At 40.1% G+C, this 288,358-nt stretch overlaps 1 long non-coding RNA gene across 1 annotated transcript; it reads left to right on the top strand.

Annotated features, from left to right (window-relative positions):
• Positions 1–49,453: 49,453 nt before the first annotated feature.
• On the top strand, positions 49,454–263,392 carry LOC117095744. The gene is made up of 3 exons (XR_004442159.1): positions 49,454–49,718; positions 167,368–167,432; positions 262,643–263,392. It is a non-coding gene; the product is annotated as an uncharacterized LOC117095744 (long non-coding RNA).
• The last annotated feature ends 24,966 nt before the right edge of the window (positions 263,393–288,358 follow it).

Genomic DNA, 288,358 nt, shown 5'->3' with positions numbered 1-288,358 from the left:
GCTACAAACCAGGCAAGAGAAGTGAAAGAAGCGATTCAAAGGCTCCCCTACATCCTAAAGGCAATAGGATGTTTGACCAGGGCAGCCTTCCTGGTCCATGGGAATGGGGTTCCTTCAGTGGCCAAGATATCCTTCAATTCAGTTTCTCAGTTGCACAAGCCATATTCCAAGTTAAGTCACAGGTGGCTAGGGGCTCTACATTGGACAGCAGAGATATAAATCATTCCCACCATGATGGAAAGCTTTGCTGCACAGCACTCTTATAGAAGATACAATCGGGGTAGCTACTGCCCAGCAGAAGGGAGAGGGTGCAGGACTGGACATACCGGGGAACAAAAATGGGTTCCTTTTCTTAAAATACCCCAAGCAAACCTCATTCTCAGGTGTATTCCATGTCTGGTTTCTAGGACAGAATGCTCCATTTGGTTCTCAGCACCAACTGGCTCCCTGATTGAGGATCCGGGACGTAGGATATATCCTTGGCACCTCCATTTTGAATTTCTCCTTTGGTTTTTGGTTCCCAAATTGGCAAGATCCCTAGATTCTGCATTCTTTGCCCCTTCCCTCAACTTTAAACTCCATTTTTGCCAAATCCAACAGTGGAGAGTCGTTTGATGAATTTCTTAAAATGATTTGCAAATGTTACCTTCAATGAACAAACAGTTTAAAAGCTAATTGCTAATAAGATTATACTCATATATGGTATTAATATTGGGGAGTCTTTTTAAAAATCATGAAATCAACTTAGCTTTTATCTCAAGATACATATCTGTCAAAAAGCGTGATTAGATTTTTTACAAAACTGTGTCATTTCTTATTTGAAACTTAAAGTTTATGGGGGAAATTATGAGCAAGTAGAAACACCTCATGATGGCTGTGGCATAATCAATGTAGATTTAAAATGCTGTAGCAGATAACAGTTTTCTTAGAAGGAAAGAGGTCTGGATTTTCTCTTGAGAGAAATCTCAACTCTATAATTCTTGCATTATTACATACCAGCAACAAAAAAGTAAATACAAAACCCAGTTATTATTTACAAAAAAGAAATAAAAAATTATTTCTTTAACATCGAAGGAAAAACTTTAATTTTGGTCATTTAAAAATTTTAGTTTTAGATAAAGTTTTATGTGACATACTGTAAGAGTTTGACAATGACAAAAAGATAAGGCCTTTGAATTAAAAAATAAGAATTTAAAAAGCGTATGTAATATTTATATAATCATTTGTGGTTTCACTATCTAGAGACAGACATAATACAGTATTTTCTTATATGTCCTTCTGATATTTACTCTATTTTACAAAAAATCTAAGTAGAAATGTTATTAATACAATATTTTTTGCTTTTTAATTGAACATTGATATGTTTTTCATTTTATATTTTAACACTGACATATATTTTTCATATTTGCATATTCTTTCTAAATATAATTTTTTAAAGTTAAATAATAACTAATGGAGTGAACATATGTGATTTGTGTAACTATTACTTTTTTGTCTGGTATTTAGATTACTTCTGAATTTTTTTTTTTTTTTGCTATTAAAAATAATGCCCCTCAATATTCAGGATTATTTTCTTAGACTCCATTCTCAAAAGTGTAAGTACTGCATTGGAGAGTATAAACATCATAAGGCTCTTTGCCAAATTGCTTTCCGAAAGGATTATACCAAAATGTTAGCAATATTGTAGAGTACCCTTTCACAGTGCCCTCGGCAGTGGTGGATATCATTATCTTTCTAAAAAAAATCTGGTTAATTTGATAGAGGTCAAATGTAACTCCATTTTTATTTTAATGTGCCATTCTTTGATTGCTAGTGAAGGAAAGTGTTTTCCACACATTTGTTGATTGTTTAGAGTTTCCTTTTTGGAAATTGCCTATTCACATCCTTTGCCAATTTATCTATTGAGGCTTCAGTATTTTAAAACTCAATTTGATTGAGCTTTTTAAGAATATTAGTACTTTGTCTATGTAATATCTCCTCTATTTCCCCCCAAATAAGATGCCTCTTAATTTGCTTCTATTTATTTATTTTTGAAAGAATAGAAGCTTACATTTATAACACAGTTAAATATGTTAATGTTTTTATTCTAAGTTTAATAAATTTACCTCCTCCAGTGATGGTAAATATTTATTTCTGTTTTTTCTTGATTTCTTATATGTTGATATTTCACATTTAATTTTTAAATTCCCTTATTTTGGTGAATGATTCTAATCTGAATATATATATGTGTGTATGTATACGTGTGCATATATATACACACACATATATATGTATATATATATACACACTAATCAGTTGCCCACTCCAAGGCTGTTTATGAAATGGTTTACCCCTTTTCATTCATTTAAAATATTTCTTAAAATAAAAACCATACATTATATTTATTTTTTATTTATGAGATACCTTATTTCTTGATTATTTTGTTCTGTTGATTCCAAAATTAGAACATCCTACTTACTATCAATTTGCACCATTGGTTACCGGCTGACAAGTCCACAGTTCTCTCAATATCATTCTTTTTTAAAAAGCTGTTTTATTTTATTTTGGGTATGTGTGCATCATGGGAGGAGTATTGATTATTGATTTTTTTACTTAATGTTTTGAGTTGTAATCTTTCTGAATTCTTCTGGTCTCTCAAGACAAGATGACGTCCTGTAGCCCTCAGAGCCCTCCCTGACCCTTCTTGGTGGGAAGGACTCATCCCCTCTCTCACTTCCACATGGTTCCATCTGTACTTCTCTTAGAACATCATTACTTGCAGCATTTAATTACATTTAATTATCATTATGGTTATTTGTGGCTACACCTAATTTTTATCTGATTATGGGTCTGTAGTAGGCTGAATAATGGCTGTCAAAGATGTCTACACCTAAATCTCGAGAACCCATGTATATTACCTTGCATGGCAATAGGGACTTGGGATTTTGCAGATGTGATTAAGCTAAGGATCTTGAGAAGGAGAAATTATCCTGGATTATTGGGGTGGGCCCTGAATGCAATCCTAAAAGTCCTTGCAAGGGGGAGGCAGAGGAGACTTGACTACAAGAGAGGGGAAGGCCGTGTGACCAGAGAGGCAGAGATTGGAGCCATGTGGCCAGGAGCTCAGGGCTGCCTGCTGCCCTCAGATGCTGGCAGAAGCAAGAAACAGATTCTCCCCTGGATCTTCCAGAAAGACCCAGCTCTGCTGACATCTCCATGTGAGCTACTTGAGACTTACATTGGGCTTCTGATCTCTAGGACTCTAAGGGAATAAATCTCTGGGATGTTTATGTTCTGTTTTTTTTTTTGCTTTTTGGTTTTTGTTTTTTTGCCACTAAGTTTGTGGTCATTTGTTACAGCTGCAATTGGAAGGGAATACTGCTATTTTCCATATCCCAATGGCAGTAGCATGGTTGGCCAGAGCACCCTTCAAGCACAGTATACATAATTCTCTCTCTTGGGGCAGTCTAGGTTTTGCCTTTTCAAGCCTTGGCTGCTGAGTTAGTATCAATAGTGGCTTCTGATTTTGTTTTGCTCTTCAGAGTTTGATCCAGCTCAATCCGGGAGCAGGACTGACTTCTCACATAATCTTTTATGTGACCCTCTGGGTCCACATCTTACCGTTCCAGTCTCATGCATAAGTGAAATGAGATTTAGCTCATCATGTATCTGTCTCCCTGAGAGGAATTCAAAATCGCTACAGCCTAGAATTCTGCTTTATAGAAGTTACTTCCAGGATAAGGACTGAAAGCCACAAATTGAAAAGGAATGATTTCCTGAGACAGGCTTGAATGAGTAAATTGATATAAGTTTTTACTAAACATCCTATCTGCAGCTTTCCTATTTGGTCAAGGGAAAGTGAACATACCTTCTTAGACGTTAACAATACTATTGCTCTATATGGCATACATTTGTTTGAACAAATGCTTTCCTTAAACTCAATTTACTTTTCCAATATCTTTGTGGGTAGGAGGAGAATATATTCATTTTTCTGAATAGAAAACAGAAGACTAGTAATGTGGAGCCGTTTATTCAACATCTTACCCATTTATTTGTTTACCAGTATATTGACGATCTGCAAAAGGCTGGGCTAAGTTTGTAGTGATTTAAAGATAAATGAGACTCAGTTTCAGCCTTGAAAGGTGTTGTAGAAAGCAGAATATGCAAACTAAGGAACACAAGTAAAATACACTCAGAGAGGGGCTCACTTAGGGAGAGACATGTAAGGATTCTGGAAGGGCTGGAGTCAGCAGCATGGAATGCTATGGTTTTCAACTTTATTGCACTTTAGAATAATCCCTAGGAGCTTTCAAAATATACTCTAATATAGGTGCCACCGTAGACTGTGGGAATCACTATGGCTCTGTGCAGAGCCGGAATCTGTTGGGATCAGATAAGATCAGATAAGCAAGAGGAAGAAGCTTGCAACACGTAAGTGGAACTAAATACCTACATTCATGCAGCTTCAGGGAGCAGCCAGTGTGGGTACTGGCCTAATGTAGGATGCCTAGACTTCATAGTCCACCCTCTTATTTGCGGTAGAGCTTATTGGATGGAATCCTGGAGTAAACAGAGGCATGGCGGAAGCTACCGTTTCTGTTTTTTCCAAGCCACTTCCTATGTAGGCCTTTCCTAGCTGGTGGAGACACATGATTGGGTGATACCAGCATGAATTCTTTAGCTTTCCAAGACACATGCAGACTTGTTTCTTTTAACTGTTTTAATATAGAATAGGGGACATTGAAAATGTGATTGGTTTGAAAGATGTTCTATTTAATTACATTTTTGTCTGCCATTTTCTTTGCCCAGTTTCAATAGTTAGTCTGATACGGATAAAAGTTCTTGTACAGGGAAAAATTTATTTATAATATAAGCAAATTCTGTATTTCTATGAATAAATATTTTATCTTCGGAAAACATGAGCAAATCTCATGCTCTCTTTGGTTCCAGCCAACTCTGTCATTCCCAGTTTCTCAGTCATTTTTTAATCCATGCATGTACACAAATCTCTATATACATACTTCTGTTCCTCTCAATGGACATCAGTTTGTTGTTAAGATAATAACCTCTCAGCAAGACGGTCTCCCCTGGTGGCCTGGTCAATACATTTATAGAATGTAATTAAACCGTATCACATCGGTGACAGAAAATTGATGACCTTTTAATTATTTCAAGATAACTGAATATGTAATCATTTTCTTCTTTAACTGGAAAGAACAGTATATTTTGAATAAATTGAAAGCAGAGTCTACATCTTTCTTTATTTTCTTTGTAAGCTGTACTTCTGTGTTCTCTTTCTGCAAGACATCCTTTTTGGAATGCTTATCACATGATTTAGGAAAACAATTTAGAAAAATTGGTATTAATATTAATACAAGACATAATATTTAGCATAAGATGTTTAAGAGGCACTTGCTGATTATCGGGATTAGGAAATATCTGTCAGCACTACCACACAATTTTATATTGTAGGCAAGGTCACAATAATCTTTAAGACTGCCTGGTGGGAAATATATGGTTAAGTAGCTTTTTAAAAGAGTTAAAGTAGAGTGAGGCTGCTTATAAAATCTGAGTTAAAGAACAGAACTAAATCCCAAAAGGAAGGCTGTGTTGTAACACCCATTTATTGTATCTCAGTTTGGGTGACATAATGTGGTCATTACAGGGTCCTTATTATCCAAAGCAAATACCAAACTCAATGTGTGATAGGTCTGAGTATTCTTGTGGGGATAATGGAACAGAATATTTCAAATCATAACTATTTCACACAATTAAGATGGCATGACTTACATATCTCTAGTATAGCAGATTTTCCCATATATAAATACATGGTAAGTAAAATACATATACAGTATGTATTTATTTATACGTATTCCCATAACTAAAATAAATATAAAATATGTATTTTGTAATTCCCTTGAATAAGAACATTCTCAACTTCTACACAATGAATATGGTAAATAAAGAAAACCTAAATAGGAGCATTATTTTTGCAACCTGGTAAAACCAGACTGTTTCACCTCTACATATAGGCCAGAAATGTGGAAAATACTGTTCTCTCACCATCTTCCATTAAGAGAAAAGAGAGCTTGTGCTACTACTTGAAAAATTAACTGCTTAATCTTTCACTGAAATTCCAGTCAGCAAAATTAATGGGGAGTGGGACAATTTCTGTAGAGAAACCCTGTGGTGAGTGGTTTTGATTTATAGCTGGACATATTAAATGTATAAGTTATGCTAGAAGCCACTCTTTACTAGACATCTTTTCTAAGTAAATTAGTATAGTGACTTGCACATGTTACATTTTAAATTTTTCTTTTGATGTGACACAATTCCTTGATTCTTTATTATTAGGACTGTGTGTGTTGATTTGGAACATAAGCAACTTTTGCCAGAGGAAATGCAGGCAGGTTGCTGTTATGCTCCTGACAAAGTGAGGTGGGTGAAGGCAGAGTCAGAAATGGAAAGCAGCCCCCTCCCCTTTAGATCCCAGAACCAGAGCATAAAGTATTTAAGGGCAGGAATAGATTGGATTAAAAAAATTATTGCTAATGAGACAATGATCACCACTTGTTATATAGGAGATCCTCACTTAAATACTTGTTTACTTTGCTTTTTCAGTAAATCTTTCTTGAATGCTTGACGCTATTGGGAGCTGGGGATTCAAAGTTGATTAAAAAAGGATTTCTGTTTTTAAGAAGCTGACAGTTGAGTGTGGGAGACTGATTTATTATCTAATGAAGTGTGTGTAAGAATAGAGATTTATACATTGATAAACAGAGGGAGGAATGATAATCCTTCTTAAGAGGAGTGTCAAGTGTTCTCTTAGAAGGTAGTATTTGAGTTGGGTCTTGATTGCTTTCGTAGACATAAGGGTTCATCCACACTTTTTTGGCTTGATTCCTCAGAGGTAGTTTGCTTCGTAAACTGAGTGACTTTGACATTAATGAATATTTCCTGCATTTTTGTAGTCACCCATGAAGTCTTTATTTTATTTTTTATAGACAGAGTCTTGCTCTGTCACCCAGGCTGGAATGCAGTGGTGTGATCATAGGTCACTGCAGCCTCGAACTCCTGGCCTCAAGCAATTCTCCTGATTCAGCGTCCCAAGTAGCTGGGACTACAGGCGTGTGCCCCCATGCCGAGATAATTTTTATTTTTATTTTTTGTAGAGATGGGTTCTTGCTATGTTGTCCAGGCTGGTATCAAAGTCTTGGTTACCCATGTCTTAATGGATGGCAGTCACCAATTTTTTTTTTTTCATGCAAATAGCTGTGCTCAATAGCTTAAATTTACTGTCATTAAAATGCTAGTAAGAGAAACAAGCATAGCAATCTTTTTCAAATTTTCCATTGTTTGTAGCTTTTAAGTGTTCAGTGCAGGATGACACATCACCAGCTAAATGATAAGGAACACTGGCTAAAATGGATTAAAACATCATTTTATTCTGGGCTGTAAATTTCTCGATTGAAAACATTATTTTCAGTGACCTAATTTCCTATGTATATATATCAAGTGACATCTGAATCAAGTTAAAGCCTTAACCTTTTCCCATTTCCTGTTGTAAAACTCCCTGAATCTGACATCTCTGTAAGTGGAGTTGAAATTGTTTTCACTTGTGATGTCAGAATTCGGATAATGCCCAAATTGATGCTTAGTAATATTTATCTTAAAGACCTCATTTCCTAAGATGTCTTCTTTTCTTTTAAGGAAGACTTGAATTCCATTTTTGGATTTCCCTAGAGTTTAGAATAGTCACTTATTACAATATTCCCCACTGCTTATTTGACTCTCATAGTACTGGTGACTAAATTTCAAACATGAGGCAACTATACTGCAAGCCTTCAGCCTGACAAGGAATCTTAACTCAAAGGCTGGAGAAGTCAAAGGTAATGACAGTGTCCATATTCCTTCCTGCCTGACTTTTTCATTGAGTACTTAGGCACCCACCTGTTTCTCACCATCCCTTAACACAGGCTCTGCAGCACATGGTCTCGAACTATTTTCTCAAACACTTGTCACAGCCCATCGTGAGTATATTCTCATGTCCATTTATTAATTCTTCGTTCAAACCATTATAGTGAGCATCTGTTGTGTGCCAGGTATCATCCTAAGCTAAAGCAGTGAAAAATTAGTCAAGACTTTTGGCTCTCATGGAAACAGGTTGTAGGAAAGTACAACAAAAAGAAATAAGATAATTTGGGGTTGCAATAAGTACAATAGAAAAAAAATAAAATAAAACAGTGGTGTAATGAAAAAAGGAGATTCAAGTCAGGTGTAGTGGCACATGCCTGTCATCCCAGCTACTTTGGAGGCTGAGGGATGAGGATTGCTTGAGTCCAGGAATTCAAGACCAGTGTTGGCAACATACTCATCTCTAAAACAATGAAGGACTGCAGGAAAGGCGTTCATTTTAGACTGAATGACCAGGGAAGACCTGTCTGAGATGCGGATAAAGGAAAAATGTTTGGGCAAGAATCTTCCGGGCCAAGAGAAATTTGGGCATAAAAGGCCCTAAATGATTTTTATTAAAATGAAAAGGCCAATATGGCTGAAATATAAAAACAAAGAGAAAAATCATGTAAGGTGAGGGAGACAAGGGCCAGTTCTAATGGGCATTGGTAAAGGGGTTTGATGAGCTACACTTGGAGGTTTTAAACAGGGCAGGGATAGGGTCCGGATAATTCTACCCACCGTGCGGAGAATGAGTGGTGGGCGATAAAGGGAGAGGCAGGGACTCTAGCTGGGAGGCAAGGCAGGTGTGCTGGTGAGAGATGACAGATGTTTAGACCAGGATGACCACAGTGGAAGGGAAGGAGGGTAAGCTGGCCAGGGAGGTGCTGTAGGGTTGGAGGTGACAGGACTTGTGACTGGTAAGTTGTAGGGATGAAGGAGAAAGGAAAAATTAATTATGGCTCCACATTTTTGACAAATGGGTGACGGGAAAGAAGCAGCCTGAGGGAAAGGACCTTCTGAATAGAAATCAGGCATGTTGCTTGCCATGAAGTCTGTGAATACTTATTAGGCATTCGGATGCAAATATTAAGTAGGATGTTTGATTTACATATCTAGAGCTCAGGAGCTGAGAGTATAAAATTAGGGATCATTGGTCTTTAGTTGGTGTTTAAGGTCAGGGTGTTGGATGAGATTTCTTCAGATGAGAGTGTAAAGGAATAATTATGGAAATTAAAAAAAAAAGTTTGCAAAATCAAAGGGTTAGAACGTGAAGCAAAGAAAAATGATGGAAAATTAAAGTATTTAGAAAACAAAAATACTCCATCATAAAACTTGAGGAAGGCAGCTAAAGCAGCATATCACTGGAATGATATTACTTCCTATTGTCTCAGGAAGAAATACAGGGGAAACTGTATATGAGGCTGGAAGAGAGACAGGCAAATTGTTAAGGGCCATCCCATTTGGGATTTCAACTTGATCTTTATAACAAAGACTATAGAGTGTATTTAATTGTGGTAGAATCAGTCACACTGCTCACTGAATAATGGTTGGCAGGCAGTGAGATAAGGAGGAAGAAAGACTGGTTAAGTGGATGTAAAGGTTATCCATGCAGGAAATGATGACAACATCTTCCAGGCAGTGGAGATGGATTCTAGAGGTGTAGAGACAGACCCAGAGGATTTACAGATATTGTCAGGGTGACTGGATAACAGGGGTGAGGCTATGGCAGTTGTAAGGATGACTCAAGTCTTTCCCTCGAATTCTTGGTGGTAGCATTTACTGGATTGAGAAGAAGAAAGTGTTTGGAGGAAGTGGTTTGCTTTTGAACACATTGAATTTCAGAAGCTTGTAAGACAGGCAAGCAGAGATGGGCTTCAGAAAACCCCAATAAACTGGTGTTATTAGATTATTTAGAATGCTTCAGTGTGCTGGTTGTATGGTGACCTCTCTCTCTCTCTTAAATTATATTCTTCCAACTACCAATGAGGTTCACAACTTTTCATTTGTTTATCAGCCATTCTGATTTGCTCTTTTGTCATTTGCCTGTGAACCGCCTTTGCCAGATGCTATAGATTGTTTATTCAGCCAACATTTTTCTCGTTTCATTTTTGTGAAAAGTGACCCAATTTAGTTAAAGTGTAAAGAGACAATGTGCTAAGAAAGGAAGACAGTTCTTCCTCGTTGTGGATGAGCGATGATTGATGGTCATCAGACTCATTATTTTATTTTTTAATTGACAAATAATAATTGTACATATCCATGAAGCACATAGTGATGTTTCAATGAATATAATATATAATCATCAGATCGGCATAATTAGCATATCCATCATCTCAAACAGTTATCATTTCTTTGTGTTGGGAACATTCAATATCCTTCTCCTAGTTATTTGAAACTATATATAATTGTCAACTATAGTCATCCTACAGTAGTATAGAACACTAGAACTTATTTATCCTATCTAGCTGTAATTTTCTGTCTCTCCCTATTCCTTGCTTCCCCAGACCTATTTCTGACCAAGAAGACCTAAAAGAAAGTCTCTTTTGTAGCTATTTGTGTCGCTCATGTCTTCTCCAGTATTTGGCTTCTAGATTTCACTCTGTTTACGGTGCCACACAGAGATTTCAAATTTTAATGTAGCAAAAAAAGTATCACTCTTTTCTTTATTATGTGTCATTTTTGTGCCTTGGTTTAGAAATGATTCTCTGCCTTGGAGTTCTAAAACAAATCTCGATTTTTCTTCCATAAATGTTAAATTTAGAAAACCTTTTCAAATTCATCTGGAATTTATTTTTTGTCACTGGAATGAGAGAAAGTTGTTTTTTTCCAAATGGATAGTCAGTTGACCCAGAACCATTTTTTGCATAGTTCATTCTTTCCCCACTGGTTTATATTACCCTTCTGTCATATGTGAAATGCACATGCGTAAGTTGGTCTGTTGTTAATCTCTCTAATCAGTTCTTCTGAGCTATTTCTTTACTGCTATTTCTAATGAGTTGTAGGTTCTCTTGAATTTTCTAAGTAAGTAATTGTATAGCCTACAAATAATGACAATTTTATTTCTTCGTTTCTAAGGATTATATCAGTTATTTCTTTGCCATGCCTTGTCATGCTGGCTAGGATCTCTGGAACAATGTCATTTAGTTTTATTTTTTTTTTAATAGAGACGAGGTTTCCCTATATCACCCAGTCTGGTCTTGAACTCATAAGCTCCAGTGATCTTTTCATCTTGGCCTTCTGGTACAATGTTAAATAGAAGCAGCTAGAGTAGGCATTCTTGTTTTGTTCCTGACTTGCTTTGTTCCCTTTAGGAGAATGCTTCTAATTCTTGACTATTTTGTATAATTTGGATAGATTCCATCTATCATATTACGTGAATTCCTTCCACTCTTAACTTATTTAGGATACTTGTTTTGTTACCATGCAAGATGTTGAATTTTGCCTGTGTGCTTTTTTTGCATCTATTATGGTGATCATATAGCTTTGCTCCTGTAATGGGCTGCAAATTATATTTGGAGATTTTTCTAATGTTAACCTAATCCTGTATTGCTGGGATAAATCATACGTGGCCATCATGTATTTATTTAAGTCTTACGGATTTAGGTCACCAGTATGTTATTTAGGGTTTTTGCATTTGTAGTCATAAGATAGATTATTAGCCTATAGTAAATTTTTCTTGTAATGTCCTTGTTTTGGTTCCTAGGTTATATGAGCATCAGAAATTGAGGTAGGGAGCTTCCCCTGGAATAATTTGTGTAAAAGAGAACAGTTCGAGGAACATACCTCAACATTATTTGGTTCTTCACACTCTGTCTTCAGCGCTAAGGACAGGACGGGCCAAAAAGCCTCCTGTGTTGTCAGTGGAGGCTTGCTCCTCAACCCACAGCTGATCTGTCTTTGGGATCTAGGCTGGGCTATGAGGATCCCGGTTTTCACCTTTTTGGAGATGCTCTTGGCCTTGGGCTCCATTGTCCCATCAAGGCCCAATCAAACACAGACTCAAGACCATTTCATCGTTCTGGTTGAAGGAATTTCAAGAAACCAAGCAACTAAAGTGAGAGGTAACCTAAGAAACGTACATGAACGTAAGCGATTTTGATGTGTATTTTCTACCCACCCCAGTAAGGAAATTGGAAGCTCCTACCATAGTTATAATACGTAATTAACCTGCTGAATAAAACCTTGTCTTCATTTCTCCCTGGGTTTCTATTTTTCAGAAAATTTGGGGAAAAAATCCAATTTTCAGAGCCTATATAAAAAAACTAAGTCACGTATTCATTTTTTTATCTTGGGAAAAAAATGTCTCTATCAGAATTCAAGCTCCTCAAAGGCATAGGCCCTGCTTATTCCTCTTTGAATTCTTAACATCGAGCACAAATGTCTGGTGTGGCACAGGTACTTAGTAAGTGACTGTGTGTTTGAGGGCATTTGTTGTCCAAATTACTTACAACATCAGTGTCAAAATCAGGCCAGGCAATGAATATCTTATTTCCAAGGGAGAAAACTAATTTTATTTCCATTTGAAACTGAAAGTTCTTAAACAAACAAGCAAAATGAAGACAAATTAAGGTGTTTGAGAACATTGTTAATACCTACTATTTTATCATTTATGCAATATGTAAACTTCTAATATTAAATGCTATTTGCTTGTATTCATTGCCTGCATTTCTTATCTTGGCCTTTTGGTGTCATTCTGAGATTAATCTGAAAAGCATATTAAGCAAGGGTGAAATTATTTCCCTGGCTTTGGGTCTTTCTTCCGTCTTTGATTTGAAGTGAAGCTTATTATGCCGACAGTGAAGCTTACATAACTAACTTTTTCAATGTTGTCCTAACTTTGTGCTTTCTGTGATTGGGAAATTTTAAGTATAGAGAGCACCAGTGATAGTAAAATAAGCCATTTTTTAATGGGTAGTCTAGAAAGAGCTTTTTCTGAAATACTTTTTATTAACATATATGAGAACTTTTAGTGAAAGCAAAACCAAGGTTCTTAAGCCATACTGGGATTGATTTGTTTTCAATGATCTGTGAAATAGAGGTAACCGCTTTCCATGGGGCTGCAGAGAGATGATGAACTTCCTAATGCTTCTTGTTTCTGTTCTGCACATGGTCTGGTTACCTATGGACAAGTACGAAAATGCTTTGGACTTCAAGCCCATCGCCAATCCCAGTGCCAGACGTGTGTTTGCTCTTCCCGTTTAACTTGCAAAACAACTTTTCTCTTTTCCATCATTAATTATATTTTTCCTTCATTCATCATTTTAAGGCATATGCTTAATAAACTTTTTTGTGCTGTAATAAATAAATGAATAAACAAATAAAATATAAATATTGACCTATAGGGTCACAAGTGAGAAGCAAAAGTTATGAATTCATTGTATTTGGTTGTTACTATGTACACAGTGTACATACCCATTACTGTATACCCCGGAAGCTCGCAGTTCCTCATTCCTGTAGGCTGCATTCATTCTCGGGAAGAGGAGCTGGACTTGTCTCCTGAATCTTTAAACACCAACACTCTCTGAGATAATCATTGCATTAACTCAATAGCAATAGCTCATGGTATGTCTGCCACTTGCTGGGGACTTGAGTGGTTCATCTTCAAATTTTGTGATTAGAAAAACACAGGAGATCCATTTATCAAAGTATTCCATTTTAATTCTGATTCTATCTGAACAATAAAGTTTTAAAATAAACGATTTTAGAAAATTATTCTTTTAATGTAAACCAAACTAAAATTTCATCCTGCAGTTGGCTGCTTTCCATGATGTGAGGTCAATGAGTTTAGTGAAGAACTGTGATGGATCTGGGATCTTTCCCCATACTTAGAAGCTAATGAGTTGGCCTGCCACATGGCATGGATGCTGGCAGACGATATGAGACCATTATATCAGAGACAAAGACCTCTATTCCTTTCAGCACAACAGGCAGCATGAGCATCACTGTGTTGGTTCTCCTTGCCCCCCTAGTCCCGTGGGCATGGTACAGTGGGGCCTAGATTTTGCCTGCACAATCAGTGGGTTGAAACCTTGTACTTAGGGAACTCAAATCTCATATAATGGGCAGTAAGCATGCCTGCTCTTCACTCCAGAGGGAGGTGTTATCTCTATGTTCCAAGGCTGTTTTTCTATACAGACATCCTTGACAGGGTAGTCCAGAACAAAGGCTGGTCAGTGACTCATTCGCAAGGTGTGTCATTGAACAGTAGGGTAGAATATGCTTTCAGAGCTGTCCTGCCCTAAGGGGAGAAAAGCTGAATATTTGTCCTCCAACTCCCACTCATTCTGGGCTGAGAGCTGCTCCAGGGACATTAACTTCTAGCACCTCCAGCCTCCCAGTGGTACGCTATAAAGGTGAAGTCAATAAGGAAGAAGGTTGGGAGTTGTCTGTGTTTATATAGCAGGTAAAGAGTATCATGTCTGACTGTGATATGGACCGTGAGTGCCTGGGGACACTGTTGCAATACTGATGCTATTTGCCACACTCCCCAGTTTTAGTCTCCTCCCCTCTGTTACAATAAGAGAAGGATATGAGATTTGGGAGGGGCCAGGGATGGAATGATATGGTGTGCATTTGTGTCCCTGCCCAAATCCTATGTCAAACTGCAATCCCCAGTGCTGGAGGTGGGGCCTGGTAGGAAGCGATCAGATCATGGGAGCAGTTTCTCGTGGTTTAGCACAGTCTTCTTGATGCTTTTCTCATGACAGCGAGTGCGGGAATTATGAGATCCTGTGGTTTAAAAGGGTGTAGCACCTGCCCCTTCTCTCTCTTCTTCCTACTTTGGCCACGCAAAGTGCATTGTTTCCCCTGTGCCTTTCACCATTGTTGTAAGTTTCCTCAGGCCTCCCCAGAAGCAGAAGCTTCTGTGCTTCCTGTACAGCCTGCAGAACCATGAGCCAGTTAAACCTCTTTTCTTTACAAACTACACAGTCTTAGATATTTCTTTATGGCAGTGTGAGAACAAACTCACATACCCGCCCAATATCACACATATCTTTTTCCCCTTCAAATCCACTGTTGAGTTGTTTGGTCTATTAGAAATGCCCATAGGCCTTACATAGCCTGTGTCATATTTTCAAATTTTCCTCATGTCGTTGCTCTTAAGTAGCTCACTGTCTTAACTGCATATCTCTAAAAGAGTGGGCAGGGGGAAGGAGCAAAATACCAAATTCAAAGAAGTCAACTACTTATTAGTATCTTTGAAAATATTAAGAGGAAAAAGTGGGAACTAATTGCTCACATTTGTGTTTTAAATAACAGTGTCTTTTGTTCCCAATCTCTGTGACCGAAGCCTTGGAAAATCAAGAGTTGGTCCTCAATCAGAGTGTGTCAACAATTATTTTAAGAACAAATTGAGGAAATGTAGGCACAAGTCTTTCATCACCTTTTCACCATGGTTAGATGTATTTGCTCCCTCTCTGACAGCCCCTCACTTTCAAGCTCTCCAACTGCTTTAGAATCCAGGGTGAAAAATGAAACTTAGTTCCTGCTTTTAAGCAAATGAGAGAAAGCACATGACATATTGACAGGTGCATTTCCTGGGAGCATAAAAGTATTGAGGATTTTGAGGAAAAAAAATCATGTAATCTTGCCCAGTGAGAAGTCCACTAATTCAGAATTGGGGATAAATTTAAAATGCTGGTAAAGTGCATTGATATATTAGGGCTTGAAGTGGGGGGAAGGGTTTGCCAAGCAAATTAAAAGTGTAAAAAGGAAACTATTTAGTCTTCATAAGGTTGGAGGCCAACAAAGGTTTCTAAATACATGTAAAACCGTTTTATATTTAAATCCTTCTGTGAATCAGTGAGTGTTCTAATTCCTAATGACTTTAAAAAATCTATTATTGAAACCCTTAAAAAATTTTCTGAGACATTCTACTCTCTCCCTTCCTGAGGCCCTGTCATCCTTGTTACCATATGAACTTGAAATTAAGCTGAATTTGTTTCTCTACTTCAGACTTTTCCAAAACTTTCTGCCCAATTAGGGAAAATTAATGAGGTTTACTGCACTTGGTGTTGATAATCCGTCACCAGCAGACAGTCAGGCTTTGTTTCTCCCAAGTTACTGTTTGAAAGCAGAGAGTTGTTTTTTTAAATTTTCCCAAAGTTTAGGAAAACACAATTCTAGGAAGACTTTTTTTTTTTTTTTTTTTATTCCAAGTGTCCACCACCTTCTCTCTTTTAGTTTGCTTTCTTCATGCTTTCCTGATGGGCTCTGAGTCTTCCACCTATAAACCAAAAATAAAATTTGAAGTCCCCTCAACTGATGGAATGGACATTCTCTTGGCTAAGAGGGCTCCAGAGTAACCTTGAAAACTGAGTTCTCATCCATGAGGGGATGGGAGGTTGAACATGCCTCATTATACCTCTGTGTTGGTTAATATTGAGTGTCAACTTGATGGGATTAAAGGATGTAAAGTATTGATCCTGGGTGTGTCTGTGAGGGTGTTGCCAAAGGAGATTAATATTTGAGTCAGTGGACTGGGAAAAGCAGACCCACCCTCAATCTGAGTGGGCACCATCTAATCGGCTGCCAGCACAGCCAGAATAAAAGCAGGCAGGAGGACATGGAAGGACAAGACTGGCTGAGTCTTCCTGCCTTCATCTTTCTCCCATGCTGGATGTTTCCTGCCCTTGAACATCTGACTCTGAGTTCTTCAGTGTTGGGACCATTGGACCTTCGACCACAGACTGAAGGCTGTACTGTCGGCTTTCCTACTTTTGAGGTTTTGGGACAGGCAGGCTTCCTTGCTCCTCAGCTTGCAGACAACCTATTGTAGGACCTCACCTTGTGACTGTGTGAGTCAATACTCCTTAATAAACTCCCCTTTATATATACATCTGTCCTATTAGTTCTGTCCCTCTAGAGAACTCTAATACAGCCCCCTCCCTTACTCACCACAATTAGGCTTTCTTCCCTAAGGGCTAAACAGAAACAAGCCCTTTCAAAAGACTCCACCACTGACAGCAAGCAACTGCAACGCTTCTTCTTTTTTGCCTGATAAGAGATCACCAACCATGAAATGATTCTGGATAGTCTATAAAGAATGTGCAGTAAGGGTTTGCATGTCCTCTGCTTCACGTTTAGACTTCAAAAGAGTGGAAATTCCACCCTCAGATCATGCTAGTACCACCATTTTTTGTACGTGGGTCACACGGAGAGGCAGGAAGCTCAATTGCACATGCACATGTATCTCTTCTCATAAATATTCATCTCTCCTCCTGTGGCTTATTGAATATGTATATTTGGCCACCCTGCTCAGAATAAATTCCTGTTCTTTTTGCTCCTCCCTAGAAGTTCCTGTTTCTGGCTTCTGACCACAGGTTCTAAAAAATACGACATTTGAAGAGAGTATTAAGAGGGGAGCCAATTTACACCATATATTGAATGTTTCTTGTATTATTACAATATTATATGTTTTGATATTATTACAATATCAAAACATTTGGACCTGGAGTAACAGCAGACATAGGGATTGAACAGAATGTTCCAGAAATAGCTCAAAATTTATAGGAAGCCCATTCATTCACGAATAAATTAAAGATAATTCAGTAAATTATGTTGATCCAACTTACTACCCATGTGAATTAAAAACCCCACTCTCAATACCAAAACAATTTCAGGTGGACCAAAGAGTTAACCATAAAAAAATTATATTACTAGAAAATAAGTAATTATATATACAGTTGGCCCTCCATATCTATGAGTTTTGCACATGTGGATTCAACCAACCTTGGATCAACAATGTCTGGGAAAAAAAAAACTGTGTGTGTCTGAACAGGTACAGACATTTTTCTTGTCTTTATTCCCTAAACAATACAGTGTAACAGCAATTTACATAGCATTTGCTTTGTATGAGGTATTATAAATAATGTAGGGATAATTTAAAGTGTACAGGAGGATTGCATAGGTGATATGCAGATACTATGCAATTTTTTCTATCAAGAGACTTGGGTATCCACTATTTTGGTATCCGTGAGAGGTCCTGGACCAAAGCCCTCAAAGATACTGAGGGAAAGACTATATATTTTTGGAAAGGGTGAGAAGTTTGTAAACGTGACATCATAATCAGAGGTAAAAAAAGGGGAAAGATTGGTGATTTTAGTTACATAAAAGTTGAAAATTTCTGCATGACAAAAAAAATAAGCAAACCCAAAAGGCAAATGGTGAGCCCTCACATTTTCAAATACATTGGACAAAGAGTGAATTTCATTGACATATAAAATATTTACAGATCAATTTAAAATAAAAAAGCAAGCAATCCATTGGGGGGAAAAAGGTAAATGGCTAGTAAACAAAAACTCTCCAACCCTTCTCAATATTAAGAAACTCAAATTAAGACAAGATGCCATTTTTTCTAATCCATCAAATGAACAATGACAAAAACGAATTTAAAATTGGCTCGTGATGGTGCTTGTGTGTCTGTCAGCTCAAGGGGAGTGTGACAGAACATCTCCTTTGCAGGACAACGACAAACCATGTGCATTCTCTCAGGAAGCACCCTGCACCCGTGTTCAGTCTCTTAGGTGAAGTGGTATCTTGAAAGACACCAACTATACCGTCGCTTGTAATGAATGGTTGAAACATCCTAAGTGTCCGTAGGTGAAAGGAGGAGGAAGGTTGTTTAAAGAACTTACAGCAAACCCCAGATAATGAGAGAGAACTACGTGCCCTGGTGTTGGAGAGACTGCTCAGTTAATGTGGATAAGTGTGGTCCAGTATAGGGAGGCATCTGCAATATAGTCTCTTAGGTGAAAGGATCCAAAAATCTGTCTTTGATGGTTATTACTGGGATAGGGCTGGGGTCTGGGGTAGGGCGGGATGCTTGACTTTATTTCTGTATCAGCTGGATTTCAATTGCAGGTGGCAGAGTTACTCTAGCTGTTTTAACCAGAAATTGATTTAACACAGTTATTTCTTCTATAACATAATATATATATTCCTGAAAAACCCTGTGCTTTTCAAAATTATTAACACAGTTATACGGGTTCAGTGCAGACCGCCAAAACCTACATCACTTTGCACCCACAGTATTGGTAAACGTGATGCTTGTAACTTTGGGGACAGTTGGGCAATTGAGGCATGAACTGTGATGATTGGACTTAGCCTCAAGGATGTTAAAAATGAAAAATTTAAAAAAAAGCAAAATGCTAGTGTGTGGATTGAGAAAATACAGATGGAAGCTCCTAGCACAAGAGAAAGAGCAACCAGCTCCTTGCAAGAACCTTCAAGGTTAGGGACACCTCTGCTATAGGTGATCAGGTTTAATTTTCCTGGGACAGAACTAGGAAATATTTTGTAGCCAAGCTGAAGATTTTTCTTTTCCTGCTTCTCTTGCTAAGAAACTTGTATGAACCAACACACTTGTCATGTTAAAGGGACATCACCTCCTAACTCCTAATACTATATGAACTGTCTTGGAGCCTTTGAAAGATGCATTGCAGTAAAACAGACCGTAGCAGGGATGATGAATGAGGAACCTACATAATCATTGGAAGGCCTAACTGGCTCCCAGGAAGACTCCAAGAACAAGTGTGGGTGCTGGTCCTCTAGAGAAGCCACTGCCTTGGGCAGGATGGAAGTGGCAGGCCATCAGTGGAATTGCTGAGTTAAAATACAAACCATCAATGATGGCCTTATCAGAAAATAAGGCCAAGTAATGGATGAATATATGGTGGATACACGACAAAGCAAATCTAACACAATGTTAACAATTGTAGAATCTGGGTGATAGATATATGTGTATTCACTATATAATACTGTCAACTATGATGCATGCCCCAAAAGGTTCCTGGTTATAAAAACAAAATAAAACAAACCAGACTTGTAGCTTCTTTGTGTAGCTGCTGCTACTCTTACATCAGCAGGCATGAGGCTGGGAACTGGACACTGGGATGGTGATTTGGTCTTGCCAGGGGTCCAGCTGCCCTGGCCATTGGTATGGGAGAGGAACTGCAGGAGATCCCTGCTGCCTTCCAGTTCATGGGATGATGGCCTCCACCTCTGCCCCTGTTTGCTTCTCCTTTGCAAGTCTTGCATGAATGTATCTAGTTTGAAGAAGCCAGTTTGACTCCAATGTCTGTGCAATGGAATACTGCTCATTAAAAAGGAATTAAACTATTGATACACACAACATGGGTGAAGATCCAGTTGGCTCCTTCCCTTTGATTCAAGGGAATCTGAGAAGTGTGGTTCTCAACTTTCCAGCGTTTGCAGTTTGGAAGGCGTGCAAGAGCATGGCCGGAAGGAATGCCAACTGCGGATTCTCTGTATCTACCACAATCTTATACTGTTTTTGGACTGTTTTCTTTTTTCTTTTTTATGATTCTTATAGATAGAGTATAATTTACACACATTAAGGCTCAAAGTTTTATAAGTTTTGATAAATGTATATACCTGCACGATCACCATAACAGTCAGGGCATAGAGCATTTCCATGACCTCAGAAACCCCCTTGTGCCACCCTTAGCAGCAACCATTGTTCTGTTTTCTCTCCTTACAACTTAGCTTTGCTTGCTCTCCAGTCCAGATAAATGAAAACAAAAAAGGTCCACTAAAAAAAAAAAAAAAAATGTAAAAGGATGTTAATGCAGCATTATTCATAATAGTTTCAAAGTGGAAATAATCTAAATGTTTATCAATAGGAGAATCAATAATTACACTGTGGTATGTCTGTGTAGTGGAATACTGCTCATTTAAAAGGAATTAAGCTATTCATACACACAACATGGGTGAAGATCAAATGCAATGTAAATTAATTTTATAATTAGTAAAAGAAGTTTTAATACATTTTAATTCTGGGATGGCCTTCACTTTTGCTTTATGCATTTCTTTAATGGTTAAGTGATAATAATTACATACTAATTTAAAAAGTTTAAATGCAAAATGCAGTAAGCATTGTGATTAAATGTTAGTAGGCTATTTAGTAATATGACAATATCATAAAATTAATGTTTTAATCATACCTGTATTTAAAACTTAAATATAAATTATTTAAATAGAAAAGATTTATTGTATTTTAAACAGGAAGGTAAAATCATAGATATATTATTTACTTTGAAGTAAAAGCGATCAGAATATGTCACCCCAAAATATGCTGCTTTGGCATATTGATTATTTTGAGCTGAAGGCAATTAAGAAAAGCAGATGTAGGAAGGGCTATCTGCCCCCCTACTTTTCTGCCTAAAAGGAGGGCATAAATTTCCTATGAGAAAGGTATTCTCCTGGTACCAGGAAGAAGAGGACATTTGTATCATCAGAGATGGCAAGATGATACCAAGATGAGTCTGCACAAATAAACCTTCCTAAAATAACCCTTCTGTTCCATTGGTTACCCCGCTGTATTTTCTAGTAATTTTCCCACAATTGATTGTCCTAAACCTCTTTGTCTTGTCACTTTTCCACAAATGTATCACTGTTTGTTAAAATGGTATATAAGTTCTCAATTCTACCTGTTCCTTTCAGGTTTTCACTTCTTCTCTACGAAGTCCTATGTGTCATGTGAAAAAATTAACGTCAAATAAAATCTGTATGCGTTTCTCCTGCTAATCTGGCTTTTGTTAGTTGAACTTACCTCTGCTGCAGAACCTAAGAGGATTGAGGAAAAGTTTTGCCTCTCCTACAGAAGCAAAGAAAGAACTAGAGTTGGTTCAAATCTCCAAATCTCACTAACAGTCCTTTTAGGTGACTTTGAGAAATAGAGCCATATTCAGAGTCAGCAACTCAGCCACCAAAAACACTCAAATTTCATTTTCAGAATAAATATACATTATGATTTGATTCTACTTTATAGCTATATCAGTTGGGACGCATTTGGAATAATAGAAAATTTATTGACAGTGGCTTAAGCCATAAGAACACTTATTTGATGTTACAAAAATTCTGGAAGTAAGTGGCCTCAGGGTAGGCTTGAGGGGTTACTAGGAAACCAAGCTTCTAAAGGTTTTCTTCTTCATTCCGATATCCTTAGAGTATGAGCAATGCCCACTGCCTTCCACTCATGCTCACAAGACAGCTGCCCCTGCTCCAACTATTATGTCCTCACATGATAGTGTTCCAGACAGCAGGAGGAGCTGCCACAAAAGGGCTTTCTCTTCCACAGGTCTTCTCAATCAGGGAGAAAAGTCTTTCCCAGAAGTAAAGAACAGGCTTTTTTTCATCTCTTGGGTCGGAAGACAGTCACATAGCAACCACTAAACCAGTCACTGGCTAAGACAATTGGGGTTTTCATGATTTTCTTAGAACAAATAATTCATCCAGGATGACATGTTACTTACTGCCTGAACAAAATTAGGGTTCTGTAGGCCAGGAAGTGGCTACCCTGGGATATTTTCAAAGTCTATATAGATCAGAACCTGGAGTTATTTCAATAATATCCTGCCTCATCAGTGCTTAAAGTGTGAGCCTTTAATCCTGAGGAAATAGAGCAGAGAGAAAGATGAATTCTGGCTGTAAATCCTGCATGCTCTGTGTCCTTGAGCAAGTAACTTTACTTTTTTGAAAGTCAGTTTTCTTATCTATAAAATGGGAATAGTCATAATCTCTGACATGTAGGATCTGGGGAGGAATACTAGAAATAATACATACGGAGCACCTGGCACAGTGTCTGGTGCGGAGTAAGAGCTTACTAAATGCTACGTGTGATTACTCTCAGAAAGCGCAGACGGGCTTAAACCACGGCTTATGTCAATGAGTCACTTTGCACATGTCTTTGTCATTCCCTTTAAGAATTTAGAGAAGTAGGATTTTGACATGCCTACTTTCTAAGAGGGGTGGATGGGATTCAGGTAAGGCATTTAGAGTGTTCAACACACTTCTAGCCAATAGTTGGTGCTCAGTGAATTGTCTTTAGAGCCCACTTGGGAATGATGTGAGTTCTTTTCCTGACATTCACCTGAGCTTGAAAACAATGCTGAGAAATTCTCCTCTCCCTACTGCTGCACCCAGCTCACTCTGCCCTTAACTCCTATTTGCTGCTCTGTGTCTTTAGAGAATTGTCCAGGTCTGACCTCGAAAAACGGGGTCTCTGGGGGGAAGAGTAAACCAGGGGGACAGCAGGCAGTGAATGAACCCTGATATCCCCTCAAGCCCCAGGATGTTTGCATCACAAGATTTTGAGTCTTACTTTTGGCTTTTCCCTTTTTTAGAAGAATTTGGTCTCTGATGTTTCCAAGCAGGCAAATCCTCAGACCATAATGTACAAGGACTTTGGCTTTTACAGTCTCATGCTGTGTGTTTCATCCATTAGGAAAGAATGGGTGCACCCAACTTCTCCATGTCCTGAATGCCCACATCCTGCTGTCACTTTTGAACCCACACAAGAAAGGTGGGTTTCATTTATCCCCTTTCTATAAATGAGCACAATAAAGGTCACAGGCACTAGATAACTTCCAATGTTACCTATGTAATACTGTATTAGAATTTGGAATTAGAAATCTGATCTGAGGGTCCCTAGTTTACGCAGGAAACAGAAGTTTGACTAACATGCACCAGGAACATCTTTCATTTTTTTTTTTTTAAGTTTCTGTAAATTGAGAACTTTTCTTTATTATATACATAACTAAAGAATTGAAATAAACTCCATGGCATCACAGCATTATCCAGGTTCCCAACTGGTGGGCAAAAAATTATCCTCATGTCTTTCTTTTTAACAGTAGAAACAATCATTTATATGGCATAGAGACCTACCCAATTTTCGGAACTTCTGAAACCTGGAAAGTTCAAAGCCAAAGATTAATCCACACCACCTCTGTGAATTAAGTGAATATTTATTTTCATAATTTGTAAATGGCAGAGAGATTGAGTGATGGTGGTTTTGTTTTCACTTCCTCTGTAATCCTCTGAGGTACTGAAGGTAGCTTCCCCAAGCCCTGAGCTATGTGATGAGTTATTTTTGGTTTCCTTGGAGGTTTAAAAGTGGAGGAGTAAGACCTTGGAATGGGGGTGGGATGGACTGAGGAAACAGATGGGATAAGGGACTCTGGAGTTTGGGGTTTAACTCAGGACCCCCTTCTTCGAGGGGTGCCATAGTTAGCCTTTAGCACAGATAGGCGGGGTAGAGGCCATGGGCCTGGAGGACGACATTGTGAGAGGCCCAGGGCCTGAGCTGATGCAGATGACTCCCCAGGGCAGCCTGCTCCCTGACTGATAAACGCTCTAAGCAATTGGTCGGGGTATTGGGCATTGTCTGCCACCTCTAACTCTACCGAAAAACAGTGATCTCTTTCTTAGAGCACAGGCCTTGGATGATGGAGCAAGTGCATTTGTAAGTGGAACTGAGAAGCCTCTTGAGAAGGAGGAGTACGGTGTTTACCTGGGGTTCTCAAGAGCAGACTTGAAGGCAGATCCTGTGATCTGCTCATACAGTGGAGTATGCAGGGTGACTTGATGGTAAAAGGGAGGGAAACAATCACAAAGGAAGGCCAGGAAATGGGAAAGGAGCCTGGGACTAGAGCACCTTACCTTCTCCAGGGTGCGCCTACATCACCTGGCCCCAGTTCCCTTTATGCAGAAAGCTCAGCCTGGCCCAGTGGAGCCAGCAGTGGGGCGTCAGTGACAATCCAGCCCAGCCACTACCAGTCCTGAGCCCCTGGGTATGGATGGGACCAGGTGTTCTGGGCGCAGGAAGGGCTGGTGCGTGGCACTGGCATTATTGCTTCCATCCTTGTTATTGCCTGGAGCCCTCTAACCTACTGGGCTCCTTCGCCTCTTCCTGGCAATATGGTGACAAATCCTGCTGACGTTTCCTCTGCAACATCTCCTGTTACTACCCAAGTTCAGGGGCCCTTGCTTACTCTTACCCAAAGGACACCACATTCCTTCACTTGGCATTCCAGTGCCTCAAGTCTCTGGCCTGGACCAGCCTCCCCTTTGTGTCCTGTCTTGGCAGAGCTGCTATCTGACCGCCTTCCAGTTATACTAAAGTCCCTGAATTTCCCAGAGGCTCCAGGCTGTTGCCAGGTTCTTTGTTTGCTTGTGTGGCAAAGGGTCCACCTAGAACTGCACCCCACCCCTGCCCCTTAGCTTCAATCTCAGTCCATAGCTCACTTCCTTCAGAAAACCCTTTTCTGAGTCTCTGGCATATAGAACTAGCTACCCTCCCTCTCTCTATGGCCTGTGTGGACTCTTGTATGCTGATAGCACCCTCCCTCAAACCATTTACTTCAAGTATTTGTGCATCTGTCTGATGCAGCTGACCATGCACCCTGGAGCTGTGTTCTATTCACTTTTGAATCCCTGGTGCGCTGGCTCAGGGCCTCGCAGACAGCAGGTTCCCAAGGCTCATTCAACAGGTGCAGAAACCACCTTGAACATGACCTTCACCTCCTGCTGCATCCCTGTTATGTCACCCGCCAGGGATGTCATGCTGCCACCTCCAGGTGGGGTATTTGGGATTGCCCTCCTCCTCTCTTCCTCTCTAGACTTTAACTGATGGAACACGAACCCCAGCAGCAGCTGCATTCAGCCCTATGTGGTACTAGCCGGTTTCCAGTGTCCCCCACTTTATTGAAGACACGTGGCCCACAGGCTGGCCCACACCTGGTTGTGCTGGCAATTAAGTAGGCAGTCTCAGCACCCCCGACTAGGGGGGCCCATGCAGGTGGCTTTTCTAGGTGGTGTCAAGGTCTGCTAGAGTCTGGCCCTTCTCCCAACCTCTGAGACAGCCCCGGGAAAGGGCAGGAAAATGCCACAGACAGAGCCCGGACACAGTGACTATACCTAAGAGGGTGCTCCGGGACTGTGGGCAAAGCACAGTCAGTCATCCTGTGTGATTATCCAGAAATAGGGACCTGATCAGTTTCTCCTCTTGCTTAAAGCCTGGAAGGCTCCCCTCTTGGAGGACATGGGGCTTGCAGAGAGGAAGTCACCTTTGTCTGAAGAGAAGACGTCCCTTAATTGTGGTGCATATGGCCCCAGGTGCGACATGGTTAGGGGAGGGCACACAGCCTGGATTCCTGCCTCTTCCATAGGGCAGCCTAACTAGCACAGCCCTGCCATCTGCATGATACAGAGACAGCAACAGGATTCTGGAGCCCCTCCTAATCTAGCCCTCTCCTCCCTCCTTGCAGCCTGGCTTCTGTGCCTGCTCCATAGGGTAGCCTAACCTGTACAGCAATGCCATCTGCATGATGCAGAGACAGGCAACAGGATTCTGGAGCCCCTCCTAACCTCCTCCTCTCCTCCCTCCTGCAGCCTGGATTCTCTGCTTCCAGAGTATCCTCTATTTTCCCTCATCACACTGCACTTACAATGTCTATGTGCCTATTTCCAAACTAGACTCTTAGTTTTTTATTAAAAAATATTAGGGCATTTGTTCCTTGTAAGATATGCTCTGGGCTTTATTCTGATAGCTCACTTTATCTTCACAACAACCCAAAGAGGTAGGGACCACTACTGTCCCCACTGTATATTTGAAGGGAAGGGTTACTTTATTCCCTAAATGAATGAGCGAATGCAAGGATGAACCGTGTGCCCTGGGGAAGGGGATACTCCATGGACACCCAGCACAAGGAACCAGAGTCTTCTCTCTGGCCTTTGCTGCTTTCTTTCTTCTTGTCATCAGTTCTCTGCCTTGTGCCTTTATTTCTCCCAGTCCTTCCTCTACCACCTCAAAGACACAGATTTAAGCCAGCTGATGTACAGTATCCATTAAAATACAAAGTCTCTTAATTTGCTAAAATTACATTTTCTGTTGGTTTTCTGAGGTTTGGGGAAAGAATCAGATGAGTGTTATCGTATGTTTGGAAAGTGCCCTTTGAGAACAGAGACAGTTAATGACTGTTTCCACATGAGTCCAATAGACAGTGCCAAGTACCCTCCGGGCACTGGGACAATATTAATTGATGTTGATTTTCTTATTCATGATTTAAATATGCTAAATGGCCCCTGAGCAGACTCCAAAGAGTTAATATGTTACCCAAAATATGACTTATCCATGGAGTACTTTACTCATCGAGGGTTCAGTGGCTTTGTGCTGCCTGTTCATTTTGTAAATTTGATGAATTTACACAGGGAGACATAGACTAAGATTTGGTTATAAAGTGATAGAAAATACTTCTTATTTCAAGAAAAAGTCAACTTGGATATTAAGATGCTTTTGTGTAACAGGTATGCATGAGTCCACATGGATTTGAACATTTAATGACCTCTTTTTCCAAATATTAAAAATTATTTAAAAGTTGAAATATTCAAAGCTTAATTATTCTTCCTATTTTTCCACTTCCAGAGCACCCCTGCATAAATGTAAAATACTAGATTATTCTGTATTTTTAGTGCTTAAATTGCTGCAAAATAATTTTCTTTCAAAACCAAATCACAAACCCTTATTGTTATTCATTTTAAAATAGAGAACATTTTAGAGATATTAGTGTCTTACATTCTTGAGAGCTTCCAGAATATTTTAGGTAGATGAGTATTTAAAATAGCATCTATTAGATTTCACTTCTTACCACCTCTATAGCCCACGATCCCACGTCTGTCTTTGTGGGTTTCCAACAAGCCATCCATAAGTGCCAAGGATGGTTTTCCTTGACTCATTTTGCTGGGAAGTTTTCAGGTGATTAACACCAAGAGCTGCTCAAATTTGGGTTATGTGTGGCTTGTGATCAAGGGAGGAAGCACAGCAAAGGGATTTGGATGCTGTTCCTTAGAGGATGACAACATTCCACAGCGAAAAAGGACAGAATACAGGCCCAACATCTATCTCTTGAACCGAGGTTTGAAATTTGGAGGTTTTCCGATTTTGGAAGGTCATATGATACCCGCATCACACACGCTGTAACATCCCTGGCAGGGTTTGCAGCCTTGCTCCACAATCAAAACTGTTACTATTTCTATCGTCAAAAGTATCAGTAGTCCCATTAGTGGGATAAGGACTATTAATAGTTAAATGTGACTGTAGAGCAGGTTTTGCCCCATGATGAATTAGCACAAACATTTCAGTTTCCAGAAATTTTTGGATCTTGACATTGTCATAAGGGATTGTGGTTATAAACAATGAAAGTCCAAAATGTTTGTGTTACCTACAGAAACTACAAAAGTGTTACCAACCGAACCTATCTCATTAAATAACCACAGCATGTCTGATAAAATGCCACATGATGGATTTTATACTTTTAGGCACTACTGGTCAAAGTATTTGGAATCTTTTCCAGAATTAGCAGTCAACCTCCATTTGTTGTCTTGGAATACATACTTAATTATATTAAATTTTAATTTTTGTTTGAGCAATTATCATACTGATAGAAATTTTTAAAATTGATACTCAGCACATCTTTTCATGTTTTTGTTCAGACCTTATATGCATGCATAATTTATTCACAGTAGACATCTTTTGTTAATTTAAAATTATAACGTGTTTTTCTACGCATTTTACTTTCTTCATAACTATTTTAAACAAGCTCTTCTGAAGCAAGATTTAACACAGTACTCTACTGCTATCTTGGAAGGAGGAGGCAAAAATACAAAAACAACAGAAATTAGTTATCCTGCCACATGGGTTAAATGCAGCTGTTAATAAAATAGGCAAAGTAGTTGTCAAGGTGTCAATCAGGTACACTTCTGCCAGGATGACTAGTTTTATAAAATAAGATAATGGCATCAAAATGAATACCAGTTAAGTAATGTATTACTTTAAAATGACTGTGGGACCTTAAGTCATTTTATAAAGACACTAGACGAATCAGACTTAACTTTTACTCAGAGAAGTTTTGAGTTTTTTCAGTTACCATGGACTCCCAGGTTGAAAGTCATAACCTCCGCTTGCCCAATGAACCAGGTGTTTAACTGCAGGGGGAACCTAAGCGCTCGCTCTGACCAAGGATCAGGGACTGATTTAAGAACAGATACCCTATGACGGGATCCAGGATCCAATCAGATTGAATTTGCCCATCACACTATGCTTATAAAACCCGACCCAAACCCCAGGTCAGTGAGGTGAATTCAAAATAAAGCTTTCCTTTTCTCAAAGGCTGGCGCCATAATATTGGCCAGGCCCGCACTGGGCAGCGAGCCGACTGATTACTTGATAACGATTCAACCCTACAAGGCCTTAATTTTCTCATTTTTGAAATGAGAAATTTTATGACATTTCTGAACCACTGATGATTTGTTAAGCAGTTTAAAAAATTTCCTTGTTGGCCGGGCGCGGTGGCTCAAGCCTGTAATCCCAGCACTTTGGGAGGCCGAGACGGGCGGATCACGAGGTCAGGAGATCGAGACCCTCCTGGCTAATACAGTGAAACCCCGTCTCTACTAAAAATACAAAAACTAGCCGGGCGAGGTGGCGGGCGCCTGTAGTCCCAGCTACTCGGGAGGCTGAGGCAGGAGAATGGCGTAAACCCGGGAGGCGGAGCTTGCAGTGAGCTGAGATCCGGCCACTGCACTCCAGCCTGGGCGACAGAGCGAGACTCCGCCTCAAAAAAAAAAAAAAAAAAAAAAAAAAATTTCCTTGTTAAATGAGTAGTGTTGCTGGTGATGTTGAACATTGTTTGCCTGCAGAAATATAGCATCATAAGGATTTGTTGATTATGTCATTATCTATAATTAGAAAAGTAATTTCCAGTGATATACTTTCTATTAGAGTTGGGCAAATGAGTTTGTCTTTTCGAGACTTGGAGTCCATGTTAATTTGTCCACATAGTTTCCAGGTTGTTTTGTTATTGTCAGCTACTGAATTGGTGGTCACAGAAAAGAAGCAACAGAATGGCAATTTAGAGAAAGTGGAGTGAACTGAGACAGGGACGCTGCTCAAGAAGTGATATGATGTCATACTGTCAGAATGTTAAAATCTTATCTTTAGCAACAAATCTGACATCTTTGAACTTACGTTGAAATTTTAAAAATTCAACCAAGGACTTCTACAGAGTGACATATATAAGGATATATAAGTGACATCTTTTATAAGTAGCCAAGGAAAATTCTATGAACTAGAATTTATGGTTTGTGAACTAAATTCAAGTGAAAAAAAGAATTATGTATCTGTTAAATAAAAAATCATGTATTTATTAATGAAATTACTAGAATCGTGTATTTAAGATAACTTGGGAATGCCTTGCCTACTTTTTTTTTTCCCCTTTGATTTTATTTCTTGTTCAGGGCTATAGTTTAGTTACCCTTTCCTCCTTGTCTCTGGGGTAAGACCGACTGCTCAATTCTAGAAGGTTTTCCTCTTGTGTGAAGTGCTGTGCACCTCAATCCACACTGGCTTTAAAGTGAAATGGAGTATCTTGTCCCATTCTTGTCCTCACAGCATTTTCCATGTGGATGGTGGCCATCTTCCTAGTGAGGGAAGACTCCCTCCTTCTTTCTCACATTTTTGGCTGCACAGGGAAAACTGGGAGAGATTCCACTATTGAAATAGAAGCACTGACTTAGAATGCCAATGCCAGGCAGAGCTAGAGCAACCTTGGGGTTTTTTCAGGAATGTTCTGTCCTTGTGGATGCCGTTACTGCCCAACAGATACTTATGGAGCATTCAGGCTTCCAGTATGGTGCTTGTCTATGGTGTTAAATGAGTACAAATTTTTCCTTTCATTGAGCTTAGAGTCTACTCTAAAAGATAGCCCTAAATAGCATTAAACAGACAAATAGATAAAATAAGCTGAAAGACAAAAATGTAGCTAAAACAGATAAATAGATACAATAGTTAGATACGTAGACAAAAAGTATAATTATGATGCATGCTATGAAGAAAGTGTGCAAGTAGAGTGTGCCTACCTGAAGAAAAAAACATTGAAGGTGAGATGAGAGCCAAGGTCTGGTTGCTCATGCGCTTTCTGTAGGATAAGAGATGAGACTTCCTTCTCCTTGAATTCTGACTCAGGAAGCACTCCACTTTAAAGATAAGATGAATTTTTGGGGGACCTTCACTGGTCCAGCTCTGGGAAATTTTCAGAGCAAAACTTATTGGCCAAGGTTTCCCCGATATTATTCCTGCCAAAGTCTTTCTTTTTTTGATCTAAATGCTGAATTGAGTTATTTGTTCTGCTTTGGAGGGCTGGCGAATGGAATAAGCTGTTGTCTGATTTCAGAAGGAAAAAAAGACTGGTTTTTAGGTCTGTGGTCCTATCTTGCTCTGCTGATTTTTCTCCATTGGAAGATGCTTTGGCCTAAAGCATAAATTGTCTTAGACAAAGAGATAGTGGGAGTTGATTTGGGAGAAAATCTTAACTATTGGATGGTTGAATCCTGAATGCCAAACTACCAGTTTTGGATAGAGTCCATGGACCAGAGTGAGAACTTCCATTCCATTTGGTGCACTCAGTCCCTGACTGGTCCCGGGCCAAGGTCCTAAACCAAACCTTCACTTCAGCCCTTGATTGATCCTAATGGTTGCTATTTGAAGCTTGGTTCTAATGGTTTACACATAGCTGGCTTCTGTGTATAACATAATAAAATGTCTTAGAAAAACAAAAATCAAAAGACCTGCAGGTTAAGATCTATAACAAATCAGACCATTGTAGTTCCTCAATTATCACAAGAAACAAAGGAAAAAACTCTGGATTGGTGGTGGTGTGGCTTTTTCACTCCCATAGTTCAGCAAGGAGGAGGGAGTATTACAGCTCTTTCACGCCCACAGTTCAGCGAGTTCCAACTTCTTGTCTCACGACCAAGAGGAATGAGGTATTGTGGACACTGGAGAGTGAGTAAGGCAGAGTAGAGTTTTACTGAGTGACGAAAAGAAAGCTCTTAGCAATGAGAGGGGACCCGGAAGGAGGTTGTCAGCTGTGATGCTGAGTTTGGGGTTTTTATGCGCTTGGAATGGGGAACCATGTGCTGGTTGGTTTATGGGTAGGCTTGGGAAAAAAGCCTTTCAGAAAGAGATATGTTAGGGTAAAGAACCAATCAGGGACTGAAATGAAAGCTTGGCCTGGGACAAATCGGGGTTGAAGTGAAGGCTTGGCCCAAGACCTTGGCCTGGGACCAGTCGGGGTGATTGCACACAATGGGAATGGAAGTTCTCACTCCAGTCTGTGGACTCTATCCAGAGCTGGTGGTTTGAGGGCTTCAGACTGTCCTTGGCTTGAAGGTTGAGTTTCACCAGGGACCTATTCCTGTCTGCCTAAGAATTTGTTGGCCTCCTATTGCTATCAGTGTGGGGAAACCTGAGCTATTGTTCCCATTCTGCCATTGACTAGTCTTGAAATCTTAAGTCATGCAACTGCCTTGGATAAGAGAATTTCAAGTTCTTATACAAAATGAAGCTGGTAGACTACATAACCCCCAAGGCACTTTCTAGAACCCCCACATTCTAAGATTCTGATGAATATCTTGAATTTTTTTTTTTGAAACAGGGTCTTGCCCTGTTGCCTGGGCTCAAGTGCAGTGGCACGATCATGGTTCACTGCAGCCTCCACCTCCTGGGCTCAAGCAATCCTCCCACCTCAGCCTCCCAAGTAGCTGAGACTACAGCTACTTGACCCCATGCCAGGTTTTTTTTTTTTTTTTTTTTTTAATTTATAGAGAGAAGATCTCACTATATTGCCCAGGCTGGACTTGAACTCCTGGACTCAGTGATCCTCCTGCCTTGGCCTCCTAGTGTTGAAATTACAGGTGTGAGCCCCTGCACTTGGCCTGAACATTTTTCAAAAGAGTATGAAGTGATTGCAGTTTACTTATGTTTATCGATGTCTGGACAGCCCCCTCTTTCTGTTCATGGTTTTATCTTACTCTGCAGACTGCATTGCCCTGCAGGCATTATCCATCACACACCCACCTCGTTCCAGATATTTCTCTGTACTGATGTCACTGCCAATGGTATTAGACACCTTATTTTTGTATGGGAGGTTTAGAACTACTTTTAAATGTAAAACTTAATTTCAACTGGATAGCCAATAGAACATGCAGCAGAAATTGTCTTAGTGCAATAAAAAAAGGATTCAGGAAACTACCAAGTTTTCATTTTGTAAAGAACAACAGACTCAGTGACATATAGAATATGAGTGAAGAATGATAATGGAAATAATTAGGCAAATTTTTATTTCTCTTCAAAAATCAGGATTTCTTGTGGACATTCAAGAGCAGCAGCAGCATCCTTGAAGCTGAACAATATTCTCCAAAAGCCTTTGTTTGTCCTAATATTCCATAATGTTATGCTTTTACAGTCAATAAGCCATTAGTAATCAAGAGATGTATAATTTATTAATTACACTTCACATTAATATTTAATCTTTTTGGTTGCTGAGTATATTTCTAAATCTACTTTTTAATTACATTTTAGTGATATAAATCTTCCAGGCAACCATTAGAAAAGTATTTTTTTTCTGCACATTATGATGCCAATTACTTTTAAGCAGCTGGTTGTGAACTCTTGTGATGGTACTTGGTACGGTGGCAATCTTGGTGCGTAGTTGCTCCTCACTCATCTGAAAGCTAATTGAATGATGGTAGTGAGAAAGGAATGTTATAAAGAATTTAAAGACATGCAGTAGAGAGGGAGAAAAAGCAAGAAACAACTTATATCAGAAAGAGTGTCATCCATAGCAGGCCTTTTACCATCTCCAATTGGCCAGGCAAAACCAATTGGCCAATGTTGAACTTTTTATGAGTGTTGGCTCTGATATTTGCAGTTCACAGAACTGAAATAAGCTGTGCTTTTCTGTTATGACTCTTGTCCAAGTAATGGCATTTTTAAAAAGGCCATAAACAGAACTCCATCCCCTATTTTTCCCCCAGTAGTGGTGTCAAATGCCAATGATGTTGATTTTGTCTTTCTGACTTCTTGCAACTTGATTGGCTAACCTGCTAACACTGCTTGGCTGATTTTATTTTATTTTTATTTTAAATCATATTCCCAAGCTTTTGAAAACTTTAGTGCCAGATATTTTTTTCATTTATGTTTCTTTTGCATCTTTGGCATTTTACATTTTTAAATTCCCTTTATCCTGGGACATATTTGAAAGTGACCCCTAAATTTTCCCATATATTCAGTCTTTAGTGGTGGTGGTAGTGGTTTCAGCAGGCGGTAGACTGGGGCATTGAATCATATTTGGGGAAAGTATCTGCTTGTTTATAAAAGGACATCATAGCTCAAAATTCTGCCTTTCCAAAACCATCTCCCTTATGGGTTTTATATTGGGTCTGAGGTTTTTTAATCATAAATATCACTTCTTGAGATTTGACAATATAAGGAGCTGTTGTTTTGAAAAGACTATTGCTAAATGCTTGCTGGTCACCTAGACGAAGCAGGTGCGTACTTGCCCCCTTCTACTCTTAACTTATTTGCATGGGCTTTTTGTCTAGGTTAGCCCCTGCCAGCCCTCTGATCTTCTGTTCTCCTAAATTCTCACTATTGCAGTTCTTAAAAAAAATCTCTTGATTTGGAAGCTTGATTATTTTCTGCACATTCTTCAAAAGATGAAATACATCACATATATAAGAATGTAGAAAACTTAAATATACAAAAAACTATTTTTTTATTTTGAAGTGTTCTCTATCCCTACTAGCTTGTAAACCTCATGAATCAAGGGCGATCTCATGTTCATTGCTGGATCCTCTCGGCTGTGGCACGATGCCTGGTACATAGTAGGCCTTCTAAAATTGTGTATTGTGGAAACCACTGAACAGATTAGGATGTTGCTTTATTCACAGAATAAAGCATCTTTGGAAATTTCCTTTTAAAAGGAATTTTGGAGGGAGATAAGACAGGTTACCTCTCAAAGAATATATAAAGTACACTGAGATTGAGGAAGATCTTTCTTTATCTTCGTATAAGGTAGAGGGCCTGATTGGTTTTTGTTTTTGTTTTAGGTCTTGTTTTCTTCTCGTGAAAATGACCTGAGTTATGGCATACACATCTTACCTTTTTCTCTTTCTGAAATCACTAGTTAGGGAAAAAATTTTTGGTTGAAACTGGAACTCATAACTCCTTTCAGAGTCTAGAATGCACGATATTCCAAATATCCTGGGAGCTCTTCTCTTCTACAAAAGTCAATTTCTTTTTTTTAAATTTTATTTTCTTTTAGGTTCTGAGATACATGTGCAAAACGTGCAGGTTTGTTACATAGGTAATCGTGTGCCATGGTAGTTTGCTGCTCTTATCAACCCATCACCTAGGTACTAAGCCCAGCCTGCGTTAGCTATTTATCCTGATGCTTTCCTTCCTCCCACCCAGCAACAGGCCCCAGTGTGTGTTGTTTCCCTCCCTGTGTTCTCATTGTTCAGCTCCCACTTACGAGTGAGAATATGTGGGTTTGGTATTCTGTTCTTGTGTTAGTTTGCTGAGGATGATGGCTTTCAGTTCCGTGGGACACGATCTTGTTCCTTTTTGTGGCTGCATAGTATTCCATGGTGTATATGTACCACATTTTCTACCAACAGTAGACAAGCAGAGAGCCAAATCATGAATGGACTTCCATTCACAATTGCTACAAAGAGAATTAGTCTAAACATAGCTTTGATGAGCCCAAATAGCTTGTTTACATTTGCCAAATTCTGATTTTTAATGTGTATGGATAATCCATGAATGAACTGGTTTACTTAACAATCTACCTGTCAACAGCACTAGAACCAGAATATGTGAAACATAGTATTTGAGAGTGATTGTGTTTAGTATACGTGAGCGGTTGTATTTAAAAAAGAGCTTGCCTTCTGATTAGTGTGGTAGTCCCTACAAAATAGTCCTTTTGGCTTTTAAGAATGTTTAACATAGAGCATACATTGATAGTTGTTGATACAGATCTCATTCCTATGGCATTTACTCATTTCAGCCAGGCAATTGGGTCATTGAAAAGAGAGATGCAGGGTGCTAGACCGAAGTCCTGTCGTAGGGGTTGGGTTCTGAGCTGGACTCAGGGGAAGATTAAAATTGGGACAGAAAGATGAGAGAAAGGAGGCAGAAAAGTTTTTAAAAAGTGGTCATGAGTTGGGCATGGTGACTGACTCCTGTAATCCCAGTATTTTGGGAAGCCTAGGTGGGCGGATCACCTGAGGTCAGGAGTTTGAGACCGGCCTGGCCAACATGGCAAAGCCCCATCTCTACCAAAAATATGGAAATTAGTCATGCGTGGTGGCACATGCCTGTAATCCCAGCTACTAGAGAGGCTGAGGTAGGAGAATCACCTGAACCCAGGAGGTGGAGGTAGCAGTGAGCTGAGATCATGTCACTGCACTCCAGCCTAGGTGACAGAGTGACACCCTCCCTCAAAAAAAGAAAAAAAAAAAGAGAGAAAGAAGTGGTCATGGTCCCTGTGGCATAGAAGGGTAAAAAGAAAGGTATGATAAATATAAAGAAAAAAAATAAGCAGCATTTTGATAATTGCCCTAAGCAGAGACAATTCTCACCTCATGAGTATATCTTAGGAGACAGAGGCAACTTTAAAAATCACATATTTGAGAATGATGCCTTTAGGCAGAGAAAGGGCTGCATTTTCTTTTCTTTTTTTTTTTTTTTTTGGAGACGGAGTCTTGCTTTGACCTCGTGATCCGCCCGTCTCGGCCTCCCAAAGTGCTGGGATTACAGGCTTGAGCCACCGCACCCGGCCAGGGCTGCATTTTCATCCACCTCCGGTGAGGTTGGGAGGAGCAATTAGACCTCCTCCTCTTGACCAGTGACAACTAAGCTACAAACCTAAGCAGCCATTAGAATGTATTGTGCTATTTCATTTTAAAAAGTAAAAATAGAAAAACAAAAAACCATAGCATTGGAATTGGCCTGTTCTGTTGTGGGGGAGTTCCGTGTCTGTGGACAGATTTCTTTGTTATTCATGCTGTTTCCTATAACTGAATGCACCAAACAATAAATGACGCTGGCTCAGTTTCCATTCTATTTCTACCACAGTTATTCCCCACAGAGTGTCTACCATCGATTTGCTTTCTCTCTGGAAGACAGTTTTTCTCCCTCTCTCTTCTTTCTTCCTTTCTCTCTCCTGTCTGTTTCCCTTTGTCATCTTTTCCCAAATCACAGGGATTCTGGTGTTCTTTCCTACCGGCTTTTTGTTCTATTTCTTCAGTGAAGCCCTTACCCAAGTAAGAACAGACTCATCATTAACAGACAAGGAATCCTGGAGGTTAGGTATTTACAACCAAGCCACACAGGTGACAGTGAGGAGTTTTCACTGAAAGGACTTTTCCTTAGCAGTGATATTTATGTGGAACCGTCACACCCTCCCCTGCATTTTCAGTGTCTCTTGTCACCGAAAATTTTGTCACTGGATTTCGTCATTGGCTGTTGGAGGCTAAGAATGCATGTGGATTTAACTGAATACATTCTAAGAAAAGTTTGAGTGGTCCTAGAAAGGGGAAGGGGAGTTAGCTAAAGATCTTAAGGGTTAATGTTACCAAGGGCTGCGTTCCCTGAATTCATGTAGTGACTCATTCCAAGGATAGGCTTGCAGAAAGAAAAACAATGATAGAACAAAAACAGTGATAACAACTATTATATATCATAGCAAAAGTCCACTTGATGCCAAACACTTTACAAACATTATCTCTAATCATTACAACTGTACTACTGGTGAGTGTTATGATCTCAGTTTGGAAATAAAAATCTTGGCTCAGAGAGGTTCAGTAACAGTCCCAGGATTACTCAGGTAGGAAGTGATTTAGCTTGGATTTATATGCAAGCTCTCCTTGACCAAAGTGCCCTTTGCTTTGCATTTTACTATTCTGGGAGGATTTTGGAGGAGGATTTGCTTCACAGAGCCTTCCCAGAGAATGGAAGGAGCCATTTGGATGGCCATAGATATTGAAGGACACATCTGTTTTTAACACTGGACCTTTGTAAAGTTAGGTTTGTATCCTGCAATCCCAAATCAAAAGATCTTTATCATTTTCTGTTTTTTTTTTTACAAAGAGCTTTGAAACCAAATGTTTCTGGGCAAAGGACAATAGAAATGGTAGTATAGTGGTCAGAGCATGGACTCTGAAGGCAAACCAGCTCAGTTCTTCGTTCCAGTTCTGCAGCTACTGGTGGTGGTATCAGGGCAACTTACCAATTCTGTGCCTCAGTTTCCTCTTTGTATAATAAGCATTAGAACAGTACTTATTTCCAGGTTATTGAGAGAATAGATGAGTTAATATATGCAAAGCTCTTAGACAGTGTACATCATGCACATAGAAAGCGCAGTATTAGCTATTATTTTATGTTATTTTTATTTATAGCAATTGACATTTAAAAATACGTAACAGTAGAATAAAATTATGTTTGGAGACTTCAGTACAATAGAATCCAAACATAACTTTCGTGATGATTCAAAAAGATATTCCATTTTTATGCATCAGATATAGTTGATCAAATTAAAATGAAGTAAGGAACTCAGTGTAAATTGATTACTGTGCAGTAAAGTTGTTGTGGAATCTGTTACTTAAACAAGGCCCCAGATTGGAACTTCGCGACGTGGGGTGAGGAATGACCTAAGAGGCAGCACAGTAAACAACTACAGAAACCATAGATCCAAGAGTTTGAAGAAACTGGATAAAATGTAAATTTTGAGGGAGAGGCAACTCACCTATTGTTAACTTCTCTTTAGATTGCTTTGAGCTAATGCTTAGTGTTAATGCCTGGCAAATTCCAAGCAGGGAAAAACAGAGGGACTTATCTTTCATATTATATATGATTAAAATTAAACTTGATTTGTCCATTAAGCAGTGCAGTAACAGGTTTTCTGACTGTTCATAAGGCATTAGAGAAATGATGCATATCAAGAAGACGTTCTTTTTCCAAAGGACACGAATCAATGCTGAGAACATTTGCTATAAATTATTCACATTTGTTATAAACTACTCCATCTTTTTAAAAATTAACGGTACATAACCTATAATCTAGGAGCAAAAGTAGAGCTGCCTCACCTTGGAAAGTTTGATTATGAGGGACTGATTACAATAAGAGAACAAATAGGATCCTGAGATTGGAGCTCAGTGTCTTACGAGGAAGAAATCACTGAGCACCCGTACATCTGATAAAACGTGATCTCTACGCCTTGTTGTGTGTTCTTTCACCACACATTAATATTTCATGCGACCATTTCAAAATAAAGTCATAATGTGAGTCATAAATCACAAAACCGTGGTAATAAACCACTTTGGTTTATATTAGCTGTATACGGATGATACTTAATCATTTCCACCATTAGCACGGACTATTTGAGCTTTCTGTATACCACATTTGCTCTATTTCTTCCATTTTAAGTGGTAGGGATATGGGAAACAATGCTAAATCCATTCATTAGTGATAGAACTATGCTATTTGTTCTCATAATTGATTTCATTTCAACTTGGACCTGTGAAAATGATAGCACAGTTGAAAATGACAATATTATTGACCTTGTTTTAGCAAAGAACATGCCTTTTCCAGTGAGTCCTGCTGAGGAGTAAAGGAAGATCAGGGGAAAATAAAATATTGAAAGAAAAAATAGAACAATGCATTGAAGATTAGAATTACTTAATGTGTAAATATGGTTTATGCTCATTAGTGAATGGCTTATTCCTTACATAAGCTCCTGAAATGATGCCATTATAATGTATATAATCTTGGTCGTCGTCGTCTTAGTTTTTTTCTAGTGGGATCTGTTCCACTTACTGCTCAGTATTATTGAAATGGTAACTATAATTATTATAATTCATACTAGGTAAACAGGCCGGATAAGGTTACAGCTGAAAAATGTCTATATTTCTATATGTATATATACTTTAAGTTCTGGGATACATGTGCAGAACATACAGGTTCATTACATAGGTATACATACATTTGCCATGGTGGTTTGCTGCACCTATAACCCGTCATCTACATTAGGTATTTCTTTTAATGCTATCCCTCTCCTAGTCCCCAACCCCCCAACACGCCCCTGTGTGTGATGTTCCCCTCCATGTTTCCATGTGTTCTCATTGTTCACCTCCCACTTATGAATGAGAGCATGTGGTGTTTGGTTTTCTGTTCCTGTGTTAGTTTGCTGAGAATGATGGTTTCCAGCTTCATCCATGTCCCTGCAAAGGACATCAACTCATCCTTTTTTATGGCTGCATAGTATTCCACAGTGTATATGTGCTTAAGAGAGTTGGAATCTCACTTTGTCAAACAGTGGCATGATCATCGCTTACTGCAGTCTCACGCTCCTGGGTTCAGGCTATTCTCCTGCCCCAGCCCTCAAGTAGCTGGGACTATTATCTAATTCTTGATGTGAATCAAAAGTTCATGCATTGAAGGCATCCTGAATTTATAAAAACCAAGCTCCCACCAATTAGACAAACTGACCAAAACATAAGCATATACATATATTAGAGACTTGTAAATATTTAAAGATGCTTCTGCTAGTAGTTTCTTGTGCTTAAACCACACGGCATAATCTTCAGGACAAGGGCACTGTTTGTGAACAGTTGGGTGGGTTCATGATTCTTCAGCCCTTGACTTGCAAAGCTTGAATGAGGTTAGCATTCAATGCCCTGGATGGATGCTCATGGTTTCTGTCAGATGCCAGGTCTGCAAAGGAGCTAACTGTGTTTCCTCATCTATCAAAAACAGCAAATAGGTACAGTCATTGGATTGGGAGATGGTTGGAATAATTAAGAAAATGTATGCAAAAGCACATGGAAAAATTAGAACATTAGAACCCTTTATGAGTAAAAATGTATTTTTTTGTTCATCAAGTAATGTATTAATTTATTAAAAAGGGCCGGGCGCGGTGGCTCAACCCTGTAATCCCAGTACTTTGGGAGGCCGAGACGGGCGGATCACAAGGTCAGGAGATCGAGACCATCCTGGCTAACACGGTGAAACCCCATCGCTACTAAAAAATACAAAAAACTAGCCGGGCGAGGTGGCGGGCGCCTGTAGTCCCAGCTACTCGGGAGGCTGAGGCAGGAGAATGGCGTAAACCCAGGAGGCGGAGCTTGCAGTGAGCTGAGATCTGGCCACTGCACTCCAGCCTGGGCGGCAGAGCGAGACTCCATCTCAAAAAAAAAAAAAAAAAAATTTATTAAAAAGTTGATTGAAAGGTGCCCCTAGGGGTTGCATGGGTTCTGTATTCAAGATAAGTGAGCTAGGATTCTGAAAACCTAGAAAGCACACGTTGAGTCTGTGGAGGGCAATGACTGCTCACTCATTCTCTGGGAATGTGGTCGCTACTGTCAGGCCATCAGATTTTTAAGTATGGCAATCAAATCCACTGAAAAAATAAACAAGGCTGCATATGCTAAATAAAACACATTTGCCAGTCTGATTTGTTCTGCCAAGACTTTTGTGTTGATATCAAGACAGAAACTTGAATGTCAGCATTGATGTTGCCTTTCATAAAAAGAATGCATACAATGTTTCAGGTTTTCTAATGAAACTTTACTGTACTTTTGAAGGTACTCAGATGTTTTTCTGCCCTCTAAAATCTCCAGGGGACCCTACGTTTTCGTTGAACAAAGATTTTCTTAAGAGAAGAATTAGATAGAAGATGATATAAAGAAGCAACATGTCCGAATTTTCAGGGAATGCAAATGCATATACAGTCAGCTCTCCATTTCTATGGGTTAAGTATCCATGGATTCAATCAACTGAGAATCAATATTCAGAAAATAAATGACATAGTGAAAATAATAAAAAATTTTAATATATAGTATAACAAGTATTTACATAGCATTTACATTGTATTAGTTATTACAAGTAATCTAGAGATGATTTAAAGTAGAGTCATGTACCCCATAATGACTTTTTGATCAACACCTGACTGCATGTATAAAGGTGATCCCGTAAGATTATGATACCTTATTTTTTCTGTACTTTGTGTATGTTTAAATATGCTTAGATGCCCAAATACTTAGCATTTTGCTACAGTTGCCTACAGCATTCCGCACAGTAGCGTGCTGTACAGGTTTATAGCGTAGGAGCAATAGGTACTACCATCCAGCCTAGTTGTGTGGTAGGCTCTGCCATCTAGGTTTGTGTAAGTACAGTGTGATGTTCATCTGATGACAAAACCACCTAACGATAAATCCCTCAGAAGCATCCCTGTTGTTAAGTAACACTTGACTGCATAGAAGATGTGTATAGGTTATATGCAAATAATGTGCCATTTTATATAAGGGACTTGGGCATTTGTAGATAATCCTCAGGGTCCTGGAACCAATTCCGTATGGCTACTGAAGAGTGACTGTATTTGGTGTCTTATAAAAGCTAAGGTACGACCAGACCAAAAGAAGGTAAACTGAGCTGAGCATTTCTGCAGTTCTAGAGCAGCGAAGGGTTACTACCATGCAGCACAATTTAGTGCATGCCATTTGCTTTTATGGAGGGCAGAAGATTGCTGAATGTTAGGTCACTGTGGCCAAGAATAAAGCTGAGCTTTGACCTCAGAAAGGAATTTGGCCTTGATTTCAAGAAGGCATTTAAAACAATAACCCAACACTTTGGAGTACCTAAATGGATGGTGGAAACTACTAGAAAACCACAGGTAGTGTTTGCTCAAAAAGAAAGTGGTGGGAGGTGTGTGAAGGTAAGGGCAGAGAGAGGAGCCCCGAAGCCGCTGGAAGGGCACACAAGTGCTCCAGAATTGCAATACTTATAACGATGAGGGACCTGTGAGAGGAGGAGGATGACAACGGGAAAAAGTTGCGGCGAGAGAAGAACATGTTAAAAGATTCATGCGTGCAAAGCCTTGGGAGGATGTCCATATCGTGTCAAGGTAACACCGCCATTCTTTGAGAGAAAGGATTCAGAGATGCAGCCAACTTCCCAACACGGACATCCCTTTCTTGTACCTATTTAATGGCTGCTATCCATTTCCATCGCATTGCTGGACCCCCCCTGGCCCCATTAGCTCTGCAGGGAAAGAAGAGAAAATGCCCTGGCCAAGTCAGATGCCCTCCTGGCTGCACGGCAGTCCAGGTTTTAGATGCATCATTGAAGTCTGGGGTGGGTGCCATCTGTACCTTCGGAACGCCATGCTTCCCCTTGCCAGCACCCGATCCCCGTGGCGGAGAGGGCATCTCTCTGAGAGCACAGACTGGTGGATGAAGGCAGGGAGTGGTTACCTGTCTCTGTCTCTCACTTATCACCATGTGTTGTCCGTGTCACTCAGTCTGGCTGTGCAGGATGTGGCTAATTACTCACTGGTCCCCTGCAGGAGTCCACCCATTTTGAGTCTCGTGCTGCTATTCATTTTAAAATTATTTCTCCCCTGAAATAAACTGAGACATAATTCCATGTCATAATGGAGACAAGAAGGAGTCCTCACTTCTTTTGAAATAGAACAATATCTAGTCAGTTTCTGGGATTTTTATTTTTAGCTGGACAGTGATATTGAAATGTGGGTTACCTCAGTTGCTTCCCATTGGAAACTTGGCTTATTGTGGTTTACTTTCTAGTTATCAATAGAACTAGCTCCAGGAATAATGAATACTCATAAAGGTGCCTTTATGCTCATCTCCTCAGTAAAGAGTTGTTCTGTTCTTGAATTTAAATACAATTAGGCAAAGGATTTATCTTTTGGTGAGCATTTTTTAAAGTCCCATGTATTGGACAACATGATGCAACTTATTTAGTGTGATTTAGTGGGAGTACTGTCAGTAATTTTTCACTCACTGAAATGGAAACCTCATGTCTGTTGTATTTAGCTGCTGAAAAACAATTTAAAAACTTCATGTAATCCCTGGAGTATCTGAAGTCAGGTGTTGCTGTTTCTTTTCTTATTTAAAATAGTGTCCCTAATTTTCTGCCTTTAGTATTGGTGTCCTCATAATAGTGTTACTGGGATTTTTAAAATCTGAAGCCTGATTTCAAGACTTTTTCCTAAGTTAATATAGGAAAAGTTCAAAGTCAAAGTCAAATCCAAGACGTTTGTCTCCATTTCAAAGACAGAAAGACCAAGGTGACTTTTGACATAATTTACATCTCACAAAATTATACAATACATTGCAATTGCTTATTTATTAGATTAGGCCCTGGAACCAATAACAAAGTTACTTAAAAATGTAAACAGTGAGGTATTGATTAAATCAGCCACGAGTGCATGTTGACTCCACAAAAATGGCAAAGCTTCTTATAACTCGGATCAGCACAATCTGACTCCGTTTATCCTCACCTCCTTTTAAAATTATTTAAGCAGTGTTACCACTTAATTGCTAACCCATCTGTAGCAGGAAACAATTATTCTGAATAAGCCCACGTACCACACTGGTTTTCCAGCAGATTATTTAAAAACAATATTTCCTTAAGATAACAATTTTGATAATGATGCAGGAAGGAAATATATTTGCAATTAAACGAACATGCTTTAGCACAACAAGCAATAAAAAGCTTAACACTGAGCCTTTGTGAATTAAATGCCTTAAATGCCGGAACAACATTGGACAAAAGTCATGGTTCTGCTGACACATTTATTTCTCAGTAAATGAAGACTGTTTAGGTTTAATGCACTTGTGGTTAGCAATAGTTTAAAAGATCAATGTAAATTCGTTCTGAACTAGTAAATAAGGCTTTAATGAAACTTCTAACAGCATGCTCTCACACCTTAGGTCTCTTCATCATTTCGAGGTGACACAGCAGGATTTGCCTTGAGTTTGATGACACGCACACAATGTTATGAAGTGTTTGACAGATTTTATTTGATGTTTATTTGATTTATGGGGTTGATATTGGATTTCAGCATCTCCTTATCAGGCTTTTGTTCACACTTAGCAGAGTGCTTATAAAGATAGTTTCTTCTAAATGTGCTTATTAATATAACATACATACTATTAATGAAAGGCAGTTTGGAACTGGGATCATTAAACATTTCCACTCTGCTAAATGAGGTAATGTATGAGAAAGCACTTTGCAAACTGTAAAGCCATATACAGATGTTAGTTATCATAATTATTGTTGTTACAGGAAACCCAGGTTTTATATATTATTATTCTGTTTTCCTTTAACACTTAATTCAAAGAGTAAATACAGGCAACCAATTTCCTTAAAAACCTGCTGCAGCTTTTTAAACGGTTCTGAGCGTTTCATTAGGGTTTATTGTAAGTCATGCGTGATGCTATTAATTTCATTTAGGCTTAAAAAAATGGACTGACATAATCAACATGACTCGTAACATTAAACTTTCCCAACATGAAACTTGCTTAAGAAGGTGCTTGGGAACTTTCACTTGGGCCTGGGAACCACGAAAGGAAGCGCATCCAAAAGTTCTTCTATGAGACGTCAAGATGCCGCCTGCTCCCTTTTCAGTTGTACTGTTAATTTGCCTTTTCTGTCCTTCACAGTTGATGAACTTCATGAGTTACTTTGTGGGGATGCAATGAAAGGGAATTTTTTTTCTTTCTCTCTCTCTGTTTCTTTTTTAATCTGATTGAGGAGAGACATAGGGACTGGAAAACATTCATATGGCTATAAATAAAAGTCAAGATACAATTGTTGAGGTAAAAACAAATGATTTCTTGCGTTAGAATTTGACTCTTAACTTAATGATGTGAGGAAAGCTTGGCAAATTTTATGAAGAGTCAGAAAACTTACCCGTGGAGATGGATGATCATGCTTTCTGCACAACACTCCTCTGTGGTAAATCAAGAGTTCAGTTTACTCTTTATCATATAAACCTCACAATATGATCATACTTGTTTTTCTTTTTCTTCTTGGTTTGAATGTGTAATGAACACTGAAGAAATTACTAATGATTTATTTGATATTTAAACAAATGAAGCAAATAGTTTAAATGAATAAAAGAACTCATTACCCAGTTCTGGGGCTTGGGATATACCAAATGCTCTTCCTTGTTGTATAGCTAAGAAGAAAATGTAAATGCTAAAAGGCAAATGAGTGGAAAGTACTTCTTCCCCTTGGTAATTCATACCCTAAAAGTGTTTAAGATGTAAAGCTTGTTAGTAAAGAAATACTGTAGCATGGCACATCCATTAGGAGGAGTAAAATAAACATAGTTGTTTGTGATTGGAAAGTAACAAAGCACAAATAACTCAGAACAAAATACTACAGCAAAATAGGGGAGGCATTAACTAAACTATACGATCCGGGAGCTCCAACACCATGCTTTTCACAACTAAGGATTCAAAGGTAACTTGACTGTGGGGCCTATCAGCTCATTTAGAAAGTTCCAGAATGTATATCAATCCCAGATTGCTGCCCAGAATTCTGATGGGACAAGAAGGGCTTGATGTCGTAAATATCAGTATACCGGCTCCATGTCAATATTACTCTGGCCATATTGAAACAGTCCCTATTGTCTTCAATCATGTTAATGTTGGAGGCTCCTATTTCCATTCTAAGATTTCTTTTACATAATGAATGCCTTTCTAGTAAGTTCTACAATTAAATTCATATAATTTTATAGCTTTTTAGTAACTCGCTTTTATCTTTCATAGTGGCTACTATTTCTTGAGAGTTTACACTATGCTAGGCACAGGGCAATGTGCTTTATGTTGATCTCATGTCACCTTCTGAATAATCCTATATAACCATTATAGTGTCCCCATTTTCAGGTGAGGTAATTGAGGTTAAGCAAGGTCAAAGTCAGGTTCACTCAGCTAAGTAGTGACACAGCTGGGATTAATTTCAGTATCTGTCCTGCACTACTGCCTATTTATTTAAATAAACTACATGACTATATATCAGATGCTTAATGAAAGGTTTAGAATGGCCAAATGAATGAATTAGGAAAAAAGTCGCACTGCTAAGTCAGTTCTGTGACTATATGAAAAAAATCAAAGTAAAAATTATAAAGACAAGAAGAGAATAAAAATCAAAACCACATGAGTGCAGTTGCTGGGCACATCGTCACCAGGAATATTCTCTTTTGAAGTGAAGGAATATCAACTCTTAGGCCCTTCAGTGGCTTGATAATAACTTAAATGACAATGAAATGTATTTATATTAAAAATGATGTTTAATACCCTTGTTTCAGTTAGGACAGGTGACATTACAGCCAGAACATCTCAGAGTAGAATATAAAATTTAACTTTTTTTCTTAAAAATTGTATTCAATAGATTTGCTTTTCTGGATTCCCAATAACAGCATAACAGACACTGAACAAAGGAATATTGTTAATGAGTTAGTTGTCAGTTAATTCAGCATTTTATTTTTCTTGTTTGCCACGTGATAAATTATATGTACTAGAGCTCGATTTTCTTATTCTTAAAATAATTTTTGAGCCAAAGTATCCCTTTGTCTCAAAAATTATTTAATTACCAGAAACAGAATCATAAAAATAAGGTTTTTTTCCTATGAAAAACTTCAGAACACAGACAATTTTTAGAAAGAAAGATGAGAAATCCTAATTTGGATACAAATAATTTGACCGCTAACTCAGTGGTAATCAGATCTGACTTTGTGACACACTGAAGTTCACTGAGGTTTTTAAAAGGAGGATGTGAACTTTCAACTCTTAAAATGTGTTTCAATTTGCTTCAAATTAAAAATAAGTATGTTCACAGTAGGGTATTGAAACTGTAAAATGTTGGCAATGCTGGAAGTGCACATAACGTCCAATGAAAGAAGGAAAGCAGGAGTTGAAAAGGAAAAAGGAAGTAATTTTATCGAAACTAACACAATTATTTTATTTTTACTTAAAAATAAAAGTAACCTTTTAACATGTGAAATATATGGAGAAGTGAATCTACTTACCAAATTAAAGCATTGGTTGTACCAAACCAATTAAAGTTAAAACTACTAAGTTTGTCATTTTGATCATAATGGGTCATTAGGGGAGCCTAGAAATAACAATCCTATTTTATAAAAACAGTTTTGCTTCATAAGATAAAGAAAAAGTAAGGTAAATGAAGATATGGGTAAGCATCTAGTATGGAATCTCTATCTGCATCTATTTTTAATCAATAGAAAACACTTCTATACTATATGGCTTTAAATAATATTCTTGAACGATCCTGGTAACTGATTTACAGTTGCCAATTATAAGAATGATTTAAGGAGTTTACATGTATTTAATTTATAATTGAAACTAAATTGTTATATTTCTCCAAGGAGTATACATTTTTAGATGTTGGCTTTTGAACTGTATAGAATATTGCAAAGAACTTCCAAAATAATCATTTTTGTTATTCCAAAATACTGACTGTAAGTTGTTACATTTCACCCTATTAATGTCAATCAATCCAAGTAAAAAAACAAGCAATAAACTCTATTGGTAGTTGTGGAGATGCAGAGTTGCTGGTAACAATAGCAAGTTAATAATGCCAGAAAACAATTGAGAGGTGTTTCTTGTGGTGTTTTGCAAACACTGGCCACATTTTCCCACAGAAGTAACAAAAACAAATAGGATGAAGAAAGAGAAATAATTGTCCAGGCTGTTTCTAGCAAGTTTTGGTTAAAGGCAAATAAAATCAATCTCAAGTATGAGTTATCATAGCTGATTGAGGAGTTAAAGGAAGCAGTTGTGTCCAGTTTGGAGTTGAAGTTAGCAGATCTTTGAAAAAAACTTTCTCTGATAACTAAGGTTAATTAATAATGACTTACATTTTCTAAATTTAGATTACTTTCCCATCTGCCTCAAAAGTGACATTTGTTTCCAATCAAAACTTAAAACATCTTCCCAAGGTAACAAAAAATGTCATTTAAAAAAGTCTGAATTAGTCTCTGACATGTACATTTTGTCCAATTTTAGATGTCTGGTCTTTTCCTGTTTCCAGGTAAAGCCCAAATAATTGCTTTGCTCACTGCTTCCTTTGTTACTGAGCAGTGGCAAGGAAAGACAGAACGTGTTGAAGGAACTTGCTCTTCACTGTATTCCATGCACCCATTTATTCCCCATTGAAATGTGTGCCGAGCGCCAGGAAACCCACAATATTTCTAAGCATGTTCTTGAAGCATATGAGCTTTAATGAGTGTTAAGAGTACCTTATTAACTTGCTGTTGCCTGCTGAGAAAACATTGTTTATATGGAATTGGCTTATTGCTAATGAGAGAATGTATTAAGGCATAGCATAGGCAAGGCATAATATGAACACTCTTTTTCTAAATATTTTCTTTCAGGTCTTTCTCGCTCCAGTTGATGATATTAAAGAAGGGTCAGACACGCCATCACTCACTCCTTTACTTACTGGAAAAAGCAAAAGGATTTTATTAAGATTAGAAAATTTTCCCCACCCCATTTGTCTCTTCTGCACCAGCATCTCAGCAACTGCCCCATTTGAACTGTGAGATGCTAAATAGTTCAGATGTTTTCCTCTTCCTGTAATCATCATGCATATGCCGAGCTTGGACGTCTCCCCTGCCTCATGAATTTGCAGAGTGGCCCCAGCTAGGCTCCTTCTTGTCATGGCCCCAGCTAGGCTCTTTCAATTGCCAAGGCTGATAGAAAGCGAAGGAAATTGTGGAAAAGAGGGTTCGCTTTATTTAACAGGGTTCCAGTCATTTTAGTGTCTGTAGTTTTTGGGCATGTGCCCTGAGCCCTCCAGCCTCGGTTCCTCTCTCTCACTTTACGCTGTGTGCCCTGACTATTGGCTGGTCCTGAAACATGGCTGTGTGGCACTGGTATGCACCTTGTCGTCTACACAGCTGCAGAGCCCAGCTATTCCAAAATGGTGGTGGATGCTAGCAGGTGATGGGGAGGACTCATCTCCCTTCTCCCTTCTTTATTCGCTAGGATCCAAGCAAATTCTAGTGGGCAAGAGGAAGAGAAGAGAAACTACAACATCATTATCTTACTGCTGGAGGCAGCAGATTACGGAGCCCTGCCTGTGATGTGTCAAATGCACTCTGTGACAACCAAGACCCTACACATCCAGGGGGCACTTCAGGATTCCTCCAGGCGGCAGTTGCTGGCCTAGACTCACTTCTTCAGGAGGGAGGCTCGCCCTGGAAAGCTGATCTGCATTTCTGCTGGGATCGATGCCGTGGAGACTGAATACATTGGTAAGTAGTTTAGCAGCTAGTTTCGTCTCAGCTGACAATGATTATGGATTGGGGTGCTCAGAGCAAGAATGCACAAATGGTCTGGAGAAAAACCAGCAGTGAAACTCTACATTTTTTGTAATGCCTAAATCAGCAAAGAAAAACGCTGCAGAATAGTTTCAGGTGTCTAGGAGAATGCAAAGAGGGCTCCAGGCAGGTTAATGGACAGATACTCTCCTGATGTCCTTCATTCTGCACCTGACCTTCTTGGAGGCCATGTTACCTGCTCTCTGACGCTCCTTTCTCCCTTGCCCTGTCCTCACTGGTTCTTGGTCCTACTGGTGTTTTTGGTCCCATTCCCACTTTCGCCCTGGCCCTCTGTGGTCCTAACTTTTCATCCCAGAAGCCCCTTGTCATGGCCAGAATCTAGTTGTCTTCAGAAAATTAATCACATGTCAATTTGGTTGTCCCTAAAAATCCAGAACCAACAGTCCCCTATGAATTTCTCTTGTGGGTCTCAGTAAAAATACAAAGTTAAAAGACACTGGGAGTCACAGTAGCTTAACCACTATCTTTTAAATCTCACGTAACTGTCCTCCCTCAAATAGGCTGTTCCCAGTTCTGAATGAAACAAAATTCCCTTCTGTGATTCTGTTTCATTGCCCTCCAAGATTTTCTTCATAGCTCTGTTCACTATTAAAGATGGAAACAAAATAAAAGCATGAAGAAATAAATCCCACCTCATGAGCCTTGCACCATGCCAGGCACATGGTAAGTGTTGATTCAGTGACTAAGTAGATTTTTTTTTTCCTGCTTCCATAGTGGGCTGTATCTAGCAACAAATGGTACGTTCTTTATAAGAGAAAAAGTATTGGGGATACTTTCCTGCTTTCTGAGTTCTGTTTTGTTTCATGATCACTCTTAGATTTGTTAACTGTGAGCATAAGAGCATCTGATATGAATATGGTTCAAGTTGAATCAGCACAAATGAATCATCATCATAATCATAAGAAACAGAAAACTGAGAAAAAGTATTGGAGATATTTTTCTGGTACTGATAATATTTCTGGTACTGATAATATTTCACCTTAATATTTTGCTGTGTTTGGGTCTATTTCAACAGATTTTTGATAGAACACCCTGAAATCCTCATAGGAGTCATTAAGGGTTTGATTGAATTCAGAATCAAGTGTGGGTGGGAAAATGGTCTTGATAATCCATGGTTGAGCTTTTTGATTGTTTGGTGCATTTTTTTTTTGTGTGTGTGGTCTTATCCAGCCAAACCACTCTTCAGACGACACTCCTATTACCCCACGCAGAGTAAGTCTGATCACACAAAAGCCCTCTGTGTTGTGGCCCTTTCAACACCCATCATCTCTACTTTGAACAACGGGTATGTTGTTGAGCTCTGCGGCATGAGTTCTCTCAGAGGTGGCGCCATCCTTGCTGTCAAATATCACAGTGACGGAGCGTTTCACAGTGCTTAGGGTGAGATGAGTTCAGAAGCGTCGTCCAGTTCTGTGGGCACATAGCATAGAGGTCAAAATTGTAGGTTTGATGACTTTGGGGCCAGTGAGGCCCGTTTTGTTTCATGACTACTCTTAGATTTGTCAATTGTGGGCATAAGAGCATCTGATGTAAACATGGTTCAAGCTGAATCAGCACAAGTGAATCACTTTTACTCGAGAAACTGAAACAAAAAACCAAGCACAAACCAACATGTTCAATCTTTGGTGAACTTGCAGGCAAAGTATCTCTTTTTCTCCCTTCCTCTCTCTTCTCTCTCTTTCTCTCTTTATATATGATCATTAATTAGCAAACTGAATGACAATCAGATATACTGTTTTTATCCTGGACTGTGACTTTAAGAAGACATTATTTATGAAACACCAACTGTGTCACCACTCATGGGCATTGCAGAGCAAGATCAGCGTCTCTCTCTTCCTTCCCTTCTTTGCGGTTGACCCTCTGCAGGTGCCTCAAGGAGCATGGCACTGACTCTTTGTTTATGTTACTGAACTTCATGGTTAACAAAATCCCGTTTTCCATCTAATGAATTTGCCCTGCAGGCACAGGAAAAGAGTTGGTTCCACCATTTTCAGAGGCCAAGCAACAATAAATTTTGCAGGATTTTGTTGACGTTAATTGGGTTTGTATTGGTGTGAGACATTCTTGCTCCTGCCTCATTTGTCTTCTGAATCATTTGAATCGCCCACGTTCTGGGCCAGCCAGTCATTCAACCATGTGATTCCAAGCTTAACAATATATCCGAGTCACTGGTGGCTCAATCACACTTTAGTTTATTGCTCAATAAAATAATAATAACAATAAGTTCAGACATTTAACCAGGCTGCTTTTCTCCAGGGGCAAAATAAAGCTTTCCAGTTTAAAAGAGGGCATGCTTTCATTTCTGTTTCTTTTTTTTTTTTTTTTTTCCCAAAGAAATAAGTCACAATGCTTTTGGTATTAACAAAAAACCCTTTCCAGAGGTGTAGCTACTAACACCTGGAGAAAATCCTAAGAACCAGAATTGAAGACAAAATGGAGAAGACATGGGGGCGATTATTGTTTTTATGATGGAGGCACATACTCATGCACACACACAAATACAAGTTGTTTTCTCTTATAAAAATAATTACTGCCCAATTCTTATGTTATCATAAAACTATAAATTGCAAATGTGTCTGTGGAAACAGTCTTGCCCTACCGTCAGGTGGCAATAATATGTGAAATAAGTTCTTGCTTTGTTTTTATTGTGGGCAGTAGCTCGTGCAATGTGCTTGTGTATGTAAGAAATTTTGATGTCAGTTGTGTGTGAGTGGAGGCATAGGAAGCTGCAGGCAAATTTGTAAATGGGTCTTTGTATCTGCAAGTTGGTTACTAGACCATTGCTATCTTGGTGAAGGGCCATTTAAAAAAAATTCAAATCCGTTGAGTATTGATGCTTTGGTAAAATATGATGAAAACTAATGATTAGAAAGTCGGTCATGCATTTGGATGTCATGGTTATGTTATATTGCTATAAAACTTTCTAGGTACTTAACTTCCAGCGTCTGTGCTTATCTTGATGCAGACTGGTTACACATAGTTCCTGGATCTCACTGGTCACAGACCTTTCTTTCAGTAGCTCCATCCTGGACTGCTCAAATGCAGAGAAAGCTCTATTCCAGGCTTAAAATAAATGAGATATCACTTAAAAAAACATACACTGGGGATAAAAAAACAAAAACAAAAACAAAACCAGTTGTAAACGAATGAGCTTACTAAATTGTCAACATAATAGGGTTTTTTTTTTTTTTTTTTTTGAGGCGGAGTCTCGCTCTGTCGCCCAGGCTGGAGTGCAGTGGCCAGATCTCAGCTCACTGCAAGCTCCGCCTCCTGGGTTTCCGCCATTCTCCTGCCTCAGCCTCCCAAGTAGCTGGGACTACAGGCGCCCGCCACCTCGCCCGGCTAGTTTTTGTATTTTTAGTAGAGACGGGGTTTCACCGTATTAGCCAGGATGGTCTCGATCTCCTGACCTCGTGATCCGCCCGTCTCGGCCTCCCAAAGTGCTGGGATTACAGGCTGGATTTTTTTTTAAAAAGACTTTCAACAGTTCACTGTTTTCAAATACCAAAAAAAAAAAAAAAAAAAATGCTTTTAAATTGACTTCAATGTTTGTCCAGTCTGAATCTAACACATTTTTGAATCTTGTCAGTGGTTAGTGTGCCAATTGTGGAAACATTTGCAAAGGTGCTGTTTTCTCTAAATTTGCTTCACTGTTTTATGTAAACATTATTGTAAAATTCCTTCTCAATCCCTAAAAAACATATGCTCCTTTATGCCACTTTATTACAGCACATTGTTTTCTAGGATACGTATAATCATATATTGTTTTTATGGCTGAGGTGTGTCTTTGTGAAATGGCTGGCAGAGCTCAGAGGAGACATTGGCCTGTCCCCACATAGAGAGAAAGACAGTCAACTTTTCACTCTGGTTTTGCTAAGATACCAATCAGGATTTTTTTTTTTTTTTTCGAGATGGAGTCTTGCTCTGTCACCCAGGCTGGAGTGCAGTGATGCGATCTCGGCTCACTGCAAGCTCTGTCTCCCAAGTTCACGCCATTCTCCTCCTTCAGCCTCCCGAGTAGATGGGACTACAGGCGACCGCTACCATGCCTGGCTAATTTTTTTTTTTTTCTGTGTTTTTAGTAGAGACGGGGTTTCGCCATGTTAGCCAGGATGGTCTCGATCTTCTGACCTTGTGATCCGCCTGCCTTGGCCTCCCAAAGTGCTGGGATTACAGGCGTGAGCCACTACGCCCGGCAACAATCAGGATTTCAAAAGTGTGCTGCCCAAATGTTGAGACATAGAGTCAGTTTGGACTTTGATATACTTTTAGTGCTGGTGTGTATGCTCAGACATCCATGTGTGTACAGATGCCCCCGGAACAGTTTGATCCAGAGTTCACATATTGCTAAGAAGATGGGTTTGTCTTTGTCACTAATGTAACAGTCTCCCAAACCAGATAGAAGTGCAAAAGTTCAAGCTGGCATGGCAGGTTTGCTCAGTGAAGTCAGTGGAGCCCAAGATCCTTCTGTCTTGTTTGTCCATTATCCTAGCATGTTGGTCACGCTTCCGTGGTCCATGGTGGCTCATGGCCAAGCTGCTTTCTAGTCAACAAGAAGGGGAGTGTGAAGGAGAAAGGGAGAACATGGAGCAAGGGAGAACATGGGCTCCCCTTTTGGGGCATGACCTGCAAGTTTTATACATTTCTTCCTTTCACATTCTATGGGACCATCTGCTCCAAGATAAGCACAGGAATTGACAGTCAAGCACTTAGAATGTTTTATAACAATATGGCATTGCCTTAAAATCTAAACACGTGTTTATTTCATTATTTGGAGATATAAAGGCCCATTTGCAAATCAACCACCCAGCTGCAAAGAAGAAAATGTGCTTGTTTTCTGAACTGCCACGTGCCTGTCAAATATGGAATTATTGTAGGGGGCCAGCAGTATCTGTACAGACGCCTTTCCAACTCCCATGTCTTGGTTCATTTTGCTTCCCAAAAAGTGTCAATTATTTGCCTTATTGTCATTTTCTGAGAAGTGAGGCCATGATGTACATACACTGTGGATTTACCAGGAACTCCTTCACACCACCTTGGCTTCCTCTCAATGCCACCTTACTGCATGTCGACAGCTTCCACCTATTTGATCTCAGTGTTGAAGGGAGATTTTCCTAGGATCTAAACCATGAAGAAATATACAAGAAAGCTGAAGTTCCTTAAACCAAATGCTGCAAGGTGGGAAGTGAATAAAACCTAGTTTTAGATGGCCTCTGCAGAACATGCAGGAATTGAACACATACAGAATACAGGGAGGCTGTGGGTCAAATGCAAATGTGGACAGCTTAGTATGATGGTGGTGATAACATGGGGGTAAAATCTTGGCAGAGTTCCCTTTCTGGAAAGAATTCTAGGTGTCTCCTGAACAGTGAACTCATAATTACATCTTGCAACTGAGCCATTTACTCACCACCAGTGGAAATCCCTAGGGGCCGGGTGAGGTGACTCACGCCTGTAATCCCAGCACTTTGGGAGGCCGAGGCGGGCGGATCACGAGGTCAGGAGATCGAGACCATCCTGGCTAACACGGTGAAACCCCGTCTCTACTAAAAAATACAAAAACCTAGCTGGCGTGGTGGCGGGCATCTGTAGTCCCAGCTACTCGGGAGGCTGAGGCAGGAGAATGGCGTAAACCTGGGAGGCAGAGCTTGCAGTGAGCTGAGATCCAGCCACTGCACTCCAGCCTGGGCGACAGAGGGAGACTCCGTCTCAAAAAAAAAAAAAAAATCCCTAGGGAGGGGTCTGAAGGACAGACCTTCCTGTGCTTTCTTTAGCTTCTGTGGCTGTTGAAGAGGTTTGAGGCTCTCCTCTTACCTCCACCCTACGTCTGACCTAGCCTGTCCAAAGCCGATTGTGCAGCATCCTGAACCCCTTTACTATTTCTCCTCTGTTTCTTTTCCTCCTTCCCTCCTTTGTTTAAAAATATTTGGGTTCAAGGCTGTTGAGATGGCCATGGCTTTAACCAAACAGAAACACTGAAATTGCCGACTCTATGGAACTGGTTACTCATGCATCTTCCCTTCTTGCTGGGATAGAGGCTGGCATGATGTCACTGCGGAGTCTGAACCAGGCTCTCTGTTGGGGTCTTATGGAAACTTTATCTGAAGGACATAACTAGGTGGAAGGGATGGGACTGAGCAGTGGCAAGCAGTGAGAAGCAGCTATATTGCCGCATTCTGGTCAAGAGCACTACATAAAGACTCTCACAAAGGGAAGGAGGGGTGAAGTGACCACCTGCATCAAGGATGAGCAAGGGCAGCAGCGATCAGGGACTCCCCGCAGGGCATAGGGCTGCGTACGCAGAAGCCAGAAGCGATTTGGTTGAAGTCATGGAGAGGCTCCCATAGAGGAGAGGCCAGTGCGAGGAAGTCCTTATTCTTATTTTTGTTTTTGTCTCGTTTATTTTTTTAATTTTAATGTCTGACATCTGAATGTCTCTCAGGAAGAGCCCTGTCTTTATTTAGAAAGTTACCCAGTCAAGCTGTTTGGAGTTGAGATGGGATTGAAAGGGCGTGGGTTTGGCTGCAGACAAGAAAGCCAAAGGGATGCAAAAGAAAGAAAGTGAATTTGAATAGTAGTCATATAGTTATGTATATATAGTCAATATATAGTCTGTTATCCCTCTCACCCATTCCCCCTCTCACTCTTTCCCCCAAGTCCGTTGTGTCATTCTTATGCCTTTGCACTCTCAAAGGCATATATATATGTGTGTGTGTGTGTGTGTGTCTTTGTTAACTGCTTCTCAAATAGTGTCAATTGTTTGCCTTATTGTCATTTTTTATATATATATATGTATATGTGTATATATGTGTGTATGTGTATGTGTGTGTGTATATATATATATGCTTTTGAGGGTGCAAAGGCATAAGAATGATACAATGGACTTGGTGGAAAGGGTGAGAGGGGAGTGAGGGATAACAGACTACACATTGACTAGAGGACATACTACTTGGTGATGGGTGCACTAAAATCTCACAAACCATCACTAAAGAACTTACTCAGGTGACCAAACACCACCTGCTCCCCAAAAACCTATGGAAATTAAAAGCAAAAAGAAATTGAATTTGAGGGTTACAGAGATACAGAGAAGGAGAGGAAGAAAACTGGAACCCAATCGGTCAGAAATTACAGAGGAAGTTAAGAACAGGTGTGTTTCAACATTGTAAATATACTGACAACCTCTCAGTTCTCTACTTTAGACAGGTGAATTTTATGATATGTAAATTGTATTTCAATAAAGCATTGGACGAAGAAAGCACAAGTGTGTCTGACATGCAATTTCAGGTTGCTTGCATTGCTGCAGTATAACCTCCAAATGCCTCCACAGAATTGAGCAAGCCTCATGAAAGGATTTATTTATTTAGTTGCTTGGTTTTGGTGGAAATCTAGAAATGAAGGAGGATTGCATACTTGGCTTAACATAGGTTGGAAGGAGACAGTGTGCGCTGGAAAAAGAGATGTTCCATAGATGCCTAGCTCACTGGAACCTGGGGCTTTAGGCCAGAAGTGTCCAGGAGAGTGAAAGTCCCCAATAATTTGCAGAAATTCTGGGAACATTAGACTCACAATGTAGGCAGGAGGGTTGTCTGGATATTGTGGACTGGTGACTCTGAGTTTCTGTTAAGTACAGTAGAATATTTCTAACATATGACTTATATTTACATGGGAATGCCCGTGGTTCTGGTTACGGTTATATTCTGCAAATTCAGCTTTTTCAAAAATGCATTCCTGGGAAATAATGACTCCAGAAGATTGGCAGTGAGAAAAAGGACTAGATGGTCAAGTAAGTGTTAGCGAACACTGCAAACTCTATTCCCTCTCTGAGAGTCACAATGTACAATAACATATTAAAGGCTCTAAGAAGGTCTGCAATAGGGTCCATGTTTGTTTAGCCTGGTATTTCCCATACCTAGTTGACCCTGACCTCTTCTCAAACAGCACACATTAACAGGGAGCGTCCTGGGAAACATGGCTATTTTATCTTTGAGCAAGGACCGTATGCCTGGAGCTGGAATGGAACTCTGCATCAGACCATGCCTGATATTCTTTCATTTATTCCTTCATTCTTTCAGGGTTGGGAAGCCTGTGTTGCTTTGTGTTTGTCAAAAGCAGCAAACTGTTGAACAATAATCATTCAGCAACCACAAAATGTATCCAGGGAATTGGTGCTGTCAGATTTGGATATTAGTCTTTGGTGGCCTAACTGTAGTAATTAATACACAATGATAATGCAAATGCAAATGAAATTAGCAATGCAATTTGGTTTATCTGCGATTAATATGGTGTAGGCATATTATTACTGGCCTACCGCCGGCTAACATCAGCCTCTTTTCATGATGCTGTGTAACACAGTGAGTCAACATTTCTAGTTGGATTCTCTCCCTTGCAATCAAATGTCACTGCTACATGCTGCATGTAATTTTGTTTTATACCATCTGAATAATTGTCACAAATACAGCAGATGTTCCTGACTGCTTAGGTGAATGCCAACTATCGGACGGGAGGGAATAAAATAAAAATAGTAGTTTAGAACTCAGATGCAGTAAATATGGTGGAGTAGAAACTAGCGGAAAGGCCATGCAATGTTAATACTCTAACCATTATATTAGACCATTCACTTGTACAACTACGTGGTGATGCAGTTCTCCACATTCTTTCCCTGATGCTATTCTCATAAGTATCTATTCATTTCTACCTTTAGCTCGGGTCTGATAGAATTCTCATAACACATTAGAAGGATATTGTTTGACATTGCAAACTTCTCTGTGATTCAAAGCGGGATGGGGGCTGGTTTGTGCTGCCCATGATGGCTTCTTCTGCTGTGTCTTTTAATGACTGCTGGCACGAGAGGGCCTTCTCCAGCCACTCTCCATCCTTTCCTCAGTTTTTACCCATTTTTAAATTTTCCTAATTTCTCCTCTGGAATGTTGTGTTTTTTCTTCCTGCTTTTTAAAAAGTGCTTTCCATTTTTTCCTTGTCTTGTGAACCAGTCTATGCACCACTTCATGTGCGGGTACACAAGGATTTTGGTAGAATTCTGGGTGTCTGTCTCTGATATTTAAGTGTTAGTGAAGTGATTTGTGAAAATCTTAGATAGATCTAAGATAACATGACAAATTCCATCTTGAAGAATGCTGTCCTCGATGTGAAAGTGAGGAGAAGTAGCAGGTGGGCTCATGAGGTTAGCAACAAGGAGGAGCTAGCATATAATGGCTTATGTAATGGAACCATTTAATAAAAATAGGTACAACATACTAGTGTAATTAGATGAAAAGGTCATAGAAATCGTCAATTTAGATGGAGGTGGTATGAGAAATAGGACTTAAAACTTCCAGGAAACTGTCTCCTGGAGATTATTTGAACCACAAAACATGTTTTGCATTTCCAGCTTAATAGCCAAAAGCACAAGGCCACCCGTGGCACAGTGCAAGATCTCTGCAGAGCTTCCCTAACTGGAAGTGTTCAGGGGTAGGTCTCATGCATTACTAATGCTAGAACAATAGAGCTGCCGAAACTCCCGCTCCGTGAAAGCGACCAGCCTGATCCTTGACTAGTGTTACTGAGTTTCTTCACAGGATAATTGCGGTTGATTTCTCTAAAGAAAAATGTCCAACTTTTCTATTACTGAAGAAAACAAGAAATAATTCAATTGTGCTTTAACAATAAATAGCACCAATTATGCTTTACCAACTTTTATCTCTAAGATGTATGAATTTTGCCCCATGACAGTTTCCTAGTATGTCTTCTAATGGGACATTCATTGCTCCTTTGTTTTCCTGTTTTTCTGTCAAACCCATCTACATGTAAGGTGAAATTAAGGGCTGTTCCCTTTTGAGATGACCCCTGTCTGATCTCTGCAGATGCCACCTTTGGCTGATGTTGTTACTCTCTGTGATAGACTGTCAACGGTTGTGTGGTAGGCTCCTTTTTATTTTGAGATGAAGTTTCGCTCTGTCACCCAAGCTGGAGTGCAGTGGTGCAATCTCGGCTCACTGCAACCTCCACCTCCCAGGTTCAAGCAATTCTCATGCCTCAGCCTCCTGAGTAGCTGGGACTGCAGGCACGTACCACCATGCCCAGCTAATTGTTGTATTTGTTTTTTAGTAGAGACAGGGTTTCCCCGTGTTGGCTAGGCTGGTCTCAAACACCTGATCTCAAGTTATCTGCCTGCCTTGGCCTCCCAAAGTGCTGGGATTACAGGCGTAAGCCACCGCACCAGGCCGTTAGGCTCCTTCTCACTCATATCTGTGGTGTCCTGACTTCTTCCTTCTCACTAGAAGTGCCTTACGAAGTGCTTGGCTCATAGGGTGTGCACAATAGATGTGTATGAATGAAATATAAAAGAAAAGAGAATGGTGTTGGTTCACTGAGAGCTGGCAACAGGAGTATGCATAATGACTGCTCCCTGTGGTGGCAGAAAGTGAGCCTGCCTTAAAGAACAGATGAGCACTTCTGACTTCAGGGACCCAGGACTGGGCACAGGCAAAGGCACCTGAGATGTTAAAACATCCACTGTAGCGAGTAACATCATTCAGGGAGATGCTTCTCCACCTCCGTCTTCTGCTTCTCAAGCAAAAGATAACAGGCCAAATGCCATGAAAGAATGTGGGTCTATTATTGACAAATAAAAACAAGGGATACCCAATTAAATTGGAATTTCAGATCAATAATGAATAATATTTTTAGTATAAGGATGTCCCAAGTATACTATAGTTGATCTGTCAATAGTTGTTCTTGGAGATGGACACAACTTAGGAGAAATAAGAGAAAGAATAAATTAATGAACTTGTGCTGTCTTTCAGATACGGTGGCAATATATTCTTGCAGTATGAACGATCATTTTTCGAATCCTTCCAAACATCCATCTTCTTGCTTCTGTTTGTGTTCCAGTTTGTGGTTTGGAAGGGCACTTGTGAACCAGTGAATTAGCTTGGTGTTCTTAATAGGTGATCTCATGTTATCTGAGAAATATTTTGCAACATTATACAATTGCTGTTATTCTTGAATTTATGTATAGGTCAGTTTGATAGAACATGTATAAAGCATGAAACTGATTTTTCACATATCCCTAGATATTTATATGTTACTTAGATGTTGCTTTAAGAAATGGTGTAAACAGAAATATAAGTAATAGCAATCTATAGGATGAAGTTAAAATATTTTGTAATATTTTCGATTTGAAGATGATATGTAAAATTAATGTGTTGTTTTCAAATTTAAGTACTACTTTAAATCTGTTATTGATGATTCTGCTCACTACTGCCTGAACAAAGTTTTTCTTTGAAATTGAAATTAATAAAAAAATACATTGTCTCAGGTGGCATTAGAGTCAATGCAATGCATTTTATGTGACAGCTTTGATTATAGACATTCGAAATGAAATAAATAGGCTGGGTGAGGTGGCTCACACCTGTAATCCCCGCACTTTGAGAGGCTGAGGCAGGTCAGATCACCTGAAGTCAGGAGTTCAAGACCAGCCTGGCCAACATGGTGAAACCCCGTCTCTACTAAAAACACAAAAATTAGCTGGGCATGGTGGCAGGCACCTGTAATTCCAGCTACTCAGGAGGCTGAGGCAGAAGAATCACTTGAACCCGGGAAGCGGAGGTTGTAATGAGCCCAGATCACACCACTGCACTCTAGCTTGGGTGATAGAGTGAGACTCTGTCTGGAAAAAAAAAAAAAAGAGAAATTAAAGAAATAAATGTTAGGGAATAAACATAATAGTATGTACATTTTAATTTTATCACTCTGCCGAAGATGCTTACCCACCAGCTGAACACTTAAACATATCTAATAATAGGAATTACTACATTTTGCTGGTATTTGGTTGTCTAAAAACCATAGTTTCAGATATTTTCCTATGTTGCTATTATAAAGGTGTAATTGTCAGGTTGAGGGACAAGACACATGTATTGTTTAATAGTTTGTTTATCGGAGTCACAGCATATAGATACATAGGTGAGGGAGTGCTTTAGATCTTGCCCTGGGCCCTACAAGGGTTGGGGTCTAGGCTGTATGGAGAAGCCAGCATTGTACCTTCTTCTTCCCCAGAATCTGATTGACTCCTCTGGAGCCTTGAACATAAATCGTTGTTACTTTCCTGTCACTTTCCCTCAGTGAGATATGAAGACACCTGTATTAGTCCCCTCAGGCTTCCGTAGCAAAGTGCCGCACCCTGAGGGGCTTAAACAACAGAAACCCAGGGTCTCTCAGTTCTCAAGGCCGGTAACCTGAGGTCAAGGTGTCAGCTGGCTTGGTTCCTCTCAGGCTGGGAGGGAGAATATGTTCCAGGTCTCTCCTCCAGCTTCTTGGTGTTGCTGTCAATCTTTGGTGTTCCTTGTGGATGCATCTCTCCAACCCTCTGCCTATCCTTTCATTTGGGATCCTTTCCACCCGTGTGCATGGCTCTGTGTCCAAACCCCCCCTTTTTATAAGAGCACCAGTCATATTGGATTAGGGACTCATCCTAATGATCTCATCTTAACTAATTCCATTTGCAATTACCCTATTTCCAAATAATGTCACATTCTGAGTACTGAAGGTTAGGACTTCAACATATACATTTTTGGGGTGGGGAACACAATTTAACCTATGATATGGTTTGATTTTGTGTCCCCACCCAAATCTCATCTTGGATTGTAATCTCATAATCCCCATGTGTTGTGGGAGGAACCCAGTAGGAGGTAATTGAATCATGGAGGCCATTTCCCCCCATGCTGTTCTCGTGATAGTGAGTGAGTTTTCACGAGATCTGATGGCTTTATAATGGGCTTTTCCCCTTTTGCTGAGCACTTCTCCTTCCTGCTGTCATGTGAAGAAGGATGTGTTTGCTTCCCCTTCCACCATGATTGTAAGTTTCCTGAGGCCTCCCCAGTCATGCTGAACTGTGCGCCATTTAAACTCTTTTCCTTATATAAATTATCCAGTCTTGGGTATGTCCTTATAGCAGCATGAGAGCTGACTAATACAACCCATAGTAACACTCAGTGTTGTCCGTTGACTGAAGGGGGAATTTAAGTGAGGTTCTTTGGAATTGAGGGGTGGCCTGGGGTTGAGAGTGGGAATTGAAGTTAGGATGAAGACCAGACACAGAACACCGTTCACACATTTTCAGTAACTGAAAAAAGCCTAAAGTGTTTATTTTCTTTTTCTTTTTTGGTGGAGGGTAGTAATGGAAATGGAGTCTATCAGTGTGTCCCTGCATCCAGATATTCCTGATATCCAAGGGCAACACCACCCTGCTAAATATGAAGTTGGGCACATACTACACTTGCTGCTTTTGGGGCAGAAGCATAATTTTCTCTTCAGAGGAAGAGTTAGAGAAGATAAAGATATTAGTTATTTTTATAAGGATATGTTAATTTAAAATTTAATTGTATTTAGCTTAGGTCAAATTAACACAAAGCATAAAACTGGCACATTCATTACACAAGCCACTGTTTCCCAGGTTAAACATGGAATGATGAGATGAAAATGTCCAAGTTTGGGAAGATATCATAGTCAATGCTATTCATTATGGTTTATTAAACATCAAAAATATGTACCAGATTTTGAAAAAAAGGAAACCCACAGTTAAAACATTCAGAGACTCTGCTTTTGGAAGATCTGGCTGTGAATGGAAAATGCCCACAAAGCAAGGCAGGCAGAATCAGCTTGGCCCTAGGAGGACTTAAATAATTATTTCTGGAATGGAGAAACACGAGCTAAACATCACAATTGCCTATGTTTGCAATACTTCAATTTGCAAATTTCAAGGTATTGTTCTACCCTGTCAGATAAATACATACTACAGTAACACAGTGATCATTTTGATGCCTTGACCAGGTTAGAGACCTTCATGGAGGAAAAGAGTTGCCTGTGAGGTTTAGCTCATTAAATCTGTTCGAGATTTGTCTCATGACTTCCATCATTATCTGTGCATGGGTATTATTTCTGAGTACATAGTCAGGATCCTCCTGAGTGAGTTTTGTTTTGTTTTTGGTAGGTTGTATCAGGGAAATGAGTGGCAAATATTGCCCTCTCTTTTGCAAAACTCCTACCTACGTACCTGGAAAATATACATCTCTTGGATAGTTGATTGTCCCCCCACAAGAAGATGGACAAATTTCTTGAGGATGCAGGTTATATCTTGGAATCAGATTTGAATCCAATTTCTTTGGCCACTTTTAGTTATGTATTTATGTGTTGTTGAGCCTGAAGTTGAGGCATGCATCAGTTTCATACACTGCAGGATAGGAAGTGGGATGTCAAGTGGAGTGGCTGTGATGATGAAGTGAGATCATGAATTTAGGACAGTTCCTGACAGGTGGTAAATGCTTTTAGCGAGACAATTCCCCAAGGTCCCTCATGGTTCTGCATGTCTTAAGAAGAGTAACTACATTTTTTTCTGGACTATCTTTTCAAGAATGTTTGTGTCGTGCAAATCCTTGGATGACTAAGATAGTGTTTCCTGCTGGGGCAAAGGGCTAGGCAGGTTTGCTTGTAGCCCTTTATGAAGATTTGGATTTTCTAAGCTTGTAGTTCCTCAGTTGTGACACAAACTCACTGTGTATGCAGCATCCACATGGGCTTCTCCTCCTCAGCTCTGCAAGGGTTGCGGGGGTTAAGGGAAACCAAAGTAAATGCGAAGTTCATGCTGCCTGCTGTGCTGTGAGTAATGAAGTTCTTTCTCTCTGACCCAGGAGTCTTCTGTCTTCTACCAGCATCCATGAAATTGTGGAGGACTAACTTGTTGGCTTGCAAGTAGGTTATAATTTCAGACCCTTCATAGTTTTTGACAGTGCTCAATATATAATCTTTTTTTTTTTTTTATCATTAAATAACAAGCATTTTGAAGGCAGGGACCATGCTGCTCATTGTAGCATCTGCAACCCTAATATAGAATGGACTCACAGTGCATGCTTATTGAATGAATTAAATTGGACTGGCTAGTTTTAAACTCAGTTTTTTCTTTCTCAGTTACCTCAAACTCAACAACACCTGCATTAGGGCCAAACAGTGAAGAGAGAACAGAGGAAAGAAGGCTGATGAGGAGGAAGAGGAAAAGTCCAAACACCTTGATTTATTTTGTCATGTTGCACTCATGATCCCCTTTACAGATATTTATTTTCAGGAATAACATATCTCTAACCCTATATCCTCTTCATAAATGCATGACAAAATGACAAGGAATGAATGCATACAACACAGAGTGATTATGTACCATTGTGTGTGGGGACAGGGGCATAACTAGCAAAGAAGCCCCAGTACAAGGTCTCATGAGATTCTTCTTCATGCATGGCAAGGAGAATTCTGATTTCATCCTTCCTCCCATGAGCAGGGGATGTGGGGATGCTGGAGGCAGGCAGAAGGACAGAGAGCTTCTTCAGTGGAGAAGAAAACATGGTCAAAGAACTGGCAGCAGATTCCCCAACTCTAGGGAGAGGGCTTCTGCCATTCCAGTTGCTGCTCAAGGGTGTGCAACAATTGGCCAAAGGAGCAAGGAAATCGAGGCCAAGTAGGTGTCTCTAGATAGTACTGCAAACTTTGTAGGACAAACAGCGGCTATGGTCATCCTTCCTAACCCAGCTGTAGCTCCGCATACTTTATGCTGTCCTGTTAGCTGTCAGCCACTCAGCCCCAACAGTACTCCTCCCCACCTCATCCTGGGAATGAGCTCATTTGCACCCCTCAGAGACTAAGGCTCTGTGCGACAACTTGGCTGAGTCTGTGGAGCTGTGCCTTTGGGCAGGAGGCAGAGTGTCTTGTGCTTCCTTGATTAGCATGCCTATCATTTATCAAATATTGCTTGAGTGTCTAGATATTTGTATTAACTTCTTTCTTATTTTCTGTATTCTTGAAGCCCTAGCACCTACGGCCTCACAGGTCAGGAGGGACTGCCCCTTGGAGGGGAGAGGGTTAGCTCATTCCCAAAGATAACAATCAACTAACTTAGAAGAGCACCTTTCATTGCAAACCAATCAGTCCAAAGCCCATACCCTCCAACCACCTCTGGGCCACTATTCACCTTACCTAGGCACACCAAGAGTAGATGTTGGACAACCCAGGACAGCTGCTAAACCCTGGAGCCTGCAGAAGTTATTCAAGCTAGCTAACCCTAAACCTGCTTAGCTTGCTTATCCTGCTATACTCATTCCTTCCTTGGGATCCCTCATAAAGCCTCTCCTCATGCCTTCCCCTCACTCCCTCAGCCTCCTGGCCAACCCTGGTGCTTCCGCATATGACCCTGCATGACATGGCTGCCTCCTCCTCGGGGGAACCATGAGTCATGAGCTATCTTTGCAATTGTAGTCCTTTCCTGAGCTGTTGGCCTCATAGTCCTTGGATAATCATAAAACCCACATTTTAAAACAGCATTGCCCTCTGCACTGAAAATAAGATGAGCTTGTGTTAGGGCTCAAGAGAGAAATGTTCTTGGTTTTTGTTAAAGAAAATAAATTTAAGATTTGTGCAAGAATTCTTTGTTTTGATTTCCAGTTGGAAATTATAGAAATAGAGCAAGAAAGAATTGCAAGAAGTTTTGCCTTGTCCATAAAGAAATGGATGGAAAAATTATGAAATTTCCATAGCCTGGAATACACAACTATTAGAGAGACTGAGTCACAGCTATAGGGGTTGACATGGAGGTGTTTTCCTTTCTCTTTTTAGGAGAGAAAAGCAAGGTGCAGAGAAGTGTTTGTCATGGGATTCTACTTTTTAAGAAAACGATGACATAAAGGATGTATCTGTGTGCATATATGTATGCGTGTCTGCATAAAACTAGATGAATATGAGGAATATGGAAGGGTGCAAGCTAAGTTGATTGTATGAGTTAGTGTGGGTGGATGTTGGGGAGCAGGGAGAATAGAGAGGCCAAGGAAAACTGAGAGAGAAAAGAGAGCACTTAAAATCCCATATTCACACTTAAATGTTTATATTAAATTATTAGTGTTAATATGTATAGATATATTTTAAAGCTCTGTAATTCAGTGGTTCTCTCTTTAGCAGAATTTTACTCTATGACTCAAGATATGTTAATAGCATTCTTGTGTGATTTGCTTTTAAAGGGAGATGAAGATAGATTTGCCTGCCATCCATCCCGCCTGTTGAACGCAGGCAAACAGAGTCCTTGGGTTTTGATGTCTTACTGCCAGGCAGACGTGGGCTAGACTTGAATCACCACCTCCCCAGTCAGGTCTCTGATGTGTAAGACAAGCAGCATGGGAAGAACCAGCTGCTCTGCAGAAGAGACGCCTGTCTCTCCAGATAGAATGGAGCGTTTCTGTCCCTCGGGTTCCAGACCACCACAGACTCACCAGCTCCAGCCCCTGCGGTCACTTGGCCAGACAAAAGCAAGTTCTTTTCTCACAGCACAGGGCCTCCTCTTCTGCAAGCTTAGCCCCTTCTGTTGGGTGTTACTAAGCCATGAGTCTAAATATGGCACATGGCCGTTGGATGGAAATCATTTCCAGTAAAAGAGGATGTTTCCTCAGCAGTTTTCAAGCTGGCGCTGACTCAAGCATCCTCGAGGGAGACCATTTAACTGGTCATTAGGGAGACAGCAAAAAGGCATTGAGGAATTCTGTAACAAGATGCGTATCCTGTGTGGAAGGCCCCCTGGGACTCTGACCATTGGCTCTCTGTGCTTGCTGGAGAGGTTTTATTGATGCTGCAGAAAAGTATTTTGCAGCAACAAATCTGTTATTTGTGCATTGGTTTAAATATGCTGTATTGTACCAGATCCAGCTTGTGAGGAACGGCACTGAAGGTGAGACATGACACTCAGACACTAATTAAATGTTTAAAGATGATTAATACCCAAGTCAATACATCATCAGAGGTAGAGAAGAGAATTGATGCCTTTAAAGGAGAGATGAAAATTTATGCTGAGATTTTTGGGCAAGCTATTTACACTGCCCTGAAGGCAACACATACACTTACTTACAAATTGAAATGTTTGAAAATCAGAATGTAAATACAGTGAGGATTCCCTGACATAGACTCTATAGTGCAAAAAAGGGCTTACTTGAGGGGTATGTAGGGTCTGTCTGCTATGGAAAAAAAAATGATCCTTATGAGAAATAAAGTGTCATAAAACTTCAAGGCTAGTACTTGTAGACTGACAAAGATATAGCTACTGAGGGTGAGAAGAAGACCAATGATCTGAATTCAAATAGGTCCTTCAGGTTCTAGGATCATTCAACACCTATCAGAGCTCCAGCAGCAGGTCCACAGGAGTAAGGGTTCACTTTGCACAATGAAGCATGGATTCATAGGATCTTTGGTGCAGGAACCCATTCCACTAGGGTTCATTCCTATTCCCAAATATTTACTTTCTTCAACACTGTTGATGTTGATCTTTAGGGAAGCATTTCAAAGTACATGAATGGCAAGAATGAGAAAATATATTTTTAAAATGGGAGATAAGCTAAAAATGTATTTTTTTAAAAAGGATCTGAATGAAACTTAATCAAGAAACAATATGACTGACCACAGCTATATAGTTCTTAGAGAGTATTTATGAATGTGTGTCATCAATGAATGTGTCCTGGGCATGGACCATGAGGTCAGAACCTTTTATTTATGTATTCACTCATTTATTTATCTTCTAAGTCTAGAACCTTCTTTCTTACAAATAGGAATCTGTAAAGTGTAGTAATTCAGGCTTATTTGTTTTAAAGAAGGAAGTCATTTGAACTATTTCTCCTTAGAAATATTTTTAGGTGCAACCTGTTGCCCTTGGCAATAGAAGCGTTGCTGTGCTAATCTTTGCTCTGATCTCTCTTTTCATGCTGTGATCTTTTAGACTCTGTATTGGTCCTAAAATGATGGGTCTTTGTCCTTGGAATAACACTCAGTGCCTTTCCTATAGGAGGTCAAGGTCAAGGCACCTTGTAGTGACACTGAGTTGGGGCTTTCTGCATGTAGTACTGAAGCCCATAGAGATGTGGAGGCCCAAGAGAAGATTCTCATGGTGGAAGGAAAGGGATGGTGAACCCATACTATTAGAAGATCATCCAGCCCTAGAGACCGTGCTCCAAGCTAAGGTCACAGCCTTAGTGAGAACATTCCTTGAATTTTCCATGAAACTACAGCTCAATAGTCTCAGAAGGGCATTAGCTGTGTCCTGTGAGTTAAGGGGGTAGGCTGCTTCCATGACAAGTGATGGTCCTGAGTATGCTACTTGATGGTCCTGGATGTGACACTCTATGGATCTATATAAAATGATTTCTGTGGATAAGGTGGGAAGACTGGCAGGAGACAAGCATGACAAAAGAAGACCTGCCTATGCTTCCATTGGTTGGAGCTTGGTAGGAAGTAAGCAGTAGAATATGGAGTAGTGGGATTCTTGCTTTTTTGTTCTAGCTAAAAGCTTACTTTAGTAATGGCATTTCTATGAATATGGAACAAAACATGGGAAGTCTTGTTAACCAGTATGATTACGTTTTCTCATATTTCTTAAGGTGGTAACCATATAGTGTTTAAAATATCAGGTAGAAAATGATAAGTTTAATTTATTGTTTGAGTACATAATTTCTTAACTCTTGACTCAAATGCTTTGGGGTAATGAAAGCACAAGACATGGTCTGTTCCCCCTCCTCACCTTCTTTTTCCTCCTCCTCTTCTTCCTCTCTCTCCTCCTCTTCTTCCTCTTCCTCTTCTTCCTTATCCTACTCTTCCCCTTCCTCTTCTCCTTGTCTTCCTCTCCCTCCCTCCCTCCATTGTTCTCTTTCTCTTTTTCTCCATGAAGGCAGACCAGGAAATGAGCCTGCTGGAATGAGCCTGTAGCCTTAAGCTCCCATACAGTAGTGGACACACTCTATCAGCAGAGACTTCTTGAGTGTCGCCATGTGTCACGCACTGGGACAGGCATGAGGGTTTAGCAGTGGACAAAATGAGCAAGTCCTTGCTTTCATGTGCCTGGAACTCCAGTGAGGGCCAGAATTATAGCTGGGGTTAGGCCCATGGAAGGTGCTTAAGAAACTGGTGGTATAAGGTACCATCAGGGAAATATTAGAGACAACCTTTTAATTTTTTTAAAATTAAAGATGGTCTGCTACTGGCTTTCCAGAGATGTCAAAAGTTATTATTTAAGAATTTTACTTTTTGCTTTAGATGCAATCAGAATGCTAATCTGTCTTGTTGCCCAATCCCCACCTGGTCGTTTTTTCTGGTGTTGGAAGGATATGGTACATATTACTAATTTCTTCAGAATGACGTAACTACAGTGAAGAGGTCCAGAGCACAGATATACACAGTTCTGCAAAATCTATCTGCTCCAAAGATAGGCATTTCTTATGATATTTGTCTAAAACACTAGAATTAGTCATAGAGGGAAAACTGGATCTTACCGTGAAAATCAACTAACCACATATGTCTCATAAATATACCCAGAGGCCTTGTGATGGGTGCAGCAGGCACATTGATAACTTATTTAAATACAAAGGACAATGAAACATTCTAAAGCACAATGTTATATTTATTATTAAAAAATAAATCTGGCCATGTGTGGTGGTTGCGGAAGCCTCTGTAATGTATACAGAACACATTCTCTGTGCGGAAATTGTAGACCCAGTTGTATAAACACAGAAGATATTCTTTTTAAAAAGATTATTAACTTTTAATTTTTAAGCAAGGTGTTCTTATATACAGGGGATTCAGTGGAAAAATTATAGCTCTGTGAAGATATTAACTGTCTACCAATGAAAAAGTTATTTATAAACTTGTAATAATGTAGATTATTGACTTCTTCCCATAAATTTCACTGTAAGATGTTTTAAAATGAGTATTTCTGAACGTATGTGCCGAGATGGCTCCAATGTGATCTTCTGTGTTGAGCTGGTATGTTACTCCATCCGGGAGAGCCAGTTAATGGTCCATCTGTTATCACTTTAATGCATTCAGTCCTGTCTAGCAAAGGGCCTGGGGAGGTATTGAGTGAGTATCACACTTTCAGGCAGAAGGACACAGACTGTTGTGGACATCACTTCTCAGATACTGGGGAGAGATATATTGAAGCCAAAAGTGGTTGGATACATCAAGATTGTGTTCCAGGACAGAGACCCTGCTCCCAGTAGCTCTACTTTTCTAGAGAGTTCTTTGAAAAGGCCACTAAAATAGCAGAAGAAAAGCAGATCAAGCTTAAGTGCCAGTTGCTCCGGGGAGTTACAAACCTGGTTTGGAGACGTTGGCTGTTCGGCAGAGGCAAGGTGAGTGGTCGAGACTACGCCTAGTCTTTCTTACTGGGCAAGAAGAGCCTCCAGTCCAACTAGCTCATTGGCAAATAACTCCAAGAGAGACACTGCTGTCATCCAGGAGGCCATCCTGCCAATCTCTCCATAGTACCCAGCTGTGGAAGGTATCGTATAGAGGACTGTACAAAAATTATGTGAAAGAGATTCCCATCTTCTGTAGAAGAAAATGAACCAGTGGCAAATTGCATGTGCAGATTTAAGATTCTCAACTGCGAGTGCAGCTAGGTTCAAATGGGTTACCAGTTCAGAAGCACTCCAGGAGAAGTGACTCACCCTCCTCTTGCTATTTTTATGTTTTGCAAGTTCTGTGTTTTTCTAAATACAAGGCTTTATTCTTTCTGCTTAGCCCTTGAAAATCACAAGAGACGTGCATTAGCTGGAAGTTACTAACTCAGTAATTTGAGGGTTAATTGATCACGGGATGTGGCATAAATGAGAAAAAGCTTAAAATCCGATGTTTTCCCTCCATATCTATACATGTGATGGGAAATACATTTAGTTTTCTGTAACAAAGGATGATAGGTCCTCCAAACATTTTCTAATTTTTGACTTCCTTTTTGGCCCGTGAGTCATGAAGCAGTATGTTATTAATTTCCAAATATTTGGAGATTTTCTAGATGTCTTAGTGCTATTGGTTTCTAATTTAATTTTATTGCCATCAGAGCATATACTCTATTCCCAGAAGGTCACTGAGATGGGATTTATGGCTCACGATGTGGTTCCCTTGGTGGCTGTTTCACATGCCTTTGAGGGAACATGTATTCTGAAGTTTTGTACTTACTACAGCTGGACAAGTCAAATTGTTGACAATATTATTTGAAACTGCCCAGTGTCCATCTTTTCAAAGTCTAGTTGTTCTATCAGTTACTGAGAGAGATATCAAAATCTCCACCTATGCTTGTGGATTTATCTATTTCTTGTTTTAATTTTGTCAGCCTTTGCTGATGAGTCACAACTCAAAGCCTGGGAAACACTGTTCTGGGAGACCACAGAGGGAAGAATGGCCCTGGCTTTTAGTGTGTCAAGGATGGTATAGAACTTGATCCCAGACAGCAGGGTGAGTAAGATTAGGGGAAGTGGAAGGGCAAGGAAGGCCCTGATGAAGTCAAAGAACGTAATATACAAAGCAGATGAGTTAGAAATGCAGATGGAATGTCCTGGGAGCAAATTATGGAATAGTTAATATCTCTTGGATGGACTAGTTAATATCTCTTGAATGGAATAGTTGATATTGGTATCTCATCAATAGTCAATTGACTAGCAATGTTCCCTGACCACACATTGGCTTCCCTACTCCAACTAGATTCAAAAGGCCCTGAATCTCCAAGGTGTCAGTTATTTGTTATGATTTATTCTCCCATTCATGACTAATTTTGTATTTTCTATTTTGTATTATTTTTCTCATATAGTTCCACAACTTGTGTAAGTTTCAGGCCTCACAAAACCTAGATTCACTCCATCCCTTCTCCTCCACCTACCAGCTATGCAACCTTTGGCAAGTTACTAAGCTCTCCGGCCTAAGTTTCCTCACCTGTACAACAAAGCTAATAATGGTACTGCCTCCATGGGTGGTCCAGAGGGATAATTGAGTTAAGATGTATAAAGCTCCTTACAATAGTGCCTGGTGCACAGTTACACTGACTTAAGTGTTTGTTAACTAAAGATAAACAAAAGGAAAAGGGGAATAGGCTTTGTGGTACGCTTTGATGAATGACAAATATTCTCTCCTTTTTTTTTTTTTTTTTTTTGAGATGGAGTCTTGCTCTGTCACCCAGGCTAGAGTGCAGTGGTGTGACCTTGGCTCACTGTAACCTCTGCCCCCCAGGTTCAAGCGATTCTCCTGCCTCAGCTGCTCAAGTAACTGGGATTACAGCCTCCCACTACTGTACCTGGATAATTTTTGTATTTTTAGTAGAAACAGGGCTTCACCATCTTGGGCAGGCTGGTCTCTAACTTCTGACCTCGTGATCTACCCGCCTTGGCCTCCCCAAGTGCTGGGATTACAGGTGTGAACCACTGCACCCAGCCAAGATTCTCTCCTTCTAAAGTCTCTCCCTGACTAGGTCTTGATGTTTGAATTCTTATGCATGATCCAGTGTTGGCAAGAATCCTGCTAAGTCAGTTGACCCAGAACCCCTTCCCCTCAATATTCAATCACCGTCTATGTCTGATCAGATTCCTAATCCTTCACTATCCCCCATAATGGCTGACCACCCTGGCCTGTCTTCAGCAAGAATCCCACTAAGAATCTTTGTAAAGGGTCACTTGTTCTACACACATTGTGACTTCATTCACCTGAAGCAACAGGTAAAAAAGAAGTAGTGAAATAATGTGTTTGATTTCCTGTCTTAAATAAGTATATTCCTCTTACCTCTGATGTTTCCTGTTAGTAATTTTCCATCCACTGGTCCCTACTCTGTTCCTTGGCTGTAAATTTCCACTTGGTCTTGCTGTATTTGGAATTAGCCCCAATCTTTCTCTCCCACTCAAAAATTATATTGCAGTAGCCCCTATCCCTATTACAGTAGTCTCCCATTGAATAAAGTCTTCCTTCCTGTCTTTAACACGTCATGAACAATTTTTTCTTTATTACCACTGTGGTTTCAGACTCAGTTTTCTTACCTGGAAAATGGGAATGCTGTGATTTCTAAGCTTTTAAAATTCCATGCACCTGGTATATTTTGTTGTTTGACTCACTCCCATACTACTTCTCGTAGCTGTGGAGTTATCTATTCTCCACCTGTCCTGAGGGGAAATTTTTAATGCGAGTAAACATGCTGAAAATCATCACATTCTGCATTTCAGAGCAAAATCTGAATGTGTGCCTTAACCTTACTGACACAAATAATGGAGAATTTGCTGTACTTTGTTCTTCCTTTCTTAATGAGTATTAACTTGATTTGGAGCACATTTAAAAAAATTTTGGCTTCATTGTAAATATTTATATATGCCTATATGTGGGTATAAACCATGTACAAATACATGAAAAATCCACTTATAATTGGTAAGCCAAGTACAGGTACACATAATATTGATCTTTCTCTGTGCATGCAAATGTGTATATTTTATGGAGTTTTGTCTAATCCAAACTCAAGTGATCTCAAAGTGTTGAGAACTGGCTTGGGTGTCATATTTTATTATCCATGAGAATGGCATTCGGTTTTAAAGTAATTTACAAAGTTGAATGATGATTCTAGTTAATAAGATCTTGTCTCCACGTTCCAATGCCACCAATATCCCATTTTCTGAGAATATCCCCTGTGCCTGGGGTGCCTGAGGTACAGGAGTGAGATTTCAGTTGAAATAATGGACAGGTCATGGTGTGAAACCCTTGGATTTCAGCTATGTCCCAGACATCATGCATGACACTACTCGGGCCTTTCAGCCCCTAAACTGCTAATGGTTTGTTAATATATCAGAGGTAAAGATGTCAATACATAGAACTGAAGGTTTTTCAAATTTTATTTTAAAGGCAAAGAGCATTAAGGATTCGACAGCCAAGTTTTAAGTTTCATTACTGATGACAAGTTTATTTTGTCACAAAGAAGGTGCAGAGCTCAAAGACTATTAGTCTGTGAATCAGCACACATGAATTTGATGCATGTGGCATTTACATTGGCCTTGGTGCTGTCATCTGAAAAACCACCTCCTTAAACAGTGTCGTGATACCAGTGAGGAGTTTTACAGTTTACTCCAGCTGGAGGAAAGTTACTGGCAAAAGGTGAGAATCGTCACAGCACTGAAGGTATAGACATTGATAATTCCTAGAAATGATTTCGAGTCTGCCTCTTCAAGGTAATCAGAGATGATCCCAATATCTCACATGTTTGCTTTATCTGATTCTTGAACAATAACGCTGGGAGGAAGTCTTTATTATCCCCATCTTACAGGTCTCGTATTTGAGGTTCGGAAACATACCAGTATCTAAACTAAAATTCAGGTCCACATCCAGGTCTTTAGACTCTAAGTCTGGTGTTCTTGGCACTAAGCTGTCTGAAGTGTCATGGAATGCCCAAGAAGAGATTTCGATCTGTGCCATTTACTTTAGATCTCTCATCATCTCGCGCTGGGGAATTGTTGATATTTGCTGTCTTTCAAGGCTTTGAGAACCTGAATAGCAAATGCAGTGCAATTGCCAAGTGATGTGTATCTTCCCTACCTACAACACAGTATGTTTTAATCTTGATGCAATGAATGCTCGTGGACTGTCCCCTATATGTGTAATAGAGAACAGATAATGGTTCTAAACAGACGTTTAAAATCCTGGACCTGTCCCAGGAGCACTGTAGGTGGTGTGCTTCTCCAGATGCTCTGATGGAAGGGAATTGTCTTGGCATCCCCTAGGACTTTGCCAGCCATGGCGCCAACCAGAGGGAGTCACAGAGAGAAGGATGCAGTGAGACCTCCAAATGGTGCCTGGGGGGCAAAGGAAAATCGATGAACAGAATATTCAAAGCTACCGAAAAGGTCCCAAAACTTTTCAACAGCATTTAAAGCATTTGTGTGTGAGACACCTGAAAGTGTGTATAAGTCATTTTTGTTTTATATTCATTTGTGTGTATTAGTTTTAATTACTGAGCATGAGTTAAGATCTATAAATATGGACTAGAAAATTCAGTCTTGTTTATGCATCTGCTCTCGACCTTGCTAGTATATAAACAGAAATACAGAAGGGAAGCTAGCATTTATTGAGCACCTACTATATGAACAGCACTTTATATACACTTTATCTCATTAAATCCTCATGGCCTTCAACCTAATGATATAGTTATTTCATAGACATTTTACAGATGATGAAATTGAGTTCATAGCAGTTAAGAAACATCCCAATGGCTACGCAGCTATTGCATGCTGAAGAGATTACATGGCAATGCTGACTTAAAGGAAAGCCTGTGCATTATAGTGATTGCGTGTTATTTTCCCTACAGTGGATTTGCATGCTCCATGTTTTTCAGACGGGAGGTGGCATTTCTTAACAGATATTCATCCTTAGTCAACAGTTTGAGAAAAATGACAAGCTGACAAAATTAAAGGAAGAAATAGATAAATCCACAACCATGGGTGGAGATTTTGATATCCCTCTCTCAGTAACTAATAGAACAGCTAGACTTTGGAAAGATTGGCATTGGGAAGTTTCATATAACCTTGTCAAATCATTCTTTCTTCAGAGAGGGCTTCTGTACCTCTAAATGGTTCCACAGATGCCCCCAAACACAAAATAAGTAGTTTAGTTTACCTCAGAGTAAGTTCATTTTCACCCCTCCCTATTTTTTAAAAAATAATATTTTATGAGAAAGTTGTTCAGTGTAAAATTCTCATTAATCAGTTCATTTTACATTGGGTGACATTTTAGAATTTCCAGATAAAGAATCAATGATTTTTACACTAGGATTCTCATTTTAAGCAGTCATCATCCATTTTTCTTACTTTAAAAGTTTGTTAATGGAAAGTGTTGAACAAATCGTTGAAAGGTTGATAAGATATAGGGAAAGAAGAGGGATTTGTAGGAAAATGGAGGATGTGTATTATTGGTGTTTTTCGCTCTGAGAAAAGTTCTGACATAAAAAAAAGACTTGGTCGATAAGTGCATTTTTGTGGTATCATTTAAGGTTGGATGAAAAAGGAGGTTAGGGTATAAGAGCTTCAGAAGGGTGCATGCAAAGTAGATGTAGCCTGCACACTGTGGTCTGCACCCCTAATAGTCTTAAAAGTGTTCTTGTACTTCTTCTCCACAGTGATTAAAGTAAAAGAGTCTTTCCAACTTAAGATATTATAACTATAAAGTCAATAATTCATTTTATCTTTGCCTAATATTTAAATTAAACCACTCTTTAAAATTAGCAACCAGTGATTCTTCTGTCATAGTTTTATTCAAATGTATTTAAGAAATTAAGGTTTAAACAAGAGCCAAACATATGGAACTTGCCTTTAAGCAATTTCTTAGTCTGTTTTAATGAAAAATAAAACATAAAAAAAATTTACTTTCCATGAGTTCCTAGTGCCAAACAGCCACAGGACACTTCTGAGTGCTTGACCCGTTCTGGAAATGGTGTGGATTGAGCAGCACAGACAGTCTCAAGCTTCCCGTTCTTACTTCATTTGGGTTCGTCTTTTATCAAACATTTATTGTGGCTGTTAACTAGGCTAAAAATAATCTACCCTAGAGCTATTTCCTTGCCACATTGAAATGTCTAGAGGGAACAAGAATCTTTGTAAAGGGTCACTCACTTGTTCTATACACATTGTGACTTCATTCACCTGAAGCAACAGGTAAAAAAGAATTAGTGAAATAATGTGTATGATTTGCTGTATTATGTGGATGGCTGCTGTATGAAAATAGACCATTTCTTCCTGGCTGTTATTGTGTTCAAAGTGTTTTTCAAAGATGTGGATTCTGTTTGGGTGTTCGAGGGCATTTACCATGCATGCTCAGGGGATTGTGCTCTCCATTTCCAAGAACGTACACTTAATTTGTTGCAAGGAAACTGATATTTCTTTCTAAATATTTAAAATATACATAATCATCAGGCACTGGGAAATTCATCGCCCTTGAAGTAGGAAATTAGGACAGTGTGTTTAGTTCCAAGTTATTCACACAAAGCGTGGAAAAGACAAGATCGCACAGCACATCTTCTGGTGAACTTTTCTGTGTTCTCTGGAGGTAAGGAAACATCCTCCAGTAGTCTTTGCAGCAGGTGACACACATTCATTTATTCTTTCCACATACTGTTATCACATACCTATTCTTCATCAGAGACTCTTTTAGACTTTTTTTCTTTTTTAATTATACTTTAAGTTCCGGGGTACATGTGTAGAACATGCAGATTTGTTACATAGGTATACACATGCCATGGTGGTTTGCCCATCAACTCATCTACATTAGATATTTCTCCTAATGTTATCCCTCCCCCAACCCCTCACCCACTGACAGGCTCTGGGATGTGGTGCTCCCCTCCCTGTGTCCATTTGTTCTCATTGATCAACTCCCACTTATGAGTGAGAACATGTAGTGTTTGGTTTTCTGTTTTTGTGTTCGTTTGTTGAGAATGATGGTTTCCAGCTTCATCCATGTCCCTGCAAAGGACATGAACTCGTCCTTTTTTATGGCTGCATAGTATTCCATGGTGTATATGTGCCACATTATCTTTATCCAGTCTATAGAGTGGTAGACCAGATGGACAAGCATGTCTGTCTTCTGCTTCAGTGGTTGACATTCTTATAGCAGGAGTCAGATGTGCTCAAGTACCACGCAGAGATTTACAGTGAGGGGACAATGGCAATGTGGGGAGGGAGTGTGCTCTTGAGTCTATGGAAAGGCCTCTGAGGAGATGATATTGAAGCTAAACTCTAAGTAGGGATGTCAAATATATTAAGTTAGTGCAAAAATAATTGCAGTATTTGCCATTGAAAGTAACGGCAAAAACTGCAATTACTTTTGCACCAACCTAATAGCAAATACAAATGCAGGACAACCAGTTAAATTTGAATTTCAGAGAAACAACAAATAGAATTTTAGTATAAGTATGTTCTATGCAATATACAATATGTGTATATGTTTATACGTGTGTGCGCACATGTATGTGTGTATAGTTTGTGCCTGCATATAAATATATATTTAGAGATGGTCTCACTCTGCCACCCAGGCTGGAGTGCAATGGCATGATCATAGCTCACTGCAGCCTCAGCCTCCAGTGATCCTCTCATCTCAGCCTCCTCAGTAGTTGGGACTACAAGCATGTGCCACTATGCCCAGCTAATTTTGTTTTCAGAGATGGGGTCTCACTGTGTTGCCCTGGTCTTGGCCTGGTCTTGAACTCCCGGCTTCAAGCAATCCTCCTGCCTCAGCCTCCTAAAGTGTTAGGATTACAAGCATGAGCCACCATGCCCAACCTGTTCTATGCAATATTTGATCCCGCATTTTATCTGGCAACCCTAACCCTGAGGGAGTCCAGAGGAGTCATTCCTTGAGGATTAGAGGCAGGATTTTGACTCTGCAGGCAGAGGGGAAGAGCCTGTGCAGAGGTCCCTGGAGGCAAGACCAGGAGAGGAACTCTGATGGAGAGGCAGTTTCCTGGAGGGCAGGAGCAGTGGCACTGAGGACAGACTGCCCCAACTTAAATTCTGTCCCCATGGCTTACTCCCCTTCTGGCCCTTCAGTTGAGTCGCAGAACTCTATAGAGTTTCTGCATTAGAAAAATAGGAATAATAATAGTACCTGTCTCATAGGATCAACTTGTTGATTAAAATGGTTAATACCTATAAACAGCATAAAGCATCTACGTGTTTGCTATTATTACAATTGTTTTCAGTTACATGGATAGCTCACCATGAAGTATTTCCATCACACACCAGTTTAAATTGATTCACACACAGCAAACATACTTTTTGCTTCCAGAGAGAGAGAGAGAGAGAGAGAGAGAGACAGAGAGAGAGAGAAATATCTGATGATGTTAAACTTATCTGTTCCTTTCATAAAATAAAATGTGTACCTCCCAAACATCAGTTACTACCTGAAGCCAGACCCAGGGTGCCATGCTTAGTGTCTATTTTAACAGGACCGTCTTTGAAGTCACTCTTAACTTACTGCTGGCTCTCCTGGCATGTCTTAGTGCCAAACAGCCACAGGACACTTCTGTGTTAAAGTGTGTGAGCTTCGGACCAGACTCCTTAACAAGGGAACCTGATAAAACACCTTTATCTACAACTGGTCCTAATATTTTTTAGCCATTTTCAACACAGAGGTTTCATGGAATTTTTTTTTTTTTTTTTTTTTTTTTTTTTTTTTTTTTTTTTTTTTACCGCTGTATGAAGCAATTCTTCCTTTATGCACAAAATAAAAATGTTTCATGATGTTGGTACTTATAACAAGGGTTTTTCAAATGATGACCCAAATGTCCTTGATTCTTACTTGTGAGCTTAACTCAGTGCTTCCCTCTGGACTTCAGCATGCCAAGGCCAGACCTTACCTCCCTGCTGTGGCATGATCACCATGCACAGGCAGCTGTGAAGGTGGGAAATGTGTGTTGGGGAGTCCCAGCTCCACAGAAGTCATAGTGGGTAGTGGCTTTCACTTATCTATCTGCATCAAGCAAACCAACTCCTGATGACAGCAGCCACCAAGGTGCAGGAGTGACAGAGCCTGGGCTCTTGATTTTTCACCAACTTGGTGGAACCCCCCCTCCCGCCCACTGTATCGCTCTGTGCCTCAGGTGTCTCAGCCTGCACATGGGGGTAAGAAGGGTAACTTGCTTGTAGAGTTGCTGTGAGGCTCAGATGAGTGGAAGCATGTAAAACAGCCCTGAGAAATGTGCCTGGCACATAGTAAATCTTATATAGCAAATACAAATGTAAATAATATCACCATATGAAATATAAAGATTACTATATTTATATTAATTAATTAATGATGTTGCATTGAGGTAGTCCCACAAAGTTCCCAGATGCTGCCCAGAGGTGATATGGGAGCGGGGGGAAACAACTGTTATAGCATGCTTATAGCCAATGGCTAAATGCTCCTTAACAGAGTGAGATCCTGTCTCAAAAACAAAACCAAACCAAACCAAAATGCATCTAAGTACTAGTTATATTATTACTATTATTATTATTTTTTGATTATTTTTGCATGGAAGAGCTAATGATCAAGACTAGTATTTAAGAAATTTGACTTTAGTTTCCAAATGATTGCAGGTCCTTTTAGAACAGTTCCCATCACTCCATAAAACTTTGAAAAATGTTTACTTGCCCGTGGACACAGGAGCCCGTCTTTTGAATTCATGCCTTTTTTGGCACCAAGGCTAGCAGATGAGTTGAACAAGCCAGTGGGGCATTATTATCAGGAGCCAAAAGGAAAGAGTAATTAGAAAATAACCTGAACTGATTTTAGAACACATTGCAAAATTGTATCTAAAAGAGAAATTAAAGAACATTTTGATCAGTGGCTACAAATTTGGAATTTACATTCCTAGGACTGCCTTGAAGGGAGAAAAATTATGACAATGTTTGAATTCTACATTTGGTGTTTTTTACGGCTTTGCTACTCGAAGTGGGTGCCATGGACCAACTACATCCCAACTACATGGGCATTCCCTGGAAGCTTCTTAGAAATCCAGAATCTCAGACCTCTTGCATCAGAGTTTGCAGTTTAGCAAGATCCCTGCATGATCTGCATGCACTTTAAGGTTTGAAGGGCACTGTTTTACAGTCTCTTTACATTAGTGGCACATCATAATAAGCCCCTAGTCTTATGGGTAAATGTTTGAGGTCATTACACTCATCACAATCTGATGTAATTCTCAACTGAACATGCTAATGACAGTGTGTTCTTTGGCACAGTTACCATCAGCCCAGGTAGATGGAATTTAAACCAGCTCTTCCAGTATTTATCTTATATAACTTGTAACACCAAGTAAAGCTGACCACAGAGGTTACCACTTGACCACTATGGGAAGCCACTATTGGAATGTCCTAGTTAAGGCAAATACTTAGTATTGATAACAGCCTTTGGGGTTTGTTGATGGCTGCTTGGGAGTCGTAAACACTCTGCTGGCTTGTGTCAAACCTCAAATAAATGAGATCATCACTACTTCAGTATTGCCACTTCAGCGGACAGTGTTTAGTTTAATGTATCATGCGAAATAATTTGACCAGAGAAAGGAAGAAAGGTCTACCCAAAAATAATGCCAATGAAAGTATTTCTCATTCCACAGGAGGATGGAGCATGTGTCAGTGTTGGTATTAACCAATCGAGGCATGAACCATGCTTTACTCAGTGGCACTGCCACGAAGTATTTGGAGATCTGCCTCCACCCACAAACTACTTAATGGGAAAAAAGTCATTTGCTGCCAACCCACCGTCTGATTCTGAGTTTTTATGTCTGTACTTTTCTGCCCAGTAATCTGGATCTAAATGTGGCCCCCAGTTCCTTCTTCTGCTTTTTTGCTTCTCCCGACCAAAGCACATGTGAGGTTGGACTTTGCTGCTCTTGAAACTAGCGTGCACATTTTGATTAAACAATTTCCTTTAGCCCAGCTACCCTCTGCAGATGATTCTGTTTGGTTCTCAGTAGATGTCTGAGCTCGTTCTCTAAGGATTGGAATGGCTTTTTGTCACCTTGGGAGTGAATTTTTGCCTTTCTTGCTGACATTTTAAGTAGACCGCTGGGTGTGGGCTGCTATTTCATTTCCCAACATGCTCAGTGAAATTACACTAAAATATTACAAACTCTGTTTGTGGAAAGGGTGAGGGTTTTGGCTTTAGAGCCTAAACCTCTCCAGAGGACAGTGTGAGACAGAGCAGAGAACAAAAGCACTGACCCGATGGCGGGATTGTGGGTGAGTCCTTGGAGGTTCTGGTTAGCCTGGTCAGTTCCTGTCAGTGCCTGGAGAGCTCCATGCGTTTCCAGGACTCAGTGCCCCTGCTGACGAAGTCCATGCCACGTGGACAGAGTTTCCCAGAAAGAAATGGCAGGAGATATCAGGAGAGGTTGACTTTTATTTCGTAGTAATGCTTTGTCAATCGGGTTCACGTCAACTCTTTCTCATTCTGCCACCATGATGTTAAGTGGTAGCTGAATTTTACAATGGTTTATTCTTGTCTTTTTTTCCCAAGTCTGATGCATGGCTGCAAAAAGAATGTGATCGCAGATGTCCCTGTGAGCATAGCTAACATAGATGAGGAGCCCAGCTTATCTTCTTTAGAGTTTACCACCCCAGGGCCTCGGAACTCAAAGTCCAGGTGGCAGAGTAAGATAATGTGTTCTCTTCTGACAGCTTGTTCCTATAATATTTGAATCCATTACAGTGGTATTTTCTGAGCAAGGAAGGGAAAATGAAAGTTGTAATGTAAAAGTAACGACATCTATAATTATTGAAAAATATATTTCTGGAAAGAGTTGCAAAGTTGTATTTTTTGCCTTTCACATCACTTCTATCCCAGGATACTGTCACTCCAGAACCGCATTTGAGGCAAACTTGATTCCACTGTGGAAGGGAGAGTCAGGTGGTGAAATTCTACCCGGGCTGTGGCCCTGACTGAAGGGTTAGGGGATTCTGGGGGAGAACAGAAATTACTGTGCCAGCAAAGGGAGATAGGGGCTTCTGTGTAATTAGAAAACATCTGTAGGTGTGAATGCAGATGTAAAGGGAAAAATGATTTGGTTCCCCATTAAAAGGGCAACTGGCTAACATGCAAATTCGAACTATACTGAGATACTATTTCTCAACTATGGGGTTGGTAAACATGAAAAAGTTTGACAACACATTCTGTGTTAAGGCTGGGGTAAGTGTCACTTTGTGCATTGCTAGTGGGAGCACAACATGACACAGCACCTATAGAGGGAAATTTGGCACTATTTAGAAAGAATACTCAAGGATTTACCCTTTGAACCAGCAATACTATTTCAGGAAGACAATCCCAAAGATACTGGCAAAATATAAAATGATATTTGCACTAGATTATTTATTGAAGCATGGTTTATAAACACAAAAGTCTAGAAACAACTCATGTGTCCATTAGCTGTTGGTTGATTGGTTAAATTAATTGTGGTGCATCCATACAAAAGCAGCTGTGTAAAAAAAGGAGAAAGATTTGTTTTCATGAAGTAATCTTCTAGGTATATTTTAAGGTGAAGGAGCATGTGTATATTAGTGCATTCTCATGCTGCTGTAAGGACATACCCGAGACTGGGTGATTTATAGAGGAAAGAGGTTTAACTGATACACCATTCCACATGACTGGGGAAGCCTCAGGAAACTTACAATCATGGCAGAAGGCACCACTTCACAGGGCAGCAGGAGAGAGAATAAGTGCTGAGTGAAGCTGGGAACTTCTTATAAAACCATCACATCTCATGAGAATTTACTATCATGAGAACAGTATTGGGGGAGCCACCCCCATGATTCCGTTACCTCCCACTGAGTCCTTCTCACAACACATGGTGATTTTGGGATTACAATTCACGATGAGATTTGGGTGGGGACACAGCCAAACCATATCAATGTGTTTAGCATTCTGTGTAAGAAAGGAGTAATACCCATAGATAGTCACACATGTCTAGATTTTTTAAAACAACCGGTAGAATGATAAATAAACTCTTTTTAAATGTTGGGACAAGGTTGGACACTAGACCTTTCTGAATAGGTCTTCCTGTATAGATCTGACTTTGGAACCAGGTGAATGTTTTATAGACTAAACATTACACATCAAAACGAAAATGAAATTTTAAAAATACAGAGACAGCACAGAAATTTCTATATGACAGCACAGAAATTAGTTATATATTCCATGCGGGACATAGCTAAGGAGAGAACATAAAGAAAAATCTTAAACCACATTCTATAATAATTCTATAATAATATCAGTATTGTTATTTCAAACAATTATACAGGTGTACATATCAGTATATCATAGGACAAGGAAATAAGTAATTTTGTTAATGCTATTAGAAAATCAGATTTGCATCCTGGAGATACAAAATAAAATCAACTAATCAAGTAGAAATCCTACATTTTTTCATGTAAATTTGAAATACGATATGAATCCATGATTTATTTTTTTCTTTCTACAAAAACATGTATTTTCTAGTTTCCTCAAACTGGAAACATCCCAGTATCTATCAACAGGTAAATGGAGAAGCAATGCGATGTAGCCACACATTGAAATCCTGCTCAGTAACGGAAGGAATGAACTGGCAGGCCACACAGTGATGCAGATGGGTCTCAAAAACATACTGGCAGAAAGAAGTCGGGGACAAACGACCACGTCGTATATGACTCCTTCACAGGAGTTCTAGAAGAGGCAAAACTATGATAGAAAGTGGACGAGGGTTGCCGGGGTTGGGAGATGGGAAGGGTTGAATGTAAGGAGGCCCAGGGAGAGTTTCTGGGGTGATGGAAATGTTCTGTATCTTAATAAGAGTATGAGTTTCATGGGCGTACATATTTCTTAAAACTCATCAAACTTTACGCTTATAAGAGTAGATGAAAGGAATACATTCTAATGTTTGATTGCAGGATAGGGTGACAATAGTTAATAATAATGTATTGCGTATTTCCACAGAGCTAGAAGAGAGGACTAGACATGTTTCCAGAACAGATAAATGATAAATGGTTGAGGTGATGCATATCCTAAGTACCCTGACTTGATCGCTACACATTCTTTGCATGTAACAAAATGTCACCCCCATTCCATAGATTTGTGCAAATATTAGGTATTGATAAAAATATTTTTAAAAACTATATATTAAAATATGAGGTATGTAAATGATACCTTAAAACATTTTACTTAAACAAAGAGAAGAAAAGACAACCTGATGGCCATTAGCTTGGGTCAGGAGCTTTATACAGCAATCTTGAGCTCCACATCCAAGAAGAGAATTTGTCCAGCACACAGTGGGCAAGTGAGCAAAGAGTCGGGCCAAGAGCAACACGCACACCCTGTCTGCCATCAAAGGTCAGGTCTGGTGAGGACTTCCATTGCTTAAGAATGAGCAATCAGGAAAAAAGCCACCCAAGGCAACAAAGGTGCCATTAAAAAAATGTGCAGAAATAAGGGAAATGGATTGTCATGTTAGAAACACCTCTGGAAAGGGTTTCCTACTGGAATTTTTTTAAATTTGTGAAAACTTTCTGCTTACTGAAACAAATGGTGGAGAGACAAGGGCCCCTTCAAACAGGATCAGGGCACCTTACAGGAAGAACCCACGGTTGTTCCATTTTGCAGGATGAGGCGCGTATCTGGGCCCATCCAAGCAGGATTGCAAAGAGTTTTGATGATAAATGAAGGACTGTAGATTTTTATCTTGCAATAACTGACTTTTTCTTTTTCTTTAAAAAAAAAAAAAAAAACTCAGGAGAATAAAGTGATCCAACTTTTTGGCTTCCTCTGTTTTTCATTCAGGAAGATTACCCTGGGTATAGTAGGAAGAATGATGTCGTTAAGGGACACATGGAGGCTGAGCTGTTGGTAGTCGTCTGGAGAAAGATAATTTGGGTCTGAGCTGAGACAGGGGTTGTGAAGCTAGGACAAGCTGGACTTGAGGGACATTTCTGAGGTGGCAATGAAAGAAACATTCTGCCAATGCTTCTACGTGTGGAAATAGATGTAATGGGACATCAGAGAGCTGGGGAGGACCAGCAAGAGGCAGGTGAAGAAATGATAGAAATTAAGGTTTCTGGCATTGGCACTCTTGGTAAGTGGTGACTCCATTAACAGAGTCTAGACATATGATATGTCTAGACACAAAATTGAAAGGAAAAATAACGTGTCCTGGTTTAGAAACTTGAGTTTGATTTGTTTGTGGGATACCCAGGGATTATAAGCTAGTTGTATTATATTAGGCTTTTAGTAATTCTGTTTAGGGAGATATGATTAGACTCAAGTAGATCCAAGTCTATTATGATAAGCTGTTTCATAATAGACTTGTAGTGTTTGCCAAAAATTCATCCTACTATTTGGCATTTTATGGATCATCTTGGTGTTACACCACTCCAGAAAAAGACTTAGCTTTTACATTTCTTAAATCTTTGGGTTTAAAATCTCATATTCAGCTTCATAATTTACTCACTCATAAAAAGTGTTGAGTGTTTACTATATGCAAGACGCTATGTTCAGTGCCGTAAGAAACATAAATGTAAGAACCATGTCTAGGTGTAGAAATTATAGCAATGCACACCCAAAGAAGACGCTGCTTGGAAAAGGCGACATGCGGTATGTGTCAAGTGTGGAGAACAACAAGCAAGCTAGGGGCTGGGTTTATACTTTGCGCTGATTTTGAAGATGCCCTATGGAAACATGCCTAGGTTAAATGCTCATCTACATACAAGAGCGGATTCTGCAGCGAGAGTGGAGCACGGTGAGAGTAACTCTGTAGAGTGCCAGGGTTGTTTGTTGAAGAGTTAATTATCTAGACCCATAACTGAATGCGCCTCCTCTCTCTGCCCGTCTGCTGGCTTCATTCCATTGCTTTGCAAGCAACTTGTGCTTGAGATTGGCATGGTAGAAACTTGCAGATATGGTAATTAAGTGACTACTTAGGCAATTTAGGCTTTCTGATATAGGACGCCTCTCTTAATTGGGAGGTCCTTATTCGGGAAATCCACTTTTTCAGGATGTGATCAGATAACTGATTTAGCCCTAATGATATTTAATGGCAGTGGCTGGAATTTAATAGGGTTGATAATTTCATGTAATTGAGGGGTCTTCAAATGAGGGAGTGCTCCTGAGTGGCACTGCATTAGGGCCTCTGTCTGAGTCAAACAGGTGCTTCCTGTCTGTGTTTCCCTTCTGCAGCTCTGTTAACAAGGAGATTCGAGAGTTTCTAGGAATATTGCAGAGCTTTTGGGTGTGTTTCCGCTTCATTGTATGGCTCTCTTTCTGAGAGGATGCACCAAGCCAGGTGTTGTTTCTTAGAGGGGGTGCCAACCTGGTTTAGTATCAGACAATGTTTTAGTTTAAATTTAGTTTTTCTTTTAAAATTAATAACCCTAAACCAATATAGGTGACTAACTATTTAAATGGATCTAGCATAGAACTTGGCAGGTGATAAGCATAGAATGAACTAATTTTAACTGTAACTGCCATGTCTACATTAGAACATTGTGATCCAAGGTGCCGCTTTTGTAATTATCATGATGATATTAAGCCGTAAAAATCAAACTGTCTGAACTGCTTTGTTTTCCCCCAAACCAATTAGTTCTCCAACTCCCTGGATACAAACTGAGTATCCTACCATTCAATTCAGTTCTGACATAACTACCTGGAGCTGAGGAAGATCCCACAGGCAAAGGGGTGAGTCCTACAAGACTTCCCGCACTTCAGACACTGGTTGCAAGTCTCAGATTTCCAGCTGTGCTTTTGATCAACCAGCTGCAAGTTGAGGATTCACACAACTGCCGTCTCAAGTTTGATAACTTACTAGAATGGCTCATAAAACTCAGGGGAACACTGCGTTTATGGTTACAGGTTTAATATAAAGGATACAGCTCGGGATCAGTCAATGGAAGAGATACATTGGACAAAATACAGAGGAGAAGGGTGCAGAGCTCCCATGCCCTTGCTGTGTGCACCATCCTCCCAGCACCTTCATGTGAATACAAGCTGGAAGTTCTCTGAAACCTGTAGATTACAGGAGTTTCATGGAAATTTTATTACTTGAGAATGATTGATTGAATCATTGCCCATTGATGATTAACTTAATCTCTGATCTCTCTGGAGATAGGGGATTGGGGCAGCATACAAAGTTTCAACCTTTTAATCATGCCTTGGTCTTTCTGTCCCTCCATTCTGAAGTTATCTAGGAGCCACCAGTCACCAACCACAAGTCCTTTTGTTAGCATTCAAAAGGACACTCTTATCACTCTGGGGGTTCCAAGGATCTTAGAAGCTCTTATGTCAGGAACTGGGGACTAAGATGAAACATTATAACAAAAGATGTTTCTATCACCCTATTCAGGAAATTATAAGGGCTTAAGAGTTACTATGTATTGAATGTTTGTGTTCCCTCCGCAAAATCTTTTGTTGAAACCTTAACTCCTGATGTGATTGTGTTAGGAGGCTGGGCCTTTGGAAGGTAATTAGGTCAAGAGGATAGAATCCTCAGGAATGAGATTAGTGTCCTTATATGAAGAGGGCTTGCTGAATCTCTCTCTGCCAGGTGAAGATACAGCAAGAAGATAGTCATCTGCAAATCAGCAAGAGGGTCCTCACCAGACACCAGATCAGCTGGCACCTTGGTCTTGGACTTCCTAGCCTTTACAATGGTGAAAAGTAAATGTTTGTTGTTTAAGCTACCCAGATTATGGTAATTTGTTATAGCAGCCTGCACAAAGACAGGAGCTCTGTGCTGGGAACGAGGGATGAAGACCAGATAGATATTTTTTATTATATCACAATATCACAAATAAGTATATAATTAATTATACATGGGTATGAATAGTTGCTTTGGGAAATGCTATCACATATGAAAAAGATTTTTCCATGTGGATAGAAGAAACAAGAAGTGATGACAATATCAGATATTGACTGGGCCCTAATGATGTACCAGGCACCCTGCAAAGCACTTGGCATGCACAGTTTGCTGGGCAGGACACGCCTTAGATAGGGTTTGGTGAAATTTCTGAAATAATAATGCTAATGTTTAATGGGTTACTTATTTCCTTTTCCCTATGAAGAACTGTAAAACCCTAGCTAAAAAACAAACCACTACATTGTATCAGGTCTCTGTGATTCTGTCTCAGGTCCTTTGAGCTTCCCTCTTCACCCAGAATTATCACACTCTTTGTGAAACCAGCTCCTTGTAGGGGCTGTTAAACACAGCCAAACTGTTGATTCAGAATGCCGCTGGGAGAATCCTACTGACCCTCTGAGTCAACAAAGCTCAGTAATTATGTCTGTCAACATGTCAATATTTTACATGAATGAAACATCTATGGCTGGACTGTGGACTCAAGTTAGTTGGTGTTAATGCATTTTTACAGATTAAAGACCCAGATGGAAGGCTGAGTGATGCTAATGTCACTACAAATAATGCTTTGCATTGCTACTTGTCATCATGTGGTTTTTGGAGTTGCCTACTTCATGATGTCATAAAACCAGAGATGAGCAAGACGGACCTGATAAGTTAGATTTTTTTTTTTTTTCTGGGTGTTAGTGGTAGCAATAGTATCTTTTCCTTTGCTTTTACTGCATTTTAGAGTGTTTCTGCATTCTAGGTATTGATTAACGTGGGTGCCTGCTATTACTGACTCTCTGATGATGATGATGATGTTGATAATTATGGTCATGATGACTTATTGCATCATCTTAAGGGGGATAACAACATTTGGATTAACCACGGTATCTGCCCTTGAACTTAAAATTTATTAAGGGAGGCAAGACAAATGCACCAATCAGCAGAGAGACTGGGAGACTGGTGACCTGCAGGTGGGGAAGACTTTTACCTGAAAAGTGGCGTGATTTGTGAGGTGCTTGTAACTACCCCCTTGGTCCCACACATCTGACCCTGTTTAGTTCACATGGCTCTGCAATAATTAGTAATCTGATATCTGACACTAACACTTCAGGTTAAAAACGTTCTTTTCAAATTAACAAGATAATCTTACTATTGGTTCCCCAGGATGGATCACAGACCAGGCACATTTTAATGGTAAGGCAAGATTCAACAAAAAGTTTTTATAGTGAGGGTCAGTGTAAACAGGTAGTGTGTATGGAAATTCTCTGGAACCTGGAAATGGGAGGGAGGGAAAACATTAGAAGGGATGCAGGATTTAGTCCATGGATGATATCTGACACCCTGGGTGATTTTTGATTGACAGGAATTGAAGAACATTAAGGATTTCATGTGGATTCTGCCACTTGGTCCCCACTTGGGTACTATTCTTAGTCACTTTTTATATATGAAGAGATTGAGGCATAGAAAGGCCAGATAAGGTCACACTGCTAGTACACGTTTGAAATCAGGGCTCATATCTATAACTGCTGTACTGCCCCGATGCTTCAGTATAAAAATGTGGAATATTTAAGAGATGGGAACCTAGGATAAGGGGTTACAGACACAGGAGGGTGAAAATGGGAAAAGGCGACCTTCATTCAGATGAAGCTCATAATGAAGGATGTCAAGAAAGGAATTAGAGGAAACGTCATCTAAAGAGAAGGTGTATGGCTGGAAATGCCACGCAGCCGGGATGAGATCCTCAGAGCAAGGGATGGGTTTGTGCTTGAACATACCTGAGAGGAGAAGGGAGTGGTCATGGGGAAGGGCCCAGAGGGAAAGAGATGGTATGAAAAGCCCTCATTCAGATGGAAAGAAAGAGCCATGATTCTGTCCAGAAGTGAGGGGAGCCTCTGTTAGAACACACATGGTGAGAGACTGGGCATGAGAAGACCTGCTGCTCATGAAGCTCTGGGTCCTGGGTACAATTCTGGGATACATCATGGGCCCGTGCATGACCTTACAAGTCATCACACCACTGAGCACTCACCTGGACGAGACTGAACCACTGAGCTCCAAGATCCCTTCCTGTAATAACTTTTATGCCTGCTATAAAACTGTATTATTTAACACTTTTTTATCACTTACATTTTATAGTTTCCCCTTAATTTCTGTTGACTTTATGGAAACAAACCTACGTACATGTAATGATAAGGGTTTTGTAGAGTTTTTAAGCTTCTGATGTTTCAAAATTTAATACAGTGCATTAGATCATAAGCATTTGTAACACATGACGTTAAGTGACACTGAAAGAAAAACTGTATTCGTGTCAAATCCACAGGGTGCAGTTTAGCGCTGTCTGTGGAGTCTGATAGTTTTAAGGTCTCCAGTGCGGTTGTGTTGCGGAAAGTTAGAGACCCCGAATGGAGGGACTGGCTGGACCCATGGCAGAGGAAACGTAAAGTGTGAAGATTTCATGGACATGCATCACTTCCTTAATAATACTCTTATAATTTCTTACGTCTGTCTTACTTTAATCTCTTAATCCTGTTACCTTCATAAGCTGAGGATGTATGTCACCTCAGGACCCTGTGATGATTGTGTTAACTGTACAAATTGTACACACATGATTGTAAAACGTGTGTGTTTGAACAGTATGAAATCAGTGCACCTTGAAAATATACAGAATAACAGCGATTTTAGGGAAGAAGGGAAGACAACCATAAGGTCAGACTGCCTGCAGGGTCAGGCAAAAGAAGCCATATTTTTCTTCTTGCAGAGAGCCTATAAACAGACGTGCAAGTAGGAGAGATATCACTAAATTTTTTTTCCTAGTAAGGAATATAATATTAAGACCATAGGAAAAGAATTGCATTCCTAGGGGGAGGTTTATAAACAACTACTGCGGGAGTGTCTGTCCTATGTTGTTGAGATAAGAACTGAGATACGCTCTGGTCTCCTGCAGTACCCTCAGGCTTACTAGGATTAGGAGACCCCAGTCCTGGTAAATTTGAGGTCAGACTGGTTCTCTGCTCTCGAACCCTGTTTTCTGTTAAGATGTTTATCAAGACAATGTATGCACTGCTGAACATAGACCCTTGTCAGGAGTTTCTGATTTTGCCCTGATCCTGTTTCCTCTGAAGCATGTGATCTTTATTCTCCTTTTTGCCCCTTGAAGCATGTGATGTTTGTGACTTACTCCCTATTCATATACCCCCTCCCTTTTTGAAATCCCTAATAAAAACTTGCTGGTTTTGTGGCTCAGGTGGACATCATAGTCTTACCGATATGTGTTGTCACCCCTGGTGGCCCAGCTGTGAAATTCCTCTCTTTATGTTCTTTCTCTTTATTTCTCCGACTGGCGGACACTTAGGGAAAACAGAAAGAACCTGCATTGAAATATTGGGAGTGGGTTCCTGCAATAGGGTTGCAGATGGTGCTGTAAGTTGGAACCACCACTGAAGTCTTAAATTACCTTATTCCTCAGCCTTTGACTGCAGGGTAGGATTTGAGCTTCTCTACCTCTGGTGTCCAGAATGGGAAATAAGTGCATTTGGCTTGGTTAAGAGAGTCATATGTGGACTATTGAAGCACAAACGTCCAAAGCCAAGACACTTCTGCAGGAATTAGTGCCTGGTTGGGAATTCCGTGTTGATCTGAAGAACAGCCCAAGGCCGTGCATTCCTCATTGGCCATTAACATTCAGGAAGAGTGAACATTTTTGCTATTATAAATGGCAAATAAATAGATGAAAGTATGCAGTAAGGAGAGTATAACTTAAGATCTATGTTATATTTTTAGTAAGAGATACAGCTGAGGTTATTTTATTTTTTTCCATTTTTAATTTGGTAGTGACTACATAGTAAGCACTTAATACATGTACTTAGGAAAGCAGAAAGGTTCAATGTTCCATTTTGCTAAGTAAATATGTCAAAATAGAAATGTGTCAAAAATTAATATCATTGGGCCAGTGTAAGTTAACAACTATTCAAAGAGAAATAGATTCCACTGTCTAATTATTTTCTACTTTCAAAAGGTTAGATGAAACAGTTCTTCTGAGCATGGCATGGGGATCACAATAGTTTCACTGCTGACATAGGTTAATGGCACAATTATTAGGCAATAGTGCTTAGCAAATCGTGTGGAGCAGGAAGAGCCTAATCTGCTGATGGGTCATAAAACAGCCCATCAAGGGATTTCTGAAGACATGGCAGGGGCTTTCAATAAAGTCCAGAAATTAAGGGCTCTTTTCCTTCTCCCAAAAAGTGAAGTTATTTTGAAACCTCTTTTAGTATTGTTTGTGCGTAATTCCCTCCAGAGGAAGCTCCTTTGATGAGCTCTTCTGCAACAGCAACAGTAAGTTGTGCGGGTTCCAGACACTGTCATTTCAAAGCCATCTGGGTTGTGCTTCCCTGAAGAAGTCTCAGCCAGCGAGCACCAATCATTCAGTCCTCTGCTTCTGGGTACCTACTAGGGTAGCTGATGGAAGGTGGATTCTGGGCTGTTTTCTCTGGAAAAACACTCATCAGTGAATGTGAATGCTCATTCATGGGGTGATTGGGAATTGGGACTGCCTCAAGGGCAGTATCAGAGGTTTTCAGGCTGACCATGGGCCTCTTGACCCTCATCAGAGGGATCAGAAAGGGTCTAAACTTTTGGGTTAATTCCACATGGATTGGGTCTCTGGAAGATCATTCAAATCAGCAGCAATCCACTAATCTTAGCGCTCTTGTTACTGCCTCAAACTAAAACCAATATCTAGTTGTCTATTCCAGGCAATGAACAAAGGTAAGACTACCTTACTCTGTTATGTGTACTCATGTCTCAGATGTCCATCTGGACTCAAAACGGTGCTTGGTAGGAAGGGAGCAAAATTCTTTTTATGCCTAAACCATAGATATGCATATAGTACACAGTGAATATGTAGCATTACAATTTCAAAAAGGAGGGATATTTGTTTTTTTAAAAAATGTCTCAAAAGGATCCTTAGAGATACAATAATGAAAAATATATATTGCTCAGTGCTGGTCTAAGTAAAAGCTGTTAAGGAAGGGAAGCTTGCCTTCTCTTTCATATTTAAGAAAACTGATATAATTTGAGAAAATAAAATTTGGGGGAAGAAAAGGAAAGGGAACATTCTTTACCCCGCCACTCCAGAATTGCTTTTTACTTCTACTTAATATGTGTACATCGTTTATGTGGTGATGTGAACGCACAGTCCACATGCATTTTTACATTCTGATCTGTTTGTGTATCTTCTATCACCTAGGCATTTTCATATTGCAACACAGTCTTCCTAATCCCTGTAGAATAACCCTCCATCTGGTCAAGAAACAATTCTCAGTTTTGTTCTGAATCTACCTGAGGTCAAGCAAGTAGAGCAATATACAGCACAGGAGGCTTTGGAAGACAGCATCATTCGCAAATACTTGTGTGTGTAGGTCCTTTGTGGAGGTAAACAGATATAAAGGGCTAAGCTCTTCTTGGATGGCATCTGGCTACTGACTGTCACCAGACCCCTGGGGAGGGCATTAAAGAGCAAGGTCAGGCCTCATCTAGGACTTCTGTGTTAGGAAGCAACAATGACCCGAGAGTTTCCTCTTCTCCTTTGGTCTAGCATGAAGGCTTTGTGCCTTCTCTCCTATAATTTCTTTTTGTTGAGACATGGTGTCACTCTGTCACCCAGGCTACAGTGCAGTGGCATGATCACAGCTCACTGCAGCCTTGACCTCCTGGGCTCAAGCGATCCTCCCACCTCAGCCTCCCCAGTAACTGGGGACTGCAAGCATGTGCCACCATACTGGCTAATTTTTTTTTTTTTTTTTTTTTTAAGAGACAGGGTCTCAAGTTGCCCAGCCTGGTCTGGAACTCCTTGGCTTAAGTGATCCACCACTCTCGGACTTCCAAAGTGCTGGGATTACAGGCATGAACCATTGCACCTCACCCTGTCCTGTAATTTCTGATACTAAATATGAGGGACTAGCCTATAGTAATAGATGGGTCAATTTCAAAGCCTCTGACCCTCACTTTGTACATTTCCTTTTTATTTAATTGACTTTTGTGCCTGACCTCCTTTAGATTTCATCCACAAGAACCTTGCCCCACCATCCCAGCACTTTACTAAAGAGGGTGTCCCTGGTTATAACTATGTAATGGTTGGTCCATGTTTGACCAATACCGCTCAGAACATTCAAAAACACCTCAATAGTTTCACAAGTAGTAGACACCAATTTAGCCCATAAATGGTGCAAGTCACAAGGAATACTTGGAGAATGAGTGCCTCCTAAATCCATCTTTTCCCACCGCAAAGAGGTGGGCTGTGCATTGTTTAATCATCCCCTGCTTATTAAATATAGTGGATTGTTTAATCTTCCTTACTGTTAAATATTTTCTGTTGTTTTGGGGTGAAGAGTTCTGTACATATCTATCACGTTCATTTGATCAAGAGCTGAGTTCAGGTTATGAATATCTGTGTTAATTTTTTGTCCTGATCTATCTGTCAAATATTGTCAGTAGGGGGTTAAAGTCTTCTACTATTATTGTGCTGGTGTCTAATTCTCTATAAAGACCTCTAAGAGCTTGCTTTATGAATCTGGATGCTCCTGTGTAGCGTACATATCTATTTATGATACTTGGCTTTTCTTGCTGAATTGAACCTTTACCATTATGTAATGCCCTTCTATGTTTTTTCTGCAACATAAAAATGCCAAGGTGATGATAGAAGATACACAAATAAATCAGAATGTAAATATGCATGTGGACTCTCTGTTCGATGATCATCATCATATAAAATATGTGCACATATCAACTAGAAGTAAAAAGCAATCCTGGAGTGGTGGGGCAAGGAGTATTCCCTTTCCTTTCTTCCCCCCAAATTTTATTTTCTAAAATTATATCAGTCTTCTTAACTATGAAAGAGAAGGCAAGCTTCCTTTCCTAAGCAGCTTTTATAGTAGTTAGACCAGCATTGTACAATATATATTTTCTCATTATTGTATCTCTAAGGAGCCTTTTTAGACATTTCTTAAAAACAAATCTCCCTCCTCCTTAAAATTGTAATGCTGCATGTTTGTTTATGTACTACAGGCTTAGACATAAAGAGTTTTTGCTCCTTCCCCACCAAGAACTATTTTTGTCCTCTTAAGAGTCTAGAATTTGGTATCTAGAGAGACATCTGAAACATGAGAACACATAATAGAGTAATGGATGCACACTACAAAACCTCACGTGATTGGAGAAACAGGGCTGCTGGAGATCCGTGGAGGAAGGAAGGGAACAAATGCATTGGGTCCAGTTTGAAGTTTCAGTCTTCAGTTCAAAGTTCAAATCTAGAACCTACTGAGAAATAGCAATGGATCCAATACATATTTTGTGTAAGTCAGAAATATCTTCACTAAAACCAACTAAGTTCATTTTCAATTTTACATTAAGGTACAATTGGCCAAGGTGCTTACTGTGCCATCTTCACCACACCCTGATCCTATAAATGTTATGACCATACATTGAGCCACAGACAGAATCATCATGCTTTGACATCTAACAGGAGACACTCCATCCAACAATAATTATTGACCTTTAATGTCTCAGTGCAGTATATCCAGACTAATTATGCTATGCATTTGTGGACTCTCTCATCCTTTCATTTTTAGCCAGTTTGAAAATGAGGCCCCAAGGGTATGAGACTATCCACAAAAGAGGAGAAAATACTAATCTTTCTGACTTTTCAAACATTAGCTTCTTTCTCTTATGAGGAAGATTTTTGACTTTCCATTTTTGTTGATGTTCTCTTTTCTACATGAGGACTGATGAGGTGTAATGGGAGTACTGAACAAGATTTTGCAAGTCTTGTCATATAAGTGTTGACATAATTTAACGAATTTATTAGATGGAACCAACTCCTGTCAGGAGGAACATCTAATTGGATAGCATTAAAATAGAACAGACACAAATCTGAATAATGAATGCTCTGTATTTTTTTTTAAGCAATAAGAGCCCCAAGATATTTCTGCAACACAGTTTTTGGTTTCATTTCCGTTATACTTTCTAGCATTTTCAGAGATATTTAAGAGGCTATTGTCTGCTCATAAAACATTTACCAAATGTATTAGTTTGTTCTCATGCTGCTAATAAAGATATACCCAAGACTTGGTAATTTATTAAGGAAAGAGATTTAATTGACTCACAGTTCAACAATGCTGGAGAGGCCTCGGGAAACGTACAATCATGGTGAAAGGGGAAGCAAACATGTTCTTCTTCACATGGCAGCAGGAGAGAGAAGAGTGAGAACTAAGCAACTGGGGAGGCCCCTTATAAAACCATCAGATCTTGTGAAAAATTACTGTCACAATAATAACATGGGGGAAACAGCTGCCATGATTCAATTACATCCCACCAGCTCCCTCCCATGACATATGAAAACCACAATTCAAGATGAGATTTGGATGGGGACACAGCCAAATCGTATCACCAAACATAATTTCCATTTTGCCGGTCTAATGGCACCAAATCTTATTCCCTCAACTTTACCTGGGGGAGACCATATATTGAAAATTGGAACATAATTTTTAATACTTTAAATAAGTTGATCACAGAGTTTCCTGTTTGTATTCTATTTCTAGTGTCAATTTCTTTTCAAAGCTGGGTTTGCCTATTTTATCCAAATTGTGGGATATGGAGGAAAGGAAGTTAGTCATGTCCAAGCCAATGGGGAATATCTAAAAGAGAGAAAGAAGAAGCCAGCATAAATAAAATTATCTCTCCATGAATTCTGGCCAGGGTTTACTATGCAATTCCCTTTGTAATGGATAGTTGGTCTTTTTTCTTTCTTTCTTTTTGATGATGGAGCGGGGCTCTCAAACTTAGGCTATAACAACCTCCATGTACATAATTCATAGCACAGCTCTGGATATTTCTGTCCACCCTAGAGGGTTAAAGACTCTATTAATTAAATCCATGCATGGGCAAAGGCAACATTTCAGCCAGATATTGCATTACTACTTATGTCAGAGTTTGTGTCTGTAATCTGTTTTAAAAAGTTGGTTTTTTGTTTTGTATTTTCATGAATCAAGGTGACAGTTCAGTAAAATTAATGTTGGCCTAGAGGTATATGAACTGGGGTGTGTATAAGTTGGTAGCTGGCACCAATTTTGGAGAAATCTACTAAGAGATATCTAGATAGGATCTTGGTGACTGCCAGGTGTGAGGACCAGCCAGGTTATGCCCTAGGTTACTGTAGGTAAGAACCCTTGAAACTTCCAGATGTGGTTGCAGGGAGAAGTGCACTCAGAACGATAGACGTTTTAAATGTATGTACGTGATATTTTTGAATAGTTGACTGAGAAAAATGCCCAGATACTCTTCTGGTGAGATTTAAAAATTTCACCAAATCACATTTAAAAGTTTTTGAAAACCTCATAGCAGTTGAAAAATTATTTGTTCAATAGCAAGAATGAAGCTGAACTCATCATATGCTGTCTTACGTCTGGTAGTTCCATATAATCAGGCCTAACCCTGGGGAAAAAGTACTAATTTAGAGACCTTATAATTTCACACCAGATGGAAGCACATAAAGTGTTGTGGTAAGGTCATGCTCACATTTTATATTTCCATCAGATATGAGCTCTTTCAATTCGGGAATCACACTTATTCACCTCTGGAACTTCAAAAATGGACATGCTATTTTGTCCCATGCATGCTGTAAGATTGCTCAAATTTACTTTGTCATTCCAAACTTTTACAATCTTGATTCTTCTACCCAGTTGTCCCTTCTAACTTTTTGTTACCTGAAAATGTGATTAGCCTGTCTTCCATATCTTCATCTAAATTGATAGTTATTGATATTTAAGTAAATAGTGGTAAATTTGTAAAATTCTGATAAATGTAACAGAGTTGTTTTTGATAGTCTACAAATACAAATGATGAAACAGAAAGTACTAGAAAACAATCATTCAGACATTTGTTCACCAAACAGATATTTGTTGAGGATCAGGTATCATGAGCAAAAACAGATGTGACCCTACCTTCATGGAGTCTAAGAAGGGAGATAGCATAAATTGAAGGACAGACCAGATAAGTAAATGTAGTATTACAGCTACAATGGATGCTGCCAAGAGGAGATGCCTGGTGTAATAGGGGCATGGACCAAGTCAGGAACTTATGGAAGATTCCCAAGGAAGTGATAATTAAACCAGCTTCTCAAGGGAAAGAAGGCTTCATAGGGCAGGGTTTGTTGAAGGTGTAGTCAAAGGCGGCCATAGCACAGGAGGAAAGCATTCCAAAGAGAGAAATGGAAAGAATGAGACTCTCCAGGCCCTTTTAGATTTGGACCTTTATTCTAAGAACAATGCAAGTGTTACAAGGGCATAAAGAGCTCAGATTTATGTATGCAAAGGCCATGCTGTCCACTTGAAGAACAAATTGGAGGAGGCCATGGTGGATTTTGGGTATCACTGGGAAGCAGCTTGAGTGAGGACAGAGAAAAGTCAAGAGACAGAGAGGTGTGTTTATGAATTCTTTATTGGGGTAGAAATTCAGTTTGAGGTGTTTGAAACAAGTTCTCCTCTCACATTTTGACTTACGTTGGCACATTCTAAAATTCATCAGTCTAGCTCTAAAAATGTAGACAGTTTAATGTTATAGAAGGAGCCAACTAGAAGTTGAAAAGATCTTTGGCACAGTTCAGCTGCTTTCTGCCTATATGACCTTCAATGAGTTATTTCATCTCCCTGGGCGTCAGATTCCTCACCCACTAAAAAAGAGAACCATTCCTCTCTAAGCCTCCTTTCAAACATAATACCCTCTTGTATTACTTTGTTCTCACACTGCTATGAAGAAGTATCCAAGAGTGGGTAATTGATAAAGGAAAGAGGTTTAATTGACTCACAGTTGCACATGGCTGGGGAGTCACTCACAGATCCACATGGCTGGGGAGTCCTTAGGAAGCTTACAATCATGGTGGAAGAGGAAGCAAACATGTCCTTCTTCACATGGTGGCAAGACAGAGCAGTGCCAAGTGAAGGGGGAAAAGCCCCTTATAAAGCCATCAGATCTCATGAGAACTCACTCAATATCATAAGAACGGCAAGAGGGTAACCGCCCCCATGATTCAATAACATCCCACCAGGTCTCTCCCATGGCACGTGGGGATTATGGGAACTACAGTTCAAGATGAGGTTTGGGTGGGGACAGAGCCAAACCATATCACCTCGGATGGATTACATAGTTTCTTTTTGCACTTTTTCAAATTACTCAGACTTTCTGACTTCTTTCCAGATGTTCTTTATCTCATGCTAGGGGCTCAGTATTCAGGCAGTTTTTCATGTTTTCACCTTTTGGCTTTGAAAATATAACAACCTTGCCTGTAAGAACATTAAAAACAGGTCATCAGTGGCAATTTGGTCATAACCTGAAGTGCTATGTGAATTTCAACCTCACCAGACACTGGACAGAGTTTTATTGGACAGAAATTTAAAACAAAGACACATTGTAAACTCACATGCACCAAAGGACATGTACAAGAATGTTCATAGGAGAAGTATGTGTAAGTGTCAAAACTTACATCGATAGCAGAATTTATAAATGAATTGGGGCATAATCCATGCAATGGAATACTATCCAAAAGTGAGAATGAATGAATTACTGCTGCAAGTCTCATTGTTGATGAAGCTCACAAATAATGTTGAGTAAAAGAAGCCCGACACAAAAGGGTGCATGCTGGATGATTCTATTTGCATGAAGTTCAAAGACCAGGGGAGCTGATGTGTGGTGACCCATCAGGATAGTGGTTACATCAAGGGGAAAACAGCAGTGTCATGTGGGACCAGGTGAAGGTCCTGGTGTACTGGGATGTCCATCTTCTGATCTGGCATAGGGGTTACATGGATATATTCATTTTGAGAAAATTTGCTGAGATATAAACTTATGATTTTTGCACTGTTCTGTGTGTGCATGTACTTCAACAAGAACATTTTCTTTTCTTTCTTTTCTTCTCTTTTCTTTCCTCTTCTTTTGTTTCCTTTTCTTTTTGAGACCGGGTCTCATTCTGTCACCCAGGCTAGAGCAGTGATACATTCACAGCTCACTGTAGCCTCAAATTCCTGGGCACAAGCGATCCCCCTGCCTCACCCTCTATAGTAGCTGGGACTACAGGTGTGTGCCAGCATGCCCAGCTAATTTTTTGTAGAGACAGTGTCTTGTTGTGTTACTCAGGCTGATCTTGAACTCAAGAGATCTCCTGGACTCAAGAGATCTGCCCACCCCGGCCCCCCAAAGTATTAGGATTAGGACATTTTCTTAATAACGCGGAAGTAGTAGATTCGGTTCTCCCCAGTGCCTAACCAAAACAAGAGTTCTCTCAATCTTGATAGAGTTCTTTCCATACTTAACATACAGCATACACAGTTATTAAACATACCATAGACACATGTCAGAAACTTCACTAAGAGATATATCATATTTCTTTGGCTTTTGTGCTATTTTTAGCATTTTTTACCTTTTCTACATCCATAATATATACAAATATCTTTACTTACTTCAGGTAAATATTCACTCTTATACCAATGCCTTGGCCTAAATAAAAAGGAAAACACAGAATATATTACATAGAACTGGATAGCTAATTACCCAAATCACCACAACTGTAGATTGCATTGCAATCAAAGCAGGCTGAAAAGTGCTGCCAGGCCTGCAGCCATCTGTTAGCTGAGAGGCCTCAGAGCACTTTGTGCATGTTGGGGTTATCACATTCTTTCCCCTAGGTCCTCATTTCATCCCCCATGGTTGTGTGATCATGGCAAGCATAGCCCTGCCAAAAGGTGTCACTCAAGAATGATTGCCATCCTACTCACGGTTTTGCAGTTTCCAAACTGCGAATCCCTGACAAGCTATTGTAAAGAGGTATACGATGTCTCAGAAGTATTTGGGGCATTTCTGCAAAAGGGAATACTATTCAACTCCCTGAAAGAGCAGTGGTTCTCAGTCTTAGCTGCACATTAGAATTGCCTGTGGAGTTTCAGGCACAGAAACCCCTGGGTCCTACCCATGGAAAGTCCAACTTCATTGGTTGGAGTGTGGCCTGGGCATTGGGATTTTTTTTTTAAGCTCAACAGTTGATGCTGATATGCAGCCAGGGTTGAGAACCACTGTTCTAGCCAGTCTTCCTTCTGTTTCTCCTCTTGTGCTGAAGATGCCTGCTTACCCATCTTTTACCCAGCCCTGGAGAATGTTTTCCCAGCTCTGGTTCAGTGACATCACCTTGGTAACTTGAACTCAGCATGGTGGGAGTACTCCCAGATCCTACAAATCAGAGCTTCCCCTCTGCCCTTCCCACTGAGAACTGGTTGTTAAACATTTACATTGACTGCTCCTTATTTTAACCTGATGGATATTTTAAGGGGTGTGGAGATGAAATTCACTTCTTGTTTCCAAATGTGAGGATGTCCATGTAAAGCTACCAAGTGAAACTGAGGTTGCATCTTGGAGTTCCTCATTACTGACCTCTGTAAACCATTTAGCACGCAAGGGCGATTCCTAAGTTGGTTTTTAAATATACAATAGAAACGGGAAAAGGTTTCCTCAGTTATACAGGTATTGATCAACTTTCTTTTTCCTCTTCTTTCGTTCTCTTTAGTTTTTCAGCATTTTTTTTTTCTAAAAAAGTTGAAAGTTGAAAGGTATGAAAAAGGTGAAAGAGAAACTATTTATAGAACATGTCTTCTGTTTTCCTTATGTAGGGGACAAAGGAATCATGATCCAGGAGGTCAAAGTGCATTCATATGCTGTATTTCCGGAAGGTTGTACTGTATGTGTAATTTACATTCTGCAAAGTTCCCCTATCCTGCTCTTCAAAGGGTGACCCCAGGGGCCAGCATGGTGCTAAATTCAGGAGGCTTTGTGGACCTAAGAGGCAAAGAGATGGCCCCAGGGCTGCTCCAGGACCGAAGATAGGGAGTCTGTCCTTCCCCAGTCATCATTAGCTTTAGCCAAAGCAGGACAGGTGGCGGTGGTGACAGAACACAGGGTTCTGAGTGTTGTCCCCTTCTCTGTGAAGTTTGCAGCTCTACCTAAGGGCAGCCTTGCTGTTTTCATCTTGCTAGTCCTTTAAAGGGAAGGCCCTGTTTTTGAGAAAGCCTATGAATGCTACCAGGGGAGGAAAATGCCCTGAAGAAGACATCCGTGGCCCAGAGGTTCCTGTAGCTTCAGAAGTACCTGCAGAGACCACTTTCAACTACTCAAAATCTAGAGGTGGTGGCAACAGGCAGGAGAAGTCAACTCGCAGGAGTTTGCCCTTTGTGCAGACTGTCCTGTGTTCCACCAGTGGGGAGCTTCTCCATCTAGTTCACACCATAGACTGATGGTTGCCTTCTCGTGTCTTAACACAAGTTTTAACAGTATGTACTCATGCCAAAAACTGAACTTGTCATAGTTAGGTGACCAGCCAGGCTGGCTTGCCTAGGACTCAGCAAGTTCTCAGGACACAAAAATTTCAGTTCCCAAACCAGGAAAGTTCAGTGCACCCCCGGATAGGCTGGCCACCCTATAGTCAAATTTGAGGTTAGAGAGTTATTTAGAATAGGACTTGCAATCCTTTGATTACATCGCTTAATCACCACCACTCTGTCTTGACTATTGCTAACTGATTTTTTTTGTTTGTTTTTTGTTTTTTGTTTTTTGAGACAGAGTCTCACTCTGTCGCCCATGCTGTTGTGCAGTGGTGCAATCTTGGCTCACCGCAAGCTCCGCTTCCTGGGTTCATGCCATTCTCCTGCCTCAGCCTCCCGAGTAGCTGGGACTACAGGCGCCCGCCACCACAGCTTGCTAATATTTTCTATTTTTAGTAGAGACAGGCTTTCACCGTGTTAGCCAGGATGGTCCCCATCTCCTGACCTTGGGATCCGCCCACCTTGGCCTCCCAAAGTGTTGGGATTACAGGCGTGAGCCACCGTGCCTGGCTTAAATTCTTTATCTGAGTCGTCTTGTAGCAAAGACCTTTTTTGTAGCAAAGATCTTTTTGAAAGCTGAAAATTCCACATTGTGCTGTTTTCTTAACCAGTGGGGCATTCAAACTCAAAATGACATCCATGTGCTAGAATACTTACATCATGGCTTTGAAAAAAATGTCTGAGAATGAGGGAAAGTAAAACTAAGCAAACAGATAAGAACAGCAACCAAACCTGATCTTAGTCCAAAGGCCTAGAAGGGATGACAACAATTCTAAGTTTTTACGTTGCCTACCTTGAAACTATGATTGATAGTAATGGATTAACGTGATGTATGCTGTGTACATTAAAGTGAAGGAGACCGGATAAGTCATACTAGATAAATACTTTATTTATGAATGATTAAAATATTTTACAGCCATCTATCATCGTGAGCTTGAATGTAGTTAAAAATCAATTCAAAGTGAAAGTGAAAGGAGAGAGGCAGGAGAGGAAGACGTCTCCTCCCCCGGCCTCTGCCTTTGGCCTCAGGTTTATAATGGTCCTGCCTGCACATGTGCATTGCTTGGTTCTTCGCTCAAGCAGCCTGGTTTAGTTGGGGTTCAAGGCCAAGCTGTGCAATAACAAACCCTGACAGGCTTTAATAAAGAGATATACAGCGTCTCGGATGTATTTGAGGGAACGCTGATGCTTGCGGTTTTGTATATGGTTATGGTAAATAACTAGCCCGCTGATTCTTGTGGTCAGCCTTTGCTGGGAGCGCTGGACCACTGGAGACCCATTTAACCCGAATCCCCCACACCTACAGAGAGCCTTGCATTGCAATCACAACAAACAGGGCGGAGGCAGGGGCTGCTGGCCTGCGGCTCATCTCCGCGCTGAGCTCTGCTCACTTATCCTCCCGCAGGAGCAGGACGGGCTGTGAGGCTGACAAGCCTGACCGAGGCAGCAGAGAACTTTCTACATGTTGGGTTGTCACTCTGCGTTTCCCCTTTCCCCATGACTGATTCCTGGAGATGCTCTCTGTAAATGAGCCCAAGTGGGAGGAGAGGCTGACTGCTGAGTCCTGAGCAGTGCTGGAGACCCCCCGCGGGGTGGGGGGACAGCAGCTTCACATCCTGACAGGAGGCACTCAACCCGAACCAGAGCTGCAGGCGCCCAGGGTCCCTGTCTGAAATTAGGGCTGGTGCGCCAGGCTTCGGACCTAAACCTACATCTTTCTTTTTCAACCCTTTTCAACTGCTTAGCATTTTATCTTTCTAAGTGTGCATAGAAGAACTTAAGAGGGAAGTGGCATTTTGGACAGCAGCAGCCATAGAAAGGAAAGTTGCAAAGCTGCAAGATACCATTTTGGAGCAAATGCCTACAGCTCATGGTCTTGGCTCATTTTTAGCAGAATGAAAGGGTTTGATACTGTTTGACTTCATCTCACCCAGCGACTTGAGGGGGATCCTTTATCAAATTAAATGTGGAGACGATGATATGATTATACTCCCAGTCCCCTCTGAATGTGCAATTCTTAGATTTAAAAAGGCAAGAGAGGCATTGTTTCCCAGACCCTTCTTCCCTCCCCACAGTATCCACTGAGAGAGATGCCTTTCCCAACATCACAGGAGACTCATGGCAACTTCCGTGCTGACCTCATGAGCTTCTCAGGGGGTTTTGTTGCCCACTGTCCTGCCATTGGATCCTGAACTGGAGACAGGAGTACAAGGAAGGTTCTACAGAATCAACAGGCCTCCCTTTCCCCTGGTGTGTCTAACTTTTGACAGACACCCATTCCTCCACACATCCACAGGGAACTAGGAGAGAAGTTGTGAGTTAATGATGTGGACTGTTTGTGGCCCCCTCCCTGAATTTCTGTGTTGAAGTCCTAATCCCTAAAGTGATGGTATTTGGAGATGGGGTTTTGGGGGGTGATAGGTCATGAGGGTGGAGCCCTCATGAATGGGATTAGTGCTGTTAGGAGAAGACACAGGAGAGAGATGATTGCTCTCTTCCTTATATAAGGATTCAGAGAGTAGCCAGTCATCTGCAAACCAGGAAGAGGACTCTCACCAGGAACAGAATTGGCTGCCACCTTGATCTTAGACTTACCACCTCCAAAACTGAGAAAGTCATGCCTGGTGTGTACGCTGCCCCATCTTCGGTATCCTGTATGGCAGCTTGATTTGACTGCGATAGTGATGTGCTCACCATGCACCTGCTGCTGGAAGTGCTTGTTAGTTTTCTGCTGCTTCTGTCCAAGGATAAGAAAGAAGGTGATGTCTGTGAAGACCAGGGCCCCTCCACCCTGTATATTTTACCATTATTGTTTCCCCTGTTCCAGCAATACTACTTCTCTCAGTCCTGTTTGGTTTGCCTCAATGAAAATACCATAAACTGGGCGGCTTACACACAAAAGAAATTTATTTCTCTCAGCTCTGGAGGATGGGAAGTCCAAGATCAAGGCACTGGCAGGTTTAGTGTCTGGTGAGGGCCTAGTTCCTAAGAGATGGCTGTCTTCTCCCTGTGCCCCCACATGGTAGAAGGGGCAAACCATCTCTCTGGGATCCCTTTTATAAAAGCAGCAATACCATTCTTGAAGGCTCCTCCCTCATGACCTAATCACTTCCCAGAGGTTCCACCTCTTAGTACCATTGCCTTAGGGGTTCGTAGGACTGGTTTCCCAGAGGCCCCTCTCCTTGGCAATGTATGAATTTTGGGAAGACATAAAAATATAGTCCATTGCACCACTTTATATACATAACATATATATATATACACACACATATATGTATGTTGTGTGTGTATATATCCATCCCCTCTGGACTGTAGTCCAGTAGTAGCAAAACTTTGAAACATATATATTATATATGTTTCTATACACACACACACACACACACACACACATAACTTTGGACTGTAGTCCAGTTGTTTCCCTTGGTCAACAAGCCTCAGAGGAATCACACAGACTCAACTCAGAGAATCTTATCTCCACCCCGACTCAGATTTAAGGCACTAAAATGTCATCGTACCTCCCAGCTTCCCAAGCATAGCCTTTTCTAATTTGTTTCCAAGGCTGATCACCATGGTTGGTCATTTTGGTCTTCAGAGAGGAAAAGCCTTTTGCTTAATGTTTGGTGATATCCGTACAAATCTGCAGCTTTCTGGCTCAGCCACTCCATGGGTGTTCCTGGGCATTACTCTCAAAAGTCTCATTTTCTCCTAATGTCTCCCACTCCCTGAGCCCCAGTTTTGGATTCAAAACCCATGTGCTGGGATGTAAGCTCATTGGGAAACTGTGTCCTCAGATCTAGACACTATTCTTTACCTGGGCACTCTTGGCGTGCTTCCTGCCCATGCTCATCTATTTAGAATGTGACACCTTCCCTGAACAGAGGCACCAGAGCAATTGCCCCAAAGGAAGATCCTGTCCTCTGCCTTCACCCATGTTGGTAGGTGGTTCTTCCAAGATCAAGGTGCCAGCAGAGCTGGAGGGGACTATAGGTGGAATAAGGTCCTTGTATGTCTGTGGGTTGTCTGTGATTGGCTGGCTCTCAGAACAATTATTCATTGTTCTTCCCCACCTGGGGCTCTCTGCCAAGTGAGGTTAATCTTATCTTAATCTTATCAGGGCTCCACAGGTTTATTGAAAATCAAGTGTGAAGATGGACCAGAGAAGACACACTGACAAAGTCAGGTGTGTTCTAGGGTCTAAAAGTAGGAAGGCTCTTAGAGGAATGTTGAGAAGGAAGGGAGCCACTCCTTCTATAGAGTTATCCTTTTTGTTAAGGTGCAATACGGAGGTTATAATCATTGGCTACAGCTTGCAATATACAGGCTAAAATGTGGACGTGTAAGACAATCAGTAAAACTTTATGATTCAGAGACAAATCAGAAAAACTTCATGATTCAGAAACAAATCAGTGTCCTTTTTAATGTCAGTAGGTCATGCATTAATCAGTACATCAACAATCTGAGGAACTCACAGTAAGGTTCTTTGCTCGGGGACAGGATGTGGCCATGAATCACAAGACCTCCCTGATGGAAGCCTGTCAAATGTGACCTGTAGGTTATCAATGGTAAGAACTGTGTCTTACAGATCTTTGAGTCTCCAACACTGGTCACAGAGTCAGGTACCCAGCGAGGTTCATACACACACACACACACACACACATAACTTTGGACTGTAGTCCAGTTGTTTCCCTTGGTCAACAAGCCTCACAGGAATCACACAGACTCAACTCAGAGAATCTCATCTGGATGCTCAGTAGATCTACAGGTGACAGACAATCCAGGTGCCAAAGCTAAGCCAGAATCCCCATTATTTTAATTCCCTTTTGTATTCGTCATCTCAGGCTGCGACAACATAATACCATAGACTGGCTCACTTAAATGACTGAAACTTATTTTCTCCCACGTCTGAAGGCTAGAAGTCCAAGATCAAGGTGCTAGCCAATTTGGTTCCTGGTCAGGGCTCTCTTCCTGGCTTGTGGACTGCTGCCTTCCTGCTATGCTATGTCCTCACATGGTGGAGAGAGTACTTGAGCACTCTCCTGTCTCTTCTTATAAGGACACTGATCCTATTGGATCAAGCCCTGCCCTTAGGGCTCCACTTAACCTTAATTACCTCTGTAAAGGCCCTTTCTCCTTGTACAGTCACTTTGAGGGTTAATGCTTCAACATGTGAATTTTGGGGGGGACACAAACATTTGGTACATAACACCTTCTTCAACAAAGACATTTTTTATCGATTAAGAAAGAAAACCACAGAGATGAACACAAAGATCAAAATTGACTACTCTCATGGGCTCTTACCTGTCTACGGGTCTCCTTACCAGGAAGATGGCATGAAGGATAACAATAATCAGGATACAATAATCAATAACAATAATATTCTCTGCCTCAGCTGCCAAGCACCAGCTGCTTCTCAACTTTTGTAGTAATTCTGGTATCTCTGGGTGAGGGGCTGGGAGCCTTCTGTGGCTGCCCCAGGCTGAGTACAGAGCAGGGAGATGCAGACACTGCAAAGGTTTCCACCATTTCTGAAGTCAGTGAACAAGCTCATTCAAGAAGTATTTTCCTTTCCATTTGCCTCATATGCAGGAAAACAAACACGTGTTAGAAAGTAGTCATTGGCCGGGTGCGGTGGCTCAAGCCCATAATCCCAGCACTTTGGGAGGCCAAGACGGGCGGATCACGAGGTCAGGAGATCAAGACCATCCTGGCTAACACGGTGAAACCCCGTCTCTACTAAAAAATACACACACACAAAAAACTAGCCGGGCGAGGTGGCGGGCGCCTGTAGTCCCAGCTACTTTGGAGGCTGAGGCAGGAGAATGGTGTAAACCCAGGAGGCGGAGCTTGCAGTGAGCTGAGATCTGGCCACTGCACTCTAGCCTGGGCAACAGAGCGAGACTCCGTCTCAAAAAAAAAAAAAAAAAAGTCATTTATCAGAGGATCGTATTTCAAACGCATGATAGACTATCATATTTTTATGATATTTGTCGTAGCCTCGAACACTCTCTCAACCATACAAGGACACTTATTTGACTGCTACTGCCATAATTACTGGTAATATCCAGGCAGGTTTTAATTTGCAGATAAATACGTTTTACTTTGGCACACAATTAACACAATGACAGCAAAACAATTTAATCATGTCATATGTGACCATTACCTAAAGTGTCTGTCTTTATATAATCAGTAGAAAAATTACAGCCATCTATTTGTAATATTGCTAATATTGACATTTGAATGGAATTCGATGAATATCTAGAAATAAAATGGATACTGAGCAATAATTAAGCACTTGTATGTTTGCAGTTGTATACTTCCAAACTATTTTCAAAACAAGTGGGGCTGGGGTATAGTGTTCTGGGAGTTTCTCTTGGACTTGACGTTTCCTGGGTCAAATCTCAAGAACTGTTTACTTGGGGAGCGGGTGACAGGGCATGGAGGTGAGAATGTGAAGGAAGGGGCAGCCTCCCAGGGAGAATTCCAATCAGTGATCTAGTCATAGGTTTGGAGGGGATACTGCACCTGGACATGTGCCATCAACATGGAAACTGGGACATCTTAGGGGAAAGAAGACTCTAAGAAGTCCTGATAGTAATTCACTGAACTGACTTGAGCAGACCAGGAACAATGTTTTATATGGTCCCTTGGGAAATTAAAGCAGGCATACTCTGTGGGACTTCTGATATACCTAGGACAGCAGGGTTAAATAAATATAAGACAATAGAGATCTCATTGGAGGGCAAGGGTCCTCTGGAAGGTTTCTGTGTTTGGTGGAAGGGGTGGTAAGTACAAGTCCTTAGAGTAGCATTTAGGAAAACATTGCTTTACGCTAAATAACAAAGTCTAAGTTGCACACAGACACAGACATGCAAAGATCTGTTACTGTTTTGCTTTATTTAATCTATAGAGAGATTTTTCAATTATAATGGATCATTTAAGTGCTGGTACATTTTAATTAAAAGGCAAAAGAAGTCCTAACATTTTTGTAATATGAATGCATCCAAAAATCATGAAGATGAGCTGCATTGTTCTCTGCAGCATTTTCTAATAGACACATCAGAATTAGCCTAAATAGCCAACAAAACTAGTTCTTTAAATTTGATAACCTACATACTTAGCATGGCATATTACACATCTATGAAAAGGATGTCCAAAATGTATGTAATTACATGAAAAATTGTTCCAAGTATACATAAAAAGTAAGTTTAAACAATGAATGTTGTATAAATCAGTTTTATAAATAAGTCCATTCATGGAAAAGGCTGTCTGTAGACATTAATTGATTAATCTATCTAGCAGATAATTTTAATCTTCTTCCCTTTGTTCCCACAAAGAGCCATTTAAAAATAGACTTAAAAAATAACCGAAAAAAAATTCAGGCTCTTGAATGCTTCATTATTTTTTTGCTTGTTTGTTTTTGAGACTGAGTTTCTCTCTCATTGCCTAGGCTGGAGTGCAATGGCGTGATCTTGGCTCACTGAAACCTCCACCTCCCAGGTTCAAGCAATTCTCCTGCCTCAGCCTCCGGAGTAGCTGGGATTACAGGCATGTGCCGCATCACCCTGCTACTTTTGTATTTTTAGTAAAGATGGGGTTTCACCATGTTGGCCAGGCTGGTCACGAACTCTTGACCTCAGGTGATCCACCCACCTTGGCCTCCCAAAGTGTTGGGATTACAGGTATGAGCCACCATGTCCGGCTTCTTGAATGCTTTTTGATAGTGGCTACTGTCAGTGTCAAATCAAATGGGCAGATGCAGTGTAGCACAGGCATGCTCAAAGAGACTGGTATTGCCCCCAAGGTGAGATCCTAGCTACTATGAAGGTGTGTGGCCTTCCTAAGGACCATTAGATATAACCAGATACACAGTGCATCATATCAAAATTTCAAGGGGGTGGGGAAGCAATCAGAAAAATGTCCGAAAGGTTTTTTTGTTTCTGTTTTTGTTTTTGTTTTTTGTGGGAGTGATCATGGAAAAAAGGACAAAAATGTTTGCTGATATGGCCTAACATTTTTAGGAATATGGTTGTTAAATTGAAGTACAGCTATGCTTTTAAAAAATTAATTGAAGTAATTGGAAGACCAAGTGTTTTTATAGACTCCTTCGTACCAGTTGTCTCAAGTTGAGCATGTAGTGGCATGTCATCCCCTGGTTCCCGGAGTATACAGGTGTGAACAGTCTGTTGTCTTCCCTGCAACTGACGGAGGCAGTACCAGGGCTGCAAGCCCCTGTCAGTCTCCTTTTCAAAAAGGCTCTTATAAATTTGAAGCAGACAGTTCAGCTGGCTCCTCATCCACCCTCTCAGGACACACAGACATGTGTTACAAAGAATGTCCTGTGCTTTGTTGGAAACATAGAGTGGAAGCATCTCGCTGATCTGTATCTCTGAGCAGTGTGCGGTCCTGGGCCGTGGCCACGGCGCCTGCCTGTCTCAGTTCCAGGCAGCAATTGAGTGATAATTGCAGGATCTTATTTTGAACAACACCACAGCAAAGCCTGATAAAGTTTGTAACTATTTAGATCGAAATCTGAGAACTCTAAACAATTTATTTACAAAGAAAGACACAGATAGGTTTTAATGTATCTCATAAATCCTCTCTCCTTGACCGCAAAGAGAGCAGATACACAGTTCTTGGGGGCATCAATTAGCCCTGGACAGGGATTGCTCTCTCCAGTTGCTTCCCCGGGTGTAAGGCTTTCACAGGCCAAGAGGTTCCAGGCACTAAGGCTGAACAAGGCAAAGCCCTGGGGCTTCACTTTAAGAGTCGGGTTGAGGTTCCTTGGGAATAGTCCAATGGGTCTGGAAACATCCTGAGCAGATAAACTGAATACAAACCAGAATAGATCCTTAGACCAGAGCTGCTTCTTAGACCACAGTTTCTCAACCTTTCTCAGCCTCTCCATCTCGACGTCTGCCAACTGAGGCTGGCTTATTCTTTGCTACGGGAGGCTGCCTTAGGCATTAACATCCCCTCTACTTTGTACCCACTAGAGGCCAGTAGCACCCCTACCTCCCACCCCCATTTGTACTGTTGCCAAGTGTCCCCTGGGAAGGCGTAAGGATCATCGCTCTCCTCCCCCGCCATTAAGAGAACCACCTTAGACAATGACATTTCTCCCTTTTCAGAGGTTAATTTTTTTTCTAAGCACAGATTGCTATTTGGATATCATTGCCTTCTCTCCTCTCCGCCCTTTCTGAGTGCCCCGCTATACAATTACATATTGGCTAATTCTTCCATCTTTAACCTGAAGCTTTGAAAGGAAACAGCTTTTATCTTCTCTGTTACATTGAGGGTTGGGGGGTGGGTAGGAAGGGTTTGAATATCTATTGCTTTGCATGCAAATTTTAATCCTTTAATCACCTCCCCACAGTTTCAGGGGGAGTTTGCCTGAGGATCCACCAGCCCACCCTGGCCTTTACCATAGGCCTGCAAACAGACTGGAGGAAACCTGAAAAGGTCGTTTCCTTCCCTTAGCCGTAATACCCAGGTTTTGGATGCAGATAACTTCAGGCCTTTTAGCTCAGAGAAGAGGGAGACTGCTCCCATCTGTACCTCTGTCTGTCCTGCTGGGCGCAGGGTACGAATGATCTTCTTCACTTATTAACAATTTGCATGTTGTTCTCCATCTGACTGAATTACTTCTTTGTCCTGAAAAAGATAAGTTTGTGAGAAACTTCCTTTGGTGCCAATTTTCCTTATTTTTTTAGCCTTGGTGAAGTAAAAAGGTAGTATTTTAGCAAATTCAACAATAGAACAAAACAGAAGTATTATTTTATTTTGAGTAGCAGTCATTAAAAAGAACTGGGATATTTGCTTTTCCTCTGAAAGCTCTTTATTAGCTAATGATACAAGAGAACATGGTCCTCATCCAAGTGCTGCTGCTACGGGTATGATTTGTGCAGGGCCAGTTTCCAAAGCAAGTTCTTATCTGGCAGAGTCGGCTTTGCGTGTTGACTATGCTCCTGTTAACATGGTGCCATAATTATATGGCTCCAGTTTTTTCTTGTAGTCTTACCATTTCTCTGGGAAAGCAGTGTCCCACTGGGTCTCGCCCTTCACAGGATGTGTAAAAACACAACTCCAGCAAGATGGGAGGACGGGAAGCTTTTGCATTCATCGCAGATGAAACATGCTCCATCACTCCAAAGACGCCTTCCAATGTTAAATCTCTAAACAAAAGATTTCTACACACGTTAGAATGTGAACTCAAAATAGGTAGATATAGCAAATGCAAAACTGCAGTCATTGAAAATAACATCGCTGGAAAAAAAATGACGACAACATTTCTTTGCCTTTAAATGTGAAGGATAACCAGGACCATAAGGAATTACTTATCCACCTGCGTTGCTTTTCAGATCGAGAGCCGACACTGAAAGAAGAGAAGGGAATTTTTCCATGTGAAGCAGCTGATGAATGGCAGGGTTGGGACAAGAACTTACCCAACTGTGACTCCCAAGTTCTTTGATTGCAATTTGCTGCCTTTCCCCAGCAGGAAGACCAACCACTGCGTGTTCCCACCCAGGCTCTCTGCACAGGCTGCTCCCTATGTCTGCAATGATCTCCCCCCAGATACTGGCTTCACTCTTTCCCTCACTTTATTCAGGTCTATGCTCTGATGTCCTCTCCTCGCTGACCACCGTGTTAACAACAGCAGCCACAGCTTCTCCCCTTTCTGCTATTTTGCCTTCTATCACAGCACTTACCACCACCTGGCATTATATTTATTTGCCACGTGGGCCACCAAAAGCATCCGCCAAAAGTAAATCGCAGATATTCATGTCAGAAAAGAAAGGCCTTACTCCATGCTTCAAGGCTGTAGTTATAAAGAACTTAGAAATGGGTAATCATTAAGAAAAAGTCAGGAATCTCACATCTGATTAAATAAATACAAATAAAATGATAAGATGCCACAACTTAGGTTAAGCTCACCAGTGGACTATGTTTGCCAAGTCAGTTCTCCCTCCCCCCAAAGCTCTTTGACCTCTGCCTTTCTGGGACACCTCACACTCCTGGTGTATTTGTCGGTGTTCTCCAGAGAAGCAGAATCAACAGGATGTGTGTGTGTGTGTGTGTGTGTGTGTGTGTTTGTAGAGAGAGAGAGAGACGGAGACAGAGGGAGATTTTAATGAATTCCGTCATGTGATTGTAAAGGCAGGTAGTTCCAAGATCTTCAGGGTGGGCTGGCAGGCTGGAGACCCAGAGAAGAACTTATGCTACAGTTCAAAGTCCAGAGGTCTCAGCTGCAGAATTCCTTCCTGCCCAGGGGAAGTCAGTCTTCGTTCTATTAAGACTTTCAACTGATTGAATGAGGCCCACCCACCTTAGGGAAAGCAATCAGTTTTATTCAAAGTCTATTGATTCATATGTTAATTTCATCCCTAAACACCCTCACAGACACATCCAGAATAACGTTTGACCAAATATCTGGGCATTGTGGCCCAGCCAAGTTGACAAATAAAACTAACCATTCATTGCACCTGTTTTTCTTCCAGTTATACAAATACTCCATTTGATTCTTCTTAACCAAATCCTCCTTCACCAGGATTATTGGAATGCCCCATGCAGGGTTTCCAGATACAGCAAATAAAAACACAGGGCCTCCGGTCAAATTTTAATTTCAGATAAACAGTAATTTTTTAACATAAGTATGTCCCAAATATTGCATGAGAAATACTTATTCTAAGAAATTATTCATGGTTGATTCTTTCACATTTAATGGATTTTTCTGTATTTTCTCTGCCATGCTATGTGAGGGGCTCTGGGCAAGGCCATTTTCTCCGCCCTCCCTGAGATTCTGCTTCCCCTGCTAAGATTCCAGATTATAGAGATGACCCTCACATCTACATTTTCAGCATGGGTCCCCATTTGTTCCATTGCTGCAACAGAAATATTAATGTTCCTGGCCTCATTCAGCCTTTTCCATCAGTGGCAGAGGTTAGTAACCTCAGCCTCTGTTTCCTATAAGCCAGTTTCCATCAATTACTTCCAAAATGTTTCCTGCATCTGACAACTTCTCAGCACCTTAATGAGTCAATCCTACACCTTCATCACTTTTCTGGACTGTGCTGCCACCTCCCAGCAGGCTCCCAGGCTCCATTCGTGCCCTTACTGTCTGTTTTCTCCTTCACAAGTAGGCTTATTTTTATAAATGGAGTCTCCTTTAGTCCTTGCCTTATCCCTCTGTTAAACAAAATTCTCCCAACGTGGCTCCTTGTAATTAAAATCTAAGCTCTCCACAAGTGCCTGTGCGATCTGCTCCCTGCACTGGGGCCTCTCGGGCATTCTTTATCTCAGGCTCACCACCTAGTACTGGCCTTAGGCTTTGGCATTGCTACGTCCTCTGCTGAAGAAGTTCTCCCTTCAGATAAGGCTCCCCTGTCCAGCCTGGGCTCAGATGTTATCTTCCTAGAGAGGTCTTGCCCAGCCACCTCGGAACATCAGCCTTTGTCTTCTTACTCTGGCTTCTTCAAGGCATCTGCAGTACCAACGTTTCCTCCAAATGGGATATAAACTTCTGGAAGGCACAGACTCTGCACAGTTGGATCTTTATTATACCCACTCCCACATATTTGTCTCTTTAAATGTTATTTTTCAAATATAATATTATCAGAAAAAAATTATGTTATGAAAAATCAAGTGAAATGGGCACTTTGACAAACTGTTGGTAAGAACTTTACTGGGGAAGGCTATCTCAAAAACACTTTGCCAGTATATTTTAAGAATCGTGTCCAGGTGCGGTGGCTTGCACCTGTAATCTCAGCACTTTGGGAGGTTGAGGTGGGAGGATCACCTGTGGTCAGGAGTTTGAGACCAGCCTGACCAACATGATGAAATCCCATCTCTACTAAAAATACCAAACTGGTTGGGTGTGCTGGTGTGTGCCTGTAATCCTAGCTACTCAGGAGGCTGAGGCAAGAGAATCACTTGAACCCAGGAAGAGGAGGTTGTAGTGAGCTGAGATCGCATCATTGCACTGCAGCCTGGGCAAAAAGAGTAAAACTGTCTGGAAACAAAACAAAACAAACAGTGATCATGTCTTTGTCTCACTAATTGCAAAGTTAGAAATCTGTTCTCAGGACATACTGTGCAGTGTGGGCAGGAATTTGTCTCTAAGGATGTTCTTTGTGGAGAAAATATATAAAGAAAGTGAAGTGTAGCAATAGGGGAATGAATAAAAATCACAGGGTATGTCTGTATGGTGGAATGTGATGCAGCTTTTACAAACGGCATTTTTCTTTGAGTTGATGGCAGGCCTTCTGTACTTTCCTCCTGGGACATTAAAGTACTTATTAAAATCCAAAAAGCTATGCAAAGAGGATGTCAACAAGACTAAAAAGTAGAACTATGTATGAATGGTTGCCAGACCTAAGGAGGAATATTCACATGCCCATAAAGAAAATCACCTCATGGAGGTGAGAGACTGCACCTGCTGTCATGGCTATACCTCCTGCAGGGTCTCAGGGCCTTCATGGGACAAAGGAGGCACCAACGCATCCTAACTGACTATTGCATTTTGAGATATTTTGAACAGTTAGTCTTGTTACACCCGGAGAGACACAGCCTTCCAAACATCTCCAAATTTTAATGAGACTGTAGGCCCTGGGAATGCATCCGGGCTGGTGCAGAGATGAGAAGTGGTGTGAGTTGTATAGGGAGGGGTGGAGTTGGGAAAAGAAATGGTCTGGGAAGGAAAACATCTTGGGGACTACCTTTGCTGAAGGTTGTAATGTTCATGTATTGCATTAGAAAGGGAATAACAACACCTTGAACCAAAATACTTAAGAAAATCGGCATTTTCAGGTCATCAGGCCCCAGGGTAGAGGTGAAGAATGTTCTCAGTGAAGCGTAACCAGAATAGATCAAGTGACTGCTGGATGCTGGACATGAGTGTGGAGCAGGAGACACAGACATCAACTCATCCTTGTCTTTAGATCAGAGAGGGAACGTTCCTAATATAACCTAGTAGACAGTAAAACAACAACAGCAACAATAACAAAATCCAGCCTGGTTTACTGACACAGTCACTGCTACCTGGGACAGAACCATGACGGTCAATAATGCACACGAACCAAGTAAAACACCAGACACATAAATAAAGTTCAAAACATAAAAGATGACACGGAGTATATTACTAGGACTGCGTTAGCAAAGTACCACAAACTGAGTGGCTTAAATAACAGACATCTGTATTGCGTTGTAGTTGGATGTAGTCCAGAAACATCCAGGACTTCAGGAGGTGCTAGAAGTCTGAGACTGAGGTGTCAGCAGGGCCATGTGCCCTTGGAAGGATCTAGGGAAAGGCCATTTCTGGAAGTTCCTTGGCTTGTGGCAGCCGTCTTCATGTGATGTTCTCTGTGTTTACATGTCTGTGTTCCAATTTCCCCTTTTTATAAAGACACCAGTCATACTGCATTAGGGATCCCTCTGATTCCAGTGTGATCTCATATTAACTAACTGTATCTGCAGCTCTGTCTCCAAAAAAGGTCACATTGTGAGGTCCATTAGGACATTAGGATTTCAACATATGAATTTTGTGGGGGGGTCGTAATTCAGCACATAGCACAGAGATAAAGCATCTTATCACCAGCAGGAAAACTTTACAAAGCATCTGTTTTATGTTCTCAATATAAAATATGACAATATGAATTTCTTTTTTTTTTTTTTTTTTTTTTTGAGACGGAGTCTCGCTCTGCCGCCCAGGCTGGAGTGCAGTGGCCGGATCTCGGCTCACTGCAAGCTCCGCCTCCCGGGTTCACGCCATTCTCCTGCCTCAGCCTCCCGAGTAGCTGGGACTACAGGCGCCCGCCACGTCGCCCGGCTAGTTTTTTGTATTTTTAGTAGAGACGGGGTTTCACCATGTTAGCCAGGATGGTCTCGATCTCCTGACCTCGTGATCCGCCCGTCTCGGCCTCCCAAAGTGCTGGGATTACAGGCTTGAGCCACCGCGCCCGGCCATGACAATATGAATTTCATAACATAAAATTTAAAAGTGAAGTGAGAGCATAAGAGACTAAAATGGAAAGGAATATCTGGAAAGGAAAATGAGAGGTGGAGAAAATGCAATGGATTTGCAAGGAAACTAGAAGTTGCAAACGTTGGATTAAAATCCATTTTAGATAAACTGTGGAACCAACACTGTAGAAATCTGAATGATAATAAAAAGTTCTAGATGCCTTTTTAGACTATTGTGGAAATATAAAGAGATGAAATAATGAAATAGATATAGATGAATGGAAAGGTAAATATAGAATATTGGCTCATAGACATTATTAAAGAGTTAGATATCAATGGAAGATGGTAAGTAGATAGGTAAGAGATAGATGGATGGATCAATAGGTCAATAGGGAAGGTAGATAGATACAAAATAGAGAACATATAAAGCAACGTTAAAGAGAAGTGAATAGAGATAGAGGAAAGTGGGGGAGAAGTGGAAGAGGCAGAGATGGATAGATACCGAAAATACAAATGTTCCATGTTTTCATTTCAAGAAGGGAAAATGATTATTCTTTGAACAGAGGATAATGTAGTCACCAGAACCAGTTTTAAGCCCTCCCTCACCAACCTTGGAGGGCACTATCTGAGCGCATGTGCTGTAAAGGTGAGCCAATGAATGACAGTCCCATACTTCTGAAATCAGGCAGCAACATTCACACTCCCCCAACACTGCTTTTGTGGCTAATGAAAATTCTGGTTTCTGAAATTCTTAAACTCAAAAGTGTTTCTCAAAATACTCCATGAAACCATTTTCAAAAATGGCATAAGAAAATACAAGTGAATATCTTGCAAACAGATTAGGAAAGATTTTTCTAAGCATAAGTTAATGGAAAAAAATCACCCACAAACTATTAGATAATAAAAATCAAAGACATTTGAGTGTCACAAATACTATAAACAACATTACTAGGCAAATGAACTAGAAAAATTATTTGCTTCAAATATAACAGACAGATTGTGGTTAGCAGTCATCCTTATTTAAAGAACTCATACCAATTCGCAAGAAAGGCATGGAAACTCCAGGAGCAAAATCGGCACAAGCTATGAAGACAAGTCACAGGAGAAACTCAAATAGCAGTAAGCAAACAGGAAAACGTGTTTCTTAAGCAAATCTCAAGTCAATCAAAATCAAAATCAAAGAAATCACATTAAAGAATGCAAATTTAAACCATAATGGCATTTTGTACATCAAACTAGCAAAGATCCATCTTGATGAAGCCATTGTTAGCAAGGGTGTGCCCATGTAGACTTGTTCAGTCATGGCTAAGGGAGGTGGAAATTGAAATATTTTTCTGAAACTTAAATGGTGTTGCATAGTAAGAATCTTACAAAAAAGTCGATACTCTTCACCCAGAGGTCCCCTACTAGGTATCTATTCCTTGGAAGTATAATAACAAGAAGCCAAAACCAAGCTCTCAGCATAGATATTTATTACTGAGATAATTATGCAACAACCATACACACAGTGATATAAATTCTGGTACATCCTCTTGCTGGAATATTTTGCAGTCATTTTAATGGAGTGAGTAAGAAATTTTTAGTCACATGTAAAAACAAAAGCAGGAGTGAAGTTGGATAAGCTTTACGATTCAACTTTTATTACAATGTGTATAGAAAAATACAATTGAAAATACATCCTTTTTTCAGGAATTACCCTGAAATAATTTGGTCATGACTATTATTTTCTTTTTTTTTTTTTTTTTTTTTTTTGAGACGGAGTCTCGCTCTGTCGCCCAGGCTGGAGTGCAGTGGCCGGATCTCAGCTCACTGCAAGCTCCGCCTCCCGGGTTCACGCCATTCTCCTGCCTCAGCCTCCCGAGCAGCTGGGACTACAGGCGCCCACCACCACGCCCGGCTAGTTTTTTTTTGTATTTTTTAGTAGAGACAGGGTTTCACTGTGTTAGCCAGGATGGTCTCGATCTCCTGACCTCGTGATCCGCCCGTCTCGGCCTCCCAAAGTGCTGGGATTTCAGGCTTGAGCCACCGCACCCGGCCATGACTATTATTTTCTAGATGCTGAACATTTTCTCCCATTGTCTGTTTCTAAAGTTCCTATTTATTCAGAAGACTTCTAGCCCCTTGCAGATCATGTTCTTTGCTTTCCTTTCCTTTTTTTCCTTAAAACTATACTTTTTCCTGTATAACAGAACCATACCTACCATAGTTACACCAGGAATACTGCATTTTAGGTATACTTCAGGCAGTTCAGTTTCCTAGTGGGCCACATGGCTTTTCCAGAGCGCTCTCTCTCTCTCTCTCTCTTTTTTTTTTTTTAAGCAAGGGCTCAATGACTCACAGGTCTATCTATATTCATGCCCTGTCCTAGAGCTGGTGTGGGGACTCAGGTTGTGGATCTTTGCTCATTGCATTTATGTAGCCCTTAATATGCTCGCCATGTGGTTTCACCAAGAAAGGTTTTCCCAAGTCCTATTTTATAATTGTTCCTATCCTGGGAGCTGGCCCTTCCTCTTGGCCATGATGAGTTTGGGCAATTTATAGGTGCTCCATTTCTTGTCATGAAACAAGAAGGCCTCCAGGCAAAGTATATCATTTTTATAATCACACACACTTACACACAAAAACCACAGATACCGTTACAAACAAAAGTTCTAGTAACAAGAGAAAACTGTCGTAATAAAATGATAGGCAAAGGAAAGAACCTAAAAGTTATATCAATAATTGGAACTTCACTGTAAAAACTTTTTTTTCGACTGGAAGTATACCTAAGAAAATTTTACTGGTGTTTCCTTTGGATTGTAGGAGTATAGGCTTTTGTTTTCTTCTTCATAGTTTCCTGTATGCCTCAAGTTTTCTATCATGAGTCAGAAAAAGAAAGTCTATTATTTGCAGAATTGGGCGGACTGGGTGGGGCAGGGTGACAACAGCAAAGAGAATTATAGAGTAAAGTTGATCCTAGAGAAAAAAATCCCCTAAATGAAGACTGATTTATGCATGACATACTCTGGAGGCCAAGCCCACCCACACCCTCTATCTATCAACAACTGTGCCCTGAAGTAAGTATTATCAGTCCCGCTTTACAAATGTGAAAAACTAAGACTTAGGTAGATCATGCAAATTTCCTGCAGCCACACATCTGGTACGAGGCAGGGTAAAACACTGCTATTATCTACTCTTTGTAGATCTCCTGGGGGTGGTAAAGAGACCACCACTGGGCGTACTAAGTTGATCAAGAAACAGAACGTGCTGGAGCACTTTCAGAAAATTTCCCGGGGATTTAATTCAGAAGCAGTATTTCTGAGGATCGTAGAGACTTAACATTTTTCCTGCCCTGGTAACTGAATGGAACCTACCTACCATGCATGACAAAACATTCTCAACATTTTTGTTCTTTTTTGGCCACATGCAATCATAAATTTATTTGGGGTATAGATTTTTTCCTTGTCCTCAAAATTGTCCTGCATTCTCATTCCTTCTGCCACTCTCTCTTCTATTCTGTACAGGCTGGGGTGCTGAGAGAGGAGTAGAATGGTCCGGGAGGAGTGAAGTCGCGTGACTCGGTTGATATTTACACCATCTACATCATTCCCCAAAACCATGCTCACTAGGGTCCTGTTTTTCTGGAAGGATGTCTCGAGAGCTTGCCTGACAGCCCCATTGTGGGTCCTGTCCCAGTGCCCCTGGATGGGACTGCTGGACAGCACATTCCTCAAAGCCCTGCATCTTTTATTCTCCTGGAGAATTTACCTCATTGGTTCTCAAAGGAATATGATAGGAAATCTTGTGTCATGGGAAGCTTAGGAATGCTGTTTCATTTGGCTCTGGAGTTCATTGTTGTACTGTGAATGAGCTGCTTCTCTGGGGTGATGGCTTTCCTCTCCTTTTGCATTTCCTACTTCACATAGGTGGCAAGGGATGCCGTAAGCCTGTCCACACCTGCAAGGTTCTACTTTATGTGATTCATGCTAAGGTATTCCCTTTGCCTGAAATTTGAGGTTTCCATTCAGTTTGTGCTTGAATTACCTAGGAATTTGCTTCATTTCTTCAGTGTGCGTCTCAGAAGAACCACACCATTTAATGTTTGGGGAAAAGTGCAGATATTGTAATTAATAATATAACTAAGTTGCCTGCTTTGTTCAAAGGGGCAACCCAAACATGGAAAAGCCTTGCCTGAGTGAAGCTGGTTCGCGAACAAGCCCTGGGAATGCCATTGGACTGCTGGCACGGCAAACCGAATGTCGTTTAGAAACCGAATTAGGACAGATACGGTTAATATCTCTATGAATAAAGTATGCATTTATGCAACTATAAAAATGCAGGCTTTATGCAAAATGCTATGTAACTACCTTCTAATTTAATATTGACCTTTCCCCGGGAAATCCAAAGTATTGGAGATGTATCACAAGCTAAAAATTACCAAAGAGTGAGCCACGCCTCTTCATGTACAACTCTTTCTGCTCGTTTGCTTTGCCATCAGGAGGAAGGAATTGTGGGTTTGAAATATAACCACCTGCATCTGTCTTCCTAAGGTACCAGGCACAGAGTTTTTTATGTGTTATTCATTCTCACAACAACCCTATGCAGCAGAAGGTATTCTCTCTCTTCTATCGATGAGGAAACCCATGCGCAGAAAGTTTAATTGGACTTGCAGATGTTTCACAGCTACAAGGTGGCAGAGGTTGGATGGGAACTCAGGACTGAAGATCCAAAAAACCATGACCTTTCTAATTGCTACCCGCCTTTTGAGTTTTAGGGATGAGGTTAAGGGACTTCTAGTTTCAGTATATCATGAAACACCATCCCGGGCTAGTTTTTCACTTCTGAAGAAAGTGAGAGAACAGATGGGAGCTGTCATGCCACCAGCCCTTACAAATGCCCCTTCTTGACTGCCTGACCCTATGTGACTTACAGCATGTCAATGGCGTGCAGTGCTGGGGACAGCCTTAATGTGGATGCTGGAAGTACTTTTTGATTTTGCAAAGCAGGCTTACGGGAATACAGCCATGGTGTGCGCATGCACACGCACCTGTGTACACGCACACATGCACACACACATACCACACACAGGCATGCACTCATGCAGCTCACACGTAATTTCTACTTCCGGTTAGGTCTTTACCAGGACTGTTGAACTACTCCTAGAGGGTAGACATGGCTTAGTTATCAGTAAGTTCTGCGATGTTGAGGGGAAGGGGAAGTTGGATATGACACAACTGCGCGGTGGGGGCGGGGGGCGCGGAATGGGTAAATCGTGTCTGTAACAATGGTTTACTTTTTGTAGCAACTGAGAAAGTCACTAATGTTGCTGCCTGCTGTAGTTGAGTTAGAGTCCTCTCGAACTAGATCTTTTGATTTCTGTTGCCTTTCAATGTCCCCATACCTCGATTGGTGCTCAGTAGCCTGAAAACTTGTGTTTGAACAATGCATTCCTGAGTTTAGGGTTGGGAAAAACCTTAACAGCCATGGAGGCCAGTCCCTACCCACAGCTTAATTTCAAGCCCCCTCTGAAAGTCCATACCAGATGGTAGAGCAGCCTAGGCTTGCAAATGTCCTATAACGCGTCCTCACTACCTCCTGAGTCAACCAATATCATCTTTGACAGCTTCCTCTTTCAAAAATGTTTTCTTCATATTGAGTTGAAATGTGCCTCATTGCTTAACTTTCATCCAGGCATATATATTCTTTGGGCCGCAGTTTCTTGCCTTATAAAATGAGTCAGCTGGCCTCAGGACTGACCTATCCAGATGCACAGGTTGTGCACTGCACAGCTCCAGGGGGCACCATTCCCCTAGACTTTGAGGAGTCTGGCCTCTGGCTAGAATTGTGCAATGCCATGGCCCTGGTTTGCCACAGTGACCTTTGTGTTTCCCTGTGACTCTCAAATTTGATGTCAGCCTCCAGATGGGGACATACGCTGCAAAGTAGTTCAATTAGCACTAACGAGCTTTCAAGGTCCTTGTCTGAGAAGAGCTGCCTATTGTCACTAGAGCAGGCCACCCCTTGTTATTCACACCTTGTGGAGCTTAATTTCATTCAAGCTCCTACATGTAAGCTGGATTTTTATCCTGAAGGCAAGGCATCATCTGTAATTTGGCCAACAACAGATACTAAATGAAGAAGAAAGGAGAATGTGTATTTTTCTTTGAGAATCTATTATATTTCAGACTGTAATTTTTTAAAGAAAGTTTTTAAGTATCAATTTTTAAGTATTAATAAAAATATCATCTTAGTTATTTTTTCAGAAATGAAGGACATTGAAGGAGAATGATATTGGCAAATGTTTCCTTTCTGACCAATTATTAATTTTATAATAAAAATACTATTATTTCCTAAGCCACTAGTAGATAGTTTGCACCATTTGCTCAGAGGCTAACGCTTAGACAAACAAAATCAGGCACATATCCAGAAGATGTTCAACTTAATTTTTCATACGTCTTAAAAGAACCTATCTATATTATGTGACCATTATAAGTTCTTATCTTTTTTGTGAAAGGAAATTTGTTAGAAACTGAATTGGGACACATATGGTTAAGACCTCTTTGAATAAAGTATGCATTTATGTAACTATAAAAATGTAGCCTGTATGCAAAATGCTATATAATTACCTTCTAATTTAATATTGACTTTCCCCCGGGAAATCCATAGTATTGAAGGTTTATCATAAGCTGAAAATTATAGATTTCTGAGGAAGGTGATTGTTGCTAGAAATAGAATAATTTGGCCTTTCAGTGGTTGGCATGAACAGTGCATTCTCTGCCCAGTTGCGTTTTTGGCGAAGTGGCAGTTTAAATTAAGCACTTGGGTACTGTGATGATGGACAGGCCCAGATGAAAAGATAGCTCTGGTGTTATGCTCAAGGCTTCATGTTTCCCACAAGATGAGGTCTTTATTAACTAAGAGTCGCACCCACTTCACTTTTGTTATTAAATGTTTGCAGAGCCTTCCTGAAAAGAGTAATGTGGGCAGAATTTATACTGGGAAGGTTTCAACATCCCATAAAACTGACACTCTAGCACTTTGTAGAAAAGATGGGCCTGGGGAATGCAAGGAGGGAAAGGAAACTCTCTAAGATATAGATCTTGCTTAAAAGGGAGTTTTACCTCTGATAATTTAGGAGGTCAGAGGGCAAGTCTAAGTTCTCAGCCTCTGGATATAAGAAGTGACCAGGAACAATAATGGGCAAGTGTATGTGTGTGTGTGTGTGTGTCTGTGTGTGTGTGAGCGAGATACATTTAAAACACATTTACTCTCCCTTGTTTTCAAACACTTCAAAACATATTTTACTTTGCTGGCAAGAACAGATAGGGGAATTAAAGGCTCTATAGTTTCTATGAATAGCAATGCTGAAATGTTAAAACAAAAGAATTCAAGGTGTTTCCCGTAACCCCCCTCTCCCCAGGGACATCTTGGGTTAATAAATTAATCAAAACCAAGTGTGGGCTGCAGTGAAACTATATACGGGTGGCATCTCCTTGGATCCAGCTGTACATACCGGTGTCAAAACAGCAAAAGCATCCAAAAGTGATCTCAAGCTAGGATGAAGCTTTGATCCATCATTTTTCACCAAAACTAGTGAAACCAGTGGATAATGATTTGGGGACACTCTGGAACAAGAGTTATTAAGTACCGATGCAGGCACATGTTGCTCTAAGGGATACAAATGAATGAAGCGGTTGTTCATCTTCAGGATTCCTCCTCCCTCCACCCTATTTGCAGGGACTATTATCCTTCTCCCCAACACACCACATACTCCTTTTGTTTTTCCCCTTGGAGACCCAATGACAAACCACAGGATATCTATTAGCATACATTAAAATAAGAACCATCACTTGGAATCTCTACTTTAGTTGGGACCTGTCCAACATCCTAGCAAAAATCTGCCAAGTTTCTCTCTCCTGGAATTCAGACATTTAATCAATGACACTTGCTTTGCCAAGGTTGTAAAAATAAAACAACTCTCAAAGTGCTAAACCTCCATTTCGTTCTGCAAATGCTTCAGTTAATGATGGAAACGTACAGAACCAGAGGCTAATAGAGTAGAAAAGAATTGCACGTGTGTGTGTGGTGGGGGGGGCACACAGCAAATGTTAGCATGACAAAACATAAAAAATAGGCACAATGAGAACGATATTAACACAAAGTCCCAGCTAAATTTACATTCCTGATTATTTCAAAAGTGTTATCTTATATAAAACTTCTGATTCCATCACAGAAGGTAGCTGTTTCTTTTTGTTTATTTATTATTTATTTATTTATTTTTGAGACTGGGTCTCACTCTGGGGCCCAAGCTGGAGTGCAGTGCTGTGATCTTGGCTCACTGCAACCTTGACCTCCTGGGCTTAAATGATCCTTTCTCTTCAGCTTCCGGAGTGGTTGGGACTACAAGCGTGTACCACCACATCTGGCTAATTCTTTTTATGGAGATGGGGTTTCGTCATGTTGCCCAGACTGGTTTCGAACTCCTGAGCTCAAGTGATCCACCTGCCTTGGCCTCCTGAAGTGCTAGGATTACAGGAGTGAGTCACCACATCCAGCCAAGAGTAGCTGTTTTTTCTATACTTTGAACCTACACTAATTAAACTATGTTGCTACATGACATATGTATGTACCTTATGAAGTTTTTGTCATGTGGCCATCGTACTGTTTTGTATCCCAACATAAACATATTATTTAACATAAAGGCATAGCACATAGTGACATACAAGATGTGCTCCCAGAAATTAAAAACACTACAGTATCTAACATTTGAAAGCCAGCTGTCATCATAATTCGCTCTTGATGGATAGAAATAATAATTTGCCTATATTTCATGCTCAATGTGCACGAGTGCAGGGAGACTTAGCTTATGGGACATCGCATCATAATAGACTGGGCAGACTTCTTGTCATGATCTTTCAAAATGTGGGATAGGCTGTTTGTTCCTTTTATTAGGAATACAACGTGGCTTTATGAAAACAAAGGAAGATGTAACCCCGGGATACACAAGCCGTGCCAGTTTCAAAGTGGGTTCTGCAGCTCCCTAGGTATAGGGAACCATCCATGGCAAGCCAGACTTCTGGAAGAGTTGAGCCCTCGGTGCTGCAGTCTCCCAGGGCTTTAGCAGGATTGCCGGTTAACTGGCTCTGCGGTGCGCAGCACCGGTGGGGCGTGTGGCTCCCTCAGCCCCAAGTTCCAGCCTCCAGAGCCAGGAATGCAGCTGGACACAGTAATGGACTTCTAGCTCTCACTGATTGAGATTAAATAAAAGAAGGAGGTGGGGATGCATTATTCATGATTTTCTTTGTAATGGAATCCAGAGCACTTTTGAAGATTCTATACTTCGATACTTGCTCTTGGCAAAAAAATAAAAAAAATAATAAAATAAGTCAGGGAGAAGAGGAGGAATAGAGATTGTTAGATATGTACTGCTTGCCTGGCTTACTGCAAGAATTCTTTCTGTCTGAGACCAGCTGACAGCGGCTTGCCCCCAAAGAAGCCCTTTTGTGGCTTATAAAAGGTATGGAGACCTGTTTTAAAAATCAGGAGAATTTTTCCAGGCACAGAGAGGTGCTAATTTTAACTCTAATATAAAGGATAGGCTTCTTTTTGACATCTCTTGATAAAAATAAATAAATACACTTTTCAGTTTATTATACGCTTCAGAGGAACACTTTGGGCAATTCCTTCACAAGAGAAGAGAGAACTGAAATGCACAGCCCCTGAGCTTTTTCTCCACATTTACACACACTTTGCTTTAGCAGAAGCCAGCTGCAGATCCCACCCAGGTTCCTAGGCTTCTAGCACTGACATCCTCTGTACAGAGGCGTCACTTGCAAATTAGTCTTAGATTGACACCTTAAATGTGCAATGTCATCCCATTTCTCTCTGGAAGGAGCCTTTCCAAGATACTAAACCACTCTGTTGTACCAAAGCTCCCACGAAATCATGCAAAAGGCTGGAAGCTCTATCCCATTTGCACAGAGGTTTTGCAATATCTCCATGCAGGAACTTTATGGATTCGTGGGAGTAAAATAAAAGGAATGGAGGATGTGTGGGAAGTTTGTGTTGGAAGACATTTGTCTAGCCCAGTAGTGATTAAACTATTATAAATTATGTTGTGTCTGGGTGGCTCCTATGGTTTCCGATGTTATTCCTGTTTAATGTTGGCTGCTGAGGGTGGAAGTGGGAGGCAGGGAAGTTTCTAAGATTATGGCCCCATATCTGAGAGTATAGCCCACTCCTCCTCTCTCACCAATGGACACATGCTTTGGGTTTAGCCCCAGACTGTTTAGGAAAGGAACTTTCAGGAGCTGCTTTTTAGAACTTCAGGCTTTTGGCATTGACAATCATAGCATGTTCTATGTGTTACGGGGATGAACAGATGTGGGTTCAGATTTGCCTGTTAAATGCATGTCAACCACGATGCGGAGAAGACTCTTGCTGCTGGTTTATGTGTTGTGCCCTGACTGCTGAACAGCTCCCACAGTCCCTCCAAACAGGCCCTGGAGGAGTTGAATTTACCCAAAGGTGTCTCTGCAACTGAGAAGCTGCCTGCTGGACTTAGGACTTCCCAGCAGCGCTGGCAGCTGCTTTAATTTGTCTGTGATGATGAGACCAGCAACGTTTGGTCTGTAACACGGAGGAGAAAAACAGGAAACCCTCCCCCTTGACAAGCTGGCTGACAATCCTGAGAAGCTTATGTTCTCACATGTACTTTCTTCCTTTCTCTTTCCCCTGCCTTTCCTTCTACCCTGAAGCCTTTATTTTTGTGGGTATAGCACGACCAGTGTGGGCTGGATTAACTCTCAAACATCATTATTCCAAAAAAGGAAACAAAATGATAATGGCAATCAAAACCATGTTTTGCAGTTTGGCAGTTTCTTACAGAACTAAACATTTTTTTTTATCAGGAGACTCACCAAGGATGCTTCTCAGTATTTACCCAAATGAGCTCAAAACCTGTGTCCACACAAAACCCTGCACACAAAAGTCTATAGCATCCTTATGTGTAGCAACCAAGATATCTTTCAGTAGGTGATGAAATAAATTGGAATAATCCATAGGATTGAATGTTATTCATCAATAAAAAGATAAGAGCTGTCAAGCCACAAAAGACATGGAGGAACCTTAAATGCTTCTTGCCAAGTGAAAACAGCCAATCTGAAAAGGCTACACACTGTATGATTCCAACTATATGACACTCTGGAAAAGGCAAAACTATAGAGACAGTGAAAAGATCAGTGGTTGTCAGGGATTTGGAGGGAGAGACGGAGGTGTGAGTAAATGCAGCACAGGGGACTTTTAGGGCAGTGATAGTATTCCGTCATGGGGATACATGACATCATGCATACGTCAAAACCCATAGGATACAGGACACAAAGAGGAATCCCAGTGTAAACTCTGGACTTTAGTCAATATTGGTATCAAATGTACCACACTGATAAAATATGTTAATAAAAAGAAACTTGGGGCAAGGAGGGAGTCTTTTGGAACTGTCTGCAGTTTCTGCTCAACTTTTCTGTAAACCCAAAACTGTTTTTAAAAAATTAAAGTCTATTAATTTAAAAGGCAAACTTTTTGGAGGTAGGAGGTAGTCTGTATTACTGGCCTTTCGCTGGGTGGAGTTGGGACAAAGTGTCTGAAGGTGTAAGATGCGAGTACTGAGCACTGCACAGACCTGGCATAATCTGGATTCTCTGCAGTCACATTTGACAGGCTTTGATTTTAGTTAAAGTGCCATTTGAATGTCTGGAAGAAATTCCACTCAAATCAAGAAGTAAGTGGCCACCATTTCATTCTGGGGTCCCATTCTTTCTCCCCTTCTTTTTTTTGTTTTTGCTCACATCTATTTGTAATAACAAAATGGGTAAGAAAATAGACAAAATTTATTGCAATCCATATCTTCAAATACTTTTTGTTTATAGCCTATTGAGTATCTACTATGCATATTGGATGACATGAGGTGCTGGGAGAGACACCGAAAAATTTAACCTGAGATCCTCTTTCCTGGTTTTTAAAGTTCTAATGGAAAGGTCAGAAACTCATTCATGGAAAAAGCCATTATTATGCTACAATGTAATACAGGCCATCTGTCAAATATGCAGTTTAGGTTAACTGCCCTATGCTATAAAGATCAAGTTTATTCATTCATTTAATGATTATTTCTTGCATTCAAGAAATACCAATGCCCCCTTTGGTAAAATAATCACACTTGGTTCTTGCCCTTGTAGAGCTTAAACTTTACTAGAAAAAGTAAACATTAAATTACAGGTAATCCCGCACCAGTGGACACAATGTTAAGTTTTGTTGCTCACTGATTCCATCTCACTCACTGGGGTGCCTGAAACGTTGGACACTTGGGAGAAACAGAGACAGACAAGGCTGAGTGTCTTGGGAAGGGAAGGGAATTTGGGAGGTATCTAAGGATTTCAAAGACTCTGTACAGTACCAGAAACAGAATGTTAAATATCTGACTAATAGTTGTTGTATAGACTACATGTTAAAATGATAATATATTCGCTATATTGGGCCAATACTATGTCACTAAACTTAATTCCAGTTGTTTCCTTTTCCTTTTTAAAATTTGGCTTATTAGTTTGCTAGGGGTGTCATAAACGTAATAAAATACCAAAGACTGGGTGGTTTAAACAATAGAAATTTATTTGCTTACCGTTCTGGAGGCTGGAACCTCTGGGGAAGCATCCTTTCTTGTGTCTTCCCTTGCTTACAGCTGCGTTACTCCAATCTCTCCCTCTGCCATCGCACAACCTTCTTCCCTGGGTCTCCTTCATATCTCTGCATCCGAATCACCTCCCTTTCTCTTATAAAGATGCCAGTCATTGGACGTAGGTCCCACCTCAGGTACGACCTCATTTTAACTTTATCTCTTCTACAAAGACCCTATTTCCAAATAAGGTCACATGGTACCTGGTGGGGTAGGACTTGAACATACCGTCTCTGGGGACCCAAATAAATCCACTACAATATGTAAGGCAAGGATGGCAGAGTAAGTAAAAAGGAATTTAGAGAGATTCTGGTGCCAGGTTAATGAATGTGGATGTTGCTTTATATACGGTAGGTATGGGGAGCAGGGGATCTATGGAAAAGCTTGAGATTATACCATTCTTAGAATCCTAATGCTTGCAGCAGAATAGAGGATGGGGAGATTGAGGAGGACTCCAGGCTGGCTAGCCATTGGGAGGTTACTGCACTAGCCTAGCAGACAGGGGCATGACCTGCCAGTGGGAATAAAAATGGTAGATCCATGAGGGAGATAGAGATATCAGGTATTTGGAACTAACCACTTACCCATTGATAGAATGTTGGGTGGGAGATGGGGGTAAAGAAGACCAGAGAGGGGTGGTATAGAAAGGGAGGGAGGTGGGAGGGGAGAGAGAGAGAGAGAGAGAGAGAGAGAGACAAGAGAGAGCGAGTGAGAGAGTGCTGGTTATACAATTGAAACAGAGGTAGGAGTGCAAGAGGTTAGTTTTTCAGCACTTGACCGATCAGGCGCTGGCAGCTGACCCACAAATGCAAATTAATCAGAAAGCTGGAAAGTGCATGGAGAGTTAGAGCAGGAAACCTGGATTGTAAGAGAGTTTTCAATAATAAAAAAGAACAGAGTTTTTTCTATATTGGCTGTTTCCTGTTTTGTTTTGTTTTGTTTTTCATTTTAGATGGGGAGATGGAAGGCATGTGGAGTCAGGAAGGGTTAAATACTTCATATTACTTCTTCTTCTTCTTCTTTTTTTTTTTAAATCTAGGGGAAAAAAAATGCATGAGATAAATTGGGACTAGAAAGGTCCAAGCTATGAAAATCTCAGTAGCAATGAAGAGTTTTGAAATATTTCGTTTGAAATCACTACAGTCACACAAAATGGTGGTCCTGGTTCCATCTTAAATTTATTCATTTCTGCTTCCATTTGACATTAAGAAGGAATGATCCTGTTTGAGGCTCAGTTACCCATCTGTTTAGCTCAATGTATACAAGTCAAAAAACAGAATGTGGTGGAGAAGAGAGAGAGAAGAGAGTTCTTTGATATGTTTTTTAAAATAGGAAATTCCAATGGAGCACTATTCATTGGTATTAATATACATTCTGATGAATTCGGTGTATTTGTGGGGAGGTAGCTCTGCAGTAGTTTGGAGACCATTTCTAGGCACATTGGAAGTCTGGGAGTAGAAATAAAAGGGAACAAATAAGGAGACTGGATTGACTGAAAAACTGAGATGTGAGTAGTTCTTCCCTCCATTTTTATCTTGGGCATCTTTCTTGTCAATGCCATGCAGAGGTCAATTGCATGCAAATTTACTGTGAAATTAATTATAAAGGAGTATATTGAGCATTTTTATAATGGGAACAATAAAAGTAGGCAGCAGTGGTGGTTAAGATTGAGAAGAAAAAAAAAAAAGGAACAACAAAGATGACTCTAAATATGTTGAATTTGTATTCAGTGAGTAGGCCCATTATTTCTTCTTCATTATTCCAAAGGGTGAACTCCATTTTGAATTTCTTAGCTTTTATAAAAATATTAATGGAGACTCCATGTTCATGCTTCAAACACTCTTGCACTTATGTGGAATACAAGGTGACCTCCTTCTTGAAAGTAGTATTTGTTCTGAATATTTGAAAAAAAAAAATTGTCATTTGATGTTTCTTTTGGTGCACTACTTTTGAGCTATGAATGGTAGTCAATTTTCAGGGTGATTAAAATTAATATTTACAAATAAAAATTTACAACAATAAATCAGACATCCTCTGCTTTCAGGAACTCAAAATCTAAAAAAAAAGAGAGAGACAGAGAATTCAACATTTATACAAATAATTATAATCAGAAGGGCTGGCTATCTATTTGTGGAGCCCCTTGCTCAAAAACTTAGAATTTCAAGGTGATGACCACATAACATATCATTGAATCAACTTGGGAACCATTGTGAATGAGGGTCCCTGTGTAACTCTGCATGTCTAGAATGCCGGCCCCACTTATAGTATTAGCCATACTGCAATAGAAGATGGCATTGGGGAAATGTGTGTATAAACTGGGCCATAGCTACTTCTCTGATCTCATTTCCAGCCATTCCTTCTCTTCACCACTGACTTTCTTGCTGTACATTTAAGACTCAAAACATGGCACCTCAGGAGGTTCGCCCTTGTTTCCTCTGCCTAGAACATATTTCCCAGGTGTTCATCTGCTTTACATCTTTGTACCAGTCTCTGTTCAAATATCACTTCTTAAAGGCCTTTCCTGGCCACCCTAAATACCATTTTCTATCATTATTTTCTTACCCTGTGTTACTTGTCTTAGTACTTTCTCCATAGCTGACCAAGTGTCTGTGTGGTGAGTGTTTCTTAATGGTCTCCTTCAGACAGAATAGAAAGTGTATGTGGGCAGGGGCTTTGTTTTGTTCACAATTGTATCCTCAGAACCTAGAAGAAGACTTGACACGAATAAGGGACTCAAGAAATAATTAAATAGATGAATAAATGAATGAATAAAAAATGAATGAAGACGTGTTGCTGTAGGAGCTACTATTTCTGCGAGGGAAGCAGAGCAGCTCTTTGTTGGTTCCAGCCTTTGATGAGTGAATTGGCCTTTGATGACGGGCGATGTGTAAAGGGCATCCCACAATTATGGAAGGACAGGCATGAAAGAGCACGGCTCGTATAGAAACGCTCCTGCATACATACTGTGCTCTCCTAGGACCAGTATTTAGCAAATCCTAATTGTATCTCTTCTACGTGTTTCATGAGCTCTGCCCAGTTCACACACATTATTCAAGGTCTTAACAAATTCTTAATGATTCACACCTGATGGCATACTTTAGTGCATCTGCTAGACTCCTGGACCTGTTTTCTAAGGACTTGTTCTCATCACCCCTGCCGAGGAGGTTGACCCAGGTGGCCATCCTTGGCGCCTTAACCTCACCAGGTTTGCCATAAGTGACTGCAGCAGAAGTGGACACGTGACCCAATACCAACCAATCAGCTTGTTGGCCAGTGACCAATCAGTATCTCTCTTACAAATTTAAACAGAGACAGAGACTGTCTCCAATTGGTGATGGGTATTGCACCTGATAAACTCAGAGCTGGTGTCTACATTGACTTCATTGAAGAGACAGAAGAGACAGAAGAGGCAGAGAGGAAAAATCCCAAGAGACAGTGAGAAATAGAGGAAGAAGGAAGACCACAGGGCTGTTGAGTAATGAGGAGGCTTTTTTTTCCCTGAGAGTTTCCTGGTTGTGTGGACCAGCTGTGCTTTTGGTTCCTCTCCCTAGCTATGAGATCATTTTCTATCCTTATAATAACCCACTTTGGGCAGCCAACACCCTCACTTTCTAAAACAGAGAGAAATTAATTAGAATTAACCAGAAAAATGCAACTACTGGGCCATACATCTTTCTGGTTACCTGAATACACATTTCAACAGTATTTAATGTGGTGTAATGTGTAACTGTGCAATGGCATAGGTATTGTGGGAGATAAAGAGTAAGAAGATTCATTTTCTTCAGAAGGTATATACATTTTGTTGGGAAAACAGATAATACACATCACACAGTGTGGTTAAGTTCCCAGGGAGTGGAGAGGTATATAGGGACAGTGTTGGGAAGATTTGAGCTAGTTCTGGAGGGATATGTAAGATGTAGGAGTTTCTTTCACATGAGAGGAATTGAATGAAGATGTGAGGAAAGTGTCTAGAGGGACATGAGACTGTGCTTCTTAGAGCAGAGTTTGTGTGTGAGTGAGAGAACTAAGGCTATTTGGATGAAAATTTATCTGGAATGTTGAAGCCTTTGATAACTGGGCTGAAGAATTTGTTCTTTATTCAGGAGACAGCAAAGAACCACTGAAGGGTTTTGAGGAGAGTAGTCACATTGAACAATAATTGCATCGAGAGATGAATCTGTTGGGTCAACAAATCAGAGGTGGAACAAATGCTTTGGTGTCTTGCAGCACAAGTGCTTGTCCCCTCTGATTTCAGCTGTGATGGGAATGGACAGCTCCCAGGCAAGCTGATAGAATCCCACCCCAAGGGCAACCCTCAATATCCCTGGACTTCTTTCTTTCAGGGCTTTCTATGAAGGCAGGAGTGCCACGATCCATCACAGAGTAGCCCATAAATGCGGGGGAGATACACCTTCCAAGGTACTTTTTAATTACTGGAGGATGGGAGCCAGAGGTAGATGCCTGTTTCCCATTCTTCAGAGGACACGCAAGGCACTTTCTAAAAGGTTTCTCACTGGCTTTCCATTGCTGTCCAGCTCAGTAACATCTATTCACTGGCTTTTCCTTCTTCCCTGTTTCATTCTCCCATTTCTATACCTTCCAAATAAACTACTTGCACTCAACAAAGTCATAAAATATCTCCCATAAGACTTCCTAGATTTCAAAGGATTGGAATTCACTTCAATTGAACACTATTCAATTGTAGTGTCCACAGATAATTTGTTTCTTAATATGGCATATCACTTGTCTACTTTGTGTGTGTGTGTGTGTGTAATGTAGGAACAATTTGTTACATGCATTTTCTTCTTGCTGGTGTAACAGAAAAGTAGGAATCTATTATGCTTGGATTTGATTTTGCCTTTCTCAAAGCTTGCACTCCATATACAGTGCATGCCAATGAAGTGCCTCTATCTTGTGTTAGTCAAGGTGAAGTGTGGGTGGTGGGTGGGGTCAAGGTTACCCACTATTGTGGTGAGACCATGCTGGATTCCTGTGATGTGTGTGAACTTGATCTAGATATGAGTCTTAGGTCAAGCTGCCATAACAAAAATATCTTAGACTGGATGGCTTAAACAGTAGAAATTTATTTCTCACAGTTCTGGAGGCTGGAAGTTCAAGGTCAAAGTGCTGGCATGGTCAGTTTCTGTTAAGAGTTCTCTTTCTAGCTTGTAGACGGCCACTGTGTTCTTACATGATATGAGTAGAGGATTGAGAAATCTATCTTCTTCTTATTATAATGCCACTAACCCTATCATGTGGGTCCCATCTCCATGACTTATGTAACTCTAACTTTCTCCAAAATACTCTATCTCCAAATCCCATTGCATTGGGGTTAGGGCTTCAACATGTGAATCCTGGGGCCATAACAGGTGCCACATACAAAATGAAAATGTGGGACTCCTTACCCAAAAATTATTGAGCATTTCAAGACAGTGACTGCAGAGAATCGAACCAAGCACAGGCTCTTCTAAGGGCAGGGTCTTGTCAGGTCCCGTGTTTGTGGGGACCCTGTCCTCTGGCCCCCACTTCCAAGATAAAGGGACTTGGACTCCCCTGGAATGGAATCCTTGGTCCATGTCTTACTAGCTGTGTGCTCCTGGTCATGTTTCTTTACCTTTCTGAGCTTTAGTTGTTCATCTACAAAATGAGTAGACCCTACATCATTAGGGTATTCTCGGGACTAAGTGAAATGATGTGCAAAGCACTCGCCCAGGCTGCACTTGGAGTAAGCACATGCTCACCCACGGCTCTCGAGATCCCTTTTCCTGGGGTTTTCCACCTGCTAAGTAAGACACAGGGAAAAGCTCCATGTGCGTGCAATGAGTAGTTTTACATACATCTCTGGCAACATGCCTGTGGTATGTGGTAGTGTCTCAACTTAGAGTGTGTTGGGAGAATAATCCATTAAAGAGGGGGAAAAATCAATAGCACAATTAGAAACCATTTCTTCCTATAATGACGCCAGCTGCCGGAAAGGCCACTGCTACCGAGTGCTGCCTCTAATGGTGTGTGCTGCCTGCTGCTCCAGCCAGCCTCTCTTTTTTCCCAGGGTGCGATGTCCTCTTAGGACATCAAGGATATCAAAAATGCAGCAAATACAAAGCATACATATCCTGCCTTAATCAACAATACAAGATAACAATTTATTAAAGGACTAAACACACCCTACCCCCACAGCTAAACTCCATCAACAATGCAGTTTTGCTTCTGTGCATATATCCTATTTGGTTTTCTTCTTTTCCTATTCTCCTTTCCTATAGAAAGGATTTAAAACATCAGGACTGAGCTGATTTTAATCTACAAGGAAAGCTGAAAGAACCACATGAAAATTCCTTGGAAAATTGTGCATTAGGAATGATTTGCATAAACTGTCCATCACTTTCATGTCTAGACAATGGTTTGGGTTTCCATCTTTTTCTTTAATAATCATCATCCTTCAAGATCATTTTTTCATTGACTCATTCAAAAAACATGCATTCAGTTGCTACACTGTGTGTCCACTTGTGTGGGGAGTTGTGAAGTTCATTAAAAATAAAGGTTCTTGATACAAATAAGGTCATTTTCCCAAATTAAAGGTCAATCTCCAGATCAACCATGAGCACATTTTTTAAGGTCACTTGAAATTTAAGAAGTTATTTTAGTTCTGTTTGGAGGTAAAATAATTAGACTAGAAAATAATGGAAACTTAGCAGTAGAAGTGTTAAGTATTAATTTTAGTGTGATTAAAATGTTAGCCAGGTGTGGTGGTGGGTGCCTGTAATCCCAGCTACTTGAGAAGCTGAGGCAGGAGAATCACATGAACCTGGGAGGCGGAGGTTGCAGTGAGCCAAGATCGTGCCACTGCCCTCCAGTCTGGGCGATAAAGCAAGACTCTGTCTCAACAAACAAACTAGGAATGAAAAAAGTGTGTATTTTGTAGTTGAATAAGAAAAAAAAATTGAACAGGATAAAGTGGATACAGAAAAGCAATTTGAGAATCTGACTTTGATTCTTTAATTAAGCATCCCCAAAGCCTCCCTCTGACAGATGAGAAAGCCCCACATGGAGGTCTCACTTGGGGTTGAGTGTTCCATTTGCCCTTGAGCCTTTCTTCTTGTTTCCCTAACATCATCAGATACCCAGAGACAAGCAATCATTTTTCAAATGGCTCCTGCCTCCATCACAAGCTCACTTTTCTCTTCCTCTCCATCGCACGTTCTCCAGGGGAAAAAGCACTTAAAAGTCAATCTTTCAGGGGTTCGACCCACATGCCCCTTTCTCATTTTCGAATGCTCAGGAGGAACAAGAAAACACTTGCATAGAATATGATGTCGGTGCTCCCTACCTGCTGCCTCAGTTCCTTACTCCTGCCAGGCTTCTTTTTGCCCTTGAGGCCTTGGGCAGTGGAGTCTCCATCCCCCCCAGCTCTCTGATAACATATGTAGGAACCATAGAAGCCCACCTGTCCACTGTGTGTTCCAACGACTTTCTTTTCCTGACCTCCACAGAGGCAGCCAAACAGTGGGGTGCATTTGAAAGGGAGAGCTACCCTGCCCTCGGTACACCAGGTCATCAGCTGTAGGTGATGTTGTCAAACTAGAGACATACATCTCCAAATTGGGTTTTCAGTTGCATTTCCCAATGGCTAGTCATTCTGCTTTTACTATGTGTTGAGAAGGGACCATCATGTCCAGGAAGCCTGAATAAGTACTTAAATAAGGGTAATTAAATCTAATGCTTGACAAATGACAAATGCTCATCACTAAGGTCAAGGAAGGCTATGAGTTCTCACATCAGAATTACATTATTGTAAGTGATATGGTTTGGGTGTTTTCCCCTCATAGTCTGCATGCATTAACTATCATTGGAGACAGGATGCGGGATGCGCTGACTATCCATTAACGTGGAGGTCCCTGAATTGCATTTAGTCTAAGAGTTTTGCTTGCATTTTCATAGAAGCTTTATTCAACGTGTTGCTTTGAATTAGGCTTTCTTTTCAGAAGAGATCTTGAAAGAAGAGAAGCATTTATGTCTATTGTTCGTTGGCAGGAAGAGAGCACAAAATGTTATCATCTTCCAGACCATTTGCTAGTTAACTTATTTTCACAGTAGAGATGGTTTAACTCTGTTTCAGTATAAATGACTTATCATTTTAGGACTTATAATAGCTCACACTTTAAAAGTAGTGTAATTTGTACATATAATTTGTGTAATTCTTTTAACTAATTTCAGATTGTTTAATTCTTTGACTCAAGTTCCAATAATCAATTTGATTTGATAACCAATGTCAATAAGTGTTTTATAAAAGGGGCAACTTTCTGCCCTCCCTACCCATTCTGTCTTACCCTGACTTCCTGAAATTGGCAAACGCTCCAGGAATTTTCCATTTCTGGACATACCTGTGGTGCTGAATGCTTCTGGTGTGGCTAAAGCCCAGTGCTCCTGCCACTGTGATGGTGGGGAGTGGGCTGTGCTTTTGACAGAATCACCCAGAACAATCCGTCACCAATGGGAACCACTTTCAACCACCTCCACAACCCTGGCCCGGACACAAAACATCCTATCTTTCTACAAGTTGAGGTTTACAGAGGGCTCTGATGGGTTTCTTTACATGATGTTTGCCTTGACAGTCCTTGTCATGAATGCATGAATGAACCTTGGTTTATTCATTCTGAGTTTGTTTTACCCTCAATCCAGACAAGGAACACTTAACAGCTGAGGAGGAAGGAGGTGCTCTGTTTTGCAGGACTCAGGGAGATAAGTTGTTAAAAAGAATGTTTTATTACTTATTTTTAGGCATGCTTGAAGAGAAAAGGGAAAAAAATAAACACACAAATAGTAACATTTGTTTCTGGCTACCAAAAATATACATGTTTAAAGTATAAAACAGAAAATTTTAAAAGGAAAAAAAGCGCAGGGAAGAAATAAAAATCACTTCATGCCATATAGTGCCTCTGTCAAACATTTTTGTTTGTGTCCTATATTCCCATATGTTCACACATATACAAGTTCTGCTGACACATGCACCTTCTTTTACCACAAGAAAATTTTATTGTAGAAAATATTTTACTCCCTGTACTTTGTACTTTACAATATATTGTAAGCATTTTTTTCCCAGAGCAAGTATAGTAACTGCCTCATGTCTCTTCTTACAGATGTGTCAAAGTTTACCAGTGTCCTCCTGTTACAAATTTGTGCTGCTTTTCTTGCTTAGGCATTATACACATTTCTATCTCATGATAGTCTTTGCATTGAACTGCCTCTATTTCCTTAAAATGCATTCCCAGAAATGGAATTGCAGGATCAAATGTTATACACACTTTTTAAAGCTATTATACCCATTGTCCAATTGCCCAGAGAAAAATTACAACGTTTTATACTCACTTAAACAACAAACCCCCACATTTCTGTACTGTCACCATAAGCATTAATAGTACAGCATAAAATGTGCCAGGCACTATATTAGGGGTTTTCTATGCATTTTTTTCACTTAATTCAATAATCATTCCCCAAAGCAATATTGCTGTCATTTGCATTTAGCAGATGTGTGAAATGAAGCTTAGAGAGCTTGAGTTCATTTGATCATAATCCCGTGACTCTGGTTTCAACTCTGAAACCTGGCTCTTAGCTGCCATGGCATATCATACATCAACATTTATTGAGCATCTAGTAAGTGCAAGGTACTGTGCTATGGCACTGTAAGGAGGTGCACAGAGGAGAAGTAAGCATGATCTCTGTTTCCAGGACCTTCTAATCAAGTAGGGAGAAGAAAATAGATGCATTCATGGTATTGTAGTATGCATCTACTTTCTTCCCCCTACCGAATGCGGTTGGACCAAGTTATGTAATTTTGACAGCAGGAAAATAATTTGGGCTGCAAAGGATGGGGAGATTACAGTCAACTGAAAGGATTAGGAAATGCTTTGCAGAAAAAGAAATTATTCGACCTTACCTTTAAAGGCACCACAGATCCATACATCTGGAGATGGAGAGCGAGCATTTCTAGCAGAAGGACTATAGATAAGTCGTGGCTACAGGGGAACACAGGCTGGCCACAGATAAGAGTCTGATGGTAGTGAAGGGAGTTATAGGAAATAGGATTGCAAGATTTAGTTGGAAGTCAAGTCCCAAAGGTCTTTGCTACATTGAGGAGATAAGGTTTACTCTTATAAACAGTTAGGTGTCATTGAACATTTTAGTGAAGAGACATGATTCATGTATCCAAATATTAGTTTTAGAATAATTTTAAATGTGATTAGAACAGAAGAGACTACAGATGGTGACACAGGTAATGTGGCAAGAAGAGAATACACATTGCTTAGGTAGAATCAAGATCTGATATCTGATTGAATATAGGAAGCAAAAGGGGAGGGGTTAAAAAATTCTCCACGGTTTGAGGTCAGGCTAATTGGCCAGACAGGTTGCCATTAACAAAAGTAGGATGGACATTAGGAGGAGGAGCTGATTAAGGGGAGGGCAGAATCAACTTTGAAAGGAAAGAAGCCTGAAGTGCTAGTGAACACTGGAGATGACAGCTGAAAATGTGTCCCTGCCCTTCATTGAAGAGATCAAGGCTTCCGAAATAAGCCTCAGCCTTATCCTTAGGGCAGCAACAGCTGAAACCAAAAACTTATATATCACTTGTTGGGGAGGGAGAATAGAGAAAAGAAGAGGGTGGGCAGGGTCTTTGAACACTTTGAAAATGGAAATAAGAGAAACAAGCAAAAGAAAATCAGGAGCAGTGCTCAAAGAGAAAGGACAGGCTGGATGGTTCTGAGCTTAGGAAAGATGCTTTCAAGAGCAGGAGCTGATGAGTAATGGGAAGACGATGGCTTTGCAATGCTGGGAGAAAATGTCTCAGAGAGTTCCAAGGCAAATGATGATTGAAAATAGGCCTGGAGATTTGGTAGGATTCATGCTACAGGTGGCCTTTTAGAGAGTTTCCTCAATAGGATGCTAAGGATGGCAGGAAGGAATTTTCGCTTGTTTGGAAAATATGGAAGCAACAACAAGAAGAAAAAAAGATCATTTTAGGGTTTGAATATAGATAAACACATGCAGAAACAGACACATACAATACATCTAAAATACATATGTAATATGGACAAGACCATTGGTGCTTATAATTCGAAGACAAGGAACCAGTAGAGGCATCAGGCATAGAATAGGGATACAGGGTAAAAGGCAATAATTGCTGGGAAAAGGTCCAAAAGAGATGGGAGGGTTAAAATCAAGGGCCCAGATGAAGGAATTATCTACTAAAAATCTGTCTTATGGAGGCGGAGTAGGGAAGGAAGGGTGATTAAGATCAGTTTAGAGGTGGAGGGAAAAGTGAACAAGGGAATTGTCTTTGATACCCCCTAGTTTTAGGTAAAGAGGCAGATGAGGTCATCTGAGGAGCATCGGGCGGTGGAGAGAGTGGGAGGGGGCGTGAGGAGGGTGGCGTGGGGCAGATATAGCAATGAACGCATCTTAGTCTGCCTTTTATTTATTCCTGGCCAAATCAGCGATAGGGAACACCCTTCACTTAAGAATCCTTGCTCCACTTTTTTCCGTAAAGAACATGCTGTTGTGGGAATTAAGGATGGTACAGAGGAAGAGGCAGAGTAAAAAATGAGACACGGGTGTTTTTCCACATGTAGACTTTGTCAAAGTGTTTGAAATGAATTAAGGATTCCCCCCACCCTGGTTCCCTTGCAGAGAGAAAGTGATGGGACATCGTTATGTTTCCTAAAATGGCATGACAGGATGTGTCAAAGCTTTTATGTGTTATACATTCTAAACTTACTATGACTAGATTTGCACATGAACTTAAGAAGAAAAGGTGCACGGTGAAAAATAATTATATGGGAATGATTATTATTTAGATAAATTATTTTCTATAGTTACACACCATAAAATGCTACTGGCTCTATGGTTTTTAAACGTCAAAAATGCTTTGAAAACTTCTTTTACTTATAACATTTTCTGTCTCTTCCTGAACACTTGAGGTCTAGTTTTGACATGTACATTGAGATATTTGTGAGTCTCATGGCAGCACAGTGACCCTTTTCTATTAGTGCTGAGCTAATTCTATAGAAGGTTTTGACTCAACTACTCATGACCTGTTCCAGGAAATGCATTACGAAGGAGCTAGCAGATAACAAATCTCCAACTTAGGAAGAATTGCTTCTGGAAACTGCAGGTCACAAGATAAGGCTTATTCCATGGGAGCTGACTTTATCCAACCCCCCACTTGGGTGATATAGTGGGCTCTGAGTAAGCTTTGTACACAGAACTGATAAACTCTGCACTAAATTAATTAAGAATTCTATTGCTTTAATAGCTTGTCCTCAAAGACCAATGACTAACACCACGATTTATTATGTGTACAACAAAAAAATGGGGCTATGTAAATTTTATAATGGGAACTCTAGGGTTGTATTAAATCATCTCCAGATTTGTTGCTATTTCTGATATCCAAGCTACACTATGTGGAATTACCGGATCACAGAAATCCAAGGTTTCTCTCACAAGCAGAATAGTCAATCTTGCCATTGAGAGTACAGCTTATAAGGTGTTTTAACAAACACTTGAGTCTCATAATGTCCCTGGAAGGAGATATGACTAGTCCCAATTCACAGATGTAGATGCTGGTTCATTAAGATTGCATGTCCTGTTCCAGGAAACTCAACTCCTAAATGGCATTGATGGGGTTTGAACTCAAGACTTTCACTGACACTTACAGAGGCCATGCAACTGCACTGCTTGTTACTGATGAAACCTGAATTGGACTGACCGCCCTGGCCGGAGCTGCCCCACCGTGTCTCTTAGGGCAGAGGAACAGGATTAAAGTTGGAGCTTCTAAGTGCTACTCCATGATGATTCACACTTGAGATTTATTCATCTTTCTGTAACAATGTAAGAAAACACAGAAAAGCTAAGGTGGGATGAGTAAGACCCACAGGACAGAAATGACTGTCCTATACCATCAATCCTGTCCTGAACTGCTCATCAGCTCTGCCTTCTACACTGGGTCTTGGGGGTTCCATTACTATTGACCCCGTGTTCCTCCTTCTGACTATAAGAGATGTTTCTACTCCAACGCTGGATGGCAGACAATGTTTCATTCTGTTCCCACGCCATTCTTCCATGGATGAGTCTGAGCCCTCAGTCTCAGGAATGAAATGATATCTTCGGTGTTGGAGGCTCCTTTGCCAAGAAACCGAGCTAATGCCCATTACTGCACTTTTTCTAATCACTCTGAGTACTTCCAGGTTGTTTCCAGAATTTGCAATTAGAAAATGAGGCCACGGTGAAGATCCTTGCCTGTGTCTGCCTGTGCATGTCCTAGCACTTCTCTACGCCACATTTCTACAATTGGAGTGGTTCAGTTGAAGGGTATTGACATCTTCACCTTAACAAGAGAATTGAAAAATTGCTCTCTAAATCTTGGTTATACCAGTTTATACTCCAGTCCCACCAAAACTGCCCAAGACTTCTAGGCTTTCCTCATTGTTGTCATCGTTATTGTCATCATAAGAACTTACTCATTGCTCCCTCTGCCAGGCACAGTCTAAGCACTTAACACATATTAACTCATTTAACTCTCACAACAATCCTAGGCAAAAACCCATTTTGCAGATGAGGAGATTGAGGCATACAAAGTTTATATTATTTTCTCAAGGCTACAAAGTTTGTGAGTGGAACTAGAATTACATGTCTGGCAACCTGGCCCCTGATCCTGCCCTCTTAACCATAACTGTAGATTGTATCTCTCAATATCTGCTATTAAAAGAGTTTTAAGTTTTTGACAAAAGATAAGTGTACAATGGTCTTAGGCTGTTGCTTTTATTTGTATATACCTGATTTCTGGTATATATAAATGAGGTTGAGTCTTTTTGTGTATCTTTATCATCTAACCATGTTTCCTCTTTTGTGAATTACTTGTTCGTATTTTTTTCACCAAGTTACTTATTGAGTTATTTTTTCTTTTTGGTTTTGAATAGTGGTCAGTTATGCATTGCTATACAATAAATTATCCCAAACGAGGTAGCTTCAAACCACACCAGTAACTCTATTATTATCTCTCATGGTCCTGTGGGTTGACTGGACCCAACCAGGAGGCTCACATGGGGTTTTTCATGCAGCTGAGTCAGATGGTGGCTGGGGCTTGGGTTAATGAAATGCTCATTCACTCACTCACGCATCTGGTAGCTATTGCTGGAGGTTGACTCGACCTCAGATGAGGCTATCAGTTGGAAGATTTACACATGGCCTCTCCACTGTGCCCTGGGCTCCCTTGCAGTGTGGTGGTGGGTTCCGAGAGCAAGCCTCACAGGAGACAAAGCAGAAGTGCATGATGTTTTTTTTATGGCTCAGCCTCAGAACTGACTTAGCCTTGCTCTCCATGTACTCTGTTGATCAAGGCAGACTGGAAGTTTCAGCTAGGGTCAAAGGTACGGGACGTGAAATTTGCCACTCTGTGGGAAGAGTGTCAACATCACACTGTGAGAAAGACACACAGGATGCAATGGAATATGTCACAGCAGCCATCTTTGAAACATTTTCTCCACCACAGAAAGTAGTAATAATTCCTCCAAGTCTTTACTTGTTTCAAGCTTTTAATGGTCCCTCTTAATACACAGACATTTTAATTACAATAGAGTCAGTTGTATCGATCATTTTCCTTTTGGTTTGTGCTGCTTTTATTGGTTTTCTAAGACATCATTATCATATTCTGCAATTTTAGCTATATATATATAATTTACATACATAAAGATGTATGTGTTTATAAAAATATACGTGTGTATATATATACTGTATATTTTTTATTTTTATGATTTTAATTTATATGGGACATATTTCTCCACATAGTGCAAGATGAGGGTTAATTTTCTCTCTTTTCATATGTTCACTTGGTTGTTAAAATTGAGGCATTTGTTATACTTTTCTTTTTTAAAAATTTAATATTTATACTCATATTCGATTGACTTTTCATTATGTCCTGACCCCCACCCTACCTTTTCCTTGCTTTGGGAAGCATGCATTTGATTTCCATTTTCAGTATCTACTCTTATGTTAACAAGTAAACTTTAAAAAAAAAAAAAAACCACTAAATTTTATCTCTACCCTTTTCTATTCTTCTTTTCCACAATATAGACACCTTAGAAGGTATTTATAACTGTAAAAACCCCAAATAGTCTATCATATTGTGGTCTAATATTTTATTTTTTCTTGCTTTTTTAATATTTATTTATTTTTTTATTATACTTTAAGTTCTAGGGTACATGTACACAACGTGCAGGTTTGTTACATATGTATACATGTGCCATGTTGGGGTGCTACACTCATTAACTCGTCATTTACATTAGGTATATCTCCTAATGGTATCCCTCCCCCCTTCCCCCTCCCCACAATAGGACCTGGTGTGATGTTCCCCTTCCTGTGTCCAAGTGATCTCATTGTTCAATTCCCTCCCACCTATGAGTGAGAACATGCGGTGTTTGGTTTTCTGTTCTTGGTGAGAGTTTGCTGAGAATGATGGTTTCCAGCTGCATCCATGTCCCTACAAAGGACATGAACTCATCCTTTTTTATGGCTGCATAGTATTCTGTGGTGTATGTGTGCCACATTTTCTTAATCCAGTCTGTCACTGATGGACATTTGGATTGATTCCAAGTCTTTGCTATTGTGAATAGTGCTGCAATAAACATACGTGTGCATGTGTCTTTATAGCAGCATGATTTATAATCCTTTGGGTATATCCCCAGTAATGGGATGGCTGGGTCAAATGGTATTTCTAGTTCTAGATCCTTGAGGAATCACCACACTGTCTTCCACAATGGTTGAACTAGTTTACAGTCCCACCAACAGTGCAAAAGTGTTCCTATTTCTCCATATCCTCTCCAGAACCTGTTGTTTCCTGACTTTTTAATGATTGCCATTCTAACTGGTGTGAGATGGTATCTCATTGTGGTTTTGATTTGCAGTTCTCTGATGGCCAGTGATGATGAGCATTTTTTCCTGTGTCTGTTGGCTGTATAAATGTGTTCTTTTGAGAAGTGTCTGTTCATATCCTTTGCCCACTTTTTGATGGGGTTGTTTTTTTCTCGTAAATTTGTTTGAGTTCTTTGTAGGTTCTGGGTATTAGCCCTTTGTCAGATGAGTAGATTGCAAAAATGTTCTCCCATTCTGTAGGTTGCCTGTTCACTCTGATGGTAGTTTCTTTTTGTTGTGCAGAAGCTCTTTAGTTTAATTAGATTCCGTTTGTCAATTTTGGCTTTTGTTGCCATAGCTTTTGGCATTTTAGACATGAAGTCCTTGTCCATGCCTATGTCCTGAATGGTATTACCTAGGTTTTCTTCTAGGGTTTTTATGGTTTTAGGTCTAACATTTAAGTCTCTAATCCATCTTGAATTAATTTTCATATAAGGAGTAAGGAAAGGATCCAGTTTCAGCTTTCTACTTATGGCTAGCCATTTTTCCCAGCATCATTTATTAAATAGGGAATCCTTTCCCCATTTCTTGTTTTTGTCAGGTTTGTAAAAGATCAGATGGCTGTAGATGTGTGGTATTATTTCTGAGGGCACTGTTCTGTTCCATTGGTCTCTTGCTTTTATATAAATACCATCATTATTGTTATATTTATAACTCATGTTTATGAGATAGAACTATGTTTATAAATGCCTTTACTCACTACTCACTATTGTTTTTGCTTTTTCTAATCTCACCACGTCTTTCTGAGTTCAATTTCCTTTTTTACAGAGATCATGTTTTAATCATTATTTCAGTGCAGGTCTAAGAGTACAAACACTCTTCATTTTTTTTTAAATTTAGTAATATCCCTTAACCATTTAAAGGTATTACTTCATTCTCTTCTTTGCTCTACTGTTGCTGATCAGTTCTTCACAATCTAACTGCTGTTAATTTGTAGATTTTTAAAATTAGCTTTTACGAATATTTTCTCTTTGTCCTAGATGTTATGCAGTTCCACTTATTTAGTCTTAAGTGTGAATTTATTTTTCATTCAGCTTAGAATTTACTAATTCAATTAATCTAAGGACTTACAACTTTCATTAGTTTTTAAAAAATTCTTCACCATTGTCTCTTCAAGTATTACTTCTCTCACATTCCATTTGCTCCTTCTGGAATTCCTATTAGATTCATGCTAGCTATTCTCATTCTATCCACCATATCATAACTTAGCCAGTTTTAAAATCTCTTTCTTTCTGATTCATTCTGTATAATTTTCCTCAGCATTGACTTTCAGTTCACTATTTCTGTTTTCAGCTTTGTCTAATTTGTTGATTAACTCATGCGCTGAGTTTTAAGTTTGGTATCTTATTTTATAATTTCTAGATTTATTTTATTCTTATAAAATTTATGCTTTTTTGTACGTGTAGTCTTATTTTTACCTACTGAGCTTTATTCTTTGTTTCATATCTTTATTTTAACATCTTGAATTGATAGTTTTTTTCAGATTTTTCCCCTGATATCTTTAGATTTCAAGTATTTCTGTTTTTTGAGTTTATTGTTAATAAATTTGTTGGTGTATTTTAATAATTTTTTACTATGCACTTGTTTTTACAAGAAATACATTTTGTGGCCTGAGTTAAGGAGAGTCTCTCTGAAGTGATTTTGCATTTGCTAATGTGAGCCCTCCAGCATCTCACCAGGCTGGGCAAACTTTATGTTAAATTCTTATTCTGGGGATTTGAATACCAGAGAGGTAGTATAATGGCAGTCTCTCAACCTGTGCCTCATGCTGGCATAGGGTTTTTATTTTTCATGGAGATCTTTCTTTCTCCATGAAGATCTCCGGGCATAGAAAATCTTTGCAATGTTGACTAGCTGGATAGAGAAGAATTGGGGTGGGGTCATTTGAAAATTCTGAGTTTATGAAAATGTCTCAGTGTCAACATCCCACCTTGAGTGAGCCAAAAACCTGGTCTCCAAGCTCTGGGATTCTCACTTCCCAAGCCATTAGAATCTCCTTCCTCCCAAACCTTTTCTTTTCTTCCCTCCCTAGGCTCACCAGTTTCAGTTCCAGTGCTTACAGACACTGCCTTCAGTTCCCTCTTTATTTCTGGAATCTGTGATTTTACTTTCTTTCTTGTGTACACAGTTACATTTTTAACTTATTTTTATTTTATTCAACATTGTTATTGCTTTATAGTATTAAGATTTCCATAATAACTTAGTCTATTCTGTAGCCAGAACCAGCAGTATCTGGAAAGATTCTAAAGCTAACTTGATATGAAGCTTGGGACCAAGGTTCATCCATGTTCTTGGGAACTAACTGGGGCAGCCAAAAAGTTATTCTCTGGGTTCACGTCACAGGATTACTCATAGGTGATAATACCTCTCAACTGTCAACTTTCAATGGTATCTAAGAGGTTCCTGACTTTTGCTCATTCTGTACTCTAAGGCAGTGTTTTCCAGATCATGTTTGTGGACCATTTATACTTAAAAAATCATTTTTTATTTACTTAAGTTTGGAAAATGATGGATTAAACTAATTTTAACAAGTTTCTGTACTACAGGATTTCTCAGAAAAGAAGAGGAAGGCACCTGCTTTAGCATCACTTCTGTGTATAAAAGGAAGTAAGAAAGGCTCATGTCTAAGCATGAGCAGTGGGTGGGGACATGGGTCAAGAACGAGAAAGTCAGAGTATCTCTGAACCCAACACCAGAAAGAAGCAACAGAGATTGATTTTCAGGGCTGCCTCATCTGTTTGGTTCCAAGCATGTGCTTATCCTTCTAGCACAGACTCTCTTTAGTTTACATATAATTTAAAGCAAACACTCCTACAATCTACATGATAGTGACTTATTAACTTACTGCTGTAATTAATCCACCTTTTAAAGTTTGAATTCACCTCAGGCCAGATATCCTGTGAAAGAAGAGATGCAAAATAAGTTTCCTATTGCAGTTGTCTGGACAATTTCATTTATGGTAATAGCTAAGCTATGATTACCATCCAGAAGCCATCATCAGCAACTATACAGGGTCTTTACAATCTCACAACAACTCTGTGCATTTGGTTCTATAGTTAGACCCTCTGTGCATTTGGTTCTATAGTTAGACCCATTTTACAGGTGAGAAAACTGAGACACAGAGCTACTAAGTATGACTTCCCTCTCTACTGCTTCCTTTCAATAAGCTTTTTACTATGGAAAAATAAAATTTTAACAGATGAATGCTTACTTGCTAGGCTCTGAATCTAATTTGTGATATCTGTCTTGAATAGAGGGCAAATGGTAGCTGTCATCTAACCACAGTTGGTAGTAAGACTCCCACTCCTTTGAGGTTTAGATATCCTAGGCTCTAGACTTGTCTAACACATGATGGTGGGCAACCTTCACTTCACCTTCTTTTTTTTTTTTTTTTTTTTTTTGAGACGGAGTCTCGCTCTGTCGCCCGGGGTGGAGTGCAGTGGCCGGATCTCAGCTCATTGCAAGCTTCGCCTCCCGGGTTCACGCCATTCTCCTGCCTCAGCCTCCCGAGTAGCTGGGACTACAGGCGCCAGCCACCTCGCCCGGCTAGCTTTTTGTATTTTTTTTAGTAGAGACGGGGTTTCACTGTGTTAGCCAGGATGGTCTCGAACTCCTGACCTCGTGATCCACCCGTCTCGGCCTCCCAAAGTGCTGGGATTACAGGCTTGAGCCACCGCGCCCGGCCCACTTCACCTTCTTAGATCCATTTTTCTCATCTGTTAAACGGGGATTCATAGTACTAGCATGTCTGCCTCACAGGATTGTCCTGGTCTTTAAGTGAAATAATAGAAGCTCATTGTAAATGGCAAGGCACTATGCAAAATGTAAGATACTACTACTGTTTATAGAACACAGCTTTGTTTTTCTTCTACTTCTGATGCATATCTGAAGTTAAGATCATGGTCCTGATGAGGACAGTGAACTTGGTGTCTGGGTTAAAGATGAGAGTGGCAGCTGGTTCCCAGGTGGTCCAGGATGTCAGTGAGGTGATAGAACATTCCACGCCCCTTTCAGTCCCAGGATCAGTGTTGGGAGCTATCTTCAGGGAAGCTGCTCTCTCCTGGATTTGCTGATTATATTTTTAAACTAAATACTAATATCTTTCACCCCAAAATGTTTTCATGAGGATTCATGAGTAATCAGAAAGGTATGTTTCAAGGAATGTTGCTATTTTTATTATTTTTTTCTCTTCCAGACAATCTCAAGAGTCTTTACAATTTGAAAATATATTTTTGAAAAGGCATATTGTACTTAACTCTGTTTATAAAAGGAGATCTAAACAAGTCTGCTTGTTCTAAGTCTGCCTAACGACTTGGGTAATAAATATTTCTGTATTTGTTTTTGGAGCCCATCTGAGTCGTCAAACGTGTTTGATTTAGGCTTAGTTCCCTTGGAACAAATGATGGCTGCATTTCCTTTTCCTTTGACCACTATCGTGTTTTTCCAAGAACACCAGCATTCTCTGTGAAGGCCCCCCAGACCTTAGTACTAGCTTGTTCACTTCTCTGGAAGTGTTGTGTCTCATGTTAACAAAACAGATGGGAAAGTCTGGGGTTATGAGAAAAGACAAATTCTGCCCTGAGTTGTGTTGGTCCATTCATTCCCTCACTCAGTGATCCAGACATGCAGCAAATGCATATTCAGTACTTGCCATGGGTCAGCTGAGAATGAGAGACAGGGTCTCTGCTGTTATGGACCCTGTATTCCAGTGAGGAGGAAGACATTAAGCAGATGATCACTCATATGGTTTATTTTTTAATTAGGAAACTTTCATATGCCATTTGCAGTTTCTGTTGCATGCAGCTCCCTGGGAAGAAGTGGAAAACATAATTGAGTATTTATCAGAGGTACTTGATCATAGGAGTAGGTGTGTGAGGGTAAGGATCATTTACTTTTTTGAGAGTTATTCCATTGGTAGAGGTCAAAAAGTTGTAAGCCATTTCATGGGGAGAAGAGTAAGTAAATTACGTTATGTTTCAGTTTAGAGAAGGGAATTGGAAGTAGAAAGTACCTGAATTTTTCTCTTGAGAGTCAGGTTAAAAAAAGAATTGAATTTAAATTTCAGAAAGGATTGACTTAGACCTCTGGTTAGAGTATCTAGAAGCTGAGATTAGACTTCCATCAAGGGAGGTGTTAAGAATAAGACAGATCATGGGGTTTGATGGCGAGAATCACTGAGGGTAAGGAGTCAGGGGCTGGGCTCTGGGTTTCTCAGACCGTCTTAGGCCATTATTCTTAGTTGTTCTTCTCACTGTTCCGCCATTAGAACATGTTTAAATATATGTCTTGAGCTTCATCTAGTTGCGACACTCATTTCCTTTAACACTCACCACAGCTGAGTCTTGCATTTTGTCTTTCTTAGAAGTATTTGATTTTTTCACAACATTTTCCATTTTTATCTATTATGATCTATCTCTTCCTGTCATAGCCGGAAACATGATACCAGGATTAGGCAACTCTCCAATCGCTTTCTCTTGGGTAAAGTCTGAAACAGAATAACCCCAACCCATCTGTTATCTTTTCAACATTTTCTCATTTTCCCTATTATCACTTTCTAATTTTATGGGGGAAAAGGAATTCATTTCTTTTTCAACTTGATGTACTTATTTGAAGTCTTATTTGCATTGCACCAATTCATCTAGATCTTTACAGGGTGATAAACTGTACGCACAATTACATGGCACTTTTGGCTTTTAATTTTTGTCTAACTTTTGTCTTTTTAATTTTTGTTTGACTTTCTATTTTATTTTATTTTTATTATACTTTAAGTTCTAGGGTACATGTGCATAATGTGCAGGTTTGTTACATATGTATACTTGTGCCATGTTGGTGTGCTGCACCCATCAACTTGTCAGCACCCATCAATTCATCATTTATATCAGGTATAACTCCCAGTGCAATCCCTGCCCCCTCCCCACTCACCATGATAGGCCCCAGTGTGATGTTCCCCTTCCCAAGTCCAGATACCATCTCACACCAGTTAGAATGGCAATCATTAAAAAGTCTGGAAACAACAGGTGTTGGAGAGGATGTGGAGAAATAGGAACACTTTTACACTGTTGGTGGGATTGTAAACTAGTTCAACCATTATGGAAAACAGTATGGCAATTCCTCAAGGATCTAGAACTAGATGTACCGTATGACCCAGCCATCCCACTACTGGGTATATACCCAAAGGATTATAAGTCATGCTGCTATAAAGACACATGCACACGTATGTTTATTGCAGCACTATTCACAATAGCAAAGACTTGGAATCAACCCAAATGTCCATCTGTGACAGACTGGATTAAGAAAATGTGGCACATATACACCACGGAATACTATGCAGCCATAAAAAAGGATGAGTTCATGTCCTTTGTAGGGACATGGATGCAGCTGGGAACCATCATTCTTAGCAAACTATCACAAGAACAGAAAACCAAACACCGCATGTTCTCACTCATAGGTGGGAACTGAACAATGACTTTCTATTTTAATTGTGTGTTTTGTTTCGTTTTATAGGGGGTTATGTGGGATACAGTTACTGGCTTGATTTCTAAAGGTCTGTTTATTCCAGTAACATTAGTTTTCTGTTTAAAGTCATAAATTAAAAAAAAAAAAAAGTAATGAATTTAGATTTTACTCTTAGGAGCCTGAAGAGTATAATTAATTGTCTGAAGAGTGGGAAATCAAACCAAAGGGAGATGTTTACTGAAGCTGCATATAATGGAGGGTGTTCCTAAAGAAGAAAGGCGTGCATTGGCCACTTCCTTTCCAGAAAACAACAAACAAGACCAGTCTTTGGAAAGTATGCATTTAGGACAGTACAGCTATTATCACATCCCTGATGCTGATGTGGTGACTAAGATGGAGAACTTGGGTGTTTATCACATGTCTCTTAAATCATCAAGCAGCCCAACTTCCTTAAACAGCTTGGGAAATGCTCTTCATTTCAGAAATAAAAACAATGGAAAATGAGTCCTGCCTGGATAGGAAAAGTCCATACATTGCATTTTCATTGACCTCCTGGGCTCACTTGTTGTAGGGCTTTGTAATATGTAGAGAAGGTTTTTGAGCTACTAATACCTAAGACAGCTTTTGTTAACCAGCCACTCAATCTGAGAGTAACTAAGGGAAGCAGAGATCTCATTCCACTTTACCATTTTCAGTGAAATGCATCCCAGCAATACGAGTTAAGAAACAAGAAGGTACTTTTGCACAGTCATTCAACTTCTAGAAGTTTCTAGAAGGAAATTGTCTTAGGGAAATAATATACAAATACATCTCTCTTTACGTCATATTTATTTCTTTCGGTTACATTCTTCATTTTATTTTATTTTAATTAATTAATTTATTTGAAATGGCATCTTGCTCTGTCACCCAAGCTGGAGTGCAATGGCGTGATCTCGACTCACTGCAACCTCTGCTTCCCGGGTTCAAGTGATTCTCGTACCTCAGCCTCCTGAGTAGCTGGAACTACAGGCACCTGCCACCATGCCCAGCTAATTTTTGTATTTTTCATAGAGACTTTGGGATTTAATAATCCCAAAGTGCTGGAATTACAGTTGTGAGCTACTGTGCCTGGCCTCTTCATTTTGACACTGGTTGTTACTATATATTGCATCAAGTTTCCACTGTGTCCCATTCTTTACAGGTGTTAACAAACACCTAAAGAGAAAAAAATTCTAATTTGCCTTTGTTAAGCAACTTGGGTTTATAGATATGAATATGGTTGTGATTTACTAGGTAGACCATCACATTTGGGTTGTTCCCTTTTTGAAACCCTGGTCAGAAAAACAAGAAAGTATTTTATATATGCTGGAGTTTTTGTTTGTTTGTTTTTGAGACAGAGTCTTGCTCTGTTGTCCAGGCTGGAGTGCAGTGGCACAATCACAGCTCACACTGAAGCCTTGAAATCCTGGGCTCAAGCAATCCTCCTGTAGCTTCCACAAGCATGTGCCACCACAGCTGGCTATTTTTTAATTTTTTGTAGAAACAAGGTCTTAATATGTTGCCCAGGCTGGTCTCAAACTCCTGGCCTCAAGTGATCCTCCCACCTCAGCCTCCCTTAGTATTGGGATTATAGGCATGAGCCACCATGCCTAGCCTGGAACTTTTATAACAAAGTCACAGAATATGATTTCAGAAAGTACAAGCTACTGTAGTTAATTTCTTCTGCATGAATTCAAAATTTCAGGGTTTTTTCCTCTGTAATTCTAGGAATTAACCTTGTAAAACAGTATATTTTAGGGAAATTTTGGTTAAAAAAAAAAAGAAAGAAAGTGTACCATGCATTTTGAGATGTTTTAAGTTTCCAGAAAATTTGGCTATTGTGTAGTTCTCATGAGAAAATGGTACCGTGGACTTCTGGGTGATAATTATTCTGACACAAAGCAGCAGTAGGCCTGAGCCCTCTTGCAAATGCAATGCCAGGTAGTTTTTTTTTTTTTTTAAGAAATAAAAAGTCAGTTTTAGCCACCTGCACATCTTCGGAAGTTGTGAAATGCTAGGACCTGTAAAAACTGACTTCCCATTCTGGTTTCTAGGAAATGTTTTAGTTCTCATCAGAGTAAGACTTTATGATCTCTGACCCTCTGTCTTCCACTTGCTCTTCCCCAGTTGCATTCTCCCTTTGAAAAAAGTCCACTGGATTCTGAAGCTGCACAACTCCTCACGGCGTATTTAGATGACTTCTTCTGCAGCGTTCCTCACTATTCCATTGTTTGCGCCTTTGAGGCTGCATTTAGAAGTGTAATGCTTGCAGGTATAGCCCCAATGAAAGAATTTGGGGCTTTCCAACTTTTCTTCCCTGTTGGCAGTTTAAGGGCAAAGAATGAAAGGAGTTAGGATGAAGGGTGGTTATTAGCTCATCTTACCAAATGATAGCTCTGAAGTATTTAATAACAATTGAGTTGCAGAGAAAGCATGGCTTCTCTATGGGCAAATCTACATGTTCACTTATTTTCCAGGACACCCAGCCTTACAGGCAAATGGTACATAGCTAAGGGAGAGAAAGTGTAGGGAAGGAATGAAAGGATTTTAAAGATTGACTGTTGCAAGCTTATTTCTAGTCATTTGATTTTCTAGGGTAGTATAGTTTCTCAATTCTCTTCACATGGGTAGTTGGGGGGAACCATAGAAAATAAAATGAAATGTTTATGTTAGGAAATTAGACAGTTACTTATTTTCTTCTTAATACTATGCTTCTATTTTAGGAGAGTATGTGTGAGAGAGAGGAAAACAGAGAGAGAGGGAGAGGGAGATGGAGGGAGGGAGGAAGAGGGAGAGACTGTGACAGAGACAAAGGATGGAAGAAAGAATGAGAAAGAGGAAAGATAGGAGAATCAGAGAAGGGCAGACAGAATGAATCCTTGTTTTATTTTGGGGACAAACATTGCTCTCAAAGTTGCAGTTATACACACATACACGTACACACATACACACACACATCTATAATTGACGGAGGTTTGAAAAGCATAGGCATAACAGAGTCTCAGAGACTGCATATATGTTCATGCTCTACGGAAGGAAGGGGAGATGAATGTACTTAGCGTGGCCAGTGGAATGATGCAACTAACCAGTGGCAATAATAGTTTCTTATTGAGTAGGTCACAGAAAGACAGGAACTATGATCATTGTTCATAGGAGCCGATGGAGGCATCAATGCTCTGAACATTCTCTTCTTGTGATGATGAGAGCTCATATTTACTGAGCATACTGGATTCTATGCACTTGATATCAGCCAACATCTAAATTTCAAAGCATTCCTCACCAGATCGGTGCTGGAGTTTTATTCATTTATTTATTTTTTTGAGACGGAGTCTCTCTCTGTCACCCAGGCTACAGTGCAGTGGAGCCATCTCGGCTCACTGCAACCTCTGCCCCTCCAGGTTTAAGCAGTTCTCTGCCTCAGCCTCTGGAGTAGCTGGGATTACAGGCGCTTGCCACCACGCCTGGCTAATTTTCTTTTGTATTTTTAGTAGAGATGGGGTTTCACCATCTTGGCCAGGCTGGTCTTGAACTCCTGACCTCGTGATCTACCCCCCTCAGCCTCCCAAAGTGCTGGGATTACAGGTGTGAGCCACTGCGCCTGGCCATGCTGGAGTTTTCTTTGATTTAAAGATGAGCTTTTTCCTCTTCTGGGGACGACGTCTAGAGGCACTCAGAATGGTCCAGTGTTTGACAAACCATCACAGGCTTTCCCACAATCCAGCTTCTCACTACACTCGGCTACCCAGAACCCGTGGTAGTGAAATTGTTTACCTTTACACCAAGAAGCTTGCGATAGCACCAAAATCTGTACTCAGCGTGTTCAAGGGTTTCATGCTGTGAGACCTAAAATCTTATGAGCTTGTCCAAAACACAGAAACATGTCAGCAGGGCCTGTGGTGGTTCCATGTGTGCTAACTGTGCTTGTGAAGGAATCAAGCATGCTTTCCTTATTGAGGAGCAGAAAATCATTGTCAAAAGTGTTGAAGGAACAAGCACAGAGGCAGAAAGCTAAATTCAAACTAAAGCTTTTATGAGTAATAAAAATTAAGAGATATAAAAAAATAAATATGAGGACACCGAGGCACAGAGAGGTTCATTAACTTACCCAGGGGTAGTCGGATGGTGGAGGTGGAGCTGTGAAACCTAACTGGTCAGGCCCTGGAGCTGAGCCCCACTTAGCTATGTTGCTGTGAACTTTGCTTCCTTATCTCAATTTTGCTATTTGCAGGAAGCCAAGACTTTTATTGTCCTTGACAACAGTTTTTTTATTTGCATCAAAACGTGGCCTGTGTCCCAGAAGAAGTAATTTTCAGAGGACACCAAGTAACCATATCAAGATATTGTTGCCATTGAATGATAAAAGCAGATCATGCCTGTACTGCCTAACAAAGGGAAAACTTGTACTTACCAGTTTAGGTCAGAAGAGAGCAGTGGTAGAAAAATAGTGGCCATGGAGGGTATCTGAGAAAGAAAGACTATGTTCAGATGCAGAGGGGAATTTTGTGGCATGACATGTCATGCCCGATCCAGGCTGGGTTGCTAGGTGCTGCAGGACCAGGGGTGCAGGGGCCACAGGAACGGCATGGCCCCCCCGGTCCTGCCCCACATGTGTACCCTCCTTGGCCCCAGAGAGGTAGCTTTTAAAAAGTTCTGCATTTAACTTTTTTTTTTTTTTTTTTGAGATGGAGTCTCACTCTGTCTCCCAGGCTGGAGTGCAGTGGCGTGATCTCGGCTCACTGCAAGCTCCGCCTCCCAGGTTCACGCCATTCTCCTGCCTCAGCCTCCCCAGTAGCTGGGACTACAGGCGCCGTCACCACGCCCGGCTAAGTTTTTGCATTTTTAGTACAGACGGGGTTTTACCTTGGTCTCCATCTCCTGACCTTGTGATCCGACCGCCTCGGCCTCCCAAAATGCTGGGATTACAGGCGTGAGCCACCGTGCCCAGCCTGCATTTAACTTTAAAGCCTGACCTTTCCCAGGTCAATATCAAGCTCAGGAATTGGGGAAGAATAAGGAACCCTGGAAGGCTCATTTGATTGAGGTATCCTTCTGAAGTTTAACTTTTCATTTTGCTTTTCTCTTTAATCCTGGATTGAAGTTCTTTTAAGATCTTAAACCTATAAACCTTCTCTGTCACTTTGCTGGCATCTTCCTATGTCTGGGGGCAATTTATAGAGGGGACAGCATTATTCTTCAAACTGCGTTGAAAGAATCAGGGGCACTTGGGTCAGATTGGGGTAGTGGTTAAAACTCAGGATCCTGGCCCCACTCCCCACCACCCCACCCCATCCCCATCCCCCGCCCTACCCACCAGCCATCCCGCCCCACTGAATCAGCACTGCAGGAAAGAGGCCCTAGAAGGGACTGCTGTCAATCACCAGAGGGTTATTTGCATGAGAAATGTCTACAAACCACCTTTTGACAAGTTCCATGGTTTACAAGGATACATTTCTTGCATAACAATAATTAAATGTGTTTCTGCCCAAGGAATGACGTGAAAGATCACTATTAGGGCCATGAGCATGGATAAGGAACTGCCCCTGCCATGAGGAGGACCCATGCTCATCAAATGACCTCCACCTATGGGTGGAATAGAGACGTGAAACCAGACACAAAACTGGGGCCGTCTCTCACTGTCCTTCGCGAGTCGTACCTCAGTAAAGTTGGAGATAGGATCTTTGAAATACTATTTTCCTATTCAGATAAGTTGTCATTTTCCCCCTTCACAAATATTTTGACTCATAGATACTTACCTAAAACGTTTCAAAGTAGTTTTTTAAAATACAAATTTGGGATAATCAAACTTTTAAAGAACTCACATCACAATCTTAAATAGTTGTATTAGGTTGGTGCAAAAGTCATTGCTGTTTTTGCCATTGCCATTGAAAGTAATGGCAAAAACCACAATGACTTTTGCACCAACCCGATAATTCCTTGTAGGCCATAAGGGTAACTTTTGATAGTGCGAAGCAAGACAGCACTGAATTTGTGGGAAATTTCAACCAGGATTAATAGTGATCTCGTATGGGGATGGAGTGATTAAAAATAGAAATCAAAGTGTTATTGATTTATTTAGAAGAAAGAGCTGGGTGCAGTGTAATTCCAACATTTTGGGAGGCTGAGGTAGGTGGATTGCTTGAGTTCAGGAGTTTGAGGCCAGCCTGGGCAACATAACGAGACCGTGTCTGTACAAAAAATTTTTTGAAGTAGCTGAGCGTTGTGGCACGTGCTTGTAGTCCAGCTACGAGGGAAGGGGCAATTGGGAGGATTGCTTGAGCCCAGAAAGTCAAGGCTGCGGAGAGGTATGATTGTACCACGGCACTCCAGCCTGAGCCACAGACAGAGACTCTGTCTTAATGTAAGTGTCTGGTATTTTAATGTGAAGAATATGAATTTTGAAAATTAAAAGGAAACAAACAACGTACAGTGGAGAGACACTTCACGTGTGCAGAATGAGGGGTTTTAGTTGCCACTGCAGAGAGAATTAAGAGTAGCAATAGCAATGCTGTTTGGGGACAGTGGTTAAGATATAGAATACTTGTGAGTTCCTGGGTCTTTCCTTGATTCAGAATTGTAAGAGCCATCCTTTATCAACCATTCCTGTGACATCTGGGAACCAATGTTTTCAAACACAGTCGCATCTCCGATGGTTAAACTAGAGAAGGGATACCTAGAAATCAACATTGCTCAGAGCTGAGGTTACCAAATATCCCATGGGAAATGCTTACAATAAAAATTCACTCGTTGCTTACCTAAAGTTCAAATGTAACTAGCTATAGTGCGTTTTTATTTGCTAAATTTGGTGACTCTACTCACTAGAAAAATAAAATATGGTAGTGCATTTCAAAAGAACCAGGATTTTGAGAACAATTATTTTCCCCGATTAATAACAGCCTCCCCTTCAGTGGAAGATGGTGCCTGCTCTCCGTGGTCTCCTGAAGTGCTCTGGATCTCTGTCCCCTATCATATGCTGGTGTCCTTCCAGCTGTTCCTGGCAGTCTGGTGATCTTAGGCATTCTAGCTTGTCGGTGGCTGGGGAAGACATGGTAATAGGCACTTGTAGTTAAGCCCACATCTCCAGGGTCAGAACAGCTCAGGACTCCTATCTTGCTATACCTTAAGGTTTTGCACACAGGCCCAAAACCAGGGCCTCCAGATACTTAGCCCCACCGATGTACACACTGGCGCCCCTCTGGCGTTCCCTAGATAATGTATTTACACATCACTTATCCTCTAGACTCTGGGGCAAATATACATTTCATATATTTTCTTATTTAATCTTGTATCAGTTTTATGAGGAAAATGTTATTCTCTCTTTACTTTTTGAAAGAGAGATTTGTAAAGCTTGTAAGAGAATTGTGAAGCTTGGAATGGTTACATCACGTGTCCATAGTTCATAAAGATTCCAACACAAAGTCTACTCCAACGCCCAAGCTCTTACCTCTTCTCTACTGCCTGCCTGTCTCCCATTCTCCCTACACTCTCTCCCCATTCTGCGTTTCATGTAAGTCACAAAGGGATTATAATGACTTACAAGGATGTAAAGAGATGGACTGGACTTTGGGACAGGCTGTGTCTGTGAGCTCTACTATCAGGGGGCAAGTGAATTCATCTGTCTGAGACCCAGTTGCCTTAATCTTTAAAACTGGGATACAAATATTGGCTGCATAAATGTATTGGGAGGATTAAATAAATTAACTTGGTAACATCCAAGACACTTGGCACATGCTTGGTTCTGAAATCTAGGATGCTCACTGTGTATATAAGCAAATACCTAACAGTAAGAAGTGCCATGGATGTTGTAAAAGAACTAGGTGCAAGGAATAATCGAAACACAAATGAAGAGCCAAATGAGAGAATAGGAAGAAGAGGAGGAGGAAGAGGAGAAAGAAGGAGAAGAAGATGATGGGAGCCTTGGGGGAAGGAGATGACTTGTCTCAGGGACTCAAGATAAGGGGTATTAGAATTTGAGCCTGCTTTTTCAGTGAGGTTTTTTGGAAGCTGAGGCAAAGCAACTTAGCATGAGCGGCAGTGATACCTTTGAGCCAACAGGGTTCTCAGATTTGCATCTGTAGAAGCTCTGTGTGCAGCAGACTTTGTGGCTCTGAGTTCACCATGGGAAGAGGAGGGTCAGAACTCAGAATTCCTTGAGAATTCCTGAGAATTACTTGAAAATGTCTGGCTCATGACTGAGACATACTTATGTTCTTCATAGAATATACAGTCACTTTTCTGGGCTTCCCTTGGGGAAAAAACAGTCTGCATCAGTTATTTATAGTTTTTTCTGAAAGACAAAACAAAACAAAGTAAATTAAATCTGAGCCAGTGCTTGAGGGTAAAGGATTCTGGGCTCAAATGAAATGTTCACTTGTTAGTATTTACTGAGTGACCTTGGCTGGGTTGCATCATCTCTCTGGGCCTTTCTTCCTCATATGTACAGAAAACAGATTAAGAAATTGCATGAACCTCTGTCCAGTGTCCACCTCATGCCTTGCCCTGTGGTAGATGCCTGGTCCAGAGGACACCGCAGCCTTTCCCACGGTGGTGATCACAACACAGTGAGCATGGGCAGGGGATGAACACAGGGTTAAGATTCACATAACCCAGCAAACATCGATAGTATTACATCAGAAGGGGACACATGCTGTGAAGAAAATGATGCTGGCTTATAGAATAGAGTGAGGCTGGGACTGAACAGCCAGGAGGCGGGGCCAGGCCCTGTTCATACAGCAGTCAGACATGGCTTCTCTGAGGAGGTGACTGTATTAGTCCATTCTCACACTGCTGTAAGGAACTAACTGAGACTGGGTAATTTGTAAGAAAAGAGGTGTATTAGTCTGTTTTCATGCCACTGATAAAGACATACCCAAGACTGGGCAATTTACAAAAGAAAGAGGTTTAATGGACTCACAGTTCCATGTTGCTGGGGAGGCCTCACAATCATGATGATAGGTGAAGGGCACATCTCATATGGTGGCAGGCAAGAGAAGAGTGAGGGCCAAGTGAAAGGGGTTTCCCTTATCAAACAATCCGATCTCATGAGACTTATTCACTACGATGAGAACAATATAGGGGAACTATCACCATGATTCAATTATCTCCCACTGGGTCCCTCCCATAACATGCGGGAATTATGGGAGCTACAATTCAAGATGAGATTTGGGTGGGGACACAGCCAAACCATATCAAGAGGTTTAATTGACTCATGGTTCCGCAGATTATACAGGAAGCATAGTGGCTTCTGCTTCTGGGGGGCCCTCAGGAATCTTACAATCATGGCAGAAGGTAATGGGGAAGCAGGAGTCTTACATGGCTGGAGCAGGAGGAAGAGAGACAGCAGGGAGGTGCCACACACTTGTACAACAACCAGGTCTTGTGATAACTCATTCACTCACTGTCACAAGAACAGCACCAAGGGGATGGTGATAAACCATTCGTGGGAACTCTGCCTTCATAATCCACTCACCTTCCACCAGGCCCTTCCTCCAGCACTGGGGATTACAATTCCACATGAGATTTAGTGGGGACACAGATTCAAACTGTATCATTCTGCCCCTGGCCCCTTCAAATCTCATGTCCCTCTCACATTACAAAATACAGTCATGCCTTCCCAACAGTCCCCCAGAGTCTTAACTCATTCCAGCATTAACTCAAACATCTAAGTCCAAAGTCTCATCTGAGACAAGGCAGATCCCTTCTGTCTGTTTTGTTCTAGCCATGTTGGCAGCCAATTGGGTGGTGCCCACCCACATTGAGGGTGGGTCTTCCTCTTCCAGTCCACGTACTCAAATGTCGGTCTCCTCTGGCAACACTCACACAGACACATCCAAAAATAATACTTTACTAGCCATGTAGGCATCCTTCAGATTCAATCAAGATGACACCTAATATTAACCATCACAGTGACCTTCGAGCAGACACTTGCATACATTGAAGGAACCAGTCACGAGAGCTGGCAAGAAGCATGTTCTGGGTGGCTCTTCAAAGAGTTGCCCAACAGAAGGCTAGGAAAGAAGGTTATGTCAGGAAGGAATTTGGACTTTCCTGGAAAATGTGGAAGAAACAAGAAGAAATCTCTGCTGGTATCTTGTCTACAGCTTACAAACACTTTTGGTCTTTTCCACATGGGAGACACACACATGTGGTTTGTGTGCATGTCTATGTATATATCCACATTCTTAAATGCACTTCAGGGACATAGACCAGGCACATATACCCTAGATTTTCCCTGTCATTGAAAGGTCCCTTATGACTAGTTTTGGGCCATAAACAGGTACTGGCCATGTCCACTGCCACTACCCACTTCTACTGATGCCAACACTGCCAATGCATCCTGGTGGCCTCCCCTACAGGCATTCCTCTGGATGCTGCAAAAACAAATTTTCCAATGAATGGCATTAGCAGGGGAATGGAAACCTATTGGCTACGGTGGGCCAGCGCTCCCGGCTTTACTCTGATAGTCTTATAATCTATGTTTTGTGACATAACCAAGAAAGTTAAAATAGACCTTGAGAATCAGAACAGACTGGGCATCAAAGGGTTGTGGTGTCATCTCATCAGAGGGGTAATCAGAAAACAAGCACTTAGTGCACACAGATGAGTGTGGATATGTAGGCTGGACCGGAGACAGCATCTTCATGAGATTGGAAGTGTAATCAGACAAGAGCTTGAGGATAGATATTTGGGTAAGGAGACTTCAGGTGGAAAAATACTTTATGCTGAGAATTACAGAACATTACAGTCCAGTAAGGAAATATTCCACAATAAAATAAAATCATCAGGAAGGAGTGAGAGAAGAACTGATGGGAGCAAAAGATGGGAGAAGGAGAATTTATCACCCCAGTGAGAGCAGGATGAATGGAATCAAGGGGCAGGGGCCTGGGAAGAGTCAGAAATAGGAGTACAAAAAAATGTTATTTTCCCCTGATGAACAGTGAGGATCAGTTTGGCCTCCCATAGCACCCTCTGTGTTCCTGGCGTTTTATGTGTATGCAGTAACCTGACATGTGGCATTTAGTGAGAATAGGTACTTTTTCTTGGTGGCGCTGATGTCTGACAGTAATGCCATGTAGCCATATACAAGCTTCACAAGGGCTTTCATCAAAGAAAGGTTTACTCAGAATACAATGAAGCTCTGTGCTTTTGCTAAAATCTACACAAAACACCTGAAGACTAGCAGTTTAGGAAAGATGGCAAAAAGTACTACCTCTTAATTCAGAAATGGCATTGACTAGGTGTGGTTCACATCTGACATAAGGCGGAATACTCATTTTGAAGTGTATCTTGTGGATTTGCTAGCAGGAAAACTGCAACAGCCATACTCACATCTGTGCAAAGTTAATGAATGACTTTTCATATTTTTGGTGCTCTGCTATATTTAAAATTGAAGGCCCTATCATGTAATAAAAATACTAAACTACTTATATGAACAGTGGAAGAGGGTGAGGCCAGTTCAAATTAACTGAAATCAACAAGATTATTTAGGAGAATAGAAGCAATATTGTACAAAGATTGGCCAAAGGCCACGCTGGCTAAGTTATCATTTCTCTCCCTTTGATGGCCTTTAAGTTGGGATTTCCTTCCAAGTTGGGTTTATTTTTCATTTATCTGGGAAGAGTGTGGTTTAGTGAAATTTTAAAGTTATGCCTTTACTTTGCTGCATCTAAGAAACAAAAAGAAACATGACAGTAATAATTTCAAGGTAATTTGATACAGGTATGTATCCATCTGTTTTCACATTGCTGATAAAGACATACCCAAGACTGGGCAATTTACAAAAGAAAGAGGTTTAATTGGACTTACAGTTTCACATGGCTGGGGAGGCCTCACAATCACGGCAGGAAGCAAGGACGAGCAAGTCACATATTACGTGGGTGGCGGCAGGCAAAGAGAGAGCTTGTGCAGGGGAGCTTCCCTTTTTAAAACCGTTAGAGCTCGTGAAACGCATTCACTATCACAAGAACAGCATGCGAAAGACCCACCCCCATGATTCAATTGTCTCCCACTGGGTTCCTCCCTTAATGCGTGAGAATTATGGGAGCTACAAGATGAGATTTGGGTGGAAACACAGAACCAAAGCATATCAAGATATAAGAGAAAAGATTGTATTATAAAACTGACCCTAACCTGGGCACCTCCATCTACTACTTCTTCCTCTCCACTAGCATCTCAGCCTTCATCCCCACCCCCATCTCTCACTAGATGAGCTACGTGTACATCCTGCTGTGTGAGCTTCCACACATTTTCTATACCTATGTAATTTAATTATAAAATCACGTCATCACCACATACAAGAATGTCTCAGCCTCAGTGCTCTTGACACGTGAGCCAGATAAGTCTTTGAGGTGGGGGGCTGTCCTGTGCACTGAGGCATGTTTATCAGCATCCCTGGCCTCCACCCACCAGGTGCTAAGAGCATGCTCCCCACAGCCTTGATGTCTCCAGACATCATGAAATATCCCTAGCAGGCAATATCACTCTTGATTGGGAATAATTGATATGAAGGCTTAGTTTTACAATTTGTTTATATATGTATATATGTGTGTGTATATATATATATAGATATATACTATCTACATATATACACATTTTATATATATATATATAGAGTAACCATTTTATTACAAAACCATTTTGTTCTCTTTCTGCCTACTGCTTTTCCCAATCAAAATCATTGATAAAATTCTTTAACATATAATTAATGCTATTTAATTACTTTCCATGAATGCTTCTTATTCTGTCCAGTGAATATAACATTGCTCCATGGATTTATCCCCCCATTCTTTCATCTATGGGCATTAACATGGTTTCTAGTTCTTGACCTCCAAATGGCAATGCTGTAATGAGTGTCATGGTACGTGTGCCTTTACAGATCCCCAGAAATGGAATTGTAGCATAAGAATTTTATTTTATTTTATTTTACTTTTTGGGACAGGGTTTTGCTCTGTCACTCAGGCTGGAGTACAGTGGCATAATCACCGCTCACTTCAGCCTCGACTTTCTGAACTCAAAGAATCTTCCCGCCTCAGCCTCACAAGTAGTTGGAACTACAGGCATGCATGTCCATGCCTGGTTAATGTTTAAAAATTGTTTGTAGAGTCTAGGTCTCTCTCTATGTTGCCTAGGCTTGTCTAGAACTCCCAGGCTCAAGCAATATCCCCACCTTGGCCTTCCAAAGGACTGGGATTACAGGCATGAGCCATGGTGCCTGGCCTTCCGTATTTTTAATTTTATTAGATATTGCCAGATCGCCTAATGACAGCCTTTGAAAAAAACTTTTAAAACTCTAAATTTTATGTATAAGACTGATACGAGTGATTAGTTAAGTGATTTCTCGAACATGGAAAGAAATACAAATATATTCAAAGTTTGCCTTTTGGTTTTCGTCCTAAAAATTACAATTTTTTGTGCAGGAGGAAGTTTGGATTAACAGTTTAATCATCAGATCTTTCAAATTTCTTGTTTGTCAGGAGTTTTGAGTATAGTCACCAATTAAAATGAATAAACTGCAAAATTAAATTCTATGCCAAGAGTGTTACTTTTTTCTGCAATCAGTTTACCCTGTGTTAAGTATTTCAAGACTAGAAATGAAAATGGAATGGGGGACTGGATTAAAGTTGTCTTAAGTGATGGAATAATACAAATATGCCTTGTGAGTTTCCTTAGGATTAATGGGTGGCTGAAACCCTGCAACTTAACCTCACCATGCAAGTCGGCACAGTCTGAGTTATCTGTCACTATCCAATGATGGATGAAAATAGTTCTGTTTGATACTTTGGATCGTTTTAATGTACTGTTTTATTCCCCACTCAACAGCTCAGGATAGCTTTTAAGCAACATGATTTCATTTGTTTTATTCTTTCCTCCTTTTAGAGTTCTCCAGTTGAAAGAAGAAAGCTTAACCTGGCTTCTGAATTCCAAGAGCACACTGCACAGTGGTAAGAAAATTAAGGTCTATTTTTTTTTTTTTTTTTTTTGCTTTTTGAGGACTTGAGTGACTCAGCAAGTGTGATAGTGGGAGATGTTATTTCTGATGGCTATTGTGCTGTACGTGTAGCTGTCTTCTGGAAGTAGAGGCTGCTGGGATCTTCCCTGGACTTGTGTATCAGGGAGAAAGAACTAATTTAAAATAAAGCAAAATATGTGTCTACTCTTTACTAGGTTAACTTTAAAAAATAGACAAGTAATTGCAAAGTTTGCAATACGCATGCATTACTTGTCTATTTTTGCAAGTAAATAGTTACATGCGTCTATAGTTGCACCTGAGTGCCAGTGCAACAAGAGTGTTGCTCTCCAAGCTGTTGGGAATGGAAGTGTTAGCTGTAAGTCTCACAGAGCTTTTGGGCTTTGCCTGATGCCTTTTAATGTTACAAGAAGATTTTGTTCTGTCAGTTTCTCTCATGCAATGTAATTGGACTTCTCCAATTCCTCTTTTCTCCTTGGTTATTTCTCCTAATAAGAGAAATTAGCTTTATGTGCCTTCAATATTGTGGTTATATGCCAATTTAAAATGGAATAATCTCATTTGCTGCATTTTGGTTTGATATTGTGCATGAAATTTAGAAATCATTTCCATTTAAAATGACAAGTTATATCACAACATTATGAAAGGTTTAGGGAAAGAGATATTGAAAAAACTATTCCACTGATAATTTAGCATAGCAACAGTTACTGGTTTAATACCAACTTCATATGTATTTTTTCCTTTTACACATACAATTTAAAATTCTGACTTTAAATCAATTACTTTTTAATATGTAATATCTGCCAATGGGGCAAAATGTTAAGAACTCCAAAATTGTGTATATGAAATGTATTTGTCTCTCCTTCCTTCTTTGCCCCATGCCAGCTAGTTCCCTTTCTAGGACACATCTGATGTTTCTGTTTTTCTAATTTACAGGTCCTTCGAGATTATTTACATTGTTTGCAATCTGTTGCTATGCTAAACAATGCTTTGAAAAAGAGTAGAACATCTTTATGTGTATGCTGTCTCTCCTATGTTCTAGTTCTTGGATGGAAGGAAAAGGTTGCCACTCAATATCTAAAGTAAAAATCTGACTTTATTGCTTGCTAAACAAGAGACAGCAGTGCTTGTAGGACACAGTTCTGTTAAAACAAAGCAAATGCTGGTCATATATAGGGTTTGGGAAGCATTAAGTTCGGGAATTAAAACACCGTGAGAAGTGTGTGTGGAAATTAATTGACCTTTAGCGGTGAAAGCTTGGCATTTGGAGTGTGCCTGTTGCTAATAGTTGTATTTCAGAAGTATGGCTGTTACTGATTGGCTAGCTTTCAGAAGTATGTTACTAAAGTGGATTGTCACTGATCAATTTTGATGTGTTTTTGTGTGTGTGTGGGAGACAGAGTCTCGCTCTGTTGTCAGGCTGGAGTGTAGTGGCGCGATCTTGGCTCACTGAAACCTCTGTCTTCCCAGTTCAAGTGTTCCTCCTGCCTCAGTCTCCCAAGTAGCTGGGACTGCAGGCGTGCACCACCACGCCCAGCTAATGTTGTATGTTTAGTAGAGACGGGGTTTCACCATGTTGGCCAGGACGGTCTCCATCTCTTGACCTCATGATGCGTCTGCCTCAGCCTCCCAAAGTGCTGAGATTACAGGTGTGAGCCACCGTGCCCGGCCGATTTTGATGTCGTTATAACAAGTTGTGGTAGTGACTTGTTGATACCTTAGGACTGTGACCAAGAAAGAGTTATCATTTTCCTTTAAAATTTACATTCTCAACTACGTGAGAAATTTATGGGAAATGGAAGTCCTGGGTCAAATAGTGTGTGCATTTTATATTTTAATTGACTAGAGATTTACCAATTTACACGCCCACCAGCAATGAATGACAGTGCTCATTTCTTCACAACATAGTGTGTCATCAGGTTTTTGATCTTTGTTAACCTAAGTGAAATATAGTATCTTTCTGAAGTTTTGTTGTCTATTTCTTTACAATAAGGTTGAGAAACTTTGTATATGATGAAAAACTATCACATTTTATTTTCTGTATGCTTTTCTGTCATCTACCCACTTTTAATGGAATTTTAAAAATACTGACTTTTAATGACTCATGTATTAGTTAGCCCTGTACATTAAGAGTTGTAAATGTTTTCTCCAGTATGTTCTTTGTCTTTTTATTTTGTTTATGGTGTTTATTTGGGGAGAAAAAGCTTCTAAAAACAAGCCTGGACACAGTTGGATTGATCAGTATTTTTAATTGTCTTTTGGGTTTTTGGTTACAGTTGGAAAACTCTCTTATTTTGAGATTATAATATTTTCTATGCTCTTCTTTATTGCTTTTATGGCTTTATTTTCATTCATTCTTCTGGAATTTGTGCTGGTGTAAGTGTAAAGGAGGATACGATTTTTTAGGTAGCTGCTTAGATGCCTCACCACTATTTCTTAGATAATACATTATTTCCCTACTAATGTGAATGATCATCTTTGCTCAAAACTAAAGCTTCCCAAGTATGTTGATTTACTGCTGATCTTTTTCTCTGATCCATCAATTATTATGCTGGCTTTTTATTTATCATAATACCACATGCATTTTTCTGTTTAACTGGCTTCTTGCTAATCACTGTGGTGTTCACATTAAATGAATATTGTGCAATTTACTCAACAACTCTCCCTTTTGTTGCCCTCCATGTAACGTTGGGGAGATTTTTGGCTATAAATCAACAGATACATTTTTAAAAAACTTTATCTCTGTTTATTCCATAAACCACCTATCATTCTGGGGCGAGGTCTGATTGTCTCTAGTTTAACAAGTACCCCAGGTGATTTCAGGGAAGGCTGATGTTTCATTGCATGTTGCTCTTTGGCGTTGAATCCGATCACACGTGGATCATATCATCACACAGCTGATCCAATCAGTGATGATAAGCGATTGATTTTTCTGGTGACGGTTTGAGTTTTACCCCGTCCACACATTGTAGATTTATGTACATATTCACTTCTATGTGTATATAAGTACATGCAAGTATATAACAAATGGATACTGCTGTGAAGGCGGAATGTATTTGATGTGATACTTTTGGAAATACATGAAATTGTTGAGATTTGATGAGAGTCCATTTATGATTCTTAGTTTTCGTAGAGAAATAGGAAGGGGCTACTGAATGGTCCACCTTAAGACCAAAAAGGGCAAAAGTACAGAACGAAAGGCCAAACAATGATTTCATTATACAAATGAAATGAGAAAATGCAGTGAAATTCCATCCATCCCTGAGGACTGACTCCATTTAGAGGTTAGAAGAGCAGCCTGGAGTGATCTCACACGGGTTCCGTACCGTCACTCCGGAGCAACTGTAGAAGGGTTATGACTAAGAATGAAAGGATCAGCATGTGAAGTTTTTCGCTTTAACTACCCTTCTGTGGGGTACATAAGAAATAAAACAGATAATGGATCCAGATGGCCCATCCCCTGGTGAATAGTGAACAAGGGGTATCTAAATAGGTGAGTGCAATCTGCAGCAAAAACCCCAAACAAGAACACCGGCCGTGAGTCTCAGTTCAGTTTTAGAGGCAGACTGTTAAGTACATTAGGTGATGTCATAGACTGTGATGAAGAAGATATTGGAAAGAATTGGCTGAGGGAAGTTCTAAATGCAAAAAATCATGATTTATTCCACTTTCATGGGCCATTGCAATTTGCAGAGACTTTTCCCATTAAAACAGGCTTCATGATACCCAGATTACTGATGAGAAAACTGAGTTGCATGGAGGTGAGATGGTACCCAGCTAGTCACGGTTGGAGCACCTCAGGGAGCACTAACTCCGCATCTTATTCACATACTTCAACTCAACTCACATTTATGAAAGACCTAGCCTACTTATGCAACCAAAGTATCCGGGGTATCAAGGCGTGTGGATTATCTCTAACAGTAAGAATATGAAGGCTGATAGCGTCAAATAGGGAGAGGGGGCTTTGTTATGCTTTTGTGTGCCTTAATTGTCCTGGAGTCTTCAGCAAGTCTGTGATGAATGCAGTGGAAAAAGAGCAGACTTCAAAATTAACTTAAAATTTTAATCATTGAAATTAAATCACAGACATAAATTAGACAGATACCTGTGAAAGCAAACATTTTTTAAAGCTGGGAACTCCCTGCTTTGTTGATTCACTTTATAGGATGGCCATACGGAATTGATGTTAATAGCCAACAAACCATTGTCAGATGCATAATAGATTGCTCATTACTCATGGAAACAGACTTTTTGAACTAGAATGGTGCGTTTTAATTGCCTTTTAGTAAGATGCTTTGTCTTTTTCTTCCCCCACCTAGGTCCCATCAGCACTTACCCCAGTGCTGGCCTGAGTTGTAATAGATTCGTAATAGACACGTTTATGTATTAATAATAATAAAGATAAATTATGTTTGCAAGTGCTTCCCCCTACATTTTATCTCTATGACAACTCTGGGGGATATGCAGGGCAAGTGTTATTATCTCTACTTTATTGATGATGAAACCAAGGCATGATAAAGTCAGGAGATTTTTCAAAATTTCACAAGTGAATCAGGATTCAAGGTCTGGTTTTGTTATTTGACAATATCCTGTTCTGTATATAATAAACCACCCTGTGCTACGACATGAAACTCACAATGCTAAGGCAACAGGATGTGGCTACTGGTGTGAATTCTGTCCCTGTCAACTGTGCGTTCTTTACCTCTTTGAGACATAGTTTATTCATTCTTAAATTGGTAAAAATAGTAGCCATTCCTATTTACAAAGTTTTGATGAGACTCCATTGAGATAATGCATAAGGAATTTCTTTGAACTTTTCCACAGTGTTTCTCACCTAGAGCTCTTGAATGGCTTCAGTGGGTCTGTAAAATCTGTAACGTTATATAAAATTTGATACTTACTTGTATATAATGCATTTATTTTTTCTGGGGAAAGTGCTAACAATTTTATAAGATTTTCAGATTTCTGTGATTAGAATTATGCAAAACATTATGCACAATACTAGTGTGGTGTGATTAATACAAAATATCTTTTCTGATATTATAACACATTCCTTTCAGAAAATATGAAAAATACAGAAAAGCACAAAAAGAAAATAATAGTCATCCAGAAACATGTCATTTGGAGAGAATCAACATAGCAATGTCACATTGTTGATGTGGATTGTTATGGCTGATATCACATTGCAGCTTTTTTTTTATAAATAAAAAATGTTTTGGGGATAGCACAAATATATTTTATGTATTACATATATAGTTTACGTGCATATACATTTGTAGGATTGGGATCATTTTAAATATGTGAACATGGACTTACTGATATAATATTTTTCTATATGATGTTTAACATCTGCCTTGAAATCTCTATATAGTTATTCCATAATTTCTATACCTAATATTCTAGGTTTAGAGTATTGTATTGTACCTTCAAATTTGTTTTCATTTTTGTCATTTTAACTAATATCACAATGTATATGCTTCTACATGTAATTATACTACATATTCATAAATTTTATGTATTTTCTGAAATCAACTTATATATCTCTTGCTTTTCTAACTGAATGGTCCAATTATTAAGTATTCCCTTCTCCCAGATGTACTTTAGCTTTTTATTACCATGTTTCCAAAAATCTTACTGGATTTAAACAAAATTCATTATGCCTATTAATTCTTTGGGGGAAGAATTTTAATGTTGATATTTCTTTTCTAAAATATAATTTGTCACTTCTTTTATCCAGAATCAGTACCCTTGAGCATCTTCTCTTTTGACCTAATGCAGTAAATTCTTTTGAAATTTCCATAGTAAATAATTTTTTCGTTCTTAGAGGAAATTGTTCTTGAACATGATATAATAATTTTAGACTACATTTCCAAATTAAATTGTCAATATTTGATTTAGAATTTTTTCATTTATAATTATGAGGAAGATTGGTCTCTAAATTTATATTTCTGGAGTTTTTCACTTTTTCAAATATCTGTGTAGAGATTGCCATAAAAAATGGAAAAGTCTTCCATCTTTCTCCACAAGGAATTTTAGAAAATTGTGAAATTTTCTTCCCTATTTATTCATTAAGCTCTTTGGCATCATTTATGTTTTCTTTACCAATCATCTATTTAATTTAAAATTTTTATTTGTCAGAATACAATATTACACAATTTTTACTCGTGTCTGTGGTCATATTCATTGTTTTTCCCAGTTTTATATATGTAGGTTTTTTCCCTTTTCTATTTGATTAGGCCTGCTAAATGTTTGATCAGAAATTTTTTTTCTACAAAGAATCCACTCTTAGATTTGTGTATTTTGTCTAGAATTTACTTTCTAATTCATTAATTTCTGCTGTTATTTTTCCCCCTTTCTGTTTTCCTTAAATTGTCTTTGTTCTTGTTTTTCCATTCTTAAAAATTGAACACTTATTTTAGTAATTTTCATTCTTTCTGATGTCCTGATAAAAGTCTTACAGGCTATAGGTTTCCTCTGGTATATAACGGCATCAGCATTCCAGATGTTTTTATAAATTTTGTTTTCACTTTCATTAGTGTCCAAATAATCCTTAGTGGTGTGCCTGATTTTTAGTGGAATTGTTTTTTGTTTTAGACAGAGTTTCGCTCTTATTGCCCAGGCTGGAGTGCCATGGTGTGATCTTGACTTACTGTAACCTCCATCTCCTGGGTTAAAGCAATTCTGCTGTCTCAGCCTCCCGAGTACCTGGGATTACAGGCATGTGCCACCATGCCCGGCTAATTTTGTATTTTTAGTAGAGACAGAGTTTCTCCATGTTGTGGTGCAATTGTTTTTTTAGAGAATAATTTGTGATGTGGTAATTTTGGACAGTCTTTTTTTCTGTTTTTTGGGCTTATGAGAGTATATAGCGTACTATATAATTACTATTTGCCAATATTCTTTGTAAGCTTGATAGGAAATATATCATCCTTTTCTCTCGTAAGACACCAAACTTTCTGTAAACATAATAAATCTTATTGTTATTTGGAACTTCTTTCTCTATGCCCCACTCCGGTGTATACGTATTTGCATACTTCAACTGTGAAAGATGGAGGAAGGTTCCACTACGGTTAACTTATCTTTATTCCTCGAATAATCTGTGATTACTGTATTTTGAAAAATATTATTTGGAGCTTAAAGATTTATGACTTTCATGGTTTCCTTTTGGATTTTATCATCAAAATACTATAACTCTCTTCATTTCAGGAAATGGCTTTTTCTTCTAATTCTCTGTTACCTGATAAGAATGTGAAAACTCCTATTTTCTCTTCTTATATTTATTTTATTTCTTCTTGCCTTTAGCTGTTACATCTTTGCCTAATCACTTAATAATGCTTATGTGCCAATTTCTTTTAAGTGTTAGGGCTGTTAAATAATACTAGGTTGAATTTGATTAACTCACCGCTTGAACTAACCAAATCAAGCCATGTGGCTGTCTTTTACTTTGCAGTTTAGGGTCGATGTGTATGTTATTATTACAGATGTCATTGTGCTTCCTTTCTTTATCTTGTTTTATTCTCATTAAAAATTTTTTTTCCTGCTATTTCCCTAGTAAGTTTTTAAAAAATATGAACTCGGTTTTCTTTGCTCTTTTCTGTAGCAATTTTATTTTAAATTCTACTAGTAATATACTTTGTTATCAAAATGCTTTTAATAATATTAGTATTTTAAACACATTTATGTTTATTAAGCCACTGACATAGAAATAAAGCACTAAATACTGATTAGCCTCCACGTAAAGTGAGAATATTAGTAGTCTTTAGTTCCCATATTCTATCTAGGCCCACTTCCCAGTTTTTGTTGGTGTCACCTGTGATTTTAGAGTGGGATTATAGACATGTTATCGTATTATCTTATAGGGGTTTTCTCTAGTAAGCTGAAGCAGATCCTGAACATAGATGCCCAGGGAGACCTGTGTGCTTTCTCCAAACTTCTTTCACGTCCCTTCACATGTAGACACCAACTTTTGGGGCCACAGAATTTTCGTTTTTCTTTCTTTTTTTTTTCTTTTTTTTTTTTTTTTTGAGATAAGGTCTTGCTCTGTCACCCAGGCTGGAGTGCAGTGGCACAATCATGGCTCAGTGCACCCTCAACTTCCTGGGGTAAGCTTTTCTCCTGCCTCAGCCTCCCAAATAGCTGGAACTACAGTTGTGTGCCACCAGGCCTGTCTAATTTTTGTGTTTTTTGTAGTGACGGGGTCTTTGCCATGTTGCCCAGGCTGGCCTTGAACTGCCGGACTCAAGCAATCCACCTGCCTTAGCCTCTGAAAGGGTTGGGATTATAGGCATGAACCACTGTGCTCAGCCAACAAGATTCTTTAATAAAATATTTTCCCTTCAAAACTTGGTGGATGTGTCAGGTTGATGCAAAACTGTGATTACTTTTGCACCAACCTAGTAGTTTTATTGTATGAAGGCCTTTGATTATACAAAGGATGAAAGGCTTGTGTATACATGTCAGAATTTTTAAAAAGTACTCTGAATGCTGATGAAACTTTTTCTGTCCTAGCATTAACAAAAAAAAAATGTGCTTTCCACGAATTTTGTCTGGAATATACATGGGCGTTTTGATCAGCCATTGTAGGCTGCCTTGTGGGTCAGTCCACTCTGTTGAATAAGGGGACAGTCACCAGTTTTTGGAGCAGTAACTACAAGGGGCTTCATGATGGTGGAATGTGATAAGGAGAAACCACAGAACACCAGATTCCAATTTTGTCTTGGTTGTTAAATGCCACGTGAGTCACTGAGCCCCAGGCGCTCATCTGTGAAATGGGGGTGTTAGAGAAGATTTTCTCAGGAAGCCCAGAATTGGAGAAACAATTCAACCCAAAGTGGTAAACCTGTTTGCTGCATTAGCATTAAATTAAGTTTTAATTAGTCTGTCTGTGTTTTCAGTTGAAAAAAATAAATTCTCTATGACAGAAAAGTACTAGAACTAAACAGGTACTTTACATCTTATGGAAAGCAGAATAATGGCTCCCCCAAAGACGTCCACGTTCTAATCCCCAGAACCCATATTGCCTTACGTGACAAAGAAGAATGAAGATTACAGATGGAATTAAGGTTGTTAATCAGCTGACCTTAAAGTAAGGAGAATATCTGAAATTATTCTGCTGGATCCAGTGTAATCACAGGGGTCTGTAAAAGTGGAAGAGGGAGGCAGGAGAGATCAGAGAGATGAAGTGCAAGAAAGTCTCCAGGTACCATTGCTGGCTTTGAAGACAGTGGAAGGAGCCTCAAGCCAAAGAAAGTGAGCAGTCTATAGAAGATGGAAGACTTCAGGAGGAACACGGCCCTCTGGACACCTTGATTTTAACCTAGAGACCCATTGATATGGTTTGGATGTTTGTTCCCTCCAAATCTCGGTTAAAATGTGATTCCCAATGTTGAAGGTGTGACCTGGTGGAAGGTAATTGGTTCTGGGGGCAGATTCTTCATGAATGGTTTGGCACCATCTCCTTGGTGATAAGTGAGTTCTTGCTCAGAGTTCCATGCAAATTCAGTGAGTTTTCCGTGCAACTCTGAGCAAGTACTCACTTATCACCAAAGTGTGTGGCACTTCCCACCTCACTCTTTTGTTCCTGCTCTCCCATGATGTGCTGGCTTCCACTTCACCTTCTAACTGGAGTGAAAGCTCCCTGAGGCCTCATTAGAAGCCAAACAGATACAGATATTGGTGCCATGCTTGCACAGCCTGCAGAACTCTAATTAAACTTCTTCTCTTTATAAATTACCCAGTCTCAGATGTTTCTTTATAACAACACAAAAACAGCCTAATACAGAAAATTGGAACCAAGGAGTGGGGCATTGCTATAAAGATATCTGTAGGCGAGGAAGCAGCTTTGGAACTGGGTAACAGGCAGAGGTTGGAAGAGTGTGGAGGGCTCAGAAGAAGACAGGACGATGAGGAAAGTCTGAAACTTCCTAAAGACTGGTCATATTGTTGTGACCAAAATGCTGATAGAGATATGAACAGTGAAGGCCAGGCTGATATGATCTTAGATGAAGATGAGGAACTTACTGGGAACTAAAGCAAAGGTCACCCTTGTTATGCTTTAGCAAAGAACTTGCCTGCATTGTGTTCATGTCCTAAGGATTTGTGGAACATTGAACTTGACAATGATGATTTAGGGTATCTGGCAGAAAACATTTCTAAGCAATAAAGCCTTTAAGAGGTGGACTGGCAGATATATGGGCAAATAAATGACTTAAGATTGGAACTTATATTTAAAGGGGAAGCAGAACATAAAAATTTGAAAAATTTGCAACCTGTCCATGTGGTAGAAAAGAAAAGCCCAGTTTCAGGGGAAGCATCCAAGTGGGCTGCAGAACAACAACTTACTAGAGAGATTTGCATGACTAAAAAGGAGCCAAGTGCTGATGGCCAACATGATTGGAAAACGGCCCTGAAGGCATTTTAGGGATCTGCAAGGCAGTTTCTCCCATTTCAGGTTCAGAGGCCTAGGAGGAAAGAATGGTTTTGTGGGCCAGGTCCGAGGTGCCAATGGCCTAAGCCACCCAGGAAATTGATCCCTGCATCCTCACTTCTCTGGCTCCAGCCTTGGCTCAAAGGGTCCCACGTGTAGCTTGGGCCATGGCTCTGGAGGGCACAAGCCATAAGCTTTGGTGGCTTCCACATGGTGTTAAGCCTGTAGGTGCTCAAAATGCAAGAGTAAAGGATGCTTGGCAACTTACACCTAGATTTCAGAGGATGTATGTGAAAGCCTGGGTGCTCAGGGAGAAGCCTGATGCAGGGGTGGAGCCATCACAGAGAATCTCTACTAGGGCAATGCCAAGGGGAAATGTGGGGGTCTGGAAAGGCCACAGGAACTTGAAAGCCTGTGAGAGCAGCCGCAGGGGCTGCACCCTCCAAAGCCACAGGGGTGGAGCTGTCCAAGACCTTGGGAGCCCACCCCTTGCCCCAGTGTGCCCTGAATGTGGGACATGGGGTCAAAGAAGATTATTTTGGAGCTTTAAGATTTAATGATTGCCCTGCTGGCCTGTAGCCCCTTTCTTTTGGCTGATTTCTCTTTTTTAATATAAGAATGTTTACCTAATGCCTGTACCCCCATTGTATCTTGAAAGTAAGTAACGTGTATTTGATTTCACAGGCTCATACTCATCTCCAGATGAGACTTTGGACTTTAGGACTTTTGAATTGGGGCTAGAATGAGTTAAGACTTTGGGGAACTGTTGGGAGAGATGATTGTATTTTGCAATGTGAGAAGGACATGATATTTTAGGGGCCATGGTGCTGAATGATATACTGAGTGTCTATCACCTCCGAATCTCATGTTGAAATGTGATTCCCCATGCTGGTGATGGGGCTTGGTGGGAGGTGATTGGATCGTGGGGGCAGATTCCTCGTGAATGATTTAACAGCATCCCCTTGGTGATAAGTGAGATTTTCTCTGAGTTCACGTGAGCTCTGCTTGTTTAAAAGTGCGTGGCACCTCTGTGCTCTCTCTTACTCCTGTTTTTGCCACGTGTCTTGCCTCGTCCTGCTTTGCCTTCTGCCATAAGTAAAAGCTCCCTGAAGCCCTCTCCAGAGGCCAGGCAGATGCATATGCCAGTGCCATGCTTGCATGGCCTGTAGAACCCTGAGCCAATGCAACCTCTTTTCTTTATAAATTACCCAACCTCAGGTATTTCTTTATAACAATGCAAGAATGGCCTAATACACCCATTTAGACTGCTGACTTTAAGAATTATATGAGACATGGCCGGGCGCGGTGGCTCAAGCCTGTAATCCCAGCACTTTGGGAGGCCGAGACGGGCGGATCACGAGGTCAGGAGATAGAGACCATCCTGGCTAACACGGTGAAACCCCGTCTCTACTAAAAAAATACAACAAATTAGCCAGGCGAGATGGCGGGCGCCTGTAGTCCCAGCTACTCGGGAGGCTGAGGCAGGAGAATGGCGTAAACCCGGGAGGCGGAGCTTGCAGTGAGCTGAGATCCGGCTACTGCACTCCAGCCTGGGCGACAGAGCGAGACTCCGTCTCAAAAAAAAAAAAAAGAATTATATGAGACATTTGTGTTGTTTTAAGCCACTAGGTTTGTGGTAATTTGTTACAGTAGTACTAGGAAATCAATATACATATATTATTACTTTTTTCATGGAAAAAGCTTTATGTCATGAAAACTGTGTGCTCCACCCTCTCCCCTCTCAACCCAGTATCTTGCTCCTAGTACCTCTTCATCTGGCTGTTCATATACAGCCTTTATAATATCCTTTATAACAAACTGGTAAACATAGTAAAGTACTTCCCTGCATTCTGTGAGCTGTCTTACCAAATTATAAAACCCAAGGATGGGAGTCATGGGAACCATTAATTTATAGCTGTTGGGTCAAAAGCACAAGCCACAACCTGGGGCTTGTGATTGGCATATGAAGTGGGGGCAGTTCTGTGTGGCAGAGCTCTTAAGCTCTGGGATCTAGCACTATCTCCAGGTAGATAGTATGACACTATTCTTACATATGGTGTCAAAAGTGGTGAGAGTGTAGGGAAGCAGTGTGCTTTCCTCATGATTGTTTCATGAGGGTCTACTCAACCAGAAGAAAAAATAATTTTGCATTTTTAGGGATTTGTAATGTCTATTAAGGAAGATATGGATTCTGGAAAATGTTAACTAATGCTATTTTTAGCATTGTTTTTATTGGTGCATCATTGACATCAGATGACCCTGGGCATGACTCTTGCATTCCCAGGAGAGTATCTTGAAGCTTTAGAGGGATATCTCAAAGCATTCCACACCCCCAAATGCAGACGGGAATGAAGAGGAATTTGGAACTCTAACGATGAAATAGTCTCCTCTCTTGCTGAGTTTATAATTTTAATAGATCTTCTTTGATAAGGTGAACATGAATCCTCTGATTCTCAGGATTCAAGAGAGAAACTTCCTAGTGCCAAGGGCAAGTAAGGAATTAGGGAATTCGGGCAGCTGAGTCCTAGCCCTGGCTCTGCTGGTAGCTGCTGTAGAGATCCCCTTTCCCTTCCATGTGTTAGATGAGAATGGTGAAGTCAGTGAGCCCCAGTGTCTCATTTGCTGTTAAAATGTAAATATATTCATGATATGATGGTAAAGAAGTGATAGATAACATCTATCTGGTGATGAGGTATTGACCAACAATCTAGGTGGTAAAGTATTGATACCTATCTAGATGGCAAAATATTAACAATAATAACTAGTTATTATTATTGTTAATAAAATAGTTCACATTGCCGAGCACTTACTCTGACCAGGTTCACTAGATCCTTGGACTCTCACAATCACAATGTGGTTTTGGAAATAGTTTATCCTTTATACAAAACCAATGCTCCAGAGCCTTGGTTTTCATCCAGTCACATGAGTCTCTGGTTCCTCGGGGCACCGAGGTCAACATGTTCCATTGCTCAGCTTTTCCTTCTTCACCTTTGGTGCATTATTAGGAGTACGAGCCATGTGGGATAGAGCATGGGGAATGAGGTTCTTAGGACAGAAATCAATGGGTAAATGTGAGGATGTTCATAAGCAGACCAGGAAAGCCAGGATGGCCTCCTGAAGGAGGAAGGTGCTGAATTACAGGTTTCAGTGGCTCGAAACTAAAGGACACAGAGGGTGAGTGGGAGTCGGGTGAGGCTGGAGTCAGGAGGCTGAATGGTCCAGCTGCAATTCTTCACTCCGCTAGTATCAGGCCATGAGGTGCTCTTGGTTAGGCACATACTTGGTCTTTGTCTTTACGTAGGTTATATGAGTATAACAAAATTCAGAATTTTCCCAGAGTTTCAACAGTGGCCATACTACATATAGAGAATCATACAAAAAAACATTCATAGGGCTCTGGTACTTTTTATCCATCTATATCCGGAGACTGAAAATAATCACAAGCATTTGTCTCATTGCAGTGTCCACCAAAGGTAAAAAAGAATATTATATCAGAATTACCTTCAGTTTCAAGGGGTCGTTAAGTTCTTGATTTGCAAATAAATTTAAATGGTACCTTAATGTCTATGTGATTTATTCAGGAAAAATGAAATTCATTATAAATCCAAGAGAAGGAAAATATTCTTACTTTTACAAACACATAGTTCCTTTTTTCAATTGTCCTTCCTTTGTGCTTAAAAGTGATTGTTCTTTAGTTTTGAATTTTTTCTTGTAAAAAGTTCTTGTTTCTCAGATCTGAGACACTCTTGAGTGGGCTTATGAAATTATTAAACTCGGAACTTTGTACATGCACTCTTTGTTTTAAAATAAAATAATAAGATTGAGTACAGTCTGCTGTGGCTTCAAGCTGGGCCCTAAATTGGGTTAATCAAGTTAAGGAAGCCCTAACCTCTAGCTATGATATTTTAAGTATACTGCTCCTCAAGTGGTGGCCTGAAGTGGCAAAATGCTGATTCTCTGAAGGGAAATCCCCTGTTACTTCCTGGGACCATCGTCACAGGATTTGTAGCCTTATTTGATACTTACATGTTCACCAAATTTTTGACACTGATACTGAAACGATATTTAAATCATGGAGACCGACCAGGCCCAGTGGCTCATACCTGTAATCCCACCACTTTGGGAGGGTGAGGCAGGAGGATCACTTGAGGTCAGGAGTTCAAGACCAGCCTGGCCAACATGATGAAACCCCATCAAATTACCCAGGCATGGTGGCACGTGCCTGTAGTCTTAGCTACTCAGGAGGCTGAGGTGGGAGAATCTCTTGAATCCCGGAGGTGGATGTTGCAGTCAGCCGAGATCGCAGCACTGCAGTGGATGGATGGATCACAGAGTCTGAATGACAGAGTGAGACCCTGTCTCACAAAAAAGAAAAAATAAATTATGAAGAACTTGGTATAAGGGCATTAGTAAAAAAGTACTTTTTTTGCATATTTAATGTTATAAACATGTGGAGGAAAATCAGCAAAAGAAATTTACTAATTTGGATATTAATGAGATAGGATGGACAACCTCATTAGTCATGTCAGATTTTATGTAATATTGCCAAAAGACTGAATTTGATGTGTAGCTTACCCACGTCATGAACTAGTGTTTATTGCTTACATGAAAGACAGAGTACTGTGTTCATATAACCAAGTCTAGCCTAGTTAGGCCTCATCCTCACTTTTGGTGAATTCCTGGAGGAAGGACAGTGGCTATGACAATGGGTACCCTCATTCCACAATGGACACTTCTGTTTGGATTGGCTGGGACCTCAACCCTTCTTGTATGGCATGGATTGCATCTTTGTCTTGTGTCATTGGAAAGGCTTATTCTCCGGATGGTCAAATAGGGAAAATAAGTGAAATTTCATTTCCTTTTTGGCATGTAAGCCCCTCAGCTCAGAGGTATTTAGGGCATATGAAAGGGGATTTGGTGTGAATATGTAAAGTGACATACAGTGTGCATTTATAACTCAGTAAGGATAAAATTAAGTGATGAACATGTGGATATGAAAATGAATGCCTGTTGTTATTCATTGAATTGTGTCCCCCTAAAGATGTGGAATCCTGTCCGGGGATGGTGGCTCACACCTGTAATCCCAGCACTTTGGGAGGCCGAGGCAGGTGGATCACCTGAGATCTGGAGTTCAAGACCAGCCTGACCAACATGGAGAAACCCCATGTCTACTAAAAATACAAAATTAGCCAGGCGTGGTGGCGCATGCCTGTAATCCCAGCTACTCTGGAGGCTGAGGCAGGAGAATGGCTTGAACCCGGGAGGTGGAGGTTGCCATGAGCCGAGATCACGCCATTGCACTCCAGCCTGGGCAACAAGAGCAAAACTCCATCTCAAAAAAAAAACAAAAACAACAAAAAAAACTGAAGTCCTAACCGCCAGCACCTGTGAATGTGACCTTATTTGGAAATAGGGTCCTTGTGGATGATCAAATTAAGATGATGTTATTAGGGTGAGTCCTAATCCAATGTGACTGGTGTCCTTATAAAAAACAAAAACAAAAAACAAAATTTGAGCCAGGTGTAGTGGCTCATGCCTGTAATCCCAGCACTTTGGGAGGCCGAAATGGGTGGATCACTTTGAGGCCAGGAGTTCGAGACCAGCCTGGCCAACATGGCAAAACCCCATCTCTACTAAAAATACCAGAATTAGCTGGTCACAGTGGCACATGCCTGTAATCCCAGCTGCTCAGGACGCTGAGGCACGATAATGACGATAATTGTTTGAACCCAGGAGGCAGAGGTTGTAGTGAGCAGAGATTACACCACTGCACTCCAGCCTGGGTGACAGAGCTAGAGTTTGTCTCACAAAACGAGAAAAGTTAGTAAAAAGAGGAAATTTGGACACAGAGACAGACACACACAAATAGAAGGTGATGTAAAGGCATGGAGAGAATGTAACAAGGTGAAGAGTTCCTGAAGCTTCCAGAAGCTAGGTGGGAGGCCTGGAACAGATTCTTCCTCACATCTGTCGGGAGGAACCAACCTCACCAACCTTGATCTTGGCCTTCTGGGTTCCAGAACTGTGAAAGAAGTGATACATATTTCTGTTGTTGAAGTCATCCAGTTTGTGGTACTTGTTATGACAGCTCTAGCAAACCAGTATGAGCTGTTTAAGTCCCGGTTTAGCCATTTTGGTTGAAAATTGTACCAGTGGTAGTTATCAGTAACTTTCCAAGTCAAGCAATTGAGTCACTTCTCTAAACAGTCATCTGAGGGAATAGCGTTAGACTGTACTGCTGAGTTACTCTTAAATCAGAACTATGTACTAAGAATGCTGTAGGCAAATGCTCATAGAGCTGAATATCCATACGGTTGCCTTGTGCTAGTGTTGCTAGTGTTGATAGGGACTGGTTAAGCAAGGTTTGCTTTCTTTCATCTCTTCTGACACTTCCCTTTGTTGTGGACCATGATTTCCCTACCATAGGTCATTATGAAATTGAACAGCACCCCCACTGCCCCGCAAACACATAATACACTCTTGACCTTACTATTTCTAATGTTCCCTTAGTGTTATATATAATGTGTGAAAATCAACAAAGATTTTTTACCTTGCAATCTACTTAGCAAGAGAACAATATGCTATCTTTAATTATGCTCTGTTCAGACAGGTTTCTCTTTCAGAATAATTTCACGAAAGCTTATGGAAAAGTCGGTTTTGTTATAAGGCTATGGGTTCCAATCAGCTCCTCTCTTTGATGAGAAAGTTTTCAAGCCTTAATCTTACAGGAGACCTGTGTGCTCCAGGGAACTCAAAGATAAATCACCTAGCTAGCTTTTTTTTGGTGCTTTGCTGAAGTTCTGGCAAATTTCCATGGGAGGGAATTAGACACCTAAAATTAGAGGGAAGAATGAAAGATAGAACAAAGAAAGAGAGGAGAAAGGAGGGAAGAAGGAAGCAAGGGAAAAAGAGAGAGAGAGAAGAGAGAGATGGGAAAAGAGAGAAAAGAGAATGCTTGAAAGGAAGAAAAGCAGAAAGGGAAAAAAGAAAAGAAAAAGATATGTAAGAAGATAAGTAAATAGTGAAATTCCAGAGGACACTCACCAATGTTTTTGTGTGTGCATCTGTAATGAGCATGAAATCTATTTTAAAGCACACTAAACCCATTCTCTTTACAGTGAGACTAAGATTATACAGCACTGTGGATATTTCAATTTTGAAAATGTGATGAGCCCTGATAGTGATACCACATTAAACACATCTCCTATTGATTCCTTCTAACCTTGCAAAACGAGCTGCGTACATTAAGTACCTTTTACTTCAGCCCAGCTGATGGGACCACAGATGTTAACTGCAGGACCAAATTTCCTTGGAGGTCAGCAGACAGGGCAAGTGGGAGGTGAACAACGGAGCATCTTCTGGCCAAGAGACTCTTTATTCTTGCTGCCCTCAAATACAGCTTGAGGACAAATGTCTGGACAAGCCTGAATCACAGAGAAATTAAATCAGTCCTTACACTACTTGGATACCCACTATGTAACCAGCCACATGAAGGTATGTGGCTCCATTAAAACAGGGAGACCATCCTAACATAAGAATGGAATTCAGGGTTTGCATGGTGGGAGTCATCTCTTTGCCAAAGCCTGCTTACTCTAAGTTAAGGCTTTGTTTCAAATGATGCAAAGAAATAAAGTCCTACTGTGATTTCATCTGCTTGTCTTGGATGCCTGCTTTCACCTTTAATGCCTTTGACCTTATAACACTGCTCTCCCTGATAACAGACATGGAGCAGGTGAGACGGAGACGTCCATTTCTGTGAGTTGCAATGATGCTGCCTCAGCTCGCACAATCAAGGGAGCTCTGTCTGAATTTGGAGAAGGGGCTGCATGTGTTGAAATGGAAAGGAAGCAGCCGCTGGCTCATGTCAGTCACTTGGATTGAAACTCCGTTCTCCACCTGCAAGATTCATCCCACGGTTCTATTTTCTGACCTGGAAAATGGATTCATAGTATCTGGAGGAGTAATTACCAGTTAAGATATGTAGTGCATAGTGCTACATACATATCTTAGTATGTAGATATGCCCTGCATATCCATACTGTCCTCACTAAAAGGTGGCAATTTTTTTTTTTTTTTTTTTGCTGCTAGTATTATTGTTAATATTATAAAAATGTTAATTTTTGTCTGCTGGTATGGATGATTCTTGCATACTCGGAGAACCATCTGGAGTTGTAGTAGGGGCCAGAAGTCACCTCAGAGGAGGGAAGAGGACCCTGCTGTCCACTCTCTGGAATTTGAAGAGTTCTGGGAAGAAACTTCTCAAGTACCTCCTACCTGTGCTGGCCAGGGCTCACCAGTACCTAGCTAATACATTGAATGAATGAATGAATGAACGAACGAATGAATGAATGAATGTCAGGGTCATCTTGTTCATCACTTTTCCTCCTCAACATGCTTAGTTTAAGGCTTTGCACAGGAAAAGATCTGTAACTATTTGCTGCATTTATTTAAGTTGAAATGAAAGTATTTGGACTGAAGTTGAACATAAAGAACTTGGTTCATAAAGAGTAGCTAAGTCAAATGGGGGTGGGAAGAAAATACAGAGATGCCTCCAATGTGGGGAGACTTTTTGGATGGACACTTCAGGAAAAGTATTTGGGCCAGCCAGGAGGAAAAATAGGATGAGGTCAAAGGGCAGGGGAAAAGGAGAAGTATTGAGGGAGTGTCTCAAGAGCAAGGTGATAGCAGCAGGTGACTCAGAATCCGCAATAGGGTGGGTGTGGTGTAGCTGTGAGACACATGTGTGGTGCAGAGGAACAGCGCATATGATGTGTAGGTTGGGGGTATGCGTGCATGCAAATATGTGGAGCAGGTGTGAGGAGTGTGTGGTGTAGGTATGCACTGTTTATGTGCAGTGTGTATGTGAGTGCCTGTCTGCATACAGGTGAAAGTGTATGATGTGAGTTACAGACGTGTGGTGCAGCTGTGTGTGCCTGACAGTGTGTCATGTAGGCACGTGGTGTTTGTGTGCATGATGCCGGTTTGTGTTACCTTTGAGTGGTGCAGATGTATAGTGTGTTTCTGGCATACACATGCAAAAAAGGGTGTGTATGTGTGTGATGGGTATGCCTGTGATCCCTTGTGCAGGTATGTGGTGTTCCTGTGTGGTGCAGGTGTGCCAGGTATAGAAGTGGGTAGGCCGGGTGCAGTGGCTCACTCCTGTAATCCCAGCACTTTGGAAGACCGAGGCAGGCAGACCAGGAGGTCAGGAGATCGAGACCATCCTGGCTAACAGGGTGAAACCCCGTCTCTACTAAACATACAAAAAGATTAGCCGGGCGTGGTGGCGGGCGCCTGTAGTCCCAGCTACTCGGGAGGCTGAGGCAGGAGAATGGCATGAACCCGGGAGGCAGAACTTGCAGTGAGCTGAGACTGCACCACTGCACTCCAGCCTGGGCCACAGAGCAAGACTCCGTCTCAAAAAAAAAAAAAAAAAAAGTGGGTAGATGCATCCTGTCTGCTGTAGGCATGAGTTTGAAACATTGAGCACCAGTGTCATGGGTAGGTGGTTCTCAAGCGTAGTCCCTGCACCAGCAATGTCAGCATCACCTGAGAACTTGCTAGAAATGCAAAATCATGCCCGCCCCCCACCCCAGATCCACTTCTAGGGGTGAGCCTGCAATCTGGATCTTTACAAGCCCTCCATGGGATTCTGATGTCTGCTCAAGTCTGAGCACGACTGCCATAGATCTACTTGTTTTGAGCTTTCTCTTCACTATCATAGCTGGATAGAGTTCTCTTTTTCCCTTCTAGTGATGAGATCATGACAGTTACTTCCAGCCTGACAGAGGAGAGCTGGAAGTGGAGAGGCTATAAATTAGGTGCTTTATGCTAGTGGCATCGTTGACTATGTCATCTTTCCTTTAAATGTAACACCCATCACCTTTGAACTATAGAATACTAAATGGTTGACTTGGTAAATGCTTCAAAACTGTCAATTTGGTAAATGTTGTCACCATAAAAAAAATGCAACAGATTCTCTATACTCAGGGCCTTAAATTGATGACACATACCTGATGTTAAATTTCAACCATATGCATATATGATTACATTGATCCAAAACAACAATTTAGGCAGTAACCCTTCCTACGAGTGGTTTTGCAATTTGCCAAACTTAGTTGGACAATAATAAAAGATTTCTCTAGATAGCTTTTGGACTGAGAAGCTAGTTGACTTCTTTAGTTGTAAGACTTTTCCCCCATAAATAATGTTTCTGGGAATTCAAGTTCAATTGAAAAGCAGGGAATGTGCTCTGCATTTTAGGATAAGTGTGTCTGTGCTTGATCATTTAACACAAAGCAAGTTTACAAACAGGAAGGAGTCCTAGTGGGCTTAGAAGCTTCCCACCTGGGTTTGGGTTCCGCCCGTGCCGTGTGGGACCAGTATTCGATCTCTCTGTTCTTCCCTTTCCTGGCTGTCTACAAGGAAAACACCAGTCCCATCCTTAAAGTCACTGTGGGAGTCAATCAAAATAGTGTGTGCAAGGCACTTATTGTGCCATGGTTTGGGGTTCAGGAATATAAGTTAATTGTAATATTGAAGGAAAGTATTTGTAATTTATCACAGAAGAGTATTTTGCATTTTTATCAAGCAAATTATAGTAAAGTAAAAATAAAAATGAATGTGTTTAGACGGAGATATTGTCTTATGCAAAGATGTTGCTGATGGTGTTACCTCCTGGTTCCTGGTGTGGTTTCTTTGTATTTTTCTAGTAAATTGGCCACAGGGGAAGCTTCCGCAACAGATGAATTCTCCGTGCTCATGGCCTTATAATTGATGACATATACCTAATGTTAAATTTCTGGGCTGGGTGCAGTGGCTCATGCCTGTAATCCCAGCACTTTGGGAGGCCCAGGTGGGTGGATCACTTGAGGTTGGGAGTTCAAGACCACCCTGGTCAATGTGGTGAAACCCCATCTCTACTAAAAATACAAAAATTAGCTGGACATGGTAGCACGCGCCGGTAGTCTCAGCTACTTGGGCGGCCGAGGTAGCAGAATCGCTAACCTTGGAGGTGGAGGTTGCAGTGAGCCGAGATCACACCACTGCACTCCAGCCTGGGCAACACAGTGAGACTCCGTCAACAAAAAAAAAAAAAAAAAAAAAAAATTCTGCCATATACACATCTGACTAAACGGATCCAAAGCAACAGTTGAGGCAATAACCCTTCTTATGAGTGGTTTTGCAATTTGCCAAACTCATGGGCAACTGAGGTCACAAGACACAACCTGGAGTTCTAATCTTGGTTTTTAACATCCAGCATTTTCATCATTTAATCTAGACTTATGAAGTTCATACTTGTTACTTTGGCTTCTAATCAAGTCTTTTTAAAAATGCCAATGATAGATGAAGTCTGTCCACTCTAGAGCATCTCTCCTGGAAGCATCCCAAGTCTCCTGTCCAGGCTACAGGAAGGGGTAAGCAGGAGGGACGGAGTCGGGAGCATGTGTTTATGGAGCCAGATGCTGTGTGTGACTCTGGGGAAATATCAGTGAATAAGACGGATAGTGTGTTTGTCACCATCATGGAGCTTACAAAGAAGATGAACTTTGAAATAGAAAATACGATGAAGAAATCATGTTAAAATTAACAAATGCTATTTTAAAAAGGGAAAGGAGGCTATGATACTATGGAGGCAAATAGCAGAGTAATCTTACGTGATCGAATGATCAGGAACTTCTTTGAGGAAAACATGGCTAAACTCATCCGTGAAGGATAGATAAGAGTTACCCAGGGGATGGAGTGGGAGAGGGATGTTTCTGAGAATTCAAGTTCAATTGAAAAGCAGGGAATGTGCTCCCCATTTTAGGATAAGTGTGTCTGTGCTTAATCATTTAATACAAAGCAAGTTTACAAATAGGCGGGATTCCTAGTGGGCTCCAAAGCTTCCCACCTGGGTTTGGATTCTGCCCATGCCATGTGGGACTGAGTCCTAGGCAGAAGGAACAATGTACCCAAAGCCTCCAAGGTGGGATGACGTGATGCTCTGAAGGAACTTAGTGGGTCCAGGGGAGCTAGAGTGTGGTAGGTAGGAGTGACTTCTATTGGGTAGGCAGGGATGAGGTCATATAGGCCATGGTAGCCATAGGGCAGAGTGGCCATCCTAAGAATGTGGGCTGTGACCTGAAGGGAACGAGAAGATGTTGACAAAAATTAGCTGAACTCCGAAGTCTTTATGTGATGTGCACATAGCTGGTTACCGAGAAAACCAGAGAACAAATCCTGCTCTGTATCCACTGCAGGGCTCCTTTGGTCCTGTCACATTGGCTTAATACAACTTGGGGAATTGAGAGTGAGTTTGAAATCACAGAGAAACATGGTAAAATTGTAGTCCCACCACTACTAAATGCGAGAACTTACAGCATTTAGTTTATCCCTCTGAGCTTCAGTTGCTTCATCTGTAAAATGGAAAGACGACTCTTATTTTATTGGAATATTATGAAAATTAAATTAAGTAGCATCTGTAAATCACCCAACATGATGCTTTCTGCATAGTTATTGATCAATTAAGTGTTAATTTCTGTTTTGACACCTTTTTGCTTGGCCAGGAGTTTGGTAACAAATGAACTTCTAGCTTTCAGTGAGTAGATTGACAGGATTATTTTATTTTATGGTTTTCTAATTCCTTATCAGGCAGTGAGTCATTTGACAGCTTTCTTGGGAGACAGTTCAAAGGCAGCTAGAGGTTCTGTAGCATGCCCAGAAGGCTCCAGTTTTACACGGGGTTTAACTAATTGTGTTCAGCACATGGCCTCTGTCGTCTAGGAGAGAACCAACTTTTTGCAGTATTTCTGAGCAGTGTAGGGCTCATAGGTACAAAGCAGTAAGCAGACTTTCACCCCAGCTCTGCTGCCAGCTGTGTGATTTGGGACAAATCCCTTAATCTCTCTGAGACCATGTGTCTTTATTTGCAAAACAGATTACAGTGACAATAGCAAGTTGACGAATGCCGGGCAGCTACAGGATACCCAGCATAAAATAGGAACTTGGTAAATGTTGAAGACTTCACCCTCTGCCCAGCCTTGGTCCCAGGTCCCAGGAACACAATGTTTTGCAAACAACACCCAGCTTGGGAGTGTCTGGTGTTCTGACTTGGTTTTGGTCTAATGTGGAAGTGGGGCTTCCCCCAGTTACTTCCACCCTGGTCTGATGGCTTCCTGTAGCATTCCTTTCGCCTTCTGCATGCAGGCACGCAGATGAGAGATCTGGAAGGCAACTGACAGCAGGGTGAGGTAAGAAACCTCACCCCCTGCTTATGCATCAGAGGGAACTGAAACCCAGAGTGGCAGGCAATTTCGTGTAGATTACACACCTGGCTCACAGCAGGGCTGAGATAAGGATCTATTTTTCAACTCTTGAAGCCAATGACTCTACTTTTCTACCCTTCCACTGGGTCTCCTCTCTCTAGTTCTATCTTTTCAGTACAACTTCTCTGTTATTTCTAAGTCAAATTCTTAGGTCTATATGCATGAAAAGCACCTGTCAAAAGCTTTAAAAATTGTTGTTATTAGGTGTATTTTAAGTATCAATATCTTTATATTGATTCTCCTAATAAAGATCTTTCTTGGTGGGTGTTCTAACTGAATACTTTGAAATTTGAAAATATTTTCTTGGGAAAACACACATTCTTATGTATCGTTGGTGGAAATGCAAATTGGTACAGCCCCTAGGTAGGGATTTCAGCAACATGATAGCTCTAAATGTCTTTTAACCAAATAATCCCACTTCTAGGAATCTATCCCAAATATAGACTACCAAATATGAAAAAAAAAATCGCAAAAGCCTATTTATTGTGGCACTGATGGCAGTGGAAGGAGACTGGCAATAGCCCAAATATTCACCAGGAGGGGACTGATTGAATAAACTATGCTACATCTACACAATGAACTACTATGTAGCTACTAAAAGAGATAAAAGACTAACTTATGTACTGCCAAGGAGTAATCTTTAGAATATATTCTTAAGTGCGAAAAGCAAGACAAAAATTAGAATGTATATTATGCTACCTTTTGCCTAAGAAAAGTGAGTGTATATTTAATATTTAACACATTCAATGACAGTAGGATAGTAAACAACAAATTAATAAAAATGATTAATTAGAGGAGGGAGGAAACAGTGAAAGCAACAGATTTGGAAACAAGGTTTTCCTCAGTTTGCTTTGTTTTGTTCATTTGAAAATATACAAATATTTGACAAAATTATAAAACAAAATATAAAATAAAATCCCTTAATTCAAAAACAAAATGAAATAAATCAATCTGAGTATTAACCACATAGAAAGGAATTATTTGAAGTGATTTACACTCTTGTCTATTTGATTGTATATCTGCAGTGGGATATGTCCTCAGGACAAAAAGAACTGCAACAAAATATTAAATTGCTTCAGTAGTTATATGGTTAATAATATGTTGGTATGGATTAAAAAATTTTTTTTCTTACATTAACCAGGAAAAGCACAAAATTATTATATTTATGTCATAAGAAATCAAGTTTTTTGACTTAAGATAATTAAATAGAAAATCAGAGACACTATGTTTAAAAATCTGTAGCTCTTAACTTGGATTGTAAACATCAGTATAAACTCCTGATGTATTTCTATTTAAAAACATTTTCTGGATGTGTCCACTGCAAAGATCTAGAACCAATGATTAACCCCCCAAGAACAAGGAGCTCCCAAGCATCCATACTTTAGTATCCAAATGCCTTTTTTATTGAAAGGAACCAGGGCTCCTTGAGAAAAAAAAAAAAAAAAAAAAAGGTTAATTCCAGCCTGGGGCAAGAAATGTTCAAGATGAGCTGGTAACATCTTGTCATACCAGAAAGCAAAGAAGCCTTCAGAGACAGCTTATGCAGTGGCAAAAGACTCAAAACACACAGGACCCAACAGGTAAAGCCTCATACTGGCCAAAGATGAGGAGACTATATTGAAAGATGGATCTAAAAAAGAACAATATCCAGGAGTTCAAGACCAGCCTGGGCAACATAGTGATACCCTGTCTCTACCAAAAATAAAAAAATGAAAAATTAACTGGATGTGGTGGTGCATGCCTGGAGTCCTAGCTACTCAGGAGGCTGAGGTGGGAGAATCACTTGAGCCCAAGAAGTCGAGGCTGCAGTGAGTTATGATTGCAACACTGTACTCCAGCCTGGGCAACAGCAGGAAATCCAATTTCAACACAAACAAACAAAGAATAATGTCCACCATGTATTGAAACATAGAGGGTATGTCAAAATCCAAGCATTTATAGTGATATTTTAAAAGCTTTGCACTCCCCTTGTAGGATGCCAGAAACCAACTCATTGTTCTGAAAAGTGGCAAATAAAGGTAAAGAATCAAGCATTTATCCCCAATTTCCAGAAAGAGCTGTACCTTGGGATAACCAAAATAGTTGAAGAGATAAGCTTTTTCTTTTGCAAAATAATTTATAAACAAAGGAGGCATTAGAAGGAGCTAGAATACCACCACTTTGTAACCACTAATGAAACAATGAGTCTAGGCAGGGATTATCAATGACTGCTAAAACTGTTAGACAAAAAGCTGAAGGGAAGCTTTGGATGAAGCTAGCATCACCTACTCCCAATGGTCAATGCCAATATCACAAAAAGACAGATAACCAGATATTACGTGTCTCCAGTTGGACGCAATGGGAAGGACACAGCACATCTCCTGATACATTATCACTCAAACCTTCTAAGCTAAATCTTAGCCTCTAGATCTAACTACTAGGCCTGTAGAAAACACAAGGGAAAAATAAATCTATCAAGAATCACCATGAGGATACAGTCAGCAACATGCAAAATGTAGAAAATATGCTTTAGGTTTTTCAACAAACAAATTTTAAGAAAACTAAAAAGAGAAGGATAACGTATTAACAGATTTAAGAGGTGTGTTCCCAGGTGCAGCAGAGGAGCCTTGCTCACCCTCCAATTCAAGCACACCAATGACAGAACCAACCTTGATAGATACTTGAAATTTTACACAATGAAAAATAGGTTTTCACTAATTGTACGATTATGTATTTTTATATCTAGACATTATGGTGGACTCTTTTAGTAGCTTGGTAGGAGGGAGTTGCCTCTTTGCAGAAGTATTTTTGGAATATGTATTGAAATGTATGTATTTCTAAACTTTAGGCTCTAAAGGACTGTAAATTGCTAGAATATATTTATGTTTCTACTCTACGTAATTATGCATTTTTCTTTACATCCTCCTCCAGTTGAAAAGCTCTTTGAAGGCAAGAATTAAATTAATTGTTTTACAAAACAAAATAAAATAAATGATGAACTCAGGATTTTTTTTTTTTAAACACACACATAAAAAACAATGCGTTAAAAGTGACATCTGAGTAGCTGCTTTTGGGTTGATGGATGGAAGCCTAGTAGGGGTTGGCCTGTCAAACTCAGAAGTAGGTGAAATTTATCTCCATCATCTCTAGACCCCATTTTAAGTGTTTCTCTCCTCCATCTGTGATATCCTTTTCAGTCTCATCTACATCTTTTGCTGGAAAAGATGTCTCTTAACCATTGAAAACTGAATGTGGGATTGTTAGTGTAACCTTTCTCACAGGTATTCTTTTGTGATTGCTATCAATAATTGTGAAACGAAAAGCTGTTGTCTTCTATTATGGAAATTACAGGGAACATGAGGAGGCAGGAGATTTGGGTTTGGGAGACCTGCCCAGCATCCCATTGCATCATTTTACCTCCTGCAACTATTCATGAAGCTGAGGCTCCTGCCAAGTCAGAGGTGCAGAAATTCTAAGATGCACCCCTGGTTTCTGGGAATGCAACAATCATAGATGGTTGACTTTTTCTTCTTGTGATAAAGCTAATTCTTGGGTAATTTCTCAGATGTGTCATACCTGCATCTAGGCAACTGAGAGGAAAGAATTCCAAAGTTCATTGTGCTCTAAAATAAAACCCGTCTTATTAAATCTTAAAACAGATTCAATTAACTTGAACATATTTTACAACCCTGTGCCACGTGTAGGCGAGGAACAAAACCACTTTTCCCTCTACCTTATTAGGTTTAGTAACTGGGACATAGAAATTAAACTGACAAAAGACAAATTAACAGGGAAAATGGCATATACACTTTATTGATGTTAATATTTTTATGTGCCCAGGAGTTGACAACACAAAGAAGTGGTTAGACTCTGGGGCTTATATACCATTTTAACAAAGAGTAATAAATTGTGAAGAAGTACCTGGACAAAGGAAAGAGGAATTGTGTTTCCAGGACTGAAAATTTGTGGAAAAGTAACTAGGAAATTCGTAGGAAAAACTAATGACTGTTGTGATGGTTAGTACTGCCTGTCAACTTGATTGGATTGAAGGATACAAAGCATTGATCCTGGGTATGTCAGTGAGGATGTTGCCACAGGAGATTAACATTTGCGTCAGCGGGCTGGGAAAGGTAGACCCACCCTTAATCTGTGTGGGCACCATTTAATCAACTGCCAATGTGGCTAGAATACAACAGGCAGAAAAATGTGAAAAGAGAGGCTGGCCTAGCCTTCCAGCCTACATCTTTCTCCTGTGCCGGATGCTTCCTGCCCTTGAAAATCATACTCCAAGTTCTTCAGTTTTGGAACTCAGACTGGCTCTCCTTGCTCTTCAGCCTGCAGGTAGCCTATTGTGGGACCTTGTGATCATGTGAGCTAATATTTAATAAACTCCATATATATATTCCATCAGTTTTTTCCCTCTAGAGAACCCTGACTAAAACCCTGACTAATACAGATTTTGGTACCAGGAGTGGTTCTAGAGGAAAAGAATATTAAGGATGGAGTTCTTTCATTGGTTTTGGGGTTTCCGAAGCTGACTGCTTAATATGATTAGACCAAAAAATGTTAAGGACTCTACTTCTAATAGTGTGGAGAACACTGATAGTCCTTGGTATGAACTGTTTAGAGAATTATGCAAAATAAATGCATTTGACACTCCTGATTTATCACTCAAGAGAGGCAAGGAGTTAAGTGACTCTATACATAATACCTTTGACCATATGTGGAGAACCAAGGAACATAATGAAGCTGGTTGGTTATTCTGAAGTTCACTGGACAAAGGTTGTTCCAAAGCTCACTGGACATTTTATTTCACTGGAATAAAATGATGAACTCAGGGATTCTGTTTCCCAACTTCAGAAGCAGGTACTGAGCCTCAAATCTGCTAAGATTGTCCTGATTGAGAGTCTTACCTCCTGTAGAGAAAGAGCTGAAATTGTGGAAAAACAGATGCAAGCTCTTATCATGCGAGTGTCTGACCTGCAACAAAAGGTGCATGCACAGCCTCACTAGGTGTCTACTGTTAAAGTGAGGGCATTGATTGGAAAAGAATGGGACCCTGCACCTTGGAATGGGGACGTGTGGGAGGACCCTGATGAAGCTGGGGACACTGTGTTTGTAAACTCTGATGAACCTTTTTTCCAGAAGAAACAGCTTCCTCATTCCCATTAGTGGCAATATCCCCTCCCCGACCCATGCTGCCATCAGCCTTTCCCCCTTTGTCTGAGGAGATAAACCCTACACTGCCTGAGGCAACAGTGATGGCCTTCTCTGAGGCATTTGCTAGGCAAAATAATGTTGATTCTCCTCAGGAGCCACCCCTAACACCCCTGTTTGCTTCTAGATTTGTAAATAGACTAAAGTCCCAGCAGGCCTCTAGAGGTGAGGTTGAGAGTGTGACCCATGTGGGGGTGCACTATGCTTAAAAATAACTGCTTGAGTTTTCTAATTTATATAAACAGAAATCTGGAGAGCAGGCATGGGAATGGATATTAAGGACACGGGATAATGGTGGAAGGAACATAGAGTTGAATCAGGCTGAATTTATTGATTTGGGCCCACTAAGTAGGGACTCTCCTTTTAATGCTGCAGCTCGGGAAATTAAAAAAAGGTTCTAATAGTTTATTTGCCTGGTTAGCTAAAATTTGTATTAAAAATGACCCCTGTGAGCAAGGTGGAAATGCCTGATCTCCCTTGGTTTAATGTAGAGGAAGGGATCCAAAGGCTTAGGGAGATTGGGATGGTGGAGTGAATTAGTCACTTTAGACCTACTCATCCCAGCTGGGAGGGTCCAGAAAATATACCCTTGACCAATGCTTTGCAAAATGGATTTTGAGGGCAGCACCTGCATCTTTGAAGAGCCCTGTAATTGCTCTTTTCTGTATGCCAAATCTAACAGTGGGAACCACAGTCACTCAACTACAAAATTTAAATACAATGGCAATAATTGGATCTTTAGGTGGCAGGGGCCAAGTGGCAACATTCAACTACCAATGGCAAGGTGGGTGTAGCTACTGCAATGGAGAGCAGAGGCAAAGTGGCAATCAGAATAGTCTGACTCATGTAGAGCTCTGGCATTGGATAATTAATCATGGTGTTCCTAGACGTGAAATTGATAGGAAGCCTACTGCATTCCTATTTGATTTACATAAGCAGAAAACTTCTAGGTCAAATGGACGAAAGACTAATTTGAATTATAAAAGCAGAGAATCATGGCTTCTCAATCAATTTCCAGACTTGAGACGGTTTACAGACCCAGAACCCCTTGAATGAAGGAGAGTCTAGGTCCTTTTGAGGAAGGACCCCACTACATTACCAACAATTTTTGCAGTGACTCTTTCTCCTATCCTTCCCCAAAGACACCTCCAGTCTTTTACCAGGGTAACTGTGCATTGGGAAAAGTGAAATGATCAGACTTTTTGAGGATTACTGGATACTGGCTCTGAACTGACGTTCATCACAGGGGACCTTAAATGTCACTGTGGTCCTTCAGTTAAAGGGGGGGTTATGGAGGTCAGGTAATTAATGGAGTTTTCTATTAATCTAATCTATTCCATTAGTTCTGTCCCTCTAGAGTTCTGTCCCTCTGGTTAATACAAAAGTTAAGGGTAATTTTAAAATTTGTTTATGCAGACTTATCTCAGTGTCAATCATATTTCTCCAGTGATAAAGGTCATTCTTTTCATACTGGTCCAGGAGGGATTGGGGAATATATGACACTTTCACAAAGGGAAATTTATGCCCTGTTTTTAGGCAGATAAGGGGAGGGCAGAGAACTTTCCCTGCTTCTGTTGATTCACAGTTGCCTTCAGCTCAAAATAATTCTCATGCTAAAGTGGCATATTTTGGGGTGGTATATTTTGGACTGCTACACCCCATCTAGTGATCAGGAATACAAAAGATCATCTTATAGTGTACACAAAACTCTTATATCGTAGAAATTCAATTCCTTCGATGGTACAATTGACCAAACTAAGACAGCATTTAGGTTTCAGCACTCCTCTGTGCATCTTTCCTCAGTATTTTCCACTCTGCAAAAAAATCTTCTAAAGCAGCATCTTAAGAGTGTGCAGGTCATCAGGGAGATCAGGGCTGATGCTGGCTCAGAACATCTGGGTCTAAGAATGCCAACCCAACTGTCACCACCAACTCCACTACTCGGCACTCATTATAGTGCATGGTCTTTTTAGAGTAATCCCTGCAAATATGTTATTACAATCATCTTGCTTTCTTGCAAAACTTTGGGAACAAAGTTTTCCCACTCACAGTCCTCAGTAATCATCTTTTCTGCCTATTTTTATTTTTCAGAGACTTCTGGGAGACTTACGGGGTGGCTTCTTAAACTTGATATGAATAGCAGCTGGGAAAAAAAAGATGCATAGAGATGTTGGTTGTGGGTATGGTAACTGTTTTGTTCTCTGCTAGATTTTATTTCTGTTGTTGTAACAGAGAAGAAAATTAGCAACGAACTTGTTCTAGTAATTTTAGGATATTGCATGGGAACTAAAAGCTGGGTTTTCCAATATTTTTTGGCTGTAAAATATTCTGTTTTATTACGAAGGTCATGGTTAATTGATGGCATTATCCTTGTGGCATTTAATACAAAAATAAGCATCAAAAGAAATATTTTTGTGGCTTAATAGATAGGCTTTTATATTTTTTCTCCTTTTTATTTTATTGCCCTTTTAACACATGCTTGAATTCTTTCCTTTTCTATGAATGTAATGTGCCTTTTACTGCATATTGGCCCACTCATTGTTTTCTGTGTTTCTCATTTGAGTGAAATCACTGGGCCTCAGAATTTTTGTTTGGTTGTTTTCATTCTGTTCTTAGAAGGTAAAATCTTGCTCTTGAACTATAAAATATTTGCTATATTTTATTAAGTTTTCTTACTTATATGTGTCATTTCATAATTAAGCACTTTAAAATATTGGAAGATAGGCCGGGCGCGGTGGCTCAAGCCTGTAATCCCAGCACTTTGGGAGGCCGAGACGGGCGGATCACAAGGTCAGGAGATCGAGACCATCCTGGCTAATACGGTGAAACCCCGTCTCTACTAAAGAATACAAAAAAAAAAAAAAAAAACTAGCTGGGCGACGAGGCGGGCGCCTGTAGTCCCAGCTACTTGGGAGGCGGAGGCAGGAGAATGGCATGAACCTGGGAGGCGGAGCTTGCAGTGAGCTGAGATCCGGCCACCTCACTCCAGCCTGGGCGACAGAGCCAGACTCCGTCTCAAAAAAAAAAAAAAAAAATGGAAGATAGGTATTTGGGTGGTATGGTCCTACATCATTTGTTATCAGTAATGGAAGGATATGTTTACAAATTTAGCCAGGATGCTCCCAGGAAGTAAAAACCATTTTTTTCCAGTTGTGAGCAGTTCTCGTGCCACAACAAGGAGAACTATTCCAGATTAACACTTACTTGCCTGGGTTCTGGTAAAAAATAATAAAATAGGTTGGCTGCATTCTCAGGAACACATGAGAAATAAGATGAACTTCAGGTATAAAAGAAGGAAGGAACGAACGAAAGAGAAAAAAAGAAAGAAGGGAAGGGGGAGGGGAAAGGGATGAGGAAGGGAAAGGGAAGGAAAAAAGAGAAAAACAAATACAAATAACTAAGGAAAGAAAAGGCTATCATTCTTTTAGCAAAGTTCGTCAAAGTTTATTAGGGAAACCTTCATTCAGAAGGACATATTTGCAATTTGCTTTTTAACCTAGAGTGCGGAAATAGGATTACTAGATAAAATATAGAATGTGCAGTTAAATTAGAATTTCTGATAAGCTACAAATAATTTTTTGGTGAAGGTGTGTCCAAATACTACTTGGGACATACCAAGTAATTGTCCATTTCTGCCCTGAAATTTAAATTTGACTGAGTGCCCTGTATTTTTATTTGCTAAATCTGGTAACTCTATTTTGGAAAAATTAAGTGGGATATTCGTTTTTTGGTTCTTTGGAAAATACTTGTACTCCTTAAGTTTACTGTGGCCCCTACCTCTTCTGCGAACTCTGTTGTGATTTTCTTCACTCTCTGGTAACTTCTTTTAGCCCTGCCTGGATGGCATACCTGTTTACAAAATGGCTTCTTACGGTTTAGTGTGTATGCAAATCACTCACACATCCTGTTAAACTCCAAACTTTGATGCAAGGTTCCTGGGGTGGGACCTGAGAGTCTGAATTTTAACAAATCCCAGGTGATGCTGATGTCGCATTTTGGTTTGCATTTTGAGCAAAATGTCTAGACCCAAGTTTCTGGCTGGACGTCGTGGCTCACACCTGTAATCCCATCACTTTGGGAGACCGAGGCAGGCAGATCACTTGAGTTCAAGACCAGCCCGGCCAACATGGTAAAACCCTATTTCTACTAAAAATACAAAAATTAGCTGGGCATGATAGTGCATGCCTGTAGTCCTGGCTACTCAGGAAGCTGAGGCAGGAAAATTGCTTGAATCTGGGAGGCAGAGATTGCAGTGAGCCGAGATTGTGCCAGTGTCCTCCAGTCTGGGCAAGAGAGCGAGATCCTGTTTCAAAAAAAAAAAAAAAAAAATCCAAGTTCTCATTTCAACTAATCATAAATAAAACTATAAAACAATCATAAAAATATTTCTCTACACTTTTTTAATTTTTGTGGGTTCTTTATGATTTTTTTTTTTTTTTGCCAGAGAAAATGCTAAATGTTATGCCTTTTGTAATGGAAGAAAACTATATTAGGTTGTGAGAAAGTTCTGGAAAAGCACATGTGATTTATTCCAGGAATTGGTTATTAGATTGTTCATTCTTTCGCATTTCTGGAAGGACCCAGATGTGTCATTAGAATAATCACATGCTTGTATTTGGTTAACAGGCCCTCCCAGGAGCCAAGTCCTAAAATGTATCTGTTACCAAGCATGAACACCCTGCTCCAAGTAATTTTTTAAAATAACACTGAACCTTGTTATGGAAGAGCATGTTGAAATGATTTCAGCATCTGCCTAAAAGGGCTCAAAAGTCTTTTAAAAATGAAAATCCCAGATTAATTTCTGAAGTTTTTTGTTGTCGGGTATTTTGAGCCTTACTATGGCAAAACCCCAGTGAAGGAGGGGTGATGCCTGTCACTCAGGAGCGCCTTTATTCTTACCACGGCTCCTGCCTAATTCCCAGCACCTGGCTCACAAGCAGCGGGCTTCTCTCTTGCACTGGATGAAAACGCTGGGGATTAAATCATCCCCGTGTGGGAAGCATCCTGTCTGCTGGTGACCCCCCGCCATTACCGTGCTGAGAGTCAGGCAGCCAAAGATGTGTTGACAGGGTGTGTGTCTGCTTCTTCTCCCAGCGTCTGATGTGGCTTCGGTGTCAGACATAGGGCAGACAGGGAGGGGGGAGGAAGCTGGCACGGAGGAACAGGGGACGGGAACAACTGCTAGACAACTCTTCTGGCAGAAACTTAACTGTTAAAACTTTTGCCGTCGGAGGGAATTTTGCGAAATGAAGCTGGCTAAATGATGAGTTGAAAATGTGTTTCCTTTGAGAGTTGAATGCCATCTTATTGGAGACTCTTTGGACCGAGGTTTGGATGGTTTGAGGTCCACCTCTCTCCCTGTTGGGAATCTCTTAAGACCCAAATAAAAATGAGGGCTGTTTTTTATTGTTTTCAATACACAGAAACCCATGGAATAGGAGAAATGGTGCAAAAGGGGCAGTTGAAGAGTCATCTCCAAGGTTAGACGAGAGTCTTGTATCAATGATCACTTCCTGACTCTGATAACTACACTGAGCTTATGTAAGAGAGTATCTTTATTAGGACATACACACTGAAGTGTTTAGTGGAGAGGCATCTTGTCTGTCATTTACTCTCAAATGATTCATAGGTAGAAAATGATGGAGCAAAAATAACAAATTGTTAATAATTGAGAAATCTGGTGAAGACATAAAGGAGCTCTTTGTGGTATTTTGTAATTTTTTGTAAGTTTGAAATTATTTCCAAATAAAAAGGTCTTAAAAAAAAAAAAAGTCATAATCCCTGCAGAATGCTGTTTGCTGCCCAGCCCGGTGCCTTGTATCACCTCCTTTCTGCAATTCCTAGAATATGTGCCTCTCGCCTTCACAGCCAACACTGAGCTGAAGCTGCTATGTTCATCTCTGGGGCTTTGTGTCATACATAGCTCCCGGGCTGGCGGGTAAAACCCAGGGGGAATGGGCTATCTCACGGAGTCTCAGAATCTAGCACAATGAAAGCAATCAATACACGTTCGTTCGTTCTTTCTTTTTTTATTTATTTTTTGGCTCATGCTCAAACAACCTTTCCTTTTGTTGTGATTTGCTTATGGAAAAGGGAAATCTCTAGCAACATGTGGCTAATAGAATTACCTGAATTACTAGGTGTATATGTACTGGAAGAGGGTTTACACATTGTCCGCCATTCTATAGTAGGACGAGTTCACACATCTCTCAGTGGGGGCTCACTTACTCCTAGAATGTACACCATCCTCCTGGGTAGAGAATTTAGCACCTTCAAAACAGCTTGATTCCGCAAAGAAGGGCGCTGGACCACAAAGAGAATAAATGACAGGGGGATATGCAATATAAAGGAACAGAAAAGGAGTTAGCACTCAATTTGTGTCAATTTGATGACTTTCCATGATCCCAAGAGAGATACCTTTAATCTCCTCCTCTTTTCATACAAGAAAATTCTTGAAAATTGTTAGTTTCAGCTTATCACAAAATGTATTAATTTTTCCTATAAATGCTAAGAAGCTTAAAGTATTTTAAGTCTATAAATTAACAACTTAAGGTGTTCTTTGAAGTGATTTCCATGCAGAGCAAATACTCACCATGCACATTAATTTCAACATCATAAGCTGTCTTCTTCCTTTCTCACCAAAATCGAGGTGGTCAAAAGGAACCATCTGGGGAATTTTTAACCTCAGAGATTTCTGGGAGCATGTAAACTCTCCAAGATCAGCATTTGTCTTTTCTTTGGGGTAGAAACATTTCGTTTGGTTTAGAGTTGCCTTTTTTAGATTTCTAGAGTGTGCAATAATTCGGTTTTTCCTTAGAATGTACTATGCTTTTTGAAAAACAGCGGTTTACAATTCCGTTTTAGAGCTTGCTAACTCACTGTTACTTCTATCTGTACTAAACTGCTGGTCATTGTTTTTTAAGGTGCTCTGTTTGCACTTTCTGAGCTTTCTTGCCATGAACTATCTTAGTCTGTCTCGTTCCTCACTAAGGAAGAGCCATTTGTTGCTCAGAGCCCTTCTGCAGTTACACATTCCCCTGCAGGAGGTGGAAGTACAGGGCTTCTGGGAGGGCTGATAGATGCTGCAGGCTTCTCATTAGGAGACAAGACAGCATTGGAACACAGGAGAGGAGTGGGGGGCGGGGGTGCGGGGTGCGGCTGGAGGGTCTGGGAGCATTAAATAGCTCTCTGAGTGAGAACAATTAGTGATGTGTCTTCTTGAAAATGAACTGCTTTGGGGTGAGATTACTTACATACTTACAAGCACCATCATCCCAGCTAAAATCTCCATAAAGAGTTCCGCAGTTCTGAGAAGTCATCTTTAGAGACGATACTTATTGGAATTCATAGATAGTATTTCATTTTGTACTCTCTGAAATTAGCTAATGTTCTGGTCACTCCAGAGCCTTTAAAAATGGCCCCAATCCCAGGGGCTTTCATGAAGGGAAAGTCTGGCAGTGCATGGGCTACAAATGCGTGGCTATTTGTGAGTATTTATTTTAAGTCGGCATCACCATCAGCATCTTTTTTTTTTTTTTTCCTCTCAACTGGATGCGACATTTCCCTTTTCTTCATTATCAAGACATGAGCAATGCCTTCAACATAGCAAAAGTCTAGTATGATTTTTTTTTACTTTCAATTTCAAAATATAAAATTGAACTTTTAAAAAAAGTATTTTTCATCTAATTGATTTAACTTCCCAAATTTTATTTTAATAAGCCCAAGAAGGCAGAGAGATAGGTGGCATTTTCTGATGACATGTTGACACAGAAGCCCTGGAACAGTCTTGTGTTATTTTTACTTGTTTATGTACAGGAAATAGACCATATAGTCCGTGGAACATCAGTTGAGATGGGATAGATTTCTGAATTTTGAGAAAGAAAATCACCTTTTGCTGAAATATTGCCACAGTTTTACTATGGTCTTGACTTCTTATTTTAATTATATTTAAATACAGCATTTTATCAAATAAAATGAAGCCTGACACATTTTTCAAACTATTTCATGATTTGATACTTTATGTTGAGTTTCCAGTGCTTTCAATATGTAGAAAATGTGCATAACATTGATAATTATATCTACTCAAAGTTTTCAGTGACCATTGGAAAGAGCTGAAATAGCCCTATGATTTATCAGGTGCTTCAGATAATGTAAGGATCATAAACCTACAACTCAGTCCATAAAGCACTATATCTGTCTGGCCCAGATAATTCTTTCTAAAGTATTTCTAAAACGCTTGTTTAAAAACCTCCCAAGACATTGATATATTTTTGAATATCATATTCATTTTATTTTTAATATTATGACATTAATTTAGACTTTAGTAGTTCAGTACCTTATTATAAATTGATTGGCAGATGAAAAGGGCACTTAAATACTTATTAAACAACGTTCTACTTTTCAAAGGAAGTCTTGGCTCCATATACACAAAGCTATGCCAATTCTTGAGCCCAAGTCTGGCCTGAGGCATGGACTGCTCTGAATGGCCAGGCTGCTGTCAGGGCCCATAGGAAAATAGGGATAAGTGTGATCAGTCCCAGCCAATATGGTTGGTCTGAGGGTGGGTGAGAGGTGATTTCCAAAGGAAAATATTTGCATTATAACAACAACAACAACAAGGAAATGGGTGCTGAGTAGGCAAAACCAACAGGTGTCCATTTGGTCAGAAAAAGTTTTATCACAATTAACCTAACATTTGCTGACCATCAAATAAATGTACATTTTAAAAATATTGGTGCATTTCTCATGAGTATGCTTTGGAGTATCAAGGACATTTTCCCTGTACCAAACTAGAAACCAAAAGATGAAAAGGATTGTCTAAGCCAGACAGACTCTCCAGTCAAAACAGGACTGGTTTTGTAAGGTTGCTTTGGGTTCTGTCTCTCCAAGGACTGCAAATTTCCTTCTTTGAGCTTTCTTAGTCTTGAAAAATTCAACACCTCACCTTATTCACCCATTATTGCTTCTTGTCTTAAGGTCTTGCCCTGCTTGACAAGTAAGGTCCTTCAGAGCGGAAACCACGTATTGAGTTTCTTTATTCTCCATTACACACTGCTTGGCATATGAAAGACAGCAAATAAATTCTTGGTTACATAATTTTTGCAAATTGGAATAACATATTCTCTAATATATTAGTGAAAGTTACATTACAAGAGACGAGATTGCACAGCTTTCTCACATATCAAAAATAGCTCAAACGAATGTTCTAAAGGCCAGCAAGTCCTTGTTATTAATTAAAGATTTTCATATTTTTACTTGAGTCAAGGTATTTTAAGTGTCTCATTTCAAAAAATGGTATGCTGCTCTCTTAATATACATTTTACAAGTGATGTCAGAAGGTGAAATGAGAAAACAGGAACAATTTCCAGGGGAAGATGGTTGTGCTCCATCCAACTCTTATAGCGAAGATTATTGAAGAAATGGCTAATTTCTATTTTTACCACTACTACTCCCTTCATCTTTGTCATCAACATCCTCAATACCATGTTTCTTGAGTTCCTGCCATGTAGTGAATAAGACTTTCTTCCTTGGTTGTGAAAAATAAGAATTTCCCCAGAGGAAAGACCTAGCTCAACAGGAAATACCCAGCTCTTCAAAACTGGATTAATCACCGCTCCTAATGGAACAGCTGGACCTTCTCACGCTGGTGAAAACAGAAAACTTTTATTTCTTATTCTTGGCAGTAATTAGTTGGCTGACTGTATCATAATCAGGTCCTGATGATGAGTTTAAGGAGCATTGATTTTCAAGGTGAGCTTCTAGTTGCAGATGTTGGCCGACCCAGGTCACATTGGCCTGTGGGTACAAATGCAGCTACATTCCTCATTGTGCTCGTTTCCTAGGGCTGCTGTAACAAAGTCCCACAAATTGAGTCGCATTAAACAACATAAATTGATTGTCTCTTAGCTCTGAAGGTTGGAAGACTGAGATCAAGGTGTCAGTGGGGAAGGTTTCTTCTAAGGCTGTCGGCTGAATCTTCTGTGCTTCTCTCCTAGTCTCTGGTGGATTTCTGGCAATGTGGCATTCCTTTGGCTTATGAAGCATCACCCAGATGTCTGCCTTCATGTTCACATGGTGTTCTCCCTGTGTGCATGTCTATGTTTCCTTTTTTTTTTTTTCCTTTTTAAAAAGACACAGTCTTGCTTTGTCACCCAGGCTGAAATGCAGTAGCACAATCATGGCTCAATGCAGCCTTGACCTCCTGGGCTCAAGCAATTCTCCCACCTCAGCCTCCTAAGTAGCTGGGACTACAGGCATATACCATCATGCCCAGATAATTTTTGTACTTTTTGTAGAGACAGGGTCTTGCTATGTTGCCCAGGCTGGTCTTAAACTCTTGGGCTCAAGCAGTCTGCCTACCTTGCCTCCCAAAGTGCTAGGATTACAGGAGAGAGCCACTGCATCCACCAAATTTCCTCTTTTTATAAGGACATCAGTCATTTTGGGGGTAGATCTAAGCCGGTATGATCTCATCTTAACTAATTATATCTGCAATGATCTTATTTCAAAGTAAGGCCACATTGTGAGGTACTAAGCTTCAACATATAAACCTTGGGAGATGGGGCACACAATTCACTCATAATAATAGGAAAATTCTTTTCCACATTTTGCTCTCGCCTCCCCTAGATGACATTGCCTAGCCTCCTCATCCCTAGTTCTCTGTTAAGTCTCCCTCACATATTTCTGAGCAAGTATTTCCTAGTGAATGATGGTGCTCTCAAATACACCTATCAAACACTGCTTTCTGTTACCACCAGCCTGTTCACAGAGGACCTCTGCCTCTTCTCCTGGGTACCCTGGCTCTCCTGGGCACCAGCACTTGTGCCCTGGTTCCTTCTGCCCATGACCACTGGCATACCAGCAATCTACAGCATCTCTGGGTCTTGGGGTGATGAGGCTACTCTGTTTTCTGGAGTCCTCTCCACCCAAGGTGCCTTCCGAAGTGTGGAGAAGCTTCTCTCCCACTTGGTCTCTGTGTGTCATGAGAGGATCATCAAGGCAGGACCTACGCACAGATGTCTCAGGAAATCTCTAGTGAAAACAGACCCTGCTACACTCAGAAAGTTGCGGAAGCAGACTCTTGTTCAAGCCAGCCTTGTCTGCTTACCTTTGTATTGCATCTGCACATGCTTTTTTCTAGAATGTTCCTAGGTCCTGCATGCAAACTGACTCCAGGCAGCTGCATGCCACCATTCTGCCAGACATCCTCAGACAAGCCTGAACACTCCAGAAAGTGGTGGAATGCATCAGTGGGTCTTCTTCTAGCACTCCATGTTTCTCTTAGCACCATGCCTTCTAAGTTCACCTAGCACCTTCCTGCTTTTTATTCCTAAGTTTGAATCTGATCATCTTCTCACAGGGATCAAATAACCTGATGATTGCTGTAATCCGACATGGTGTGGAATTTGAATTTTAAAAGAAGAAAAGGTAGTGAAGAATAGGCATGAATTTCTCATGGTAGACTTTGGATGCTATGGCAGTTTGACTGGGAAAAGTGTGGGTGCTTTCATGAACCAGTGTACACTTATGTGCATGTGTGTGTACCTGGAATGTTACTCTGGGGCTTTTCTTCAATTCCTAGTCCGAGGGTGTCACTTCTGGCCCCATCGATAGCAGCAGTTTGTTCATGTTTCTGGCCAGTTGAAACCTTACACAGATGTGAGTGGAACCTCTCACACGGTCCCCCAGTCAATGCCTATAGGTTTGAAATCTGGCTCCTCAATTTTTCAACTGTATGATCATAGTCAATACCTAAATACCCTGTGTCTCGGTTTCCTCATCTCTAAAATGGGAGAAACATTGTACTTAACTCAGTTAGGTCAATGCACATAGAGTGTCTGAACAGTGCCTGCCACGTGGATCTTCTGGCTAGAGGGTAGATGAGGGTGAGTTCCCAGCAGCTCAGGCAGGTTCCTGATGTGGTTTAAATGTTTGTCCTCTCCAGATCTCCAATTGCAATGTGATCCCCAATGGAGGTGGGGTTTGGTGGGAGGTGATTAGGTCATGGGGGTAGATCCCTCATGAATGGCTTAGCGCCATCCTCTTGATGATGAGTGAGTTCTTGCTTAGTTCACATGAGAGCTGGTTGTTTCAAGGAACTTAGATCCCCCTCCTTTCTTTCTTACTTCCTCTTTGGCCATGGGATACCAAGGTGTCCCGCTTTGCCCTCCGCCATTAGTAAAAGCTCCCTGGGGTCTCCCCAGAAGCCAATTAGCTGCCAGCATCATGCTTCCTGTACAGCCTGCAGAACCCTGAGCCAATCAAACCTCTTTTTCTTTATAAATTGCCCATCTTGTATTTCTGTGTAGAAATCCAAGAGTGGTCTAATCCAGTTTCCTTCCTCTTCCAAAAGTGTCCTTGAAAGAACATTTTGAAGGAGATCCCCCTGGGGTGACTCCTTTTGTCATTTCTGCAGAAGGATGAGGCAGGATCAGCTGGGATCTCAAGAAAGACAATTGTGCCAGTGTTCCCTGAGCGACACAGTGCCTTTCTTTTATGCTTCTCGTTTTTAAGACATCGACTACCTTGGTGAATCATTCTAATGTCTCATGGTGGGCAGCATGCTTTCTGTGTGGAGAAAGTCCCAGGGCCTGCCTGCTCCAGCCACTACTGCTCTTGCTCCCATTTCCACCCACTTCCCTTGGCTATGCTCGTGAAAAGTATATTGGCAAAGATGGTGATGTTTGGAAATACCCAGCGTCCAAGAACACGTAGGGAAACAAGCTTTCTCACACGCTGTTATGGAATGAAGCTTTGTGGAAGGCAGTTTGACAGTATCCATTACGATTTTTTAAGTGCACATACCTTCTGAGCAGCAGGTCCACTTTGAGGAATGTATGCAACAGAAATATCCATATTATCATGTTAAAGTAATACAATATTATCATGTAACAGTATCATGTCACATATGGATATAAAATCTGTATCATCATTTAGCATATAAAACGTTTTTATTTGTATGTATCATTATTCATGATAATAGAAAAATAAGGAAAAATCTGTATCAATCGTTAGCTGGGTATAGAAATTACTGTGGCTAAACTGTAATGGTTACAGTTAATTTCATGGTTAATGTTGGTTAATTTTCTGTGTTGCCCTGGGTAGGCCATGGTGCACAGTGTTTGCTTAAACACCAGTCTAGATGTTACTGTGAAGCTGTTTTATTTTTTAGCTATGATTAAACTTTAAATTGTAGACTTTTAGTAAAGCATATTACCTGCCATAACATGGGTGGGCCTCATCCAATCAGCTGAAGGCCTTAAGAGAAGAAGATTGAGATCCCCAGAGGAAGAAGAAAATGTACTTCCAGACTCTGCCCTCAGACCAGAGCTGCAGCGTCTACATCTGCCAGGCCCTACAATCCCCTGAGCGAATTCCTTAAAATAAATCACTCTATCTATATCTATCTATCTATCTATCTGTCTGTCTGTCTGTCTGTCTCTCTACCTACCTACCTACCTACCAACCATCTATCTATCTATCTATCTATCTTCTGTCTACCTATCAGTCAGTCATCTATGTATCAAATCTCTATCCATCCATTCTTCCTGGTTCTGTCTCTGGAAAGTCCTGACTAATACAGATACCACGGTGTCGCCTTAAAATGAAGCACTGCCATATTTTCTGATACAAAATTTTTCCTGAATATATTGCTAATTGAAAAAAGCTGGTTGCAGACCTATATACATATGCATAGTTCTCAGTGATGTCCTGACTGTTGACTTGTATTTTTGTGTTTTCTTGCTGTGTCGCCCAGGCTGGGGTATAGTGGCATGATTATAACTTACTGCAGCCTTGAACTCCTGGGCTCAAGCAATCCTCCTGCCTCAGCCTCTCCAGTAGCTGGGACTACAGGTGAGAGTCAAGTCACCACAGCTAGCTAATTTTAAAATTTTTATGTAGAAACAAGATCTTGCTATGTTGCCCAGGCTGATCTTGAACTCCTGTCCTCAAGTGATCCTCCTGCCTCGGACTCCCAAAGTGCTGGAATTATGGGCATGAGCCACTATGCCTGGCATGTTGACTTTTTATATATGTCATGCTACCTTCTGGGACTGTCTCTTCTAGTGCAGGCTCACTTTCTTTCCTGGTCTCAAGGTCAACTCCCTCCTTTCAGCTTTGCCTGATTTTATGGCTCACAGACTTTTTCTGTCTCCTGCTATTTGTGTAGACTTGACCGTGACTTTTTACTTGTTTTAATCCCTGTCCCATGATGGCGTTTGGCAAATAGTTATGTCCATCACTCCCACCTGTTTCCAGTCTCCCACTTGTTTCTAGTCTCCCACGTCTACCTTAAGTCCTGGCTTAGGTCCCCCCCTATGGTACTGTCCCTAGGCTTCTGCAACATTACTTTGCCTGAGCTCCACTCGGCTGCTCCCCAGTCCTCTCTGCTCCCATTATACGCTGCCATCTATGACCATGCCGTTGGCAAAACACTCAGGAAAAAATGAGCATATATGAGGCACAACTGATACACTCCTTTTCCAAGGTTATCACAATGTATTGATGATAATATGAGGTTATTAGTATCAAGGCCAGGATTAGAGTGATGTAAGAGGAATTAGTCATATAAGTTCCGGGCTGGCCTAATCTCCATTTAAAATTTTGTTGTTTTGTTCATCACAACTTTTTGGATTAGTTTTGACTTTTTAAATATTGCATTAATATTCGTCTTGATTCATGAGTTTTGTGCCTTTGAATTTGCAATGCAGGCAAGCACCATAACTCAGCCTTGGTTACTACAAGCATCTCCAGCCAAATAAAGAATGCGGCAAATGTTCTCCATAATCACTTCAGAAAACAGGAAGAATAATGGAATGTTCAACTTTAATTGGATAGTGAAACACATAGTTTAGGCTTAAGAAAAACTTGAGAAAACTTATGTATATTCTCTTTTCCTGTTTGATTTCAGTTGGTCAAAGAATTCCTGAAGCTAATGTCAGCCTTCAGATCTCCAGCACCTGGACAATGATGTAGCTCTTGGAGGAGGGCTTGTGAAAACATTGTTGGCCCCATAGTAGAGTTTTTTCATTCAGTAGATCTGGGGTGGGGCCTGAGTACTTGCTTTTCTTTTTTTTTTTTAACTTTTAAGTTCAGAGGTACATGTGCAAGTTTGTTCCATAGGTAAACTTGTGTCACGCAGTCTGTTGTGTAGATTATTTCATCATCCATGTATTCAGCTTAGTATCTATTAGTTATTTTTCCTGATCCTCTCCCTCTCCCCACCCTCTACTGTCCAATAGGCCCCAGCAATCCCATTACTGGGTATATACTCAAAGGAATATAAATAATTTGATTACAAAGACACAACCACATGTATGTTCATTGCAGCACTAGTAATGATAGAAAAGACATGGAATTGACCTAAATGTCCATCCGTGATAAACTAGATAAAGAAAATGTGATGATAGACTGGATAAAGAAAATGTAGTACATATACACCATGGAATACTATGCAGCCATGAAGAATGAGATTATGTTCTTGGTAGGGACATAGATAGAGCTGAAAATCATTATCCTTAGCAAACGAATGCAGGAACAGAAAAATCAAATACCGAATGTTCTCACTTGTAAGTGGGAGCTAAATGACAAGAACACGTGGACATGTGGAAGGAAGAATTTGCTTTTCTAACAAGTTCCTAGGTGATGCTGTTTGCCCAGGGACTACACTTGGAGAACCACTGCTGTATGCAGAGCTGTCATTTTCAGAGACTTCTGTCATTTTCAAGTTACCCTGGAGCCTTGGGTAGAGGGGTAGGGAAAGGTCACTCCTGTTCACTCATAAAACATAGGCATTTTGAATTTTTATTGATTCAGTAAAATGTTGAGGCTGCAGGTAAAAAGTGAACCTTCTATTATTTTTTAAACAAGTATTTAGAAAACAAGTGTATGCACAAATCATAAAATTTCCTTTTAGTTTATATTCCTATAGGGCAGCCTGTTGATCTTTTCTTGATTAGTTTTAGCTGAAAACTTGTTCACTACAACACAGAAAACTCAGTGCCCATGAGGTCAAGCAGTGGGCGCACTGTGTGAAACATGCTCAGGTTCATAAAACAGAGTGATGCCATTTGAGTCCTTGCTTCATTCGTTACTTGGATGCTCCTTTATTTAGGGATTAAACTGGAATCGAGACGCTGATATTAAAATCAGATGAGCTTGTGATTGAACCAGTTAAAGAAGGTGTCAAAGAAAGAAAACACCACCAATTTTAGGAGAATAGCTGTGCGCTATTTGGTGGGGAGGAAAAACACACCGTTATATTGTTATTTTATAGCACAGAACAACAGCTTTTATCTAGGCAGGCCCAGAAGGCAGTTGAGAGGTGAGACTGCCAGGTTGGGTGACAGTCCCCATTGTGAAACCATGTTTATCTCATCCTTGACAGATGCTTCAGTTAGATGTGATCAGATGAACAAATTGCTGTGCTGAAACCGAGGTAATATCTCTCTGTAACACGTAAAGATGTTTTGATAAAAAAGAAGGAACAAACAGGAAAGGTGACCAGGCAGGCTGAGAATCACAGAGACGTCTGGAAGGATTACAAGCCCTTCTACCTGAGGATCATTTCTCTAACAGGTGAAACTTGGAGGCTGTGATGATAGCTCAGGTTTGATCCCAGGGGTGATGAAGATCAGAAGGGGAATAGAGCTGATACATGTGGTGGTCTATAGAACAGTAGAGAGCAGGAAGACTGAGTGAGGGAGATAGGGAATAGGGTGCCCTGAACCAAAGTTTAACCTGGCCTCGGGGGATATTCAATGGGTGATGCCTGGGCAGTCCAGGATGAAGTGATGGTCTATAGGAAAGAACCAAAGGAGATTAAGTATATAGTGCAAGTGTGAAGGACTGACATGATTGGAATGCCACTTCACAAATGCAAAAATTGGGTGCAATTTTAAAGAATATGTTGCTCGTAAGTATATGTGTGGATGTATTCTCTTTGCAGTGGTTGTCTGAAAAACAGATTCCAAGCCCCGCCTCAGATCTTCTATATCAGGGTCTGGGTTCCTGGAATTTGTATTATTTAAAAGCATCCTAGAGGATTCAGATACAGCCCATTAAAGGGCAAGGTTTGGAAATCAAAGCTCTAGTGGACAATTAAAATGTGGTGTAAAACATCAGAAATGACATATTAATATATATGTATTGATTAATAAGGGCCTCCCAGCAACACTTGCTGGGCTGTTTCATGACAGCGATTTATACATGCATTCAATGTGTACAAGCATCATTTTCGAACTTTTTATTTGAAAATGATTTCAAACTGAAAGGCACGTTGCAAAAATGACAATAATGTGAAGAGCAGACACGAATCGTTTAGCACACACATTTTTAACATTTGCTTTATCTCTGTGTTTTTCTCTCTCCATTCACATGTACATGTGCACACACACACATGCACACACGTGTGTTCACACACACAAATACCTGTTTTTCTGAACTATTGAGGGTAAGTTACATATCTCATGCCCTTTTATGCCTAAATTCTTCCTGGGCTGTTTCCTAAGAATAAGGATATGCTCTTACGTAACCACGGTACACTTATCAACTTTGGTATTTTAACATTGACAACATGTTTTATCTAATCTACCATTTGTGTTCCAATTGTGTCCGTTGACCCAGTAATGTCCTTTAGCGCATTTTTCCTGCAGTACAGGATCCCTCTGGTATCAGGTAGTGCATTTAATGGCCCTGTCTTTTTAGTTTCCCTGTTTAATCAGGAATATTTCCATAGACTTTCTTTGTGTTTTAGATGTTAACATTTTGAAGAATACAATCAGCTCACGCCCCTACTTGTTTTAATAGAACATTTCTCATTGTGGGCTTCTCTGATGTGTGTGTGTGTGTGTGTGTGATTACATTCAGGTCATGTGCTCCATGCTGAAATAACGCATAGGGAAGGGTGTGTCCTTCTCAGAGTACCATATCTGGGGACACTCAAGGGCCATCTTTGGTGATGTTAAGATTGATCAGTTGGTTCAAGTGGTGTTTGATATCTTCACTGTTTAATTACTATTTTTCTCTCCTTTACAACTAATAAGCAGTCAATGGGATGACATTTTAAGACCCTGAAAATATCCTGATTCTCATTTTTTAAAAATCCCTTTAGATTTAGCATACATTGACAATTCTTGCCTGATCCAGTCTTTGCTATGATTATTGCAGAATGCTGATTTTCCAACTCTGCCATGCTCTGCACATCTGTCAGTCAGATTTTGGCATTCTACTCTAGGATCCATCCCTCTCTCCCTACTTTTTATGCCTGTGTATTCATGAATTCCTATTTGTCAATAGTTCGTTACTCTATTTGCATTATTTTGGGGTTCCAATTGCCCACAATTTGGCCACTGGGAGCTCCCTCAGTGGCTCCTGTGTCCCTTGCAACATAACTCTCATTCTATAAGCTACTTTCTTCCTTTCCAGCTCATGCTGACCTACCCTGCCCCAAGCCCTAGAATTAGCTATTCCTCTGAAGAGCTCTTGTTCCTTTTAGTGGGGGATGGCGTTTGCAGTGAAGAGCTGAGCTCTACGAGTACTCATTGCTACTGAATGTCTTTGTTTTTGTAAAACGTGACTGAGGCAGATCTCAATCGATTTAAAGGTTTATTTTGCCAACGCTGAGGATGCACCCAGTAAAAAGAAACACAAGTCACAATAGGATCTGTGCTTTTTCCAGAGGGTTTTGAGGGCTTCAATATTTAAAGTGGAAAGAACCAGCAGGAAGGCTGAGGGAGGGTAGGCAATGAGGCAAGTGGTTCCATGCTTGTGAGGCTGATTAGCACTCAGTAGATCTACATTTTACATGTGAAAAGAAAGGAGTGGTAGGAAAAGTCAATTGTGCATTCATCTCTGGCTCAGTAAATCTGCATTTTACATAAGACAAAGTGAGCATGTGAAATTACAGCTAGACAGTTTTTGAGAGACTTAGTTCTTTTTTTTTTTTTTTTTGAGACGGAGTCTCGCTCTGCCGCCCAGGCTGGAGTGCAGTGGCTGGATCTCAGCTCACTGCAAGCTCCACCTCCCGGGTTCATGCCATTCTCCCGCCTCAGCCTCCCGAGTAGCTGGGACTACAGGCGCCCGCCACCTCGCCCCGCTAATTTTTTGTATTTTTAGTAGAGACGGGGTTTCACCGTGTTAGCCAGGATGGTCTCGATCTCCTGACCTCGTGATCCGCCCGTCTCGGCCTCCCGAGACTTAGTTCTTAAGCTTAACTTTCCATTTGGCACAGGGAGTTTGGGGTTCTGAGATTTTATTTTCCTCTCACAATTTCTTGGCTCTTTCAGTGGACAAATAGGAAATATATACATATTTCCATTTTATATTGGATACACACACACACACACACACACACACACACACACACACAGACATCAGAGAAGCCCACAATGAGAAATGTTCTATTAAAACAAGTAGGGGCGTGAGCTGATTGTATTCTTCAAAATGTTAACATCTAAAACACAAAGAAAGCCTATGGAAATATTCCTGATTAAACAGGGAAACTAAAAAGACAGGGCCATTAAATGCACTACCTGATACCAGAGGGATCCTGTACATATAATTCCATTATATATTGGAAATATATGTATATTTCCAATATATTCATGCAAGCAAATATACACAAAAATATACCATATAAGCACACATATTTTAGAAATCATGACTTCATGCCAGTACCTCTAATTCAAATCTATCCCCACAGAATCCCTTCTTGCCTTCTTCCATCACATATTTGTATATTCCTTTTTCTACACCGCAAGGTTCTCAAACATCAGCACATTTTTATATTTGCTGCTCTTTAAATACATCCAAAACAGTTACAGAATTTTTTTTTTTTTGCCCATATACTACAAGAAATTCCTCTGATTGGATGAATTTTAATTCATCTGATTATTCATGCAATTTATTACCTAATTATTAATTTATTTATTAAAAGTAGTCAGGATTTGTTTGCAATTCTCCTGTCCCCGTTCCACTCTACCCAAAACAGAGGTTCTAAAGTCAGATATTGTGTTCATAAATTTGTTGGATTTTCACTCCTTCAAGTTACTTGGATTTTCTTTCCCCCGCCCCTGCTTCCCTCTTCCTTCCTTCCCTTCTTTCCAGTACTGCTTTCCTGCTTTCTCACTTTCTTTATTCCCATTATCATTGTCTGATATTCATTTGAAATACAGTTATCTTCTTTTTTTTTCAGTCTTTTGGTTTTAGTTTTTTTTTTTTCTCCTCATTCTTACTAATATTTTTCTAAAAATGTGTGGACTCTAAATATGTCTTCAAAAATCAAAATATTACCGTTTTACTTACAGAAGCTTCACTTTTTCATGTTCTTGTCACTGGCATCTTACATCCCATTGTAGGTAACCTGATTTTACTGTTTTTGGTGTTCCCTTTTTCTGTATTTTTATTGTTTTTTTAAAAGTAAGCTGGCCGGGTGTGGTGGCTCAAGCCTGTAATCCCAGCACTTTGGGAGGCTGAGGTGGGCGGATCACCTGAGGTTAGGAGTTCAAGACCAGCCTGGCCAACATGGTAAAACCCCGTCTCTACTAAAAATACAAAAATTAGCGTGGTGTTGTGGCATATGCCTGTAATCCCAGCTACTTGGGAGGCTGAGGCAGAAGAATAGTCTGAGCCCGGGAGGTGGAGGTTGCAGTGAGCCGGGATCTCACCACTGTACTCAAGCCTGGGTGACAGAGAGAGACTCTGTCTTAAAAAAAAAAAAAAAAAAAAAAAAAAAGGCCAATATACACGTTTTCCTATTGTGCCTTTTTCCTACACAAAGAGTGGTGGATTATTCCAACTTTGCTGGAATCCACGAGACTTGTACTTTAACCCACATTTCCTCCCAAATGAGCTGTGTGAATGCAGGTAAGGAATTCACATTTTTCAGAATTTGGTTTCTTTAAATGCTAAATGTGAACCTTTTAAAAAGTCTGTTTTTCTTATCTCTCACCACAGAAAGTTGGCCATGAAATAAATTCATTTTTCTTCTTCTTTCCTATTACGAAGCTAGAGATGTGTATTCAGAGGGGAAAAATAGCCTCAAATAAGACATTTTGGAGAAGGTAGCATTGAACCAGGGTTGACGTAAATCCTTTTGTAGTACCGGAATCATTTCTACCACTTTCCATGTCTAGACGCTCCACTCAGCTCTGGTCAGCCTTTGTCATTTCATTTCACAGAGGCTCCTCCTCCACAGAGCATCTGCTCCCTCTAGGACACAGCTTCCTTCTGCTTTCTGTGCGGGCCTATTCGATCTACCTGAGGTGTTTCTCCAGCCAGTGTGTAATTTGGCCGAGTTCCTTAAGCGCAAGCTTCTGTCCTAGAGTCTAGGGTCCACACCCCACCCACTCCAATTAGGTGAGCCTGAAACACTATCAGATGAGTTCACTTAAATGCCATGTGGCTGTAGGATGGTGTCTCTCCTCTGTGAGGTCTGGGTGTCTGAGAATTCTCCTTAAACCTAACTCATACCTGAGAAATGCAAACCTCACAGGGAATGCAGAATGAAAGAGAATGAACTCGTGGAAGGCCCTAAATCAAGACAGCTGGTATGTTAAACACGGTATTGTTGACATCTTCTGCATGCTAAGTTAGTTATTCATCCATGATTCCTTGCTGTTTGTTTTGTTTTGTTTTGTTTTTCTTTAGACTGTCACCCAGGCTGGAGTGTGGTGGTGTGATCTTGGCTCACTGCAGCCTCTGCCTCCCAAATTCAAGCGATTCTCCTGCCTCGGCCTACCCAGTAGCTGGTTTTACAGGCACAGCCATCATGCCAGGCTAATTTTTACATTTTTAGTAGAGAAACGGGGTTTCACCATGTTGGCCAGGCTGGTCTCAAACTTCTGACCTCAAGTGATCCACCCGCCTCGGCCTCCCAAAGTGCTGAGATTACAGGCCTGAGCCACTGGGCCTGGCCCAAGATACCTTATTCTAACCCATATTTTCAAGCCTGGCTTTTCCTTCAGTTTCAAGGAGATGAGTCTAAACTGGTGTTGTTGTGTTGCCCAGAGGCCACACACCTCATGGCATGGTATCCTCAAGTCTGATTCTCCAACCCAGTGTGGCCAGCCCCCTTCCTGATTTTTTTACTCTAGAGCTGGTCACTGCTGGTTTCCAGATTCAGCCATGGATCCAAAGAGGGAGAGTAGCTTGCATGTACCCTAACTAAAAGAAAGGAGGAGGAAAAACAGACTTGCATCCACGTTGAGTTCATCATGATGTTATATTAGAGCTGACAGTTGTTTCTTGAGTTCCCAGCACACACCCAGTGCAGGTGGCATTGCCTTGGCCCACGCGCGTGCAGTGGCGCTGTTCTCCATGCGGGGTGCAGGGCTCAGCTTCGGAGCCTCCTCTCTAGGCTTCCTCTCTTTTTTCCAAGGTGGCTTCATGCCCAAAGCTTCCCTCTCTCTCTGACATTCGCACCGTGTCTCCTTCTCTTCTCAGGATCCTTCTTTTCCTTGTTCTTCCCAGCAGGAGAGACTTAGAATTCATGAACATTAGAAACAAAGATAGGAAGGTGTTTCCTTATCCGTAAAATGGGATAAAAGCGGGAACTCCCCTGCTCCGCCACCAGTGGCAGTTGTGACATTAAATAACATAATATGAATTATTAAGTTGTGACAGTAAATAACTTAAATATGGATTTAAATAACTCATAATTAATTAATCAACATAATTGTCAATTAATTAAATGAATTAAATCGAATTGATTAAAATATAGTAATTAAAATAATTGATTGCATTAATTAATATTAATTATTAAGTTGTGATATTAAATAACTTAAATACGAATTATTTAGAGCAGCACTTGGCACTGGGTAAGAATGAGTGAGATAAAGTAGGTTCAAGGCGCACTTCCACCCCTCACTGTCTCACAGGCACCTCTCCTTAGCCAGCCCCAGATCCCTGCAAAATACAGATAAAATGGGTCTGCGAGGATGACACAAGATCAGGCAGGAAAGCTCCTGCACATACAGAGTTTAAACAGAGTGAGCTCCCGTCCATTGTAAATGTCAGGGTGAGCAAAGCTTCTCTTTACAGAGACCCAAACAACATAGGTATCTGTAGCCTTCTCTCCCTGTCCTGCGCTAGTTATTAGGGTTATTTTGCATCTACCAGGCATGATTTCCTTTCCATCCTGCAACAACTTATGATAAAGTTGGGGACACAAGGCATGCTCTCTAAGTATAAAGAGCAAGGCAAGGTGGCAGAGCCTGAGTGTGACTTAAGTGGCAAAAATGGTAAGTGTTGAGTGTTCAGGATGACAATGCTGGTATTGGTGCTAACGATCCAATTGATCAACAATAGGAGGCAGCAACATAAGAAAGTAAAGGCACAGTAGCAGGTAACATTTTCCGAGCACTGGCCATGTGCCCAACCCTGTGCTATGTGCTTCCGATGCATTATTGGTTTTAATTTCACCAGGAATCCCGTGGAGTAGGCACAGTGGATTCAGTTCACAGAGAGTTCCTCCTTCTATGTGGGGAAATGAAGCCCAGGAGAATTTATCAGGCTGCACAAGCAGAGTTGGACTCTCACCGAGCAAGGTCTGCAAAGTGGACCACTTGGATCAGGAAAGAGGTGTTGCTTCTCAGAAGCCTAACAATAGATGCAGCTGGACACCAGTCAGGAAGCAGCACAAGGGCAAGGCACGATGATGTTGATTCAGGAGGAACTCTGTTGAAATGGCTTTCAATTTTACACAGAAAGCACTCCACAGTATTTGTGAAGTTCAGAATGCTAAGTTGGGGTTCAGGGTGTTTAGTGCTTGGGTTTAAAATATTTTAGAATACATATAAAGTACTGTGATGGGCCAGAGTTCATTTTTCTTGTGTATGTGTGTGCGTGTGTGTGTGTGTGTGTGTGTGTGTGTGCACACATGTGTGTACGTGCATGTAAGTGTGTGAATTTCTCTCATTATTAAAGAACCCACAATGGAAGTCCATTTTTTGGAACAAGCATTGCATGTTTATAAACACGATGGAAGAGGTTTAACTCTGCACTGTTAAGATTGCTGCCTTGATTCCTCAAGGATCTAGAATCAGAAATACCATTTGACCCAGGAATCCCATTACTGGGTATATACCCAGAGGATTATAAATCATTCTACTATAAAGACACATGCACACGTATGTTTATTTCAGCATTATTCACAATAGCAAATTCTTGGAACCAACCCAGATACCCATCAATGATAGACTGGATAAAGAAAATGTGGCACATACACACCACGGAATACTATGCAGCCATAAAAAAGGATGAGTTCATGTTCTTTGCAGGGACGTGGATGAAACTGGAAACCATCATTCTCAGCAAACACAGGAACAGAAAACAAAACACCACATGTTCTTACTCATAAGTGGGAGTTGAACAATGAGGAGACATGGACAGAGGGAGGGGAACATCACACACCAGGGCCTGTTGGTGGGTGAGGGGCTAGGAGAGGGATAGCATTAGGAGAAATCCCTAATGTAGATGACAGGTTGATGGGTACAGCAAACCACCATGGCACATGTAACAAGCCTGCACGTTCTGCACATGTATCCCATAACTTAAAGTATAATAATAATAATAATAGAAAGATTGCTGCCTTGAATGTTTTTTAAGCCATGAATTCCAGAACTATTTTAAAAGGGTTTCTTAATTTCAGCATTTAGATAGAAAACATTGATGTTTATCTAGAGAAATGAAAGAGTATAGAAGTCAAAAGAAGAAGAAAAAGGAGGAGAAGGAGAAGTAGAAAGACCAGAAGAAGGAGGAAAAAAGGAAGGAAGGGTGTGAGGGAAGAAATAAGGACATAAATGAATCAATGAGTTGAAGAACCATTCTCGAGTCGGTTTCTTCTGTCTGTAAATTGGAAAGCATGCTCTACGCCAGCATAATCCGTTGTCAGCGAGAGACCTGACTCCTCCTTGGTTGCATTTGGAACTCCTAACAAGCTCCTTAGGAGACGAGTCATCAAGAATGGATGAAGGATGACACACAGAAAGGCTGGCTGGAGGGTTAAATAACCCCAGACAATTCCTTCAGAGAGACGTGGATTACGATGGCTTTTTGTTTATTTGTTTTTTGTTACGACGGCTTTTAATAATCCACTAAAGTTGCTTGATTTGAGATCACTTACTTTAGATCAGCTTTCCCCGCCCCCCCCTTCTTCTCTATTTCGTTTCTGAGCCTATCCAGGGAGTGTTGTTTTCGTGAATAGAACTTTCTAGAAAAAAATGAATAAGCCTGAATTGTATAGTTTTGTAGGAAGGTGTCTGATCTGTGTATATATGGCATCTTTATTCCAGGACTTCTCAACAGAAGCAATGATTTTTAGGGGGGCTACTCTGTACTACTGGTGTCTAGTGGGTGGAGGCTGGGGACGCTGCCACATACCCTGCAGTGCACAGAACAGCCCAGCAAAGAAGAATGATCTGGCCCCAAATGTCAATAGTGCCAGCGTTAAGAAATCCTGCTTTATTATAACATTTTACTGATTGCTTGCTATTACTTAATTAGAAAAGACATTCATCAAATAGGAGTGAATTTTAGACGTAAACTCATTTATAGCACAGGTGACTGTTCTGTCCTAAGCCCTGATCCAGCTGTGGGCATTACAGATACAAAGAAAGGAAAGGACTTATCCTGCAAGTACTTGTCACCTGGTAACAAGTAAATAAATTCAGGTTTTATGGCTGCAAAAGACAGTTGAGGAACAGGGGAAGAACGGCAAAGACATCTTTATTTTATTCCAGAAAAAAATACATGTAAATTAAGAAAGCAGTCTGGACAATATACATTTATCTATACCATCCCCCCCACCCTCAGTACTTCTAGTCTGATTAAAAGAAGTGAATGTACTTCTATATGAACACTTGCTATGATGGGAGAATAAAGTGTTTTTGTTTTCATCTGTGTCAGTTTTTTAACATGCTGGTGTAAAACCTATCTGTGTCTTGCCAGCATGTGGCTTGAAGCAGAGGTTGATAGGATGCCTCTGTCTTCTTGACAATCTGAGTGTTGCTCCAGTTGCTTGTAGCAATTAGAACTTGTGTAGAAAGACTAGAGTGTTGACTGAGCCAATTGAAAGACCAATTAGTGCAGTGCAAGTGCTTAGAGGAGTAGTTTTCTATGACATGGAACAGGTTTTCCATCAGTATTTAGAGCTACAAGCGAAACCAACATGAAGGAGTATGTATTCACTACTCTTAACTTTTTTGGTTTAAAATGTTCCATACGTTGTTAAACATTCGGTGGAACTTACTCATCAATGGGCTACTACGACAAAAATGGCTATTTTTGCAATGACTCCCATTTATAATAATTAAACAATTACAAATCAGTAAAAATAATAAAATAACACTGAACTTTATTTTACTTTTGGCTGTGATGTAATTTGTTAAAAAGAGTTTTTTCCCATCAGTTATTTATATATGGTTTAGACTTCTTATTGTCTTTTATTACTTAAAAAAAAAACCCAGTTTGTTTTTAGTTTTTCTCCTGTGTTGGGATCTCAGCATATGTGTGCCACATTGAATTTCCAGATTTCTAAAGTCATAACTCTGGAAGGGGTCTTTTTATCAAGTAAGAAATAAAAATGGACTCCATGCGAATTTTTCAAGGGGTAAAGTGTTAAATGCATTTGTTCAGCAAGTATTTGTGCAATTACCAGATAGCAGATGGAGAGATGACTGAAGCCCAGAGCCTGTTTCCTGCACTTCTGCTGTTTATACTGCAAGTGTAGGCAAGGGCTAGTTATGCTAGTTACGACCATGTGTGGCCAGAGAGAGAGAAAGAGAGAGAGAGACTCAAGATCACTGGGTATATTGTGTTATGTCCAGGGCATTGGTGTAAACCTCTCTAAGGAAGTTCAACCCTTGGTAAACTAAACTGGACTGGAGAACTTCTTTTTTAGCACAGGTGGCTGCTATGTCCTAAGCCCTGATTCAGCCATGAGCATTATAGACACAACAAAGGAAAGGACTCAGCCTGCAAGTATTTGTCACCTGGTAATAAGTCAATGGATTCAAGTTTTATGATGGGTACAAAAGACAGTTGAGGAACAGGGAAAGAATGGCAAAGGAATTTTTATTTTATTTTAGAAAAAAATACATGTAAATTAAGAAACCAGTCTGGACAATATACATTGATCTGTACCATCTTCCCACTCCTCCCCCAATACCTCTACTTTGTTTAAAAGAGGTGAATGCATTTCTATATGAACACTTGCTGTGATGGAAGAATGAAGTGTTTTTGTTTCCATCTGTGCCAGCTTTTTAACATGCTGGTGGAAAACCTATCTGTGTCTTGCCAGCATGTGGCTTGAAGCCAGAGGCAGGTTACCTGGCTTCCCTGCTCCATTTCCTACTTGACTCTTGATTTATTCTGGAGACCCCTTCCAAGTGAAAGACACCTCCAGGCTCTTCCTCCTACCCAGACACATGGATTGCCAAGAAAGGCAAGTCAGAAAGGAATCCAAGAGAGAAACTGAAAAGCAGATTCCCAGGCAGGGGGGTGCTTCAGGTTCATGTCCTAGTGTTTACTCGTCCTCCTTCCCTCCCAAGATCTCTGCTCAGCCATGTGGCCCAATAGCATTCTTGGCAGGGGACAATTGCAGTGTTTCTTCTTGTGGACCTGAAGGCAGAAGGAGCTACATGTGTCTGCTGGGGGCTGGAGTATCTGACCAATTAGAGATTTAAATGTAAAATGTATAATGTAAGGTGGTATTTGATGAAGTACCAAAATTAGCAGGAGCATTATAGCGTATGCCAGTCTAGCTAATTGAAGCTCTGTAAGCTATATGACATCGGGCAGTGTGTGGAAATACAGAGAGGTTCAGAGAGCTATGCTTGTGTGCAACACAGCAGGAGGAACACCCACCCACAGCATGGATTTGTTACAGGAGAAACCTCATGACTGCCACAGCTGTGTGTGCTTCCAGGGTGCTCCTAGGGAGCTGCCTTCCAAGTTTCCCCTGGGTGACCTGCCTGGCAGAACGTAGCCACTGACCAGAGAGAACCTGAGCTGCTAATGAGAATAGAAAACATAGTTTTCATCAAATTTTGCATATAAAGGTGCACTAGAGGGGATGATAGTGGGTAAGGAGTGAGCCCATTTGGATCTGCAAACTGGCCGCAGGACTTGGTTGAAGGTGGTGGCAATAAATGCGGGCTGCAGTGGTTGAGGGGGACCTTAAGGGGGGAGCAGTGCATGAGTTGAAGTAAAAGGTCTTGGATTGTTCCAAGAAGGGACATGGACTGTCCCAGCGAAAGGAGAGCAAAGACGTGCGGTTGAGGATGCGTGCCACGCCTGGAGACTGCAGTGGCAGGCTGGATTGGGAGTCTATATTTCAGGGTCCGGGTGGGTAAAGCCAAACAGAAGTGGGGCAAGGGATTGAAAGCATTTGGCTACCAGAAAGGGATTGAAGACTTCCTCCTGCGTGTGGTGACGAGTGACTGAGGTTTGTAACAGAGCGGGTATGATGGGACCCAGGTTTTGTGGTTCTAGTATATAGAATTGCTGGAGGCAAGTTAATCTCCAGCCAGGAAATCCAGTGAGGGCCAAATGATCTGGGTGGCGGGTGGTGACAGCTTCATCTAGGGTGTCAGCAATGAGAAAACACACACACACACACACACACACACACACAGAACATCAGAGTCTTTTAAAAGGAAGAAACAGCGTAGGGAAAGAGACCCACATTCAAGAACCAGTATTTGCTACTTACTGATTAGTGATGTGAGTTTGACCAGCCTCGGTGTTGCTGAGTTGGTCTTTGTATCTGAAAATAAAGGTAATTCTCCTTCACCACCTGACTGCACTAAGTTGCGATGAAGATCTACTAATGAATGGTTACAAGAGCCCTTTGTAAACCCAGGCAGCATCACAGAAACTAAGTTGTTCTTATTAAGAGAGGAAGAAGCAGCATGATTTGCTGACTGAGAAGGAGAGAAGAAAGGAACCTGCCTTTTTACCGAGAGCAGGAGGAAAACAGGTGAGCCCCGGGCGGAAACAGAGAGCTCGGGAGGTTTGGGGGCTGTCGAAACAGCCTGGGTTTGAGCAGGGCTATGGCACACACACAGACATTTGGAAGATAGCTGCAGAATCAGGACTGGAGCTCTAGCAAGGCCCAGGTAGGATGAAACTACCTGTTTGGAGATTCTTTTTTTTTTTTTTTTTTTTTGAGACGGAGTCTCGCTCTGTCGCCCAGGCTGGAGTGCAGTGGCCGGATCTCAGCTCACTGCAAGCTCCGCCTCCCGGGTTCCCGCCATTCTCCTGCCTCAGCCTCCCGAGTAGCTGAGACTACAGGCGCCCGCCACCTCGCCCAGCTAGTTTTTTGTATTTTTTAGTAGAGACGGGGTTTCACCGTGTTAGCCAGGATGGTCTCGATCTCCTGACCTCGTGATCCGCCTGTCTCGGCCTCCCAAAGTGCTGGGATTACAGGCTTGAGCCACCGCGCCCGGCCGACCTGTTTGGAGATTCTTGATGCCCTCTGTTATTCCAGAAAAATTATGAGGAAGGGGTAACTAATTTTCCGTGTAGTTCACTTTTTTGCTTGTTTTAGGGATAGTATCTTTAAATTCTGCTTAGCTACAAGTTGAGAATACTTGGGCTGTGTGTTGATTAAAATATTAAAAAGTAAATTAACAGTAGGGGGACTGTCCAGGCGTGCCTGACCAAGAGGTTCTCAGAACGTGGACACCAGTGCTGAAATGGGAAAGTCGGGGGCAAATCAGCACACCCCAGCAGGCTGAGAAGAAATAGGAGGTGAGATAGTGACTCCTTGATTATCGCATAGTTGCTAAAAGGGACTCAAGTGGCTATGAGTGGAGTAGCAAGTACAGCTGGCACATATCCTAGTTTAGTAAGAAAAACTCTGTAGAGTTCCAGGGTCTTGTTGCATTTAGGGAAGAGCCAGAAGTGTCTCTCCCGGGAAGAAAGGACACTGGCATGCTCAGACCTCCGATACGTTGTGGTTTGTACTATCAAGTTGGGAGGATACCTGGAAAAATAATGTGGAGATGATCAAAAGTATGCCAGTTAATAAGGACACGTGTATACTCTAGGAGTTACACATTTTGTAACATTACTCTTCAAAATACTGTTCTCTGTGTATCTGATGTGAGTGTATATTCACCTGGTTCAAGACAGAAGCATCTTTTTGAGTTTGAACAAGGATCTGCAGGCCAAGAGACCAGGACTGATACGAGGCAGGGCTGGGCCAGGATGCTCCCAGCTGCTCTGCAGGAAGAAAGTGCCGACCGACCTCACCGGGGACGATGGTGGCCCCAGCACATGAGCCAATGCCACTGAAGGAGCCGGCCCAGGAAGCACCAGGCCCTGGTGTCCTGAACTGTCCAGAAAAAGCGGCCCTGTGAGGTTAGACTCCTGTGGCCGCAGACTCCCTTGTCTGACCCCAGCTTTCAGGATGACCCCAGACTAAATGGGCCTCTAAGAACTGAAGGAGGCAAGAGTCACATGAGGAATCGTCAGCTGCAACCGGTTATTCTTGATTTTTAAAAATTAGGCCTTAAACATGGTTACCTGAATGTTATGGATTGAACTGTCTCCCCCACATCCACACGCTGAACTCCTAACCCCTAGTGTCCCAGAATGTAACCTCATTTGAAAATAGGGTGGTTGCAGGAGTGATTTGTTAAGATGAGGTCACTATGCTGGGCCCTAATCTGGTGTCTTTATAAAAAGGAGACATTTTCACACACACACACACACATGGAGTGTCATGAGAGGACGAAGGTGGAGATGGGGTGATGTGCCATGGAACAAGGATTGCCAGCAGCCCCAGAAGCCAGGGAGAGCCTGGACAGGGAGAGCCTAGAACCGATTCTTCCTCGCAGCCTCATAGGGAACCCACCCTGCTGACACCTTGATCGTGGACTTGGAGCCTCCAGAACCTGAAAACAATGAATGTCTGTTGTTGAAGCCACTGTGTTTGTGAACCTTAGTTATAGCAGCCCCAGGAGTTGAATAGGCTCACAGAGTTTCATTTGTACATTTTTCTCGTCTGAAACATAGAATGCTGCTTTACCATGATTTATTTACCTTTGGCAGATAAGAAATAAGCAATGGTTTGAGAGATTACCTGTAAACAAACTGAAAACCATCACACTAACAAGGAGAAATCAGAAATTATTTGAGTTAGGTAACATTTTTCAAAAATTATGATTGACAACCACCCCGTAACACCCATCATTTATGAAACTAAATATTAGTTAAGGGCCTCTGAAATTCCAATAAAACTGCTAGAAAGATCCTTTTGATCTCTAGGCAGCTCTGAGGACAGATACAACTTCATTCCTTCTGGAAAATGCTTTGTTCTTTGGCTCCACTTAAGGAGGCAGTGGAAAAGCATATAATACATCAGGCTTTCTTTCTCTGTAGAACAAAGTTAATCCAAGTCCTTATCGTAGGAAACTGCACAGGGATATAATCTTTTAGAAGACATAAATAATTCTCCATAATACTTTTGGAAATACTTTGATCTTTCTGTATACTTCTCCGCTGCAAAAGGGTATTGCAAACCTTACTTTCCTTGTTTAGAGATTTGTTAAATGAAATTAGTCATATTAGACCTTTGAAATTGTGTTTTAAATAGAAGCTACCAAAAGGACGAAGATAATTGTACTATGTCCTGAAAAATTCTGAATGATGTGCCAGGCGGCTGCCTCCCATGGTTCTAGCATATAGGATGGATTCACAGCACCATGGATGGACTTTTCATGTATCTGATGTTCTTCTGTTTTATTAACTTCATTAATGGACTCTAAAAGATTCTTTAAAACTTCATTCTTCCTTGAACATTTTAATATTCAAGTGGAAGATGCTTTCTCTTAGCATTCCTGCTATACCAGTTCTAATCTTCCCTCCACCCCACTCATACTATTGATTAGGTTGATGAAGGATTGATGGGAAAGGACTCTGGGAAGGAAGGTAAAATCTTAGAAGGTCATATATTCCATGATAAAGATCTGAGGTTCCTTTGATGGAGGATGAGGAGCTGCTGAAGAATTTCAAACAAAGGAATGTTGTCACCAGATTTGCATCTCGGAAAACCGCTCTGGAAGCAGCTTAGAGAAGGAGTAGGTGATCTTGGGATGGGAGAATAAGACTAGAACCAGAGAGGCTCAATGGAGAGGCCACTGAAGCTGTCAAATATGGTGGCATTGTGGATGGGGAGGGTAGGCAGGAGGTAGACAGACCCAAGCAGACTGTGTCAACGGCCTAAAGCTACACATTAGTCATTTCCCTGCTAAAAACACACATATTATTGGTTACTTGACCCAACCGGTTAAAGATTAATGGTTGGTGCTATTTAATCAGCAAGAAAAGAAAATCAAGAGTTATCATTGGCTGGGCACAGTGGCTCATGCCTGTAATCCCAGCATTTTGAGAGGCCAAGGCTAGAGGATCTCTTGAACCCAGTAGTTTGAAGCTGCAGTGAGCTGTGATTGCACCACTACACTCCAGACTGTGTGACAGAGCAAGATCCTGTCTCAAAAAAAGAAAACAAAAAAGATTCATCATTTTGTCCTAGATGTTCCCATCCCAACTAGGTACATCTCATTCTAGTTAATTCAAGAAATTCCAGGTCAAGATACCTGGTCAGGGTAAACTCACACACATTCGTAGAATTCCCTGAGTGGGACCCAGTGATGAGCTAAATTACTATATTTCTTTGCCATCCTGGTCCTCCAAACCCCTCTGGGGAGGACATCCTTTTTTGATGTGCTCAGGCCATGTACAGAGAGTGAGCGGTTAATTCAGCCCAAATTCCTGGCTGTGTCCTGGCTAGTGGGACCAGCAAGCATTTGTTGAACAGCCTCTGGCCCCCTGTGCTGTGAATACATGGCCCTCTTAAGTGCAGTTGAGGGGAGTAATCTGCTGCCTTCCAGAGTGGGTCCACAGAGGTGACAGTGGGAGTCCTGCTATTTTCCATGGTGGACCCAGTCTTGACCAAAAGCCCGAGAGAGGACCAGATGGAGTTGCTTGCAGTTTGCTAAGGTGAGGCTTTCTCCAAGTCCAGGACCAGGTAAATGCTTGCTACCAGGTAAGATTAAATCTATTTCATGAGGAAGGCCAATAGGTGGCAGAGCAATCTTTCGTACGCTGCAAAGTGAGGCCATATAGAGAAATCTGCAGAGCTCCCTGGCTGGCTTCCATTAGCACATACTTTAACGCTTTAACAACCAGGCCATTGTAGAAGTTTTGCACATTTTATATGTTTATATATGTTAATGCCGAGCGTTGTGTAAAATATTTCCAATTAATTAAAACTTCAAGCCCTAGAACAATCAGCCAAAATATTTATAGGTATAATTTATTTACTTGAATTTTGTCTTCTTCCTGTGGCTAGAAAATGTGTTTTCATTTTAAAGGATATTTCCTCTTTTTCGGCATGTAAAAACAAAAGTAAAAACAGTGCTAGTTTATGCTGTTTTAAAATTATCACTCTTCATTGATTTACAAGCAGAATATATAGTGAAGCTTAGTCTGTGAATTTAGAAAGTTGAGTATCTAGTAACAATTTCACAGACATGCTAGAGTTTAGGAATCTCAGAGATGGAAAAGATCTGTTTGAAAACTTAGAATTTTGCTCTTGAAATGGAAGTCAAGGTATTAACCTAGAAATCCTTCTCAATATTATTTTAACTTTATGCCTTTTGCCAATGATTTTTGTTTTTCTTTCCTGAATTAAAAAGTAAGTATTTAGAGCTAATTTAGGAACACTCAAGTGGGAAGAGTTTAGAAACCATCGCCAGGTGTCTTGGTGGCTTTTACAGATGGCGAATTACCATGTCTGTGGCATTCTGTCTGCCCTGAGCAGTTATCCATGGAGCTTTCTCTAAATCTCTCTAGGGTGGGGTCAGGCATATCATTTAAGGGGACAAACACACACAAAAACCCCTGTAATCAGGATAAATAATATTTTAATGCTATATATTTTTAAAATCAAAATTAATGCAGAAAAATCTATGATGAACAAACTATCAAAGTCTAAATAATGACAGGATTTGTAACAGTGCTGAGCTGAGCCTGTTCATGCCTAAGGCTCAGGAATGCTGATTCCATCTTCATTTAAAATTTTGATATTTTGTTCATCACGACTTTTAGCATTGATCTTCGTTTTTAAAAAATATTGCATTAAAACATGATTGATTTTGATTCCTGCATTGTTTTTGTTGCCTCTTTAAACTTTGTGTCCAAGGAGAGTGCCTGGCTCTCTTCACCCTAATTCTGCTGCTGGTTGTGGTCTACCCACTCCCGTAGTTTTGTCTCCCTGCTTTCTGAACAAGCTGTTCTTCAGATGTCTAGAGGCCATTCGCACAAAAATGATCGTGGCCCCTCTAATGCCTGTTTGTAATCCAAAAATAAAACACCAGTGACCTGCAAAGTAAGTGTAAGAATTGCAAATTGCTACTGTTTTCCATGCCAACTTTAATTTTTTAAAAGTATGTATTATGTTCCTAAACAGCTTCTTCTGTTTCTGCTGTTTTTCTTTCTGATTGGCTTGTAGGGGAACCTCGCTCCATTTCTGTAAAAAGCTCAGATTATTTCTGACGGCATTACCTTTTCCAGAGGTCTTCACAGCCCTTGCTGACTGTATGATTGCTTTTTAATCAGATCTCGAATTAAAAATATTGCTAAGGACGTAGACGTTTTCATTTTAGCCATTTGAGTATCCACATAACAGTCCAAATGAATTCAAGCCTTCAGAGGATTTGCGCCGAATCACTGCCTAGTGTTGTAGGGGACGATTTGGTTTCTTTCCCACCTTTGGCTACAGGGTACAGCCTTTCTTCTTGGACTTTCATTCTCTCTCCCTATTTTCTACTCCTGATCCCTGTAGAAAGTCGTTCCATTCCCCAGAAAGTCAGTTGATTGGATTCCCCTCTGTCTACAGCACCTTTCCACACAGCTATGAAGTTTATTCTACCATGACTATGTTACCATCTTACCACTTTTTGATGGAATTTGCTTGGAACTGCTTGTCACAGGCAGCATTTTTCTATGAATGGAGATGAACCTCTGTTAAAGAGCAAAGTGGAAATGTTCGTTCTGCCCTATTCCGTCTTCCTCTCTAGCCAGCCATCAGAGGTATGGCAGTCTCCACCCCAGAGGAGCTGAGACTTGGAGGTGGGCCCAACCTATGTGAAAACTCCAGCATTCTTGACAAAAAAAAAAGAAAAAGAAAAAGAAAAACCACCTCCACCAAGAAAAACCCATGCGTTGCAGAAGGGCAAAGCCTCCTCTTAGCTCTTTTTTTTTATATTTTTTAATTTTTTAGATGGAGTCTCGCTCTGTCACCCAGGCTGGAGTGCAGTGGCACGATCTTGGCTCACTGCAAGTTCCACCTCCTGGGTTCCTGCCATTCTCCTGCCTCAGCCTCCCAAGTAGCTGGGACTACAGGCGCCCGCCACCACACTCGGCTAATTTTTTCTATTTTTAGTAGAGACGGGGTTTCACTGTGTTAGCCAGGATGGTCTCAATCTCCTGACCTCGTGATTCGCCCGCCTTGGCCTCCCAAAGTGCTGGGATTGCAGGCGTGAGCCACAGTGCCCCGCCAGCCTCCTCTTAGCTCTTAACTCCCTCTCAGGTAAAGCAGTACTTACTCCACAGTCTTGCTTCTCATGATAAACGGGGAACAAAAAGGAAAAGATTAAGTATGAATACAAACTGGACAAGTGTAAGTTTGAGACCTGGGTTCCTTAGGGAACATTCTGTGAATGGGTAATTTCAGTCCTACTTGGGTCAATAGCATCGGGTTTATTTGTTCATTGGACCTCAGAACAATAATTGATATATAGGACATACTTTTTTAAAGGCAGATTTTAGAAACATTTAACTTAAAATACTTCAAAGCAAAAGAGATTTTTCTGCTAAGAATCAGGCTTTAGTTATTCAAACATTATCTAATCTATAGTAACTTTTTCTCCAAAAATTCCAGACACAGAAAGTGTCATTCTTAATATGTCAATTCCCAATTCGATTTGTTATTTTTGAAGTAATTAACACAATATTTTTACTTTTATGATTATTCTATAATTTACATTTTGGGGGCTGTCTATCTTCCCTATCTTTAAGTAATTCTGGAACAATCAAAGCAAAATAAAATGACATACTTAATAAGTTAGTTATTTTTCTTCTTCCAAACATGTTTAAACTCATGTTGGAAAGAAAGTTTTTTATTTTATTTTATTTTATTTTTTTTTGAGACGGAGTCTTGCTCTGTCACCCAGGCTGGAGTGCAGTGGCCGGATCTCAGCTCACTGCAAGCTCCGCCTCCCGGGTTTATGCCATTCTCTTGCCTCAGCCTCCCGAGTAGCTGGGACTATAGGCGCCCGCCACCTCGCCCGGCTAGTTTTTTTGTACTTTTTAGTAGAGACGGGGTTTCACCATGTTAGCCAGGATGGTCTCGATCTCCCGACCTTGTGATCCGCCCATCTCGGCCTCCCAAAGTGCTGGGATTACAGGCTTGAGCCACCGCGCCTGGCCAAGAAAGTTGGATTACTTACTTCTTAAGGATATAAATGTATATCCTGTCTTTTCCTGAATACACAAGAAAACTGGGTTAAGCCACTTTATTTCTTTAAAATTATTCTTGGCCAGCCTTCGGGAAAATCTGTTAGCTTGTCAAGATAAATTTTACAAGCAGTATCCCAGGTTATGGAAACCATTGCAAAATATCCGAGAGATAAAGGACCTTTGCAGAACTAGGGTTACAAATGTGTTTATATATATATATAGATATATATATTATATATATAGATATATATATTATATATATATATATATTATATATATAGATATATATATTATATATAGATATATATATTATATATATATATGTACTGTGAGCACTCAAAATATTTGGAGTGTTATGTGAGAGACAGCTTTCATTATTTCATTGTATTTTTTAAGAGATACTGCAGCGAAAGGAGATTTAACATGTTAAGGGAGCACTTGGCGAAAACGCATACTCTCAAATGTTTTGAGAAGCAGTGTTGTGTTCTGCCCAGACTGTTTTCTGTGGACAACTGTGTAGTGTGTTGGTTTTGTTTCCTAATGTTTAGTGAACGTTAGGAATGACGCTCACTAAACAAGACCTCACACCAACCAAATTTTCTGTTATTTTGAAATTGTGGATCCTGTTTGCCATCAGGCCTTTCATCTTTTGCTTGATTAGAATATACTCATGCGTGTTATGCTTTTTCTTAAATTTCTGTAAGTCATCAAGTGTCTGCCCCCAGTTTCTCCTTTTGATGGCAAGATGCCTGCTTCCTTTCTACCTCTGACATAGAGTGCCACTTCCAGACTATTGGCAAGAAAGGCCACGTAAAGAAACCATGGCCCGCCTCTTATGAAGTTCCTTCTCATTCCATAATGAATGGAGAGTTGGGTTGTCCTAAATTGGAAGCACAGGTCTTGGAGTCAGATGAGCCTAAGTTAAAACTCATAACCCACTCACTGGCTGTGTGACACTGGACAGGTTTTTACCCTCTCTGAGGTGAGCTGTTTCCTCCCCTATCTCCTAAAGCTACCGTGAGAACTGAAGGAGACAAGGTCTCTTGAGTGCTTAGCACGGCTTCAGTGCACTGTGGATGGCCAATAAGCAATATTGGTTTTGTACTGTTGCCACTGTTGTTATTATTAGTAGTAATAAATTGCAGGATCCTCCATAGAAGCAGGTGATGTACAGGATGTTAGACAAAAACAAAAGGCAGAATGGTATGTAGGGCAGGGGGTTATGTATGGGTGTGGATATTGTGTGGATGAGAGATTAGGAAACCAAGAAAGAAGCTCCATGTGGAGTTGTTGAGGACATACGGAGCAGCCCACAATCCACAGCCATGAAGTCTACCTTCCAGGAGAGCTCAGTTCTTCTTTTCATCAGACTATAGGCCTGTACTGAGATGGTCATGTTTCACCATGCACAAAAATCAATGCCTAGGGAACCAAATTCTGAAGTCAAACTCTTAAAAATCCTCCCCTTCTAGAAAGGCGCCATTGAGACAATCCTTACATCTCAGTCCTGAGCATCCCAGCCCTCCATGGCATCATGTTGTCACCATCCCCAGGACCTTCTTCCCTGATAGGTCATCTGGACCATCACTGCTGGGTAGGGTCCCAGGTTCATGGCCCCAGACAAAAAGCTTCCTGGTCATTGCTGGGCTCTCCCCTTTCCTCTCCCACAGTTTGGCTGGTGTTCTCTACCTCCTGTCTGGGTCCTGCCCTTCACCTGCCTTGGTGGTCTCTTTGTCCTGCTTAGGTCAGCCCTGAGCAGCCGTAGGGCTTAAGTAAAATGCCAGAAGGTTTTCCATCTTGCCTTATGGGTGCTACTCTTCTGACCCGACCCATTCTCATCTTGCCAGGGCATATAACTCTGTCTTTTCTTTTCCTGTCTGTCAAAGCTCAAGATGTTTCATATTTATTCAAGCTATTTTTCACTCTTACTGAGTTGTATTGGTTTCTCTAATCCCTCTACTATATGAGTCAGCAAGACTCAACATTTATTTGATAGAGAACTTATTTTTTAATATTTTAAAAATATTTTAAAAAATAAAATTTATTTTTAAGTTGAAGCATATTTTGAGTCAATTAGAATTAATTTTGAATAGGACTGAGATTAGGAGCCTGAGAAGAATATCACTGACCATAATCAAAGAAGTAGAGTGATCCAATACTCTTTTTATTTATTCATCCTTCCTCCTTTAAAAATCTGATAATATATATAGCATAATATTTATCATTTTAACTATTCGTACGTTTACAACCCAGTGGCATTAAAATATACTGACAGTGATGTGTACCCATCACCACTATCTATACCCAAAACTTCTTCATTGCTGCCAGCAGAAGCTCTGTACCCATTAAGCAAAAGCTTCTCCTACCCCCGACAGCCCTTGGTAACCTTTATTTGTTCATCTTTTTAACCATTAAGAAGCAAACTCGGCTAGCTCACGATGTGTATTGGTTTTCTGTTGCCCAATAAGAAATTACCACAAACTTCGTGACTGCAAACAACCCGTATCAATGGTCTCACAGTTGCTGTAGGTATGAAGTCCAGGCTGCGTATGGCAGGGTTTTCTGCTGATGGTTTCACAGACCGCAGTTAAGATGCTGAACAGACTACTGTACTGTTCTCATCTGAAGGTGCTACGGTTCTCATCTGAGGCTCAGGATCCTTTTCCAAGTTCACTGTTAGTGGGATTCATTTCTTTGTGTATGGCAGAGGTCGTTATTTCTCTGCTAGGTGTTGGCCCAGGAAGGCTTTTGGCTTCTAGAGACTGCCTGCCATTCCTTGCCATGTGGCCCCTGTAGGTGGTTCACCACATGATAGTTGCTTCTTTCAGGCCAACAACAGCACATCTCTTCGACTTTCTCCTCTGCAACCAGTCAACCAGTTGGAGTAAACACTCTTAAAAACCTCGTTTGATGAATTAGGCTCATCCCAAATAATCTGCCATTTGCATATAATGTAATATAATTCCAGGACTGATACCTTATTGTATTCGAAGGTTCTGCTGATACTTGGAGGAAGGGATTTTATAGGGCTTGCATACACCAAGAGAGGGTATCTTGGGGACCATCTTAGAATTCTGGCCCCACATTCTACTAGGGCCAAGATCCCTCAGCCCAAATGCTCTTTAGTAGTTCTTTCTGTGCTTAATTTCTACTAAGGCATTTCTAGTGTTCTGCTTTATAAGACTGTGCAGGTTGGTTACCAAGACCGAGGATGTAAGTTGCCACCTTTAATTAACATGAACTTGATTAAGTCCTTTCACTTTCTCAATTATTTAATCCATGTCTGTACATATGGAATTATCAGTGAAGACTGTAAATCTGTGTGGTGTGACAGGCAGTCATGTATTCACTCAACAAACAGTCACTGAGCATTTATTAAATGCCAAGTCCTAGGCTGGGTGGCAGGGGGCTGGGACTTCTTCCAGTTGCAGATGTATGTTTAAGAGATCCTCTTTTTCATTGTCTTAGTCCATTTTCTGTTGCTTATAACGGAATACCTGAAACTAGTTTATAAAGAAAAGGAATTTATGTTTTGCAGTTATAGAGGTTGAAAAATCCAAGGTCAAGGGGCCACATCTGGTGAGGGCCTTCTTGCTGGTGGGGACCCTGTGTAGAGAGAGTTCTGATGTGGCACAGAGCCTCATATGGCCAGGGAGCTGAGAGTGCTCACCTACTTGCTTTGGTCCCTCTTCCTCTTCTTAGAAAGCCGCCAGTTACGCTGCCACAATAAGCCATTAATCCATTAACCCATTAATCCATTAATCCATGGGTGAATTCATCCACTCATGAATGCAGAGCCTTCATAATGCAATCACTTCTTAAAGGTTCCACTTCTCAATACTACCACATTGGGAATTAAGTTTCAATAGGAGTTTTGGAGGGGACATTCAAACCATAGCAGTCATTTCTCACTGAGGATACACCAGCAATCAAAGCAGTTAAAAAGTCCTACCTTTCTGGAGCTGACATTATCAGCAAGGGAGACAGAAAGTAAATATCACAGATGATACAGTATATAATGGGCCAGAGGGTGATAATGTTCTGGGGAAGGAGCGCTGGGTGGTAGGCTGGAAGGAGAGTTGTAATTTTCAAGAGTGATCTTGAGCAATACGAAAGTCTTAGAAATACCAACCCGGTTTGCCTGGTGTGGTGGCTCACACCTGTAATCCCAGCACTTTGGGAGGCAGGTGGATCACGAGATCAGGAGACAGAGACTCTTCTGGCCAACATGGTGAAACCCTGTCTCTACTAAAAATACAAAAGTTAATTGGGCGTGGTGACGCGTGCCTGTAATCCCAGTTACTTGGGAGACTGAGGCAGGAGAATTGCTTGAACCAGGGAGTTGGAGGTTGCAGTGAGCTGAGATTGTGCCACTGCACTCCAGCCTGGGTGCAGAGTGAGACTGTGTCTCAAAAAAAAAAAAAAAAGAAAAGAAAAGAAGAAGAAAAAGAAATACCAAACAGATGATAGTCTGAAGCCATTCTTGAAAATAATCAACAGAGGCCTTTACAAGACATCTGGCTCCATGGCGTGCTGTGCTGCATGCTGTTTAAAGAGCATTTTACATCCATAGACCCAACCTCATAGAGTGAGCAACTTGAGTCCCATGTACAGCCAGAGACAACAAAACAGAGTAATAAAATGAAGCCAATGGATAATGTAACGTTCATACCCAAGATATGCTGAGAGCTAGCCCTCGGTGAATTTTAAAAAGGCTTCAGAGATTATTTTGGAAACTCTTACCTTGAACCTCCTTGGCTTCAGCAATGTCTGGAACAGACTCAGAGCCAGGTGAATAGTGGAGCTGGAGGAACTTAGAAATGACCTCGTTCATCCTAACCTTTGATGTACTAGTTTAGGAACCTTTTATCTACTGATTTAGGAAACTGTAGTTGCAAGAAGTAGTGACGTCCCAAGGTCACCTAGAGAGTGGCAAAGCTTGAATTAAGCTTGGCTCTCCTCACTCTTCATCTAGTGCTCTTCCCCCATACCTTCCAGAAATGGGCCTCAGGCAGCCCCTCCCAACTCCTGCACACTCGTACCACACGGTGGAGTTACCTCCCTGCTCTCCTCCAGCCCCTATCAAAGTTCTCCGGGCTCTCTTCAGGCTATAAGGGCCCCAAGAGAGGAAGTATACTTTATTTGATGCTGGATTAGTTTCCTGGGGCTGCCACACCACAAACTGGGTGGCTTAAAAAAGGAAATGTATTGTCTTGAGATCAGAAGTCTGATATTAAAGCATTAGAGGGTTGGTTCCTTCTAAGGCTGTGAGGGAGAATGTATTCCAGGCTCTTTCCTAGCTTCTGAGGGCTGCTGGCAATCTTTTGTGTTTCATGGATTCTAGACACATCACCCCATCTCTGTCTTCATCTTCACTTGGCATTCTTCCTGAGTGTGTGTGTTTTTGTGTTTAAATTTCCCCGTTTTATAAGGATACGAGTCATACTGTATTAGGGGGCCTGTTGCAAGACCTCATCTGAACTAATTACATCTGTAATCACCCCATTTCTAAATTAGTCACATTCTGAGGTACTGGGGGTTAGACTTTCAACATATGAATGTTGTTGAACCCATGACAATTCAATGCACAGCAGATACTATCGCACCAGCAAGCAGCGTAGAGGCACTCAATAAAAATGTGATAAATAGATGTGAATACGTTGTGTGCACTGGCTTTTACATTGTCATCATCTGTCTCTTTGTTGATTTATTTACCTTTCCCAACTCTTAGCATCTCTCAAGCTACTGTCTGCTCATCAGCTATGGGATCTAGTCTAGAGATGGATCAATAAGAGAGGGCTACACAGCCTCTCCCAGTTCCCAGAGGTAGCCTTAAGGGAATTTACCCCAAAGGAAATGTTGATTGGTGCACATGGGACAAGAGGAGAAAAACGTACACTTAGCTGGATATTTTGAAGGTGGCCTCTAAAAATGACACAGTGAGGCCAAAACTTACCTGTGATTCTGTCTTCCCTACAAATCCCAAACTCCGGCAGTCAACCAGTAGAGCATCTTGGTCAGGTTCTTCTAGGCACCTTGTTCTAGTCAAATCTCACCACAAACATTTTACAGCTGCAGAAACAGAGGAAGATTCTAGCATGCACATTTCAAGGCTCAGTACTAATCTTACTTCCTCCATAAAGAATTCCAGGATTTTTTCAACCAGAAGGGCTGTCTTCCTCCTCTGAATCACTGAATCCAAATACCATATTCATCATGCTCAAGACTGTTGTCCCAGAATTAATTTTATCCTAATTGTTGGCCAAGAGATTGAACACAAAAGTAAATGGTTAGGGTAGTCCAGAGATGGTCTTACATATTAGGAGAGTAAGTTTTCAGGTTCAATGGTGCTAAGAAATTCTTCCTTTATCTTAAATAACTCTTTATACTCTGATATTAGAAATTCCTTCTAGTGGAGGAAGGTGGTGTATAATATAATTATCAAGATAAGACATCTACTTTAGTTTATACTAAGGTGTGAATGACTGATATAATGACCTTCTCGAAGATAAGGTTTTGATAAAGATAAGGGAGCATGGCAATACAGAGGTTGCCTGAAGGGAAGATGGAAGAGGTGGTTGGGAAACAACCAATTCATGAGGAAAGGGCCTGGAAGTAGGAGACAGATGCCACTGGAAATCAATTTTCTTTACAATTGTGTTTGTAGCCATCTGTGGAGGAGAAAAGAAGACATTAAAGTTTCTGGATCCTTTGGTTCCCAAAAGAATCATTCCCCTCTGCCTATTGGGCTGCTATGTCTTACCTTTTTAATATAAAGGGTTTCTTTACAAAGAAGTGTGAATGTCTAGACATTTATGAATATGCTGGAAGCCGACCAACTTTATTCTTGAGCCTGATCTTATCCTACAATTGAAAGTATATTTATAGATGTCCACCTAGATGACAATACAAAGTCACCAACTAAACACTAGTATTTCTGTGAAATGACTGAAAAAAGTAGGTCAGTTTATGGAAACCTCTCTGAGAGGCTGTGAATTTAGTAAGTTTCATGGTACTTATGAGTCAGGGCAGAGCTCCCAGGACAGCTGCCTGATAGAGGTCCCTTCTCCTGGAAAATTTAAAACATATCTCATCAGACTGGTAAATGTGCTAGTGAGAGTTGAAGATCCGTTTACTATCTGTGGGAGAAGGAAGTTTATTATATTTGACCAACTGATGGTTGCGTTCTAATAAAAGATATGTCTCAAATTTTGTCTAAGTCTTCATTCTAAAGCATGCCAGAAATTTTGAAGGGAAAGCTCAGCTAGAGACAAGCCAAAGATCTGTCTTGCATCTCCAACGCATAACTTAAGCTGAGTTATTGGAACACGCACACATTCGCAGTATTACAAAAAAAAAAAAAAAAAAAAAGGTCAGCTGTGGCGACCGCCAGGAAGAAATGCCAGACACTACCAGTTTGGCTGTGCCCTAACGTATGTTCGTTCATGGGCATGCAGCCAAGATGGGGCCTGTTCTTCAGTCCAGGCCTGACTTAATGCTTCATTACCTTACTCACCTCAACACAGGATGTAATGTTGAGCACTGAGCAGCAATAGCTGGCAACAGAAATCAACATAAATTACTGTAGGTTTAAATAGTTGGATGTTTTTCCAGAGCATAGTTCTCGTCTATATTCTGAAAATAATTTGATAGGGTACTTAAAAAACAATGGATCTTTGCTCTTAAGTCAATTTAATCTCATATTTTCTTATTGTGACAATTTCCATGTAGCATGCAAAATAGAAGTAAAACAAAGCTCTGATTTTCCTTAGTGAGCTTCTGCCTTTTCCAATAACTGAGTTTTAAAACTAAAATAAGAGCAAAAGACTAATTTTATATGCATTTGTTAAGTGTTCATTGTATGTTTAGTGTTCATTGTATTAGGTGATAAGATTATCTTACAGATACTTTAAAAATATTATTATTATTTACAGATAAGGTCTCATTCAGTGGTCCAACTGATACAGACTATACTCTTATTGTTTTAATTGGCCCCTTTATGTCTCTAGACTGGAAACTCTGTGAGCGTTGACCTTACATCTTTATCCCAGCCTCCACCAGGAGAAACAGAATGGAAACAAATTAAGCTAAGGAGAAAGCAAACCTAAAAATGCAAATTGACTTGGGAAATAATGAACGGTGAAAAGCTTTTAGAAATAGTAAATGTAATTTTGTTTTATTTTTGTTCATTAATTTATTTTATGACCGTTTCATGAACATTTGTTCTATACAATGGTATTTGAGAGCTTAAGGATCATATTGTCTTTGGAATACCAAATTAAAGAAGCATACTATAATGAAAAGCTGAATGAAATAGAATATTTTAAGATACCCTTTTAGCTACACTACTATTAATAAAATGCTAAATGAGATGTCCAGTCGCAGCCATGATGAATTGATGAGTTTTAGACATAGCTGCCAATTAATGAAAGTAAGGAAAATACATGAGGCAACTATTTTCAGATATTAAATTCTACAGTTAATGCAAGGCTGTGCTCCTCAAAAGAAGGGAGACACATAAAGTCAACCCCACATTCAACTCAGTCTTTTGCCTGGGTACACTTTCCGGCCTGTGACACAAGGAAGCAGAACCAACACTGGGCAGAGGAAACAGACTAGAGGCTGGAGCAGCATTAGTAACTGAGTTTGTTGGTTGAGGCACTAGAGAGAGAAGAACCTCACAGAGAAGGAGTTCTATATATCACCATAGGGATTCCCTGGAGTTTTGAGTGATATACTAAGCTCTGTATGGGCAGATAAGACTCCATGAGGTCAGGCAGAGCATAGTTGTTAGGTACTGTGAGATGAATGGAGAATCGTGAGGACACATAGTGTAAAGAGATGTTGGGGTGCTAATGAACCAAAGTTGAAGTTCCAATTTTAAAGGAAAATATCAACATAATGAATGAACAGATGGGAACTACCAGCTGATAAATGAAAAGTATCAAAAAGAACAAGATAAAATTTCTATAACTTAAAAATAAAATAGCAGAAATAGAAACTTCCCAGGATGGCCTTACCAGTGGATTGGAAAATGCAGTAAGAAAAAAAAGGAGTGAATTAACATAGAGGTCCATGGAAACTACCCAAACTGAAACACTGAGATGGGGGACAAGGAGGAGAGGAGGAGACTGAAAAAAATATGATGAGAGCTTCAGTGACCTGTGGCACAATATCAAGTGATCTAATGTATTTATAATTGGAATCCTAAAAAATAAGGAGAGAAATTGGAGAAGAAAATAAGGAAGGATAAAAGATCAAGTTATTTCCAAATCTGACTAAAAATGTCAATCTGCAGATTCAAGAAACTCAAATAAACCCAGACAAAGAAAATACAAAACAAAGTCATTTTTAGGAGCACTATAATAAAATTGATAAAAACTAAACAGAAAATTTAAAGCATCCAGAGGAAAAAGACAAATTAGATACATAGGAAGAATGATAAGAATTATTTTAGACTTCTGGCAAAAACAATATAAACCAGGAGACAATGGAATAATATATCTACAATGCTGAAGAAACAACAAGATTAACATAGAATTCTATATATAGCATATATAGCCTGTGAAAATAAAAGCAGGATGAGAACATTTTTCAGGTAACCAAAACTTAGAGAACGTGTAGTAGACCTATACTTCAAAGAATGTTAAAGGAAATTATGCAAGTGGAAGACAAATGTTACCAGATGGAAATCTGGATATTCAGGAAGAAGTGAAGAGTGATACACCTTACAAATATGTGGAAAAATATAAAAGATGCTCTTTTCTCAATTATTAATTTCTCTTTAAGCAAGAATAATAAAAATAATAAAAATGTCTGGTTTATAACATGTAGAAAAATATATGGCAATAGTAACACAATGGATGGGTGAAGGTAAATGAAATTATACTTTTGTTAGTTTCTTATATAATAAGTGTTATATTATTAATTCAACATAGATTATATTGTGCTAAAGACAAATATCATAATCCTTAGGGCAACTACTGAAAAATAATATATGGTGTTCTAAAAATTCATAAGGGAAGATAAGAGCATATTATAAAATACAAATTGAATTCAAAAGGAGATGCAAAAGAGAAAAAAAAAGAAACAATGAACTTCTGAGGCAAAAGAAAACAAATAGAATGTTAGGAGATTCAGCCATATAATCATATTATTAAATATGAAGGCATTTACTTAAAATACAAACATTATAAGCCTTTTTTTAAAAAAAAGCAAAACTCAGCTATATGTTGCTTGCAAGAGATTCACTTTAAATATATAGGCATGGCTAGGTTAAACAAAAAGGATAGACAGGCTAAAACATGCAAATAGTAATCACAGGAAAACAGAAGTGGCTATATGAATATCAACAAAATAGACTTAAAGACAAGTATTACTTGAGATAAAGATACTATTTTTAATGATAAAATTTTCAAGAAGATATAATCCTAAATATGTATGCATCAAAAACGGCAATCTGAATGCAGGAAGCAAACTTTTAGACATAAAATGAGACATAAACAAGGCTATAGTTATACTTGGATATCTCCATACCATTCCCTCAGGATTGATAGAACTAGACAAAAATCAATAAGTCTGTAAAAGATTTGAGCAGTACTATCAACCAAGTCTTTATGGTTTATATTTATGAGAATGACCAGCCAACAACCACAGAAATATACTCTTTTATAGGACATATGAAATATTCACCATGATAGACCACATTTTGGGCCACAAACTAAATTTCAATAGATTTCAAAGAAGTGAAATTATATAGAGTATGCTCTGTGACCACATCAGCATTATATTGGAAATCACTAACAGGACATCTAAAACATCCTCACATATTTGGAAATTAAGCTACGTAAAATTAAATTACTCATGGGTCAAATTTGGGAATTTGGAAATATTTTGTCCTAAAAGATATTGAAAACACAATAGATGAAAGTGTATGAGAGTCATCTAAAGTACTGTTTAGAGAGAAATTGGTAGCCTTAAATGCTTATGTTAGGAAAGAAAGAAATGGTTTAAAATAAATGATATAAACTTTCATCATAAGAAGCAGAAAAAGAAGAGCTAATTGAACTCAGATGAAGCAAAGAAGAGAAACTAAGAAACAGCAGATATAAATGAAACAGGAAATTGACACAAGATTGAGAGAATAAATAAAATTTAAACTTGTTCATTTGAAAAATTAACAAAATTGATAATCCTCTTTGTAGATGTAATAAGAAAACAAAGAACAGAAATCACCATCACCATATTATGAATAAAATAATAAAAGCAACACTAAGGTCCTTCAATCTTAAAAGAAAAAAAAATGTTAGGAACAATTTTTATACCAAGATATCGGGCCAATTGAAATAAATAAATTTTTTTTGTATTAAACTAAAAATTTAATAATCTTACAACTGAAATAAATTGTATTAAAGAAAATGTCACATGGGTTTTAAATTAGCAATAATTCACACCATAAACTTTTTTTTTGTACTTTAAGTTCTGGGATACATGTGCAGAATGTGCAGGTTTGTTACATAGGTATACATGTGCCATGGTGGTTTAAATAAATTCTTCTAAAAACCAGATATTTGCAGAATGTACACAGGAAGAAATGGAAATTATCAATAGTCTGATGTTGAAATAAAATTTGTAATTTAAAATCTCACCAAAAAAGACTCCAGTTCCAGTTAGCTTTAATGGTAAACTCTCTCAAATATTTAAGGAGGAAATAATACTAACCTTACACAGATTCTTTTAAAAATAAATGAAATGGATTACTTCCCAAGAGGCCAGGACAACCCTGATAAAGACATTTCAAAAAAAAATTCATGAATATAGATGAGAAACTTCTGTAAAAAATATTAACAAATTGAATCCACAATATATAGAAAAGAATGATACGTATCATGCCATTTGTGTGTGTGTATATGTGTTTTTCCAAAAAATACAATGCTGGCTAAACATTCAAAATCAATCAATGCAATTTAGAAAATAAGGGACAAAAATCACATTTTCATCTCAGTAAGTAAGGAAAAAACAGAAATAGATGGATATTTTCTCAGATGACTAAAGGGCATGCACAAAAATCTATAATTCACATTATACTTAATGGGGAAAAAATGGATGTTTTTCCTTTAAGGTTGAAAATAAGGAAATAATATCCACTCTCATAATTTTCAGTCAATATTGTACTAGAGTTTCTAGCCTATTCCTTAAAGCTAGAAAAGAAAATACGAGGTTATCTGTATTTACATACAGACTGTATATTAGAAAATGTTAAGGAATCATGGATCGATTACTAAAACCAAAAACTGAATTTAACCCCATCTCTACTAAAAATACAAAAAATTAGCCAGGCGTGGTGGCGGGCACCTGTAGTCCCAGCTATTTGGGAGGCTGAGGCAGGAGAATGGCATGAACCTGGGAGGCGGAGCTTGCAGTGAGCCGAGATTGCACCACTGCAATCTCGGCTCACTGGGCAACAGAGCGAGACTGTGTCTCAAAAAAAAAAAAAAAAAAAAAGGGAATTTAACAAGGTTGCAGGATACAAAGTCCATATGTATACATATAGATTTATATATATGTATATATATTTTACTTTCCCTTTTTTATTGCTACTATATAGAAATACAATGTTTTTATATGTATATATATTTTATACATACATTACCCATATATATATAAAACCATACATGTCATTTATAAACAAGTCAGATATGTGTGTATATATAAAACCATATATATATAGTTTTAAGGTTGAAAATATAGTTATGCTTAAAGATCCTAAGGGGATGGTACTGATATCTTCAAGCATAACTATATAGCGTAACTATAACATATATATATATATAAAACATTATATTTCTATATAGTAGCAACATAAATTGGACAAGAAAATTTAAGCTGTACCATTTTACAATAGCATAAAAAATTATATGAACGATCTCTATACTGGATATTCAAAACACTGGTGAGGGAAATTAAGGAAGATCTAAGTAAAATGAAGAAATATATTATGTTCAGAGATTTACAACTCAGTATTGTTAAGATTTCTATTCAACCCAAAGTGATCTATAGATTTAATGCAATCCCCACTAAAATCTCCTAGGCTTCTTTTATATAATTTTCCAGGGAATTTTAAAATTTATATGGGAATGAAAAGGATCAAGAGTACTCAACCATCTAGAAAAAGAATGAGGAGGCTATACACCACCATATTTTAAGGCTGTCTGTAGAGTAGTAATCAAGAAAGAGTGACTTGGGGATAAGACAGATAAATAGACAAATGGAACAAAATAAGAGAGTCCAGAAATCGACCTGTATTTATGCTATTGACAGATAAATCATGGTTTATTCTTAGAACACAGTACGGAACTTATATGAATGAGAACAGCAATTGCTGGTAATTTCATGGAACACTAGAGTATTAAGAAAAGCCTTCCATGGGAACTTCCCTGAGGCTCTGGCCATCCTAACTTTCAGCATTTCTGTAGCCCATTTAAAGTGCACTGTATCTGTATCAAAATGGGTAAGTCTCAAACACCAAGAAAATGTAAGTTGTTGAAGGATATTTATAATTCCACAACATTTATATAAAATGTATAAACTAGAAAACAATACTTTCACATATTTATAGACATATTACTTGATATGGTCTGTGACCCACCCAAATCTCATCTCAAATTATACTCCCCCCATGTCAAGGAAGGAACCAAATGGAGTTGACTGGATCATGGGGGCGGTTCCTCCATGCTGTTCTTGTTATAGTAAGTGAATTCTCAGAAGAACTGAGGGTTTTAAAGTGTGGCTTTCCTTGTTCTCGCACTCACTCCTTCCTGCTGCTTTGTGGAGAAGGTGCCTGCTTTGCCTTCTTCCATGATTTTAAGAGGCCACCCTAGCTGTGCGGATCTGTGAGTAAATTAAACCTCTTTCCTTTATAAATTACCCAGTCTCAGTATGTCTTTATAGCAGTATGAGAACAAACTAATATATTACTACATATCTCTATGAGTGATAAATACTTAATCCATGATAGTGATTACCTCTGGGGAGTGAATTAGTGTGCTAGAGTTACCTTTACAAAGTTCCATAAACTGGAAGGTTTAAACAACAGAAATTTATCATCTCAGAGTTCTGGAGGCCAGAAGTCCCTATTCGTACTCGATTATAACCTCATCTTAACTTACTATATCTGCAATGACCCTATTGCCAAAGAAGGTCACATTTGGAGTTACTGGGGAGTAGGACTTCAGTATGTGAATTTTTGAGGGGGATACGATTCAACCCATAGTGGGGAGGAGGGAAGTAAATGGCATCTGAGAAGGATAAATGGGGGGTCTAATGTGTCTGCAATGATTATACATTGAATATAGAGAGAGATTTGAAGCAAATATGATAGAATGTTATAAACTGATAAAGTTGGATGGTGGATATAATGTTTCTATAGTTTTGTCTGATTGATGGAATGATTTCGTAGTTGAAGATCTTTAAAAATATCAAGAATCTCCCTACGTGGTCTCACGCTGTGTAGCAAATTGGAAACTGAACTCTCCAAGGAAGATTGATTAAAGAAACAGAGGGAGGAGGTGAGAGAAAGGGGCCTAGTCTTTGTGTTCATGTATGAACCACTTTCCATGGGGCAAGAAAGTCAGATCTATGCTGAATTTCCTCCAAATGTTCAAAGCAAAACCAAGTGGTGGAAACCTTCACTAGATTTCAACTTAATATAGGAAAATACTTGCTAACTCATCCAGGCTATGCAAAATAGTCTCAACTCTTCACAAATGAAATGTGTTATTATGCAAGGCAGTGAGACCGTGGGTTCCATACACTAGAGATTTGACAAGGCCAAGTGACATCTTGATGAAGATGTTATATGTGAACTTAAACATCATCCAACCAGCCCTGAAGTTCGTCACCAATGTGAAACTCTGTGCTTATGCATCAGTCTGCTGACTCCCTCCCTCGTTTGTAAGCGTACAGCAGAAGAAAATGGAAATGCAGTAAGTCTGACTTAGTCTGTTTTTAAGAATCTGTGTTGCTCCTAGTATTAACCATGTCCTGTTTAAGTCCTCACAAACCATCTACATAACAATTGATTATTGAGTCGTGTTAGAAATTATTATTTTGCAGAATTGACCTTCTTTTTGAAAACTAAGATGACCTTATTCTTCTTTTTGAAAATTTCCTGTCCTCCATATCCCCTCAGAGATTGCCAATCATTCAGTGATTGCCCCTGTAAAGTGTCCCAGTCTCCAAGTTAGTTTTATAAAGATAACAGACGTGAGGAGTTGCATCATGTAGTTGTCAACTCATTGGCTTTTTGAGTCAACAGTGCAAACATCTTGGCTCAGCCATTAAATAACTGAGTGCCGTGAGCATCTATGCAGTCCCAATTTCTATTTTTTAATTTTTTTTATTTTTGGGGGGCGGAGTCTAGCTCTGTCACCCAGGCTGGAGTGCAATGGCGCGATCTCTGCTCACTGCAACCTCCGCCTCCTGGGTTCACACGATTCTCTTGCCTCAGCCTTTCGAGTAGCTGGGATTACAGGTGCCCACTGCCACACCCAGCTAATTTTTGTATTTTTAGTAGAGATGGAGTTTCATTGTGTTGGCCAGTCTGGTCTTGAACTCCTGACCTTGTGATCTACCTGCCTTGACCTCCCAAAGTGCTGGGATTACAACTGTGAGCCACCGCGCCCAGCCTATGGGGTCTCAGTCTTTATCTGGAAACTTAACTTTCTAATTCAGAGAGTGGCTGTGAAGATTAAATGAGGTGTCCATGACACACAGTAATTAAATAATCAATGTCAACTCTCACCTAGCTGAGGCCTCAGCTTCATCATAGCACTAAATCTTTTTAGGTCGAAGAGGACTGTCAACAGAAAAGATGATTCCAAATAGGACTTCAGGTAGTTTCAGTTCCTTTCCATTACCTGTGACATACATTGACCTATTTCTCAGTGCAGTAAAACACTGAAATCCACCTCTTCCTTCTTGGCCTTGGGGATTTTTTTAAAGGTTTATGTTTCCAGACTTTGTCAATAATCTCATTACAAGATAATATTACTGGTTATGAGTTCCTCTCCCCTTCTGTCCTTGTTTTTGAGAAGCCCCAGCCCACTGGATGACCCTTGGGCATCTCATCCTTGTAGACATTGCTCCTTGATTTCCCTCATCAAAGACATTCCCAGTTTATCATCAGAAATTCATTTTTGCACACTTCCCTTTCTTTTTGAAATAATGACTTTTTCATTATTATATCGGGAAAGAAACACCTAACATGGTCTTTGAAATGTGGTAGGTGTTAAAGGAAACTTTTGTTTTCCTTAATTCTTTTGCAGCCATTACAACTTCCAAAACAACACTTTCTTCCAAGATTTCCTTTCTTCTTATTCCAACCATCTGCTTGGATTCAGCATAATAATTCTCTGTATCTCTCTAAGAGATAAAGATAATGCTCTGAGTTTGGGAGCAAATGAGAAGAAGAGTTAGAGATGGCTCTCAGTTTCACAGCCTGGGGCCTGGGAATTACCAATGACTTTTGCAGAAATAAGGGAGAGTGGAATAGGAGACCTTATGGAGGAGGGAGGGCAAAGATGTTTGGTTTTATTTGTTAGTTTTAACTTGCTGATGTGAGATGATGGCATATCAGGATTTGTTTAGCAGATAGTTTGTGGGAGAGGCTGAGCCTGTCCTTCCACATTTGGGAGTTACCCATAAATAAGACAGGGATAATAGGAGCTCTGGTCATGGGGAGATCACAAGGGAAAATAGTGTAGGAGGAGGTGAGGATCAGCTGATTACACTCCTAAAGACAGTGTATAGTTTGATGGGGGAGGAATTGGATCCACTGAAGACAGGAGAAAAATCATCAGAGATAAGGGCAGAATTAGATGAGTAATTGTCATGGGTAAGGAGAACATTTAAATACTTTAAACAATCTCGAAATAAATGGTGCTGAGAAGTTAAAGAAGATGAAAATTTAGGAATATCATGGAATTTGGCCTCACAGCATAATAACAATGGAAAACACACAAAATTCAGCACTTCTGACCACTTAAAATTGGACCAGTGTGGTATCAAGCACGTGTGTCACTTACTAATTACAATAACTCTGTGAGGCACTGAAATATATTTCAAAAAAAGAAAAAACAAATTGCGTAGCTAGGCATTAGCCCTTGAGAGAACAGGGGATCCAGCGCTTGGGATCTGACTCCAAAGCAAGAGTTCCTTAACATTTAATTTCTACCAAAAACTTATCTCTAGTGTAGGGTGGGAGAACAGATTATAAAACATCAAGGAACTCTTGCGTGATGAGGAAGTCAAGGCAGGAGGTGTCAACTACTCTTTCAAGAAATACAGCCAGGATGGGAAGGGTGGAGAGAGTAAATCTGAGTGCAGTTGGGAAAAGTTGAGAGTTTCACTTTTGTTTCTGAGGATGAGGAAATGGGATATAGGAAGAAGAGATGAAATTAACACAAATTAAAAGAGAAGGCAGGGTTTTGTAACTTCATCTAGAAAATTGTGGTAGAATGGGATTAGATATTACTGAGGTAGATGCAGAAATAGTTTTAGAAAGGTTAAAAAAAAAAAACACCCAAATTTCTAAGTTGTGAGCAGGGCTGTCAGTGAAGGGGAAGGTACCTTGGAACACAATGAAAGATGAAGACTGGAACAGGGAGAGGACAGAAGATGAGACTTTTGTTAAAAAAGAAGAGATTGATGAGAAGACAAGTGGAGATGTTACCGTGGGGGTCCTTGCTCCCAGAGCTCCCAAGATGGTGGCAGGCTGCTTCCAAAATGGTGGCGGGCCACTTCCAAGATGGTGGCAAGCCTCGTGTTCTCTGACCTGGGGTTCTTGGCCTCACAGATTCCAAGGAATGGAATCTTGGGCCATGCCGTGAGTGTTATAGGTCTATTAGAAGCCATGGGTCACGGAAGGGAACCATGGAACCCAGTGACTAGTGTTCAGCTCGATTAGGATGAACCCAGGCACTTAGCCATGCAGAAACAATGGGAAGCCTTTAGCCCGATCGGGAGTGGCAATGGGCACCTGGCTGGATCAGGAGCACAGTGGACACCCTGCTGGATCCGGAGGGATGGAAGTCAGCGGCGGGTCTGCGATGGTGGCAAACAGCAGTGGCGGATGGTGAGCGAAAGCTCAGCTCCAGCCGTAACAAAACATGGACCAGAAGAGTGCAGTTGCAAGATTTAATAGAGTGAAATAGAGTGAAAACAGAGCTCCCATACAAAGGGAGGGGACCCAGAGGAGGTTGCCCTTGCCGGCTCAAATGCCTGGGTTTAAGTCCTGATCCTTGTCCCTCCCGCTGTGCTCTCAGGCAACAGATGATTCGCTATTTCTTTACCTCCTGTTGTTGCCTAATTAACATTTTAGTGCGCTCTCCTTACTATCTGATTGGTCGTGTGTGAGCTAAGTTCCAAGCCCCGTGTTTAAAGGTGGAAGCGGTCACCTTCTCAGCTAGGCTTAGTGATTGTTAGTCGGCCTAGGAAATCCAGCTAGTCCTGTCTCTCAGAGAGAGACTGAGAGAGACCACTCACTCCAGCTCAGAGTGGCCAAAGGTGTGCATGGTGGATCCCAACTTCTGGTAGGAAGAAGAATTTGTAATGCCTGTCCAATATCCTTTGTTGGATAAAGTTTCTACAGAAAACCATGTGATCAGGTATGATATTTTAGATTTGTCATTCTGTAATGCAATCAACTAGGGGAATACGGGGGGTGGATGGAACTTGAATTTGCAATGTATTTAATGGGCTATTGGACATTTTGTCAACTTAAGGTGCCTGGATTTGAGTTTCACTTGGTGGTATTATATGGAATTGCAAGGTCAAACCAATTTCAATTTCAAATATTAACATAACTAGAAGCGCCTTGTGTCTTAATTAGGGGTCATCAACTCTCTTGTAAAGTGGTCCCTGTCAGGTCCCTGTCCCTGTCAGGACCACAGGCCTGTGGTAATTTGGGGAGCTCAGTGAAGCTTAAAATGAAGGATTTGATAGTCAATGGTTTTAGTCATATTGTTTTGTTCTCCAGCAAATAATGGGTAGCTTGGACGCCAATTAGAGCAGTATTCAAATAATTTTCTATTTGCATATTTGAACTGACCGTCTTCAGGAAGGAGAGGCCAGGCCATGCGGCTCTCCAATTATTTAGAGCAATTAGAAGAGATGATCAGACACTTCTGAGGTCTCATTAGCAGGCATGTTGCCTGCTCCGACATCTCCAAGATCACAGCCGCGACTGGGCGCTGGCGGCCCACATTCTTCTGTTTCAGAAGAGTTCTGCAGACAGCGACTCCCTTCGAGCTCAACAACAGTAGCTATTTTCACAGCTGATTTCTGCTTTCCATTGGAAAAGTCATACATTACAGCCTTTTCTCTAAAATATACATTATAAACACTAATGTCTTTTTCTGTTTAATAGCTCTCTCATTTTTGCTTTAGATCTAAATCCATCATCATCTTCTTACTTAATACCAGGCCATAGTGATTTCTCAGAAATAAAACTTTGTACCTCGGAAACTAACTAACTTTTGGTAAGTGAGGTACCCAGATTTCAACTTTTGTGTTCATTCAACTATAAACACCTTTTCACCTTTTTCACTGATAAGCACTTTTTTATTATTTATTTATTTATTTATTTATTTTTTAGGCAGAGTTTCGCTTTCATCACCCAGGCTGGAGGGCATGATCTTGGCTCACTGCAACCTCCGCCTCCTGGGTTCCAGCGATTCTCCTGCCTCAGCCTCTGAGTAGCTGGGATCACAGGCACCTGCCACCACGCCCAGCTAATTTGTTTGTATTTTTAGTAGAGACAGGGTCTCTCCATGTTGGCCAGGCTGGTCTTGAACTACTGACCTGAGGTGATCCACCCACTTCAGCCTCCCAAAGTGCTGGGATTACAGGTGTGAGCCACCGCACCTGGCACACTGATAAGCACTTTAAGCATAGATCAGAGTTTTGGTAGTAGAAGTCCTCCAGTTGGCAGAAAAAAGGTGTTAGCTCTCTGTTGATAACTGCACTTGGTGTCACTTTCCAAAGTAGAGATTTCCTTTATAATGACTCCTAAGCCTCCCATTCTGGCTTCGTTACCAAGCTACCCCAAGACTACTGAGCAAATAATTCAGAGTGATGGCTTTCATTTCCTTCTATCCTGCTTCACCAAGCCCAGCCCTGCCTCAGATTTCTTGTAATCCCAAACTTAAAGACATTCCCGCATTGAGAAATCCAGATTTTTAAATCAGAGCAAGACAATCATTCTTAGCATTTTCTGGGTTCTATTTTTGCTTACCATATTGATCCTAGGTAGAATGGATAGAGAATCTGGTTTAGATAAGACTCCGTGTTTACTAATTTGCTAATGTTGAACCCGTCATGCATCATCACTCACAATCTTATCTCTCTTAATCTCATCTGCAAAATAGCAATAATAATACTATATTACCTGTCATTTACACCTTATCTAGTTGCTCTAAGATCCAAAGGAGATGATGTTTGTAAAATAGTTTTGGAAATGATGAATAGATCATGTGCTTTTTCATACACGCAGAGAATTCTTGATCTGTTTCCAAAACTTCACAATAGATGGAATTCGAGTTGGCATTGTTTAGTGATTCAGAACGTGAATTCTGGAGCCTGCCTGCCCAGGTTTGAAACCTGGCTTCATCATTTACTAGCTGTGTGACCTTGGGACATTATGTAACCCCTCTATTCCTCAGTTTCCTCCTCTGTAGCATTGGAATAATAATAGAATCTACGTTGTAGGGTTTTATGAAGATCAGAAGAATAAAAGATACAGAACTACACCCAGTACAGCAAATGCAATACAAATATCAGTTAAATAAAAATTATCTTTCTTGAGAGGCCTGAGAGAATTGGGGTGTTGGGGGCCTAGGGTTTAATGTTAGTTGCTCCTAGCTTTCCTCAGGCATCACTGTTTTAAACCAGGTCTCAGCTCTGCCATGGATTTTTGTGCTCACAGGTTAATTTTTGAGCCAGACGTTTTGTTAAGGTGGCCTGACTTTAGATGTATTAAACTCAGAATAATATGTCATATTTCATTTTAAGGGTACATGAGGTAGCTTAGCACAGGTCTTGGGCAAGTGATGTAAGCCCTGTCTAAGTCCCCAGTTCAGCCTACCTTTGGGAGTTGGGAAGACAGACAATGGAAAGGATTTTATATATATATAATTTATATCTATATTTTATATATAATTATATATATAATTTATATCTATAACAAAGTTATATATATAAAACTTTATATATATAACTTTATATGTGTGTATGTGTGTGTATACATATATAAAAAACTTTAAGTTCTGGGATACATGTGCAGAAAGTGTAGGTTTATTACATTAGGTATACACGTGCCATGGTCGTTTGCTGCACTCACCAACCCGTCATCTACATTAGGTATTTCTCCTAATGTTATCCCTCCACTTGCACCCCATGCCCCAACAGGCCCTGGTGTGTGATGTTCCCCTCCCTGTGTCCATGTGTTCTCATTGTTCAACTCCCACTTATGAGTGAGAATATGTGGTGTTTGGTTTTCTGTTCCTGTGTTAGTTTGCTGAGGATGATGGTTTCTAGCTTCATCCATATCCCTACAAAGGACATGAATCATCCTTTTTTATGGCTGCATAGTATTCCATGGTGTATATGTGCCACATTTTTTAAGTCTGTAAGCCACCTTAAAAATGTCTCGAAACTTCTTTGAACCTTGGCCTCATCCAGTTATTGTACCCTTTGGCTAACACCAAGTAATGCCTAAGAAGAGTTTGACCAAGATGGTAGCCTGAAGATTAATCATCATTTAACTGAAATAATAATAATATCATTGCTAGGTAAAACATAGGATGCCCAGTTAAATGTGTATTTCATATTAATGGCAAATAATGTTTTGCGTAGCTGTGTCTCAGACATTGCATGGGACATAGTTATATTACAAATATTTATTGTATCTGAAATTCAAATTTAACTGGGCATTTTGTATTTTTATTTGCTAAAACTTGCAACCTTTGATAATAGGATTTACCTCAGAGGATTTGGGTATTAAATAAAGTTATACAAGTACAATGCCCAGGGAAGTCTTAACATGTAACATGTGTTTAATCAATAGAGGTATCTTTTAAGTAAATGGAAAATAATTTCCCAGTTCCATAATAATTGTTAGAGGTTGATGTTGCTAAATTTTGCATATTCAAAATAATTAAGCATTCAGCTGAATATTTCCCCATTTCTGTCTGTTTTTTGGTTAGCTTCTGTCTTTCAAGTTCTTTAAGAATGCTTATAGACTAGGTGTGGTGGTTTACACCTGTAATCCATTGCTTTGGGAGGTGAGGCAGGAGGAGAGCTTGAGGCCAGGAGTTCACGACCAGCCTGGGAAACATAGTGAGACCCTATCTCTAAAAACAATAAAAAAAATTAACGGGCCATGGTGGCACGCACTGCAGTCCCAGCTACTTGGGAGGCCAAGGCAGGAGGATCTCTTGAGCCCAGAAGTTCGAGGTTGTAGTGAGCTATGATTATACCACTGCACTCCAGCCTCAGTGACAAAGCGAGATCCTGTCTTTAACAATATTTGAATAAGATAAAAAATATTTTTTAAAAAAGAATACTTGTAATTTCATTATCTCCATTTCTACATTATATTGTAGATGCTTAGTACATTTTTAAAAAATAGTCTATGTTAAACTTTGAAAAAACTAACATCCAACCCAATCCTTTTTCCTCTCTTTGTTACTGAAAACATGGCTTATTAAGTTTTGAAGACTCTGTCTTTCCTAATCAGTAACTTGTACCCTCTCAATTCCTTCTACAATGACATAATCCAGCCTTGACACAATCCTACCATTGGGCCCACTGTAAGAACTGCTCCTGATACCATGTACTTTGTACCAGGAATGGAATCACACAGTGAATGGGTGGAGTTAGGCATAGCTTGGGTCTATTTGGGTGCCCAAATGGTGATGAATGGGCTTTTAACTGAGGAAGATTTTCATCGATAGACTGAGGCCTAAGGAAAAACACTCAGCAGGTTCTCTATGCCTGTTTGTGAAGACCCAGAATCTCATGACAATGACTAGGGACTGCAGCCCCAGTCAAACAGCTAACCCTGTCCTAAAGGAGAGGCCACACTGTGTGAGGATCATCTGAAGACTCTCCTAAGGAAGAGGAATGGACATGTAAGATCCTGGTCTACTGTGTCACTCTATTCTATACTCAGGTCTTACTAAAAGAGAACAACAAGGACAAGGCAATAGATACGGCAGCTGATGCCTGGTCTGGTCCTCTGTCCCTATGATGAATTCTTTGTTGCTCACTGTAACTATCTCAGCATCATTCTTTCTCATTGATGTACTCCCTCTTGCTCTCCTTCTCATTTGTCCCTCCCCCTCCCCCCTCCACAAGACTGTAAAATAAGATATTGGATATGGCGGAGTGACTGGTATGAAATGCACTCTTGAGTGTAACTTCCAGGAGTCCCTAGGGATCAAGTGTGTGCCACAAAATACAGTAGCTGTTACTAGACAAGCAGCTCCCATAGATTGCTTTAATGAAGCTGATTTTTCACACACCTGCTTCAACTTTCAGAAGTTTTCCTGGAGGTTTGACTGCTTTTGCATTGTTTCCCGCTATTGGAGAATTTCTAATGTTTTCATTTGTTTGTCCTTTGAGCAGAGAACAAGCAATTGGATAACAAAAGTATCTCCTTTTAAGCACATTCAGGCGTTTGGAAAAATATTTAGAGCTTTCTTAAATATAATAACACAGAATAAAAATGATCAGCCTGTAACGAACGCTACAAGTACTCTCGGGCCTTTTGTGGTTGTTCTGTCTGCCTCCAGTCAGTTCACCGTCCTGCCGTCGTTTTCTTCCAGGAAAAAGACTTCCAAAAGTCTTACTTGCCACCAGGTCCTAGACACTTCCCCAGTGTGTACCCAGCGGATGCAAGTGAGAACACTGTGTTTGGGGTCCTAAGCATGTGAGTCACAGCAGTTTGTGGGAACAATGTGTAATGAAAGTCTTCTACATTGATCAACTTTTGATATTTACAGTGGTTGGTAGTGAGAGCAAGCTCTTGATTGAGAGATAGGCATTGTTGGGAGTTCAGGTTCTTCTTGAATTCGTTCGTAGGGGTCCTTAGGCAAACCTGCTCCCTCTTGCAACATATGTTTTCACCCCATGAAGCAAGACCAGCCTACCACAAAGTGTGTGATGAATATTTTATTTCTGAACCTAACTACATGATTTTGTATGGAATAAAAACATAAGAAATTCATTGTCCAATGTTGTAGATGCTTTTTTATTGGCATCAATTGTCAGAGGTGTAATAATTGCAAGCATCCATATCACAGGAAATTCCAGAGAAGTGAGAGAGACTTAGAATAATAGAATTTTAATGCAGGGAGGAAGCTTAGTGATCACTCTGGCTGTGAACTGCATCTCCAGGGAGGAACGCACGTCTTGGGACAGCCAAGGTGACACAGTAAGCTGGGGCGGGGCAGGAGAACTGGGACCAGACCCGGGGGTCTGCTCTCCCAAGCCCATGCTCTCCAGCTGTGGCTCTGCAGAAATATATGTGTTTTTGTTTTTACTGAGTTGAATGTCTGAATGAACTCCAATTCATTTGCAAAAAATGCCAAGAAAAATGTTGAGTTTTTTTTTTTTTTCTAAATATCCAGAATTAAAAAATGTGTGTTGCAGAGAATAACACCCTTTTAAGAACATGTTATTAAACAAGATCACGGGAAGGCCTTTAAGGTATTAATGAGTGAAGTTCACAGGAAGCAAACCATCACATATGATATAGTTACATTTTACATTTTATGTCTATGGAACTCAGCTATAATTGAAGCCACTGATTGTACTTACAAGTAAATATTCTTTCTGACATTGCCCTCAATGTGTTTTCTGAGATAGGTGTATTTGTTACACTGTACTATTTTTGTTGATTGTATTAAAGATTCTATTACAATAAAATTTAGTATTCACATTTCTGTATATAAAATGAAAGTATAGTATTTGTTATATAATTATAATAAAACCAAACAAAACAAACCAACACTGAAAGAATAGGAATCCACAATTTTACTTTCTTATTGTTCTAGCCTGTTAGGAATGCTGTTGTTTATAAATTGTGGTCTCTGAAATAACCCTCTTCTTTTTGCTACCACTCTGAAGTCAGTGTTAATCTTTTAGCATCAGCTGTCATCCTTCCCATCGAAGTTACCGCTGGTAGTTGTAAAGCAATTTCAATTCTATCCATTAGCCAAGAAAAGAGATACTTATTCATAAAATACTTAGAAATTCTCAGAAAAAGACAGAAATGGGCAGCATTGAGAGTGGGTGGGTAATGGAATCTGTGCTATGAGTAAAGAAATTTGAAGTTAGAAGCATGTGTTCGAGAAATCTATGGAGGATAATGAAAAACATTAAAAATAGAACTACCAATGGAAGCAATCCCACTTCTGGGTATTTATCCAAAATCATCGAAATCAAGACCTCAGCGAGATATTTGCTCTCCCATGTTCATTGCATCAGTACTCACAATAGCCAAAGTATAGAAATAACCTAAATGTCCATTGCTGAAAGAGTGGAAAGAAGGCGTGGTGGCTCATGCCTGTAATTCCGGAACTTTAGGAGGTCAAGGTGGGTGAATCACCTGAGGTGAGGAGTTCGAGACTAGCCTGGCCAACATGGTAAAACCTCATCTCTACTAAAAATACAGAAATTAGCTGGATGTGGTAGTGTACACTTGTAGTTCCAGCTACTCAGGAGGCTGAGGCAGGAGAATTGCTTGAAGCCAGGAGGCAGAGGTTTCAGTGAGTCAAGATCGTGCCACTGCACTCCAGCCTGGGTGACAGAGTGAGTCTCTGTCTCTCTCTGTCTCTCTCTGTCTCTCTTTCTCTCTCTCTCTCTCTCACACACACACACACACACACACAAAGATTGGTAAAAGAAAATGCAGTATATGCATACAATAGAATATTATTCAGCCTGAACAAAAAAGGAAAGCATGAAATATACAGCAGAATGGATGAACCTGGATGACACTGTGTTTAGTGAAATAAGCCAGTTACAGAAAGACAAATGTGGCATGAGGCATCTAAAATAGTCATACTCACAGAAGCGAGAGTAGAAAGGTGGTTGCCAGGGGTTGGGAGTTGGGGGGAAAGTGATGAGTTGCTATTCAACAGGCATAAAGTTGCAGTTAGATTAGATGAGTAGGTTCTGTAGATCTGCTGTACAACACTGTACCTGTAGATAACAGTACTGTATCGCACACTTAGACATCTGTTCGGTGGGCACATCTCATGTTAAGTGTTCTTACCATAATTTTTTAAAAAGGAGTGCTATGGAGGACCCAAAATACATCAGGCACTGCTTGTCTATAAGCCACTGGAGAATGCCATTGGCCTGTTTTCTGTCTTTAATCCCAGCAGTGACCCCTCTATCGTAGGTGTCGTTTACAAGGAAAAATGGGAACCCTAGAGAGATTAAGTATTTTGCCCCAAATTATGCAACTGGAAGTATTAGACGTCATATATGAGCTAATGATGAGGTCATCTTTGGGTGTGAAGGGTAGTGAGATCCTCCATCCTTGAAGGATGGTTAACCATCTACATCTTCTGTCCCATCTTCAAAGCCGGAAAGAAGCCACGGGTTAGGGATTCTCCAGTCAAAGCCTGACTCCACTGAAAAAGAAGAAGATTCAGATCAGTCTATGCTGGGTAAAGTGACTCCAGAAATATGCTGCAACCTATGAATTAGAGGGAGCACACACCAAGGGGCCAGGCATCCAGGAGTGACAAGATACTGTCCAGGCAGCAGGTCAGCTTTCCCCTACATGGATAGGTATGAATTAGACTCCAGCAATCCAGGCAGCTGTCACAGGAAGGCAAGTCTTCCTCCAATTCTGAAATAATTAGTAGTCACCATTAGGAGTGTCGAAGTCAGTTAGTGTGTTCCTGTCTTCTAGATTTATCTACAGGGATCAGAAACATAGCCCTGACTGAATGGACCTCTGTCAACATTGTAAAGTCCTCCCTCATTCCTTGTCTAAATAAGCCTAATTCTTAGAGATCCCATAGTTATCATAAAACTTATCTTTTCTAACAGGCAAGAAGAATATCACAATGCTAATTGCCTCTTTTTTAAAAAAAGTTCTGATTTTGAAACCTGATAAACCTCTCAAGTAATGATTGGGTCATGTTTACCTAATTCTTATGCATCGGTGAGTGTCTAAAAGAAATCGTTATTAAACCTAGCTTGCTGACTGCTTTCACTAAGTGTTAAATAATAAATAATGCATTTCTACTTCAATTAATCTACTTAGACATCTACCAGGCCAAATGCCTTGGTGGAGATGTTCTAATCTGCAGAATCAATCCCCGGCATGACTCTGCCTCTTGACATTTGGAGCTCCCTAACACAGAGCTCTTAATTCCATATACAAGGTAAATGGATAATTTAGATGACCGTGTTCTGCCATTGTGCTCAGACTGATAAATAAGACAAGGCACTGTAATGACAACTTGCAGATCTACTCAAAGCAAAATTTGGAATGAATCTTCACTCCCACCCATATGAGAAATTTTTTTCTCAATTTCATATGCTTGTACATTTTTCACCTTAATATGAAGGTCTGCGTGTGTGTCTAAGACTTTTGCAGAACTGCTGTGTATACTGTTTCCTTACTATGGGGTTTATTAGATGATCCAAATTCTAGTCTTATTAGAACTGCTTAAAAATTATTAGCAGGAAGTCTGAGTATTCAAGATAACAAAAAAGTGTTTATGTAATATTATTTTGATATTTCCTTCTGATTCTCGTCTATGTAAATAAATATTTTATACAGTTGAAACCATAGTATACATGCCATTTTCTAACCCTTTTAAATAATCATTATGTTGAAAGTATTTCCATGTGGCAAGAGCTTTAATAATTATAAATGTTAATATTAAGAATAATAAGAATAATACCATGACTCATCTGAAATGTACAGTGATTTTGCACTCTTATTAATTTTGGAAGTTTCATTTGCTTCTCTATTTTTGTTATTAATTTCATAAATAGCACTGATGTGAACATCTCCGTGCATAGAGGTTTCCTTTTCTCCTTTCCTTTGACGTCAAGGGTCTAAAGACATATAGTACAATTGCCACATGTAAATACATAGATTCACTAGATGCTTCCCAGGATTAGACATGATCACTGTGCAAAATATGTGGTAACACAATAAGCAGAAAGTTACTGTTTTTTTTAAATGCATACTTTCAATTAATAGTGAGATTGGGATTTTTCCATTTCTGTGTTCACTAATTCTATGTTACCTTCTGCTTCTGCATATCATTAGGCTATCTATCTGTTGGCATCACTGCTTTATCATTTTAGGATATTTCATCAATATTTTGCAGGATTTGTAACCACATATAAGAGGAATGGAGGATTAAAGGCAATCAATCAAAAGTATGGGTAATTGGTGTCCATTTCATATTCTGCTAATCTCAAGGAGTTAAAAACATACATCCTTTTAAAAATAGGAGCTAGGAATTCCCCTGGAGGCACCATCTTTCTTCATTTGTTCCATACTTTGCATAGCATACTTCCTGGAGGGCCCTTCGTAAATTGTTGTGCAGTTGACTCAGATACCTTTTTCCATGTTATCTCTGCTCACTCAGAGTACCCACCCTCGTCAAATATCACACCCTTTGTCATACTTGAGAACTTCACCCATCACTTCTTGGTGGAGATTTTAGGCCCTTGTTTGTGCTGTGTCTTGTTCTGCCTACACCTCTGTTGTGGCTCCCTTCACTTTGTAATGACTTATTTATGCTTTAGTCTGTGCAACGAGCTGTGAGCCACAGGGGTTGGGGGCGCTGTGCATTTTCATCTCTGTGTCCTCAGTATAAGAATGGTGCCAGGAAGAGACTGAGTGCTCCATACATGCATGGAGGTACTCAACCTAGGCTTGCAGGTACTCAGTAAATGCTTGTGGGTGATAAATGAATGGAATTGAATTGAGGGATTAATTTTTATATCAGTATGCTATATTGATATGTAATCCATACATTAAAAGCACAATTTTTATGTTACTAGTTAATATGATTATATAAATTATATAATTAATATAATATATATTATTTATTATAATTTATTATAGTATTATTATATAATAATAAATTATATATATAATATATATTTATATAATTTATGCTATATTGATATGTAATCCATACATTAAAAGCACAATTTTCATGTTAATAGTTAATATGATTATATTAATTATATAATTAATATAATATATATATTATTTATTATAATTTATATTTATTATATTATTATTATATAATAATAAATTATATATATAATATATATTATTATTATAATTTATTATAGTATTATTATATAATAATATATATTATTATTATATAATATATATTATAATATAATTTATTATAATTATATAATATATAATTATATAATGCAATTATAATTCTTATCAATATGATATATAATATCAAAATGATATATTGATATGTATTCAATATATTAAAAGCCCCTTTTATATTAATATTCTAATTAATTATATAAATTATATAGTTAATTATATATACTTATATAAATATGATATGTAATATATAACATAAATTATAATAATTTTTACATAATTATTAATTATATAAATTATATAAGTCCTATCACATTGTCTTCTTCCTAGGGTCTAAATCAACCTTTGGGTATGAAGGGCCTGGAGGCAGATATGAGCTTCTTGGAGCTTTTGGCAGTTTCTGGTGGAGGTCAGCTATCCTTGTCATCTACCTTGGCCCCTCTGCAGGCGATGAGCTCAGGGCTACACTTTTCCTTCCAGGTTCTCATGGTGTGGTGCGGGCTCCATTTCTTTCTCTTTGAACCTCACTTCAACATGATTAGAGTGACTGAAGGTAAAGAATAGGAACCGTTTACTGTAAATAAGTTAGTCCCTGCTATACTTTTTCTCTGTGTTGTTTCATCACATGTACTCACCTCAACGGTCTTGTTCAGCCCTTCACACCCCTGTGAGTTGCATTAAGCAATGTCACTGTGCTGCAAAATGCTCAGAAATATGTGTGTGCATCACACAGAACTGACCAGCCTTCAGAAGGAAAGGACTGAACATCTTTGCGCATCTCCCTGTGGGAAGACAAAGCTAGAAACTCAAATGGGCTCATTATTTGCCTACATAAATATGTTTATCAGACCCAATTAGGAGAGAGAATAGAGTCCAGTGTGTTGGTGGAAAAGCTGAGAAAAATCCATGAGGTTTTTGAAGCCTGAGATTTTCCATTTTGTTGTTTAGGGAAAACTAGATTGGATGCTTTGAAAGAAATTAAGATATTCTTGTTTACACTTTTCTTTGATGTCATGATTATTGGTAGAACAATTGTTCTTGGACAAGGTTTTTTTTAACAGGCAATCTAAAAATTTCCCAGTGGGGCCTTTACTTAAGTGAAGGAGATTTGAAGAGCAAAAACATAGCTATAACTGATTTTCAAAATTATATAACTATAGCGTTTAGAACCATTCAGCCTTCTGAAATGCTTACAGTCATGATCTAAGGGCATGACTATGACTTGGAGAGGGAGGTAAATAACAAAGCCAGTGTTGTCCTGGCCAGGAAGCCATAGAGGTAAGCCACTTTGTCTTTACATCTAAGCACCCTGCCCTGCACCCAGTTCAGTAAGTAGTGATGTCGAGTCTTGCCCCAGTTTATCTCCCAGGGATATTAGAATAAACACATTTGGAAACTAAAGATGCCATGTAAACACAGTACATTTATCCCATTTTTGTTTAACATCTTAAGGGCTAGAATTTCCAGCTGTCTTTTCACGCAAACTTCTTGCTGAGAGAGGGGGCGAGGTTACTTGAATTTGAAGATGTTGATTTTTGCCCCAAATATAGCTTTTTTGAACTACAGATTCTTACTAATACAGGGTAAATGCACCTCATTGAGCGGGTGACTTTTACAGCAGGAGGGCTACAGTTTCACCTGAGAAACGACGCATGGATCGAGTGTCCTGACACAGCAGTGAGAAGTCCTCTGTTCTGTGCATTCTGTGACTGCACACTGAGGCACCATCACTGACAGGTAAAAGTGCTGCTGCTTATGGTGGCAATGGATAGTCACACTGTAGAATTCTTTTTAATGCAAGTTAAGTTTGCAAAGTAAACACCTCTTTTCAAAAATTAGAACTTAGATTGAAACTCATTTATGAAAGAATCACATGTCTGTGTCAACAGCTTAGAAGAAATTCACTTTTTTTTTTTTTTTTTAAACTTTTCCCGTTACCCAGATAGGCAAAAATAAATTCTGGATCATCCACTGAAGTTTCCAAGTGGTCCCCCTGAACCAGGGTTTCTAAATAGCAGCACTATCAGCGTTTTGCTTCTGATCATTCTTTATTGTTAGGGCTGTTCTGTGCACTGTAGCAGAAATCCTGGCCCCTCAGAAGCCAAAATCAGCCATGGTTTAAATATCACTGTCCTGAACTAAACCAAAGTGAACAAATATTGAACAAGATACCTGGGACCCTGGCCTTGGTTTCCACTTTGTCACCCCTTGGTCCTTTGTTGTCCCTTTCCACACCTGTAAAATGGGTGCAGTGCCACCTGCTTCATTCATTCACCCCATAGCATATGTCAGGATCGTTGAAACAGGGCCTGGCGTGCTGGAGGTGATTGATAGATATTTGTTAAATAAATGATGAATGATTGTGTGAGGGAATGGATTGAAGAATTTGAGCGCACAATTTGGAGATCTCTAAGGAAGACAGTATCCTCCTTTCATGGGTTCCCCTTGCAGCCCAGGGGCCTCCAGGTGTGTTTGTGTGTCTGTTCTCACAGTATGGATGGAAGGTGGGAAACGTGCCCACGCTCTTGTGTGTCTGTTATTCTTAAGCACTTGATCCGTATTGCGCAACTGAAAGCTTTATCCCCTAACAGGATAATCCCAGTAGTATATGTATGTGTTTTTGTTGTTGGCTAAGATTTTTGTTTTTGCTTTTTATTTTGTCAGAATGTTAGATGTCAAACTAGACTCATGCCATGGCAAAGCGCATGCAAAATGAGAATACTGCATTGTATCATTCTGTTTGACCATAGCCCTCTTTAAAAGTTTACATCCCTTTCTTCTAAGTGGGATTCATCATGTTCCTTTACTTTTAGTTTCCTCCCACATATCCCCACCCTCCACCCACAACAAAGGCTTAACGTACACATAAACATACATGCACATACAAAACAGGAACTCATCCTTAGCTCATTTAGTTTGTTGTAAGTGACTGGGTTAAGCCACAAAATAAACCACTGTTAAAAAATAAATAAATAAATAATTAGGAATAGCTTTGCATACATGTTCTTTGTAGAAAGAATAACATATTTCTACAAAGGAATAATAACATTCACTCACATTGATTTAATAACCAGCCCGCGGAAATTGTTGACATTGTTTTCTGGACACTTACAGAAAATACCTTAGAGTTATAGCAGCTCTTTCTTTACTTCTCCACACTGTTCCATAAAATCTTTATAAACACATTTATTTATAATATCACTGTATGTAAAAGCTATCATGGGCTCGCTTCATTTGTGTATTAAGTATGTGTCATCACAAGAAATAATGTAACTTATGGAGGTGAGAAAATTTAAGTTCATCCTAAGTTTTGCAGATTTTTCAAACAACCAATTGTTCAAGTTAACTTCATTCTGTTTTCTGAAATCTAGCATACAACTGGATAAGACAATAAATGGTATCAATAAATGCTGTCTTGTGATTATTTTGATAATATAATAACTTATGACATATTTCAATTACATTATTTTGACATCGCTAAGAACACAGAATAATACTCCTGAAGTCTAAAGGAAATATTGTTGGCAACCACAGCAGTAATATCAGAGACACTAACAAGTTATTTTGCTGACATAAAATCTAACTTCTACTTTCAAAATATCATTTAACATGTTGAATACTGACTAAATTAGTAAGTGCATGAAACAAAAGTTATTCTAGATCCAGGAGCATCTGACATTAGGGTAGACCCCTTCTGCTTCCTTGGATAGACCTTGGCCAATTCCATCCACTTTCCATCGTATATCTGACTTGACTTTTTCAAAGCAGCAACGTGACCAGGTCACCACTCCTTCACTTCTCAAAAAGATGCCTCCCCGGCTTTAATGCTGTATCATCCCATGGAGGGAGGTGGATGGGCAAGACAGTGACTAGAGATAGCAAGAGATTGAACTCCCAGCCCTGAGCCCTGGAATATTCAGCTTTGATACATTCATGAGGGTGGAGTTCTCATGACCTAAACACCTCCCACCAGGCTCCATCTCCCAACACGGCTGCGTCGGGGATTACGTTTCCAATACATTCTTTGTGGGGTCCACAGTCAAACCACAGCACCATCTTTAATGACTTTATGTTTTTTCCTAAAATAAGACAAAATTCTCAAATGTGACCTAGAAGGGCTCTTTTACCCCTTCCCGTTTCTTCTGTTTTCTTGAGCTGGAATTTCTAACTCTCTCTGGAATCTTTTTTGTCCCCTGTGCTTTTTAACTTGTTTTACTTCTCTTAGTTTGATCTCATCTCAAGTGTTTCTGTCTTAGGGAAGCTTCTCTGAACTCAACACTAGGTCAGCCCCACGGCCCCACAGTCCACCCACTGCCCCTCAACAGGATGTGCTGAAGCTGGAGCTGTGCACTGATGTGTGTGATGCCCAGAATCCTCACCAGACCAACATCCAAGATAACACGTACCATATTTGTCTTTCCTCACCATTGTATCTACAGTATCTTGCATGGTGCCCAACACTGAATACATGCTTAGCAAGTATTTGCGGAATTAGTGAGTACATAGTGAGCACACCTATACCTTGTCTCCTTTCTTGTTCCTGATGATGCGACTCTGTAGAATAGTCATGACTTTTGCTTCGTCACTGGGAATTGAAACATCCACCAGTGGGTGTCCTCATACTGGCCTTGGCTCTGCCTCTTTAGGATGGTAATGATCAAGCATCTCCTTCTTTCATATCATGGGCCTCTGTACACCTGAAGCAGTTATTATATCTTTGTGTTCCCTTTTCCTTATTTATTCATTTTCTTCAACCATACCTCATACTTGTCTTCATTTCCATTCCTGCTGGAGGATTACTTGCTGTCCTATCAGCCTGCCCAATATCGTCTCTGCCTTTGTTAAAGGAGAATGGTGAAAATCTGACCCAGGAAGCTCTTTGGGTGAGTTTCTTTATCTATCACTAAATATTTACATCCAAATTGTATCAGAGGCTGGCAGAGTTGGCATCTTTATGACGTGGCAATAAATTAATTTTTTCTAATATCATACCAAAGTTTGTGACAGTCATAACCTGTCAAAATAGAAGAGAATACACAGTAGTTTATGAATTGTCCTTCCATTTGTATTTCTACTACTCAAGCTCGATTAAAAAAAAAAATAGTTAGCTTTTTGTTTTTCCTTAAAAATGAGTAGAGACCCCTACTAACCTTAAAGCGTAATGTATACATTTTAGTAATTCTATTTGGACTGTATAAACCCTGAACATCTCAGCTCCATAGGTACCTTGGGGGAAGTAAGGCATAGGAAAGAATCGGACTGGAAGCACAAGCTGGATTTTTGTCACCCTCTCTCCTTTCCAGAGGCCTCTTCTGTTTGTTATCTGGGTGTGGGTGCGCACAGTGTGAGATGTCACTGGCTGAGCATGGATTGCTAAGGCCATTTAAACATAATAATGAACACGATGTTGATTTAGGTTCTTCCTCCAAGGGGATACTTCAAGCCCAGGTGGTCAAGGGCTCTGAAGATCATTTAATACAGATCTTTTTCAGTTCACTGATGAAAAGTGCTACATAAGTACAGAGAATCATAATTGTTTTTGTTATTGTTATTGAAACTGCGGTTGATCATCTTGATAGGCCTACTGTGGGGTGGATATTGACAAACCATCCTCTGATTTAATCATCTTTCTGGATATTTTTATTTATAAATGAATCTTCTGTCAACATCTAGTTCTCATTAGCATCATTAGCATTCTACACTCCCCTTGGTAGGATCATGTAAAATTGATGGGCTCAAATTTCTATTAAATGCAGTGCATGTTTCTGGGTTCTTATTTATACTGAGCATCTGGAAGCCTGGGATCATACTATCTTGTAAATAAACATTACATTCGGTGATATCACCTTTCCTTTTAAAAGGGTCTTTAGAAAGCTTTTAAATGGCATAGGGATGGAGTGCTCATTATAAAGATTGGAAGGAATGAAGCAATCATTTTATGTGTATGGAATTTCTGGGTAATAAGTGCAAATTAACATTACAGAGAAATTGATGTGAACAGAGTACATTTAAATTGAGATAGGATCCTCAGATTAAGAGCGATTTTTATTTTCATGTATTTATTTGCCCAGAGGTTTTCCATGTTGGCCGTCAGTTATAATGGGACATAATGCTGGATACTGAATACTGGTCAAATGATGAAACATTTTTTCAAAGACCCAGGAACAGCTGCTGCTTATTGAGTTACCAGCACCACTTCCTGAAGAATGTGATTTTGTTTCAAAGATAGCCAAGTACTGACCAGGCTGTCTCAGCTTAGTTTGAGCTATGATAACGTGGCATGTTGTTGTCATATTATTATTAAGTATACTTCATAAAGTGATTCCAGATACTTCTCCCCATTACTTGGGGAGGGGAGGCTTTATTGACTTTTGGAGACTATAAATCGATATGGCACTTCTATGATTGAGAGACAGACGGCAGTGAGAGCATTTGTAGGATGTATTAGGAAAATTAGGAAATTTCATAAACTCAAAAGAAAGATTCATGGAGTAGAATCTGGATTGCAAAACACATGGAAGCTTACTGGAATCTGTGAACTTCTTAGGGTTACAAGAAAGTTGCTGACTCGTTTGCCAAGCCCCACTCCTATGGGATTAAGTTTAAGGCCGACTTTCAAAGTATTTCTTGTGCTGCAAGATTTTGGAATGTCTCTTCAGTGAGACAGCTAAAATACCGTTGGTACATTTAACTCACTCATCTCCAACCTACATTTCCAAATTACTTTTCACCTAAGCAATGTAAATATAGAGATAATTTTTATACCTAACTTAAGATGCAATAACTTCATCATAATTCTCTTTTAGGTAAAAGTAAACATTTTGTCATCAAAAAGATTCTTGATCTACAATAATGTTATCTTCCTAACTGAATTGTGAAAAATAGCCATACAAGTCCATAAAAAATGATCATAGCTAATAAATATTTTTATGGACTTTAAAAATATATGACTAGAAAAAATATGTGAAACATTTAAAGCAAAAGAATTTCAAAATGTAACCTAACCTGAAAATCCCACCTTTAAGGATTTATTCTAAGGGAACGGATAAGGATATACACAAATATTTGGTTAAAATGATATTCCTTACAGAATTGTTAATAATAATGAAAAATGTTTTTATACAGTAAATACTATAGATATTAATATCCTTTTGGATAATTATAGTTATATATTGTAAAGATGTTCATTTAACTGTGTTGAGAATGGTATAATTATGGGTTAGTTTTTATTTCCTTTCTTTCTAATCATTAATATTTTCTTATTTTGAAAAATTAAACAGGCCAAGCATGGTTGCTCACGCCTGTAGTCCCAGCACTTTGGTAGGCCAAGGCCAGTGGATCACTTGAGGTCAGGAGCTTGAGACCAACCTGTCCAACATAGTGAAGCCCTGTTTCTACTAGAAATAAAAAAATTAGTTGGGTGTGGTGGTGGGCACCTGTGATCCGAGCTACTTGGGAGGCTGAGGCAGGAGGATCACTTGAACCTGGGAGGTGGAGGCTGCAGTGAGCTAAGATCGTGCCAAGTATTCCAGCCTGGGCAACAGAGTGAAACTCTGTCTCAAACAAGCAAAAACATTAAACATATATTATTTATATAATCCAGAATATATTTTTTAGAATTTATCAGAATAATATTTTTCTGAGCAGATATCTCATTGTTTTCAAAAAGCCTTGAGAACTAGATTGACACTATTCACTTTATACAGAGTTACTCCAAGATGCTCTTGAATCATTTTCTAGGAATGATTCGAAAGAATTGTTTTAGTATTCTTTAAGTTGATCACTTTTCTATTCACATGTTATCAGTTAAGAAGGGGGACTTGTAGCAGCTTCTGATATGAAGGCTGTATTTTTAAAAAAGCAACAACCAAACAACTTTCAGGTGAAATTTATTTTTCCAAGAGACTTGATGAATGTCAAATTTTGATTCTTGGAAAACTACTTTGTTAGCAGGCTGAGCAGTTATGGTTTACTTTTGGTGTGTTTGTGAAATACAGTAGGTATCACATACAACAGTTCTAGAGTAATGTCACTTTGAGGCCTCTGGTTCCTAAGTTGAGCAGACATGAAAGCTATTAATTGGAGCAAAGTACCCAGAATGTAGCTGTCCAGGAATGAATGTGGAGTAGATGGAGGCATTTATGCAAAGGTACCCCTGAAGAGATTTGGCAGTGCTCTTACCATTCATTCATTTGGATCACCTGAGGTCAGGAGTTCGAGACCGGCCTGGCCAACATGGTGAAATTCCATCTCTACTGAAAATACAAAAAATTGGCTGGGGGTGGTGGTGAGCACCTGTAATCCCAGCTACTCAGGAGGCTGAGGCAGGAGAATCACTTGAATCCGGGGGGCAGAGGTTGCAGTGAGCCGAGATTGAATCATTGCACTCTAGCTTGGGCAACAAGAGCGAAACTCTGTCTCAAAAAAGAAAAAGTAAAGATGTTAACTAAGCACTTACTATGTAGGAAGGGTTGAGATACAGATAGGAAAAAATATTGTTCTGAAGGAGCTCCTGGTCTAGTGTGAATCTGATCAAACCAGATTATCCTAATATAAATCAGATCATCATATTATACATTTAGGAAGAACAATTTTAGAAAGAAATGTACAGGGAGTTACAGGAAGATTGAGAAAGATGGAGCAACTAATTTGTCCTCATTTGCCTAAGACTTTCTTGGTTTTATTTAGAATGGAAAATCCTGCCTCCCAGAAACTCCCCCAGTTCCAGACGAACTGAGATAGTTAGTCACTCTAGAAAGGCCATCTAACCCAGAAAAGGCTTTCTGGAGTAGATCAATCTGGACTTCTGAACTCAGTCTCCAAGTCAAGAAGGGCTTGGGGCTGGGCGCAGTGGCTTATGACTGTAATCTCAGCAATTTGGGAGGCCAGGGTGGGCGGATCATGAGGTCAGGAGATCGAGACCATCCTGGCCAATGTCTCTACTAAAAATGCAAAAATTAGCTGGGTGTGGCGGTGCACGCCTGTGATCCCAGCTACTTGGGAGGCTGAGGCAGGAGAATCCCTTGAACACAGGAGGCAGAGGCTGCAGTGAGCTGAGATCGCACCATTGCACTCCAGCCTGGGCGACAGAGCTAGACTTTGTCTCAAAAATAAATAAATAAATAAAAATTAAAAAAAAAAGGGGCTGGGAGGGTAAGAGATAGGTTGGCAAGTGTGGGTGGGTAAGGGTAGGTGGAAAGGGTGGGCGGGTAAGATAGGTTGGTAAAAGTGAGGGGGTAAGGATAGGTGGTAAGGGTGGATTGTAGGTTGTATGTATGGGGCATTAGGGTGGAAATAAGGGGGAGATTCCAGACAGAGGAGACTTCCTTGATAGAGAAACAACACAGTGTGTGTGAAGAACCATGAGGCAGCTCTAATGTCACTCAAGCACTGGTTGACTTGAATGGAGCCAGAAGAGATGAGGTCTTATCCTCTAGCAGGGCAGGGTGTATCATTTGTGACAGATGCTGTAACAAAGCACCACAAACTGAGCAGCTTAAAGAACAGACATTTATTATCTCACAGGTCTTGAGGCCAGAGGTCCAAGGTCAAGGTGCTGGCAGGGTTGATTTCTTCTTCAGGTCGTGAGAAACTGTGCTATGCTTCTCCCCTGGGTTTTAGTGGTTGAAAGCCATCCTTGGACTTCCTTGGCATGGAAAGGCATCACCCCATCCCTGCCTGTGTCTTCACATGGCTTTCTGTGCGTGTGGGTATCTGTGCCCAGATTTCCCCTATTTTTCATAAGGATACCGGTTATACCTGATCGGGGGCCCACCCTACTCCACAATGACCTCATCTTAACAAAATTACAACTGCAACACTCTATTCCCAAACAAGGTCACCTTCTGAGATCCTGGAAGTTCGGACTTCAGTAAGAATTTCTGGGGATATAATTCGACCATAACAGTGGGGATGGGTGGTGGAGGTTCAAAAGGGACACTAAGGCCGGGCGCGGTGGCTGAAGCCTGTAATCCCAGCACTTTGGGAGGCCGAGACGGGCGGATCACGAGGTCAGGAGATCGAGACCATCCTGGCTAACACGGTGAAACCCCATCTCTACTAAAAAATACAAGAAAGCTAGCCGGGCGAGGTGGCAGGCGCCTGTAGTCCCAGCTACTCGGGAGGCTGAGGCAGGAGAATGGCTTGAACCCGGGAGGCAGAGCTTGCAGTGAGCCGAGATCCGGCCACTGCCCTCCAGCCTGGGCGACAGAGTGGGACTCTGTCTCAAAAAAACAAAAAAACAAAACAAAAGGGACACTAAGAGGCCTCACGACCCTACAGCCTGGGGAGCTTGTTGTCCCTATTGGTTCACAGTGGCAGAAACCCTGAAAGTGTTGGGGAAAACCCTGCTTCAGTCCAGTGGATGCACACTGCAGAACACTGGGAGGGATCCTGAAGTCCACCAACTCTCCGGCTTTGGGTCTGAGAGGGTTTGGACCATCCCCATGTGGGCAGGGAGAAAGGAGAGGAGCAGGGGGCCACCTCCCCTCTCAGCAAATACTGGATCTGCTGAGATCTCTCTTCGATTAAGAATAAACAAGATCAAACACAACCTACTAAAAATTGCTCTAGGTCAAGAGCAAAGGAATGTCCTGAGCAATGCCATTCAGTGAAAGCCTTCTAAACATTATTTACCAAGGTACCAAAAAGAAAATAATTTGACAATGAGGATGCAAATATATATGATCTCTCTGGAACAGCTGCAGAAACTGTGAAGAGATGACAATGATGAGTGGAAGGAGAAGGATCAGAAAGAAACCAACGTCAAATAGAATCAACGGCTTCATTCCACACCTTGGCTGCGGAATGGATGCCACAGACAATAGCATCAACATTTAGAGCTCTCCCAGGACACAGAAGTAAAAGACAATAAGATGAGAATAATGAGAGAAAAAACAGAAGGCAAAAGCACCAAAATAAATAAATAAATAAATAAATAAATAAATAAAACAGAAAACAAAACAAAAAACCCCCCAGATTTCACACGCAATTATGGCTGCTTATAAAAAAAGCCCAGACTGATTGGAAAAGAAGTTGAAAAAAACATTCTTGATCTGAAAAAAAAAAAGCCATAACTGTGCCTACATTCAGACATTTAAAAATATATTACGATAATACATTTAATTTTTTTAAAGTTGCAATCATATTGTATCTATAGAATTGTGTTGCTTTTTTTTTAACCCCTTAGCATTATATTGTGAGTAGTTTTCATGGCATTGGATACATTACACAAAAGACTTGTAATGGCCACATGTTATTTTATTACATGACTATATCATAATTTGAGAATTGCACAAAATCTTATTTTGAAATTTTGCTATTTGCAAATAATGGTGCAGTGTATGTTTTTGCTTATAGATTGTTTTTTATGCCACATATTATTTCCAGAGGATAATTTCCTAGAAATTGAATTACTGGGTCAAAAGACATTCAAACCAGAGGTTCCCAGACTTTAGGATTCCACAGACCAAGAAATTTCAAAATAAAATAAAACAAATAAAGGCCCAAAATAGTGTTGCTTATGTTTTACTTTTGTCAAGCAAGTACACTAAAGAAAAAAGCTAAGGTATAGCATGATTATTTATAATAGAGACTATATTTTACACCAAAATTTGAGAGGATATAGTCTCACAATAGAGAACTGTCTTTAAGCTGAATAATTAGTTCCATGAAAAACTCAGTATGTTGTTTTTATTCTTTTTATTGTGTTACTCTATATCAGTGACAGTTTGATCAGGAATGGAGAACAGTCTATTAGTTGGCACTTTGGTAACACTGGGTAGAACACTCAGCTTCTGAAATATTGTAACACATTATTTGCTGTTTTGAAGATACAACTTTAACTTTCTACTTTTGCATTGTTACACATTCTGTAGATGGATGGATTTAAGTGAAATATGTCATTTTAAGTTCTTTTTAATAGTCCCAAAGACACCAATACCTTTGTTGGCAGGGAGTTCCTAAGCAGATTGGTCCTTTCTGCATTGCCAAAACAACTCTGTCTTTTGAGTGAAAGGAGGAGGAAGGTCCATGCTCTGGAGCAGAGGTAGAAGACAAGGGCTCTGCAGCTTGAGCTGGAATGAAATTCAGGTTCTGCCACTTTTCTGCAACGTGGCAAGCCTGAGGGTACATGACATGGGCAAGCCTGAATTTCCTCATCCACGAAATTGGGGCTCATGCTCCTACCTACTTCATAAGATGGTCATATTTTTAAAACTCAGCCACATCACTTAGTGCAGTGCCTAACGTATTCTAAGCGCCTTCCTATGTTACCTGTTCTTTCTGCAGATTACCATTTGTTTTCAAACACTGTAAATCAAGAGGCAACAAACTTTTTCTGTACAGGGTCACACGGTAAATATTTTAGTCTCTGTTGCAACCACTCAGTACAGTTAATACATCAATGAATAAGTGTAGCCGGCTTTCAGTAAAACTTTATTAACACTAACATTAGAATTTCATATAATTTTCATGTGTCATGACATCTTCTTCTTCCGATTTTTTCCAACCATTTAAAAACATAAAGAATATTGTTAGCTCAATGGCCATACAGAAACAGTTAGCTCTGGAAGTTGCAGTTTGCCAATCCCTGCTGTAAACCAAAAAATTTATCCAAGAGTCCTTTTGTGAATAACACATTTTCTTGTAACTAGGATTTAGAATCATTATTTTGAAAGGAAAGTTTTGAAAACATTGCGCAGATCTATGGCAAGAAGAATTGTAGGATTGTTATACAAATCCCTGGTCCCGCCTCCTAATCCAAGGAACACGGAGATGGGGCCCAGCCGGCTGAGTGGGCTCCTAGAGGTCCCACTAGAAGTTTGCCCCAGGTGAGAGTGAGGACTGACACGGAACATTCCTGAATCCAGGCCTGGTGTTCTTTCCACGGCACAGAATCACGTGATTCTGTATTGCATACTTTGTAGTTAACTAGACACTGAGATTTTTATTCGTCAATGAAAAGCTTATTCAAAACTTTGTTCCCCTGAGAAGAAAAGATAAACAATAATTTCACGTGGTAATTTTCCAAATTTCTGTACCATATCTACATATCCAAACACAGCTGTATGAAGGCAAAAACTGGCTCCAGGCAAAGAATAAGCCTGCTCACCCTTGTTTCAAAGCAAGGCGTGCTATTTGTTCAATCAAATGTACTACAGGGCCCCTACCCCAACTAGAGTAAAACAATAAATCCAAACCCCAAAACAGCTGCTGGCGATATCTGCCATTGGCCCTCTCTTTGCAAGAGGAAAGAAGAGAGAAAGAAAGAGAGAGAAAGAGGGAGAGAGAAACAGATTGATTTCACATTTCAAACAAAAATATACACATTTATTATTGGTTAGTGAAGTCTCCCTTACCTCACAATAAGAATTTTAACTGAATGACATCTTGGGCAGCATTCTCAGATTTATGAGTTTTGGGAGTTGTTTGCTTTTGCTTGGGAAATGGTGGTTTTACTTATTTAATTTTTTTAAAGAAAACCAACCACTTTATTGAGGTCAAATTAGCATACAAATGCTGTACATGTTTAGTGTACACAGCTTACTAAAGAGCTATGTGTTTTTGACTGAAATGTATTTATATTATATACTTATTCCTTGAGGTTCAGAACTAGCTTTGTACTAAAATAGGACTATAGATGATTAAAACTTTTTCTCTGTATTTTCTTTTTATAATGTGTGCACTTATAAGTGTATGACTCTAACAATGTTTGGGAAAGTAAGAAGATGAAGAACAATGTATTTTGTATGAAAGGATTTTTAAAGAGATTCTTTGTACATTTTTTCTTTTTAAGATTCTTATACTTTATAGACTTTATAGAACCATGCTGTCTAGTACAGTGACCACTTTTCACATCAAAATGTGGCTGGTCTGATTTAAGATGTACTCTGAGTATAAACTACACATAGGATTTCAAAATCTTAGTAGAGAAAAAGAGTGTAAAATATCTCATTAATATTTTGGTCTTGCTTACATTTCAAAATAACATCTTGCCTCTATTAGTTTTTAAATAACATAAAATATTACATTTAATTTTACTTGTTTCTTTTCACTTTTAAAATGTAGCTACTAGAAAATTTTCACTTGCTTACGTGGATTGCATTTTCGTTCCGCTGTGCTGTGCTGTAATAGCTGTTCAGCTGTCATCAAATATGTCTGGGATGATTTTCAAAACGAGTTCACAGTAGTTAACTCCGGAGAAAGGAACTGGGAGACTTGAGGAGGGTGAGAGAGAGATTCAACTTTTACCATTTATTCTCTTGTGCCTTAAGCTTTTTTTCCCACATGCACATATTATCTATTTAAAAATAAAATATTTAAAATAATAAAAACGAAAATAAAAGAAATTCTTACAGAAAACACTGCAGTTAAATTAGTATTATTTGTTAATAGGAAAGGTTTTCTTTTTTTCTTTTTTTCCTGTTCAGGAAAAGGGCTATCAGGGCATGCTATTTGTTGTTGCTACTGAGTGTGTGTGTGTGTGGGGGGGGGGGGGGGGGGGGGGTTGGGGGAGGTGTGTGCATGGCATGTGTGTGTTCATGCCAGGGTATGTGTATTTAAAATATTCTGTTGTGGACACAATTAGATTTGATTGGCTCAGGGCCTTAATCTCCCAATATATCAAGGAAAGTGTAGCTTTTATAAATTTTCAGTTAGAGAAATAAATAATATTTTTGTGGGAAAAATAAAAATACATTCCCAAAATATCTTGTATTAAGAGACAGCCAGTACATAGAGTTTTAAAATCCTGGCCTGGGATCCTTCTTCCACAAAGGATGTAACTTAATGATCCTGTGGTTATTTAAAACAACAATTTTTTTCAAGTGGCATAAAAATACAATTGTCTACTTTTAATATAAATTCAGTTTACTTTGCTCTTAAAAGGAAACCAATTACAAAGCAATAACCTTGAAATTAAATACTTTATTTCAACTAATATTTAATTATCTTTTATGAGAAAGTATTCCCTAAAATATAGCCAAAGGTCAAATTCTGTTAATTTCATAATTTACAGTTTTATTACTAGTGATCTGGTTGATCACAGTCTTAAGAAAACAAATTCTAAAAAGCTACTTTACTAATTTGTGTTCAGTTAAGAATTTATTTTCTAACACTATAACGTGATAAATTACATAAAACTCGTATGTTAAGAATTACTGCAACATCACTGTTTAGTATTATCTTAAACCAGATGAAACTGCTCTTATGAGATCAGTTTTGCCTTACCAAAATATTACTTTTAATATGATTCAACCCAATACTGAGTGAAGTTTCATCACTTCCCTTTTACTGTCTTTTGGAAAATTACAGCTATGTTCTAAGAAACATGGGTCATTGTTTCTTTATATATTTTGGTCCATTTATTTAGCCACACGTCTCAAGCATCTACTTTGTAGTTAAATACAAATTGGTGTTCTCTTTTAGCAAGTTCATTCTTGCTGTAAATGGTTTTCCAAGCTATCAAGCAATGTGATCTCTTATCCTGTGGTCTTCAGAAAAGCTATCGTTTCGTTGTTGAAATATTATAGCTGTTTAGCAACTTTCCTCCCCACATTGTCAGTACAAAATCACTATTATCAATTTCAAAATATTGTCAACAAAATAGTCCTACTGTCTTAGTCTGCTCGAGCTGCCGTGGACAAAATATCATATATTGGGTAGCTGAAACAACAAAAATTTTCTCACAGTTCCAGAGGTTGGGATGTCCAAGATCAAGGCACTGGCAGATTCAGTTCCTGGTGAGCTCTCTTTTCTTATCTTGTAGATAGCCACCTTCTTGCTGTGTCCTCATGTTAGAAAGAAAGAGAAAGAGGGAGAGCACACCCTACAGTGTCTCTTCTTACAAGGGCACTTCATCCCTTTATGGGAGCCCCATCCTTATGACCTCATCTAACACAAATTATCTCCCAAGGCCCTGTCTCCGAATACCATCACACCAGGGGTTAGAAGTTCAACATGATAATTTGGGGGAGACATAACACCCTCAACACTCACCAAAATAATTAGCCATCTCTTTTATACCACTAAACATTCCTTTCTAAATACTTCCAGGAGGGAAGACTCTTTTTTAAAAAAGTATTTATTAATTTATTTGCAAAATACCTAAATTACCATTTGCTTGCTCCAACCTATCTTTCCTGGAATCAGTTATGTTTCCGCCTGTTCGCTGCACCCTCAGCTCCAGTCTCAAAAGAGTATTTCCTTGTCTTTGAGTAGTTCAAGGATGAGACCTTCAGGCTTTCCATCAGGATGGGTGGGGGTTCTTCCACATTCCTTTGCTCACTCGCCTTCTATGCCAGCTGCTTTGCTGCTCATCCTTCAAGGTCCAACTCAAAGGGTAGCTTTTCTATGAAGTTCTTTCCATCTCTCTGAGCAAAACTAGCCCTCCCTGCCAGTCACTCCACATGCTGCCTCACTCTCCCCTCTATCGTTAGGTTCTCTGGTTATTGTTGGCATGTCTTCAACATGTAAAGGATTGTGTCTAGCACAGTGTCTTACACATGGTAGGAGCTCAATGATTGCAGGTGGCATGAATGGACTATAATTGTTACAGTGACAAGGACCATGGGTTCAGTCAGGTAGGTTCAAGGGCTTACTATGCAGGAGGTAAAAAGTTCCTTAAATGCGTTGCACTTCTTGGGGAATAGGAGATGAGAGCATTTGGAAGGCTCAGAAGACCCCATCCTAAAGATTTGAAGTTTCACGTAAGTCCAAGGATTTCAGGGAGGAAATCCCTGAAATTTATTCTTCGGTGGAAGGTTGGCCTGTGAGCTGTTGCTGATTCTAGATTCGGGCAGACACATGAGAGATCTCTGCTCCAGGTGGGGGTCCTGATACTCGCAGGTACCAATCTTAGCTGTTCTTTGGCTTTTGTTAATTTCCTTATCACCCCAACCCCCACGTCTCCAGTTGTCTTTTTCTTCTATTGGGCCAACATCTTTTGGAATTATATCGGTCTTATAATTTAATGAGCTTTTCTGGGAGCTTTTTTTTGCCCCCCACTGTGGACACATAGCTAATGATTTTATGAAAGCCAATGGAATAATTATGTGATTTTTATTCAAAGCCAGGTTTGCTGGGTTACATGTATGTATTACATTATGGTTAGAAAAACAAATATTTGTGTTAAAAGGGAAAGAAAGATTCTATACTTAACACTGAAATAAACTATAGAAATAAAATAACCAAGTCTATCACAGGTAAGGAAAGGTGCATCTGATCAGAGGCAGATGGAAAATGAGCATTTACTCAAATGCAATGCTGATGGTAACTCAGGCCCGCTTAACAATGTGAACCTGAGAAGCTTCAAAGGATACATTTTAGGGATAAAAAGATTGTGAAGTCCCTCCCCTTGCTTAGAGGGAAAATCTCATGATTCCTTAATGTTCAGCTTCCAGGATTTGCACGCTACATCGAAATGATAGTTTTTAATGCATTAATGTTTATATAACTACTATTTTTGCAGACATTTAAATTATAGAGAACAGCAATTGTTGAGAGAAAAAAACAAATATAAATAAATAGAAGCTAGAATTTTTTCCCTTCAGAGGTAAGTGTTTGCTATTCCTAGCAGAGAATACTTGTACTATTTGTGTGAGATTGTTCTTCAGGCCAACAAAAACTAGTTTCTCCCAAAATAAAAATGCCACAAGGAGAAGAACATACAATAGGCTAATAAAACAATTTTTGATTCTTGACAAGTAATATAATGAACAATATTATTTTTTATAGGTATGTGTTGATTCACATTAGCTATTTCTGTCATTTTCGTAGGAAAAAAGCCAGGAAGAATGCATAATTAGAGTACATTTCACATTGTACATCCTTAGCTTGGGCACAATGTTTATCTCATGTTACTTAGTAGCTTGGGATTTTATATCACTAAATACCTGTTTGGAGATATGGTATCCTATTTGTGAATTCCCAGGTTGAGGAAACCTAAATGCTGCATGGGTCCTTCAGGCAGGGACAAGGGGCTCGGGGTGAGGTGTAGAAGTGAACATTGGCAGGTGAGCGTACATCTCTTTGCCCAGACAATCCCCAGTTTGGGCCAGTTGTCTTTGGGGGTAATTATACATCTCTCCCCTCTCACTCTCAAAAGTATCCCCATTTATTGGATGATACATTGTATGGTTAGCTTTGACTTTGGATACCCATGATGGATGGAGGGGAAGCATCAAGCTTAAGCCTTTTGTAACATTGTAAGACCACTCGGGCCACCTCCAGAAAAGGCAGTGGTGCTATCCTTTGATACGGGCAACTGATGCTTTCTGGGTCTGTATTAGTCTGTTTTCACGCTGCTAATAAAGACATACCTGAGACTGGTAATTATAAAGAACAAGAGATTTAAAGGACTCATAGTTCCACATGGCTGGGGAGGCCTCACAATCATGGTGGAAGGCATCTCTTCACAGGGTGACAGGAGAGAGAATGAGAGCCAAGCCAAAGGGGAAACCCCTTAAAAACATCAGATCTCGTGAGACTTATTCACTACCATGAGAACAGTGTGGGGAAAGCCACCCCCATGACTCAGTTATCTCCCACCAGATCCCTCCAACAACAACACATGGGAGTCATGACAGCTACAGTTCACGGTGAGATTTGGGTGGAGACACAGCCAAACCATAACAGGGTGTTTCATGACAGCTACCATTCACGGTGAGATTTGGGTGGGGACACAGCCAAACCATAACAGGATCTTGTATAAACTTTGAAGACTAGCCCCCTTTAAAAGACTTAGCTATTTTTATTCATCTGTAATTTCATTCATTAGCAGAAACATTGTGTTTGCTGTGTAAATTCATCATCAACAAAGTTCCCTAGCCCCTGCTCACTGCCTGTCTCCACCAGCCATTGGTTTCTGTCCCCAAATCCCACTTAAATATTGACACAGACACTCTGCAGTCCTCACTGCCAAGAGCTATTCCTGAAAAGGGCATTGCTGAGAGTGGAAAGTATAAAAAAAGGTGAAAGGGTGGAGGCTGTAGGAAGATAAGAGGGAACCTGGACCAGGAATCAGTCCAGCTAGAGGGAAGGAAGAGATGAAGCAGTTCAAGAGATGTCACAAATAAGTAAGATATTTTGAGAATGAGGAGATATCTGTATACCTGTGTTGCAGCAGCATTATCCATAACAGCCAAAAGACGGAAGGAACCCTAGCATCCATTGACAGAAGAATGGATACGCAAAATGTGGTCTATCCATACAACGGAGTATTTTTCAGCCATAGAAAGGAATGAAGTGCTGGCACATGTTACCACATGCTGAGCCTTGAGGACACGTTGCCCAAGTGGAAAGAAGAAGCCAGATGTACCAGGACAAATACTGAATGCACTATTTATATGAGGCACCTAGATTAGTCAAATTTATAAGACAGAAAATAGAACCGTGGATGCCCAGGGGCTGAGGGGAAGGAAAGTAGGGAGTTGGTGTTTCATGGGGACAAAGGTTCTGATGGGGAAGATGATCAAGTTCTGGAGATGGATGGTAGTGATGGTTGTACAGCAATGTTAGTATACTTAATGCCACCGAACTCTAGACTTTAAAATAGCCAAGATGGTACATTTTGTGTTATATATATTTTACTACAATTAAAATACTCTGAGTAATGGCCGGGATGAGCACAGGGATAGGCTCATGATTCAGTGTTTCCTGTTTGGTATATTGGTTTTCTAGATCTGGTTCTGTAATAAATTACTATGTATTTGGTGGCTTCTAACAACAGAAGTTAATTTTCTTACAGTTCTGGAGATAACCAAAATCAAGGTGCCAGTTGGTTCCTTCTGGAGGTGCTGAAGAATCTGTTCCTTGCCCCGTCCTGGCTTTGGGTGGCTGCTGGCAATCGTTGCATAGTTTGGCTTGAAGATGCATCACCCCCATTCTCTGCCTCCCATGTCACATATCCCTGAATCTCTGGGTGTCAAATCTCTCTCTGTCTTCTTCTTATAAGGACACCTAGCATTGGATTTAGGGCCCACCTTAAATCCAGGATGACCTTATCTTGATACCCTTAACTTAATTACATGTGCAAAGTTTCTTCTTCCAAATGAGGTCACGTTCACAGGCTCTGAGGCCACATATCTTTTGGAGGTGGCCACAATTCAACCCACCACCTTTGGGAAGAACTGGCTTTACTCAGAATTATTAAGCAAAGCAAACTTCTTACTGGGGAACTGCACCCACTCCTTCCAGTAGGTTCGTAAAATCCTCTTCCAGTCTCCCTACTTGACTGCATTCCCCTTTGGGCCCGCTTCACCTGTTCTGGAAGATGCCTGAGCTTAGAAGCTGCACAGGTGAATTTTAAATTCATCTATTGTGTCTCATTTCCATGTTAGGTGAGAGACCAAGGAGACTGATACCACAGGAGTGAGGGAAGATTCTATTTTTTACCCCTCCAGCCATAGATTGTTATTTAACAAGTCTCCTTAGGTAATACAGTGATTCCAGGGCTCATTGTAATAGTGGAAATAGTGTAAGAAACGAACACCAGATCCTTGAAACTGTCCTTAAAGGCATGCCGTATCAACACCCACCCTTTTGCCAAGCTCGATTGTCTGCCTGTTACTCCCGTCTATGCCTTTTCCTTGGCCAAACAAACTTCTTCCAGGTCCCTTTGATCATTTTCTCTTTCCATGCCAGAAATAAACTTTGTTATCCACTGTGTCTGGAACATCCTCCTACTTTCCAAACCATACTGTTTTTCATTTCTGCATTGATTTCAGTCTCCCTCCTTCAGGTGGGGTTAAGGGTGTCATGACATCATTGCCCATATACTTTCTTAAGATGGTGGTTTTTAAAAACAAATGTGTCATTTTGAAAAAGCCAGAGAACCACGTAGTCATCCACTTTATTGTAACCTGTGCATTGGATCAGGCTGCAGAAAAGACCTCTCCAGAGAGATTCCTGGAACTTCTTGATCAGAATGGTTTTGGTTAAGCCAACCCATCAGGGTAGGAATGATTTGCAGAAGAAATACTGGAAGGACTTGGGCAAGATGTATCCCTAGTGAATGAAGCAAGCAAAATGCCACAGGGTTTATTGCCCCAGAATACAGAAAAGTATGGGCTACATTAACATAATTTTTTTCTCTTAGCTTTAAGACTCTCACATTGCATTTGAATTATTTAAAAAATGATCAGTTCCCTGGATGGTTTGATTAACTAAGCATTCTCTACTTACATGGTAAAAATAAATATCAAGAGAATAGTCACACATGCCAAGTGTGTTCAGTGAAGCAATATGTGTAGGCAGCTTTGGAAACAGTGACATAGTGATTATCTGTGCATAACTTGGCCATAATATCATCACTGTCTAGACTACTAGACAATTAGCATCCAGACATACTATAGCTCAGATTGAGGAAGGTTATTTAAAAAATGAAAGAGTCGTCCTATTTGAGAAAGAAAGACTCCATTCATTTTTCTCTAGAAAGGTATGTATTGGAATTTGACTCTGGATTGAGATTACGCTTTTCATGTTCCCCTTCCTTTTATGAGTCTCCGGTTGGTCCGTGTTCCCATCAGTGAAGGTGATAAGCTATTTCTTCTAATCATCTGGTTTAATAATTGTAAATATATTTGGTGCAAGGCATATTTTGTTTGCTGGGATAATTCTCCCCAGTTTCTACCTCTTTATCCTTCTCCCTCTACATTGCTTGAAAGGACAGACTTTCACTTTTAAAGAAATATCAGTGTTGTGGAAGCGCCTATGTAGAGGCTACCCTCTGCAGCATCCTTAGAGAAGACTAGCAAAATCTAAACAGAGGTATGTGTGAGAAAAGAATAGTGTGCATCTTCCAAGTCATTTGATCATGTTTTTAATCTGCTGGAAGTTTGGTATGACATAAATTCATAGAGTGGCAGAGGCTGCTATGTGTTCACAAAGTCTCTTTCTTTCTCTCTCTGCTAACATAGCTAGACCACATTTCCCCGTCTCTCTTGCAACTAGGTGGGTCAGGTGACTGAGTTATTGGCCAATGAAACATGGGCAGAAGTAATTCATGCCACTTCAAGATCTGACCTGAAAAATCTCCAACTGAGGTCTTCATGCCTGCTTTATTCTCTTGTCCCCTAACTAACACAGATGAGAACCAGAAAGCTTTGGGAGATAATAGATTCAGGAAAAGATGGAGTGCCACGGCACCACTGTAAAGAGAATACCCTCACCTAGAAATCCTGTGTTTGTGGTATGAGAGAGAAATATATTTTGATTTTATCAAGTCACTGAGTGTTTCAGGTTGTTAATTACAGCAGATAACTAACCTATAACTGAAAAATATATACAGCTAACGCTATGCTTATTTATTGAGTGTAGTGAAATAGGGGAACTTTGAGGTGTACCTAGGGTAACTGAAGTCGGCTTCCCATCTGAGTCTGAGAAACCACATACAGTGTAATTGACTGTGAGTCACTCTTTGCATGAATATGTCCCATGTAATCAACGTGTTCCCTGTGGAGCATCTATTGGTTTTCAATACCCAAACTTCACAGAGCATACACAGCTTTCAAAACATCACGTTTGGCCTATGTAGGAAACATTCATGCTTATATTCCCAAATGTGAATACGTCATCCAGTCTAGCTACAAGAAAAAAGATTGGACAAATCCAAATTGAGGGGCATTTTACAAAATATCTGACAGTACTCAATCTAGGAAACTTAGTACAAGGTCTAGGAAACTGTCATGGCTTCATGGCCAAGAGGAGCTTAAGGAGATGTGATGACTGAATGTGAAGTGGCGTCCTGAAGGGATGCCAGAAAAAGGACAAGAGGTAACTACAGAGAAACGTGAAGCATGGACTTCCACTCTTAATAGTGTATTCATATTGGTTCATTAGTTGTAACACATGTACTTAGCAATGTAAAATGTTAACACTAGGGGAAATTGATATGGAAACTATAGGAACTCTTTTATACCATCTTTTCAACTTCCCTATAAATCTAAAGCTGTTCGAAGATTAAACAATAACATTTGAAAAAGTAAATACACCATTTCTCACAAAACATCGTGGCGGAAAGATCTCTCGTTACTTTCCAGATACCATCAGGTGACTATCCGTGGTCAGGTGAAAGAGGAGAGTGCGTTCACTGGGCATTCCCAGCTCTGAGAGACGCCACGACCCACACACCCACAGCAGCTGTTGCTAATAACCATGCTCATTTCTACAGTGATCATGAAGCAAAGTTGTAAGCATCTGTCATGTGAGCCTGACATTGATGCATAAAAGTCAACAGGAGGTGGAGGGGCCTGATACTGAGTATGAGGAGACCCAAGATTGCCTTGCACCATCATGGCCCTCTGAAATCCATTTAATCATAACTGCTCTCAGTTGTGCTTTTGCTTTTCATCTGTTCTGTCCCACCTCAGCATCCGAATTATACATTCCCGAAAGGGCTGGCTGTGTTTTCTTCATCTTGTCCTCAGGATCTCTGCAGTTTACATGAACACACCTGCACATGCCCACACCTGCGCACAGGGCCTCACATGCAAGAGGACTTTGTAAACTCTGGTACACAGGAAGAAACATTATTGCAGGGTAGTTGGAGCCAGAGAAGCATCATGGGCCGAGGATGTTGAATCTTCTGACCAGGACAGAGTTCTTCAGCTGATAGCTGTCCAGAAGTCTCGGCAAGACATTTGAAGGAACCACAACCCAGTCTAACTAAAGGGTTGGTTGGTGGAAGGTGAAGGAGTCACATGCAAGTGAAACTCCAGCAGAGATCCAAGAAAACAGGAGTGATGCATTTTCCCCCAATTACATTTTTTTTGTATTAAATATCCATCCTCCCTCAAACTGTTGAAAGAGTTAATGTTTTACTTTTGTCCCTGCAATAAAAACATCACAGCAGAGATAGAAAAGCCAGCTTTCAAAGCACATGCTGAAATAACAAAGTTGCTTTTAAAATGAGTACTTAAGAAAATGGCCATTTGCACTGGCGTGGCACCAACGTGGTTACAGCAGTATTTATTTTTCTATGGAATGTGTGAGCATGTTGTGGGTTGTAAGCGGAACCCTGGCCAATCCCAGCCAGGCATAAAGGAATCATTTAGGTTCCCTTCAAAATCATTAGAATTATTAGTTCTGACTTGAAATGAGTGAAATGCACAAATGCCTGCCAAAGAGAGAGCCAGTGAGTTCTGCTACTTTTCAAAGTCATAAAAGCCAGCTTCTCCGGGATGAAATATTTCAGAGCAGAGTGCCTTACTGTGCGACTGTGCAATGTATATGCCAGGCTGGGACCTCAGCTGTCTCATAGTTCTCTACCTTGGTGCACAGAGAAACTGTCATTAGCCACCATCCTAGTGTCCAGCAAGTATGCTTCATGAGGTATCATAAATACCTGTGCTACCTCGGGGTGAAAAACATATACACAGGAGGCCATCCTTCCTGAAGAAGTCAGCCCTAGATTCCAAAGAGCTCTTCCTGTATTGGCGGGGGGGCATGACCTCAGCTCTCCACTGTGCTGAAGTTGTCCCCCTCTTGAGGACTGTTTATTTTACTGATGGTTAAATAGAGGCTTTCTTGACACCTACAGTACTAAAATCCTTCTTTCAAAACATGTTGATATGCATGTGGTTTGGAAGAGAACATTTGGATGGATGAAATAAGTTTTTTCTTTTCAATGAGTGTACACACCCACATCGTCCCAATGATTACATATACTTTAAATTTGGACAAGCCTCTTAACCCTGTAAGATCTAAGTGATCTTATCTTTTAAATAGAGGGATTGGCCTTGGCCAGAGATGTTTAAACTGTGGGTTGTGAAATCAATTTAATGGGTTGCAACCAGCATTGAAAGATTAGAATAGAATAGAATAGAATAGAATAGAATCGGAATTTTTGTTTGTTTGATTTTTGCAAGTGGCAAGTGGTCGTTTTTAGAAGTGGATTACTAAAAACACTTATGTATATGTCCACTGTGTTGCAATGGAAAATATATTTAAAATTCTGAAATCTACTTGTGGGGTTGATACACATAGTCCCTTACTATAGATCAGAGCTTTTTTGGGGTGTTTATCTTCCCTTGTCCCTGTAGCCTGCTTCTCCATCCTTCTCCATGCTGCTGTCTGCCCTTGGGGGATAATCTCTGACGACTGCCTTAGCGGGCCCTCCTGTTATCTGCTCCCCAGTTGGGCTCAGCGGGAAATGGAGAGGGGGTGGAAAGTGAAGTCAGGCTTCATTTCTCCAGCTCCCATTCTGTGGAGTCACTCGAAGCAAGCTGTGTTTCTCCATTGAGAAATACCCCTTGCCCATCGCACTTCATCCTTCGATCATCTTAGTTTGAATGGGTTGTCTGTTTCTTCTAGAATTTGGATGAATCAGTGAGGTAGCCTTAAATTATAGTAGTATATAGGTTGTATCCAAAATATTTTTACGTCTAAATTATAGGGAAGAGGTAAGGGATCATTGTGGTCTATAAAGCGCTCATCTGGTGATAGGGAGGGTACTATATTTTTTAAAATGTGAGAGGTAGCATATGTGCATTTTTGATGCAATCAGTACAAATATATTTCAGAGATTAGCTAGAATCCCATTTTCTTGACTGAAGGCATTCCTGCATCATTGCCAGGCAATTTAGAAGATGAATCATAGAAAAAAGCCTAAATGAACACATTTTAGTTTATTATAGCCAACCAAAATGTATTGTTTAATTTGACTTTTTCAACCGACGTGAGTGTGAGATGAAATTTCATTTGGATGCTTTTATTGATCTGGCACTCTTCTAGGTGTTTAGGGTGCGTCAGAAAACAAAACATAGATCCCTGACCTCATAGAGCTTGCATTCTAGCAGGAGATAGAAATTAAACATTCGTTGTCACTGAATGCATCATGCTGAAGTTGCTAAATGCTATGAACAAGAGAAGATCAGGGTAAGGAGGGCTAGGGTTTCTGGGGAGTGGGGGACAAGTTGCAGTATTACACAGAAAGATTGGGTGAAGCCTCACAAAGATGCCAAAGAGAGTGGAATAATAGACATCAGGGACTCGGAAAGGCGAGGGGCTGAGAGCGGGATGAGGGAAGATAAATTACTTAATGGGTACAAT

Source organism: Trachypithecus francoisi, unplaced genomic scaffold (assembly GCF_009764315.1).
Source record: "Trachypithecus francoisi isolate TF-2019V2 unplaced genomic scaffold, Tfra_2.0 Lachesis_group14, whole genome shotgun sequence".
In the NCBI taxonomy this organism is placed as follows: domain Eukaryota; kingdom Metazoa; phylum Chordata; class Mammalia; order Primates; family Cercopithecidae; genus Trachypithecus; species Trachypithecus francoisi.
This window is presented reverse-complemented; position numbering and strand designations above follow the sequence as displayed.